Source organism: Mirounga angustirostris, unplaced genomic scaffold (assembly GCF_029215605.1).
Source record: "Mirounga angustirostris isolate CCGP_5_RB_7025 unplaced genomic scaffold, mMirAng1.0.hap1 SCAF_5, whole genome shotgun sequence".
NCBI lineage: Eukaryota > Metazoa > Chordata > Mammalia > Carnivora > Phocidae > Mirounga > Mirounga angustirostris.
The window spans coordinates 160,181,508-160,441,132 of record NW_026991713.1 but is presented as its reverse complement, the minus strand read 5'-3'; the positions used below and the strand labels follow the sequence as shown (position 1 = coordinate 160,441,132).

Here is a 259,625-nt window from a genome sequence, read left to right as displayed (position 1 = left end):
CCTCTTGGATTGGTTGGAACATATGATACTTGAAGGGACAAAAATTGAAAAGGCTGTTTGGTATCTACATTGGCAGGTCTTAAATAGCAATAAATTTGGATTACTTCTGAAGGCAATTGGGTCTGTCCGGATTTTTATTGTCTACCATCTATCTACAGAAGAGTAGATGAGGTTTAACTCTTATTGAAATATTGTCTTCAACCTAAAGATATTAAATCATGAAACAAATAAGCAAAGGGATCATGACAATTGGCTAGCCTTATAAATACAATAATAAGATTTGTAAGCTAGACTTCAATTTAAGAAAGAATTGATTCTGTGAATGTTTAACTTTAATAAATTGAACATTACCTAAAACAAACCAAAAACAAAAAAAAGTGTAAATATGTTTGCCCTGATTGACATCAAGCTCCTGGATCCAGCCATACCTGAAATCTACCACATGACTTTTCAAGTTACATCCTTTTATAAATTATTTTATTGAATTAAGCCAGTTTTAAGTGAATTGGATTCTTTCTCTCGAAACTCCAGAGTTCTGACTTACATGGTAGAGATGTACAGTCAGAATGGCAAGTATCAATCTCCTCTGCCTTCTGACTCTACACATGAAGCATCTATCTGAAATTTTGTACTGGAAATTCCTCCTGATAGATGGCAGTACTAAACCTTCAGTCCCCCTTAACACTTTGTATCTTTGAGAATGCATTTTTATGAGCGTTTTAATTAGAAGGTGGGAAAGAACAAATTTACTCAACATTTAAAAAAAATAATTTAGCAATACGTATCAAGAACCTTAAAAAAATAAGCTTGAATACCGTATCTCAAGAATTTCTCTTTTTAGGCATCCAACCTAAATAAACAATTAGTACTATGGGTTTATGATAAGAATACTGGTAAATTCGAAAAGATAAGAATCTCTGTTGCCAAATCAGGGAAATCCAAATCAAAACCTCAATGAGATACCACCTCACACCAGTCAGAATGGCTAAAATTAATGTCAGGAAACGATAGATGTTGGCGGGGATGCAGAGAAAGGGGAACCCTCCTACACTGTTGGTGGGAATGCAAGCTGGTGCAGCCACTCTGGAAAACTGTATGGAGGTTCCTCAAAAAGTTGAAAATAGAGCTACCATATGATCCAGCAATTGCACTACTGGGTATTTACCCCAAAGATACAAAAGTAGGGATCCGAAGGGGTACGTGCACCCCAATGTTTATAGCAGCAATGTCCACAATAGCCAAACTGTGGAAAGAGCCAAGGTGTCCATCGACAGATGAATGGATAAAGAAGAGGTGGTATATATATACAATGGAATATTATGCAGCCATCAAAAGGAATGAGATCTTGCCATTTGCAACGACGTGGATGGAACTGGAGGGTATTATGTTGAGTGAAATAAGTCAAACAGAGAAAGACATGTATCATATGATCTCACTGATATGAGGAATTCTTAATTGTAGGAAACAAACTGAGGGTTGCTGGAGTGGGGGGTGGGGTGGGAGGGATGGGGTGACTGGGTGATAGACACTGGGGAGGGTATGTGCTCTGGTAAGCGCTGTGAATTGTGCAAGACTGTTGAATCTCAGATCTGTACCTCTGAAACAAATAATGCAATATATGTTAAGAAAAAAAAAAAGAAGAAGAAGAAGGTAGCGGGAGGGGAAGAATGAAGCGGGGGAAATCGGAGGGGTAGACGAACCATGAGAGACGATGGACTCTGAAAAACAAACAGGGTTCTAGAGGGGAGGGGGGTGGGAGGATGGGTTAGCCTGGTGGTGGGTATTGAGGAGGGCACATTCTGCATGGAGCACTGGGTGTTATGCACAAACAATGAATCATGGAACACTTCATCTAAAACTAATGATGTAATGTATGGGGATTAACATAAGAATTAAAAAAAAAAAAAAAAGAATCTCTGTTGCCGAACTGCCAGTTCTCACAGATACTAGAGTATTCTTCAGGATTAGATTGTTCAGGATGCAATGCACCTGTACACACTAGGCTATCCTGACATGCTCTTGGAAACACATTGTTCCCCACCCTATTATGACGGTGACTTACTTATTCTCTATACTTCATTGATATTATTTAGCGCTCTCTGCTTAGCTTCTTGCTACTCGGTAGTTTTGGCTTCATTATGGCTTCTGCTATCTTATTTGGCATCAGCCACCTCAGAGTCTGGTGCTGTCCTCTTTCTATGTCTTTTAGGCTCTGTCCCACCACCAACTGCTGACTCTCTCTGGCTGATGTATGGTTCCTGCTGATGACAGTTCCTACTGACCTGTGGTTTGCAATGAACAGAAGCTCCTACTGAACCACGTCTCCTGTTGATCTATGGCCTCTACTGATTCACGGCTCATGCTAACTCAGGGTTTCTACAGATCCAGAGTTCTTCTTGATCCATGGCTTCTGTTGACCCCTTGCTCTTGATGATCCATGGATCCTTCTGAACTATGGCTCCTGCTAACCCATGGCAACTACTGACTTAGGACTCCTGCTGACCTTTGACCCCTGTTGATCCATGACTCCTGTTGACTTATGTCTTTGGCTGAAACATAGCTCCTGCTAAGCCATGCCTTCTGGTCACCTATGGATTCTAGTGGGATGAAGAAAAGGATCCAGGCCTTCAGATGATCCAGGGCTCCAGAAGACTAGATCTCAGTTCAGGGTAGGCCTAGAATCTCAAAAAAGATCTATAACACTAATTTTTTTTTAAAGATTTTATTTATTTATTTGAGAGAGAGAGCACAAGCAGGGGGAAGGGCAGAGGGAGAGGGACAAGCAGACTCCCCGCTGAGGAGGGAGCCTGATGGGGGGCTCAATCCCAGGACCCTGAGATCATGACTGGAGCCGAGGGGCCAATGCTTAACCGAATGAGCCACCCAGGTGCCCCAATCTGTAGCACTAATTATGGAAGCTGCCTAAGAGTGATATATCCCTACATGCACACATGCATGCATGCACACACACACGTTGTGTCTTCTTCCCTCTACTGAATTGACCCTACCACCCATATCAACCTTATGGTACCTGAGAGAGATCAGGAAGAATCTTCTAGCTCTAGGCTAGTGGACATAGAGTTCATTTTCGCAGAAAATCTCTAACTCAATTTCTTTAAAGCCTGCTTTCTCTGTGGAGCCTGAAGCAGGCAGTTTTTGCAGTTTGTGGGATGATTTTTGAGTACTCTGGAAAAGTTTATCTTCTGTTTTAAAAGGAATAAGTTCCTCTGGTGGAAAATACTCCTGAATATAAAATATTAAAAAAAGGAAGACAGCAAGAAACACAAACTTATAGACTTTCAGGAATAGAAGACACTCTTAAATTTTGAATCCCTCATCTTTTGTGTGACTGTCTTATACCACATCCTATGTGAGAACAATCTAGTCTCTCCTTGAATGCCTCCACTGAACACCAGCTCATTAATTCTGAAGTTAGGCCACTCCATTTCTGCACGGTTTTCATTATGACAAAGATTTCTTACACTGATCCCAATATCTTTTTCCCTGTAATTAATTCAGCTATATAGACCAACAGAGGGGGAAAAAGGTGAATTTCTCAATATCACAATTCTTCAAAAATTTAAATGCAAACTATTAGATCTCTTTCTTTCTTTCTTTCTTCCTTCCTTTCTTTCTTTGTTTTTTTAAAGATTTTATTTATTTATTTATTTATTTGACAGAGAGAGACACAGTGAGAGAGGGAACACAAGCAGGGGGAGTGGGAGAGGGAGAAGCAGGCTTCCCGCAGAGCAGGGAGCCCAATGCGGGGCTCGATCCCAGGACCCTGGGACCATGACCTGAGATGAAGGCAGATGCTTAACGGTTGAGCCACCCAGCACTCCTCTTTCTTTCTTCTTTCTTTTTCTTTCTTTCTTCCTTTCTTCCTTCCTTTCTTTCTTTCTTTCTTTCTTTCTTTCTTTCTTTCTTTCTTTCTTTCTTTCTTTCCTTTCTTTCTTTCTTTCTTTCTTCTCTTTCTCTCTTTCTTTCTTTCTTTTGTCTCCAACTATTACCTCACCCAAAAATGCCGTTAGTGCCAAGATTGAGAAATACTGCCCTTGCCCATTCTAATATCTAGAAAGAAATGTTATTGTATCCAAAGAAGGGATTTGCCTGACATCAAGAATTATTTTTCCCTCGAAATGCAATACGCTTGAGGATCGAGGGGCGAACATGTCAGACCTCAAAGCATTTTTCTTTTCTCTACATTTACCAAAAAAGTATGAAAATGAAGTTCTTACCAGTCTTCAATTTCATAGTCTTCTAAATAACATTTTCGTGATGTTGTTTTTCACCTCCTTGTACTCATTTTGAAGAATGGTGAGGTAGTGAGTGCCTTGAGGCTGTTTGCAGAACAAAGGCAGCCTTTTGCTCAGGGCTTACAATCAGCCTCACAAGTTCCTCTCTGTACCTTCTGGCTGCCTCCTGTCTGGACTGATTTCTACCCTGAGGTAACATAGTCTGTGGTCTGTATCAGAAATCTGGGAGTTGCAGCTGAACCTCTCTGCTTGTCATTTCCAGCCACCTGGCAAATTCTACTGGAAGAAGCATTTGTTGTTGTTACTACTCTTGCTGCTGAATATGTTGAATGCTCACAATCTGAGGATCCTTTGTTACGAATAAGATGACAAGTAAATAGAGATGAGTTTATTTTCCTTTTAAAGGTAAAAACCCAGGGAGTAATATTTGCCAGGAAAAAAAAATTAATGTCCTTAATATAGGAAGAACTCTGACAAATCAATAAGAAAACCCCAAAGCTACTTAATAAAAATCAAAGTAGAACTGTAACATTTTAATCCACAAAAATTTCAAATTAAAAAAGAAATCATGCTGATTTGGGGTTAGGTATATCTGATCTGTGGAGGGGAATGGAAATCAACACATATTTCTAGAAAGTCCAATCTTTAAAGAAGTTTAAAAATAATTAATAGCCTTTGGAGCAATAATCCTCCTTCTAGAAATTTACCCTGGGGACATAAATGGAGATTCAGACAGTGATTTATGTACAAGAAGGTAACCAAAGCATTTATAATAGAAAAAAATAGAAAGTATCTAAATTGTTAAAAACTATGGTCTATCCTATGATGGAAAATTTTGTAGTAATTAAAAGTGATTTTATTAAAATTTTATAAGACAAGAAAAACCTCCCCATCTTAATGTGAGAAAAAAACAGATGTATCAAATATTTCATTTAGTATGTAACTGTCTGGGAGAATGAGCATGGATCATTTTGGGGAAAAAGCATCAGATTGGTAGCAGAGGTTATTTTGGGATGGTGGATCATGAGTGATTCTTTGTCATCATCTTTATCATTATAGTTGTTCCAATTTCTGTGCAATAGACATGTACTACTTTGGTAAATCACAAGTTGTGAAAGATTTTTCAAATCTGGAAATAACAAGTCTGGAGAGATCACTGAAGTTCGACTCAGAGAGATCTGAGTCTGACTCCAAGTGCAGCTTCTCACTATAGATGGAACATGAGAACCCTACCATATCCTCTGGGAACCTTGGGCTCTAGATGGGGAGAACAGGACCTATCTCATGCAGCTGTCCTGAGAGTTACACGAGATGCTGTACCATGGTAGGTATGTTGAGATCGTCCAATAATTGTTAGATAATCAAAGAACCGTATCTGGGATATGGGGATCCAGAATGATGAACTCCTCTGCAAGTGAAAGGGTTCACACAGACACGGCAGTGTGGGAACTCCTGAGTTGGAATCCTGAATCTACCACTTACTGCTCTGGGATTTCATGCAATTGCTTTATCCCTCCAAGATTCCATTTCTTTATCTGTACGATAGGAATAGTAAAAGCATCTACTTTGCAGTATCATGAGGGTCAATGAGATAATGCAGGAACTAGCAAACTGTAGTTTGTCTGCCAAATCTGGCCCACCACTTGTTTTTGCAGATAAAGTTTTATTAAAACATATACCCACATAATAGCATCTCCGTTTGTTTACTTACTGTCTACGGCTGCTTTTGTGCTTAAGGGCAGACTTGAGTTGTTGTGACAGAGACAATGTATCCCACAAAGCCTAAAATATTTATACCTGGCCCTTTACCGCAGAAGTTTGCTAACCCCTGAGTGAACATATAGAAGCTACCAAGAGTAGTATCTCTCATTCAAATGATGATAACTGCTATCATTATGATCAATATCATTATTATTGTTAATGACTGATTGCTCTGCTTGGAAGTAATTCTGAAAAATTACATAGTCTAACCCTGTTTTCATCAGTATTCAACCTAATGAATCCCAGATGGCTGAGTCATTCTTGCTGACTCCCTCTTTAAAAACTGTCAGAGCAAGAGTTCCGAAGGAATCTTTCTGCAATCCAGCCCAATACACATTTGTCATCACCGTTAGGAAAATATTTTATCTCCCTGCCTTCCCTATCACTGCTGTTTCCATGTGTGTTCTAGTTTGAAGGAAGAGAAAGAAGTTTTTGGTGTGAACTCTCTTTATAGCTACTTCTCCCACCTTAAAATTGTGTATCACTTCACAGTTTCTTCCCCTGCAAGTCATGTGACTCCCAGTCTCTGCTATTACTCAGGCAGGCTCTGGTCAGAGGCATCCTGGGACTCCAGGGATTCAGCCAGTGTAGACAGGGAGAGAGGCAGGGGTCAAGGAAAATGACCTCACCACAGAGCTGGCCCAGTGCCAAATATACAATGTCTAAAATGGGGCAGCAGTTTCAGGCTAGGAGACATGATGTGAGGAGCTCAATCCAGGAGAGGTGGCTATAGCATTGAGTGTGGGTCTGTCCATTCAGATCTTGGGTGCCTGCTGAGGAAACTGAGACAGATGACGCTTTATCTGCATTAGGTCAGTGTGGTGAAAGTAAAAGTAGTCTGTCTTATGAGTCTATGAATGCCCAGGCTCAGGGTGCATTACTCAGACACTAAGTCTCGGTCCAGCTCATTGGCTCAAATGGGAGCACAGGTGAGCCCACAGGTGTAGGTGTCAGGGATTCCAAGGAAAGGAGCTGTGGAAGCTCCATCCTACACGTAATGACCTTTTCCCTTGGTCTCTCTCACCTGCAAAACTTGAGCCACCCGTGAGTCTTGATTGAAATTTCTCTGCATAAATTATGGAGCTCGTGATGACCTTTGAATCCTGGGGAAATTCATGCTAAGTTCCACTCTCCCCTGAAACACCTGGTCATTCACTGAGCCCTTAGGTCTGGGGTGGGGCTGGAAAGATTGTATCTCTAACAAGTTCCCAGGTGACGTTACTGCTGCAGATCCAGGGACCACACTTCGAGAAACCCTGGGTGTAGGCACAACAGGGGTGGAAAACGGAGCTGTAGAGCTTAAAGCGTGCCTTGCATGTCCATTTCATCTTGATCAGAACCCAGGGTAGGTGCTATCACTCCATTTTATAGATGGATAGAGTGAGGTACAAAGAGAGAAAATGGGCTGGCTCAAGATAAAACGCTTGGGAGCAGTGGTTCTCAACTGCAGAGGAAGGGGGAGGTGAGGGCATGAGCTAGAAGCTGCAAACATAAATGCCTACAGACGCCATGCAGACATCATTAGTGAAGGAAGTAGCTGCATGGCAGCTTAAAGCGTGTATATTCCATCCCCAGTGGTCATCATGTGGGAATGGAAGCCCGGTGTTGCTAGCTCTTCTGATTTTTCAAGAGAAGTCAAAAATCCCAATCATTAAAAGTTGTCAATTAATTCTAAATGTTGAAAAATCCTGTGCAGGCCAGGTAATATTTATCTGCTGGCTAACTTTGGCCCGGATGCTGTATGTTGATACTCTCTATGCATTAAAGCTTTTCAATCCTTATTGTGCATATACGTTTCCTAGAGCACTTTTTAAAACATGAATTCTGATATCACAGGTGTGGGATGGGCTTGAGATTTGTAATTTCTAACGAGCTCCTGGAGGATGCTGAGGTTGCTGCTCCATGAACTAGACACCGAGGAGCAAAGCTCTAGAACAGAGCCACTCAGTGTATAGGATGTGGACGGGCAGCAACAGCATCACCGGGGAGCTGGGTAACGTGCATACTCCTGGACCCAACCCTAGAAATATTGAATCCAAATTTCTGGGGCTGGGGCTTGGGGATCTGTGCTCTAATACATCTGATGGATGACTCGTATGTACGCTTGCGTTTGAGATCAGTGGTTCCCCATCTTGATGTGTGCTCAAGTCACTTGCGGAGTTTTAAAAACACTGATGCCTAGAGACTCTTGTCATTGCTCTGGAATGGAGCTGGGCTCCAGGATTTTTTAAACTTCTCAACTGGCTCTACCTTGCAGTGAAGGTTAAAGACCACTGCCTTAGAAACTCACATCAGGGGCGCCTGGCTGGCTCAGTTGGTTAAGCGACTGCCTTCGGCTCAGGTCATGATCCTGGAGTCCCTGGATCGAGTCCCGCATCGGGCTCCCTGCTCGGCAGGGAGTCTGCTTCTCCCTCTGACCCTCCCCCCTCATGCTCTCTCTCTCTCTCAAATAAATAAATAAAATCTTAAAAAAAAAAAAAGAAACTCACATCAGATGCTTCTGTGCTTTTGTCCAGATTGGAGAAATAGGAATGTGCTTTTTGAAAAGAAGAAGTGATTCTAGCTCAAGCCTGGGAATAGTGTTTGCACAGACCTGACGGCCCACTGTGCCCACAGAGAAACCAGTAAGCCCGGGGAGGAAAATGCCAAGGGGCTATGTGGGTTGGGGGTCCTCGCTCTATCTCTGGTCCCAAGAAGCCAACACATGTCTTTCCCCGGCACTTCACCATTCTTTCCACGGCCAAGACCCTGCCGGGAAATGAAGCCACCGTCACATTTGGCCACTTGGAGGATGATAACCAGCCAATGCCTGGAGCAGCCAATGGCCAAAGTAACTGATTCACAAATAGCCCATCTGGTCAGGCATAGAGGCCTGGATTTAGTGCCCTGCCTGGTGGTGTAGTTATAATGCAGGCCACTCTGTTTTCTGGTTTTATAAGTTAATTCATGACCACTTAAATGTCCAAAATAGCAATATTAATTACAGCGGATCATGGTCATCTGACTTCCCCTTCTGAGGGATGTTTGAACAACTCTGGTCTGGACTGTGGTCTCTAAAGCGCAGTTGAGCAAGGAAATGGGACTAGTCCAAGGCTTCAGAACACAGAGAAAAGAGCCGAGATCAGATTCCCAGAGGAGGATGGGTTTGTTTCCCGTGGCAGCGTGTGGAGTAGAGCCACAGGATCGTTAAGTCCACCAAGCATACAAAGAGAAGGAACGAGGGCTAAAACAGATAATCAGCAACTGAGAGAAAGCAAAACAAAGCAAGTGCATTCTGGAGGCAGAATTTGGAAAGCATCCCAGAGGACCACAGGATGCAGGTGGATGCAGATGTTTATGGGATGCCTGTGGCTGAATTGATGAACTGGAAAGGAGATACTGTGGGCAATAAGCCTGTTAGGACCACATCTCTCGCTCCTTCCCTCTCCATTTTTCAGTCAGTCAACAAATATTTATTGAGCCCCTACTATGAGCACAGCAATGAGCGGATTTGTAATGACATTCCCCAATTTCATTGATAAGTAATTTTAACTCAAACAAGTACGTTCTATGGGTTCATTCATGCATTTTGCAGGAATTTGTTGAGAACCTTTTGTGTTACAGGCACTGTGTTGCACGCTGGGGATATCCTAGCAAAGAAAGCATGTTACACAGTTACTTCCTTCATGGAGACCACATGCTAGTGGTGGAAGCAGATTCTAGAAAAACCAAAGAACAATACCAATAAATATACGTAAGTGTGGTAAAGCAAAACTATAGGGCACTAACAAGGAAACTTCCCTTAAAGAAACCATGTATTTCAAGGGTGTGGAAAAGCTCCCCGGAAGAAGTGACATTTGATTGATGTGTGACAGGAGAACCAGAGTTAATTAAGCCTAAGCTACTGTGAGTCCCTGGCAGAGGGCATAGCACGTGCAAAGGCCTGGGGGCAGGGAGGAGCATGATGTTTTTAAGGGATGGAAAGGAGGTTGGTGTGGCTGGGACACAGTGAGCAAGAAGAAGAACCAGGTTTTGTCAATCCTAGTGTGCGATGCAAGGGACTTGGAGGCATTTCTTTGGAGGGGGGGATTTGGAGCTTTATCCAAGAGCATCGGGATACCATTTAAAAGCAATACGGATTGCATGATGAATGAGGCTGGACAAATTCTTCAGGCTGTCAAACAGTAACGATGCCCCAGCCACTCCTGATAAAAGGAGTTTTGTCCGAACTCAGATTACCACCTGATCAGGAGTTCTCAAGATTTCCAGGTGATGGAAGCTGCCATTTGCCATGTGTCCCTGGCTGGCAACGAAATTGAGATTTCTTAGCATCTGATCCCTACATGTTTATAGGATTCGTGTAACTTCTGATCCGTAACCAGCTTTGTGTTTTCATGGGATCGCCCGTGCTACCATGTGGAGAATGGATTGGAGGTTCTAGAGCAAACACGCATCAGTGTGCTCTCTCTGTGCATTTGTATATTACACCAGTTGAAGTAGACCCAGCATCTCTTAGTGTGCTCTCTTTGTATATATATTTGTCTACTAGAATGATTGGATGTATTCTGTCTACAGATAGATATTGATCAATATATGTAGATAATGTTTACATAAATATAATATTTATTATATCATTAAATAGATTTTATATGTGTGTTGGAAAGGTTGGATTGGATCTAGGATCTCCTTATATGTGCTCTCTCCATATTTGTATACTAGAATGGTTGAATTGTATGCAGCATCTGTGTGGTGTGTTCTTTCTATATATTTGTCTCCTAGAATAACCGTAGAACAATGGAATGAGATCCAGCATCTCCTTAAACACAAACCACAACTTGGCTTCCTGTAAAAGTCTGATTCTCAGTTGGGTTGATGGATCTGGGAACGCTGAAGAGTGGGTAGATTCTAATGGCAAGAGGCATCCAGAGACTGAAAAGCACAGGATTGGAGATGATCATGATTTGTAACTTTCTCAAATAGAATATCAGCCAAGTCGTGACAGCAATCATAATATTTGGTGGTCACCCCACCTATTGGGGTTTGCAGCAACCTTCCCAAATATAGGGCTTCTTACCATCCCTCCTTAAAGGAAGTCTTGATAAAACTCTATTCTCATTACTAAACAGAGTAATTAACTTACTGTCTTTAAAGAGCTTTCCATGAGGAACTGGATAAACCGTTGGATGTTTCCAGACATAGCGTCCTCCTGAGAAAAATTTGTGCCTACACTCAAGCAAAAAGTATTAACCTCTACTATTTAAAGCTGGACTGGATAAGCCAAGTTTGGAAGAGGAAAGTAAGCCTTCCAACTGCTGGACTGTTATATTTGGGGACCAGACTCCCCTATACCTCTTTTTCTAGAAGAAGTTAGTAAGCCATACAGTCAAGATGGAAAAGTGAGAACCAAACAACTGCCCACTCCTTAATGTGCTCTACAAGGCTGTTCATGAGCTGCCTCTCTCCATCCTGCCTCATGCCAAACCCCACATGCCCAGAGCGCTCCCTCTTCTCCATGTCTGGAACATAGCAACTTCATCTTCGCCTCAGGAAATCTGCACCTGTGGTCTCCTTCACTTGAAATTCTCCTTCCCCTGCATTCTGATATCATCTCTCCCCTCTCATGACTCAAATCTCTGCCCAAATATCATCTCCTCTGAGAAGACTTCCCTGATTGTCCCTCTCATATCGGTCTGTTTTGTTTTTTTTTTTAGAGATTTTATTTATTTATTTGACAGAGAGAGACATAGCGAGAGAGGGAACACGAGCAGGGGGAGTGGGAGAGGGAGAAGCAGGCTTCCCGCGGAGCAGGGAGCCCGATGCGGGGCTCGATCCCAGGACCCTAGGATCATGACCTGAGCTGAAGGCAGACGCCTAACGACTGAGCCACCCAGGCGCCCCTCATATCGGTCTGTTTTATCTCCTTCGTAGCACTTACTATTGTTTGAGATGAGTTGGGGGTGTGTAAGTGATTATTTGTTCCATCGTTGCCCTCCACCGGCGCAAGTTGAACCCCAAGAAGGCAGGGTCGGGGGTGCCTAGAACAGCATGTGACAACAAGGTAGCTGTTCAGTAACTGTGTGAATGGGTAAATAAAGCTTTGGATGTGGGGTGCCTGGGCGGCTCAGTTGGTTAAGCGATTGCCTTCAGCTCAGGTCATGATCCTGGAGTCCCGGGATCGAGCCCCTGCATCGGGCTCCCTGCTCAGTGGGGAGTCTGCTTCTCCCTCTGACCCTCCTCCCTCTCATGCTCTCTCTCTATCATTCTCTCTCTCTCTCAATAAATAAATAAAAATCTTTAAAAAAAAAAAAAAAAGCTTTGGATGTATAGAAGAAAACAAAAACCAGGTCTGGAGGGAAGGGTTGTCACTGAAAATTGAGAAGGAAGAGGAGGGAGAGACTAGAACAAAGGAAAAGGATCAAGCATCTTCTGGAAACGGAGCCTGGAACACTTTCCAAAGACATCAGGACCAGCAAAGGAAGCTCCGTGGGTGTCAAACCAGTTCCAGCCCTGACCTCATCTACTGTAAATGGGATAAAAGAACCTACCATGCTGGGTACTTGAAGGGATTAAATGAGTTAATATGCACCCATTTTCTTAGAACAGTGCTTGGCCCAGCAACGGAGTACTACAGAAATATTTATTGGACGAAAAGAAAACATTTTGCTGTTTTCCTTTTCCTTGCGTGAAACACGCTGTCCTCTGTAGACTAGATCCTTGTCTGCCCTGGGAACACCTTCTCTCTCAAAATCACGGGTGCCATGGGAATCTACTGGCCCAGGAAGGCGGCTTTGGCCATTGTGCTGAATAAATAGCAGACAGACTTGATGAAGGCAGGAGAGATGACCTATTGCTGTGGAGAACAGGGTGGGCCCAGCCTTGCCTGACCACAGGGTTATTGTCTTCAAGGTTGTGGCTTGTCAGGTGGCTTGGCCTGGCAGAGAATCATCTTCAGGCTGGTGAGCCCCAAACTCACATACTCCCCGTGCTTGACCCCTGGTTCACCCAGTTCTGCCCTGATTCCTATGCACATTTCCCACTGGACTCGAGTCTTGTCCCAGAGCCCTTAGAAGCTGGACCTAAGTCCTTAGTAGTTCACTTTAACCTCTGTGCCCGGATGTAGGAACAGGCTACCTGCCTTGACCCAGACACATAACCCAGCTTTGCAGTTTTATAACCTACTTGAATCCTGTCTTACTTGTCAGCTCAGCAATCTAGACAAGTGGGAAGAAGTCGGGGATTTACAGATTGAAACACTCATTGTTACAATTCTATACCGGGCTCTCGTGGACTCTGGAACCAGCCTTCATTTAAATTCTAGCTCTACCACATTCTAGCGAAGAGAACGTGGGCACCTCTCCATACCTCAGTTTCCCTACCTGGATAAGCTGGGGATAATAACAGTTCCTAACTCAGAGGGTTGTTTTATGTCAGTATATATAAAGCCCTTAAAATATTACCTGGCATGTAATAAGTATTGTAAGTGCTGACAATTATTTCATGTACGTTATCTCATTTAATCATCATAAATTGAAGGTGGCAAATACTATCCCCATTTTACGGAGGATACCCAGGTTCAGAAAGGTTAAATAACGTTCCCAAGGGCCACCTCATCAAGCTCCCAACCCACACCACTGCTGTTCCTCCCTTCCCTGTTCCTGTAGATTGGACCCTTGGATCCCAAGGCCATTCTACACAAAAATCGAGTTCACTGTAGGCATTCTACTTGCCAAACTGGATTTTAGACTCCTTCCTGCACTCTCTGCACCCTCTTTCCATCTACCTGGTATTCCCAATGGATCTTTGTAACACCAAGTTGCAGCGGCATTAAACCCATGAGGGAGCTGAGCAGACCTCTTTGGTGCCCAAATCAAGGTAGGTCATCTATTCTAGGCCCTGGCCTCAGCAGGAAACATAGAGGACAAGTCCCTGCTCTCTTTGGTGCTTAGCCTCTACAGAGAGAGACAGAGAAACAAGTGAATATGTAATACAGCAGATACTAATAAGTGCTATGAAGAAAGATAAAGCCAGGTAAAAGAGAGCAGCATAAAATTCTTCAATTTCCCTTAAGCCCTTGCTCTCTGTCTTAAAGCAACCATCTTTTGTGCCCTGCCACCTGACATGTATGGTCTTTCCAAGTGACCAAGACATTTCAGAGCAGACAAGAGAGTAACACTTAAAAGATCAACTCCACGGAACAGATGGCTTGGTTATTTCATGCCAATTAAATCAACCGTTCATCTGTCTGATCCATTGCTCACTGATCAAGCTGCAAAGAGCCTCTTGAGCTGACGCAGATATCTGATTTAATGTAAAAGATGCTAATGGGGACAGACACGGGGGTCACGCAGACAATCGAGCAAATACTGAGATAAAGAAATTACACAGTGGCATCATGGGGGAGGCAAAGGAGCAAATGGAAATTGTGAGATGCATGATAGGGCTCAAAAAAGCCTTATGTAATTAGCATGACATTGGAGGGAATGTGTGACAATGCTAATTATCCAATCCATTGAGACAAATATTATTGTAATATAAAAAAAAATTTGTGCCAGACTCTGTGCTAAACACTGGAAATAGACCAAGGAAATTCAAAGGTTCATAACATGCTATCCCTGCCTTACAGGAGCCCATAGCTAGCAGCAGACTCAGAAACAAAAAGCTGCAATATAAAGTCCAGGGATAAATGGATAACAGGATGGTCCTGGAGTCTAGACAAGTCTTGATAAGAAATTGAATGGTAACGAGCTGGACATGGCACATTCTAAAACCACCTGGGCTGTGACATCACACATGATATATTTAATACCAGACACTCAGACACGCTAAAATAACAGACCATTGTGTAATTGTACATGGGAGGCCATCCAGAAGACCATGTGCTCACATGCATAAGATGGAGTTGGCCCAGCGTGGACAGTCATCCTGGGAAGGGCTGAGCCACATGAGGATTTGAGAGGCAGACCTAGACAGAGAAGATGAGGGAAATTTTCTCCCTTCTTTCTGGGATTATTAGCAAATTTAGGCCAATCATCGAGCTATGGAAAAGCCAGAAGCTCTTCCAGAGGTAAGCACAAGCTTCTTTCTCCTAACCTCAGAAAGGAGGAAAAGGATGAGTCAGAGTTCCCAAGGAGAGATCTAGCATGTATGAGAGAGGCCAGTCCTTTTCTCAGTTACACGAATGGAGATTCCCTTTGGTACCTCAAAGCTCCAGGAAATCCTCCTCAAATGCTACAACCTATTAGAATGTGTTTTGGTACCAAGATAGCCAAACATATCAATGGAGTAGAATAGAGAGCCTAGAAAAGTCTCATGTGGGTATGGGGGAGGTGGGCGGTTCAGTATATTATAAAAGCAGCATTTTCAAAATGGTAGAGAAGAATGAGTTATTCAACAAATAGTATTTATTTATCCCTTTGGAAAGAAAAAAAAAGCAGACACCTACCTTTTCTCAGACTCAAAAGGTAAATTCTAGATGAACTGAAAAGCTAAATATACATGGCAAAGCTACCCTTCCCAAACGGACAGGTAAAGACTTGCCCAGACAAACAAAAGCCAAGGGAGTTCATTACCACTAGACCTGCCTTACGAGAAATGCTGAAAAGAGAGAGCTCTTCAAGCCGAAATGAAAGGACCACTAATTAGTTACATTAAAACATATGAAAATATGTGCCAGAGGTGTTAGCTAATGCCGGGGTGGTAACATCTTGTGGTAGCTAAGTGCATGAAATCAACATGATGCACACCTGAAATTTACACCATGTCCTACCTATGTCAATCATATCTCAATAAAGCTGGAAAAAAATAACCAAAGGATTGATACCCAAATATATCAAGATTTCTCAAAAATTAATAAGACAAAACTGCTAACACTTCATAGAAGATTGGGCAGACCATATAAACAGACAATGCACAAAAAGAATTGCAAATGGAAAGATGTTTAATCTTACTAGTAATCTAGAAAATGGAAAATAAAACAACAAAGACATTTCATGGTTTTTTCCCCCAGTAGAAGAGTAAAGTTGAGGCAATCGAAGTGCATGCTGAAGAGCCTTTCCATGCACTGTTGGTAGAATATCGATTTGGTAAAACTTTTCTAGAAAGCAATTCCACGGTATATTTTTTTCTTTTAAGAAATGCATCTACCAAGAAACCCTTTACCAAGAAACCTGGGTAGATATCTAGAGAAATAATACATGGACACAAAGAGATACATATCAATAGAGATGAATGAAATCTACAGCAGCGGCGGAACAGTTAATCACACCATGGAATATCCATGCAATAGAATGCCATCCAGCTATTAAGCAAACCAAGTAGATTTATATGTGTCTCTCTGGGACTATCTTCTACACATATTGTTAATTGAAAAATTAAGTTGCAGTAATGTTGTGTGTACAGTACTATGCTATGTCTGTTAAAAGAAAAAATGTCACACAAATCCAAAGGTCAACTGTATGTTTAAAAGAATACACAAACACTCACGTATAGATAGATACATAGTTACAGATTTAGAGGTCGACTATGTAGACACAGATACCGGCATCCTAGAGCTATAGATACAGATACAGATACAGATACAGATATACATAATATATGGTTAATTTTTAAAAATATTTTTATTTATTTATTGAGAGAGATAGTGATAGAGCATGAGAGGGGGGAGAGTCAGAGGGAGAAGCAGACTCCCCTCTGAGTAGGGAGCCCGATGCGGGACTCGATCCTGGGACTCCAGGATCATGACCTGCGCCGAAGGCAGTCGCTCAAACAACTGAGCCACCCAGGCGCCCCAATATATGGTTACTTTTACGTGTCATTGACTGGGCTGAGGGATGCTCAGACATCGGCTCCCCTGGTTCTCAGGCCTTCAGCTGGGTGCTGGAGTTACACCACTGGTTTCCCTGAGCCTCTGGCTTACAGGTGACAGATCCTACTACTTCTCAGCCTTCATGATTGTGTAAACCAATCCCCTATAATACATCTTTCTCTGTGCATCTTTATATATCCTGTTTGTTTCTGTTTCTCTGGAGAACCCAGACTGATACAGGATCCATGGTGTGAATAGGCAGGTGGGACCAGGGGCAACCTCACTCTGAGCATGAAAACAAAGTAGCAAAGAGCCCCTGAATCCAAAGGGCCCCATGGGAGGCAAAACACTGTGAAGACCTGAAAGTGAAAGCCTAAAATCCATCTCACTGATGCCTTCATGCAGCATAACATCAAAACCCTACCCTGAGAGAGGGTACGCCATAGGAAGAATTGGAGTTAGTTAGGTTTTCTAATGCCATTGATGGGGGACCAGAGACTTGGGGAGAGAGATTGTTGTAGAACACACAAAAAAAGATATCTCTTGCATTCTCAAGTTTTTAGGCTGGTATCTTTACCCACGGCACTTAAAATAACTATTCCCCTTACTTATCCTTGACCAAGGTAGCCCAGGTGGAAAGTAAATTAGCTATAGCCCTGCACATTTGTATCGACATTCTTTCCTCGTCTCTCTGGCGGGCTCATTTGGTGCTTATGGCAAAGTTCTAAAAAATGCATTCTCCTTGCCGGTGCAGGTTAGTTAATTTCAGCATGTTTTTTGTAACCGACACCAAGGCTGACCCTGATGGATTTTCTCCCAAGGACACGTCCTGAATGTTGTACCAGCTGGGCAGCTGATGTCCAGAGAGCACCAGTCTTCCTGCCAGTTATTCTCAGTGTTGCCCCTGACCGTGCAAGGCTGTACCGGGGCTCCAGGTGAGGACCAGGAGGAGCACTCTGACTTAGCCTGCCCATCAGGTGAAATGGGCTCTTAATTCTCAGGTTATAGGTGGCAAAAGAATCAGTTTGTGTGAGCACAGCTCTTCCACCCAGTTGATTTTGTGCTTTATTTGTACTTTTACTGTAGGGCTCCCTCCTCATCGCCGTGGGTACAAACACTTTCCCAAATAGCATCCTCAGACCCCTTACATATTCACAACATTGGGTTATACTGTTGCCCCCAAGAGAATCAGCCACCCAGCCAGGGGCATTTCTGTGCCCCACTCACTAGGGTTCTCGGATGCCAACTCTTTTTGACTGGTCTTTGTTTTAATATGAATTTGGTGGGGGAGAGGAATGCATGGCCTGGATGGAAAAGAAAAGCATATCTCTCCATTCTGTGTTCAGTTTAATTTCTCTCCCCGGCTTGAGTCAATCAAGGGCTGGGGTTCCTGTGGAGTTACCTCCTGGGATTCCCCCTAGAGTCGAGGCTTCTCTGGACCCAGTGGGAAGACTCAGAACACTAGCTCTGTGAAGTCTCTTGGACTGACAGCTCAGGAACTCTTGGGGTTTTATTTGCAGATCAACCTCAGAGGGCCCCCTCCAAGCTCCATTGTCCCACAAGCAAGTGAAACCAAATGTATTCAGTAGCAGACTTGACAGAATATACTGGCCTGAATTACTGTGAACAAATTACCGGAGGCTGTTGTACACTCCATCATCTATCCACGCCATCCTCGGGAACTTGGTTTTGTGTTTGGGAGATAGTGAGGGCATGACTTTGCATAACAAAGGCAGAGCAGGGTACAGCATGCTGTTCTTAGCCACTAACTTCAGTGAATCATTCATTAGCAGGGTTGGTGCATCGGAGAGTGAGAAACACTGAACCTGATTAGGAGGAGAATTTATCACCCTGCCTGGAAGAGTAAACAAAACAGAGGAGCTGTCCATCACACTGGGGCCTGGCACCACCTTGGCAGCCAACATCTGCTCCACTGGCTGAGCGTGCACCTCAGAAAGGGAAGAACAAGCTGATGGCTTCTAGAAAAACTTGGGGTCTTGCTGGGTCTGGGGCCAGAGGGCAATTTCCTAAATGGACTAGGAGTGTCTAGGACCTCCTTGGCTCCAGGGCAACAAGGTCATCTTTGAGATGATGGCTGTGTTAGATTGAATTAATGACCCACCAAATGTTCCTCTGCTTTCCTCTGCCAAATGATACCCCACCTCCTGGGAGGGTTGTACCTCCTCAGTCCATTGACATCAAGCTTTGTCACATGGCTCACGTAGGCCAATGAAATGTCGCTTCTGGAAGTGTCGCTTCCGAAGGGAACTCTGAAAGAGTGTGCGGTTACCATGTTTCTTTTCCCTGTGCCACGGGAGCTGGAATGACCCCCAATAGAGGCTGCTCTATTAGTCTGACTCCTGGATAAAGATGTGGTAGAACTCAGAACTGCAGCTGAGCAATGATGGACGTATCACGAGAGTAGGAAATAAACATTTGTTGTTATAAGTCACTGAGATTTGGGATCATTTATTATTGTAGATTCCTCTAGTCTAGCCTGACTGAAAACATATCTATCAATTCCCCTCCCACACACACATCCACTTTGTGTTTCATTCTGTTATAAATGGTACCAAAGTGGGGTTGCTGATGTCACAATATTTTGTAAATTTCAGTGAAACAGACTCTTCCAGTTTTTATGCACAGGTGTCTCTACTCAGACCCTAATAATCAGTCCACATGGCTACATAGGGACAAAATCTGGTGATCGCCAACATACTGGATCCCATGCAAGCCTTAACGCTAATCAATATGCCTAGATACTGGGTCACGTTGATCATACTTGATATTTTCCCAATGATTGAATCACTTTCTGGGGAGCTTCTCCATCTCTCTCATAAATAATGTTCTGAAACCTAGACTAACCAGGTCACTGACCACCTCAACTATATGTGAATCTCCAATAGAAGTGATATTCAAAATATCTAACAGCTGGTATGGAGTTATTAGTAAACTGAAATAGTGTTAGACTCTGGAAGACCATCTCTAACTAAATTTGATATTACATATTTACCAACACTTTCTTCATGCAGCCTTATGTTTTAACTTTTTTCATTTAATGCCTTAATCTATCTGGGATTTATTTTGATGCACAATATTCATTAGGAATTGAAATTTTGTTTACAAATAGTTAACCATTTGCCTCAGAGTAATTTGCTGAATAATCTATCATCTTGTTATTTAAAATGCTAACATCCTTTTGTAATAAATACTTATTTGTACTTAAATCTATTTCTAAGCTTTCTGTTCTGTTAAAAAAAAAAGCTCTGTGGGTCTCTATATGCACGATACTGTTTCAATAGTGTATGTCTCCATCATATGCTTTATTTTTTTAAATTTTTTTTAAAAAGATTTTTATTTATTTGACAGAGAGAGACACAGCGAGAGAGGGAACACAAGCAGGGGGAGTGGGAGAGGGAGAAGCAGGCTTCCTGCCAAGCAGAGAGCCCGATGTGGGGCTCGATCCCAGGACCCTGGGACCATGACCTGAGCTGAAGGCAGACGCTTAACGACTGAGCCACCCAGGAGCCCCTCCATCATACACTTTAATACCTAAATTATATCACATTGCATTTCTTTTTCAAAATATTCTTGGCTGTAGTCCTAAATCTTCCTACAAATGAGCTTTTGAATTACTTTGTCAATCTCCTAGGCTCTAAAAACAATTCAGGTGTTTGTATCGGGATAGCCCTAAATTTTAGACTAATTTCAGGAAATTAGATAGAAATCTTTTTGAAATTCCATCTTTCTACCCAAGAACTTGGTATGTCTCTTCATTATCTGACTTTGTTTCTTTTGGTCTTCCTTTATCAAGACCAATTCTTCCTTTAAGAATTCTACTCCTATTTGTTAAATTTATTCCTAGACATTTTATTTTTAGGTCATCATATGAATGGCACAGTTCAATTTTTTCAGGCATATATGAAGGTCTTTTTTTTTTTTAATATTTGTCTTGTGTTTGGCCACATTATTGAACTTTCATATTAATCCTAATATTTTTAAAGTTGATTTTCATGGGGTTTTAAGGTAGACTTACCTCTTATTTAAAAATAACAACTTTGCCTCCGCTTTTCCAAATATATACTGATAATTTCCATTTTCTTGTTTTATTATGTTGGCGAGAAGTTCTAGAACAATGTACAGTATGTTTTCCTACGACTGAAATCCTTTGTTTTAAACACATTATAAAATTTCAAAAATGCATTGTAAATGTAAAGTCCATTGGGGAAAAAAGTAATCACGGAGCTAGAGAGTTTTAGATTTACAACATTTTTTTTTTTTTTTGTCCTTCAGGGATGTAAAGAATAATGCTTTGAGTGTATTTTTGTTATTATAAGCAAAAGTGCCAAATCAAAAGTGACACAACCAGGCCTAAACACTTCCTTATATGTTCTTCATTCTACATACTCAGCTATTTCTTGTGTTCCTCTATCATCCCTGACCTTGGGTTTGAAGTTTTGATTGATGTACAACAACCAAGCATAAACAAAATAATGCCACTTACAAAGCACAGCCAACCTAAAGCAAAGCAAGTGTGTGTCTCTGGTCTACACAACAACTTTGATCCCCGTGAGTTTGTAGGAAATAGAGATTTTGTTATAAGTCTAGTGGACCACGTGATACAAACTACATTCCCTAATTAATTAGTCATGTATGTCTAATTCCTGTTTTGAAAACTCATTCTGTTGTGAAAATGCTTGTAACAGTGATAATTGCTGCCATTCTTGTAGTCCCTTACTGCAGTGGGATACACTCTATTATCTAACTCAGTACTGGTAAGTACAGTCTCAGGAACATCTGTTTTAAAATGGTGAATGGCTAACAGCTTTAGGTACTGGCTCTCCTTTCTTCTCTCTAAAAACTACAAAAAAACAAAAACTGAATATGGCTATTTACAGGAGAAAGAGAGGGTTGAGAAAATCTGTAATGCCCCACATCTGGGAAGAATTTAATTCAGTTATAGGGTAAATTTTGGACCTGAATTAGTAAAACATAAGACCTGCTTGGATTTCTGTTCCTGTTGATTCATGAAAGCAAGAACACCAAAAAAAAGTAAAGTAACTTTTTAACAGCCCAGCATCTCTCCTGGTTCAGAGACAGATGGCTGTAATGATCAGACAACCGGTCAACCACCCTTTATGAACCGCCCAGCATATTTCCACATTCAGATAGAGTGGGCAAATCTGAGAGGAGACTTGAAGTGGGTTGAATTTGTGGAGGTGTTCCCTCTATGAGAAAAGCTCCAGGAGTGAAGATAGTAAGAATCTAGTAGCATCACTTGACAGCAACCATTGGTTTATCAGTAGAATTTCAGTTCAGAGATGTGTGGAACCTGGCAGTGGGGACAGAAGGAAGATGTCACTTTAGAGGATAGTGGTTCATGAGGAAGGAGTTGAATAGAAACTGAGGATTTGACAGAAGGAGCTCTGCACTCTGACTTTAGTTGGAGATTTGGGAAACACTTATCAGCTCCCACCCACCATTATCTCCCTCCTGGACCTTTGCAATGGCTCCCTAATGGTCTCCTGTTGCTCCCCTTGCCTGCCTCCCATATCTTTCACACAGCAGCCACTGAGATTCCTCTAAAAAGTTAGTCAGATCATGTCACTCCTCTGCTCAAAATGCTATAGTTGGTCCCCATCTCGCTCAGCTATAAAATTCAATCTCCTGGGGCCCCTGGGTGGCTCAGTTGGTTAAGCCTCTGACTCGTGATTTTGGTTCAGGTCATGATCTCATAGTAAGATCAAGCCCCAGGTCAGGGTCAAGCTCGGCAAGGAGTCTGCTTGAATTTCTCTCTCCCCCTCTCTCTCTCTGCCCCTTCCCCCTGCTCGCTCTCTCTCTCAAATAAATAAATAAACCTTTAAAAAAATAAAATGAAATAAAATTCTATCTCCTTACATTGTCTCACAGCCCTCATGGTCTAACTTCTACCTACCTGTGTCTGAGTTCCTATCCTAAGCCCTCTCCCCTCACTCATTCTGCTTCAGCCAAACTGGTCTCTTGCTCTTCTACAAATGCCCCAGACAAGCACATTTCAGTTTAAGTCGTTTGTACTTACAGTTCCTTCTTCCCCATCATATTTGCCTGGATTGTTTCCTCGATTGATTTGGGTTCCTGTGCAAAGGCCAGCTTCTTAGGGAAGAGCTCTTTGTTCTCTCCTCCACTCTCTGTTCTTTTAGTTTGCTTTGTTTTTCTTGCATAGCACTTCTCACACACAATATATTGTATTTGTTATTGTCCGTAGTCTCTTCTGTTTGCAGATATATCTGCAGTCTAGAACACTACTTGGCACTGACTAGGTGCTCAATACATATTTGTTGGATGGATGGATGGGATTTAGATACCACAAAAATAAACAGGAAAAAAAGTTTTTATGTGGTATTTTAAAAAATTAATTAATTAATTAATTAATTAATTTGAGAGAGAGAGAGCATGAGCAGGGGGGAGGTGCCGAGGGAGAAGGAGAAGCAGACTCCTTGCTGAGCCAGGAGTCCAACTCGGGGCTTGATCCCAGGACCCCAGAATCATTACCTGAGCCGAAGGCAACTGCTTAACTGATTGAGCCACCCAGGTGCCCCTACGTGGTATTTTTATGAACTTCTGAGCCTAGACAGATGTCTTCTTTTTTAAGAATGAGGAAAGGAAAGGGAACATGAGGGACACATTAAAAAAAAATGCCCTGCCAACCCCATGACCTGCCTTCATAGGTAACCATTTTTATACAAACTTTACACTCCTAGAATTCTTTCTTTATCCTTAAATGAAGTATGAAGATAGTTCAGAGTTCATTTCTTTCTGTTTTGCCCACAACTAGCTGAAACCAGTACACTGGTTGGTTTGGTTCTTTCTTCAGTTCAGGAGTGTTGTATTCAATTTTGTCTTTGGTTATTTTTTTTTTAAAAGATTCCACCTATTTATTTGACAGAGAGAGAGCACAAGCAGGGGGAGCTGCAGGCACAGGGAGAAGCAGGCTCTCTGCCAAGCAGGGAGCCCTACACGGGGCTTGATCCCAGGACCCTGGGACCATGACCCGAGCCGAAGGCAGACGCCCAACCAACTGAGCCACCCAGGCGCCCTGTCTTTGATTATTATATAACATTCATTCCCTTCTTTTTCTCCCAACAAATAACATCATGAATCTCTATTCTCTTTCCTCTAGACATAAGCTTTAAAATTCCCTCATTGTTTTCATTGCCTTTTCTTGGATTCTGCATTCTAGAGCTCCCTAAATACCACTGATTTAGTTTTCTAATGTAATTTAAAATTCTGCATTATTGGTTTCCTTATATCTTCTCTTTATCTCACGCTACAACTTTTCATCATAGACTACTGTGATATCCTATTTTTCTATTTTGACTTCATAGACAGTAGAAAATACATGTTATCTAAAATGTTTTAAAACTTATTTTTTTGGAAAATATCTTCTTTTGAATCTATATTCCCCCTCTTTTTTTAGAGAGAAAGGAAAAGGGGGGGTAAGGGAGGGAGAGGGAGAGAGAGAGAATATTAAGTAGACTGCATGCCCACTGCGAAACCCAACACGGGGCTTGATCCCACGACCCTGAGATCATGACCTGAGCCAAAATCACTTAATCAACTGAGCCACCCAGGTGCCCCTATATTTTCTTTCCTCTTTTATGTTGAAATATCTTTCTGGGGGACTCAAGTTGTTTCTTTATCTTATTTTTTAGCCTTGATGAAGGTATTTCTTGCCTAATATTTGTGAAAGATAGTGTGAGAGATCTCCATAAGTTCTTTACTGTCCACCTGGACGCTTGTATAGCATTAATTTTTTTCATTATCAGTTACAGATCTAACGGATTCTATGAATTGGTTTGGACTGGATAGGAGTCCAGGAGCTATAGGAGCTCTCTGCCTCGTTTTTTCTTTGTATTTGGTAAAGCTACTGAGCTAGGCACCAATTATATATTTTATATATTTATTTTATATTCTATGAAACTTGACCTCTGCTTCAAGTAGATACTGTGGCTCTACTGACTTTTCCAGTGATACTGGCCACTCAATCAGGGAAATCATACCATGTCATGGAGGAGGCTTGTTTTCCGGCTTCCTGTTGGATGTTACCATTGACCATGGAAGCAGCTGCCTCTTGACTGATGAATGAAATTCATGTGTAGTACTTCCCCTACATACCATGGCTTATCCTTTCCCCTAGACATCACCTCCCCACATTTGAAGAGCAGCATAGTGTTCTTCTAAATTTCCACATCTCTCGTGGCCTTCTCTGCCTTCCTATATTAGTCGGGCTCTCTAAAGAAACAGAACCAATAGGATATATAGAGAGATATAAGAGGAGATTTATTATGGGAATTGGCTCACACGATTATGAAGGCTGAGAAGCTCCACGATACACCATCTGCAAGCTGGAGAACCAACAAAGCTGGGAATGTAATTCAGTCAGAGCCCTAAGGCCTGAGAAAGGGGGTCAGCTGGTGTAAGTCCCAGGATCTGAAGTCCTGAGAACCAGGAGCTCAGATGGCCAAGGGTGGGAGAAGATGGATGTCCCAGCTCAAGAGGAGAGAGAAAGAATTCACCCTTTCTCTGCCTTTTTGCCATATTTGGACCCTCAACAGATTGAATGATGCTCACCCACATCGGTAAGGGCGGATCTTCTCGGCTCAGTTTACTGATTCAAATGTTAATCTCCTCTAGAGACACCGTGACAGACACACCCAGAAATAATGTTTTACCAGCAGTCTAGATATCACTTAGCTCAGTCAAGTTGACACATAAAATTAACCACCACACTTGTAATGTGGTCCTACTTCTCTAAGTCTAGGAGAAATCCCTTGAAGTTTGTAACATATGCATGCCATCTTCCCTCCTTGCCCTTAGAGATGTCTTTGTATACTTGTTGGGTCATTTTCAGCAAGACCTTGGAAATTGAGAGAAGAGGAGTTACATCCCTATGTTTTGATCTCCATAATCCCATGCTTGTGACTTAGCAGAGAATTAACAAATCTTTATTGGATGCATAGATAGGTGAATGTGGAAGATCCAAGACATTGGGTGATTTTCCCAGGTCCTCACAGATCATATGGGATCTGTGATTCTGATCCCTTTCATAAGGTTCTTGTTCAGATTCTATTCATGCTTCAAAGCCTGGATTAAATACCTCTTTTTTTCTGTAAAGCTTTTCTGTTCCCTAAGTCTAAAGTAGTTTTTCCCACACTGAGCTCCCAAAGTATTTTTCTCTGTCTCTCTCCTACAACTTTGATCTTTGTGCTATAGTTATTTATGGACCTGTCTTATTTCACCTGTACCTTCAACAACATAAAAAACTTTTTCGACGGAGCAGATTTTAATGCCCCCTGGCATCTTTATAGGGTTTAAGATGAAAAGAGTAGAGGTAAGTTTGAATTAAGTCAGCCCATGGTAAAAACAGGCAGTTGGCCCTCGGGCCATAGTTTGTCAACCCCGAGTCTACATCCTGGACTTCCCTACCAGGATAATGGAAAGTAGGGAGGATTATCTGCTCTGCTGTGGACATGAACTTGACAGGCCAGGGACCACTGTGACAGGAGGAAAGATCTCTTCTACAACCAACCAGTACCACATCTGTACTTCAGGAGCAGCTTCCTTCAACCAACAGCAGAGTAGGGTCTATGGAAAGTCTAGTGGTAACATCGAGAAGAACTTTGCACACCTACTTTGATGTTATCAAATGTGGGCGAAGTGACCTAATTTCTCCCTAAGTCAGTAGGGAAACATCTTGTAAAACAATCTTCAAAAATTTCAATAGCAAGCACCACTATATGAAATATTTTAAAGAGGTCCCATCTGTGTTTTTTTTTCCCCTAGCAAACGTAGGTTCCAGCTCCGGCAGCTGTTTGCAGAATCTTATGGCAGCTCACTCTGCAAACTGACCTACTTCTTCCAAAGTCAGCTTGGCAAATTGTGTGGTTTGAACAAGCCCTGTGTGTGACAGGTTTCTTTTTCAGATATTGCAACCTGGCTGTTCTTTCATTATTGCCAACTTTGAAATTCGTCTTGATGACTTCCCAGGTGTTATAGAAGCTCTCAAGGAAAAAAGAGGCAATCGATAAAAAAAATAGTCCCATGCTGAAAACAAGCGAGGTTTTTCTGGGTTCCCATCATACCTTCCAGGTTATGTCCTCTTTTAGGGCCAGATGCACATCTCATTCATTCATGGTGTCATCCACAGATCCCAGGATGATGTCATTCATGGAGCTGCCCAATAAATACTTGAATATTTGTGCGGTGAAAAGGAATAAGGAGGAGGACAAACAGGGAATGCATGGGTGGGAGAGAATACTTTCCTTTGCTTGCTTCTCTGGTAGATCAGTTTCATTCACTCATTGATAAATATTTATTGATCACCTTCTCTGTAGTTATGGGACATCTCCAACCGCTATCAGATGCAGAGAATCTGTCGGGTCCACACTGGAAATAATTTCATGAAAGCCTTATGTGGGACTTGATTCTTAAGCTAAAGGTGAATATTTAAATTCCGAATATAATTCTTACTCATATCCCTGCCTTTATCACTAATAAAAATCACAGATATTTTCATTTCATTTTACTGTTGTTGCAGGTGTATAAACATATTATTTATGCTTTTCCTCACCTTGAAATTAAGGTAGTTAGTAGGCCAACTGTTGGATCATTTTTATTTAATGTGTTAATTAAAAGCACATATATTACCATATTTCAGATTTGGGTTTCTTTTTGTATCTTGATAACTGTATTTCACTATAGTTTCCTTTATATATTTTACTTTATGCCTTTAAAAACATTGTTTTGAGAAGGAGTTTACAGGTTCTGTGGGCCCACAGCACAAAAAATGATTAAAAATCTCTGCTTTAGGATCATATAACATTTTTTTTTTAAGATTTTATTTATTTATTTGAGAGAGAATGAGAGAGAGCACATGAGAGGGGGGAGGGTCAGAGGGAGAAGCAGACTCCCTGCCAAGCAGGGAGCTTGATGCGGGACTCGATCCAGGGACTCCAGGATCATGACCTGAGCCGAAGGCAGTCACTTAACCAACTGAGCCACCCAGGCGCCCGGATCATATAACATTTTTGCTGTAAGAATCTCAAAGCACAGAACATGAAAGGACCTGTTAATCTTCATTAGCTTGCATGGAACAGAGAATGGTTAATAATTATTATTCCTACTAGCTTCTTTTCCAGTTCTATTGAAGTATAACTGACAAATTAAAAAATATATATATATTTAAGATGAACAACTTGATGTTTTGATATATGTATACATTGTGAGATAATCACCACAATCAACATACCCATTACCTTCATAGTTGTCTTTTTTCTTTTCTTTCTTTTCATTTTCTGTGTGTGTGTGTGCGCGCGCTGAGAACACTTAAGATCTACCCTCCTAGCAAATTTCAAGTATACAATACAGTACTGTTAGTCACATCACTGTACATTAAATAGGAGGATGTTGGTCAATGGGTACAAGGTTTTAGTTATGCAAGACGGATAAGTTATGCAGTTCCATTCCTATTCATTTTGAGTGTCTTTTGAGATCTTTGGAATCTTGGATGGTGATCACTAGGAACCAGAATGGATACACCACCAACAGTATGTAGTATAGTCTAGTCCCAGTTCCTCCACTTCCTCCCACCACCAAAGGCAAATTGTTTCTTGACACAACCCTGGACAGGCTGGCGGAGCTTTCCCAGCTTTTTCCCTGTTGATGGCCCGCACTTAGGAAGCTCGTACTACGTTCCAGTAAGGTGTAAACTACTTACATATTTAATGCATTTAATCTCCATAAAAGAATTATAAAGAAGATGCTATCAATATCTCCATTTTACAGATGGAGAAACTTTAAAAAAAAAGATGGAGAAACTGAGGCACAGAGAGGATAAGTAACTTGTCTAAGGTCCCATTGTTGGGAACCCCATGAAGACTGGCTCTAAAGACCATACACTTCCCCCTTCTGTTATGCTGATTTGCCTGGGTCAGGTACACAATTCCAGCCCCTGGTTGGGGGCAGAGAGACAGGATCCTCACTCCCACCATGGGCCAACATTCAGCCCCCATTTCCTATAGGAAGGTACATTCCTGTCTCTTCCAAGGTGAATGGCATGGCCTCCACTTAATACTGTGGGCTTCCTCTGTACTTTTGGTCCATGGAAGTCTTTTGGAAAGTTTTAGGGAGGAAGAGATTCTTGTTATTGTTGTTGTTGTTTGCTTATTGGTTGCACGTCTATATATTTTTTATTTTCAAAACATTTTATTGCTCATTTCTATGTGTTTGGTTCGGAGGGTAGAGATCTCTGATGCACTCACTCTACCATCTTGCTTAGAATTTTCAATCCATTTGGACTCTATTGCCAGAAACATCTGTTGCCCAAATGATGTTTCTAAGAAATGGATTGAATGGCTCCCCAATTCCTGCAGAATGAGGTACAAATTCTTCAACATGTCATCCAAACGTGGTTGCATCCAACCTTCCCATGTCAGTGACTGACCATTCTCTTCCCTCACCCCATGTTCTAACCAGAGCAGATTATTTGCTTTCTTCTCACAATTGCCTGACTGGTTAATACCCTGAGTTAATACTCAAGGCCCAGTTAAAGAATCATTTTCTCTCTGTAGCTTTCCTTGAGGCAGATTAATTACCCTTCATCTATATTTCTAAGCACTTTAAGCAATGGTCTATTATAGCATTTAATCACACTGTACCTGAGATTAAGTGTCTTTCTTCCCTACCTGACTTTGAGTCCCTCTAAAATGTGATGATCTGTTCTTTATCTTGAGAGTTTCCTGACCTAGTGTGCAGTGTGTGCTCAGCTATGTGTAATTTGTTGGGTTATAACTGATACTCGTCCCTCACTCTCTCTGAAAGCTTATTTCTGGTATATATCCCTGTCGTTCCCTTGGAACAGCTGATCAGAATCCCTAGAGCACCAGAGTCTAGAACTTGGATATAGAGTGAATTAACTTAGGCTTAATTCATTTAATCACATATTCTCAGAAGACACATGAAGAGTTGTGCCGTCCAATCATTCATCCATCATACTGGTATTCTCTGCAACTTCCCAAACTAGCCATCACCTAGAATCTGACCTCTTCTGTTTGGCCTGTCTCCATCCCAGGCACACAGTGTGGTAACCACTGGCCTCTTTCCTGGTGCTCTGCTCACTCTCTGCAAAGTTTGAAAGCAATGGGAAAAGATTCAGAGTCCAGTGTTTCTCAGATGCCTTCCAGCCCCCAGTCAGTGTCCTCCCAAACCAGCTGATGATGATTGAGTTTTGCAAGATACTTTCTATGTATTTTCTACTGTAATTTTAGGGAGGAGATTTCGACTGGCTTTTCTTGAGCCCATTCATTTTGATTCCTTTGGTACTCTAGGAGAAATTCCTTGACTACCTTGCCCACGGATGGCACTCTCCCCTAGATCTGCTGCTAATGCAGATTTTTCTCCTCTTTTTATATCCCTTTGATGATGTCAGTAAGAACCTGGAAAAGGGGGCCAAGTGTAAGACTAAAATGCTTGGTCAGGTAGGGTAGTGGGGACAGACACCCACTTCTCCTAACCCCGACCTCATTCTTTTTCAAAAGAAAGAAATGCTAATGATGTACGGTTAAAGTCAAGGACACTGATTGGGTCTTGTTTTCTAATGAGGTCATACACGATGAAGGTCATACATGTGTTTATGGCTCTCTCTCCTTCTTTATGCTTCTGTGAGGCTGAAACAGCAAGCTTACTCTGGGCATCTCTGACCTTCGCCAGCACACATCACTCCTTTCTCCTCACCTGAGCATGTTTGTGCATTTTCATCTCATTGGTTAGAATATGTAAACTTCAAGATGTGAGTTTGGGGCATAATAGGAGAGAGAGAAACCCTGTAGGCAACAGTACTGACCATATATTATAACCCAGCTTGTTGGAAAGATGTGCTGAACATGGAGCATGTGCCCTGATGGTAAGATTTTAATGACATTTGATTCCATTGGCCCCTGTCCCTTGTGAATACAACTCTACCCAGAAGAACCCACGGGACAGTCCATTCTGCCTGTATCAGGCCAAGGCAGATACTGCAGCTCTGAAGGGAAGCTTCCACTTCGGGCAGATTCAACACGGAAGGCTCTGATGAGATGTGGTTTCTTCTCTGTGTAAGGGGGATGCTTCAGTGCCTACTGGTCCTCTGGACTCCCATGGGTGAAGAGGTCAAGGAGAAAAATCAGGAAGGCTTTCAGAGAAGGCAGAAAATGGGGACTAGCTTTAGGGAATGGAGAGACCCTCATGGCAGGACTTTGCACACTCAGAACAATACTCGTCTTTCCTACAAAGAAGAAATGGTGTTGGCTTCAAATTCCTCTCTTTCCAGCATGTCTGCTTTGGAAACCAAGGAATGTGAGGGTGTTGTGCCCAGCACAAAAACAGACATCTGCCACTCATGGTCACACACCATCAATTCAGCCAAATAACTTCATTCTCCAAATGCATAACACCTCTTGCATTTGGACAGCTGTCACCAAACAGACATGGACTTAGGGGCCCTTCCCAGACAAACCCTTCTGCAGCAGAGCCGTGCTGGGGAAGAGGTGGGCCTGTGTGGAGGGCTGAGGTTTTCAGCTGGGGGGAGTTCACTTAAACTTTGAGAAAGAACAGACTCTGTGTGGTCCCCTCTGTCTTTCCTTATGTAGTTCCCCAGGCATAGCAGATACAGGAAATGATTGTGCTGGAAAGGAGGCAGCTGTGATATTGTAGAAAAAAGATCTAAGTGCCAGAGATAAAATGGTGAGTGTAAACGGACCTGAAACCAACAGCATAGTATAAGTCTATTCTTGTACAGTCTCACAGACGTTTGAAATGGAATCTCCAAATTGAAATGAATGCGTACCCTAGGTTCTCACCATCCAAGTTCCCTTATAAAACACCTCAAGGCGAAATCTCTGAGAAGAAATAAGATTAAGCCCCTAATCTATAAAATTATAGGTAAAGCCAGAGACAGAGTCTAATGCAATGATGCTCATGCAGCCATGTTTCGCTGTTGAGTACCAGCAGTGGGATGCTGCACAAGCCACAACATCCCCACAACATCCTGATGCATTAATTGGGGATAATGAAACCTATGAGATACACCTTAGATGAACCAGTATTTCCAAATGTAAGTCCAAAGGATTATAAACAAATAGTTGTGTTTATTCCAGCCCATCCCGAGAGAAACTGAGGAATGACACATTCTACTCTTTACGGCTTGTTCCATTGCATGAGTTTAGTACCGTAGTGTGCATGAGGATTCTCCCTTCCCCGGGGCAGGATATGGATAAGAAAATTAAAAATAAAAATAAAGCATCGAGTAATAAGAAGCCACTTCCCCAGACTCTGTGTAGGCTTGTCAGCTGTCTGACTGTTTGCCCAAGCCCAAGGCCACTCTAGGGAGAACAGTGGTGGGTGTCTGGTCAGAGGATGGAGCACACACTGGGTCTGTTTTCTGGGGACTGGCCTCCCCAGCAAGAGGAAGCTTCCCTGCCAGCCGTGGGAAAAGGAAAAGTGTATCATGAGAAACTACTCGTCTCCTCTGTGCCACTTACTTCTGTTTCCTCTCTCTCTCTGACCTCATATGGAACCCATTCTGCTGACTTAAATCCATTTCCTGCTCTTTGTGAAGTCAGGCATGTGAAAGTCAGCTTTCTCAATGAGTTCTCTTCTGGTCCGGGGGCTAAGAATTACCAATCCCAGTGTGCAGATGAAGAAACAGACTCAGAGGAAACATTACTCATCGATGCCACATAGTCAGTTAAGGGGGGAAAGCCAGGTGTCTTTGGGGCAGCCTGGTAGAGGCTTTGGGGGGATTCATGGGTCCTTCTCTCATCCCCACTTAAATAGCGATTGTGGTTGGCTAGGGTATCTGTTGTCATGCTGAACCTAAGCAGGACACTTTTTAATAATTCTCCATTGGTCCTAATAAAAAGTAGCAGCAGGGATTCAGAAGCACAATTATGAAGGTCCACTTACAGATGAAAACCAGTGAAGCTTAGGGAATGAGTCTTCCTTGCCTCTTCCAGTTTCTGGCGATTCCAGGTATTTCTTGGATTGTGAATGCGTAACACCAGCTTCGGCTTTTGATTTCCCATGGTCTTTGCCTCTGTGTCTGCATCTTCACCTCTTCTGCCTTTATTGATTTATTTTTTAATGATTCTATTTACTTATTTATTTGAGAGAGAGAGGGAGAGCAGGTGCATGGGTGGGGGGCAGGGGGAGAGGGAGAGAATCTCAAGCAGACTCCATATCGAGCACAGAGCCCAACGTGGGGCTCGATCTCACGACCCTAAGATTACTACCTGAGCTGAGATCAAGATCAGACACTTAACCGCCTGAGCCACCCGGGCACCCCCCTCTTTAATAGAGACACTTGTCATTGGATTTAGGTCCGACATGGGTAACCCGGAATGATCTCATCTCGAGTCTTTAACTTAATGATACCTGCCTTTTGTGGAGTAGGAAAACACCCTTTTCCAAATAAAGTAACATTCACAGGGCCTGGATATTAGGACTTGGACATATCTTTTGGGGGAGGAGCCATTATTTAACCCACTACGTGTGCCAAACAGTTTTGTGTAACATGAGGTTTAATTTTCTTTCTTCTTTTTTTTAATTATCATTTTTTATTATGTTATGTTAATCACCAATCATTAGTTTTTGATGTAGTGTTCCATGATTCATTGTTTGCATATAACACCCAGTGCTCCATTCAGTACGTGCCCTCGTAGGCTCTGGAGCCCAACACAGGGCTTGAACTCAAGACTCTGAGATCAAGACCTGAGCTGAGATCAAGAGTCAGACGCTTAACCGACTGAGCCACCCAGGCACCCCTGTGGGGTTAAATTTTTAAGAGACCTGTAAATCATAGCTATTTAACATGAAATGTTCACAATCTAATGTGGAAATAAAACATTCATATACGGGGTACCTGGGTGGCTCAGTCATTAAGCGTCTGCTTTCGGCTCGGGTCATGGTCCCAGGGTCCTGGGATTGAGCCCCGCATCGGGGTCCCTGCTTGGCAGGAAGCCTGCTTCTCCCTCTTCCACTCCCCCTGCTTCTGTTCCCTCTCTCACTGTGTCTCTCTCTGTCAAATAGATAAATAAAATCTTAAAAAAAAAAAGAGAGAGCTTCCTCTTTAAAAAAAAATTCATATAAATAATCATATAAATTTTTTTAAATATAAAAACTTTAGAAAACTTTTGAATTAATTCTAGGCACAGGGCTAGTTAGGGACACATGGGTTCTCAATCTATGGGACCGGCATATGGGAAATATTATCTCCATTCCATAAATGAGAGGCATAACAGCCAAAGGGTGATGTGCTCAGCTCAGGTTGTTCCTTCAGCATGGTGTGATGGTTAAAGCTACTTTGAGTCTCAACTTCCCGCGACAGGGCGGTAGTATCGCCTTCTTCCAAGGTATTTACAAGGATGAAATTACATCAAAGCATGCAAATCCATTAGCACAATATCTAATACATAGTACATTCTCAAAAAAAGAAAGCTTAAAAATTTTTTTAGAGAAGCTAGTCATGATAAATGGTGGGGATAGTATTCAAACTGGGATATGCCTGGTACAAAACCCATATTCTTTTATTATACCATAAAATATGGAACAGAAAAGCTAGAGCTTTTTTCTCTGCACAGAATGCTTCTTCCAAATCCTTAATCCTTTTGTGGCTGGTGGCAGAGGCTTTGGCTTCCTCCTCCTCCTCCTTTCAATAAGATCTTTATTGAGATATAATTTACATGCCATACAATTTACCTATTTAAAGTATACAGTTTGGGGCACCTGAATGGCTCAGTCGTTAAGCGTCTGCCTTCGGCTCAGGTCGTGATCCCAGGGTCCTGGAATTGAGCCCCACATCGGACTCCCTGCTCCGCGGGAAGCCTGCTTCTCCTCTCCCTCTCCCCCTGCTTGTGTTCCCTCTCTCACTGTCTCTCTCACTGTCAAATAAATAAAAAATAAAAACTCTTAAAAAAATTAAAAAAATAAATATACAGTTCAATGGTTGTTAGTATTTTCACAAAGTTGTGCGACCCTCACCACAACTTTAGAACATTTTTATCCCTCCTTGCCCGAAAAAACTCTGTACCCTTTAATAGTCACCCTCCTTGCTCTACCTCCTTCTACTATCCCCAGGCAACCGATAATCTACTTTCTGCCTCAGCAGATTCACGTCTTTGGGACGTTTTGCATAAATGGCGTCAGGCAATATGTGTCCTTTTGTGAGCATCTTCTTACGTGTTTGCAAGGTTCATCCATGTTGTAGCACATAACTGCACTTCGTTATTTTTATTGTCAACTAACATTCCACTGTATAGATATACACATTGTGTTTATCTGTTCCTCAGTTGATGAACACCTGGGTTGTTTCCACTTTTTTTACTTACTATGAATAATGCTGCTATGAACATCCATATATAAGTTTTTGTGTGGACATATGTTTTCATTTCTCTTGAACTTACTACATGAGCAGATCTTCTGGGTCATAAGACAGCTCTATATTTAACTTTTGGGGAACTACCAGACTATTTCATTCACTATATCATTTTACATTCTTACCAACAGCATATTAAGGAGGGCTCCAGTTTCACCACATCCTTGCCTACTTATCATCTGTCTTTTATTACAGCCGTCCTAGTGGGTGCAAAGTGGTATCTCATTGTGGTTTTGAACTGGGTCCGACAGGTGGCTGAGGATGTTGAACCACTTTTCCTGTGCTTATTGGTCATTTGTATATTTGCTTTGGAGAAATATCTATTCATGTCCTTGCCCCTTTTCTTAAAAAACATGGGGAGGGGCATTATTTGTCTTTTTTACTGCATCACTTCCACGACAGCAAAAAGTTTTCAATTTTGATGAATTCTAATTTCCCTGTTTTCTATTATTGCTTGTGCTGACTTCTTGGCACTCAGGTCACCCTATACAATTTTCCTCAGAGCTTTGATGCTTACTGAAATTTTATTTATTTGTTGTAATGCCTGCTTATTTTCTGTCTCCATTAGACTAGAAGCACTCTGAGGGCAGAAGCCTGTTGTGCTTACCGTTCCTTCCTCAGCACTGGGGGAAAAAAGTCTTCTACCCAAAATAGACGCTTGACCAATATTTTATATGACTGAATATAAGATTCTTTATATTGTCCCAGAAAAAAAGTAGGACTACAAGGGACCACATGTTAGCCATGTGAAACCTGTAGGATCGATGAGGTGGTTTATTTATTCCCTCACCGGAAGTCAGTTTTAGAAGCCATCCCTGCAGCTTGCATCCATTCTCACCTGGAACCACCGTGCTGGGCATTTTGGGGAAGCGAAGGCTCTTGCGCAAAGGTTGCCGGGGGCAGGGTCTGGGCTACTTGTATGGAAATGAGACTGAAACTGCATTCGGTGACATCTGCTCACCGAAAGCAGCCAAAGGCACCGGCAGCCTCAGACAGCTTTATTCCGAGGACTGACAGCCATCACATGTCCCCAAAGAACTCTAACTTGGATACAGTCAGTGACAAACCCAATAATCGCTCAGCTCCACAAGCTAATTGATCTTTGTTTGGCCATTAGCATCGCTTGCCTCCGACATCACGTTCCAGGCACGATCCCCTCTCTGCACATGGCCGTCATTCTCAGGGTTTGCTTTCAGATGGTTTCCTTTCCTGGTTAACTTTGTCCAAAGAATGTACTTGGCCCATTTCACTCAAAAAGGAGGGCTCTTAAATGGCTCGTTTGATCTTCTCCAAATCCCAGGTCGGTAGCCTCCTCTTATTGTAACAATTTAGAGACTCCTGGAAGGGTTTTATGTCAGACAATAATATTAAGGATGTAATTTTATTGGGAACAGTGATGTTGCCAAAATGTTAGCCCCCGAATCAGTGAGGCCCTTCACTTCTAAGCTCAGTTCAGTCCAGTCCCTTAACCCAAACTAAGGAGGTCCCTCTCCTGGAGGTCCACTACGAACCTCAGCTTTATCAGCTGGTGGGGAGAAAGACCTGGAATAGACTGCAACTTGTGGACCTGGAAGAAATCACCAAGTTTATCTAAGACCCAGTCTCTGTGATTAGGTTTGTCTTCTTTTCCTGCCTCCAGAGCCAGAGCCCTCAACCTAGTGGCCTCAACAAGCTCTAAATCCTATTGTCTTTAGGAAAGAAGTTCTTCCTTACCATCGATTCTTGCCCCCTGGAATTACCTGGGAAGTTCCTCAAAAGTACTAATGCCCAGGACTGACAACAGACCAATTAAGTCATAATCTCTGGGTGTGGAGACCAGCCTCTGAAATTTCAAAAGCTCCCTTGGCGATTCCAATGTGCAGCCAGAGTGAAGGACCATGTTCAGCCTCAGATGAGGGCAGGGGATATTAGAAGGCACTGCTCTCTGTAATTCCATTGCTGGCGCCTGCTTGACTAGCCCAAGTCTGAATGTGTCACTCTCTTGTGAATTTCACCGTAATGCCTCAGCCTTCCACTATACCTGATACTAGTTTCCTTCTCCTCCCCCTTGACCCAGGATTTTTTTTTTTTTTAAAGACTTACTTATTTTTATCTGAGAGAGAGAGAGAGTGAGCAGGGTGAGGGGCAGAGAGAGAGGAAGAGAGAAGCAGAGAAGCAGACTCCCTGCTGTGCACGGAGCCTAACACGGGGCTCGATCCCAGGATCCCGAGATCACGACCTGAGCCAAAACCAAGAGTCAGAGACTCAACTGACTGAGCCACCCAGGCACCCCGGTTGACCCAGTTTTGGAGAAGGTAAGTGTGTCTGAGGGCTCCAGACAGTTGGGGGGGTTGGGCTGAGCTTGAGACTCAAGCTGAGTCGATGGCATTAAGTAGGATCGCTAAGAGGACTACCACATGACTGATCAAGTCCCAAACCAGTCTCTTGAATGAAATAAACATTGGGCGGGGCCCTATATGCCAGAAGTGCTGCCTTTCAGACTATGTGGGCATTGAGAGTTTGCTGGAACTCTGGGTCTGATGCCTAGTGTCCGACTGCCAGCAACCTATAGCAAGACAGTTTGTGGCAGTGGCTGATCGCATTGGGTTGTTCCAGAAGTTGGTGTCAGTTCCCTTCCATTCAGTCTATTCCAGATTGAAAGAAATGTATTGGTTTTACTAGAGATACAGAGACTACAGAGAGTCTAAGGGTGTAGGACTCTTTCAAACCTAACTCCTGGAGGCATCTGTAAAGGGTGGGTAAACAACCACATAGGTCACGGTAGCAAGAGGTCCAGTCACCAGAATATTTAGGAATCTGACAGGTTGTGGTTATAGAATGGGGGAGATCTGTTCATCAAGGCTGAAGAGTAGCAAGAGTAACCGGGCTCTGGACAGTGACGCTGGGACTGAGCTTGAGGTGAAAGCTGGGTCTAGAGCATCAAGCAGGGTCACTGGGAGGGTGATGGCATGGCCAATAAAGCTGGAAGCCCAATCTCTTGAATGGACTAAACATTGAGTAGAGCTCCATATTCCAGAAGTGCTACTTTCTGCACTATGTGGGCATCCAAGGATGTCCTGTCACTCTGAGTCCATGAGTGGTGTGTGATTGCCATCGACAGAGCCTGGGGAGGAGCAAGGATGGGGGAGGCAGCTGGAGGCCCAGCTATTGTATTGGCTCTATTTTCTGAGAGTGGGAATTCGTCCCAATCCCCACTGGTCCGGGGGTGGAGACTATTCATAAACTCTGTGCCCCTGAGGAAGTCTGCTCTGGAACTGGGGCGGTTTCATCCAGTAGGTGGGAGGTCTCTGAGACACCAAATTTGGGATTTCAGGAAGAGTGGGAGTGAGGCTGGCCAGAGATGGGGAGTGAGAGACAGCCAGGTCCTTCTCTGTGTGTGGGGTTAACCTTCTGGTCCCTCTCCTCCTGTTCTTTCCCTGTTCCCCACAGTATTCAAATTCCAGCCCACAGCTAGACTCCACAGGGGAGAGAGCACTCTTTAAAGGCAAAAGTAAAGACCTCATTAAATTGAGGAATCCAGAGAATAGAATGAATAGAAATGAAACACTTTCAGCTACCCTCAGGAGGTCCCAGCAGAATAGCACTTCTCTGTGGAAAGCATTAGCACCGAGGTAATTCCTTAATGGACTACATCTCTAAAGTGCCCCCAGAGGCCCAGCGACATGGATGGGGGCTGGGGGAGTCCACACCCAGCCTTCCCCGCCCCTGAGATTCAGCCTCAGAGGCTCACAGTCCCAGAGCTGCAGGTGATGGAACGCAGGCAGAGAATCTGGCTTCAAACCCACCTTTCCAACCTCTCCCCTGCTCTCCCAGAGAGTTGTGTGGGGACCTTACAGCAAGCCTGGCTTTTCAGTCTGAGGTGCTGCAATTTAAAAAGGGAGAGGGATGGATGATAAAAATTTAAATAATTTCGGTTGTCCGGGTGACCTGGCAATCCTGGGCTCTCCATGTAGAGAAAATGAGCTCTTTCATGTGACCCGGAGTCCAGGTGGTGGTGAAGTCCTGAGCCACCTGGACCCAGGCCCCTAGGAAAGGCAGCTGGGTGGGGTGGGAAGCAAGGGGCCTCAGAGTCGGGGACCCTGGGTCTGAATCCTGACTTCAGTGCTCAGTTGCTGTATGATATGAATCCTTCGGCCTCTGTAGGGTTCAGTAAGATTTGTTATTTGTAAGTTGAGGATAATAAATAGCTAACTCATAGAGTAGGCCATGAAGATGAAGTGAAATAAGATACATGAATGAGGTAGGCAGTTTACTCTCACGAAGAGTGAATATCATCACTTGCCTGTGGCATGCTAGGCTGTGCGGGAGACCTTCCCGGTAAGGACGATAAGAATAGATGTTAAAGAAAAGACAACAGGCCCCAAATGGATTTGCCAATGCTAAGCCCCACATCACCAAAAAGAGACTTAACTTACTTACAGTTTCGGCTGTTGCAGAAATGGAATCTTAATGTAGCCAATCAGGACTCGTCTGATCAGCATTCATTAGGTCATCTGCTTGACAAAACCGTGCCACCCCTTACAAGGACAGTGACCTCCCAATAACCAAAGTGCTTTTTGCCTATTACAACTTCCTTTTTCCCGCCCCTTCCTGCCTACAAAATCTCTTGCCTTATACAGCTCTTTGGAACTCCTTTCTATTGGCCAGATTGCATGCTGCTGGATTCATGAATTGCTGAATAAAGCCAATAAGATATTTAAAATTAACTCAGTTGAATTTTGTTCTCTAATGTAAATAATGTTTATGAAAGCATTTACGGTATACTAGCGCTGGGCTCTGATCTTGCATGCATGAGCATATTTAATCCTCTTAGTGATTCTGCGGGTAAAGTATTCTCCTTATGCCCATTTTACATGTGAGAAAATGAAGGCTCAGAATAGATAAGCAATCTGCTCAAGGCCACACACCCAGGAAGGGGCAGAGTTAGGACCTGAACTTACCATGTGCCAAGCACCACTGTGTCACATTGCCACCCAGCTGAACAAAGAAGCCAGTTGCCCCAAGCTTTCCCATGGTCACTCAGGGACTAGAATAATGCCACAATTGTACGAGGAGTGGATGGTTTTGAAAACTGGAATTTTCCCCAAATTCTCAGTGTCTGTGGACGGTTCACCTCATGTTTGGCATACATACGTGCTAAATGACATTTTTGCTAAATGTATCTATAATAGGTAGACTTTTGGGGTGGCCCCAGTGACCCCATCTCCTTGTGTCATGCCTTGTGTAACCTTTCCCCTTGAGTGCAGGATGGATCTGGTGACTTTTCATGAATAGAATATAGCAAATGTGATGGGATGCCACTCTGTTTTCTATCACTGCATGTGTTAGTCTGTTCAGGCTGCATAATAATATGCCACAGATGAGTGGCTTAAACAACACAAAGTTATTTTCTCACAGTCTGGAGCCTAGGCGTCCAAGATCAAGGTTCCAGACAATTTGGTTTCTGGTGAGAGGTCTCTTCCTGACTTGGAGATGGCCACCTCCTGGCTGTGGTCTCATGTGGCCTTTCCTTGGCAAGTGCACACAGAGAGAGCAAGGGAGCCCTCTGCGTCTCTTCTCTTAAGGACACGAACTCTATCAGATCAGGGCCCCACTCTTATGACCTCATTTAACTTTAATTTCCTGCTTTTTTTAGCCCTCTCTCAAATACAGTCACATTAGGTGGTAGGGCTTCAACATGCAGATTTGGGGGTGGAGGGAGACACAATTCAGTTTATAACACCGCATAACAAAGTACTACAAACATAGCAGCCCATAACCACATTAATGTATTATCTTACTCCTGCAAGCCAAGAGTCCGGGAATAGTTTCACAGGGTTTTCTGCTCAAAGTGTTACAACTCGGAAATCAAGGCGTTGGTCAGGCTGAGTCCTTGTCTACAGACCTAGGAACATCCACTTCCAAGTCCATTCTTGCTGTTGGCAGAATTCGGTTGCTTGTGGTTGTTGAACTGAGGTTCCTGTTCCCTTCCTGGCTATCACTGCGTGATGCTTTCATGCTTTCAGCTGTCAGGGGCCACCTGTATCCCTTGTCACATGGCCCCTTCCATTTTCAGAACAGTAATAGTGTCTAATCCTTCTCATGCTTTGAATCTCTAACTTGCTTCCTCTCTCATCTTGAGACCCAGACTCATTCATTTTATATGTGGCAGCTAGCTTTCTCAAGGACTCATGTGGTTAGGTCAGTTCTACCTGGATAACCTCCTTATCTTGAAGTCTACTAATGTGAGACCTTAATTACATTTGCAAAATCCTTTTGACCATATAATGTAACACGGTCTCGGGAGTGCTATCCCATCCTGTTCACAGTCCTGGAATTATATAGGATGCGTACACCAAGGGAACATCGTAGAATACTATACACCACAGGCACTTCCAAGATTAGTTTACAAAATACCGTGACTTCTGTCTCACGCACATTTTCTCTGTCTCACTCTTTCCTCTTGCTGGCTCCAATGAAACAAGTTCCATGTTGTCAGCTAAGGAGAGACTCATGTGGCAGAAACTGAAGGTAATCTTAGTTCAGTGGCCAGTGAGGAGCACATCCTGCCAGCAACTGTGAGAGTGAGCTTGGAAGGGGATTGCCCTGCACTTGAGCCTTGAGGTACAACCCTTGCCACACCGTGACTGTGGCTTTGTGAGAGACCCTTAGCCAGAGGACCCAACGAAGCCATGCTCAGACTCCTGACCCACAGAAACTGTACGATAATAAGTGCTGCTGTTTGAAACCACTTCGTTTGGGGTCATTTGTTACGCAGCCGTGTATAACTAACACACTATTATCTCTTAACAGAAGCAATGTGATAAGAATATCTGACCTACGGCACCTGGGTGGCTCAGTCAGTTGGGCGTCTGCCTTCGGCTCAGGTCATGATCCCAAGGTCCTGGGATCAAGCCCTACATTGGGTTCCCTGCTCCACAGGAAGCCTGCTTCTCCCTCTTCCACTCCCCCTGCTGTGTTCCCTCTCTCACTGTGTCTCTGTCAAATAAATAAATAAAATCTTAAAAAAAAAAAAAAAAAAAAAGAGTATCTGACCTACGGGCACCTGGGTGGCTCAGTCAGTTGGGCGTCTGCCTTCGGCTCAGGTCGTGATCCCAAGGTCCTGGGATCAAGCCCTACATTGGGTTCCCTGCTCCGCGGGAAGCCTGCTTCTCCCTCTTCCACTCCCCCTGCTTGTGTTCCCTCTCTCACTGTGTCTCTGTCAAATAAATAAATAAAATCTTAAAAAAAAAAAAAAAGAGTATCTGACCTAGGGTGCCTGGGTGGCTCAGTCTGTTAAGCATCTCAGGTCATGATCCCAGGGGGGATTGAGTCCTGCATTGGGCACCTTGCTCAGTGGGGAACCTGCTTCTCCTTCTGTCTGCCGCTCTCCCTGCTTGTGCTCTCTCTCTCTCTCTCTCTGACAAATAAATAAATAAAATCTTTAAAAAAATTAAAAAATTTCAAAAAGAGTATCTGACCTATGGGTGGGCTATTTCTAAGAGGTTGAGTGAAGAAATAAGAGTGATATGCTACCCAATAACATTCCATAGAACATGAGTCGTATGAGTTATGTATGAAAGTGTTTAGCTTAATATAATGGCTGGTACAGTGGTCCCCCCTTATCTGCAGGGGCTATGTTCTAAGACCACCCCCCAATGGATGCCTGAAACTGGATATAGTACCAAACCCACTATATACTATGTTTTTTCTATACACACATACATATGATAATGTTTAATTCATAAACTAGGTACAGTTAAGAGATTAACAACAGCTAATAATAAAATAGAACCATTATAACAATATACGGTAATAAAAGTTATGTGAATGTGGTCTCTCTGTCCCTCAAAATATCTTATTATCTTGTACTCACACTTCTTCTTCTTGTGGGGATGATGAGATGAAGCGAGGTGAGTGAGGCAGGCATAGCATTGGGCTACTGCTGACCTTCTCTGACCATAAGTCAAAGGAGGATCATCTACATCTGGGCAGCAGTTGAGCGCAGGTAACTGAAACCACAGAAAGCAAATCCACAGATAAGGTGGGCAGGGGATTACTGTATACAGAAGGGACTTATGATGTAACATGGGAGGGGATGCTCTTTGAGAGGCAGATTTCTCTGCTCGCTTGACCAGCGGCCCTTTCTCTTTACACAGGGCAGTGAATCTTTTCCTTGTCCCATGAGCTGCCATAAGGCCACACAGAAACCATCCAGCATTCTCTGGTCTTTAAATGGTGTAATTCACCAATAGTTAACAATTGCAGTATTGGTGCCATCGGTCAATTTGCGGCTGCACCCAACACTCACACCCAATGTGTTGGCAAGACATACACCATGAAGCACCTTTCCCTGGTAGAGAATAAAATGACCAGGTTTGATTGAGCCAATGAAAGATAAGAGCAAGCCCTCCAGCCCGGCTCTGACTTTTACAAGCCCTAGGGCAGGAGTAAAACTGAAGGCCTGTATACCATGAGTAAATAGTTACAAAATGAAAACCTACATAAAATACGTTCTAGCCGCCTTCCTTGATAAACAGAACTTCTTAACAACTTAGAGGGCTGGGTCCTTATTTGATGCTCTCACACTCATTTTGCGCACAGCGGAGAATCAACTCAGCCCGTTGCCCAATCTCAGCTCCGACCTACGGCACAACGACTCATGTTTGAGCCTGTGGATACCTTAGCCTGTATGCCTGAGCCCATTCCCACCCCCCCTCAGTCAGCCCTTGGGCCCAGGAAGGCACACACCAGCATAGCCCACACTCTGGAAGATAGGCGCAGGAAGATTCCAGAACAGGCCCTGCAAGTGGGCATGGGGCCGTGTGAACGGGAAATTGCAGGATTCTGTACAATGAAGGAGGATACTATCTCCCGATACATATGTTCCCTTGGCATCACAATTCTTGAAGCGGTGTGTAAAGGATGGGAGTACAGCCAGAGGAGAACCAGAACGGGGTCCCTCTCACCCGGCTCAAGAACATTACTGTACCCATTTCCCGCATCCCTCAAGTGGATTGGTCTTCATGATCAAGGAGAATGAAAGGGCCATGGAGTCAGGACCTGCTGGAGCCACTGAACCAGCTCCCACACCGCTGGAACTGTGGGTGAAGTTTGGTTGGACTATGAGAGAAAGCCTCATGGACAGGATATGTTTTCCAGGATGGATGTGTCAGTAACCGAAGTGGGTAGCTCAGCCCAAGTTAGCAGTGCCCGGCAGGAAATAACAACAGAAATGGGGATAAGGAGGGCCAGAGTAGGGAACACCCCACCGTCCAGAGAGGGAGGAAAGTCTGACTTCAGATGTGGGGGGGAAGCTGAAAGGGGAGCCAAGTTCTCCTCCCGACCCAGAGACTGAGGCAGCCCAGTGAGATAGATGAGCTTGCCGTTGCCAGGATGGAGTCACAAGGTCAAAAACAGACTAGCAGCAAAATGATATGATAGGGAGTTCAGTTTCCTGTATTTTTCATCTCCAGGAATGGCGTGCTGAATCACCCAGCTCACCCCATCTGAAAACCTTCAAGATGCCAAGTGAAAGAACACTCTCCCTGGGAACATTTTCCAAATCCTTCTCCCGAAGAACCAGCTCCCTTCCCTGTCCTGCTTTCTGGAGACCTCTCTCAGATCTGGGAGGGCAGCAGGGACGGCAAGAGAAGCCACTCAGTTGGGTTCAGATCCCACCTCCATCCCAGCTTTGTGGACCTCTGTCCGCATCTGTGTCCTCATCCTTAACCAGAGAAGACACTAGCGCCTACTTCATACGGTTGTCCTAAGAATTTAAGAGATAATGTGCATAAAGTTTTTGGTGCCTGGGATATAGTAAGAGCTCAGTAAACATTGGCCATTATTGCACCAGGCTTAGCTGGTCACACAACAGGCTTCCACTTAAATTATAATCTTCTTAAGGCTGGTGGCATTATCTCATATCTCCAGAATCTGTTACAGTGACTCATTGAAAAAAAAAGTCTTTTAGGACCTATTCTATGCCAAACACTCTGCAAGGCCAATAACAGGCTGTGGGTAAGTATGGATTTGCTGAATCAAATAAAGAAGTCAAGAGATTGTGACATGTAATTAAGAATTCCCCAACTATCCTTTAAGCCCCTAAAGTATCTGTAACTAATTTTGAATGCTTCTTGCTTAAATGCTCATGATTTTCCTCCTTTTTGTAACCCTTTATGGGAAAGGAAAAAGTCGTCCTTTGCTCTCAAACGAGCTGACATATTGGACTGATCTACAAGCCAAGCTTCTGCCTGTACCCTTGGAAGCCTTCAGTTTCTCTATGGGGAAACTGTTTGACAGTGATCTGCTGTTTGGTTATTTTATTAGCAAAATACCTCAGATACAGATTCCCAGTGGGTGTGAAACTATTCCCTTCTCAAGAGGCAGTGATGAACAGAAGCATATTTATAAAAGAGCCACAATACATATTCACCACATAACTTCCAGCCGTGTTGCCCATGTGGAAGGTATCTCTACTGCTTATTGATAAACTGCAAACCAGAATTGATTTCCCATTTCACTTATGAGCGTTAATGCAGATGGTTGAAAAGTAAAAGACAGGAGAAACAGTGCATTGTGTTACCTGCCTCCTCCATTTGTTTGGTTTGCTTCGTTTTTAAATAGGCTCCACACTGGGTGTGGAGGTCCATGCGAGGCTTGAATGCATGACCCTGAGATCAAGACCTGAGCCAAGATCAAGAGTCAGATGCTCAACTGACTGAGCCACCCAAGAACCTCTCTGTTTCCTCCATCTGATGTGGCTGGAATGCCTCCTCCCCCAGACTAGGTTGATTTCACCCCTAGGTCCCAAGTTCCTAGAACGAGGACGATGTGCCTGCCGTAGAGTAGGATCCTGATGAGCATTTGTCACATGAATGGGTGAATGAGTACATAAATGAATGAATGAATCCTGCCTTGTACATTTTTACTATACCTGGAATCATTGCTAACACTTGATCCCTCGTGATACGGATCTCTCATGGACATCGTTCCAATGGATTTTGAAAGCATGCTTTTTCAGAATCTGAATCCTAAATTTCAAAAGGCTAACTAGAGAGTAGCAGCTTCTGTAGCTAGATGAGAGCATGACATACCTGTGCAGATACTGTGGAATATTAATTTCTTGTGGTCCATTTGCAAGAGGTTCCTGCTTGAAAGCTTTGGGCGGCATGGATACTAAACATTGCTCCTCTAACTTTTGGGAAGGTGAGATGCCCTCGGATGGCCTGGGGGGTTTTCTATGGAACAGTTTCCAGGTCCCCCTTCAGATCAGGGATTCTATATGCCTCTAATTTAGCTCTTCCTATCCTCCCTACCCCCTGGAGCATAGTAAAGACCTGAGATTAAATAAGAAAAATTAGAAGTAACAAAAACCTGAAATCATCAGGTCTGCCAAGAAGTATATTAAAATGTATTCTAAGGATTTAAGTATAAGGTTGTGACCTTGGGAGGCATCTGCCTCACATCAGGAAGAAATAAAATCCTCAGAGAAAGAAATAAAATCAGTGAGTACCCACGATGGCAAGGTGTTTGTCAGGCTGGAGTGGAAAGAGAAAACTCAGAGGTAAATGAGAAAAAAGTTAGTGGAGGATCAGGCTCTGGTTGCCCAGGGGAATCACAGAGTGATCATCACAGGGTGAGGATATAACTCACAATCTGAAAGCCATCCTTTCTGAGCTCCTACCCCCAGCTCGGAATGACTAGAGCAGAAGTCTATGTGGAGTACAGAAGAAAAACTGGACACAAAGTCTTCTTCAAGGGTCAGAGATCAGACATCCAGATGATCAACAGGTACACGAAAAGGGGCTCAACATCATTCATCATCAGGGAAATGCAAATCAAAACCACAATGAGCTATCCCCTCACACCTGGCAGAATGGCCATTATCAAGCAGACGAGGCGTAGCAAATATTGGCGAGGATGTGGAGAAAAGGGAGCCCGGGTGCACTCTTGGTGGGATTGTGAATTGGTGCAACCATGATAGAAAACAGTATGGTAGTTCCTCAAAAAAATTAAAGATAGAAATACCATGCAACCCAGCAATCCCACTTTGGGGGATATATCCAAAGGTGGTGAACATAGGATCTCAAAAAGACATCTGCAGTCCCATGTTCATTGTAGCCCTATTCACAGTAGCCAAGATATGGAATCAACCCAAATGTCTATCAACTGATGAATGGGTAAAGAAGGTGTGATGTACATAGACCATGGAATATTGTTCAGCCCTGAGAAAGAAGGAAATCCTGCCATTTGCAACAACTTGGATGGACTGTGGGGGCATTATGTTAAATGAAATAAGCCAGACAGAAAGACAAGTATGATATTGCTTATATGTGGAATCTAAAAAAAAAAAAGAAAAGAAAAGAAAAAAAGTCAAACTCATATAAACAGAAATTAGAAAAATGGTGGCCAGGAGCCAGGAGGTAGGGGAAATTGGGAGAAGCTGGTAAAAGGGTACAAACTTCCAGCTATAAGATGAATAAGATCTGAGGATCTAATGTAAAACACAGTGACTCCAGTTGATAACCCTGTACTGTATAATCGGAATTTGCTCAGAGAGTAGAACTTAAATGTTCTCACTGTCCCCCCAAAAGATAAATATGTGGGGTGATGGATGAGTAACTGGGGGAAATCCTCTCATAATGTATATGTATATCAGATCACCAGGATGGACACCAGGATGGACATATATGCATATGTATATCAGATCACCAGGATGACACTTTATTTAAAGTGACAATTTTATATGTTAATTATACCTCCATAAAGCTGAAATGTAAAAGAATTTTAAAAGTCAGAGATCATTTTAGGAGAATGGGAAATTTCCTGGGATTGGCATTGTGGTGATCCTACATTCTCCATTGTTTGTCTCTGAACTGGTTTCCTACTGTGAAGCAAGAGGAAAGAGCAAAGGTAGACCATTCCAGTGTCTCTCCTTGAACTAGAAGCACCCAGGGACCAGGCTGAACAGATATTTAAACAGATTTTGAAAATATAGCCATTTGAACAGCGTGGTACATTGGTTCAATAAAACACAGCAGCTTAGACTATACTCCATTACACGCGAAAATTTAATATATGATAAAGAAGGGAAAAAATGCAGTTATCAAATAGATTTTATTGGGGTAGATGGTAAGCCATGGGAAAAGTCTCTTCAAGGTTATGCCCAGAAACAAATTCCAGACAGATCAAAGAATTATTTTTTAGTCAAAGCATAAACAAACTTATAAAAAAAAGAAATGAATATTAATCAAGCTTCTGGAGAGAAGAGTGTCTACTTTAGAAAAGATTTAGAAAATCACAAAGGAAAAAGATGGGCAGATGTGATTACAAAAAAATTTAAATCTTCAGTACATAAAAAGCATAATCAAACTCGAAAAGAAGACAACAAACAGGGAAACACATTTGTAGCAAATATAATTAAGAAGAATGATGTATTCATATATTTGAATTAAGGCAAATCTTTAAGAAAACCAAAGATGCCAAAGGATAAATGGCAAAAGGATATAAACAGACATGTCCCCAAGAGGAAATGCTACTGTTTAATAAACATGGAAGAATTTTTCAATATCACTACTAATCAAAGCCATGCAAATAAAAACAATAACATTTCATGCCTTTCAAATTAGCTGGTCTTTTAAAATGATAATAGGCATATTAACACAAGTGTAGCAAAATGGGTCCTTTCTAACACTGCAGATCAGAGTGTAAATTGGCACAGCCTTTTTAAGAGAGTAATTTGTAAATGCGTCCTGAATGCCTTAAAATGCTCCCCTCCCCCGCTTTGATCCAGTAATTACACATTGGAGTGTGCAGCTTAATGAAGTAGCCTCAAACGCTACTCAACGGATGATGGGCTGGGGCATAGGAGGGGGTGAGTTTATACAACAAGATTATCATCACCACAGCATAAGTAATAGTGAGATAAAAAATTTTTAATGTAAATGTTTGGCTAAATAATCCATGCCATAATCCTAGCATGGAACATTATGGAGTCATAAAATGCAATGTTCACAAAGACTGTATAATGTGGAAAATGCTTATGATAGAACAGTCACTGGGGAAAAAAAAGATAAAAATTGCATATAGAGAATGGATATAATTGTGTAAAAAAAAAAAAGGAAAAAACCAAAAAACCTCTGCACAAAAAAAAAAGCCCCGAAGAAAAGACATTAAAATGTAAATAGTGGCTGTGCATGGATGATAAAATTATGGATGTTTTTTTAATTTTCTTTTCTGCTTTCCAGGAATTTTCTACTTTTTGCAATAATATGAGGAAAAAACGCATTTATAATCATTTAATATTTATATTCCCTTTGACATCTGGGGTCATTCTGAATGTCAAACATTTGCTTCAGACAAAAGGCACTTTGAGAGGGGGGCTTTAAAATCTAGTTCACGTACAAAGTAATATCCAGTAAGACATCAAAAATAAAACCAGTGTCTTAGTTCAGGCTGCTATAACAAAGTCCCACAGACTGGGTGGCTTATACACAAAAGAAATTTATTTCATGCAATTCTGGAGGCTGGAGGTCTGGGATTTTTAGGCCATATGGATTAGTCCAGCAATTTCCCAGAAGGGCTAATAGTTTTACATCGCTGTTTTTTGAAGGTGTCCCACTGAACGAGACATTAGTGTATTTGGATGCTGATACGTTTATTGTATACCTCCTCATTCCAGAATAGAACCTCCTTCGGGAAGATGGGATCTGTCTTGTGTTATCACCGAAGCTCCACTGTCTAGTACATAGTGGGGATCCTGATGAATAGTTAACTGACAGATGGACTGGCCTCATCTCTCCCACTGCCTGCAAGTGACAGCGTGAAATGTGGTGAGTGATAGGGCTAAGTGACAGAGGGACAGTCCCTCCGAGGAGGTGGCCTTTGGGTGGAGTCCTGAGTAACGAGGAGGCGGCCAGGGAAGGAGGTGGGGGAAGAGTTCCCAGCACCAGGAACAGCGAATGCAAATATTCCCTGAGGGAGACAGCAGTTTAGGGTTTTGGAGGAGAGAAGAGAGAACTGGTGTGACCGAGCAGAGTGAATGAGGCTTGTCAGGTAGGTGGAAACGGGGTCAGAGAGAAGCAGAGTTGGTGACACGGGGTCCCAAGGACCTGAGGTGTTGCTCTGCTTGCGGTGGGTGGCTATTGTGAGGCTCTGCACAGGGTAGAGGTTGGGGAGCCTTTATTTTTGCTTTAGAAAGATTAGAGCCAGTTAATTTGAACTTGTTATCAAAATTCTACCTGGTGCTAGCTTGCTGCTGAGATATGCCCTCCAATTAAAGATCACTGTGTGCGCTGCCAGGGACACCAATGGGGAGGTAACAGAGTAACAATGTGCAGAGAGAACTTTCAGCTGCCTTGAGTTCCACGTGGAGGATGGGATGGATGCTCAGAAAAGCCTCTGCTTTGAAACCCATGGCTTCTGTTACTGGCGGAGGCTGTGTTCCCTCCGCATCCATAATGTTGAGGCCTTAACCCCTAATGTGACTGTATTTGGAGATGGGCCTTTAAAGAGGTGATTAAGATTAAAGGGGGTCTACGAGTGAGGCCCTAATCGGATATGACTGGTGTTCTTCTAAGAAGAGGAATGGATGCCAAGAATGCCTGTGCACACAGAGAGGGGCTGTATGAGGCTGCAAAAAGAAGGTGGCCATCTGAAAGCCAACGTGTGTTGTGCATTCTCAAAATTCTTATTTTCCCCATGCCTCGGCTTCCCCATATCCAGGCTGAACGCACTCGCCCGGATGACCAGGTGCTCCAGGGTGATCGGGCTGGTGCCAGCCAAGGGTTCCCTTCTGGCCCTCCCTTGACTGGGACTCAGGGACATTCAAATGCACCAGTGAACCCTTTGCATGCCTTTTGCTGGTGTACTCTACCCTGACCCCCAGTAAAGGCATTTCTGGTGGGTTCTCGGTCTCAGCTCCCCACCCCTTGGGCGAGCCTGCTTCCTGGGTGCTCTCCCCCCATGGTCCCCTGTGTGGTGTGCTGTGCCTTCCTCCTGCAGGATCTGTGAGTGCAATAAATCTTTTCATCTCCTCTGTCTCTTGGCTGGCATGTCTGTGGTTGTGCTCTAAGTGATCCTTAGGGACTTACTAAGGATCCCCCCAAGAGGGACTTACTCCTCTACTTTCAGTGCACTGGGAGAGAAGCCTCAGGAGAAACCAACCCTGCCAGGACCTTGATCTTGGACTTCCAGCTTCCAGAACTGTGAGAAATAGCTTTCTGTTGGTTAAGCAACCTTGTCTGTGCCATTTTGTTATGGCAGCTCTAACAAACTAATACAGTCTCCAATCATACATATGTCCTCCCCCAAAACCCAGCTGTCCACATATCTTGCTCCTCCTGGCTTGTCTGAGACCCAAAGGGCTCCCAGAACATGGGCCTTGCGGTGCTAACACCTGGGAAGTTCTAGACAAAGTGGGATGAGCTGGTCGCCTGGCACCATGACAACTACCCACATCCAGCCCTTGAGAGAGGACGGGAAAAGAGACGAGTATTGGATGACTTTAGAGACTCATTTTCTCTTGTTTGTCACCAGGACATACCACTGCCCCAGACCTGTGGGAGACAGTGCAGAAAATCATCTGCACCAGGAAGCATATTTTAAAACCTTTGTTCAAGGTTTTAGTTAAAGGTTCACATACTGAGGTATCCTTACACAGCCTTTACTCTAGGCCAGGTGCTGTGCTAAGTGCTTCACATACCATGACTCATGTCATCTTCATACAACCTATGACATGGGCACCATTATAATCTACAGATTAGAGGAGGGAACGGATGGTCCCAAAGGACTGTCCCCAGGTCACACTGCTAGAAAGTAGCCACAGAGTCAGGATTCGCTTGTGCTCCTAACCACTGGAGCTGACACAACGCTGGCTTTGGGTCCAAAGAGTCTCAGGCATCCCTCTTGGCCACTCCAGTCACAAATGGGCCAGTGGAAGACATCAGTAGATCTAAGCACCCAATGCAAACTACAACCTAGGTGAGAAGTTTCCCTGGTTTATTTTCCACGGACACCTGTAGCCATGGCCTTGACATTGATGGCTAGGAGACTCCCGGGAACATCAGATCTGCTGGCCGGCTGGATTGGGGGGACTCCCGATCATGTCCCAGGGTTACTAAGAGGCTTAATGAAGCTAACTCTGCAAAGCACTTAGTAGGGTGCTTAGTCCGCAGTAGCATTTCAAGAAACGTTCACTCATATTGACTATAATCATAATCACAGCCACTTCCCTCACCCCCTGCTCAAATCCCTTCTATTGTCGGTCTCCACATTAGCTCTCAGATTTTCCGGCTTTCCAAGCAGAGACTCGACAGCTAAGTGATCTTCCAACTCAACTTCAATTGAATAGATTCAAAAGACAAGGTCAGAGTGCCCTGGTGCCCAGGCCCAGCGCTTGGAAGAAAAGTGGCTGCCCGGTGGCCAGCGGTGATGGAAGAGCTCGGAGCCTGATCCTGCCCAGCCCGCCCTAGAGCACTCACCTAGCCCATCTCCCATTTCAGAGATAACACCTTTGCAGGCAGCAGTTTATTTACAGCCACGTTGGGCTGCTGGTCCTCTCCAGTATAAGTGAATTTCGAAATACTTTAAATTCAGGATAAAGCAGTGAAATGGGAAAATCTTTACACTCCAATAAGACATCATTACTGGTGAGCATATTGCACTTTCAATATCGGACTGAAAACTGCCAGTGCATGAAAGGGAATGAGGGCATCAGTGCGGGCATCGGCCAGCTGGACAGATAGGGCCCTCCCAGGGAGGAAAATGCTCTGGGGGGCTCCTGACAGAAGATCCCACCCCTTCCCCCAACTACTTTGTGGACCATCAGAGGTTTCTAAAGATGGCAGGGTCTCAAGCCCACGTTCCGATCAAGGGGTTGGGTGGGGAGAGTAGCTGGTGATTGCAGGATGAGGTTTCCATGAATCTGTAGGGGAGGGTAAAGGGGCAGGTTAGGCAGGGATCATTAGCATTTAGATTGCACAACTAAGAAACTGATGAGTGGAAAGTACCTGTGGCTGGGACACAGAAGAGGGGAGATCAAGAGCCGACACCGGAAGTCTCTGAAATTGATTAATTGCTTTTACACAGAGGTCTCAAGTCCGGGCAATGGAAGGGAGAGAGAGATAGGAAGGAGGGACGTAGGGAGGCCAACAGGGAAGGAGGAAGGGAAGAGAGCAGAAAGAAAATGTGAAGCAAATAAATGGAGAAGGAAGACGAAAGGAGGGGAGATAGACTTATTGAGGGTGCAAAGCACCAGCAGACATTTTCTGCTTAATTCTGCGAGGGAAGGTCCTACTGTTGCCAACGTTTATGAATAAGGGACAGAACTCAGAGAAGTTTAAGTTCTCTATGGTCATAGGGCTGACTCAAATCCCAAAGCTCCTTCCAATATGCTGCTGGCTCTTCCCCAGTTTTCCCTGAGCGACGTGTTCAAGGGGTCCTGCTAGTTCAAGGAGCCCTGCTAGTTCAAGGCAGGTAAACATAACAGGAGTGCCTAGCACTATGAATTCTCTGCTCCATGTCAGACATGGTGCTAGATGCTTTAAAACCGTGTCTAGTTTCATCCTTATAACAGTATACTCATTTTACAGATGAAGACACGGAGGCTCAGAGACACCTGACTGAGGCCACACAGCGGCTCTGCCGAGGAACCAGGATTCTTACTCAGACTGCCTTAATTTAGAAGGATTAGCATCGGTTCTGGCTGTGGCTCAGCTATTAACTTGAGGAGTGGCCAGGGGCCGTTAACCTTTTGGAGCATGTGGTAGGCTGAATGATGGCCTCTGTGAAGATACCCATGCGTTAATCCCTGGAACCCATGAATATGTTCCCTTACACGGCAAAATGGACTTTGCAGATGCGATTCAATTTAGGGTCTCAGGATGGAGAGATTTTTCTGGACTATCTGGGTGGACCCAGTATAATCAGAAAGGTCCTTACAAGGAAGAGGGAGACAAGAGGGTCAGGGAGGGGCAGCATCAAAGAGAGATCTGAAGATGCTGTGTTTGGCTTTGAAGAGGGAAGGGGGCCTGAGCCAGGAATGCAGGTGGCCTTCCCATGCTGGAAATGACGAGGACATAGATTCTCTTCTAGAGCCTCCAGGAAGAATGCAGCCCTGCTGATACTTTGATTTTAGCCCAGTGAGGTTCATTTTGGACTTCTGACCTCTAGAACTGTAAAGTAATAAATGTGTGTTGTTTTAAGCCACTAAGTTTATGGTAATTTGTTACTAATACAGAGCCTCAGTTTCCCTATCTGTCAAATGGAAGTGATCATCTTGGACCTGTCTAATCTATGTAGCGTTGATGAAGATGAAATGTCATATGTTCTTATGTTGGCCCTGAATCCCACCCCTACTAGGACACCCCACATGGACTATGCTGCCCAAACTAGTTTGCCCTGCCTAAGGAGACTCTCAATCAGACCCTCCACATCTCAGCCTACATTTTTTTCAGAGCTCCGATCTGCTTGCTCCAAAAATAGCCAGCTAGTCTGCTGGTCTGATTGAAAAATGAAATCAAGCACAGAAGGGAACAGAAAAATGAAATGAAGCACAGAAGGGAACAGAACCCAAAGATGGTGAGAGATTGAGTCTTTTTTTTTTTTTTTTTGAGAGACTGAGTCTTAACAACATTATTTGAGCTCCTGGATCCAGCTATGCCTGAAGCTGGTGATGAGCTTTTCAGTTAGGCAAGTCAAGAAATTCTCATTTTTGCTTAGGCCAGTTTAAGTTAAGCTACTGTCACATATAACTTAAAGCATTTAGGGCATCCTACTATGAACCAGGCTCTGCACCACAAATGCCACAAATCTTTGCTGCAACAATCCTGTACGGTAGATAACTTCCTTTAATAGCTGTGAAAACTGAGGCATAAATTAGTTAAGCAATTTGCCTAAAGTGCAATAGTTTATAAGCAAGTAACAGTGGAATGCAAACCCAGGTTTGAGCCCAAGGTCTTCCCTCTTTCTCCAATACCAAGTTTTCACTTTCCCTTAACTTGAACACAACTTGGGGGGCCATAAAGTCTAATCGAAATCACTATTTCTCTCAGATCTTTACTCTTGCACTAAATATAATAGATCACAGTTGTTGTTAAGTCCTATGATGGATCCTCTTAAAATCTCTGCTGAAAATCTTATTAAGTTTTCTGTTCAGAATGTAATGCTTTGTAGTAAAAAGATACAAACTCTTTGTGAAACGGTTTGTATCAGAAAACATGTTGTAAAAGCTGTTGGCTGACAGGTAGTTGCCAAAGGAGCCATTTTATTAAATTCAAATAATGTCGAGAACAGGAAGCTGGCAGTTTCTGTTAAGAAGGAATTGTTTGTTGATTGGTTGGTTGGTTACTACATGAGGGAGATGGACAGTTGAGACCAGAATGAGGGGAACTATCACCATATAACCCACGGTTTCTTTCTCCTGGGTTTTTTGTTGTTCTGTGGACCGGAGCTTTGGGAGGTGAGAAGGGGTCTTTTTGTTCTGTTAATCTGATCTAGATACTGTAAACCCAAGTGCCAGCAGGAATAAGTAAGTGAGTAGGCAGCCAGGCTTGTATTCTTTCTTCAAAGACCCTCAATCTTTTTTTTTTTTTTTTTTTTTTAATCTTTAAACACGGGGGATTACTGTTTGCGTCCAGAGTAAAACATGGGGCCTTCTCTTTACCTTTCATTTTCCCATCTTTAAGGAGACCTGGATACAAGCATAGATGGCCCCAAGCTTGGGCCTGGGAGACAGCAGGGTGAGTGGTGGGTGGGGCCAGACCCAGAGAGCATGTGTGCCTGGGGGGCCATGATGCAGGCTCGATCTTGCTAGATTTTCTGGAAATCAGGCAAGGGCAAGCCAGAACTTTGGGAGTCACCCATTTTTCAATGTTGTCTAGAATTATTTTAAAAATTGTGTTGGCGGAACAAAGACAGACCCAGCAACAGAATATAATAGGCTGTGGGTCTTTGATTTGGGACATTTGGCCTAGAGAAGGGAACTGATGGAGAAAAGCTTGATAGGGTTCCATTAGCAAAGACACAGAGCTACTCCCATGAGGAAAGAGATCTGAGTTGCAAGGAAGAGGGAGGAGAGTGAGCGGGCTATGGAGAGTTAGGGAAGAGACTGTGGGAAACTGTAGGTATCAGCCATACTCTTGGTGTGTGAAATCTCGGCAGACAGGTGGAGAGAGGGGACTACAGGAGCTTCGCTTTATAGCCATCAATGGAATTCCCTTTGCTGCTCCTAAAGAATAATTCGGTGTCTATTTTTCTTAAAGATTTTATTTATTTGAGAGAGAGAGAGAACATGAGTGGGGGGAGGGGCTGAAGAAGAGGGAGAAGCAGACTCCCCACTGAGCAGGGAGCCCCATGCAGGACTCGATCCCAGGACCGTGAGATCATGACCTGAGCCAAAGGCAGATGCTTAACCAGCTGAGCCACCCAGGTGCCCCAGAATTCAGTGTCTATTTAAATTGCTTTTTATTTATTTTTTATTTTTTGACATAAGGCTGCAGTTGGTTTAGGCTACACCACACGGGATGGGTAGCCTTGGACCCACTCACCTCTCTGTGCCTCAGTTTCTTCATCTTTAAAGTGGGGATCCACAAGCACTACCTCACAGAAGTAGGATGGAGACAATGCTGGTAAAGCATTCGGCAGTTCCTGCCCCATATTCAGTTCTCCATAAAGGATGGTTATTATTATTTCTTATCTCATTTACTGTGATAAGCTGCCTAAAAATCTCCAAATTTCACTTTTCTTGTATTTCATCATGTAAGGATCATTGGATGGCCTTGTGTCCATGAAGCCTTCAGCACAGTGTAGACAGTCAATGAACCGTGTGCCTGAACCTTCTCTTCCTCCAGTGTCCCTCCTTTCCGTCTTCTCTCCTTTTCTTTTTCCTTCTTCCAGGGAAGCTCTTCAGGGGCTACTTGCAAATAGGTTCAGCAAGGCAGACCAGGAGCATGTGGTATGTCTGAGAGACCATGGTTGGGGGTTTCATTTCAAGGTGATGTGGGGGAGAGGGACAGGGAAGGCTGTTATATAACAAGAATGTTTGCAATGATTTTGAGTGGAGGGGAGAACAGATGAGAGGCTGTGCGTGCAGTTAAGAGGATATGCGGATGAGGGAAGATAAGGGCAGAACGAGGTAGTAGGGGCAGGAGGGAGCGGAGGGGATCAAAGCAGGGAGATTAGGAGGCGGGATCAATAAAACCAAGCAACAGAATGAGGATGGGGCTCAACCCCGATGACAATGACAGAGAGACTGTGATGTCCCCAACCGTGGTCAGCCAGGCAGAGGGGCAGGTTTGATGGCTGAGATTCTGAATGCTGACTGGGACAGGTTTGAGGCACATTCAAGCCTAAACATCAAAACACTAGTAGAGCTGGGATGGAGGTTCGGTGAGAATCGACTGTATCTGTCTTATTATTTGCCCAATGCCTAGGGCAGGGCCTGGCATAGCTTAGGGGGTCCATAAATGTCTTATGAATGAATGAATGAATGAATGAATGAATGAATGAATGAATGAATGAATGCTAGACCAGAATTCAGGCAAGAATTTAAGCCTGGGAATGAGTGTTTTGGAGTCTTTTTATATAGATCCATTAGCTGAAAACGTGCCGTTTAATGGGGGAGCCCAGGCAGAGAATGAATAGGCAGAGCTCAAAGGAGGATCAAGGAGGCATCCTCCTGGGGAAAGACATTGAAAGGGACTGGTAGGTCTTTAGAAGGGCTGGTAAGAGAGCAAAGAGGAGTCAGCGAGGTGAGCATACAACAGACAGATCATATAAAAAAGTGGGTCTTCTATTCTGAGCCTTAGAACCATTACATCAGCCTTCAGAGACACTACAGCTTGGAATCCTAGAAGGACGAGGGCCTGCTGGCACCTGAACAAGAAAAGAATTGCAGAAAAAGCAGCCTAGCAAAAACCTCCCCAGCTTGTTACATCCTGCTTGAGGCAGAAGAAATTCCAGCAGCTTCCAGGAGACTGTCAAGAGGAGGAATTGCCTGCCCCAAGCCAGCGCAACAGCCATGTCCCAGTGGAGCCAAGACACCAAGCCAGGGTGCCATTGAGCAGGACGCACGGTAGCAAGGGAAGCCAGTCAGCCGATGGATATTGATTCCCCATTGGCACACCTCGTCTCTCCAAGCAATCCCGAAGATTCGCCCATTCTCCTTGGGGCTGAGCTGTTTGCAACAAAATATTTTCCCACTCAGCAACTAGGATTCTTGCAAGTCTCATGTGGTCTTTGATGAATGATTTTGCTCATAATTAAGTCATCTCCTTGCTGTCTTTCCCAGATAGCCCCCAAGTTACTGCCGTGGAGACAAAAGGGATATTGTACCAGTGTATGGGGGAGGGGGGGGAGCGTCCTGAAGGGGCAAGGGCTTGAAATTGATCTTCAAGGGCAATCATGTCATTTCTTTGCAATCATTATGGGTACTTTCATTGTTCTTAAGAAGGGAGGAAATATCTTCACTGGTTCTGTTGGACGAGGGGGTGACAGATCTGAAATATTCCATTCCAAAGACTTTCTTGACCTTCAATGCCTTACCAGGGCCCCATGTAAAGACTTAATAAATGTTTATTCATGCCATCAGAAGACACTCACGTACAAACAACTCTTACTGTGGATGAAATACAACGATTTAATACTTCAAGGGCAAAAAACACTCTTCCAGGTAAGCTTGATCTTCTGGGTCTAAGTCACTATTCTCTTCCAGCCAAACACTCAAAGACATTGTTGACATTCTTTCTAACTTCTTCGTTGAGCCTCTCAGTAAGCTGTTTGATTTTACTTCACAAATCCATTTCAGATCTGCCCTCACTCCCCCACCATATCCCCACTGTCACTGCCTTCTTTTAGGGTAAGTCCTCTTGAGCTAGAAAGCATTACAATAAGCATCTCTCTCTCCCTTCTGGCCAGGAGGGATTTGTTCTAGTAACTCTATCTTATACTTCTGCTAGTTTTATGTCAAATAAAATCTGATCATTATTCTCTTACATAAAAAAACCCTCCGAGGAATCAAAGTTTTTTCAGAATAAGGTTTAAATTCCTTGCAGAATTTTCCAGTGGCACCTCGGGCTATGTATCCTGTTTCAACCTGGGTCCCACACACTCAGAGCTGCTCGCTGCTCTTCAAATGTACCAGATTCTAGGATGCTCTTGGACATTTGCTTCCCTTTCTCCAGAATTCCTTTCCCCCCTTCTCCCTTGCAGAACAATGTATCTTCTGTAATCCCCCTGAGTCCTTCGTAGGTCTCACTTCACCCCACTCACCCTACCCTGCTCTACCTATATTCTCAAATGGCAAGAGACCCATCACCCTCCCTCCCCTGGGAGCTGCAAGGGAGGAGACAGAGTTTTATCTGCACTGTTTATTTCCTGAGATATTCCTAGAGTGGAAAGGACAAATAGTATCATGTCCATTTGGTATGTGGGGAAGCAGGCGGGGACAGTGTTGGGTGGAGGATGTCATAGCAAGGCAAGATGCAGAAAGCAACACAGAATTGTTATCTGGCTCTATATCTTCTTTACCCACTTGCTAAGCAACTCCACAAGGCACCACGTAGTATCTGAGGGCTGCTCTCACCCAGAATTCCAAGAAAAGAACCCCGGGTCTCAGCAGGAGCCCAGGACAACCTGCTCAGTTCTGCCAGCCAGGCAGGCATGGTGATTCCTTCTAGAAAACTGAACTGTGGAATGTAGACATTTTCCTAGAAGGAATGAAGCAGACTCCAGGAGAAATGAAGCTCAGAATTAAGTGCACACAACCACAAAACTCAATTTTTATTATTGAAAAAAATTAACATATACAAACATGGTAAAATAAACAATACAGAAGGATTTACAATGAAAAGTCTATCTTTCCCTCAACGCTTGTCTCCCAGGCTCTCTGTAGAAGCCATTATCTACCTCCTAAAAATATTCCACCTTATATATAAAAGTAAGTGAGCACCTGCATACTTTTTTAAATGAATGGAAACACAGTAAAAACACTAATCAACACCTCGCTATTTTTGCTTAGAATATACTGTAGAGATCATTCCATATAAGCCACAGACACCTCAGTTCTTCCAAAGCTGCACCATATTCAATTGTATAAATGAGCCACAATTAGGTCAGCTTCCCTACTGGTGAGAGGCCCTTCAATTATTTCCAGTCTCTGGTTATTAAAAGTGTTGCCACAAACAGGTCACGCATATGTCGTGGTGCACGTATGTCAATACCTGCGATACAAAGTCACAAAAGAGAAGAGCCTATGTCAAAAGATAGGAAAGCACAAATTTATCTTTTTTAATTAATTATTTATTTCTTGGGCGGGGAGGGGCGGAGGGAGAGGAAGAGAGAGAATCTCAAGCAGACTCCCCGCTGAGTGTGGCGCCCAATGCAGGGCTCCATCCCATGACCATGAGATCACGACCGGAGCCAAAATCAGGAGTTGGATACTTAACCAACTGAGACTCCCAGGTACCCTGAAAGTACAAACTTCTTTTAAAAAAAATGAAGGTCCTTCTGTGGATGGTCAATCCCTAGAGTTTTGAGCCACTCCACATGGCTCTGTCAGGTTTCAGTGGGGAGCTGACTCCAAACACAGGGGCTGAAAGGACGTGACCCTAGGCAGAAGAGCTTGGGATGCTTTGGTGTTTTCAAACTTCTTGCCCAAATATAAACCCTCAGCATGGCATTCAAGACCTTTTATGTTCCGGTGTATCATATAATGATGTGATTTAGCCTCATCTACAAACCAAACTGCTTAAAACCTCGAAAACAGAATATAAGAGATCCCAAGATGAACTCAAAGATAGCTAACTTCTCCCAGGGCATATAGAGACATGGCCCCATACTACCAACCTCTTCCTAGCCTGGTCCAAGCACATGTCCCATAACAGTCATGAGCCCCATCAAAAAAGCAGATGAATGACTTTTAGCCATTTAAGACCTATGGCACACCCACCTAGAAATAAAGTTGTGGATGTGGAGTGACAATCTCGTCTACCTACCTAGCCTCCCCCATCCTCACATGCCCACACTGGGTTATGACCAGAGCGGAGTGGGGACTGACTAGAGAGCTCAGGCTCTGTCCCGAGGGCCACCCCTGCTCGGTTCAGTTTCATTTCCATTTCCTTGTGGGAAAGCAGACCTCGTGTCGCAAGACTTACGTGGTTTCTAAACAAACTGGAAATCCAGATGGGTATGTGAAGCCTCTCAAGTTCATAGAATTTGAAAATAATACTTCAAAAAGTAAATCCTATGCAGGCTGAAAAAAATATATATAGTCGGATGAGGCCCATGGGCCCTTAGCTCTCTCTGTTTTAGGTGTAGACAGGGTACTGACATGCAGTTCCCCTTCTTCTCCAAACAAGTTCACCCCTGTGCTCAGCATCCACACTTCTAATCCAAGAAATAGAAATATACAAAGGTCTTCAACTTACAGCCAAAACAGGGGCTGGAAAGCAAACCCACTTTTGTTGCAAGGAATGTTCCAAATGCTTCTCTGAGCTTGTGCTCCAACATTCGGAATGAGGCTAACCCATTAAGCATTCTGAGAACCTCACAAGACAACATATAATTAAGAGCTAAGTTATATATGACCAGCTGGCAAATAGTGGATTGGGCCATAATAGCAACTATCAGTCAGATCAACTTAAGAAATCTACATTGCTTCATTATCAACACGGAAACTGCTTCTTTATCAGAGCCTTCTTGACCATTTCCCACTTCCAGGTGGTGTTCTTCCCTTGATCCTTTGAAATGAGTCATGTGTTCCTTCCTAAAGTACTTCAGAGGAAGAGCAGAAAATCTGGGGGCTCCTCACACTCATCCTTGCCATTCCCCTTTCGAGTGGGATGTGCAAATTTGCTTCTCCTTGGAACAGCCTCTTGTACATATGGTATGTTCTTGGAGGAGATGTGCCTGCGTCTCAGGGAACTTACTCGGGGCAGGGCTGGCACCAGAATATGGCCTTCTTCATCAGAACCAGGATAGTGGGAATGCGGGGCTTCAGGTCACCAATCAACAGCAAGGCAAATCTGGCTACCCATTGTGTATGCAGGAAAACAAGATGGATTTAGGTATATTCTGACTGATTCCTTGTTACTATGTTGAAATGTGAAGACCTGAGAGAGAGAGATTTGAAGTTTTCCATGTTTGTTATATAAACCTTGCTGGAAAATCAAAAGCATCTGTCTACATTCCTCTCTCTATTGGGGGCCCAGCAACCATTCAATTCTCTCTTGATAATATCACCCTGATTTTCTTTTGGAAAATTACCTCCTCCCTGCTGGCTTTGGGCTTAGGGACTTTTTTTTTTTTTTTTTCCAGACACTATCTTACCCTAGTCCGAGACTGAAAATATTCTGTGATTCTTTCATTGGTTCATTTCACAAATATTCACTGAGCATCTACTTTGTTTCAAACGCTAGTCTTGGTGCTGAAAACATGGAAAATTAATAGTCAGTGTCTTCTCACTTCTGATTTTGTGGAGTTTACAGGCTAGGGTATAATCCAGCTTCCATTGACCTAAGCTAGGCTAATTGTCAAGATTCCTCTCTGGAATTAGGATCTTCTACAGAATGACACAATAGCTAAAAACGACTGGACTCATCTATTCCAGCTTGGCACCCTTGTGAGATGCGGGGCAGCAGGGGGGTGTCTCTGAATCTTTGACTCCTAAAACTGCTCATATTTCTATCCATGGGAACTCCTGGGTGCTTACCTAGATCTGTGTCATACTTTCCAGCCTTCCCGTCAATGCCACGAGTACTCAATATACTTCTATTAAACCCCTCTTTGTTTTTGTTTACTGGTGTCAGTTTTTATTGCTTGTAAGCAAAGAACCTCCCCTGATGTTGGAGCTGCTTCTCAGCCTATCTATCTGGTCACTAAGTTGGCTTGGGTACCTCATCTTATCAAAACCTGGAGGATTTTTTTTTTTATCAGAAAAACAACAAAACAAGTTGTTGGAGATAACTGAAGTCATGCTGTAGAAAACATTCATTCTCCTTTCTCTCTCTCTCTCTCTCTTCTTTCTTGACTCCCCCTCACCTTAGAATCAGTAATATCTATAGTACAATTTTAATGGTAACCAATCATGTCTTCTCACTAGAATATTGATGTAGTTCTAAGCAGTAATGATTAGGGACTTATATGCCTTGGTTCTTGCCTATCTTGACTTCTTCCAGGTTTTAACTAAACCACTTCTCCATCCCTCAGTGACTGGCATGCTCACTATTTGGAACATGGATGTACATGCTATTTCATCATTGTTTTGTATCAGGCAGCTTGTCTTTCAGACTCTGTATATTGAAACTTCGAGTGAGGCTTGAAGGGAATAGGAGTCTGAGATATGCCACGAATGCAGCCTGTCTCTTTCTAGGCTGAACTCCCACATGGCAGCAGAAAACATACATTGTTCTGGTTATTTTCAGAGTCCAGGAAGATAATGCAATATTAGGCAAGGTGGTGAGAGCCTAGAAATCGGAGAGGGTGTGCCCTGCCTCTGCCACCAGCCACCACTCAGCTGTTGCCATGTAGAAACATAGGCCCGTATTGCCAGATCTTCCCACTTTTGAAGAGAAGTTTTGAAATCTGGATTTGTGGGTGAAATCTCCCAGTGTTTAGATGTTGTCAAGTAACTAAAAAGGAATTAATGCTTGAAGACCAAAGGAAACATGTCTGTGGGCAGATTTTAGCCTATGCACTGCCAGCTTTCAGCTCTGGATCTTCCTTTACCTATTCTGCAATGCACTTTACGCTATATCAGCTTGCTGTGCTTCTGGATACTTTTAGCTTTATATTTTGGTACTTCCTTATTCCCTTGCCTTGTCTGGAATGGATAACCTTCTCCTAGACCAACCGCTTTATGGTGTCGCCCTAGGAATTACCTCAGGCTGTAACCCTCGGGTGCCCTTGGCTTCATTCCAGGCCTGGGGACAGTTGGCCAGACTTCTAGCCTCCAGCCTCTGCTTGAATGCTTTCTGTGACAGGGAACTTATTACCGCCCATCTGCTGATTCCATAATGTGAAGGCATATGAAGGAATAGAAAGGATACGGATTTGGGAGTAAAACAAGTATGAGTTCATCCCAGCTTAGTTTCTCAGTGTGTGCAAGCCACAGTTTCATCTATCAAACAAATACTTATTTGGGGAATTAAATGTGATAATGCTGGACAGCATATGGTGCCTTTCACATAGGAAGTAAGAGGGTCATAGTTGTAGTTTCTCTTTTTAAAAATTATTTCCCGTCCATTTATCCTAGGAATGCATATGTCAAATTTCATGTTCACAGTATGGTCTCTCAAAATTAAGACCGTATGTAGTCGCTTTTCCAGACTTAACTGAACTGGTCATTTGAAGTGTCAAAGGACCCCATATGGACATGAAGCCCAGTCACTCCTGGGATTCAGGCAAGATAAGGAGGTGTGTTTACAGAGATAGAGAAGGCCTTCTGGAAGCCTGATTGAGGGACTGAAGACCCACCTGGGAAAGGGGTCATCTTAGGACAAGAGTATCAGGGGAAAGGGTTTTGTTTAGTTACAATGCTTCACTTCGGGGTGGGAAGTTGAACTAGGAAAAGGTCTTTCCCAGCACAGCATGTGAGACTTGTGGTCTACCTCATGCCTCTGGACCCATGCATGACTCTCTCAGGAGAAGGCTGTGCACCAAGAAATGAATAAAAGGAAAGCAAAGACAAATAGTTGTTTTGGCTTTGGAAAACCTTGGGACATAGGGGCAGGACGGCTTGGAAGCTCATGAGCAAAATGGGACTGGACTGTGGGGGTGAGAGACAGAAAATGCCGCTCTGCACCTCCCCACCAGCACCTCCTGCAGATGGACCCCTCTCGGGATGACAGGGAGACTGGCTCTGCAATGCTTTACACATGAGAACTGCAATAATCGCTATTATTCAGTGTGATGGTGTGTGGCTTATAGCGTCTGTGACTTGACAATCAAGTAATGAGCTATTGATGAGGGAAATGAACCTGATCACAGCTGAGGCTGGAGACCATTAACATAGAAGCCTTTCCTGCTGAATGTTATCACCTGGGATTCTTTGGCAATAGCTAATAATTATAGCCACATTTATTGAGATGTTACTCTGTCCTGAGAGCTTTTTACAGATTTTTGTATGCAAGTCTCCACAACAAATCTTTACGGAAAGTATATTACCATTCTGTTACAGATAAGGAATCTGGGCAGACGAAAACAAATACCACCAAGTGCTGGGAAATGGGAGCTTGGGGCACACTCATCACTAGAGAGTTTAGTAAGAGACACAGTAGTGAAGTGGCAGACCACACATGGTCCCCTGAGCTCTGACTGTCCTCAGAGGAGGGATGCTCAGGCTGGGCAGAAATGGGCAGTGGGTGGGGACTCTCTAGAGAAGGATGCTGCTCCTGTCCTTGTCCATGGTACTAGGGAAAGGGTAGGGTCTGTGCCTTCCAGACTGCAGTGCACATGGAAATCACCTGGGGGATCTTGTTAAAGAAACAGAATCTGAATCAGAAGTGGGAGGAAGGGTGGGTGGCGAGGCCCAAGACTACATTTCTTCAAATCCCCCAGGGAACACCAGTGCTGCTGGTCCACGGATCACTTTATGAGTATGGGGCGGATCTAGGCGACTAGGTAACAATGGAGCTTTTGGTTAGTTAGAGAACCCACCGTGTTGGGAAGAGTAGCTCTGCTATGGTTTCAGCTTGTATTTGCCACTGAGCTAACTAACCCGCTGAGCCAACCAAAAAGAAATTGCAAATTGAACATAAGCAGAATCACAAAACTAATAAAATTAAATTTTTAACGTTAATTTCATATGATGGTAATATGTTTAATATTGTGGTAAATCAGCACCCATTAAGTGAACAGCATATAAATTACTATAGCCAAGTTTCTTTTCATTTTAGCAATATCCCTTCAAGTTAGCATGAACTAATTGCAAAACTTATTTTTGTACAACTCACTCTGATGTTCTTTTGCCTCCCCTTGATTCAATAGCATCCTTTATCTGTTATGCTCACCTCACTTATTTTTGCTTTAGCCTGTGACCATTGAAGTCATATGTGGTTGCTTTCATGAAGACAAATCAAAATCTTGATTTAATAATAACATCAGAAGCTAAAGTCTTCTTTCATGAAAATAACTTCCAACTGCAAAAAAAGAATCTTGTTTTTCTTCCTGTCAAAATAATCCAAATGAATGTAAGAACCAAAAGATGTGGAATTATGTCATTTTGTTTGTTAATTTTTAAAACTAATTTTTTTAAACGTTGTCTTTTTTCCTTCCCTCAAAATGGTAGCTTTTGACTTCTTCCTTCCTAATCTGATTTCAGTTCTGTTCTCATTTCTAATTCCAAGTTCTGAATTGTTGCTTTTACATGTCAAATCTACAATACTTACATTTTGTTCCCTAATGGTAATTAATCCTCTAAGCCTTATCCACAGGTTGATTCTGAAAATTGAAAATCAATAGTGATTTAATTATTATGACTGTTTAAATGTGGTTCACTACACACCCATAGCTATGATTAAGTGTTCTTTCTCATATGACTTTTTGCCTGGAGTTCAAATTTTTTTGGAACTAATTACTTTAGATGTATTTCTAACTTTGTTCAACCACTTCTACAAATTTAGGATTCTACTGAGCCAACCTATTTCCCTGGAGAGTCCCTTCTGGGCTTTACATGTCTGATAATGTCTTTATTCCACCATCTCATTTATTGATACTTTAGTTATGTATTGAATCCTAAAATGATACGATTTTCCCACAGAAAGTCAAGAGCTCCTAATAGCTAGAGTTGCTAATGGATCATTTGATGCTGCCTTTGCTTTTGTTTTGGATTTTTTTTCCTCAATTTTGCTTTTAGGACTTTCTTTTTATCCTTAATATTCTGACATTTGGTGGTCATGTGCTATATATGTGGGGTTTTTTTCTTAATTCATTGTGCTGGGCACTAGGTGTACATTTTCAATATGAACATGAAGTCCTTCTGTTCTGGAAACATTTTCTCATTACTTCTTTGATACTTTCCCCTGTCATTTGTCTTTTGATCAGATGTTGAACGATCCCGCATTCCCTCTGGGTTTCTTGTTCATATTTACCACCTCTTTATTTTCCTGTTCTACTTTGCAGAGATTTCCCAGATCTGATTTTCCAACTTTTCTATCAAATTATTTTCTATGCTAACAAATAGGTCTTTACTATCTAGGAGGTATTTCTTGGTATGTGTTTATTCCATTTTCACTGGGAAAATGCTTGCTGCATGTTGCAACATTTTCTCAAATCTCTTTGAGAACATACACTAGAGTTTAAGTTCCCTCCTGATCTTTGCATGATGTCTGTTTCCTTCAGAATCATGTTTTGCATCTGTTCACTTTGATGTCTCTCTTTCAGGCTGGAGGGTCTCCCACTTGAAGACCTCTGAATGTTCATGCTCAAGAACAAGTCAATTAAACCTGACCCATATCATGGACAGACCTTGCTGATCTTGCTAATTTATTCAAAGTGAGACCAGTTGAGGGAAACAAGTGAATCAATCCCTGGTGAGCCCCCAGAGGTAAAGAACATCCTTCTGGAGAGAAGACTTCTTTTTTTCTTTAAGTCTTGGCATAGAAACCTGGCTTCCAAGAATTAGGTCCTCCAGGGTGAAGTGGATTTGACTATGTCAAAAATAGACTTTTGATTAATCACCTTGTTTTGGGCCCCACATTGTAATCCTACCCTCCTTTGCACATTTCATAGTGCTGAGGCCCTTACATGCATGAAGGGCATACTGGCTCCCTCTTCACTGGAATCTTTTTCTGTACATACTCTGGGCTGTGGCTTCCTGGATTCTGCATCACCACTTTCTAATCATCTATATTTTATCCATCTTTCAGAGATTTGGTGAACTCTTCCTTCTGATGGCTCTCTTTTCATCTTTTTTTCATTGAACATTTAGACATTATTTTCATTCCTATCCTATCTTTTATTGACGTATTGTTAGAGAGAGGGAACAAACTCACATGGCCAAACAGTCAACTTCAACCGAAGTCATTAATATCACTGTGGCATTAGAAATGCCAATCCACTGACAGCCTGATCTGCTTACCTACATCTGTAAAGATAAATTTTGCCTGTAATTGGCACCAGTGATTACTTGGAGCCAGTGAAATTATAAACCACGGGCAAAGACAGTACTTGATTGTAAGTATATGTTTCAAATAAGATGTTTTCACTGTAAGTAATAGGAAATCTTGACTCAATCCGTTTAAACAATAAGGAAACTTATTATCTCATATATCATTAGGTGAAGGGTAGGCAGGACCCAAAGTAAGTAAAATTGGGACTCTATTTCCATTACTCTGAGATTTTTCTTCTTGCTTTTTTCTGTATGTGGACTCACATTAGCTTCCATCATGGTGACAAGATGGCTTCCTGCATGTACACAGGATATCTTCCTGCATGTGCACAGGATGGTTTCTTGTATGTACTTGTGATGGCTTCCTTCAGGGTCACTAGAGGCAACTAGGGAAACTGGTTTCCCATTTTTATATCTTGTGAATGAGAGAGGGGAAAAATCCTTTCCCCCCCACCATAAAGTAAAAGGTCATCCCATCAATCTTGTCCCTTTAAATCACCAGGAAATGCCAGATTACTTAAATCTGGATTTCTGAAACATAGACTTGCAAAGGAAATAGGATTGCATAAAGAAACAGAATCTGTCCTTAGAGCATGGGTGAGTGGGGGATGGAAATATCTGAAAAAAAGACGAGGCTTTGAAAAAGACGAATGGGGGAAAGGCCACAGGATAGATAAACAACAGCATCCACCATTGGTGGTCATGTCAGTGATCTAAGACATGCTTACATTTTAATTCTTATTAATGCCACATGGCAATGTACCATTTAAATATCCCCATAGAGAATTCTCAGGCACCTGACAACACTTACGAAATACCTCACCTCACCACACTACACTATTTCTCCAGGTGTGGGCCTCCCATGCATCACCCTCTCTATCCTCAGCATGCTCAGTTTTATGTGCCCTCAGAGGTGAAAGTTACCTAGAGGATCTTAATTGCCGGTCCTGAGAAAAGAGTGCCCAGCAAAGGTTTCAAGTCACCTTTATGAGAGGTAAGGCTATCATGCTGTCCCCACGCCAGTGATGTTTGAAAAGGGATGACCATTCTCCAACACTGCCATTCCTTCCTATGGCCAAACCTCAATTTATGGCCCATGCTCAGTTCCTGATCATGCTGCTGTCTGCCTCCACCTCCCACACTGATACTGTGTGTGTAAGTAATTCATCTTCATATGTACTACAAAAATGTCAACAGTGCCAGGTCCATCCAGGCAATAATAAAGTTCAATTAAAACAGGAACTTGCAAAGTAAGTGAATCGTACCTAGATGAATTTCTCAGATGGTGAAGGTCTACGTTTTATTAGTAAAATCTGAAAAATTATGTAGCTTGGGAAAACTGAGCAAGTTAAATTCAGGCAACTTTGTTTTTATTCATGCGTTCATTCCACACCATTCCCGAATGTCTACTATGAGGAAGCAGCTGGATGGGGCTTACAGGGAGACCCAACGTTCCCCCACCATAGAGTGGTGTCTTAAATAAAGTTCCCCAGGACACAGCCTACTGAGATGAAAGTTTGTGAGCAGGAGGTGTATTAGAGGTGCTCTTGGAATTAATACCCATAAGGCAGTGAGTGAAGCAAGACTGACAAACGGAAGAAGATGAACAGCAATGCAGTTGTGACAAAGGCCTGAGCTCATCCCACAGGGAAGTCTGGATGAGGGATGGTTTTCCATCCTTATCCCGAGTTAAAGCAAGGAGCTCAGGCCTCTGCATCTCTACTTGACCAGTCAGTGGAATTTAGCTGGTCCTGAGGAAAGGTCATAACCTTGGGCAAGGCAGGTCCCCTCACTCATGAAACTTCCTGTAGAGTTCTCAGCTATGCATGGTGAACAGTCAACAGTGCTGGAAGCTGGGGAATGAGTTCCTCAGTCCTGAGGCGAATCGGGGCAGTTCATCACTGTATCCGCTGCAGGCAGCAGAGTTAAAAATGTTTATTTAGCTTGACTTGGGTCAAGGGAAAATTAGAAAGTACCTGTCTTGAAGCCCTACTGCTATTCCAAATATATGGTGACAAAAGATAAAATATAACAACTAATAAGCAAAAATAGACATTTACATAAGGTATAAAAAAACCCCAAAGTAAAAAGATATGTACCTAGGGGTGCCCGGGTGGCTCAGTCAGGCATTCGACTCTTGGTTTCGGCTCAGGTCATGATCTCAGAGTCATAAGATCAAGCCCCATGTCAGGCTCTGTGCTGGGCATGGAGTCTATTTGGGATTCTCTCCCTCTCCCTCTCCTCCTCCCCCTCACCTCACTCATGCATGCTTTCTCTCTTAAAAAAAAAAAAAAAAGATATGTACCTATACTTGACACGTTGCCCTAATATAACTTTCTTCATGGTCACACAAAATGGTTCCTAATGGTGATAAGGTGGCTCCCTGGAATGGTTAGAGCCACAGAGTCTTTATTTATATCCCATGAGAAGGAGAGGGGAAAATTAACTTTTCCTTTAACCATAAAATCAAAGTCCTTCTGTCCCATCTGTGCCACACCAATCCAAAGACAGCCAAGGACAACATATCTGTAGAGCAGGAGCCCAAGGTGGTGAAGGGGCTGCTGGAAAAGAGAAAAGGCAGTCAGGAGTTTGGCTCCTATGAGAAAATGGAGACTAAACATTCCCTCGACGGGAAGGGGATGAGAGCCAAGATGACTGTGCGAGCCTAGGAGCTAGACTGTCTTTTCCCACCTCTGAAAGAAAGCTGAGAAAGCTGAGATTTTACTACAATGGGATAATGAGGCAGGCAGGAGGGACTAGACACAGCTTCTACCCAAAACTTGGATGAACAGCCCAATGGCTCAATAGCTGCATCTGTGTCGATGCAATATTATCAACAACAGCCTTAATCCAACACGAGAAAACAGGGTTCTGGACTGGGGATCCTGAAGAGCCAGCTGCAAACCTGGTAAATAGGGAGGAGCGAGCACAGAAAAAAAAAACAGGAGGGAAGAAAAGGTGTTCACTGAAGATGAGCCTACAGTGCAAAATCAAAAAACATGCATGGAGATCGAGTATTAAAGAAGAAATCCTATAGAATCAACAATGAACAATCAATAATGGATGATCATTAAGGAAAATGACAATAATGAAAATAATAGAATCATCTGAGGTTAACATTGAAATAGTTAAGTTCTGGAGGGGGACGCCCGCATCATGATGGCAGAAGACATCCTTCATGTTTGTCTTCCACCAACAACAAAAAGTCTTCATCCATCACGGACAAAAGTACCTTCAGAGAGCTGTGGGATCCAGCACCGTATGCCAAGGGCCCTGGAAGGAGGTCTCACCCACCCATGCGTCAGGTAAATAGGCAGACAGACCTTGATCCTGGCTGTGGGGCCTGCAGCGGTCCATGAACAGACTCCAGGCCCTCTCAGCCACAATCTGGAAGCCCCGGGAAATTGCTTTCTACGATACCCACCCACAGATGAAAGAGCCTTTGGGGAAGTCCAGGTTTCAAGAAGAGAAGTTCCAAGACACTGCTGGAGCAAAAAAATACAAGTTTGGGCAATAGGGAGTTATTGATCAAAGGGTACAAATTCCAGTTACAAGATGAATGAGTTCTGGGGATCTGATGTATAACGTGCTGATTAGAATACTATAATATATACACTTGAAAGTTGCTAAGGGACTAAATCTTAAATGTTCTCCCCACAAAAAAGCAATGATAATTCGGTGATGTACTGGACATGTTACCTAGTGTTCCAGTGGCAGTCATTTTGTAACATACAAATGTACACTATCAACACAGGTTACACCTTAAACTCACACAATGGTATATGTCAATTACATCTTGAAAAAGCTGGGGAAAAAGTGAAAAGCTAATTAAAAATAAAACAAGAATTTATGGGGGGATACAAGCAGTTACTTTTTATTTTTTATTTATTTTATTTATTTTTTTTTTTTAAAGATTTTATTTATTTATTTGAGACAGAGAGCATGAGAGGGGGGAGGGTCAGAGGGAGAAGCAGACTCCCCGCTGAGCAGGGAGCCTGATGCGGGACTCGATCCAGGGACTCCAGGATCATGACCTGAGCCGAAGGCAGTGGCTTAACCGACTGAGCCACCCAGGCACCCCAAGCAGTTACTTTTTAAAAAGTAATCTCTAGGGCGCCTGGGTGGCTCAGTCAGTTAAGCGTCTGCCTTCGGCTCAGGTCATGATCCCGGGGTCCTGGGATAGAGTCCCCTGTCAGGCTTCCTGCTTATCAGTGAGCCTGCTTCTGCCTCTCCCTCTGCCTGCCATTCCCCCTGCTTGTGCTCTCTCTGTGTCAAATAAATAAACAAAATCTTAAAAAAATAAAAAATAAAAAGTACTCTCTACACCTAACATGGGGCTCGAACTCACAACTCCCAGATCAAGAGTTACATGCTCTACTGACTGAGCCAGCCAAGCGCCCCACACGCAGTTATAAAATGTATATTTTAAAAGTGTCTCCTAAAAATGTTGGAAATGAAAAATATGGTCATTAAAATCTTTAAATCAGTAGATGATATAAACTCCAGACCAGATATAATTCGCAAGAATTCTCGAATTGGAGGATACCACTTAGAATTCCACAAGAATGCATCATAGATAAAAATAGTTTTTTCATTAAGCCATAGTTTAAAAACATGGAGAATAAGTTGATGGGCTCCAAAATATGTCTAATAGGAATGTTAAAAGTGTAGAATAAAGCAAGTGGCGGGGCAGAGATATTTAGAAAGATAATGGCTGAGAATTTTCCAGATGTGCTGAGAGAAGCACCGAATCCAGGTAGCATAAATGAAAATAAATGCACATCTAGGCATCCTTGTGAAAAGTAGACACATGAAGAAAAAAAAAATCTTTAGGTTACCAGAAAGAACATACAGATTACCTACAAAAGAATGACACTTAAATTCTTAGCTGATTCCTCAACCACAACCATTGATTCCAAAAGGCAATGGAGTGATATAGCTTCACAGTGCTGAGGGAAAAGAATCATAACCTGTAATTTCATATCTGGCTAAATGTAAAGGCAAATTAAAGGCACTTGCAAATACACAAAGATTAAAAGAATGTACTGCCTGCAGACCCTTCTGGACACTTACAGAATTATAAAAAAGACATAATTCAGGAAGAAAGATAATTTCTGTGCTGGGTCAGGCAGTCAAGAAACAAACATTTATTGAATGTCTACTATACATACTGCAGGTACATGATCCCTGCCCATCTAGAGTTTATGGTCTAGCTCTGAAGACAAAGCTGAAGAGCATCTCAGGCAGAAGGAACTGAGGTTACAAAGGTATTGGGCATGAAAGCACAGAGGTGTTAGAAGAATAAGTGACTAAGAGGGCGCCTGGGTGGCTCAGATGGTTAAGCGTCAGCCTTCAGCTCAGGTCATGATCCCAGCGTCCTGGGATCGAGTCCTGCATCGGGCTCCCTGCTCCTTGGGAGCCTGCTTCTCCCTCTGCCTCTCTCTCTCTCTCTGTCTCTCATGAATAAATAAATAAAATCTTTAAAAAAAAAAAAAGAATAAGTGACTAAGAGTAATGAAGTCAAATGGCTCAGGGCTTAAAGAGATGAAACCAAAAAGTTTGATGGAGTCTAGGATGTACTTAATGAAGATCTATTAGGGTCTCTTAAGAGTGATTAAGTGGATTTGGGGCGCCTGGATGGCTCAGTCAGTTGAGTGTCTGACTTGATTTCGGCTCAGGCCATGGTCTCAGGGGTGGTGAGATCGAGTCCTTGAGATTCTCTCCCTCTGCCCCTCTCTGTACTCATGCTCTCTCTCTCTCTCAAATAAATACATAAATAAAATCTTAAAAAAAAAAAAGGGCAATTAAGTGGATTTGAATCCAGGTCATTTCAGTTTGGTATCAACACTGTTAAAAATGGGAATAGAGAGGGAGTAGGAGACCTGGATTTCGTCTCCTCTCAGGAACTCAGCTGGATAGGGATCAAACCATTCTGAACACCTACAAACTCAACAGGAAATCGAAGAAAAGAAGAGCAACAACTCTCTCATCAGAAAAGCGACCACTTTCTGGAAGGTAGGACGTGCGGAGAAGTGAATCCGAGGCGATATTCGGGAGGATAGATGGCGGGGGAGGGGCCTCCGTCGGCCGCTTCTGGCAAGTGATAGAACATGGAACACAAAATCGGAACTTTTAAAAGTCTGCCCCGCTGAGGGACGTCACTCTGGTGGCTAAGCGGGGGGTGGAACCCTCCGGGACAGTGTGGTCTCAGGACCCTTGGGGTCACAGAAAGACCGGGGGTGCCTGAGTGTGGCAGGACTCCCAGGTATCGGAGCAGGGAAGCCGGCTGCAGAGGCGGAGCCCAGGCGCGGGCTCTCAGTTCGGGGTGGCCATAAACCGTGATCCGCGGCACAGTCGGGCCACTGCTCCTCCAGCAGGGACCCAACAAGCGGCAGATCCGGGGAGACTCACCTTCCTCCTCCGGGAGGAGCTGCGCGGGAGGGCACCGCAGGGATCTGCTGGGTTTGGAGACTCCACCCGGGGTCGGGTGCCGGAGATAGAAACACGCGGTCACAGGCCGGGTGAGCACGGAGTGCGGCCGGAGACCGGGGAGACGGGAGTGACTGACGGCTTTTCTCTGGGGGCTCACTGAGGAGCGGGGCCCCGAGTTCTCGGCTCCTCCAGGGCAGAGATTGGGAGGCCGCCATTTTCACTCTCCGCCTCCAAAGCTGTATGGAAAGCTCGCAGGGAACAAAAGCCCCAGAGAGCAAACCCGAGCAGATTACTTAGCCGGGAGGGGGCAAGGGCGGGGCAATTCCGCCTCTGGCAAAGACATTTGGAAACCACGGCAACAGGCCCCTCCCCAGAAGATCAGTGAAAACAGCCAGCCAAGACCAAGTTCACCGATCAATGAGAACGGCAGAACTCCAGCGCTAGGGGAATACTGCACATAGAATCCATGGCTTTTTTACCATGATTCTTTAGTCTTTCAAAGTTAAGTTTTTTTTAACTCTCTTTTTTTCATTTTTCTTTTTTTTGAATTCTTCTTTTTCCCTTTTTCAACCAACATCTTATCGATCCCTTTTTTTAAAAAACATTTTTATTTTTCATTTTTAGAGTCATATGCTATCCCTTCATAGTAGTTACCCGTATTTTTGGCATATATATATAAGTTGTTCTCTCTTTAAAATTTTGAGATAGTTTCTTCTAACATTAAAATATACCCTAAATCTCTAGTATATGGTTTTTTCTACTCCCCTGCCTGATCACATTCTCTCCCTTTTTTTTTCTTTTTTCTTTTTTTAAATCCTCTTCTTTCTTTTTTCAAACAACTTCTTATCAATTCCTTTTATAAAATTTTTTATAATTTCCATCTTTACAGTCATATTCCATTCCTTCATCATATCAATATATGATCAATAATATATTATTTTTGTACATATATAAGTTTTTCTTTCTTTAAAATTTCAGGAGGCACTTTCTTCTAAAAGACCAAAATACACCCCAAATCTAGTGTGTGGCACTGATCTATATACCAGCCTGATCATATTTGATCACATTCTGGTTTTCTTTGTTGTTGTTGTTTTGTTTTGTTTGTTTTTATCTTTTTCTTTTTCTTATTTTTTTTTTCTTTTTTCTCTCTTTCCATTTCTTTTTCCACTGCTTCAGGTCTTTTCTGATTTCTTTAGAGTATATTTTCTGGGTACGTTGTTACTCTGCTAGCATTTTGTTCTCTCATTAATCTATTCTCCTCTGCACAAAATGACAAGATGGAAAAAATCACCTCAACAAAAAGAACAAGAGGTAGTACCAACTGCCAGGGACCTTCAATACAGACATTAGTACGATGTCAGATCTAGAGTTCAGAATCATCACTTTAAAGATACTAGCTGGGTTTGAGAAAAGCATGGAAGTTATTAGAGAAACCCTTTCTGGAGAAGTAAAAGAACTAAAATCTAACCAAGTAGAAATCAAAAAGGCTATTAATGAGGTACAATAAAAAATGGGGGCGCTAACTGCTAGGATAAATGAGGCAGAAGAGAGAATCAGTAATATAGAAGACCAAATGATGGAAAATAAAGAAGCTGAGAAAAAGAGAGATAAACAACTACTGGATCACGAGGGCAGAATTCGAGAGATAAGCGATACCATAAGACGAAACAACATTAGAATAATTGGGATCCCAGAAGAAGAAGAAAAAGAGAGAGGGCAGAAGGTATAATGGAGCAAATTATAGCAGAGAACTTCCCTAATTTGGGGAAGGAAACAGGCATCAAAATCTAGGAAGCACAGAGAACCCCTCTCAAAATCAATAAAAATAGGTCAACACCCGACATCTAATAGTAAAACTTATGAGTCTCAGAGACAAAGAGAAAATCCTGAAAGCAACTCGGGAGAAGACATATGTAACCTACAATGGCAGAAACATTAGATTGGCAACAGACCTATCCACAGAGACCTGGCAGGCCAGAAAGGACTGGCAGGATATATTCAGAGCACTAAATGAGAAAAATATGCAGCCAAGAATACTCTATCCAGCTAGGCTGTCATTGAAAATAGAAGGAGAGATAAAAAGCTTCCAGGACAAACAAAAACTAAAGGAATTTGCAAACACAAAACCAGCCCTACAGGAAATCTTGAAAGGGGTCCTCTAAGCAAAGAGAGACCCTAAAAGCAACATAGACCAGAAAGGAACACAGACAATATACGGTAACAGTCACCTTACAGGCAATACAATGGCACTAAATTCATATCTTTTGATAGTTACCCTGAATGTAAATGGACTAAATGCCCCAATCAAAAGACACAGGCTATCAGATTGGATAAAAAAACAAGACCCATTGATATGCTGTCTGCAAGAGACTCATTTTAGGCCCAAAGACACCCCCAGATTTAAAGTGAGAGGGTGGAAAACCATTTACCATGCTAATGGACACCAAAAGAAAGCTGGGGTGGCAATCCTTATATCAGACAAATTAGATTTTAAACCAAAGACTGTAATAAGAGATGAGGAAGGACATTATATCCTACTTAAAGGGTCTATCCAACAAGAAGATCTAACAATTGTAAATATCTATGCCCCTAACATGGGAGCAGCCAATTATATAAGGCAATTAATAACAAAAGCAAAGAAACACATCGACAACAATACAATAATAGTGGGGGACTTTAACACCCCCCTCACTGAAATGGACAGATCATCTAAGCAAAAGATCAACAAGGAAATAAAGACTTTAAATGACACACTGGACCAAATGGACTTCACAGACCTATTCAGAACATTCCATCCCAAAGCAACGGAATACACATTCTTCTCTAGTCCCCATGGAACATTCTCCAGAATCGATCACATCCTAGGTCATAAATCAGGTCTCAACCAGTACCAAAAGATTGGGATCATTCCCTGCCTATTTTCAGACCACAATGCTTTGAAACTAGAACTCAATCACAAGTGGAAGGTCGGAAAGAACTCAAATACATGGAGGCTAAAGAGCATCCTACTGAAGAATGAATGGGTCAACCAGGAAATTAAAGAAGAATTAAAAAAATACATGGAAACCAATGAAAATGAAAACACAACTATTCAAAATCTTTGGGATGCAGCAAAGGCAGTCCTAAGAGTAAAGTATATAACAATACAAGCCTTTCTCAAGAAACAAGAAAGGTCTCAAGTACACAACCTAACCCTACACCTAAAGGAGCTGGAGAAAGAACAGCAAGTAAAGCCTAAACCCAGCAGGAGAAGAGAAATAATAAAGTTCAGAGCAGAAATCAATGAAATGGAAACTAAAAGAACAGTAGCACAAATCAACGAAACTAGGAGCTGGTTCTTTGAAAGAATTAACAAGATTGATAAACCCCTGGCCAGACTTATCAAAAAGAAAAGAGAAATGACCCAAATCAACAAAATCATGAATGAAAGAGGAGAGATCACAACCAACACCAAAGAAATACAAACAATGATAAGAACATATTATGAGCAACTCTATGCCAGCAAACTAGATAACCTGGAAGAAATGGATGCATTCCTAGAGATGTATCAACTACCAAAACTGAACCAGGAAGAAATAGAAAACCTGAACAGACCTATAACCACTAAGGAAATTGAAGCAGTCATCAAAAATCTCCCAAAAAACAAAAGCCCAGGGCCAGATGGCTTCCCAGGGGAATTCTACCAAACATTTCAAGAATTAATACCTATTCTTCTGAAACTGTTCCAAAAAATAGAAATGGAAGGAAAACTTCCAAACTCATTTTATGAGGCCAGCATTACCTTGATCCCAAAACCAGACAAAGACCCCATCAAAAAGGAGAATTACAGACCAATATCCCTGATGAACATGGATGCAAAAATTCTCACCAAAATACTAGCCAATAGGATCCAACAGTACATTAAAAGGATTATTCACCACAACCAAGTGGGATTTATCCCTGGGCTGCAAGGTTGGTTCAACATCCGCAAATCAATCAACGTGATACAATACATTAACAAAAGAAAGAACAAGAATCATATGATCCTCTCAATAGATGCAGAAAAAGCTTTTGACAAAGTACAGCATCCTTTCTTGATCAAAACTCTTTAGAGTATAGGGATAGAGGGTACATACCTCAATATCATAAAAGCCATCTATGAAAAACCTACAGTGAATATCATTCTCAATGGGGAAAAACTGAGAGCTTTCCCCCTAAGGTCAGGAACGCGGTAGGGATGTCCACTATCACCACTGCTATTCAACATAGTATTGGAAGTCCTAGCCACAGCAATCAGACAACAAAAAGAAATAAAAGGCATCCAAATCAGCAAAGAAGAAGTCAAACTCTCACTCTTTGCAGATGATAGGATACTTTATGTGGAAAACCCCAAAGACTCCACCCCAAAACTGCTAGAACTCATACAGGAATTCAGTAAAGTGGCAGGATATAAAATCAATGCACAGAAATCAGTGGCATTCCTATACACCAATAACAAGACAGAAGAAAGAGAAATTAAGGAGTTGATCCCATTTACAATTGCACCCAAAACCATAAGATACCTAGGCATAAATCTAACCAAAGAGACAAAGGATCTGTACTCAGAAAACTATAAAATACTCATGAAGGAAATTGAGGAAGACACAAAGAAATGGAAAAACGTTCCATGCTCCTGGATTGGAAGAACAAATATTGTGAAGATGTCAATGCTACCTAGAGCAATCTACACATTCAATGCAATGCCCATCAAAATACCATCCACTTTTTTCAAAGAAATGGAACAAATAATCCTAAAATTTGTATGGAACCAGAAAAGACCCCGCATAGCCAGAGGAATGTTGAAAAAGAAAAGCAAAGCTGGCGGCATCACAATTCCGGACTTCCAGCTCTATTACAAAGCTGTCATCATCAAGACAGTATGGTACTGGCACAAAAACAGGCACATAGATCAATGGAACAGAATAGAGAGCCCAGAAATGGACCCTCAACTCTATGGTCAACTCATCTTTGACAAAGCAGGAAAGAATGTCCAATGGAAAAAAGACAGTCTCTTCAACAAATGGTGTTGGGAAAATTGGATAACCACATGCAGAAGAATGAAACTGGACCATTTCCTTACACCACACACAAAAATAGACTCCAAATGGTTGAAAGACCTCAATGTGAGACAGGAGTCCATCCAAATCCTAAAGGAGAACACAGGCAGCAACCTCTTCGACCTCAGCCGAAGCAACTTCTTCCTAGAAACATCGCCAAAGGCAAGGGAAGCAAGGGCAAAAATGAACTATTGGGACTTCATCAAGATAAAAAGTTTTTGCAAAGCAAAGGAAACAGTCAACAAAACCAAAAGACAACCGACAGAATGGGAGAAGATATTTGCAAATGACATATCAGATAAAGGGCGAGTATCCAAAATCTATAAAGAACTCATCAAACTCAACACCCAAAGAACAAAGAATCCAATCAAGAAATGGGCAGAAGACATGAACAGACATTTTTCCAAAGAAGACATCCAAATGGCCAACAGACACATGAAAAAGAGCTCAATATTGCTCGGCATCAGGGAAATCCAAATCAAAACCTCAATGAGATACCACCTCACACCAGTCAGAATGGCTAAAATTAACAAGTCAGGAAACGACAGATGTTGGCGGGATGCGGAGAAAGGGGAACCCTCCTACACTGTTGGTGGGAATGCAAGCTGGTGCAGCCACTCTGGAAGACAGTATGGAGGTTCCTCAAAAAGTTGAAAATAGAGCTACCATATGATCCAGCAATTGCACTACTGGGTATTTACCCCAAAGATACAAAAGTAGGGATCTGAAAGGGTACGTGCACCCCGATGTTTATAGCAGCAATGTCCACAATAACCAAACTGTGGAAAGAGCCAAGATGTCCATCGACAGATGAATGGATAAAGAAGAGGTGGTATATATATGCAATGGAATATTATGCAGCCATCAAAAGGAATGAGATCTTGCCATTTGCAACGACGTGGATGGAACTGGAGGGTATTATGCTGAGTGAAATAAGTCAAACAGAGAAAGACATGTATCATATGATCTCACTGATATGAGGAATTCTTAATCGCAGGAAACAAACTGAGGGTTGCTGGAGTGGGGGGTGGGTTGGGAGGGATGGGGTGACTGGGTGATAGACACTGGGGAGGGTATGTGCTCTGGTAAGCACTGTGAATTGTGCAAGACTGTTGACTCTCAGATCTGTACCTCTGAAACAAATAATGCAATATATGTTAAGAAAAAAAAAAGAAGAAGAAGGTAGCAGGAGGGGAAGAATGAAGTGGGGGAAATCGGAGGGGTAGACGAACCATGAGAGACGATGGACTCTGAAAAACAAACTGAGGGTTCTAGAGGGGAGGGGGGTGGGAGGATGGGTTAGCCTGGTGGTGGGTATTGAGGAGGGCACATTCTGCATGGAGCACTGGGTGTTATGCACAAACAATGAATCATGGAACACTACATCTAAAACTATTGATGTAATGTATGGGGAATTAACATAGGAATAAAAAAAAAAAGAAGAGGTGGTATATATATACAATGGAATATTATGCAGCCAACAAAAGGAATGAGATCTTGCCATTTGCAACGACGTGGATGGAACTGGAGGGTATTATGTTGAGCGAAATAAGTCAAACAGAGAAAGACATGTATCATATGACCTCACTGATATGAGGAATTCTTAATCGCAGGAAACAAACTGAGGGTTGCTGGAGTGGGGGGTGGGTTGGGAGGGATGGAGTGACTGGGTGATAGACACTGGGGAGGGTATGTGCTCTGGTAAGCGCTGTGAATTGTGCAAGACTGTTGACTCTCAGATCTGTACCTCTGAAACAAATAATGCAATATATGTTAAGAAAAAAAGAAGAAGAAGAAGACGGTAGCAGGAGGGGAAGAATGAAGGGGGGGGATCGGAGGGGTAGACGAACCATGAGAAACGATGGACTCTGAAAAACAAACTGAGGGTTCTAGAGGGGAGAGAGGTGGGAGGATGAGTTAGCCTGGTGATGGGTATTGGGGAAGGCACGTTCTGCATGGAGCACTGGGTGTTATGCACAAATGATGAATCATGGAACACTACATCTAAAACTAATGATGTAATGTATGGGGATTAACATAAGAATAAAAAAATTAAAAAAAAAATGGGAATAGAGAGTGTGGCAATCCCCGAAACTTCCTTGGGTCCAGGGAGAATAAGCTAAAACAGTCTATAGAGACATTGAAAAGATACCAGCCCTTTTCTGCAAACCATTTCAGGCATCTGAATTTCTCCCATCCTAGCTATTGACCATCTTTATATTTTGATGCTGTGGGTCAGTAAGGGAGAGGGTGTGAATAGGATAAATCCCAAACGAAATAGCAACAAACTGAAATGAAAAGATAAACGCCTGACCTTTAGTCAGTTTTGCTTTCTGAAGAAAGATGTGCACATGAATTTGTTTCCCTAGCTACTATGCATAAAAATAGAAGATGCAGTATTTGGTAATTTTATGGCTATTAGAATGATACAGTGTCATGGAAAGTTATTGCATTTTAAGACAGTATTCTCCTTCATGCACAGACTCTGGAGAGCAGGAAAAGATGGGGGAGGCATTATCTGTTTGTGTGTTTATAGGTCATTTTAGAAAAGTTATGTGTACAGCAGGCAAAATACTAGTCAGCCCAGTGGCTGTGCTGTATGCTCTCAGGAACTCGCTGACAATGTATCTCCTCTGAAGGTAAATACGATGTAATGATTCTGACACTGGAGTTTCTTCATCCAAAAGCACATGAAACTGGCCAGTTTGATTCTGGGCTGGAGGAGAAACATGGCAACACACATGGGTAGAAAACACACCAATATAGCCACAAACACACGTTTTCAGGGACACAGAGTCCTTTCAAAAGAGGACAGGAAAGCCAAAGGAGTGTTCGATGTCGTCTATGGTTGGGAAATTGGAATGCCTCACTTTTGTCTAGGGAACCTACTGAATTCTACATCCTGAAAATTATAAATTCTGTCATTGGAGTTGAATGGGAAGAAATTTAGGGGAAGGACATTCTTTTTTTTTTTTTAAGATTTTATTTATTTATTTGACAGAGAGACAGCGAGAGAGGGAACACAAGCAGGGGGAGTGGGAGAAGGAGAAGCAGGCTTCCCGCTGAGCAGGGAGCCCGATGCAGGGCTTGATTCCAGGACCCTGGGATCATGACCTGAGCCGAAGGCAGACGCTTAACGACTGAGCCACCCAGGCGCCCCAGTGAAAGATATTCTTTATGAAGTTTTCCTGACAGGTAATCCAATCCAACCCTTGGAACCCGAATACCTCCTAATTATAGCCACCAAAAAAGTGGATGGATATGCCAACCACTGTGATGGCCTTCTCCAGGATTCCATGACCTTTGGCAATAGAAGCCCTTTCCTTGCACTCCCAAGTGACTTGAGTAGCTCACAGGACCCTCCACCTATCCTTAGGTAATACCATAGTAAAATCAGAGATGACAGCCTGTCATTCTCAAAATGTCAACCATGCCTCCTCTCTGTTATCCTTCATTGGTCCAAATGCTCCAAAAGTCAGAATATGTATTCACCTCCTTAACTCTTAAGTGAAACACATAAGGAGTGGGAGCCTATTTCTTATTGAGTCAATTCTTTTATCTTGATTAGTGAAGAAAATTTTAGTAATAAGAAAACAAAAGAAAGACGCCTGTGGTACTGAGCGCAAGGATTTGACCTGCCTTTTTACTCAAGAGGATACTCCCAAACCTAAAGGTTTTCCTTTTTTTTTTTTACAATTTCACTTTGTATTTCTCCAGGTCAAAGTAAGCATAACAAGTCTTGAAAACAGTCCATTATCTGTCATTATACCTTATGTATACTTCTTCTTCTAGCTAATTAATTACACTTAAAAATAAATGTGCGTGTGTTAAAGAGTTAACAAGGAACTCCTTCTACATATTAATTATTGGATTTACAATACTATAATTATACAGCAAGACTTAAATAAAATAATGCGGTCAGATATATGTTTTTCTGCAATTTGTCCTCTACCCAACTTTAAACCATATCTGCCTTGAAAGTTTGCCCACATTTCTTCCATAAACTTTAGCTCTGCTCTAAGGTCAGACTTCTCTACCACCTCCTTTTCTGAGTCCTTTTTTCAACTTTCCGGATGGTGGCGTAACAAGGGGTGGGAATGGTCGGCCCCAGGGGAGAGTAGTAGTTTATCACTGATACAATTTAGAATTGCCAGCATACAGTGATAGAGAAGGTGGACTGATTTGGGGTTGGTTTCATTAGTATTTTTGGGTTTTTCACAATTGCCTGCACCCAGAGCCAAGTTTTCCCTACCTCCCCAGCCTCACACTGCTTCCAAATGAAAGCGATGCCTTCCTTTTTAACTTTCTTGTATACCACTTACTTGTAACTTAGCATATTTTGTCTTATGTGGAGGGTATTTGTGTCCATATTTTGTCATAAGCTCCTTGAAATCGGGGACTATATCTCCCCACCCCCATCCCGTGCTCAGCAGGGTCACTGAAACAAAGGCCATCAGTCCACACTGGTTTAATTAATAAGTCACAAGTGAATATAGTTAAGAAAGCTGAGGCCCAGAGAGGTCAAGCATCTTTTAAAAATTTTTTTTTTTAAGATTTTATTTATTTATTTGAGAGAGAGAGAATGAAAGAGAGCATGAGAGGGAGGAGGGTCAGAGGGAGAAGCAGACTCCCTGCTGAGCAGGGAGCCCGATGCGAGACTCGATCCCGGGACTCCAGGATCATGACCTGAGCCGAAGGCAGTCGCTTAACCAACTGAGCCACCCAGGCGCCCCGAGAGGTCAAGCATCTTATCCAAAGTTGCAGAGAGTTATCAGTAGTGCCAGGATTGGAACCCTTGACAATCTGATATAAGTAAAGCCATTAATCATGTAGAAACTGCCCATTTATGCTACCAAATTAAACTCAAAGAAGCCTGACTGTTTATTTCACCTCAGCAATTACTGGTCCTGAGGACAAGGGGATATATACTCTCTCCAGACAAATGGGAAATATCAAAAAGCTGGGCAAGTTTCCTAATTTTGATTATTTTTTGAGCACGCTAGGCCTTTCTATCTTTTGAGAAAGAATATAAGGAGGAAAAGCATTCACAGGTTTTTTTCCAGCCTAATTGAAATATTCTCTACATCAAATATGTTCAATGTAGTAGAAACTGCAGATGCTATTGCTTTAATTTTATAACCCAGTTATTCTTTTATTTCTAGTTGTCTTCAGGATAAATTAACTCTTATCAGCTATTCAAATAGGTAATTATCATAAAGCTAAATACCACACAACCTCATAATCCATGTCAATTTATAGACTAAACTGGAGTAAAATCATGCTCTGGAGTTACAGGAAAGGAACTCCAGATTTTTATTATTTCTCAACATTTTTTGCCAGAATACCCAAATGAAATTTAACAAGGAGATGATTTCTTTTTGTGAAGAAAAGGGTCTAGAATTGGCTTTTTTATTGTAGTGGAATGAATGCTAAACTTGAGGCAAAAGATAATGAGTTTGGGTACAAGACCTATAATTTATCAGCTATGTGACTCTGGCCAAATTATGTTGTCCCTTTGAGTTTCAATTTCCTTCTCTCTAGCAGCAAGATTTGAGATATTTTATCCTAAGATCCTTTCTATCTATAAAATCCCATCCTTGTGCTTCTGATGGTGCTATAATACTCTGACCAGGACATCTCAGGACTCAACAGCTTACTGTTATAATAGATAAGGTCAAGTCATGTGGCTTTCAAGAACAAAACTGTACTCATCTGTATTACCTCAGGACAGGGCCAGAATTCAGGTGAAGTGAGTGAGAGACTCACACCAGTGCAAAATTTAAGGGTGTCTCCTCAAATCTCAGTAATCAAGAGAAATATTATTTTAATGCAATATTTTAAAAAGTCAAAATTAATGCAAAAATCTACAATAAGCAAATATCAATGTTTTTAACAAAGATAAGATCAATGCTCAGGGAGAAGAGGTGTGTATTAGTCAGAATAGGTTTATTTATGCTGAAGTTTCTTTAAAAAGCATAATTTTGGGTGCCTGGGTGGCTCAGTCGGTTAAGTGTCTGCCTTCGGCTCAGGTCATGATCCCAGGGTCCTGGGATCGAGTTCTGCATCGGGCTCCCTGCTCAGCAGGGAGCCTGCTTCTCCCTCTCCCACTCCCCCTGCTTGTGTTCCCTCTCTCACTGTGTCTCTCTCTGTCAAATAAATATATAAAATCTTAAAAAAAAAAAAAAGAAAAGAAAAAGAGAACCACAGAGGGTCACTGCACGAGTCAGCGTAGGTTAAGTAATGCTACAGTAACAAGTGACCCTGGAATCTCAATGGCATATGGCAACAAAGATTGCTTTCTGGCTCACAGTACATGTGGGTTATGAATCGGCTACTATACATTTATTTTACCTCTGGTCCGAGGCTGAGGAAGCAGCCCTTATCTGGGACATGCTGCTCTTGAGGCAAAGAGGAAAGATAAAAGCAAAGAATGTTAAGGGGACTATAAAACTCCTGCTAAAAATGGCACACCTCACTCCTGCTCATATTCCATTGGTGGAGGAAAGCTGCATAGTTTATCCAGTATCAATGAGGTGGAGAAGTATAATCCTCCCCCAGAGGAAGGAAGAGCAAATGTTGTCTGTAATGTTATGTTTCACAGTCCACCCTCTTTCCATGAATATTCATTTCCCCTCTTTCTACTTTACACACACAAAAACACTCTTCCTCTCCCTAAGGCAGTCAGTCTGAAAGACCCCTTTAGTCATGGCATTGATCCATAAACCTATAAACTAAAGTTTGTTGCCCCACCCATATCTAAGATACTATCATAAGAGAAGGGTAGAATTTAAAAAAAGAGAGAGAAGGGTAGAATAATGTTATTAACTATTACTGTATAATAATTGCCCCAAATGTAGGAACTTAAAACAACAAATATTTCCCTCCCCAGAAGTTCCCTGGCTTCTGTCAGTCAGGAACCCAGAAGTTGCTGAGTGGTTATAGCTCAGTATCCTTCATGAAGTTGTAATTGAGCTGGGAGCTGGGGCTCTGGTCACGTAAGGACTTGAGGGAGAATCTACTTCCAAACTCATTTGTGTGCTTGTGTGCAGGCCTCAGATATCCACTACGAAGCTCACTCCATGGTTGGCAGCAAGCCTTGGTTTCTAGCTATGGGTGCCTGAGTGTTCTCCTGACATGGCTTCTCTCTCCTAAGGGCTTTCTCATGACATGACAGTTGGCCTCAGAGCAAGAGAGACATAGAGAATCCAAGATGAAGTCAGACTTTCACTTAGGGTCCCAATCAAGCCATCCTAGCCATCTCCAGACATCTGAGCCTCTCCCACTGAGATCTCAAGCATTACAGAGCAGAGACAAATAATAATAGCCCCCATTATGCCCTAACTGAATCCCAAACTCACATAATTATCAGCATAAAAAATTGGTTGTTCTTATATGCCTCTAAGAAGTGGTTTGTAACACAAAAATAAATGACCAGATTATAAACTGTTACTTGGAGTGGGGTGCTGCCATTAAAAAAAGCAAAACAAAAACAAAGATACATTGTCTTTCAGACTGAGTTGTAGACAAGAGCAGAAGAGCCTCGAGGAGTCCTCATAAAAGCTTGGGGTTCAGCAAGGAACTTATTATCTGAGACTGGAGTAAAGAGGATACGTATCCTTAACAGTGAAAACTTTGGCAGCATGTTACCTGAGGTAATGTGGAAAATAGGAAATATACAGAAAATATATGGATTTGGCTAAGGAGATTCCCAGGAAGAATATTGACATGATTTTGTTGAGCTACATATACAGAGAAAGATGAACAAAAAAAAAAAAAAAGGAAGTCTTCAGTTTTCAATTTCAATAAGAATTGAGAGGAAATATAAGGGAACCAGAACCCATGGTTTCAAAAAGAAAGCCACTTTTCACTCCCAGACTCTCAAGACAGTAAAAAGTCTCAATATAAGAGACAGCCTCAGGGCAACGATCATCTCAAGGATGAGACTGAGATTTTTTTTGTTGATACTTCAGAAAGATTTGTGGGCATGTCTCATGGACTCTCTCAACTAGACAAAAACGCTTTTGAGTATCTTAGGAGAATTGTCTCATAGTACTCAGACTCCAAAATGAAGCCAGAGAGAGCTTGTCATGAAAACATCTGTGAGTGTTGTTTTTGTCTAATGGAATGAAGCTGAATAAGATTTACAGGAAATTCACATAATATTTAAGAGAAGTAAAGTGGTGTAATTACTGGCGACTTGTAAAAGGGACAGAAACAGCATAAAATTGTGGGTCTCCTACTTTTTATGGAAGAAAGCTGAGAAGGATAATCCGTTGCAAAACTGATCTATTTCTTACGTGATGGAAGGGTATGAGAGCATGTAACCAAGAGCCATGGAAATCATTCCCAGGAAGTAAAACTGGACTACTCAAAGAGCCAGCAACACGTTTCTGGCTGGATTTCAGAATTGCTACAGACTAGCAACTGTTGTGTGCTTCCCATATCCCCTCCTTTAGTGTCTGCTGTGGTTATCCTATTATGTCTTTCTTTTGCATGTTGGGTGTATTTGGGAGATAGATAGCTTAGCTCTTTAATTCGTAGGTCTTCAGACCAAGAGGATCCATACTAAAGGGACTGTGTCACATCTAAAGAGTCTCATCCGTACCAGGACTTGATCTGGATGATAATGCCCTAGAACTTGAACCAGTGCCATGATGGGGTAAGACGTGGGTAGTCTTGGAAAAGAATGAGTGCTTTTCATGTGAGAGGAACGTATCTGTGGCCCAAGAGCAGATTGTGACAGATGAAAGATGGCCACAGATTCTTTGACACCCCCCTCTCTACTGAATCTGAGCTGGCCTGAGAATTCTTTGATCACTAGAGTATAATAGAAGTGACACTGTACCAGTTCATAGCCTAGCCTTAAGAGGACTTGCAGCTTCTACCTGGTGTCCTGCAATTATGTCTGAGTTATGCTATGCTATGCAAATGATGTCAAAATCTGTGATTTGTTCCTTACTCTTTCTTTTTTTTTTAAGATTTTATTATTTATTTATTTGACACAGAGAGAGTGAAAGAGAGCAAGCACAAGCAGGGGGAGAAGCAGAAGGAGTGGGAGAAGCAGACTCTCCACTGAGAGGGGAGCACAATGTGGGGCTCATCCCAGGACCCCACGATCATGACCTGAGTTAAGGTAGATGCTTAACGGACTGAGCCACCCAGGTTCCCTCTCACTCTTATTTCAAGTTTACTATGAGTCGACTGAAATTGTGGCCCACATCTTCTTCATTACATGTCACAGGATGAATAAAGTGCCTCTGTCTGGACCGTAACAGTTTCATGGTGGAAGGGAACAATAAAATGGAGTAACCATATATTATTGGCTCTTAGAGCTTCTCCCTGGACATGTTGTACCTCACAGATGTTCACAGCCTATTGATGAAAACCAGTCACGTGGCTCAAACCTAACTCCAAGGAAGCTTGGAAATGGGAAGGAGTTTACAAGTATTCAGTAAGCAGTAAATGTCTTCATCATAGAGGGAATATCATCAAACTCATAGAAACTCCTCTTTTCTCTAAAGGCTGTTTAAACGGTCAGTGGTGTTTTGCATCTTAAGTAAGAACATCCAGTACAAGGTTACGCCAAACCCCCTGTCTTTCTGAAGCATGGGATCATAGTAGGATTTTAATTTTATTTTGAGAAATTAAAAAATATGGCCAGAGCACTCTGAATATCATAGAGTAGTTTAAACTGCTTAAGCTAGTATTTTCCATGGAAATCTTAGAAAAATTAAATGACTATGCTTAAAGAAAAATCTTTCCTGGAAGTCCCCCAGAAGTGCTTGTTAAAAAAAACATTCTGGCAACATCTGGGACTGAATTTGAGAATTCTCAGATTGGAAGCAGGGAGACTAGTTAGGAGGCTCTTGCAGGAATATAGGCCAAAAATAACGAGTTCTTGGCCAAGGTGAAGAAGTTGGAGGTGGAATGAGGGGATATATTGCGAAGATATTACAGAGATAGAAAGAAAGAACTTGAGGAACAAATGTTTGTGGGTGGAAAATCCAAAAAGTCGGAAATGAGGGTATATCAAATATTTTTAAAATAAAAAATTAAAGTCCCAGAAAAAAATATGGGTGAAAGTTATTGCTTTTCTTTTTATAAATAGGAAATCTGAAAAATATTAAATGTAGAGACATTTGGCTATGGAAGTTTTAAAAGTGCCTGCAGTCTTCCAATATATATGTATACAAGGTCAAAAATAAAAGAAAAACAAAGTGCAAAGTGGGGAAAAAAATGTTGCCACACAGATAATAGGGAGTGAATGTCCTAATATGTAAAGACTGCCTATAAATCAATGATAAAATATGAACTCTGAAATCAAAAGTGGTCAAAAATCATGAAGATGCAACTCCCAAAATAAGAAATAAACACGGGATGTTCATTTTCACTGGTGATCAAATAAATTCGAAGTTTAAAATGTGCCACAAACTTTTACCACCAGATTGCAAATATTGCAAATATTTACAAAATCTGATGTTACTAATAATGTTGGGGAAACAACAGCTCCCAATCACTGTTGATGAAAGTATAAATAAATATAATTTTTCTGGAGGGAAGTATGATAATACGTAAACAATTTTAAATGAAAATATCTTTTGACCCAGCAATCTGACTTTTAAAATTTATGGGAAAAAGATAATTGTGCAAGTATTTTTTTTAAAGTATGTTCAAGGTCGTTCATTATGGGAATGAACCTACTGGAAACCTTAATACACATTAGTAAGGAGGACTTGTTAAATAAATCACAGTATGTTAAACAAAAATGAAATGCAGCCCTTTTCAATTTGTATTTATTGACCTAGGAAGCTGGCTAAGTTATGTTGTTTAATAAAAAGCAAAACTACAGTATTGAATGGTCTGATCATAAATACAGAACTTTATGTTTCCCTCAAACCAGCTTATTCAAAAAGGGGAGATTTCTGAGAAGACACTAGGGAATCCCATAGCCTCTAAGAATAGAATTGCAACCAGAGCCAACAACACATATTGTCCTAACTCTCTCAGCCTCTCTCCTCTCCTTCTTTCCCTATAGGTGCTCTTCTTAAGCCTCAGTCCCCCTTTCCTGTTTTCCAGTCCATAGAGCAGAAACATGGTCACCACTATCATATCCTAGATTTGCATTTTTTTAGTTCAACTAAGCAGACAAATTAGACTGGAATATTTTGGTTTCAACTCCCAAGTCCTCGAGAATCTGCTTTGGTTGACTCAGTCCAGGGGACCATCTAATCCTGACTTAATCAACTGTTAATTGGGTAACAGTGTCCTATTGTATAAAATCATGCCCCCTGTGGCAACCAAGGGTGAGTGAGGTGGCTTTGTTTTTCTAACATGAGAAAATCCAGGGTGGAAGAAATAATGAAATAAGACCCCTGGCATCCAGTATATTCTACCCATTTGCTCCCTAGAAAACACAGATGGTCACTTCTTTCCATACATTTCAAAACTGCAACATTTAAGCAATAAAACCAAGCAGGAAACATAGCAGCTACCTCATAGGTGATAGCAAGACCTAGTTCTCTGGATGAGGTACATTTTTTCTCCAAGACCATATCCAACAGATTCTTACCCACTGATATTATATATTTTTTAAATGGATACCAAACAATGGAGGAAAGCAGCATAAGTGCGATAAAAGTTGTCACTTGAAAATTACAGTAAAGGAGAAACTGTGTCTTGGTCACTGGTCCAGAGCACATATCTATCACAGGGTTTCTCAACCTTGACATCACTGATATTTGGGGCCAGATAATTTTTTGATATGGCGGGCTTTTTTACATCTAGCCTGTAGCCATTAGATGCCATAGTACTTCTCCTAAGTTGTGACAATCAAGAATGGCTCCAGACATTGCTACATATCCCTCCCACCACCTGCCCGGAAACAAAAATCTCCGCCAATTGGGAATCACTGGTCTATTAGGACAGAAAAGGATAGCTTGTAACAATGAAGGGATAAAGCCAGCAAGTCTCCTGGTAGGAAAATAAATTTCTTGTTCTGAAATTTTGTTACTCTAATGTCTGCCTAAAGAAGATGCCTTCCTTGGGGCCCCTGGGTGGTTCAGTTGGTTAAATGTTTGACTTCGTTTGGCTCAGGTCATGATCTCAGGGTCCTGGGACACGATCTCAGGGTCCTGGGATGGAGCCCTGCGGCAGGCTCCCTGCTCAGTGGGAGGGTGTGCATGTCCCTCTCCCTTTGCCCCTCCCCCCACACATGCTCTTTCTCTTTCTTTCCCCCTCTCTCTCAAAAAAAAAAAAAAAAAAAAAAATCTTAAAAAAGAAAAGAAAACATCTTCCTTGTCTAGTGATTTTCAGAACCAGCCCTGTGGAGAAATTCAGGACAATTTCCCTAAGGAGGAAACTGTAACAACTAGGCAGGGTGCTCACTATTAGTGTAGGTATTCAGGACCAGAGATTGCTCTGAAGGATACACAAGCTGAGGTCATTATTTTCCAGCCTGAAATTCTTCTGAAGAAACAATTCCTTATAAGAATCAATAAGCAGGGGCCCCTGGGTGGCTCAGTCGGTTAAGCATTTGCCTTTGGCTGGGGTCATGATCGGGGTCCTGGGATGGAGCTCCCCATGGGGCTCCCTGCTCAGTGCGGAGTCTGCTTCTCCCTCTGCCTCTGCCCCACCCCAATCGTGTGTGCTCTTTCACTCAAATAAATAAATAAAATCTAGAAAAAAAAATCAATAACTACCTATCAGTCTCTTGAAGCTTCCTTTCCTAAAAGCCTAGGACAGTGATTTTATCAGACATGCCTCTGAAACCCCATTCAGGACTTTGCATCATCCCGTTGGCCATTCTTTCTTAACCTCAAAGCAAAACAGGATTATCCTATGATGTTGCCCCCAACTCAAGTTTTCAATGTGCTTTACCACGAGATATACAATCTCCTTCATCCAACACGAACTGTATTGTAATAAATGGTTTTTGGAGGTAAAAATAAAAACTGTCTATCTTTTCTGGGCTTCTCCTGAATATCCCCTATTTAGTACCAATAGTCGAGTTTTATAATCCTCACTTGGTATTTATAATACAGCGAAGAATCTATTACCTGCCATTTAGCAAGACATACTTGATCTTAATTTGCTGCAGAAGGCTGGCTCTATAGACAGAGAAGATTTCCCTGAAAGATGCTCACTACTGAGCCCAACTCACTGTGAACAGATATCGAATATTTCAAACTGAATACAAAATAATGGTTCCTCTGGTAATCCTGGTTGGTGGAGTTGCCTCCAAAGCTGAAAACAACTCCCCAAAAAATCAAACAGAGAAAATTATTTAGGCACATTTTTGAATCCACTTCAGAGAGAAAGAGCTTGGGAGGAGAAAGCTTGACCATCAAAACGTGAACCTTAATTTTCTGGAGGTGATGGATTGCAGGGTGATCTTTGTCAGTCAGCTTCACACTATTCTGTCTGCATTGCTTTCATTCTTCAACAATTATGTATCTCTTTTTAAAAATATTTTATTTATTTATTTGTTTGTTTGTTTGTTTGTTTAAGAGAGAGAGTGTTCACGAGCTGAGTAGGGTATGGGAGGGGATGGGGGCAGAGGGAGAGGGAGAAGTAGACTCCTGGGCTGAACAGGGAGCCCAATGGGGGGCTGGATCCCAAGACCCTGCAAACATGACCTGAGCCAAAGGCAGATGCCTAACCAATGGAGCCACCCAGGCGCCCCACATATCTATTTTAAAAGCAGAAAAATAGTTTCACTGTATTAAAAATGATAAAAAGAAACATCCAGAGGATAAGGATTTGGCTAAGAGAACCAAAAGGAAGTAGCCACAGTTGGGAAAAAAGAAAAAAATCGGGAAGAGTCTATTAAGAAAGCTGAGAGATTTTCTTTTTCTTTTTCTTTTTTTTTAAAGATCTTATTTATTTATTTGTCAGGGAGAGAGCACAAGCAGGGGGAGTGACAGTCAGAGGGAGAAGCAGGCTCCGCCAAGCAATGTGGGGCTGGATCCCAGAACCCCTGAGCCAAAGGCAGACGCTTAACCAACTGAGCCACCCAGGCATCCCTGGAAAGCTGAGAGATTGTCAATGAGAAAGGAGTAGTCCGGTTCAAATGTTGCAGGAAGTCAACAAAGGAACGGAGAAATAATATACCATTGCATTTAGCAATTAGGGGTTCTCTGATGACCTTGGAAAGCTTTCTTTCAGTGAGTAGGGAGGAGGGCTAAATATAGCAGCCAAGGAGTTACCCAGAAAAGAGGAAGGAGAGATGAACTTGGGGAGCAAATGGCTGTTGAACAGTATACAAGTTGGTACTGCCTCTTTGTGAAGAATATGAGAGGGTAGATCCTGGGTAGTCCTTGGCCCATGCAAATGAGCACTTGGACTTTGAATCTGACACTAAGACCTCATTTTATAGAAAAGACATACATTTGGGTAATTAAGATATTTATGAAAGAGAGTAAATTTCAGTTTACTTGCAGCTGAAGAGTTCAGGAATAATTTTCTCCTTCATTAAGTAAAATACTTAGAAAACAGCAGAGTCCCAAGGAAGCCAACGGCTGCCCCCTCTACTGGTCCCAGATTCACACAGTACAAATCCATTTGGATACCCACAATTATTTCAGCATTAATGTATCAAAATGAACACGTTATCTTAATTACCTACTCACCCTCTCATGTCCTGATCTTGGATGAATACCATTGCCATCTCCCTAATTTCTAAAGTTAGAAACATGATAATTCTCCATTTGTCCCACCAAATCTTCTTGATTTCAACTCCTAAACTGTTCTCAAATTAGTCTTCTTATTTTCTACCCCCTACCATTTCTGGATATTAGGTCTGGGTCTCATCATTTCTCACGTGGACAATAAAATGTTCCCACAATTGGTCATTCTGCCTCCAGTGTCAACCGTGTATTCCCTTCTCGATATGTCTACCCAGAGTCATTCTCACCAAAACCTAAGATCTCATAAAATCCTTTAATTGCTATTGATCACCCTGAACATAATGAAGTAATACTTTAAAGGTAAAGGATAATTGCTAATTGGCCCAATTCTAGCTACTTTACAAACAGTATTTATCACTACCCTTTCTAACATACCTTATGCTCTAACGACAGGTGACCACCTTAGTGAGTTTCCAGCTGGGTCCTAGCATAAAAGATTCCATATCTTGGAATACTTTCTCTTTTTCTGTACCTGGAAAACTCCTACTTATCATTAAAGGGGGAGTAAGAATGCCATTTATTTTGTGAAGCTTTGAGCTTCTCAGGGGAAAACACCATGTCTTTTTTATTTCTGCATCACTCATGCCTTCCATGGTACCTGGAAACCAGTAGGAGATAAAAAATGGAATGTTCGTCCTCCACTCTGAGCCCTTGAAGCAGAGTCAACACAACCACTGAATAAGCTCCAGCCAGCTCATAAAACAGTCATGAACAGGAGATAATATTTCTCTTAACTACTAACCTCTCCCTTTTAAGATCATTTGATTATTAAGTTAGACACTATATAAATAAGTAGTGTTTTCTAGGCATTACACCAGGGGCTGGCAACCCAATGGCTACAATATACTTGCTCTAGAGATGCTTTGGATCTGGCTTGATTCTCACCTGTCCTCAATTTCATCTGCTTGTCTCTGAATTCCTTGCTAAATATAGCAACCTACTAACTCATGCCTAACATTTTGGGCGTTGGCACTACTGAATGGCTTTAAGTTTTCCATCTCCTCTGGCTTTGATGCATTCTAGAACCTCTAGGGAGAACTTTCCATTTTAGCCCTGGGACACTGGAAACACAAATGCGGCTCTGATCTTTGCCTGGTGTAGAGGAGGGGGAAAATCATTTTCCTCTAACCTTCTTCCATTCTCCAGCTGGTGCCCTGTAAATTAGACTGGCAAAAGGCAGATCAACAAGAGAAAAACAACAGAAGCTTACTAACATGGGCACTGTGCGTGCACAAGGGAGCACCCAGCAGTGAGTAACTAGAGGGGGTGGTTAGAACTTGGGCTTTACATATCTTCTTCAGCTAAAGAAAGGAAAAGGAGTTTGGGGTTTCTGAGAGAGGGAGACAAGATCTGGGAAGACCAGGAAAATTATGGCAAGTAAGGGTTTTTGTTTGTAGTAAAGTTTGTTAAGCAGATTAAGTAGGTGACTTCTCCATTGTTAAGAGCTGTCAAGAATCCCCTCAACAAATGGAAATTTTCTTCGTAACTGTAAATTTCCTTTACCAAAGGAGAACTTGTGCCCTGTGTTTAGAGCTTTCCCTGCATCTGCTGGTTCTCAGTGACCTTTAGCTCAAAATATTCCATATGCCAAAGAGGCTTATTTTGAAGTGGCATATTGTGGTACCCTTAATGGGTGTCCCAATTTAACCAAACCTGATCCTTCTTGAAAAGATTGTGAGAAAAAAAGGACGTCTTAAAGATATTTCAGTCCTTATCTGTCCGATGACTTCCTTTGTTACTCTGGACTGTCTTAGTATTTGCATAGTTCTCCCCAGTTGTGTTAGGGACTATAAGAATGCAAGACTGAGGGTCTCGTGTGCAGACAATAAATTTTCAAGCTGTCCTTTTCAGCTTTGCAAACGAAAAGAGAGAAGCCTGGGAAGGAGGGAATGAGCAGCCGGAGTAAGCTGTCAGTTTCATGAAGGTCATTGAGTGTGCGCTGGCTGCCAAGTTCTCGGGATTGTTCCCAAACTCCCACAGTGCTACCACACTTTGGCTACAACCTCTACACCACAGACTAGGATCTCTGGCTCATTCTGTGGCACGGAGCCAGATTCCTCTGGGGTCTCAGATGCTCCCTGGGTGTTCACTGGGCACCTCAAGAAGTCACATTTTTGCTTTCAGCATCCTCATCCATGTCTTCTGATCAGAGTTAAAAACTGGCAATAGGTTATTACACTTCGAGTCTATTATTCCGTCTATGTAAGGTCACCTGATGCATCTTTAAAATCCTCAAAACGACTGTGCTGGCAAGACCATGGAGAGCATCCAATGCAGCCTCCCACTGTGTCTAATGCATTGCCACAAAAAATAACAATAAAATTTATAATGTTACCACCAGGACCCCTCTCCCTGGAGTCACTGAAGTATCCTATATATTTTGCACAAGAAAAGTACCAAATTGTCTTAATAAGCATATCTATTGTAGAATAATAATAAAAAAACATTTATTGAGCACTTACTATGTGCCAGTCACTATTATAGGAATTTCCTATGTATTAACTCATTTAACTCTCTAAACTATTTTTTGGAGAAGAAAGGAAACTGAGCCATGAAGTGTCAGAAGTAAAAAAGCATGAGGCTTCTGAACTTCTCCTCCCCTGAATTAATCAACTTCAGCCACACCCCAGATTTGATGGCTCGTGACGTGTTCAAAATGCTCTTTTTATACTTCATATCCTGAACGTTCTCTACAGAGATTCCATGTATGGGTTTTTTATTCATTCATTCTTCTCAGTACCCAGAAGACCTTTCGACCTCAAGAGAATATCTTTATTCAGCTCTGGAAAGTTTTCTTATGCTATTTATTAAATTTTTTCCATCTTTCCATTCTACCTGTGGTCCTTTTTTTTTTTTTAAGATTTTATTTATTTGACAGAGAGAGACACAGTGGGAGAGGGAACACAAGCAAGGGGAGTGGGAGAGGGAGAAGTAGGCTTCCTGCCCAGCAGGGAGCCTGATGCGGGGTTTGACCCCAGGACCCTGGGATCATGACCTGAGCCAAAGGCAGACGCTTAACAACTGAGCCATCCAGGCATCCCCTCTACCTGTGGTCCTTTTGAAGCGCATGTTAAATCTATTCAGTACAGCCCAACTCACCCCAAATCTTAACTTAGGTCTTAACTTTAGTCCTTGACCCTGAGCACATCACAATCTCCTTTAGGAACTTTTAGAGATGCAGATGTTTGGAATCACAAAGATTCTGATTCAAGAGTTTGGAGGCAAGCCCAGGCATCCATACTTTTAAAAATCTATAGCTAATTGCATATCTTAGAAACTGAGAACCTCTGTCTTCACAGTGATAAACAATATGATTTTTCTGTTTCATTTGCATGTTTCCACCTGTGACAATCATGAACAACTAATGAAGAATTTGGGGACTCTGGACCCTGATCAAATATCACCAACAAAAATTAAAGAGAGAGGGGCCCCTGGGTGGCTCAGTAGGTTATGCATCTGACACTTGGTTTCGGCTCAGGTCATGATCTCAGGGTCCTGAGACTGAGCCTCCCACTGGGCTCTGTGCTCAGCAGGGAGTCTGCTGGAGAGTCTCCCTCTCCCTCCCCCTCTGCCCTCCCTGTGCTTGCACTCTTTCTCTCTCAATAAATAAAATCTATAAAAAACATTTTTGAAAAATGAAAGAGATATGGTATCACACATATAAGAGCTGAAGAGAGCTCAGAGTATACTTCCGAGGTCTTTTCCATTTTATTGACTGTAGGACTGGAGTTTTTCTTAAATTGCATCTACTTGGCCACAGTCTACTCCCCCATATGTTGTGAGCTGTTTCCTCTAGTTCGTTTCTCTGAAAATTGATCATATCTGCTTCCTATATATCAAGAATGCTCTGATTTCCTTGTCTATGCATGGCTCGCTTTCTTCTTTCCCATGCCATTGGGGTTTATTCTTTTTCATAGCCCTTCTGTCTCTTCGAGAAGTCTCGAGGGGAGTCAGGGGGCATGCAGATGTGTCTACTCTGCCCATCCTTAGGAGCAGTTCCTCCCTCCACAGACTCCAGATCTGACTTTGTGAGGAACTGTTTTATCTACCAACGAAAAGGACTTTATTGATCCAATTCAAGGATGAGGAGAAATACATCTTTCCTCGCTATGGAAAGGCTTGAGGCCAGGGGAAATGACCTGTTCCTGAAGTCAGATTCACCAGCTAGGCTTGGGAAGTTCTTTTCCCTTCCCCTCACTCCCCATCTTTCTTCCTCCACATCCATATGACTGCCCTCATTCCCTGACATATGGCATATACTCACACTGCTTGTCCTAAAAGAAGGTTCCAGCTGGATTGGGGCTGGAAAGACCCCTGAATCATGCTGCTTATATTCCAGCAGAGAGCCAATTTCAAGATTCACCCTGGCTTACAAGCTGGATACTAAAAACTCTCTTAGCATGACATTTTGATGCTGAGTGAAAGATGCCTGTTTTCAGCAGAACAAGGCAAATGTTGAGAGAAAAGCCAGAAAGGACATAAAGCCATAGCTTCCAGGTCCCAGAACCAATATATATGAGAGAGAAAAAAACTACAGTCTATGAAGAGATACTTAAATCCTTCAGGGGTCAGGTTTATTCTATAAATCAAGAGAAATAACACAGATCACTAAAGGATCACAAAGAGCCCATGTGAGTTTTTTAGTTTTAATTCCCACATCTGATTCCCTTTGCACCCAGAGAAGCTGTTTAGTACTGACCTGACCAACCTGGAACTTACAGAGCCATTGAAAAAGTGAGGATGACCTCTTATCAGCGCTTTATTACATGGAACCAGAAAGAAGTACCAACTTCAGACCTAGAACACAAGGTCTCAACCTTGGCTACACATTAGAATCATACCAATGCCCAGGCTTCCCCCAGATCAGTTACATTAAAATCTGTGTGGATGAAATCTGGTCGTTAATACTTTGAAAGGTCCTTGGATGATTTCAGTGTGCAGCCGAAGTTGAGTGGGCAATGGTAAGGTGAATTTTGGGAAGAGCTTAACAGTTAAAGGTCTGAGAAAGGGGAGAGCAACACAGGGTTAGATGTGCAGATGGGGGTCATCTGTTCTGTTTAAGGGGACAGGATGAAGTGAACATTAGTGTTCTCTGAGCCTCTACTAAGAACCCCATATTGTTGTCCTCATCTTACCTCACTGAAGAGACACCAAGAGGTCCATTTGTAATTCATTCATTCCTTCTTCAAGCCACCATTTACTGATACCTACAATGTGCTTAGCACTGTGATGGACAGTGGAACCACAGTGATTAATGAGACCTAATCTTGTCTTCCAGAAGTCAATAATGTGGCAGGGAAACATATATAAACAACTAATTATGCCCACCAGGTAAGTCTTCTATGGAAAAAATTTAAAATAGCCATTGGAGCAGTGGGAGGGAATGATACAATTAAACCTGACTTATGGTTGAAGAGAACCAGAAACCCCTCCAAAGGAAAGGAGATAATTGAGCCCATACTTTAATAGGAATAGAAGTTTTCTAAACAGCCATGGAAGGTGGAACTTTCTAGGCAAGGAGACCAGAAAAAAACAAGGAGTCACACATATGAAGAGTTGATTTTGCAACTGTGTCAGAATGGCTATGACATAGGGTTTGAGGCAAAGGGTAGCAAGAGATAAGATTTAAGAAGTAAGATAGAACTCAATTTTGAAAACTATTGCATTGAGGAGTTTGTGAGCAATGACAAATCAATTGTTGAAAAGTTTTTAAAAGGAGGGTGACATGAACAGATTGATGCATGTTTAGAAATCTCTTTTTATTATAGGGTGGAGTTTGAGTGGGGAGATGGATACATGAAAAATCAGACATACCAATTAGCTTTCAGGGTTCTTTTTGTTTTTGTTTTTGTAATAGTCCAGCTGTAAAATCTGTGCTAAATCAGTGACCATGTGAAAAGAATCAAGAGGGACTAACACAAAGGAGATTTCAGGGAAGTTATAACTTGGGTGTGAAATTAGCTATAATGAAGGAACAAATGAAGAAAATTGGATCTTTAGGTATCTAGCCTGAATGAATGGGTGACATGATTGACCAAAATGTGGAATAAAGGAGAAGGAACAAGGTAGGAGACAAGAGGATGGGTTCAGTTTTGACATGAAATTGCCCATTCGAAGTCCAACCATTGAAAGAAGAGCCTCAGCTGTTCTCTATAAATTATATAGAAAAATAGATCCCTGAGTTGCTCCAGGATGGACACACCAGAGAGCTCCTTGGGAAAGGATCCAGTTACTCTTCATGACAACAATTTAAAATTATAAATGATGGTTTTCATGTACTCAAGGCCTCTGAATATCAATTTAGGATCAGTCATGAGGGTTTGTCAAAACCAAGGATTATAACCTCAAAGGGTTTGGGGGGCAAGGCAAGTAGTGCAGATCAGATGAGGACTAGAGTAAATTAGAAATGTTAAGTCCTATCAAAAAGAGAAAGTCCTGGGGCGCCTGGGTGGCTCAGTCGGTTAAGCGTCTGCCTTTGGCTCAGGTCATGATCCCAAGGGTCCTGGGACTGAGTCCTGTGTAGGGCTCTCTGCTCAGCAGGAAGTCTGCTTCTCCCTCTGCCTCTACCCCTCCCCTCTGCTTGTGCTCTCTCTCTCTCAAATAAATAAATAAAATCTTAAAAAAAAAGAAAGGGAGAAAGTCCTTATTTTGCTCCCAATGGTTGTTCTTTGCTTTAATAGAAGATCTGTGTCGTCAGATCCTGGAATGTTGTAAAAGAAATTGTATTCTTATGGAAATGAATTTTTATGTAATCTCTCCCATTTTTACATGTTGTCAAGTAATTTATTTTTTTTATTTTTTATTTTTTAAAGATTTTATTTATTTATTTGACAGAGAGATAGAGAGCACAAGTAGGCAGAGTGGCAGGCAGAGGGAGAGGGAGAAGCAGGCTCTCTGCTGAGCAGGGAGCCAGACGTGGGGCTCGATCCCAGGACCCCAGGATCATGACCTGAGCCGAAGGCAGCCGCTTAACTGACTGAGCCACCCAGGCGCCCCTCAAGTAATTTATTTTTAAAAACACTGAGCTAGCCAATGAAATTCATCCATGACCCCTGGGCTTTAAACCTTCTTGAAACTCTAAGTTTATATATTTGGCTTATGTTATCACTTTGGGATAACTTTGTGAGAAGGAGTTCCAAAAGTTTCTTATAAAAGTAGCTCTTCTCATCGGCCTCAAATCTAATTCTTTCAAATCTCTCAGGGTCCTCCTTTAACCTGGGACAGGAATTTAGGAACAAGGTCTTATTCAACCAATCTATGTCATTTGTCATTTTATTGTCTTCAGAAGGGCCCCTTCCGCCTTCTTGTTTCTGAACAAATTTTACAGATTATTCATATGCATAGGACAGTAAGTCTATAGACACAGAAAAGTTTATATATAGAATTGGTATTATATTGGGCCATCTACAATGAGTATAATCTCCTCGCAGAAGAAACCAGAGCCAGGTAGACAAAGCGCATTGCTCAAGGATCATAGGATGAGTTTCTGCCAGAGTAAATATGACAACTGGCTTTACTGAATCTCACTCCTCTGTCTCCCAAATGGCTGGGCTGAAAGCTCATTGTATGTTTCATTCCTCTTTTCCTGGCTGTATCGGTTAGCTGTTGCCACATAAGAAACAACTACAAAATGTCAGTGGCATACCACACACAATAGGCAGTTGTTTCTCATGCATGTGCCTACAGGTCAGCTAGGCCTCGGCTGTCTTCAGCTGCCCTCTCCTGGGCTTGGTTCCAGATTTCAGATCTGACTCAAGTCATCTAGAGTCACTCTGCTCCCATTCTGGGGCCCCGGGTACCCGGGAGGAAGAACAATGGCTCCCAAGGAGCAAGCAAAAACACACGATGCTCTTAAAGCCCAGGCTCAGAATTCATGTGCTGTCATTTCCAACTACATTCCTCAGGCCAAAGCAAGCATTTGGCAAAGCCCCACATCTCTGCGGCATCAAATACATAACCCTGAAGAGATCACGGTTTCCAATAATTAAGGGAGTATCTTGTACCCAGCACTGCATCAAGCACTTTATAAATGTCATTAAATGCAATCTTCACGAGAACCCTATGTAGTATGTAAAATCACCTCCATTTTACAGGTAAAGAAATTGAGTCACAGAGAGATTAAACAAGTTGATGGATGCCACACACACATACTACTAATTGGCAGAATAAACTTTTAAAACAGATCATTTGTACACCTCACCACCGTATAACTCTGAATCTTTTCTGTCTTCCATGCTCTGGAAGTTGTTGCCTATTTTCAGAAGTTCAATATATTTTTGAGTCTTAGGATTACGTTGGTCATATCGATAGTTGGTCCACATCTGTGTGTTAGAAAGCAATGGTAATGGTCAAATCCTGGAAGGTCAAACCCCCATGGTTACAAGAACAAAAGGAATAGAGGAGAAAAGCAAACAAGACTGTAGGAGAAAGACAGGCTCCTTCCATGGCAGCAATCCTATTCCATATGCTCCTAGACTGAAATTATGGCAAAGAATGTAAATGTAACTCTGTGCCAAAATAATAGTATGCAACTATTGGGTGACATGTTAGCTGTTTTACCTTACAGCTTACCTTTGAGTTAGAACCATAAATAAGAGTGAACACTTTCCCCACCTTGAAACACAGCCCCAGAGACCATATAAATAACTAGAGCTGATTTAACTTGGGAGTTCAGATGGAGCGGACAAAGGGCCATGACATTAAGTCAAATGTCACTCTCTCTCCTTTGTACTAACACAGATTCCTAACCAGAAAGGGCAAGACCTGGCTGGCCATAAAAGGATATGTGATGAATTAGGTCCTGAGTCAGAGATCATTGATCCCTGTGATGTTCTTCTGATAATGAGGGATCCTAACCTTTCAATCAGCTGTTATTGTGCCCTAAATCTTAATGCTGTGTTTCTAATTTGGTCCACACTGAAAATTGTTGTTCTGATCATATTCAGGTTTACCAGACTATCTCCTGAGACAGAGAAAATGCCTTAACCTGACAAAGACTTTTTCTTGAAACTAGAGTTCTGGACTTGAGTCTGCTCCATCCTCTCTACTAAGCAGGGCCCTTCAGGGACCTGCTGAGCGCCATGATTTTTGCTGTCCACCAGCCAAGACTGAACAATCACTGTGCTTTAATAAAGGATCTGCATGGCCAATCAAAAGAAATTATATTTTTATGTAAATGCATTTTTAGTTAAACTCTCCCAGCTGGTACTTTAATGATGAGGGAAATTTAGGAGTACCTTCAAACCCTCAATTAGCCACCATCAGAGGTCAGTAGAGAAAGGGTCTCAAGCTACCTAAGACCAGACTTGTCAATATCAGCATCACTTTTTTTGGTATCTGACACTGAGCACTGCCCCCTCCATGGCTAGTATAGAGCTCAGTAAAGAACCACGGTCTAGTCCAGGAGTCAGCAAATGACCTGGTGACCAAATTTGGCTCATTGCCTGTTTTTATAAATAAAGTTTTATTGAAACACATCCATATTCACTTGTTTATGTGTTGTCTACAGCTGCTTCTGTACTATAGCAGCAGAGTCAAGGAGTTGCAACAGAGACCATATGGTCTGCAAAGCCTAAAATATTTACAATCTGGCCCTTTGCAGAAAAAGTTTGCCAATCCTGGTCTAGTCCTTTGGATATCTAAAAAAAGAGGTGCCCAGGTCCTTGAGCTGAGAATTATCTTCAGCACAGCTCACTGTCTCTCAATTTTTAGGGAAATATTCTATCTTATAATTGGGGTAGAGGTATTGTGAATTAATGTGTTTAAAGCTCAGATATTATATCAGTTTTAAGATATACCCACCGATGTATCTTTATATTATATATATGTTTATATTTTTTGACAATCTTTCCATCAAGAGGGAGAGTCTGTCCCCTCCTGTTGAATCTGGGCAGACTTGTAACTCACGTGTATCCAATAGAATGTGATAGAAGTAATGTGCTATGACTTATGAAGCCACAACTGAGAAAAAGATGGTGTAGTTTCCTTTTTAAAAATTTAAAAACATTTTTTAATTTAAAATCAATTAATTAACATATAATGTATTACTGGTTTCAGAGGTACAGGTCTGTGATTCATCAGTCTTATATAATACCCAGTGCTTATTACATCACATGTCCTCCTTAATGTCCATCACCCAGTTACCCCATACCTCCCCCCCTCCCATCTCCAGCAAACCTCAGTTTGTTTCCTATGATTAAGAGTCTCTTATGGTTTGTCTCCCTCTCTGTTTCATCTTGTTTTATTTTTTCCTCTCTTCTCCTATGATCCTCTGTTTTGCTTCTTAAATCCCACATATTGGTGAAATCATATGATAACTGTCTTTCTCTGATTGAGTTATTTTGCTTAGCATAAAACCCTCTAGTTCCATCCACGTTGTTGCAAATGGCAAGATTTCATTTTTTGATGACTGAGTAAAATTCCATTATATATATGTATGTACCACATCTTTATCCATTCGTCTGTTGATGGACATCTAGGCTCTCTCTATAATTTGGCTATTGTGGACACTGCTGCTATGAACATTGGGGTATAAGTGCCCCTTTGGATCACTATGTTTGTATCTTTGGGGTAAATACCCAGTGGTGCAATTGCTGGGTCGTAGGGTAGCTCTATTTTCAACTTTTTGAGGAACCTCCATACAGTTTTCCAGAGTGTCTGCACCAGCTTGCATTCCCACCAACAGTGTAGGAAGGTTCCCCTTTCTCCGTATCCTCGCCAACATCTGTCGTGTCCTCACTTGTTAATTTTAGCCATTCTGACTGGTGTGAGGTGGTATCTCATTGTGGTTTTGATCTGTATTTCCCTGATGCCGAGAGATGTGGGGCATTTTTTCATGAGTCTACTGGCCGTTTGTATGTCTTCTTTGTAGAAATGTCTGTTCACGTCTTCTGCCCATTTCTTGACTGATTATTTGTTCTTTGGGTGTTAAGTTTGATAAGTTCTTTATAAGACGGTGTAATTTTCATCCTATTTGCTGAACACTTATATTGGAGTCTTGAGCCACCATTTAAGAAGTTGGACTGACTTGAGACCACCATACTGTGAGGAAGCTGAAGCCACTTGGGGAGGCGAAAAAAAGTGAAACTTCATGCACTGCTGGTGGGAACATAAATTGGTGCAGCCACTGTGGAAAACAAGGGGGAGGTTCCCCCAAAAATTAAAAATAGAAGTACCATCTGATCCTGCAATTCCACTTCTGAGGATCTACCTGAAGGAAATGAAATCACCATCTCAAAGAGATATTTGCAATCTACGTTCACTGCAGCATTATCTGCAATTAGCGAAGATATGAAAACAATCCAAGTGTCCATCAATAGATGACTGGATAAAGAAAACTTGGTGTACACACACACACACACACACACACACAAACTGGAATTATTATTTAGTCACAACAAAGAAGGAAATCCTGTCATTTGCAACAACATGGATGAACCCTGAGGATATTAGGCTAAGTGAAATAAATCAGAGAAAGACAAATACTGTATGGTCTCTTATATGTGGAATCTAAAAAAAAACAAACTCATAAAATCAGAGAGCAGACTGGTGGCTGCCAGGGACAGGATGCAGGGGTGGGAAATGGGTGAAGATAGTCAAAGTGTATAAACTTCCAGTTTTAAGATGAATAATTCTGTACAGCATGGTCATGACAGGTAACAATACTGTATTGTATCTTTGAAAGTTACTAAGAAAGTAAATCTTAAATGTTCTCACCACACACATACACACACAATTTGTAACTATGTAAGGTGATGAATGTGTTAACTAACTTTATTACAGTAATCATTTTGCAACATACACATATATCAAATCATTACATGGTTCACCTTAAACTTACACGATGTTATATGTCAATTATATCTAAATAAAGCTGGAAAAAAAGAAGAATGGCTCAAAGCATAGAACCAGAAGCCCAGAGGGTAAAGACAAGAACCATGAGAATAACTCTCAAGGTGTAAGACTGAATGCTAATCAAGGAACAGACATTTGCCTGGCTAGATGTCAGAAGAGCTACGGACCAGTGGCTGATATGTATCTCTTTCCCACACACATCTTTTTGAACGGGAGTGGCTATTGTAGTTATTCTATCCTTAAATCACCTGTGTATTAGGTGTGTGGAGAAGCAGATGACTTGTCTAAGTCTTTAGAGTCAAAGGAAGCATATTCAAGGAGCCATACCAAAGAGCCTCACCCACACCTGGACAGGATTTAGAGAACAAAATCTTAAAATCTGATGCCAACTCAAGCCAAACTCTTATCTGACAGGTAGCATCAGCTTCCAGTCATGTGGGGGAGGACAACTTTGGAAAAAAACAAAGCATTATGAAAAAGAACACGAATACTTGAAAAGGGGTCAAGAAAAATTATGGGGAAGTATACAGTCATGAAAATTAGATCTCAATGATGAGTTAGAATGGAGATGAGGAAGTATGCCAGACACCTCTGTAACTCAGCAAACATAAAAGCAAGTTTTTCTTGCCCATGGTGACACCACCTGAGGTTGAAATAGTATCAGACAATTTTCCTTGCTGCCTGAAGACCAACCAAAAGCTGACCTCACCTCACTTGCATCACATACTGAGATTGATCAATAAATTAAGTGGCCCAGATGCCACGTTTGTGTTCACTTTTTTAAATGACGGGAACAAAGAAATTGTTAGTGTCTCTACCTCGTGAGCTAGAGAACAGTATTTGGCCCTCCAGCTGGACAGTCTTGTCCTAGTCTGCCATGCTCAGCCCTGCTCTGATCTCGGATTCAGTAGCACAGCAACAGAAGACAATGGAAGATAGAAACTGCCAGCTTGCCAAGTCTATCCCAAACTGGGGTCTATCCGAAAGGCTTGTACGGATTCCTTTTATAACAAGAATACTCTTACTCCCAAGTAGTGTCTCCTGTTGTTTACTACCAGTGGCAGGAAGATAAATCTGTTAGTTTTACTTCAGCAAACCCACAAGAGAAAGACCAAGCCTTTGTGACCTTGGAGGAGAGGACAAAAGGGCAGAAGCTAAGATCCAGACCTAATTAGCTGCCAGGTCACAGCCAGAGTTCCTCTTGTTGTGTTTAGACCATGCTACTTTCTGTCATCATTTCAGGATCAGCGGTGATTAAAGGCTAAGAATTAAAGCATCTTCAGCTCCACGCCCCTGTTGGGTTCCATTTTGCCAACCCCTTCCCTCGCTGCCTTCTGTAAAGCTGCTGGGACAAAGTGGGACCATCCTAGCAGGAATCGGATAATAATAGCAAAGAGGAAGTAGGATGAGGACACTTGAGGCCACTCTAAGTAATGAGACAATACTGGAGAAACCATTAGTTGCAGCAGAATCTTTGTCAATCCCATTGCCTGCCACAAGCCCGCTTCCCCAGGAGAACTGCAAGGATGAGCATCTGGCTTGCTGCTGTGAGCACAAGCAGAGCCCTGAAAATCCAGGGGGATCGGGAATTGTTAATGTTAATGATGATCACTATGAACTATGCGTGTCTGTTAAGGAGTGACAGTTCTCCGAAACCTAAACACCTTGTCATTTGCACACCTGAGACATGGGCCATTGTGAGCCGCACATGCAGTCTTACTGAATATCAAATTCTACATTTCAGGCACCAGCCTCTCAGGGGAACCCAACCAACACAGAAAACATCAATGCAAACACACGCACGGTTTGATTCAGTGGAAAAGCTTTCTGCAGGTACCGCAGAGTCAAGTAGTGCAGCCTCCCTGGCAGGTCAGGGAATACAGAAACAGAGGCAGGGCACAGAGAAACTTTTAGCCAAGATGTTAAATGACCCAGGGAATTAATGGGGGGAAAGAAAATGAAGATGAGACAAGAAGAATCTCAAGAAGGAAGAGAACAGCTAAGGGAGGCGCACACAGAGAGGATGAGAAGAAAGGTAGTTTGACTGGGGAGGGTATGTGCTCTGGTAAGCGCTGTGAATTGTGCAAGACTGTTGACTCTCAGCTCTGTACCTCTGAAACAAATAATGCAATATATGTTAAGGAAAAAAAAAAGAAGAAGAAGAAGATAGCAGGAGGGGAAGAATGAAGGGGGGAAATCGGAGGGGTAGATGAACCATGAGAGACGATGGACTCTGAAAAACAAACAGGGTTCTAGAGGGGAGGGGGGTGGGAGGATGGGTTAGCCTGGTGGTGAGTATTGAGGAGGGCACATTCTGCATGGAGCACTGGGTGTTATGCACAAACAATGAATCATGGAACACTTCATCTAAAACTAATGATGTAATGTATGGGGATTAACATAAGAATAAAAAAAAAAAAGAAAGGTAGTTTGTACTAGAGAAATAATGGGAAGAAGAAAACCTCTATCTTCCAAAACCACTGTCTTTTTATCAGGTAGCATCCTGATTATTTGTTTACATCTCTGATCTTGCCTCAAATTCAAGACAGGAAAATTGCCTAGATCGCCATATAGCTCTCACAGTGTTAGCAAGATTCTTGGAGTAGATGTTTAATAAAGATGAATATAAAGAAGGGACAGAGGGAAGAGGGAAACTAGTCTAAAGAGCTGAAGGCTGAATGCTCAATGTTCTTCTTCAGTATTTAAATTTGTTCTCTGTCTCTCTCCGTCTCCACCTCATCCCTCACCCAAATCAAGAGCCTGGAGATCATCCATAATTTCTCCCTCTTCCTCGACCCAATTCTCCGTCTCCACTACTGACTCTGCCTCCCAATATTACCTGTGTCCAATACTTCTTTCCCACCCTTGGCATCTCTGGCCTAAATGATTGTACAATGGCTTCATAAGTCCATTTCCCTCCTGGGCTGCTAGTGTGATCATGGCCAAAACAGGAAATAAATTACATCCTTTATTTTTTAAGTGATATTTTGATAAATTATTGAAATGATTATTATTTTCAATAATTAAAATAAAGAGAAATTTTTTTGGCTTAGAAATACCTTTATTTTATGAAGCTGCAGATCATTGCCGAAAGGTTTTTTTTATTAAACCACTTATTAAAAAGATGTTGACAATTCTTAGGGGGAAAAAGCTGTAAATGTTTCTCATTAAGTCAGAGTTACACACAGGTTATATTTATAATATATATTTGTATATTTATAATTTAGAGAGAAAATGTAGGGAACAGCAAAGCAAGAGTTGCTTCACTTAGATCTGATACTTATTTCCCACAAATAGTTATTTCTTGGCAGAAGGGGTTAAACAGAACCATCCTTGCTTGAAATTCTATGATGGCTCCTTATCACCTACAGGGCAAACCAAGGCCAGGTATGTCCTGGTTAGTGGACACCATCAGGGCTCGTCCCGTATCCCCTTGAATCCTTTCCAGTATTTCTGGGTTCCTATCTCCCCCACTCCCCCCAGCTTCTGTATGCTTTGCATCTAAGGGCCCACACCTTAGACTCTCTCTAGAGGACCTCTCTGCACGAATGGAGCCTTTTTGCCCACAAGTACAGAGAATCAAAAGTCAAGGCAGCCTATTGACTCATTGAAATAAGAGTAGGGGGCGCCTGGGTGGCTCAGTTGGTTAAGTGACTGCCTTCGGCTCAAGTCATGGTCCCGGAGTCCTGGGATGGAGTCCCACATCGGGTTCCTGGCTCAGCGGGGAGCCTGCTTCTCCCTCTGACCCTCTCCCCTCTCATGCTGTTTCTCTCTCTCTCTCTTTCTCAAATAAATAAATAAATAAAATCTTTAAAAAAAAAAAAAGAAATAAGAGTAGGAAAACCCAGCTCCCTTGCCTCAAGTAAGGACCAGCTGTGAAGTGTAACATACAATCCAGAGTTGCTCTGCTGATCAAGTTGAGGTTAGGACTTTGCCTAAAATCACATTCTTTTCAGGTGCACCTGGGTGGCTCAGTCAGTTAAGTGTCTGGCTCTTGGTTTTGGCTCAGGTCATGATCTCAGAGTCATGAAATCTAGCCTTGTGCTGGGCTCTGTGCTCAGCGGAGAGTCTGCTTGAGATTCTCTCTCCCTCTGCCCACCCCACTTGTGTGCCCTCTCTCAAATAAATAAATAAATCTTTAAGAAAAATCTTTTTTAAAAAATCACACCCTTCCTGGGTATATTATTTATCTATTGGTGCATAGCCAATTCCCTCAAAACTTAATGGCTTAAGACAACAAACACTTATTATCTCACACAGTATCTGAGGATAAGGAATCTGGGAGCAACTTACCTGGCTGTAGGCAGGTTGTCAGCTGGGGATGCAGCCATCTGATGCGGATGGCGAATCTGCTTCCAAGATCACTCACATGGCTGTTGGTAGGAAGCTTCAGGTCCTTGCCAGATGGGCCTCTCTCTAGGGCTGCTCACATGACATGGCAGCTCTCTTCTCCCAAGGCAAATGATCTAAGAGAAGGAGAGAGCCAGCCAGTGAGCAAGAGAGCCCCAAAACAGAACCAAATCTCAGAAGGGACATGCCATCACTTCTGCTACATGGTATTTGTCACATGGATCAGTCGGTATGATGTGGGATAGGATAGCAAAAACAGATACCAGCCAGTGGAGATCACTGGGGGGCCCTCTTGGACCCTAGCAACTACAGTTGGCTTCCTGGCTTCTCCACCCTGCTTCTCCCATTCTCTAATCAGATCTTTCTAGGAGCACTTCTCTGCCCCCAACAAGTGTTACTGAGATATAATATATTGATATACAGCACAGTTTAAGTTGAATAGTGTGACTGGACTTACATATATCATGAAATGATTAGCTCAGTAAGTTTAGTTAACATCCATCATCTCATATGGATACAAAAAAGAGAAAAAGAAAAAAAATTTTTTTTTTGCAATGAGAACTCTTAGGATTTATATTCCTTGACCATGTCTGTTTGCCTAGAGCAGTGTTAGCTACAGTCATCATGTTGTACGTTGTTACATGCTCAGGACTTACTTATCTTATAACTGGAAGTTTGGACATTTGACCACCATTCCTCCAGTTCCCTCACTCCCACCCACCTGCCTCTGGTAACCACAACTCTGATCTCTTTCTGTGAGTCTGGCTTTTGGTTTTGTTTTTAGAAAGTGAACTCATATAGCATTTGTCTCTATCTGACTTATTTTAATTAGCTTAATGCTCTCAAGGTCCATCTATATTGTCACAAATGGAGGATTTCCTCCTTTTCATGGCTGAATAATGTTCCACTGTGTTTATACACCACATCTTATTTATCCATTCCTCTGTTATTTCCATGTCTTGGCTATTGTAACTAATGCTGCAATGAACATAGGGGTGCAGATATCTCTTCAAGATCCCGTTTTCAACTCCTTTGTATATAGAATCAACAATGGAATGGCTGGTTCATATGGTAGGTCTATTGTTAATTTGGGGGGGAAACTCCATGCTGTTTCCCATTATGGCTGTACCAGTTTACATTCCAACCAATAGCGCAGAAGGGTTCCCTTTACTCTACATCCACACCAGCATTTGCTATCTCTTGACTTTTTGATGATGGCCATGCTAACATGCATGTGGTGATAACTCATTATGGTTTTGATTTGCATTTTTTCTAATAATTAGTGATGTTGAGCATCTTTTCAAGTACTTGTTGGCCATTCGTATATTTTCTTTGGACAAATGTCTATTCAGGTCTTTCACTTATTTTAAAATTGGATTATTTGTGTTTGTTTTGTTATTGAGTTGTGTGTAAGTTTTTTAAATATATTTTGGATATTAACCTCTTTTATTGGATACATGGTTTGCAAATATTTTTTTCCATTGGGAGCCCTTCTCCTTCTTCTCCTTCTTCTGCTTCTTCTTCTGCTTTTGCTTCTATATGGAGCACTTCTTAATGAATCATTTGCATCCAAAACCGGGTTTCATGGATTGCTTCTGTGGAACTCAACACAAGTCTGCGAAGTCCTCCATGATGTGGCCTTTTCCAGCTTCTAACTTCATCTCTTGCCAACACATGCTTCTCCCTTGACGCAGCAACAACATTGAAAGGATGCTTGAAATCTACCTGTACCTGGCACGTGATCTCTCTGCCTTTATTCAGAGTCTGCATCATCTTTTTATCTCTATCACTTGCTACCATTAGATATTTGTTGAATGAATGAATGAATGAGTGCATACATCCTAAAGTACTCTCTGCCCTTAATTGGCTACCAGACAGAGGAAAGCCATGAGGCTTTGTTCCATCACCATGGGCAAGTGTGAGGACTCCAACATGTCTTCCAAATTCTGGGAAAGGAAAATAAAGAACTACATTCATTCATTTATTCAGTCATCAAATATTTATTGGAAGCTTACTGTGCACTTGACACTTCCTAAAGCACTGGACATACTGCACTGGAACAAAGAGATTCAAAGTCTACCTCCAGGGTTTACACTCTAGTGGAAGAAACAGTAACAGCCAGAAAGTATGGAGTGTCACCATGTCCCAGGCACTGTGCTAGATAGATATAGATACACATATGGATATAGATATAAACAGATGTATCACTTCATTTAATTCTCACATAACCCTATGAGGTAGGTCTCATTATTTTCATTTTGTAAATAAGGAGAATAATACACAGACCATAAATAGTGGACCTGGAATTTGAACCCAGGTAGTAATGCTAAAGAAAAAATCATTCATGACACTTGTTAAAAACTGTAAGGTAGGGGCGCCTGGGTGGCTCAGTCGTTAAGCGTCTGCCTTCGGCTCAGGTCATGATCCTGGGGTCCTGGGATCGAGCCCCGCGTCGGGCTCTCCGCTCCACGGGAAGCCTGCTTCTCCCTCTCCCACTCCCCCTGCTTGTGTTCCCTCTCTCGCTGTGTCTCTCTCTGTCAAATAAATAAATAAAATCTTTAAAAAAAAAAAAACTGTAAGGTGGACTCTTTTCAGGGGGAACCACTACGATGGGGGTTTTGTGGTAGAGAAGAGAGATTGGGCTCAACCTCAGATACAAGAGCAAGTAGAGATTGGCTGCCAAGGATCAGGGTAGGGGTCAGTGGATGAGAAATTATAAAAAGGAAGTGTCAGGGGTAAGAAAAATTCTGCTAAACCAACTACACAGGATTTTTGCTGAAGGCAGGCCAAGGTGATAAGATATAAAGGGTAGGGGAATAAGGAATTTGATCAGATGTCAAGGGTTGTCAGATACCAAGGCGGGGTGGGGGAGGTGAGGAATCTGATCAGATATCAAAGGTAAGCCATTCTCACTCAACTGACCCAGCAGAATTCTTGCTAAAACTGGACTAAATGGGTCAAGGACAGAGCCCAAGGGCAAGACCTCATCAGAAAGAGGACTCAGAAGAGCCAGGCTAGAGTTAGGTCCAGGAGAGTCTTTCAGTAGCATATTCTAGAACCCGTATTCTTGTCTACTCTAGTCAGAGAGTGGGAACTGCCTTGACGGGAAGTGCTAACAGTTCTTCGCTTATCTGGGTTTTCTTATCCCCACACTAGGCTCTATTTTAAAACTCTGGAAAAGGAAAACAGTGAAACTCTGCTAATACCTTGCTTACCTAAAAAAATACTGCCACTTTGAGCTGGAATGGATGTGAGAGGTAAGGCAGTGGAGAGTGGACAATTGAAGGGAGAGCTGGGAGTTGGGTCTGAGCTGTGGTCCTGTCTATGTCATCTGCTTGATAAGGGCTGAGCAATATGGTTCCAAGATCTTTCCTCCATTCCCTCCACATGACCTTAATGGTCTAGCCTTAAGATTTCACCACCTTTGTGGCATGTAACCGTGCATCATATTTATCAGACTGCATACCTCATTTCCCCTGCTCGGTAGTTCTGTGTGCAGTGAGTGCTCTTGTACACACCATTATACATCCTATACACCATGCCATCTTGGGCATGTCTTACGGTAGAGCATGGGCCTCTGTATCCAAGGAGCTTCTTTGAAATGCTCCTTCAAGGTCACAGAGGCTGCGAATGAGTCAAGATTGAGAAGCAGGCCTGTCCCATTCCAAAGCTGGTGCTTTCAACTCATACCCAGTGACTCAGAAAAGAGCAGTTGGCTTGGGGCGCCTGGGTGGCTCAGTTGGTTGGGCAGCTGCCTTCGGCTCAGGTCATGATCCTGGAGTCCCGGGATCGAGTCCCGCATCGGGCTCCCTGCTCGGCAAGGGGTCTGCTTCTCCCTCTGACCCTCCCCCCCTCATGCTCTCTCTCATTCTCTCTCTCAATAAATAAAATCTTAAAAAAAAAAAAAATTTAAAAAAAAGAGCAGTTGGCTTGAATAGGATTGCTGCTGGGTCAGCATATCATTCCCAAAAGCCTACCTCAAATGTTTCTCTCAGCCACACACAAAAATTCACTCACAAGTTCAACGTGTAAATTTCAAAATGCCCCAGAGGGCACATCTCACATTGAAATCTGTCCTCTTGTGAGCAAGGTAGGTCCTGGTTTGGATTCTCAGCTCAAAAACACTGTGGGGATGTATTTCAGAGATTATTTTTTTAAAAAAAGATTTCATCAATATTGATATTTTTATTTCTTGAGAGGCATGGGAATTCATTGTCTTATTCCTTGCATGCCTTTACATCTTAATTGTTAAATAATAATTTCTTTTTAAAGAAAAGGGAGGCATTTTTCCCCAAGGATACCAGCTGCATTGAAGATTGACATAGTTTCAACTTCCCAGGGATACCTGGACTCCCATGATATTGTAAGCGTTGGGGTCCCAGTAGGAAACACATAATGTGTACAGAAGGGGTCACTGAGGAGTTTACAAATGGGATCACTTAGAAAGTAGTGGGTAGAAATAAGAGAAATTTACAGAGATGGTGCAGTACCTCAAGACCATTAGCAAGAATTAGCAAGAAACCATTAGCCCACCCCCATATTTGAAGGGGCAAGGGAAGCAGGTGTTTAAGGAGATTTGGAGAGCTGTGGACAGGGAATCCACAAGAGAAGCCCTACCACTGCCCATTTGCAGCCTGGTTGAGTGGGGAGGGATGGAAGTCTCACTCATTCACCTTCTCATCTCCCACTGGTGCTTCCCATTGGCCTCATACAACCAGAAACCACAGGTGAGGGAGGCTGGATGATGCAGGCCCTAGGGCACAGAGCAGGGTGGAGAAGAGCCGACAGAGAATCTGGAGAGGCAATGTGAATATCCAGCTCAGGAGCTAGCCCCACCTGCCTGGATCCCAGCTCTTGAGAAGTCAGATGTCAGAAAAGGGGCAGCAGAGGCTCACATGAAAAGTATGGCATATCTACTTTTCCAGGAGTGAACACACATCCATTTGGCTAAAATAGGAAATCTCAGTAACAAATGGTCGCGTGGATATATTAGCTCTGCTTTCCTTAAAGGGGAAAAGTCAATCAATGCATAGAAGAGAAAGAACAGAATCAAATGCTGTAATGAGGAAGCATAGCGTGACTGTAACAGTCATGCATTTAACATCCGAAAATTCAAATACGTTGCAGGGGTGGCCGGGGGGGGAAAGAAAACATGTTTAAATAATGCAGGAAATGCTACCCATCACACACTCCATAGGCTTATGTATAAAAGTGAGCATGAGACAGATGACATTAATCCACCGTTTTCCCCATCAATCTCATAGTGCAAGCATTTGCCACACTAAATGTGATTCTAGTGTGTGTAGATGCAGGTGCTTGTGTACCCTTTATAGCATTTTTTTTTTTAAGATTTTATTTATTTATTTGAGACAGAGAGAATGAGAGAGAGAGAGCACATGAGAGGGGGGAGGGTCAGAGGGAGAAGCAGACTCCCTGCCGAGCATGGAGCCCGATGCGGGACTCGATCCCAGGACTCCAGGATCATGACCTGAGCCGAAGGCAGTCGCTTAACCAACTGAGCCACCCAGGCGCCCCCACTTTATGGCATGTTTTAGATTACTATATATGTCAATGTTTCGGTACATGTGCAGGTTTGTATGCAGAAAGTCATGTGTACTATTCTTTAAAAGCAATTTGAGAAATGTACAAGGGTTTTAATGCTTTAGAGCTGTGATCAACACATTTCTAAATTAGAAAAAAAACCTGAAAAATATTTTTGAGAATGAACTATTTTTATGTATTGTTTTCTGTTCACTGCCTTTAAAGTCTCGCTCCTGCATAAGCTATGACTCTACTATAATCCCTTAACCACCAGGTAGGCATTAGGAAAGGAGCCTGGGGAGAGGCCATTGTGGAAATAGGTCAAGAGTGAAAGGAGATTTCTTAGGAGAAAAATGAATTAAAGTCCTCAAAAAAATCTAGTAACTTACTAACTTTTGTTTCTGTATATAAACAGTTTTAAAAGCTTAGTAATTCCCTTAGAAGGTCAGAAATAAGTAGTCCTTAATCATACAAAAAAATAAAAATCTATGCAATTATCTTCCATTCTGTCAGAAGAACCAAGGATAGGACTTCAATACTGGATGGGTTCGAGCCCATCTCCAACACCTGGGGTTCACAGGCAAGCTCTGATCTCAAAGTCAGCATGGTTTAAGTTGGGTGGAGTAACAAATATCCCCCAAATTTCAAGGACTTAAACAAATCCGAGCTTATTTCCCCTTTTTTGCCAGCTTTTTTGAGGGATAAGTGACAAAAATTGTATATATTTAGAGTATACAATATGATGATCCGTATACATTAAACATGTTAACACCTGTATCACTTCACATAGTTACTTTGTTTTTTGTGAGAACACTTAAGATCTACTCTTTAACAGATTTCAAGTGTACAATGCAGTATTATTAACTATAGTCACCATGCTGTGCATTAGATCCCCAAAACTTATTTGTCTTATAACTGAAAGTTTGTACCCTTTGACCCACATCTCCCCATTTCTCCCACCCCCACCCCCCAGCCTCTGGCATCCACCCTTCTACTCTCTGGTTCTCTTGAATTCTACTTTTTTACATGCCACACATAAGTGACATCATATGGTATTTGTCTTTCTGTGTCTGGCTTATTCCACTGAGCATAATGTCTTCTAGGTTCATCCATGTTGTCTTTTTGTGACTTTTGTGACTGAATAATATTCTACTGTATATATGTATATCACATTTTCTTTATCCATTCATCCATTGATGGACACTTGGGGCTTATTTCTTACTCACTTGGCTGGGGGCACCGCTGTCTGTCATACTTGTCCTCTCCCTAGAGCCCAGCCTGATGGAGCCCCCACAATATTAAACATTGTGGGTCATGGTGGTGGAAAGGAGGGTCCCACAATAGCAATCAAATGCCTGTACTAAGGGTGACACATGACTCTACAACTCACAACTGTCTGGACAGAATTGGTCACATGGGTCCACCCAATGGGGCCAAGGACAGCAATCATCACTCATCCAGAAGATGAAGAGCCAGATATATTTAGTATTTAGCATCATTAGCCATCAAATATAATGCCCTTTCCCTTATCCTGAAAGCACACTGAGACCTGGGAAACTGAACAGAATGGGAAATTGGGATCCTCAGGCTAGTTGGTCAACAAAACCAGAGAGAAGATTTAAGCAGTTGGGTCACCAACCACTGCCCATGGCATTAGGACAGTATCTTTCAGAAGATAGGAAACATGGCCAAGGATGTCACTTGCCAGTGCTTCAGTGTTCTAGAGGGATAGCTAACAAACATTTTTGATCATGATCCCCTGTGGGAAGAAAATTTTGGAGAATGCACTGTTAATGTATATAAATGCATCTACAAACTTCATACATGTACTACGGTGCTAATATGTATTTTGTACATTACTAAACATAGAAAAATGGACATACAAAGGATGAGAAAAATAAATACATACTTTAATAATGTTTCTCAACCAATATATCATCTCATACCCTCCTTGGGGTTTCTGCATCCCACCTTGGAAACCCACTCCCTTAGAGGATCCAGCGGCTTAAGTCACATTCTTCGGAACAAAAGACCAACAAGAAAGGAATCCGTTTACATAAAATTATCTGTAATGCCAGATATGACCCCCAAATAATAACTGCTAATATCTTGGTACACTTCCTTTTTCTCCGCACAGCTATCCATATGTGGAAGTAATTTTTAAAAAGATATTGTAATGGACAAACTGCTTTGTAATCTCCTTTTCACACCAAACACATTGTGAACAACATATTGCATATTCCTCTACATCATTTTGTACCTTTTGTTTTCCTTATTTGTGCGGTAATATATGTTCATTGTGAAATCCTATTAAATGTGTATAAGCAAAAAAAGAAAAGAAATACCCATTTTCTATTACCCAGACAGAACCACTTTTAACACTTTGCTGTTAATTTTTTTTTTTTTGCCAGTCTCTTTTCAATGCATTCATGGTCCTCCATTAATGGGATCATGCTATGCACACTCTTCTGTAACCTGTTTTGTCATTTCGTGTGTATTGTGTATCCCTTTCTAGGTAGTGAAATACCCTTCTACGACACCGTTTGAAGGAGTCTATATGGCAATGTTTCCAAAACTGATGTTCTCTGAACATTAATCTGGAAGATTCCCATAGGTACATTAAGAGAAAAATAAGTTCTGCTGTAAAATAAGTTTGGGAAATACTGCCTATTTGAATTGTCATAATGCACAGTAGCTATTAAAGTCTCTGAAAATCCTACAACTAAAGAAAAATATTTGACTTTGTTTAACATGGTGTTTCTCAAATTTATTCGAGCATGACTCACTTTTTGGAGGCACTTCAAATACCATCCTCAGAGCAGTGTTAATTACTCTGTAATTATATTCTGGTTCTGTCTTCTTGAACATATAAGTTGTCACAAATTTTAACCTACAAATATCTGCATTGTAATGAATATTATTGTCTCTGTATCTTATGCTCCTTCCTCATATATTTTAATATAAACTTAATACAGCAGATAAATTTAATACCAGCTTGAAGAGTATGTAGATTTTGAAAGTTTTTCTCCTGACAAATCAGTTCTCAGAAATGTTGAATTTATTTATACTCCCATTGTCAGGACATGAAAATACCCATTTCCACACAACCATGTCAGCTTTGGGTATTATCACTAAAAAAGTAAGTAAATACATAAATAACTGGTCTTATTTCGAAAGCAATTAATGCTTATTGTAGAAAAATTTTAAATTAATATAAGAGAAAAAAGAGAGAGAAAGAGAAAGAAATCACCCACAATCTCATAACTTAAAAATAACCACTATCAACATGGGAGACAATATATAAATATGGGTGTTGTTGTTTTTAAATAAACCTATAATTATGCAAGTTCTATATCATGCTATTTATAATTAATATTATGTCTTTAAAATGTGATCTCATTGCTTAAATTTGCATTTTTTTTTTAAGATTTTTAAAATTTATTTGAGAGAGAGACAGAGACAGAGAGAGGGGAACAGAGAATCTGAAGCAGACTCCCCGCTGAGTGTGGAGTCCAATGGGGGGATCGATCCCACAACCCTGAAACCTGAGATCATGACCTGATCCGAAACCAAGAGTTAGACACTTAACCGACTGAGCCACCAGGCACCCCTGCATTTGTTTTAATACAAGCAAAGCTGAGCAGTTTTTCATATGTTTATTATCTCTTAGTTTCTTTTAGAAACTTGCTTGTTCACATCTTAAGCTCATAGTTCTGTTGAAGTCTTTGTGTTTTTCTTATTGCTTGGGGGGGTGATATATATATATATATCTCAAAGAACTTAACTATTTTTCATGTATGTTGCCCTATTTTTCCCACATTACTGCTTAGTTTTCAATTTTACATGTGCAGTGCTTTACGTACAGAAATTTCTGATTATTATGTAGTTAGAAGTTTTTTCTCTAGGTATTGATCATGTAAAAATTAGAAATACCATCTATAACTCAAGATTAAACTATTTTTTTCCAGTATTGATGGTTTTAGATCTTTGATCCAATGGGAGAAACAAAAAGTAGGTGCTATAGCCAAGAAAATGGGCTTTATGCACATTCTTTATTCATGTTCAAACCTGGTCCACATGGTTTAAGTAATGCTGTGCACGAATATCTCTCAAATCCTACCCCAGTTCTTCTCCACCTTTTGGGGTCACCAAAATGTTAAAGGCTTACCATATCTTCCTCCTTATCATGTCTGCAAATCCAAATATCATGCTGATCATGGCATGTGCCTTTGCCAGCAAATTCTATTCATTTAAGTCAAACTATTTTTTTCTAACAACAAAATATCATATACAAATATTCTCAAGTGCATATACCGATTACGAGATCTCTCACCAAGTATCTTTTTATATTCCTGCTATTCACTCTAATACATTTCCTTATTCTGCTAAAATAGGTTTGCACTGATCAACACAACCCATCAAATGGTATCTCATGTAACAAAGACAGTTTTTGGGTGAAAATATCAGGAGAGTTAGCAGGGAGGGGCATAGGAGATCAGCTTTAAGCTTTAATGAATTTGACTACATAAAAATGACAAACTTCGCTAGTAAAAAAAATACAATTAAAATAAATATTTAATATCACTAATAATCAAAGAAGTTTGCACTAGAATAATAATGAGAAACATTTTTCACCTATAAAATTAGTAAAGATTACAGAAAGATAATATCCAGTGTTTGCAAGGGTGTGATCAGACATGTTTTGCACAATGGTTGGGAAAATAAAGATTTAAACCACATTTCTGGAGCCAAACTTGGCAGTATTTATCAAGAGTTTTCAAAGATCAGTGGCACCTGGGTGGCTCAGTCAGTTAAGCATCTGCCTTTGGCTCAGGTCAAGATCCCAGGGTCCTGGGATTGAGCCCCACATCGGGCTCCTTGCTCAGTGGGGAGTCTGCTTCTCTCTCTGCCCTTCCCATACCCCCCCCCCCGTTCTCTCTCTCTCTTGTTTTTTCTCAGATAAAAAAAAATAAAATCTTTTAAAAAAAAAGTTTTAAAAGATCATTTGACTTGGTACTTCTGTTTCTAGAAAAGTAACCTAAAAAAATCACCAGTTTATTCAGATTCTGTTATAGTTGTAGTGCCCACTCTGTGCTCAGTATTTTAAAAACACTGATCTCGGGGCGCCTGGGTGGTTCAGTTGTTAAGCATCTGCCTTCGGCTCAGGTCATGGTCCCCAGGTCCTGGGATCGAGCCCCGCATCGGGCTCCCTGCTCCGCGGGAAGCCTGCTTCTCCCTCTCCCACTCCCCCTGCTTGTGTTCCCTCTCTTGCTGTCTCTCTCTCTGTCAAATAAATAAATAAAATCTTAAAAAAACAAAACAAACAAAAAACCCCACTGATCTCATTTCATCCTCCCCTACTATCCTGGCTCCTCCATCAATAAGTGGCAGAGCTGAGAATGAATCCCCAAATCTGCAAGAGCCCCAAATCCATTCTCTAACCCCAAGCAAGTTTCTAACCCTCTGTAACCCTCTATGTTCTAGCTACAGAATGAGCAGTTTGCAAGAGAAAGACCTCTAAGTTTCTTTTCATTTTAAATAAGTAGATCGTTTTATGTCCCAGAGGATTTTGCCTCATCACTGTAGGGAATTCAGGAAATCACTTTTGGATGTCTTAACTGCTGGCCATTGTCCCACCATCCTAAGAAGAAGGTGATAGAATGGGATGGGGCAGAGCCTGCCAGTGACCCTGGGGCTTAGACTACAGGGCCCACCAGCATTGCCCAGGACTGGACAAGCCCTGGAATTACTTTCTGGAGCCCTAGGCTCACATTCCCAGGTGGAAGTTGTTCCACGCCCTGACAGCCCTCACACCATTACCAGCATTCATGACACACTTTTCCAGATGGACGATCAAGGGCATTGACAGAGAATCTGAAGCAGCGGATTCCAATGGGAAAAGTACAGGGCTAGCATTGGGGAAATTGGCTGCTATCCCAGCCCTGTGACTTACTGGATGGCCCTAGGCAAGGACTGAAACAGGACTGTTCCAATCCCCCCCCCCCCCATTTCCTCCCCTGAAAAAATGCGGACCGTGGTGTGGATAAAATGAGATAGTGCAATTGCAAGGGCTTTGAAAAATGGGAAGCATTGTACAAATGTGAGGGGCTATTATTAATTTAGAGAGGAATCGAAGAATCTAAAATTGTCTCGCATTTGAATAGTGTTTCTTATTTTGCAACATGCTCTTCTCATTTTGTCTTCACGGCCGCTGTGTTGAGAAAGTAGGGCAGTTATAATCTCCATTTTACAGATGAGGAAACAGAAGGAAAAGAGACCGTGCCAGCCCTGGAAGCCAGGCATCTTGATTTCCAACCCCAGATTCATTCTCGTATCTTTGCCAGGGATTTGCCCTTCTCTGCTGTGCAGGTGACGTGGATGGGACAGGAGAGTGTATTTGTCGGTCACGGGGATGGGGGGCTGTCTTCAGGATCTGAGCCCAGTGAAGAATATTTGGCCTCTAAGGCTCATTTTGGATTAACAAACAGGCTTTCTAGGAAAAAGTGTAGAGTTCCAGGATTTCCGCATGGAGAGCATGTTCAAAACCGGAATGAGAGAAATACTAAATGCTGAAAGAGACCCAGCATACATTGTGATACGTGCCCCCATCAGCAGTGTGACCTGCACTGTCCGTACCAGCAGGAACAGCATTAGGCTGTCCCTGGAGCCATCCAGCAGAAAATTAGTGTCTAAGTAGGAAGCTCGGGTTGAGGACTCACGGACATGTTTGATTTTACCATTGAAACAATTATGAAAAGTACATTTTAGGTGCTTTGGTTTTTATAGAGTGCACATTATGCACATTACCACATTATGGTTCGTTCATGGTGAATCTGCACCCACTGGAGTTGCAAAGGTAGATTGGAACCACTCTTAGAAGTGACTTACCAAAGAACCTGCAGTCCAAGAGCTTTTATCATTTGAATGGTGAGCAAACCCAATAGTCCTGTTATGTGACTATGACAGATTGAATTGCTGTCTGGCATACTCCCTTGAGCCTGAGTACACCTGCGGCTTGGCCATTGGATTGGCTTGCCTTGTGCATGGTGGGCACCAGACCCAAACCATGGCCTGAAGAGGCACCATGTGCTCCTACCCTCCTCTTTCACTCATGTGACCCACCTCAAGAAGGGCATGCCCTAGGAAGTGGCTGATCCAAAAATAGGGAGGCATGTGGAAAAGACCTGAACCCAACCTGCATCCTGGTGCTCAGAGCTTGGAGTGTAACCAAGCAAAGCCAAATGGCAGCTAAGCCATGGATGAATAAGCACAAAACAAATGCTAAGTATTCTAAGCATCTACATTATCGTTATGCAAAATGTTGCTGCAAATCATTGACTGACATAGTTGCCTTCACTAGAAGCAATGATTATAAATGATAAGGCTTACTTGGATTTTTAAAAAGGGGGCTCTTTTTTAATAGAAGGATAATGAACATATAGTGCTATATTAGTTTCAGGTAAGCAATATAATGATTAAGTACTATTCTCTACATTATTTGGTGTTCATCGAGAGAAGTGTACTCTTAATCCCTAAAAAGGGGTTCTTGATTCTTTATGGGGGCAGGTAAGAATTTCTCTACAACATATGAAACAAGAAATGGTCCATTTATCTCTCTTAAAGCAAATTAATTACAGCTCCAAGTTTCCGAGTATTACCATGATAATATGATCAATAACACTCAGTACCAGACTGCCTCCCCAGTGTGCGGTCTCATATAAAAATCCTGGGCATATGCATCACCAGACACATGGAGGAGGGGCCCAGAAGGCCCCCATTTTTGCCCTTGCTCCTTCACTGCTCTGGAACTCTATCAGTTATTTCAAGTTCAGAAATCACAGTGGTGAAACAGAAGGTTGTACCTTTTACTGATTGACATCAGCCAGGATTTGACGGAGTTAGGCCAAGTGGAAAGTTCTTGGATGATGCTGAGTCTGACAGTAACAGTTTGATGACCATGCAGTTTTCGAGAGTTTACACTGAGTCTCGATGGTATTAGGAATACAAAGACAGCTCTCTGTTTTTCCATTTATTCAAGATTTCTTTTATGCCTCTCAGAAAAATTTTATATTTGTGTTTGTTTAGATCCTGCGTGTTTCTTATTAAGTGTATTACTAGGTTATTTACAAAGGTTTCCCACTGCCAAGGATAAGGCCAAGTTCCTTTGCATGCCTAGAAATGCTCTTCATGATGTGACCTCTCCCCACCTTTGTAGTCTCACGGCTCACTCTTCCTGATGGCCATATTATGGTTCATTCATGGTGAATTACATGAATACACTATTTTATTTTCTTGCTTTATGTTTTTGTAGACACCTTCCCCTTTGCTTGGGAGAGTCATCTGACCATCTCCTACTTACACTTCAAGGTCTAATTCTAATTCTCTTGAATAGGGGGGCCAGGACTAGTTGAGGCAAGATAGGTGCTCAGGATACAACATTTCAAGGCACTCCCTCTCAAGGTCATGCAAATGGCTCCCTGAGGGACCTCATTCATCCTACCCTGTTCCTGGCCTTGCTCCTTAATGCCTCCCCCGATGTATTCCACCTCTTCCCCAAGAACAGAACCTTCTTCGTGCAAACTCTATACCTTTCTATATTACAGCACTTACCACACTGGATTACATTTTCTTAGGATGGAGACCATGCCTTATTTTGTGGTACCAGCACCAAGCCAGACATAGCATATTTGATGAATAATAGTAAAATAACCACCATTCTATACAAGCATTTATTTTGTGCCTGGTATGTGTCTAAGTGATTTACTTAATTGACTTGCTTAGCTCTCACAGAAACCTATGCAGATATTATTATTTCAATTTTGTAGATAGAGAACAGAGTAGAAGAAATTAAGTACATTGTGATACTGCACAAGGTGAAGATAGTAAAAGCTGAGATTTGAACCCAGGACCTTCTGATGCCAGACGCCATGTACATCACTGAGAAACATGATTCATATCACTACATTACACAGATATGAATCAAGAGGAAAAGAGCATTTTGGTTCTGTAACTCAGGATCTAAGACAATCATAAGGGCAATGAGGCATTACGAGATGGGGTGTCCCTTTGGCATCTTGTCTTCCTGGTGAACAAAATCCTAAAGTGCTGACTTCTTAAAAAAAAAAAAAAAATGCTGACTTCTTCCCCAGACCCAAAGGCATCCATATTAATGGGAGACATGAGCCTGACTGCTGGCCCCAAATTTAAAAACAAAAAATCCAAGTAATGCTTTCACCAGCATTGACCAAGGACAATTATTGTCCAGAGGGATTTGAGCCCTATTGATAATCCAGCCAGAAACATCCTGTCTCATTGGCAATGGATCATTTGCCAGTCAGAGGTTATAGAGACACTTGTGTCTCTTCTGTCAGCCCAAATCATCAGCCCTGAGTGGTGGGCACGGGACTGGGGAGCCTCTGCTTCCCATTCTGCAGTCTTCCCATGCAGGACAGCTACCCTGCACTTCTATGTTCTCTGCTAGTCACAGTGTATGGTGGAAAATCATGTAGCTCCCTCCTAGGCTGAAGCATATTCTTCACCACTATATCAGTGGGAAATTGACACCAACCTGGGAGTCCGGAGCTCACATGCTTGGAACAAATGAGGGAGCTTGGCCTAGTAGGGACTGGAGCAAATTATAGTCCACGTGCTGTAGTGATCATGCTTTTTTATTGTCTGTACTTCTGATGCTCTTAGGACCTTGCAGACCCTGGAGAGATGGCCCCTGGAAGGACTAGCTAATTCCTAGAGCTAAAAAAAGGACAAGCCTGCTAGCCCGCTTTTCATATGCAAACCAATGAATCCAGAACTCACACCCCCAAAACAACTTTTTTTTTTATTATGTTATGTTAATCACCATACATTACATCATTAGTTTTTGATGCAGTGTTCCATGATTCATTATTTGCTTATAACACCCAGTGCTCCATGCAGAACTTGCCCTCTTTAATACCCATCACCAGACTAACCCATCCTCCCACCACCCTCCCCTCTAGAACCCTCAGTTTGTTTTTCAGAGTCCATCATCTCTCATGGTTCCTCTCCCCCTCCGATTCCCCCCTTCATTCTTCCCCTCCTGCTATCTTCTTCTTCTTCTTTTTTTTCAAACATACAATGTACTATTTGTTTCAGAGGTACGGATCTGTGATTCAACAGTCTTGCACAATTCACAGCACTCACCATAGCACATACCCTCCCCAATGTCTATCACCCAGCCACCCTATCCCTCCCACCCCCCACCACTCCAGCAACCCTCAGTTTGTTTCCTGAGATTAAGAATTCCTCATATCAGTGAGGTCATATGATACATGTCTTTCTCTGATTGACTTATTTCGCTCAGCATAACACCCTCCAGTTCCATCCACGTCATTGCAAATGGCAAGATCTCATTCCTTTTGATGGCTGCATAATATTCCATTGTATATCTATACCACATCTTCTTTATCCATTCATCTGTCAATGGACATCTTGGCTCTTTCCACAGTTTGGCTATTGTGGACATTGCTGCTATAAACATCGGGGTGCATGTACCCCTTCGGATCCCTACACTTGTATCTTTGGGGTAAATACCCAGTAGTGCAATTGCTGGATCATATGGTAGCTCTATTTTCAACTTTTTGAGGAACCTCCATACTGTTTTCCAGAGTGGCTGCACCAGCTTGCATTCCCACCAACAATGTAGGAGGGTTCCCCTTTCTCTGCATCCCCACCAACATCTCCAAACCAACTTTTTTATATGGGCCTCTTACACTCGGGGCCACTATTCCCCTGCACGAATTACCCAGGGCCAAATACTAGACAACAGACAGTCCCACACACCAGAGCCGCTGAAATTATTCATGCTAGCCAATCCTAAACCTGTGTACCCTGCCTTGCTTTGCCTGTTACACTACAATAAATGTTCTGGCCCCTGTGTCCCCGCTCCCTCTGCCTCCTGACCAACCCGGGTGTTTACCAGCGTGCCCCTACCCTACGGCATGACATGGCATTTCACGGCCCCTCCTCTGTGAGTAACAAATTATCTCTCTCTTTTTTTTTTTAAGATTTTATTTATTTATTAATTTGAGAGAGAGAGAGCAAGGATGATCAGGGTGAGGGGCAGAGGGAGAAGCAAACTCCCCGCTGAGCAGGGAGCCCGATGTGGGACTCGATCCCAGGACCCTGGGATCATGACCTGAGCGGAAGGCAGATGCTTAACCGACTGAGCCACCCAGGCTCCCCACAAATAATCTTTTCAATGATAATTGTTTCCTAATCTTTTGATCTCACTATATCTGAAAAATAATAAATAAAACCTACATTTTAAAACACATGTTGGGGCGCCTGGGTGGCTCGGTCAGCTTAGCGTCAGACTCTTGATTTTAGCTCAGGTTGTGGTCTTAGCATCATGGGATTAAACCCCACAGGAAGCTCTGCTCTCAGCACAGAGTCTGCTTGAGACTCTCTCTCCCTCTCCCTCTGCACCGCCCCCCCCCCCACTCGTGCTCTCTCACTCTCTCTCAAATAAATAAAAACAACAAAACACATGCCCGTTGTACTGGAGAGCAATCCCTGTTCATTTCTAGCTGATTACGGCCAAACCAAAGTCACCCAATATAAAAGACATTCTAAAATTTCAAGAGAAGCCAGAAACCTGGATTTTATATATCTCTGAAAGTTTTAATGTTGGTAACTAATTCAAACTTAAAATGCTGTGTGGTTCATGCATGTACCCAAACATTACAAGCTGAGGAAAACAAAACCAGAAGGAATGGAGTAGCCAGACTAGCTGTAGAATGTAATCTACAGTTTTCCCTCCCTACCTTACTGGAATTGTCCAGACTAAACACATAAGTCTTAGACCTGAGGAACAATCTCCCTGATGGTTACAAAAAGAAACATTTTTCCAGGTTTTCTAATCTGACTCCCAGTAAGAAATACATTTTACATTATAACATAAACACATTCATATCTATCTACTTGAAATAAAAATATTATCCTTACTACATGTAACACACTTTAGTATTTTCTTTTCTATTCTATTCCATGTAATGTCTCTATGATGTTGGTTGCTACCCACTATATTGATTTCACAGCTTGTCAGTGGATGTGAAATTACAGCTTCAAGAAACAATAAGAGCAATACAAATTTAGAGATTGGTGGTACCAATCCACCATATTACAGATAAGGAAACAGATTCACAGAGTAATGGGATTTGCCCAATATTATACAAGACAAATGGGAGAGCCATACCTTGAATGAATGACCAAGCCAAGACCATTTCCCTGATATATTTATATCCCTGAATATATAGTGCATACGTGATTAGTGCTGATGTTGTTATCAGTCAGGGGTCAATCAAAGAAGCAGAACTGCTAGAATATGCACACACATGTACATACATACACATATATACGAATTTTTATACGAATTTGATTGGACACAGCTGAGGTAGTTAAGCAGTTTCTGGAAGGCTATTCTCTTGGGTGTCTAATGCTAGAGTTTGAAGGTCACAAGAATGATAAGCTGGACCCCAGGAGGATGGACAGAAACCATGTCTGTTCTTGTTGCCTTGGACCTCAATAGTGTGGACATCCTATAGAAGATGAAGGACGCATTTCATCATGGATGACTAACATGCGTGTAGCCCAGGAGCGGGAGAGCCAGAGGAGGATCCAGGAGAAGGCCGGACACGGCCTCAACCTGCTGCCACTTCACCTCAGCCTTCTTCTCTTTCCCTTTCATTAGTAATTTAGACAACATTTCCTCTCTTCCCTTTCATTAGTACTTTAGACAGCATGCTTGCAGTTTAATTTTTAAAAAACTGAATATCTATTTCTTTAGGTATTAAAACCAAGAACACACAGTATCTATATTTGAGGAAAATAGCATATTTTGTATTACTCTCTCTTCTTTCTTGCAGTTAGTTATTACCTGAAATATTAAACTCAAGCTCTCATTTTCAAAATATGACTGTTCTGTCACGGGAATCTTCGAAGGTCCATTCACATTTGCATGCTGTCGGTTGACAACTCTTACACGTCTTAGCTCTGTGCTCAATTCATTCCATCACTTTTTGCTGGTCCTTTTAGGCCTCAAATTTCCTCCTCTAAGATTTACTTACTTTAACTCATCTGCATGTGAGATGAATACTTTCTTTATGGAGTTCATTTATTGGTTTGCTTTTATTTTTTTTAATTTAAACCCAATTAGCCAATATGTAGTACATTGTTAGGTTTTGATGTAGTGTTCAACAATTCATCAGTTGTGTGTAACACCCAGTGCTCATCCCATCATGTGCCCTCCTTAATAACCATCACCCAGTTACCCCATCTCCCCACATACCTCCCCTTCCACAACCCTGTTTATTTCCCAGAGTCCAGAGTCTCTCATGATTTGTCTCCCTCTCTGGTTTCTTCTCATTCAGTTTTGGCTCTCTTCCCCTATGATCCTCTGCACTACTTCTTATATTCCACATATAAGTGAAACCATATGATAATTGTCATTCTCTGGTTGACTTATAACACTTAGCATAATACCCTCCAGTTCCATCCACGTTGATGTGAATGGTAGGTATTCATCCTTTCTGATGGCTGAGCAATAGTCAATGTATATATGAACCACATCTTCTTTATTCATTCAACTGTTGAAGGACATCTTCTTGGTTTGCTTTTAGTAAAATACTTCCACAGCCTTGCATATCTGGAAACTGTCTTCCTCTTGTTTTTGGATTTGAACAAGGACTTTCTTTCTGAGTTACAACCTTTTCTTCTCAAAACTGTGTTATGTGGCATGATCTCTAGGATATATTGCTAAGTGAAAAAGCAAGGTGTAGAAATGTGTGTCTACTACATTACCACTTACCTAAGAAAAGGGGAAGATAAAACACACACACAAAGACTCATGGCACACTGTCTAAATAACATACAGTCTATGTGATTGACATAAATGTTGAACACATGTGTTATATGTTAAATTGTGCTAATAGGCACAATGTGTTAATATAGTATTATATGTTCTGTGTTGAATTATGCTAAATTAACATAATTATTAATGATATCACACAATAATGTTATATAATACATAACAGAGTTCCTGCTATACATATATTATTGTATGCTATCATAATGCATTATTATATGCCATTACATATTAAATATATTAAATTAACAGAAACATGTTAAACAGAATGAACTTTAACACTTAAAATGATTAAATTAAGAAAGGGAGGAAATATGCCGGAGAAATCAGGAGTTGAAAACAGACTTCTTAGAATAGAGCTTCTGTTATACATCTGCCTTTGAAGTCCTGTTTATATTTTACATAATTACGAAACAAAATTAGAGAAAAATACAACCCCTAGAATCCGAAAGTAAATTGAAACAGATGAACCTAACTGTATACTCTGTTGGTGACCTAATCTCACCTAGAGGGAATAGTCCAAGTGACTCTAAAACACAGTGATGTGTATTCCCTAATAGATCCTAAAATCAAAAGATTGGGGAATAAAAACTAATGGTTTTCAGTAACAGCATTATGGGTGATAGTGTTGGTATTGTTATTTTAAATTAGCAATCAGTCACATGAGTAATCACATGAGTGTCACTGGGAACTGAATTTTGTACTTGGTTGAAAAGAGATACCAATATGAGATTAATGAGGTCAGACAAAGGGACGCTTGGGTGGTGCTGTCGGTTGAGTGTCTGTCTCTTGGTTTTGGCTAAGGTCATGATCTCAGTGTCCTGAGGATGGAGCCCCACATTGGGTTCCTTGCTCAGTGAAGAGCCTGCTTAGTATTCTCTCTCCCTCTCTCTTTGTCCCTCCTGTTTGTGCTCTCTCTCAAATAAATAAATAAATCTTTAAAAACAAATGAGGTCGGACAAAATCCTCATAGACCTGATTTTGAATTGGATATAAATGCATGATATAGTTTATCTTAAGAAATATATATGTGCTAGCTCTGTCCATAGAAGAGTCCTAGAAATAATACATAACTCAGCAGTACTGAGCACCCCTCATACCCAGACTATGGTCTTTTTTTTCCACTAAAAAGGACCAGAGATATTCGCAGAAATGGTTGATTCCAGGTCTGGGGCAGGAAATATACAAGGTAAGTGGGAAAACATCTTGTCAGAGAACACAGCCGTCCAACACTGCTAAGGCCATCCTCCGATGCCTACTGGCACTTAATCTGAGGCCAGCCTTAATTTTCTTATTTTGTAGATAGTTATTTCTCCTTCTTGCTTGACAAATGCAGTCTTTATATCTGAAGTTCAAACATTTTAGCAAGTTATGTGTAGGAGCTGAGTTCTTTGTTTTTCTGGTGTCTGATAAGCCTTTAATTTTTTTAATTGGAATGAAGATCCAGAGTTAATCATAATCCTCGTTTCATGGACCACCTTCGTTTGGCAGGATCCTTCTTTTCCTTCCTTCCTTCCTTCCTTCCTTCCTTCCTTCCTTTCTTCCTTCCTTTCCTTCCCTTCCTTCCCTTCCTTCCCTTCCTTCCCTTCCTTCCTTCCTTCCCATATCCCTCCACCTCCCCTCTCCTTCTCCTTCCCTTTGTCAACCATTTGAATGTGTTAAACGTATGGTCTTTCATTTTTATGTGCCCTTGTAAAAGTTGTAGCATTGTTGCATGCACACATCGTTTCAATTCACATAAAGGTTACCTTCTGTGGACCTTATTTTCTGAGTGTACCCTTATTTCTAATTGTGAATAGTATTACATGGTGTGTAATACCATGCCTTTCACTTATCTGTGCCTCAGTCACGGAACCTCGAATACCTTCAAATCCCCACTACCACCAACAACCCTCGGGTGAATGTCCTCAGAGTTGTCACCTTAGAAACCTGTGTGACAAGCAAAAGAAACAGTCAACAAAACCAAAAGACAACCGACAGAATGGAAGAAGATATTTGCAAATGACATATCAGATAAAGGGCGAGTATCCAAAATCTATAAAGAACTTATCAAACTCAACACCCAAAGAACAAAGAATCCAATCAAGAAATGGGCAGAAGACATGAACAGACATTTCTGCAAAGAAGACATCCAAATGGCCAACAGACACATGAAAAAGTGCTCAACATCGCTCGGCATCAGGGAAATCCAAATCAAAACCTCAATGAGATACCACCTCACACCAGTCAGAATGGCTAAAATTAACAAGTCAGGAAACGACAGACGTTGGCGGGGATGTGGAGAAAGGGGAACCCTTCTACACTGTTGGTGGGAATGCAAGCTGGTGCAACCACTCTGGAAAACAGTATGGAGGTTCCTCAAAAAGTTGAAAATAGAGCTACCATATGATCCAGCAATTGCACTACTGGGTATTTACCCCAAAGATACAAATGTAGGGATCCGAAGGGGTACACGCACCCCGATGTTTATAGCAGCAATGTCCACAATAGCCAAACTGTGGAAAGAACCAAGATGTCCATCGACAGATGAATGGATAAAGAAGATGTGGTATATATATATACAATGGAATATTATGCAGCCATCAAAAGGAATGAGATCTTGCCATTTGCAGTGATGTGGATGCAACTGGAGGGTGTTTTGCTGAGTGAAATAAGTCAATCAGAGAAAGACATGTATCATATGACCTCACTGATATGAGGAATTCTTAATCTCAGGAAACAAACTGAGGGTTGCTGGAGTGGGGGGTGGGGTGGGAGGGATGAGGTGACTGGGTGGTAGACACTGGGGAGGGTATGTGCTCTGGTAAGCGCTGTGAATTGTGCAAGACTATTGAATCACAGATCTGTACCTCTGAAACAAATAATGCAATATATGTTAAGAAAAAAAAAAAGAAGATAGCAGGAGGGGAAGAATGAAGGGGGGGAAATCAGAGGGGGAGACGAACCATGAGAGATGATGGACTCTGAAAAACAAACTGAGGGTTCTAGAGGGGAGGGGGTGGGAGGATGGGTTAGCCTGGTGATGGGTATTAAAGAGGGCACATTCTACATGGAGCAGTAGGTGCTATGCACAAACAATGAATCATGGAACACTACATCTAAAACTAATGATGTAATGTATGGTGATTAACATAGCAACAAAAAAATTTTAAAAAAACCTGTATGACAGCTTTTCTGGAAAAACATCTGGAAGTGGGGATGTCCTTGCCTCGCAGCTGCTGGTGTTAACAAGGGCAGAGCCTGGCTCCTGTACTCCTCCACAGGCAGACCAAAGAAGGAATGGAGCTGCTGGCCAGACTTCAACCCACACTCTGTACCTGGTGGAAAGCGATGAACCCCCAAGATCTTCAAAACACAGAAGTGCCAATTGCAACAACAGCTAAACTAGTAAATGAAGTATTTGAGCTTTTACGAGAAAACCATGGGCAGAAAAGTTTAGCCTTACACCTCACTGAAGCTGTGGAAACCATATCTATTGCCTCTTTATGACACTTATCTACCGAAAACAGTCTACAATTGTGGGACTATAATATGAATTAGTGCATGGTAATTTTACATAGTAATATCTGGAATTTCATGGAGGGAGTATGTCTTCCTTCTTTTGTAAAATAAATAAAAATACATACTACTTTTTAAAAGTGCAAAAAAGAGGGGCACCTGGGTGGCTCAGTTGGTTAAGCATCTGACTCCTGATTTCAGCTCAGGTCATGATCTCAGGGTTGTGAGACTGAGCCCAGCAGTGGGCTCATTCTGCGCTCCATGCAGAATCTGCTAGAGATTCTCTCTCTTCCTCTCCCTCTGTCCCTCTCCCCTGCTCATGTGCACACACACACACTTGCACTCTCTCTCTCAAATAACATCTTAAAAAAAATAAAAGTGTAAAAAAGAAAAAAAGCACTATGCAGAGACAGGGAAGGATATGGGAGAATGGCAGGAGAGGAGGGTGAGAGGGAGAGGCACCCATACACGTCATTTAACAATGTCTACTGGTGTAGGGGTGCCTGGCTGGTTCAGTCAATAGAGCATGAGACTCTTGATCTTGGGGTTGTGAGTTTGAGCCCCACATTGAATGTAAAGATTACTTAAAAGTAAAATCTTTTTTTTTTTAATTCTTTTAACACTGTCTGCTGGTGTCTTCTCAATGGTTGTGCCAGTCCAATCCCTACTAGCAATGCATGAAGGTTCCAGTGTCCCTGCTACTGAGAAGTCATTTTCAATCTCACATGTTGATTGTACTCAGTTCTATCTTCTCTTACTTTTGAGTATTTCTTTACTACTTTTGTTTGTGACTTTTCTTTGGTGATTGGAAATCATTTAATAGTTAGAAATATATTCTTTGTCCACCATAGTCATTACCTGTTCTTAATATTCTTTCACTAATTTTTTATAAACTGTTAGTTCTAATTCCTCACCATTTTCTTCTCCAAACTGGAAACTTTCTAAAATGTGTCCCTTTATTTTCAATTCTATTTCCCTCTCTTACAATTCTGTACTTTACTGTGTCTAAAATACTATTTTTAAATTTACCCTATTGTACAATTTCTCACTTTTGTGCAGAATTTTTTATTTCTGACTTGCTGGCAGTCAGATTCTGTTTCACTAAATCCTGATTTTGGGTGAGCCAAACGAAAACTTTCTAAAATGGACTTTTTTTCCCAGTTGGTTTATAAGACTCTTTTTTCTTTTACTTCTTATTTTTTTTCTTTTATATCATATGTGCATATTCCTCATGTATTTTGTCTTTTAACCAACCCTTCCTTGTGAGAGTTCTCAATAGCCCTGGTTTGGGTCACCAAATATGGCGACTCTGCTACTTTTGAGTTTCACCCCTTTCCATTTGAATGTTCCTGAAATATGTCTGTCTGATCCTATGCTGCAAGGCTGAGAGTAATAGCTCAACCCTTCTCAGTAAGTAGGGGTTTTTTTTTATGTTTAAAGGTCCTTAGGATTTTTTCTTCATCCTTGATGTCCAGTAATGTCACCAGGATGTGCGCTGATCATTTGGTATCAGGACTTCTTGGTTCGTGTTGTGTTCTTCCAATTTTTTTTTAAAGATTTTATTTATTTATTTATTTGAGAGAGAGAATGAGAGAGCGCGCACACATGAGGGGGGGAGGGTCAGAGGGAGAGGCAGACTCCCTGCCGAGCAGGGAGCCCAATGTGGGACTTGATCCCGGGACTCCAGGATCACGACCTGAGCTGAAGGCAGTCACTTAACCAACTGAGCCACCAGGCGCCCCAGTGTTCTTCCAATTTTTAAATACAGGTTCTCCTTTATTCAGGAAAGTCTTTTTACATGATATTGTTGATTTTTTGGTGGTTCTTTTTCCAAGCTGCCAATAATACATACATTGTACCTCCTTTGCCTGCCATGCTTTTCTAAATCTTGATTCATTTTATTTAGTTTTATTCACCTTCTGAATCCATCTTCTATATTCCAAACTATATTTTCAGCATGCTAACTTTCCTTGCCAATGGTTCAACCATAACTTTGAGTTATTTTATGGCTTTATTTTTCCTCCATTTTTTTTTCTTAAGTTCTACTGAGTCATTTTCTTCTTCTCTTATCTTAATACATTTTCTTCAAGCCATTGTATCTTTTACTTGGTTTTCTTTAATTTTTTTGATTTTGTAGATAAGTGTTTGTATAGTTTTCCCCTGAACTGCTATATAATTTTTCTAAGGTATGTTATACATTTGACTTCTTAATTTTATTTCCCAAATTTCCTTTATCTTTTAATGGGAGTTACTCTTTCTGGGGAAAGCATAAGCTAAAGGATGCTGTGGTAGACAGGCTGGGAGAGTGAGCTAGGACAGTTGGCCACTGGGAATTAGGTATTCTCTCTCAGAACACTTTCTTATCAACATGTTGCTTACCCTCCTCTCCCTTCTATCAGGTTTTCTCCTCCTTTAGGTAGTATCTCTGCATATGTGGTTGGGGGAGATGGTCCTATTTAGTTTGCAGTGATGTACCATACCTTCTAAATTTTTATCTTATGATTTAGTGTTTATTTTCCTTCTGTCCTTCCATGTCTCCTCCTCTCTACTACACCAGTATCTTGCTTCTTGTAAACATTATGTATAACTGGGCATACCTGCCCAGTTTCTAAATCACCTGCCACCACTGTGTGGCATTTGAATAGACTCACAGATGATTCTGCAGCCCACCCATACTCCCAGTCTGCAGACACAACGTGGACACCTATATTCAGAGAACCCTACATACTGACTAAGATCTATAGGAGTGCATCTTCTCTAGACATACAACCTTGATTTGGTCCAATTTAACTATGTTTTGTGGATATTCATCATAGGTTGTCATTTGGAGCTACAAATCTTTCCTTGTTTTATTGAATACAGAATTTTATTTATTGCTCTTCTTTATTTTGTTCTGTTTGTTGTTTGCTTTCAGGGAAGAGAGTGGGTAAAAACACTTTTTATCCATAAAAGGTGTTTGAGACTTCAGATTTGTATTTTAGAAAGATCACATTGTAAATCTTTAGCAAAAGGCATTGGAGAAGGTGAGAAAGGAGAGGGGGTGTAAGGAGCAGAGGATTGCTCAGGACTGGAAAGTGAAAAAACCATTGAGAAAGCTGATGCATTTATGTAAAAGAGAGATGATGAGGCCAGTGAAAGGTCATGGGCAAAGAGACTAGAAGAAAGGGGGAAAAAGAACTCAGCCTTGGGAGTCACCAGCATGTGGATGATGATCTGTCACAAAATGGAGTGGAAGCTGTGGGGAAATTTAGTAGAAGAGAAGTGAGCTAAAGCGGAACCCTTGGGCATCCTACTTTTTGGAATGAAAAGTGGAAGAGGATTCTACAAAATAAAAGGGGAAGTAAATACTAAAGAAGAGGAAAATAAAGAAACCAATACTGCAAAAGCAAAGAGTATTTCCAAAAAGGAGATGATTAGTGGTGCCCAATCCTGCTGAGCATTCGTATAAGATAAGGTCTTAAAAGTTGACATTGGATTTAGCCACAAAGCCACTGATACCTCCGGGAGAGTAGTGACCATGCTAGAAATGATATCTGGGGATTGAGGTGTACATGGAATGTTTCAAGATAGGGTCGGTAAATACAGAAAGCTCTTGAAGAAGTTTGAATGTCAACAGAAAGATAAATATAGAAATAGGATACGGGGTCAGCTCCAACATGGGTGGACCAAGAAGGTATTATGCTAAGTGAAATACATCAGACTGAGAAAGTAAAATACCACATGATTTCACTCATACGTCTAAAAAAAAAAAATCTAAAAGCGGGGGGCACCTCGGTGCGCAGTTGGTTAAGTATCTGACTCTTGGTTTCAGTTCAGGTCGTGATCTCAGGGTTGTGAGATGGAGCCCCTCATTGCGCTCCATGCTCAGTGAGGAGTCTGCTTGAGAGTCTTTCTCCCTCTCTTTCCCTCTGCCCCTCCTGCTTGTGCTCTCTCTAAAATAAAAATAAATAAATCTTTTTTAAAAATCTAAAAAAAACAACAACAAATGAACAAGTAAACAAACAAAAAGCAGAATCAGACCTATAAAGACAGAGAACAAACTGATGGTTGCTGGAGGGAAGGAGGTGGGGGACAGGCAACATAGGTGAAGGGGAGTAGGAGGTATAGGCTTCCACTTACTGAACGAATATATCACAAGGATGAGAGGTGCAGCATAGGGCATCGAGTCAATGGTATTGTCATAACGTTGTATGGTGACAGATGGTAGCTCACCTTGTAGTGAGCACAGCATGACACAAAGAGAAGTTGAATCACTATGTCATACACTTGAAACTAATGTAACATTGTGTGTCAACTATACTCAAATAAAAAAAGAATAGAGGGTCAGCTTAAGGGAACTTAGGTACTTCTTATACAGTGATATATTAGTACCAGAGCTCTAAGGTACCCCATAGCAATAATAATTCACATTTATATGGAAATTTAGTTCAAAGGAGCTTTTGCATACATAATCTCATTTCAAATTCACCTCTATCTTATTGATGAGAAAAGTAAGGCTCATAGATGACAATGAACCAATGTCCTGAACGAAGGTCAAAGAAAGAAAACAATCAAAGCATCACTTTGACCACATCTTAGGCACAGACCCACATCTTGAGCCCTGGATCAGTCTTGGTGTCAGCATCCTTATTGGGAGCAAATCAGTGGCAACATTTCACCTGAGCCCAGACCCACCACGCAAATTGTTTTATTGAAATCCGGGCTTTCATTTCCCATGGAATAAAACTGCAGAGTCCAACTGGTTTCTCATTGACTTCTCCAGAACATTTTCTCTGCCCAGGTATTTCCATGCAACGCTGATACTAGTTAATTACCTGAATTAAATATTTTACAGCCTAAAAGGGTTTTCTGTACCACACGATTTATAAATATTCATTCTGCAGAAGGGAGGAGGCAAGGAAAAGTTGGTTTCCAGTGGCTGCCTTTGTAGCAAACTATTCAATAGTAACCCTCTGGGGCAGCCTCAGTGCATGGGTAAAATGTTTTTGGAGCCTGAAATTCCTTATAGAAAAACAATTTCTCCAAATGCACAACCATTTTTGCTGAGCCACTAAATAACTCCCGCCTGCCCATGTCAGGGACAGCCTTCAGGTGATATGATAGATGCCACACAAATAATCAATCAATATACTGGTTTCAGGCTCTGTCTATCAGTTTGGCATTGTGTGGACTAATTAGATGATAAAATGTGATGAATGTGTATTAAATTCAGCCTCTCCCCAGAAGCTCCCAGGGGTCCTTTCCCATTTTCTCACTGACCTTTTAGAGCTCAGCTTTATTGTATGTGAATGCAATTAAATCAATTTGTCAGATATTTGCATTAGTCTGGCTTGTTCAGAATTCAATTATTCAGTGTCACTTTACTGCCCTTCGGAGGCTAGTGTACTGGCTCATTTTCAAGTGGTGGATAAAGGCAGAAATGGGTAGTCTTGTCAGGATTCAAGCCTGCGTCCCTCGGAGATATTTCTGAGATCCGACTTGCCCACATCCCTTCTCCTCCCTGGTCTCGGGAGAGAGAATGCTGTGAGCTCTCAACAGAGCCCAGCTTCATTTCCGACTCGGCCACTTCCTGGAAAGGTGACTTGAATAAGTTATTTCACCTGTGTGAGCCTCAGTTTTCTTATCTGCCAAATGGAACCACTTTACCGTGGGTTTCCCCCAAAGCAGCCCCCGAAAGTAGGACTGGAGTGCAAGTAGTTTATTTGGGGGGTGAGAGCAGCAGGCAGTGGTGAGGCAGTGTGGCGGCGAGTCGGGAATGGGAAGGAGCAAACGCTCATGTTAGTGGGCAGGTCACGACCACTGTGGGCAACTGGTGCTCAGTCCCTCTGCTGAGCTCTGGGAGAGTTGTCCCACCCAAGAGGCCAGGAGCTTGGGCGCATCTCCACTGACTGCTGTTCATTATTGATTGATTGTTGCTCCAGGGATGTTCCTCTGGCACTTCAGGTCTGCCCTAAACAACCCTGGCTAGGCATCTTCCTGAGGCCAGAGAAAGCCTGCAAGCAGAGAGTCCCAGATGCTTCCTATGTCACAGTGGACACGGCAACATGGCAGAGCACCATTGGCATCCACTACAGGCATATGCTTCCTCGCAAAGTCAAAAAGTGGTGATGCGCATCAAGTCCTTAGTTCTATGACTGACACAGAGCCAAAGCACTCAAGAGTGATTGTTGATACTGTTATTTCTGGAAAAGGGGAAATGTCGAAAAATAGCTTTTCCTCAGCACAGGAATCCGACAGTGATCCTGAGTATGTGGTCAAGGGAAAGCCACTGCACGATATGCCTTCTTGGCAGGAGTAGGTGAAATCATAGAGGGCTTCCTGGAGGAGGTGACATTTGAACTGGCTTTTTAAGGATGAGTAGGTGTTCACCAAGCACCCAAGGGAAGTAAAGACATTCTAAACAGAAGGAATGGCATGTGCAATGATATAGAGATATGATAAAGTATATGTTTGGTGACCCATTCGTGGGTCACCAAATGAGTGAAGTGTAGGATAAGAGGGACCTTTATGTCACAATGCCAGAATTCACATTGTGAGAGAAATTCTGCATCATTCAAGGGCATTATGGTATTATCCTATAAACCACAGGAAGTCACTGGATCTGTTCATGTAAAACTTTTAATAGACTCATGGGTGACACACAGAGGAATCCATTTATAATAGAAATAAATAGGTCAATGAGCATGGATTCAAAAGATCCACTGTACAGGAATGAGAGAAAATGTAATAATATTTTATACGAAAAGTGCATCAGGGTTTTCACTGAGCCAGTATGCTACATGATTTCAAAGGGGGAAAGAAAGCTAATTCAGACTTGTATTAATAGAAATAATGCAGTATTCAGATTAAGGGAGAGATAAATCGACACTTGTTCACCATCTGGGCAGCCCAGGAAGTAGCTGTCCGATGTCAAGTGACATTATCTTTTAAAAGAGACACTGGTTACACTGGAGCCTGCCCAGGAAAGACGTCTAAAAACCCTGTAAGATGCGGAATGGCCAGAAGAACAGAGTAAGCTCATGGAATACCTGTGAGCTGGCTTCTGTTGTGAGGAAGATTATATTGACTCTGTGTGGTGCCAGAGGTTGAAAATAAAAACTCCAGTGAAGCATATTTCAAGTCGGTAAAAATAATCAAAGCCAGCCCACACTGGAAGGACCAGCCCCAGGAGGGAGAAAGTTCTCTATTCTGGGGAGTGATCAGTAATAAATGGAGATGAATATCTGTCAAAGAAGTTTTAGGGGAGGTGCTAGTTGTTAGAAAGGAAGTAACCTCTAAAGACCCTCTCCAATGAAGAGTCTCTGATCCTGTGGCGGGGATCCTCTCTTGGGGGTCCCCTACAGGAGGCATGCTGCCAGAGAAGGCATTGTGCAGGGCACACCACAGAGACACCGTTCCTTGTGGTCAGGAATCAAAAGGCAGCATCTCAATGTGGTCAGCAGCAATAAGTTGGATCAAAGGTGATAAAAAAATAATATCAGGAGTTTCTTTTCATTGTATAAAGGAATAATAGGCATTGAATATTGCGGTCTGGTCACATACAGTAATTAACTGCAATCGTAGTGAGAGTGATAGAGGAACAGCTAAAATGTACCGAGTTTGTGGTTCCTATTTAATTCTCTCTCATTCTCACAAAAACTCTTTGAGTTTGATCACTTTGCTGGATGAATTCTTTGTGCTATGAATAGCATTTCATGAACACTGGTATAGAGAGGGGTCGTATAAAACTCTTTTTGGAGAAAGAAGTCACTTCCCACTTGGCATCTGGGCTAAAAACCAGTGTTCCCTCTGGACAACATAAGACACTTCCCGTGAAACATGATAAAATGTCCCTCTGCAAACAATAATTCAGGCAATTACGGTTGAATCCCTTCCGCTTATGACCATGTAGGCTTTTAAGCATCACTTTAGACCCACCTGTTTGAACATTTTGCTCGTTTAGCTCAGACCCTGGTAGCCACAATTTTCCTGAACTGTGATTCAAGATCACCTTGCCACTTTGACCTCGTGCTTTGCCCATTTGGCTGATCTTCCTGATAACCCCTCCCACCCCAAATGGATGCTTCCATGCCAGTCCCAACTCCTCTCTCCCACTGGGCCATTTAACTGAAATTTTGATGAATCTGTAGATGCCATGCCTGTCTGCTGAGGATCAGGAAAACTTTCCAACACATTGTTTTCACAGAGATGATCTGTGTTTTCACGAATTAACCCCAGCAGTTTAAGGGTAAGCTCCCATATGTACCCCCCACCCAAGCATATCCAACTATCACCCCAGCACACTTGCTGATTTCTATTTGTGATTCCACAATTGGAGAGGCACCAAAGAGCAAGTGTGTCTAAATCAAGGTTCTTTGTGTTATCTCAAACCAAAAAAACGAAATGAAGATAATACAGGGCATAACTGGGAACTGAAGGTTACAGAGGACAGCCAAGCCTCCCAACAAGGGACTGGAAAAGAGGAGCTGGAAAGAAGTCAGAAAGCCTGCAGTTTTTCCTGTCTCTGTCTCTCCCCTCCCTCCTCCCCTATGCCCTCCTCTCTCCCCACCTTCCTCTTTCTTACCCTTCCTCACTCCCTTTCTGGGGCCAGATGGCCTTTCATCTCTGCTTCCATGTGTCCACTTTATTCCCTCTCTCAGACTAGCTTTGGCTGAGTCAGAGAATTAATGGCCAACTGTGGCTGCCCCATAGCTCCCAAATTTGCATGTTCTTGTTTCAAAATAACCAGCAGAAAATAAATCACGTTTCTAAATCCAATTCCAGGTTCCTGGGAGGAAGAATATCACTGGTCCATTGAACATCACTGCTCCATTTAAGGTCAAGTGTCCACTCCTGCTTCAACAAGCTGTGGCCAGGGGGTAGGAGTGCAGGGTTCAAAATTGGCTCCCAGGTTCCATCCCTGCAGTGTGGGGGGCAGCCGTTCTCCAGGAAGAGGGCATATTGAGTGCGATGGGCTTTACTCCTCTAACTAGACCTCCATCACAGTTAATCTTGGAAAATTCCTTTCCACTTGTGGCCAATACTCTGAGATCTCCTTAATTTATTGGCAAAGCTTATTTTAATCTCTACTACCAGGCATTTCTGTAACTCAAGGAGGAAAACAGACCCTGTAAATTAAGTCCCTGAAATCAAATACTTTCCTAATAGCAGGTCTCCATGCTGGTAGGAAGGATGGAGAGGGAAGGAGATCAGGAGAGCTCAGAGGAAGATAGTTCAGGAAATGCACTATTTTAGGCTTAAAAATGAGATTGGCTAATTGAATTTAACTAAGGATTATGGGCTCTAGCAAGTTAGTTTCCATCAAGAAAGAGTGAGTTTGTCAAAAGCCCAGATATATGTATAAACCTTAAAGGAGGCAAGAGAGAAAAAAGATATTTTTCAATGAGTTATCAAATTCTCAAGTGTGCCAGAGTCTTCAGAAATACAGAATGAGCCTAACATAAAAACTTTATACATCTTCTTTCAGGCAGATGAATTTTGATTTTATATCCACAGAGAATAAAAAAAAAATTCACACAGAGCAGAGGGTGAGCTCTTTATTGTATATGTTGGGGAGAAGCCCAGGTATAAGGCTGTTTATTAATCAACAGGTAAGGTGCTGGAGTTGTTGAGGAGAGGCTCAGACAAATCTAGGTTCCAATCCCACAGTTTAGTTGTTCTAACTTCTCTGTTAGTTTTCAACATTTTTGAAATGGGGGCAATGGTAGAATGCTTACTTCAAGAGTAATATTGTAGAGATTAAGACTCTGAGTATAAAGTATTTGGCACCGTATCTGGTACACAGTTAGTGCTTAATGAATGAATGATGAAGGAATGACGTCCCAAGATTCATCTTTTAATGACTCCCCAACCCCCTTAGCATGCTGTATACCCTACCTATTTCTAGCCTTACTTCCTCACTTCCCTATAGTTTACCTATTTCTTTCTCTCTCTCTCTCTCTTTTAATCAAAGTGTAAAGAAATACGTACACCTCCATTTCTGGCCAAATAGAATACTGGGGACCAGATTTACCCTCCCATCTGAAACAACTAAAAAAATGGACATAATATATGAAACAATAGTTTGTAAGATACTGGGTACCAAGCAGTGTAGAACTGAACCTGAAAGACAGGAAGCAAAAGAAGTGAGAATTTCTGGAGTGCCATTAACATGGAACTTAGAGGGGAAAATGGCACTGGCTGCCTACATCAGAAAAGGAGAAAGGTCTCATCAATGGCCTCAACTTCCATCTTCAAAAACCCAGAAGAGCAAACTAAATCCAAAGTAAGCCCCATAAGAAAGGAACTAATGAAAATCAAAGTAAATATCACTGAAATAGAAAGCAGAAAAACAGAAAAAAACAACAACAATGGAACCAAAATCTTGTTCTTTGGAAAGATAGATAAAATTGACAGATAAGGGGGGAGGAGGGGAGACAGAAAACAAAAGTTAACATCAGGAGTGAGAGAAGTTAAATTATTACAGAGTATATAGATATTAAAAGAATCATTATGAAAATATGATGAACAACTTTATGCCAAAAAATGTAACCACTTAAATGAAATGGATAAATTCCTTGAAAAACACAAACTACCAAAGCTTACTAAAGAAGAAATAGATAGCTTAAGTAGCTCTAAATTTATGAAAATTGTAACTGTGGTTAGAAATCTTCCCACAAAGAAAATGTCAAGTCCGAGTGTCTTTAGTGGTGAATTCTATCAAAAATGTAAAAAAAAAAAAAGAAAAAGATTTTCCATGTCTGTGTCAATTCTCCGTACATATATGCTATTAAATTTAATTTTCTCCTGTTAAAAAAAAATGTAAGAAAAAAAAGAGCAAGTCCACACAAACTTCTTCAGAAAATTAAAGAGTTGGGCATACTTTGTAACTGATTCTGAGGCCAACATTATACTGATGGCAAAACCAGGTGAAGACATTACAAGAAAAACCTACAGACCAATATCCCACATGGACATAGATGCAAATTTCAGTAAATTGAATTCAACAATATATAAATGAGGTAATACATCATGACCAAATGGAATTTTCCCCAGGAATACAGATTAACTTAACATCAAAAATCAATTTATGTTTAAAAATATATATCAATCTAGGGGTGCCTGGGTGGCTCAGTTGGTTAAGAGACTGCCTTCGGCTCAGGTCATGATCCTGGAGTCCCAGGATAGAGTCCCGCATCGGGCTCCCTGCTCGGCGGAGAGTCTGCTTCTCCCTCTGACCCTCCCCCCTCTCATGCTCTCTCTCTCTCTCAAATAAATAAAATCTTTTAAAATATATATATATATCAATCTATGTAATTCACAATATCAACAAACTACAAAGAAAAAAATTATCATTTCAATAGACACAGAAAAAGCATTTGACAAAACCCAACATTCATTCCTGATTTTAAAAAAAAATTGCAGCAAACTAGAAATATATGTGATGGTTAAAAATCTTCTAAGATCAAGATTGTCTAAGATCAAGAGCAAGACAAAAGCATCCATTCTCACCATTTCTATTCAACATTGATGTGGAAGCTCTAGCCAGTATAATCAGTCAAAGAAAAGCAATAAAGGACATTCAGATTGGAAAAAAAAGAATTAGACCTGCCCTTTTCACAGATGACATGATTATCTATATAGGAAATTTGAAAGAATGTAGAAAAAAGCTATGAGACCTGAACAAGTGTGTTTAGCAAGATTGCAGGACTTAAGATCAATGATAACAATCATATGTATTTTGATTACTAGCAATAAACAATTGGAAATGTATAGCCTTTATAAACCAAGAAATATGAAATACTTAAGGATAAATTGGGGGGAAAAAAGATGTGAAAAAACTACACTGAAAAATACAAAACATGGCTGACAGAAATTAAAAGATATTTAAATAAACGAAGAGATATATGGTGCTTATGGATCAGAAGATTCGATACATTCAAGGTGTCAGTTCCTCTCCAATTTATCCATAGATTCAATGCAATCCCATTAAAAAAATCCCAGCAGAAAAAAAAAAAATCCCAGCAGGATTTTTATGTAGGAACCAACAAACTGGTTCTATAAGTTTTATGAAAATTGTTATTAATTTATATGGAAATTTATATGGAAAGAGCTTAGAATAGCCAGAACAACATTGAAAAAGTTAACTAAAGTTGGAAGAGGAATAACACTACCTAATTTCAAAACTTATTATAAAGCCACAATACTTAGGATAGAATGGTATTGGCATAGATAATGGAACAAAATAGAATCCAGAAATAGATATACACACGTTTGAGCAACTGATTTTCAACCAAGTTACAAGAGCAATCTAATGGATAAAGGATTGTCTTCTCAACAAATGGCACTGGAACATTTGGATACCCACGTACAAAAACTAATATTAATCAAATCAAATCAATTGTGATGCATATCCTACACCATATACAAAAATTAAGTCAAGGGGCACCTGGGTGGCTCAGTCGTTAAGCGTCTGCCTTCCGCTCAGGTCATGATCCCAGGGCCCTGGGATCGAGCCCCACATCGGGCTCCCTGCTCTGCGGGAAGCCTGCTTCTCCCTCCCCCACTCTGCCTGCTTGTGTTCCCTCTCTCGCTGTGTCTCTCTCTGTCAAATAAATAAATAAAATCTTAAAAAAAAAAATGAACTGAAAATGATTATAGACTTAAATATACAATGTAAAACTATAAAGCTTCCAGAAAAATAATCATAGGTGAAAACTTTTGTAACCTTGATTTAGGCAGAGATTCCTTGGATACTACAGCAAAAGCACAATCCATATAAGAACAAACTAATAAATTGGGCATCATCAAAATTTAAAACTTCCGTTCTTTATAGAAACAGTTTAAGAGAATGGAAAAGCAAGCCACAGAATGGGAGACATATCTGCAAATCAATTATCTGATAAGGGACTCTATCCAGAATAAATAAAGAATTCTCAAAACTCAGTAGTTAGAAAAAAAACCTGATTTTTAAAAAACTGGGCAAAAGATTTGAATGGATCCTTCACCAAAGGAGATATGGAGATGAGGAATTAGCACATGAAAAGATGCTCAACACTAGTCAATAAAGAAATGCAAATTAAACCCACAGTGAGGTGCCCTTACACACCTTACTGGAATGGCTAAAAGTAAAAAGGCTAAAGATGTCAAGTGTTGGTGAGGATGTGGAGGAATTACCAGAGGGAATGAAAATGGTACAACCACTTTGGGGAACAGTTTGCCAGTTTCTTAAGAAGTTAAACACATGCCTATCATATGTTCCAGCCCTCTCACTCCTAGGTATTTAAAGGAAAAAGGAAAGTATATATCCTTACAAAGTCTTATACACAAATGATCATAATGGCTTTATTCGTAATAGCTCCAAACTGGAAACAACCCAAATGTCCTTCAATAGGTGAACAGATAAAGAAATGGAAATATCCACACAATGGAATATCTCTCAGTAATAAAAAGTAATGAATTATTAATATATACACAACAAGTGCATGTTGAATGAAACTCAAGAGTAATTATGCTGAGTGCAAGAAGCCAGACAGGCATACATATTATAATTCCATTTAAACAAATTCTAGGAAATGCAAGCTAATGAACAGTGACAGAACACATCAATGGCTGCCTGGGGAGTGATGGGTGGGGGTGAGGAACAAGAGAGAGGGATTACAAAAGGGCACATGGAAACATGGAAGGATGATGGGTGTGTTCACTCTCTTGATTGTGGTGATGGATTCACAGGTGTATACAAACGTCAAAATTTATCACACTTTAAATAACTACAGATTATCATAGGTCAATTATTCCTCAATAAAGTTGTTTAAAAAAACAATGTGTAGATTATTGAAATGTGTGTGAGTGTGTTTGTGTGTGGGTGTTTCAAAAAAGAAGAACTGGAAGAATCCACACCAAACTATGAACAATGGTCACCTCTGGGGACAGAGTGCACTCAAAGGTGGAAGTATGTGAATGAAGACTCACATTATATATACATTTAAATCTTTTACAAGAAGAATATACTCAGGAATTACTCATGTAGTTTGTACCACTGACAATTTAAAAAATATAGCCAAAGGCGACAGCAAGCTGCCTTGACTGCCACTAAATAAAACCTTTCTGGCTTTAGGTCAAAAGATAAATGGAACTATACAGGTTGTCATCTCCATCTACTTCTTGGTGAAAATAGGCCTTTGGGAGCTAAGATGCAAATCTTTCCCTTTAGGAAGATTTTGAAAGTGAAAAGTGATTTTATAAAGTGTCTTAGAGTTCTATTCTCCATAAAGATACGGCACCATTTATAAAGTGTTAGTAAGTGTGCATCCTTATTTCTAGTATTTGGAAATGGGGTGGGGAAAAGAATCCAGTGAGAAAAGTATATTGAGAAGGAGAGGGAGGGAAGGAGGAGGAGGAAGGAGAGGAGGAGGAGATGGTGATGAGGAGGTGGATGATGACAATGATGGCCACTATAATTGATGAAGGAACAGAAGGCAAGCTGAGGACAAAGCAGAAGCTGACACCCCACAACCCCCACCCCCCGCCCCCGCCCAGATGGGATATTTGTGACATTCCTCAGGCACTCCTGGATACCCTAAAGCTAAAGAAAGGAAAAACAACTAGTTAATTTGTAGAGATTACAATCCTGCAAGACCTGAGTCTTCCTCAGTTTACAAATATTTTAGCAATCTACAAGAACAAAGCATTTCTATCAATAACCTAGCTTCCAGAAGGAAATGTAGATACAATTAAATGTCCTTATAACCTGTAGCCCATTGACAGATACTTGAAGAGGGCAGAGTATAAAGTTCCTCCAGGAAGTTCCCAACTATCTTCATGTTAATGCCTTGCTGGAGGGAAAAACCACCTTAACTTGACAATGGCAAGGCCTCCAGGATCCTGTGAGTCTTCTTCAACGTGAAGATCCTTTTGAAACCTCCCTTTTCCTTACCTCCCCCAACCCCTTAGTATATAATCAGCCACTCCTCACGACGCTGGTACTCTTGCTGCCCATGGGTCCTGTCCCCGTGCTTTAATAAACCACCATTTTGCCTCAAAAACTCCATCCTAAAATGGGTCTTAATTCTCAGTAACCAGCCCACCTTAGCCATACCACCATTGGGATTTGCAGATAAAGCCCATTAGAGCCTGATCCTGCTCTGACTTCCCCCTCCCCCTGCCAAAAAAAGCACAAGTCATTACTCAACCTCACTTGCAACACTGTGGTGTTTCCTGAAACTCGTCTTTGTTTATCACATGCTTTGTGTATTACTTAAGAACTCTTTGTGGTTACTCATCTACTATTATTTTTACCCAGTCTCTTCTGGTTATTAATAGTAATGATTATAGCTAACACATATGATACATGTAACTAGCAATAGTTATTGTAAATAAAAACACAAAATAGTGATTGTAACTAATACACAGTGAGGGTTAAGCACAAATTTCTCCACCACATCTGGTGCCCTGAAGAAGCAGATCTTTCCCCTTAAAAAGTCTCTGCGAGCATCCACTGGGGGCTATAACTCTGACTTGATTCTCAGCAAGAATGACTGGTATATCCAGTCCTGATGGCAGGAGGTTAGGCATCCCTCCCCCAGAGTACTACATCTCAGGGGCCTTAAAAGTGCCTTGTTTGTTCCTAGATGAGCTCCCACCATGCACAGGAAGCCACTGCTCCATCACCTTCATGCAAATTACTCACATAAGTAAATAGGCTTCATACAAAGTGTATTGTTTGCCTCTCCCAGGTAGAAAGCTCATTCTTTCCACACTTGGGTGGCCCTGAACCCACAAGGCACACTTCTTCACGGTGCCCTCTGTGTGGGGAGCACTGAAGTGCTAATTACCTTAGAAAGGCTTTTTCCATGTATTTGGCTGCAGAAAAATAAGGCTCTGCCTCTCCTTCCATGCGTCTCACGGAATTATGTAAATAGACCCAAAGCAAGCCAGTTTAAATGATTATAAAATGGATTTCTAAGTGATATCTGTTACCAGACAAGAATACTAAAAACCCTCGTGGCTTTCTCAGCCACCAACATGAAAGAATAAAAATTTAGTAAGAGATTCTTCTCTGGTGGATCATGCCTTGTGAGCGAGAAACTTCAGGGGCTTTGCCCACTTTTTTTTTTTTTAAGATTTTATTTATTTATTTGACAGAGAGAGACACAGCGAGAGAGGGAACACAAGCAGGGGGAGTGGGGGAGGGAGAAGCAGGTTTCCCGCAGAGCAGGGAGCCCAATGTGCGGCTCGATGTGGGGCTCGATGTGGGGCTCGATCCCAGGACCCTGGGACCATGACCTGAGCCAAAGGCAGACGCTTAACAACTGAGCTACCCAGGCGCCCCGGCTTTGCCCACTTGATAGGGACAAATGTCTTGCCCAAGTATAGATGAGGGATCAATTCCTAGGGCTCTGACTGCATTTCACAAAACAATTGAAGGAAGAAAGTAGATATAAAGGATGTAAAAGGGACTCACCAAATGGAAGAATGGTTCTCAAACTTTGGCACATATAAAATCACACAGAAGGCAGCTAAAATAGGATTCCTGATTCAGTGAGTCTGATTGGAGCCCAGAAATTGTCAAGTTCCCAGGTGCTGTTGATGCTGTTGGTCCAGAAGTCCACACCTTGAGGACACTGGCTTTGAGGAAACAGGGGCAGAGTTCAGCCCAACATTGGCAAGCCCCTCACTTGCTGTGCTGCTCTTGAGAATTACCTCTCCCCAACTATGGGGCCTATGAACTCTGGGGTTCTGCTTCTCTTGACCCAGGCTCTCCAATTGGCATATCTTATTTTTTTTAGGATTATTTATTCATTTATTTATTTGAGAGAGAGAGAGAGAGCACAAACAGAAGGGGAGGAGCAGAGGGAGAGGGAGAAGCAGACTCCCCACTGAGCAGGGAGCCTCATGTGGGGCTCAATCCCAGGACCTTGAGATCATGACCTAAGCCGAAGGTAGACGCTTAACTGACTGAGATACCCACAGCACCACTCCAATTGGCATATCTTATCTCACCAAACAGTGATTATTCCAAAGGTGGGCTTGTGGTGGATCTCAGCCCACATGGATGCTGGAAAAGGGATGTTCTTTCCTTTCTTCCAAGATCTTAGGTACTAAGGACCATGTAATTTCTGAAGCTACACATGTCTATCTTTATAGCTAACTGGAAAGAGACTGCCTAAGATTCAAACAATATAGAGAAAAGGAAAGGAGTCAGAGAAGGAGAGAGAAAATCAGACAGTGTAGTCTAAATCCCTGGATCTACAACTAGTGGACCCAAAGGACTTTGCTAGTGAGTCAAGAAATCCTTTTTATTTTACTTAAACCAGTTTGAGCTGGCACTTCCATCCTTGTTAATATGCGTTCCTCCCAATGGCTTAGAAACATCATTAACTCGAGAACTCTGCCAAGGACCCCAGCACTGAGTAAAAAGGCCAGATATCCTGCTATAGGTGCCTGACCAAGTCCATCCTTGCCCATCGCAGCTCATACTGCACACAAATTTGCTATCCCCATGCCTCTTGGCCTTTGAGCTTCAAAATGGCTCTCCTTAAAAGGGCACTCCTATTTGTCTTGTTGGTGATTCCATTTTCACTCTGGACCAGTCCTACTACACAACATCTTCATTCTCCAGATGGTCAGGAGTAAGAGTCCAGAGTGCCAGTCACATGCTCTGGGGAATGTGGCAGGACCCAACCACAAGCTCATCTATTCAGATAGATCTGATTCACCACGTCCTGCAGAAACCAATGGTTTCTACGGGACTCATCTTAGGAGGGATATGCTGAGTTTCCTTTGAATTACCTCTCTGCCAGAACATCCTCCCAAGGCAAAAAGCTTCTGATTTTACCTGTATCCAATTCCCAACATCAAAATGGGAGCATCCTTATATTTCTGTTACCCCAGGTCAGTGTTTTGGAAAAGTTCCATATGCTGCCTGCTATTACTTACATTGACTACACTGCTACTCAGCTATCACTCTGGAAACGGAAGCTCCTTCCTCTCTGCCCCTCCTACTTGCACTCCTTTTATGGCATTTCTTTTGATCTTTCCCATAAAATACTATGACATCAGCAGCAGCGTTGCGTCCCCCTCTCAAACTCCTTCCATCCTATTCTCGCCTCTCTGCCATAGTCAACTTCTTAGCCAGTTCTCCAGAACAGATCAACCCCATGGCCCCGTTTGGAGCCTTGTTCCTGAACCAGGTGGATAACCTTCACCCTGTGTATCAATTTTCTTAGCTTTTTTTTTTTTTAAAGATTTTATTTATTTATTTGACAGAGAAAGACATAGCGAGAGAGGGAACACAAACGGGGAGTGGGAGTGGGAGAGGGAGAAGCAGACTCCCTGCCGAGCAGGGAGCCCGATGCGGGACTCGATCCCGGGACTCCAGGATCATGTCCTGAGCCGAAGGCAGTCGCTTAACCAACTGAGGCACCCAGGCGCCCTCAATTTTCTTAGCTTTTAAGATACTTCCTGGCCAATGTGTGATGGTTAAATGTGTGGGCTCTGAAAGCAAATTTTCAGGGTTCGGTACCCACCTTTACCCCTTACTCGTTACTTAATTTCTCTGGGTTTTCATTTCTTCATCAGATGGATATGATAATAATTCTAGTGACTACTTGGTGGGTTTGTTGTGAGCCACAAGTAACAGTGAAAGTGAGCATTCAACACGACTCCATGCACCTCACAAGCATCCTACAAATATTAGTTCCTATTATTAGTACAGTTCCTATTATTAGTATGAGGGAACTCTCACTTCCCTAATCAATGAGGCAAAAAGCAATGTTCAATTATCATACTTCACACAGTGTTGTAATCTTTCATCTGATGCTACAGTGTTGAGATTACATCCCATCCTTTCTTTTTAACTCAGGCTGATACATTGTACGTGCTCAATAAATGTGTTCAACGGATAAATCAGTAATAAAAACTCTTATTTAATGACAACCTATTCTGTACCAAGCACTTCAGATATTTCAGGCAATCATCAAAACAACCTTGCAAAGTAGGTGTCACTTTCCCATTTTTAAAGATGAAGGAAACTGAAGATCAGAAAGTTTGAGTGACTTGCTCAAACCCAAAAAGCTAGCAAGTGGGGCAGCTTTCTCTACAACACCGGCTTCTTCTCTTCTGACTCATGAATCCCTCTTGTAAGTAAATATATTGCTGTAAGCCCTTAGGGATTTTTTAATCATTTCAGCATTGATAAATAGGTGACTTCTTTCTTTAAAAAAAAAAAATGTTCTATTATAGCAGCATCTTATTAAATAGTGTGCCGTAAAGATGTTACATTCTTCATAATATTAAGACAAGTTTTGACGTGTCCCCATTTAACATGTGATATAAAGCTGGTGGATTTACTTTAAATTATTTATGAAAGAAAAAACACTAGTCGGTTTCAGGACAGAGTTTTACTATGTTGCAAGGCATCAAAAAAAAAAAAAGACAAAAACCCCTTTTATGAGCTGATGTTTGGAATTCTAAATTTTGTGCTGATTTTTTAAAATATATAATTGTTGTTCTAAATGGTAAGATGAAAGAAAAGGTTTCCAGCTGATATTTGTAAGCACATCTCTACAAATAACACATTGCAGGTGTGGAGAGAGTCATTATTCTCAATAAATGAAAAGCAAGATAGTCTATAATTGTCACTATATTTCTATTTTCTACTTTAGTTTTGAAGCGCACCTTATACAACTTTTATCAGATGAATGCAACTTTCAAATCTGGGGAAAGTCAGTCTGAGGTGACTTTGCTGATTTATTACCAGATTTCTGTCCTCGTTAATTGCTGCATTTCAGTATCACTGTTCTGTGTGTGCCTTAACTTTTCAAATCATGGTCCACTACAGGTGTGCATTAAATAATCTATGACAGGGATGCAAAGAGCCACAGTGTCTCAGAGTGATCCCAGCAGCCTACCCTGGTTTGGACAAAGGGATAACTGGAATCCGGTTCACCTGTCTCCTGGTGGGAGGGACTGCATCATGGGACTAGCAGCATCTTCCCCAACCCTGGCAGAAAGTACTACAATTTCACACGGGCCCCAAGGTCTTCAAGTGCAAAAACTGGCATTGCTAGACAAACTCTCGCCAACAGCTGGGGTACCTCATAGTCTGGTTACTCCTCTCACAGATGTGCCTACCTTACAAAAAGGAGGGAAAGCAAGGGAAAGGGTCCATCTACTAGGACATAGACTCACATGGCATGTTTGGAACTGTCTGGCCCTATACACTCTCCACAGGTTGATAAGAGATTAGGGGGGACCCTGACTTCTCTTCTTCTGTTTCCTTCCATTGACAAAGACTATGTCCTTACCTAGGCCGTAGGACTGTGACATTTGTCTTGAATCCTAGTGCCAGTGTGACAGCTGGTGACCCTGAAGCAGTCCTCCCCCACCCCCCTCCCCTGCCAGCATGAGGACAAAGCATAAGAACAACTCAAAACTGTATAACTGTCTAATGAGGGTCAGACCAAAAACAGGGGGCAGGAAGAAGTTCAGAATGAAAGTCCTTGCCCCAAATGATGTCTGTGGATAAAGCTGGGTGTCTGAAATGACTCAGGGACGAAAGCATGGCTGAAGTAGCAGGAGCTAAAGCCCATGGGAGAGCCAGTGACTGAGCTGGGCTGAGAATAGAAGATGAATATATTCTGGGAGCCACAGAAGAATGGAAAAGGCCAATATGCTTGCCTGTAGAGGATGCCAGTCACTCCGGCATGTTCCATGCGGCCTCTCTCTTATCTCTGGCTGCCTGTGTCCCAAAAGGGAAGCAGCTCACTCTCCAATAACCCACAATTGATGAGGTCCATCAAGGTTTAATCACAGGGTGAAAATGAGGTGTCATCAAGGTCTCCTATTTAGGCTTTTGACTTTCTCTCCAAGTAAGGTTAATATACACAGTCTCAGACACAGGTAAATATGATGCAATGAAAAATGTTTGCCTTAGAATTTTGAACATTTCCTGTGCTGGATTTCTTCCTCGTGCTCCACGAGACTCCCTCTTTCCCTCTCTGCCCCCTCACCGTGACTGCAAAACACTAAGCTGTACAGATCTCACTGCAGACTCCCAAGCCTAGGGCTGGGACCAGGGAGAGGTGAGCAAGACAGCGAGGGTGTCAATTTTAGGGAGACCCTCACTCCCTTGCAAGGGTCCCAGGCCCCAATCCTGCACTTGCACAGCCCTGAGAGTGAAGTCTTCCTTAGTGTGAATCCCTTGATGACTCACTTGTCTTGCCCTAGTCCCCGCCCTGCCTGTACCTGCAGCTTTCCAAGTGCGTTCTGCCAACGGGGATTCCTGGCAAGGAGTCAGAGAGAGGAAGGACTGTGAGGTCATATCATTTATCGCCTGGGTCCCGTCCCTTGAGGTCACTTCAGGACAGCTGTTGCCTCTGACAAGTCAGCACTGCACCTGTGTGGTACATTCTACATCGCTCCATCTCCTTCCACTCATCCCCTGGAGCCTGGAGGTGGTGACAGTTGGCTGCTCCTCACCCAAATGACTACACTATCTTTTGTGGTTCCCCTACCTCAGCACATCTGTAAATCATCCCTTTGTAAATAAACCTCCTTGAATAATGCTATTCCGAGTGTGTCATCCTCCTGTTGAGACCCCGTCGAATACATAGCCCTCATTCAGGCTCTGCCTCTCAGATTGTGCTATGAATTAATATTTTATGAGTCCTGTAATTACTTTGTGGATAACCCAACTATATTGCATTGTGCCTTTTTACATTAAAAGCATTACTTATGTAGGTGGAAACATTCTTTTTAAATGTCTCATTTTTGCATTGCTGTTTTGGCCTTGAAAATAAAAGTTGTCTTGGATTTTCCTAATCCCCAGGAGACCATGACATCCCCAAAACTTCATCCAGCATCAGTGATGTATCATGATTAAGAAAAGAGACTTAGTTGCGAATCCCAGCTCATCGGCCTAGCTGTGTGACCTTGGGCCAGTCACTTACCCTGGCAGCCACAGAGGCTCCAGTGGTCCTTCCAAATTTGGACTTTGGCTCTGAAAATATTTTCCACCATGTGAGCCCAACACCCATTCTGTGACACAGACCCAAGTGGGACAGAGCCCCGCTACTTGGAGTGCTGGTATTTTGTACACCAAGTCTTGTCTCTTTAACTTGAAGCTCTCAGTGCCTGGGAAAATCATGTGCCATCAGCTTCCATATTCATTAGCTTGCACCTTTCCTTGCCAACTGACAGCAAATTGTGTACACCTGAGGGAAGCAAAGTTGGAGACCCACTCCATAGGGGCAGGATGTCTGAAACAAAAAAAACGTGAGTTATTTTTGAAATGTTTCCTTTTTGGGCCCTCCCACTCAGTGTAATATCTGGCTGAGGTGTGAATGGCTGACTCCAGCAGCTATCAGGAACAGATGGAGCCAGCTAATTATGTCTCTTACATGTGAGTAGAGATAAAGCTGTTAACTGCTAATTGTACCCCTCTCCTGTTTCCCCACCGCAGGGTACTGGGGTAGAGGCCACCTCCCAAACCAAACACAAACACGGCCTCTGTCTGTGGCTGAAAGTGAAGTGTGCTAAGCGGTGGCAGAACGACATCTCCAAGATTGCCAGCTCTTCTACAGGGCTAGCAGTGAAGGAGCAGTGTCTGGGCATGAAAAAATATTTTTGCAGTCTTCCAGCTCCCCATGCCCTGAGCCAATGAGGAACCGGCCACTGAAGGCTCATCTAACGAGAGCTCAGCATGTGGTAGCAAAAGGATGATTCCCCACCAGTAAGTGATAGCTGGTCACTGTATCCAGCGTGCTTTGGGGTGAACTTGGCATCCAAGAATACATGTAACGCTAAGGTCTCTAAGCCCCAGCTTGCATGCACCTTCTGACTGGACATGAGAAGGGCTGCCGCCTAGAATCTTCCTCCATCTACTAAGCCTTAAGCAGGGAGCCATGGGCTGCAGTTCCAAGACAAGGTTGGTCAGGCCAAGAAGGGTTCTCCAGGGAAAGCTATCTGTCAGAGGAGTCCTGTATCTACCAAGAACTGGTGTGCCTCAGTGACCTCACTGTGCTCAGGCATTCACTAGGAGCAGCCCATGGGAAATGTGGCTTTCCCTTGAACATGATGGTGGATCCGGAAGGGTGTTGGTAGGGTTGTCAGTCAGCTGCTTTCCACAGCATGGGGTCCGAGCGGTGCATCTTCATGGTCACTGCATTTCCCAAATAAACTCCCTGCACCAGAATCTGCTTTTGGTGGTGGGAGTGGTGGTAGGTTAACCCAAAACTAGGATGAGAAGAATGCCTGAGAATAAACCATATACAGAAGAAAACAAAGCTGAAGGCCATCATTTGGGTACCTGGACCCAGCCATTCCTGATGTGAGATAATCTATTGAATGTTACAGTTAAAAAAGTCATTACATTTCCTTTGTTTGTTTCTTCCAGCGGTTAGTGTTGGCTTTCTGTCAATTGCAATCAAAAGGATATTGACGAATACAGATACCTAGATAGCAGTTTTGACTCCCATTGGTCTGAAATTCATTTTGCTTCCCTTGGAATTAGTGAGCCAGCCCTTGTGAAGATTGCTTCCTTCAGCCTTCTCTATGGCAATCCTTGGCCTGTTCCCTTCTCCCTGCCCGGAACACTATGGCCGAGGGGAGCCTAGAACCCCTGTCATCTGATGCTTAGATTAATCCCTTTGCTTGCACTGGGTCTGTTCAGGGCTCTTAGTGGGTGCAGTAAATGCTGGTTGAATTGAATGAAATTACTTAAATGTGACTCACCATAAATTGTTACTGACCCTGGACAAATGGACTGCTGGCAAAGCTGTTAATTAATCCAACAATAATTCCGAGGCAGTCAGGCTTCATTAACGTGGGTTCTGGCCTCATTTTCAGAAGCGCTTTGGATTGACAACTGTGGCCTGGCAGCTGGAGCAGGTATGTCTGGCCAATGACTCACGACGTGCATGTAACCTCCACTCCCTGGAAATTTAGACTGATCAATTGATCCCTCTTTCGAACTGGCTGTCTCTACTGGCAAAGAAAAAGTCTGTACCAAGATTTCTGGCTCCCTCAGCAGCATCCTCACCCAGCCCATGAATAAAGGGAGGCCCTAAGGCCTGCGCATCTCAGTTCTTTACCACCAACTGCCAAATCCGAAGGCAAAGAGTTCTGTGCAAAAGTTAAGCAAACTCCTGGACACAAAAATTAATCACTTACAGTTCAAAAAAAGTGATCTTTATGCTTCAAAGATAGAGGTGAATCTGAATAAAGAGAATACAGGCATTTTTGTACCATTCTTGCAATTTTTTGATAGGATTAGAATAAATAAAATCTTTTGAATACTGAAAAAAGTGAGTTGTTTTAAGTTTGCTAATTGGGTACGGTACAAATTTGGGGAACTATTGCTCTGTCTCGTAGAAAGTTCTTATTTAGGCATGTAAATAGCACTTTTCCTAGATTCCTATCACTGACAGAGATTTTCTCCTATTTGTTAAACATTATTTAGCCATTTCAATTATTTGAGCTATCTTGAATTGTGGTCTCACAATGAACACTTTAGAAAGTGGGAGTCCACCAGTTAGTAAGATTTCATTTCTTATCTAGACTAGAATCTGGGACCCATTCTTACTTCTAGGCATATGGTTCATATGAAGCCTCTCATTCCAAGAACTTCTTGACCTATTTTTGTCTTCTTGCCATAGCTGAACAGAATGGCTCCCCTCTCTCCATTTTAAAGTACGTACCACCACTAGGCCATTTATTAAGGAATAAGTATTTTCGCCCAACAAGACTTATTCTGAGCCGTGAATGACCAAGCATTTCCTGGTGGTTGGAATATAAAGCTCTGCCAACCTACAACCTCCCCAAGTACTCTGGAACAACTTATCTTTCAAGAGGCCTTTCTCGTCCCTTCTCCCAAAGTGATTTCGCAGAATTTTCAGTAATTTTAGAATGTCAAAATGCATTACTTGGACAGAAAAGAACAAAGATAGATACAGCTAGTGAACTCTGTTTTTCTACAAGCAGAACACATCACCGCAGGTGGGCAAAGAGATAGGGTCTTCTTGCCTTCCACTCATTAAATCCATTTGTTGAAACACTTACTAAGAACCTACACTGTGATAAAAATTGTGCTGGGCACAGAGGATACAAGGACCACCATCACCATCATCATCATCATCATCTCCATCTTCGATAAACACAAGTCTGCCAGGTCTGAATTTCCCACAAATGGGTTACAGGTATGCACCAAGTTTAATCCCATCAGCCACCAGGGCAGCCAGGACAGCCTTGAGACGGGATCAGCCCCTCAGTGTGGTCCCAAAGCACACGGCAGCCTTGTCCACGGCTCTCAGTGTGTCATGTAAATCACAGTATTTTTCATGTATAACATGATATGGTGGCAACAGAAACTCTAGAGGAGTCCAATAATTCAAGAAATAATGACCACTTCTGTGAGTGCTTACTAAGTATTTCTGTTCTAAGTACTTCACTCATATTACCTCCTCTTCTCCTCATGACAAACCCCGTAAGTTAGATAAGAGCGTTTTCATTTTTTAGCTAAGGAAGCTGAGGCAAACAAAGGGTAAGTCACTTATTCAAGTTCACACAGCCAGTAAGTGGCTGCCAGGATTCCAAGCTAGGTTTTCTGGTTCTAGACATGCGTTCTTTTTTTTTTTTTTTTTCTTTTTTAAAGATTTTATTTATTTATTCATGAGAGACAGAGAGAGAGAGAGAGAGGCAGAGGGAGAAGCAGGCTCCCAAGGAGCAGGGAGCCCGATGCGGGACTCGATCCCAGGACCCTGGGATCATAACCTGAGCCGAAGGCAGACGCTTAACCGTCTGAGCCACCCAGGCGCCCAAGACATGCGTCCTTCATCACTATGCTGTGCTGCTTCTCAAGGATATAATCACGGTGTATAACGGTAAAGTCTGCAACTTATATATGCGGAAAACACTGTGGGCATACAGAGGAGGGGGCAACCCTGTCTTCCTGGGAGAACTGAAGCCCTCACCATGAACAACCTAAATGCCAGCCAATAGGATCCAGTCCTGAACATTTTCTGGACTTCAAAATGATATTTTTGGCAAACAAAGAATTACAAGCCTTTTCTTTAATTAAAGATCACTATGATGTAATTGGTCATCGAAAATCAGAGTAAGTGACATGCAAATAACATCAGGATCACAATGCCAAGTGCTCCCACATCGGAATGTGCTCCCACATCGGAACGTCAGCAGAGTAAAGACCTATAGTCCTGGGAGTCAACCTGTGTGCTTGTTTCAGTCCTGAGTTGCTATACGTGTGTTGCTGGTCTTTCCTGAGAAGTGTAGTTCTGCATTTGACCTAGGGGATTCTGAGACATGGGTTGATTGATTTTGCACTGGCCTATTCTCAAGAACTTGTTGGAAATTTTGGCCAGGATTTGGCAAATGGAAAGGATGAGGAATATCTTGCCCCAATTTCTTACTGAATTTGTCCATTCTTCACTGTCACAATAATTTCCTGATTTGAACAGGTTACTCAACTGCTTATTTTTTAAAGATTTACTTATCTATTCCAGAGAGAGAGAAAAAGAGAGAGAGAGAGAATGAATCCCAAGCAGACTCTGCATTGAGCATGGAACCCAACATGGGGCTCAATCCCACGACCCTGAGATCAAGACCTGAGCCAAAACCAAGAGTCAGATGCCCAACCGACTGAGCCACTCAGGTGCCCCATCAACTGTTTAAAAACCTGCAGCAGCCCCTCACAATCCACAGGGTGAAGCCCAAGCTCTACTCTTCAGCCCAATGTGGAAAGACCCCACATGTGCCCCAGTTACTGGCCAGCTCCATTTACCATGATCTCCTCTGGCAGATCCCAGTCTTCAGGCACATTCCCATCCCACTCCAACATCACAGGCTACATTCCTACATGTATCTACAACTATTTACATGTTATTTTCTTTTGTTTAGAGTGTCTTTCCTCTGCAAATACACCTGAATAACACCTATCAACTATTCATACATCAATACAAAGCTCTAAAGAAAAGTTTACAAAAAGAAAGAAAAGTTTTCCAGGATACCCTCACTCAAAGTTTTGAGTAAGTTTCTATTAGATTTTTCTCTACACTTCCTTGTACAGTAGATTTATATCTATCTATCTGTAAATCTATATCTATATTTGCATTTCTATTTACCTATCTATGTAGATAGATCTAGACAGATAGATATAAGGAGAGATCTACATAGGTATCTGTAGATTAGATAGATAGATAGATAATTGCTAGCTAGCTAGATGATAAATGGATACACAGATGATAGATAAATAGATGACTGATAAATAGGTAGGTAGATAATCTTTAGGACATCATATTTGCAGATTATGAGTTCTTCCTGGAAAAAGCCTCCTACATATTCACCATCTCTTAGCACAGAGACTGTTCCAGAGAGAGTATCAATGTCTGTTGAATTAACATTTCTAAGAAAGTACAAACACAATAGGAAGAAAAAAATATATTACTCTCAGATGAAAAAGGGGACTTGAGATCTGAGCACTGGGGGCAGGTGGGGGGTGGGTATAAAAACACAAACTAAAAATGAAGAATTCCCTAAAAGCACAAACAGTGAGCTGCCCGATGGAAAGGGGCTCGGAAGGCAGAGAGAGGGGACAGTTTTATTCACCTCAATGCAAGCCTTGGACAGAAGGAGGAAAATCGCTTGGGTGCTGGGGAGAAGGTACAATTCTAGTAACAAAGTAAAAGAACTCTGACTTTGAAACAAGGGATCCAGAGTGAAAGAAGAGTTAAAATATTTATAAGGATAAAAACACATGTTACATTATATGCTAAAAAGCAGGCCATGCAGCCTTTGAGCAAATCTCTGGAGTGCAATTTTTTGAAGTTCTCTGTGAAGAGGCGGAATGTGTACCTCTACAGGTTGATATGCAATCTCTCTCCCCAACAAAACTGAAAGCTCGCCTCTAACATGGTACATATTTGTCCTTGCTGTATTCAGCACAGCCTTTTCCTGCTGAGCTAAAAAAAAAGAATGAAAAAGAAAGAAACAAAAAAGATCTAAGAAAGAGAAATCCTATTTAACCAACTCATAGAGGTTATCTCCTGATAATTGAGCTTGGAACCGGGCAAGCCACCTCCTCTTTGCCAAGGTCATGGATGATTCTTGGCTTGATATTGGGCAAGGGGGCAGGGGTGCAGAGAAGTGGCTTTCCTCAATCATGGCTGTTTCAGAACTATTTTAAAGAGAATGCCCTCCCTGCGGAATGCTTAATAATCTTCAGAGTCAAGGGGATGACAGCTAAGATTACAAACTCAAAAAAGAATCCAAGAAAAACCAGTCTGCCCCAGCCCTAGTGATTCAGTAGCCATTAATCGCAGAGACACCACCTGGGGAAGGCTGGTGCTTGAAAGAACAAAAAGTGTTAAAAAACAGGCCCTTGAGTCACTTATTGGAAGGAATGGATAAATGAGGCAGATCTGGGGTAAATTTGCAGAAGAACCAACTCGATGATCTGGTACTTTCCATGCAACACAGCACCCACCACCCACTCACACATGGGTTAACATACAAAGAAGGAAAATAATGTTCTTCCAATGTTTACAAAAGTCTCAGGGACTTCTACGGATTTCATTTCCTTTCATTCTTGTAAGAACCCTGTCAGATAGGTATGATTATCTTCAGTTTCTTTCTGAGAAAATTAAGTCCAGAAAGATTACCTTCTCAATGCCATGCAAATAAGGACAGAGGGGACCTAGACTGGAATGCAGACTTCTTCACTCAAGAAATATTTCTTATTCATCTATATTATACTGTCTAGATCCTGGATTAGATAATATGGATTCAAAATAAAAAAGATACCATTTTAAAGACTCAGGAAACTGAATAGTATGGGAAAGAAAGAGACACAAAGAATTACATTGCAATGTAATATATTGAGTTAAAATTGAGGTCAGCACTAAGTAAAGGAAAGGAGCCTACCTTCTTGGAGCAGGATACCGAAATGAGATGCCTCCTAAGATGTCTCCACCTCGCTGTTAAATTCTAACCTAAATCTTGGATCTTTCAATTAAGTATATACAAATACAGAAATAAAATGAGGGCACCGAACATTTGTTGAGAACTTACTATGGACAGATCCAGATGGGAAGGTAGAATAAAGAAGAGAGAGGACAAAATGGTTGGATGGGCCCAGGATCTTCAGCGCAGAAGACAGAGAAGACACAGTACCACCATATGCATACCATCTTAGGACGACCATGTGCAGCAGTACCAGCCATCTCATCAAATGTAGGGATACTAATGAAGAATATGTCGACTCTTCTTTGAAGGTGCAAGGGCACAGGGCGAGTAACAGGACTGGCAGTAGGCTTACCATCTCCTAAAGTACCCCCAAAATGGACATTGGAGGAGGTTCTGTTGTTTGGGATGTGAGAAGTTCAGGAGCCCTGACATGCTGGGGAATATGGAATTTAACACAGGGTGGTAGGAGGCAAAGTTTTGGCAGTAAAGTGATAACAGGGAATCATATGGAGATTCTTTGATGAATTCATGGGTCCAGACTCAGTCCCTGTGCCTTCCTTTTTTCCTGCCTCAGGTCTGCAGACTCCTTCCTCCTGAGGAATAATGACCTCAGACGTGGCTCTCGCTACCTGTGAAGACAACACCACAAGACTCTCTCATTCAAAGGACCTTCCCAATAACTAAGGGAGATGAGCAAAAGATTAACAGCATGAAACTGAGCACCCCCTCACCAGGGCTTTCTTCAACTCCAGCTGAACCTTGCCCTAGCTACTAGGACCTCCTCATCTGGTTTAATTCCTGTCCTTCCTCTCACCAAATATGTCCCCCTAACTTGCACCAGAGCAATGTGAATCTGGGGTGAAGTAGCTCATTTCCCAGTGTTATCACTTGCGGGCTATGTGGCCAGGGAAACATATTCAACCTTTGAACCCATGTCCTTTTCTGTATCCCTGATAAAATACTCCAAAACACGGTGGCTTAAAGCAACCACCATTTCTTAATTCATGGCAATTGGGGTTAAGCTCATCTGGGCAATTTTTTTGGTCTTGGAGGAGCTCATTCATCCATCTGGGGTCAGCTGCCAGCTGTTTGGGATTGACAGGCACAGGACAGCCATGGGCAACTGAGCTATGAAGTTCTCATCATCAGGCAGGCTGGCCTGGGCTGGTTCACATGACAAGTGGAGCAAAAGACAAGTCCTTGTGTATGAGTACTTTTCAAGTCTCTGCTTGCATCCAGCCTTATATCCCATTGGTGAAAACAGTCCTATGACGAAGCCTGGAGTCCATGTAAGGAGGGCACCACCAAATGACAGGAATATAGGGCAAATATACAAAGATCAGGACATGTAAACACAACCCACTGCCAGGATAATTACAGGTTTTTGTAAGGAATAAATAACGCAATACATGACAAAAAATTAAGCATCATTTCCGGTGCATAGTAAAGGCTCAATAAATGTTATCTACCACTGGGGTGCCTGGGTGGCTCTGCTGGTTAAGCATCTGACTCATAATTTCAGCCCAGATCATGATCTCAGGGTTGTGAGACCTAGCCCCACGTCGGGCTCCATGCTCAGTGTGGAGTCTGCTTGAGATTCCCTCTGCCCCTTCCCTTGCTCTAGATCTCTCTCAAATAAATAAATAAATAAATAAATAAATAAATAAATAAATAAATAAATAAAATCTTGAAAAATGTTATCTATCATTGCTGTTATTGTTGGGAGTGGCGGATAGTGAGAAATACAGCTCAGATTTCCATTCCACTTTACAGAAGGAAACAGTTTTAGAAGACTCCTTTCCTCCCCTCTCAATACCCTGCATCCCTTCCCAAGAAAGGAAGAGTGATTGATCTAGTTAGTGAGTCTCATTTCCCTAATCAGTGGTTCTCAAGGTCATGGTCTGAAAAGGGGAATCATAAACCCTGCTTGTATCACACGTTTACCAAAATAATGTATGTGAGCACAATGTATAAAGTGGCAATTATGACTTGAAGTGAGGTTTATACATCCACGCAGCATGGTACATCTCAGCTACCATTTGTTGAGTACTCACTATGTTCAGGAACTTTATATGCATCATTTTATTCTATCCTCCTGATCATCTTCGATGATCCTTTTACATAGGAGGTAATTGAGCTTCAGAGAGATTAAGTAACTTGTCCAAGTTCACACAGTTGGCAAATGGCTGAACCAAGCTTCCAATCAATTTTGCACACCCCCCATCCCCAGAAAATATGTGATAATGTTTGGAGACATTTTGGTTATTGCAACTAGCAGGGGGGTAGTGTTATCAGTGTCTAGTGGGTAGAGGCCAGGGATGCCACTGAATGTCCTACAATGCACAGGACAGCCCCCACAATGAAGAATTAGCTGCCCCAAGATGTCAACTGTGCTGAAGTTAAATCCTGCTCTAGTTGAGTATTACAGGTATGGTTTAGTATGATGGTTAATAGATGGTAAGTTAGGGGCACCTGGGTGGCTCAGTCGTTAAGCGTCTGCCTTTGGCTCAGGTCATGATCCCAGGGTCCTGGGATCGAGCCCCACATCGGGCTCCTTGCTCAGCGGGAAGCCTGCTTCTCCCTCTCCCACTCCCCCTGCTTGTGTTCCCTCTCTCGCTGTCTCTCTCTCTGTCAAAAAATAAATAAAATCTTTAAAAAAAAAAAATAGATGGTAAGTTAGTATATTCCTAAACCACACTGCTTGGGTACACCTACTAGCTGCGTGACACTGTGCAAGTCACCGCATCCCCATGTTCAGGTTCCTCACCTCTGAAACAGAGTTAACAATGGATCCCACTTCATGGGATAATTATGAAGGTGAAAAAAAGTTACTACACATAAAGTATTTAGGAAAGTGCTTGGCATTTAGCAAAAGCTCAATAAATGAGCCATTGATGTATTACAAAGCCATGTGCATTGTAACCTCTGTCTCCAGCCCGTTTCTGTGTAAATCTTCCCAACCCTGCTCATACTTCATGTTCATGAGGATTCAAGCACTGTGAAGCCAGACAGCTAGGGTTCCCTGGTCTGAATCCTGACTGCCAATTTGGTGGCTTAGGTAATGGGATCCTAAGTGATTAAGAAGATGAGATAAATGTCTCATTTAATATTTAAAAGAACCTTATGAAATCAGTACCACTATTTCTCTGATGAAGCTTTGCAGGGTTAGTTCACCTGCGCAGATTCCCAGGCAGTAAGTAGAGAGTCACGATTCAAATCAGACTCTTCAGCAGGTGCTACCTTTTGGTGCTATTGAGAATGGATTTAGAGCATCAAACCCTACCCTCCATCTATGAAAAGAATGAATTCGTAGGCAGGAGTGAAATGTCAGTGCTGCCCCTTAGGAATGGTGAGAACCTGAGAACATAATGTAATCTCTCGGAGCTGTCATGTATAAAAAGACCCTCAACTTTGCTGATTGTTGATATCGATTGCACCATCGAGGAGATCCAGCACCTAACTGTCAGGGAGTGAAGATCATCTTCGAATGCCTTAGAAAATCCATGCGTGACGCTGGACTTAGTGACTTCGAATAACACACAAATGGTCACTTTGCAATCTTTGAGATTCCTCCCCTTCTAGTCTGACCTTGCCTAATTATGGGGGTTTATGGAGTAGGGTTGATGGCCAGGTATGTAGCTGCAAACTGCCATGCAGACATCCACGAACCATTCAACTGTGTCTGGGTCACAGCACGCAAGCGTGAGAGGACAGAAAGGTCATTTAATAGGGCTATTGTCCTCTCAGCTTCACTGGCTCAATACTTTTCTTAGCATTCTCAAGAAACTAATATTCCCCAGCTTGCTCTCTGCGCTGAACTTTTTGGGACCTCTTAGCTGTTTCTTGGTGACTGCGGGTGAACTTCACTTATTCCTACTATCTTCCCTGGGAGTCTTTAAGTTCTCCTTGATTCTCCAGAAGTGTGCTGATGTGGATGAAGCCCTGCTCTCAAAGTCAGAATTCCTGGGTGTAAATGAGCCCTAATGGGGTAACTCTGGAAAATTACTAAAATTCTCTGAGTAATGGTTTCCTCATTCATAAAGCAGGAAGCTAATAATATCAATGTCAAGAACAAATTTGAGAATAAAATTGGTTTGGTTCATATTAAGATGTGTTATAATGTATATAATACATAATGTGCTATTGTTATTCCTTACCTAGGTAGTGCTTTTGAGGTCCTTTGTTAAGCCTCTCTGATGTACCAGGAACTGATAAAGAACTTACATGCATTATCCCATCTAGTCCCTCACAAACGATCTTAGGACACAGGACCCATTTTTGGCCCCATTTTAGGGCTAAGGAAACTAGGGCTCACAGAGGTTGAGTAATCCCCCAAAGCCAGTACAGCAGAACAAGTACTTGAACCTGGGTCTATCCTAGGCCAGCTCCACATTCTTACACCATGATATAGAGTCTCCAGTCTCCCCCAAACAGAGAAGAGGGTAAAAAACATGGAGGGAACCAAAGTTATTAGTATTGAGATGACTGTTCCTTCCTTTGGGCTTTAGAAAAATGAAGACAGCTAATGTGCACAGTCTATTAAATTGCAAAACTATTTATAATCCTCACAACAACTCCATGAGATAAATACTCATCCCCTTTTGACAGCTGGGAAATCGAGGCTCAGGGATTTAAGAGATGTGCCTCCAAATCTCAGGACTAGTAAATAAAGGAATCAAGCCTTGGACCCAAGTTTTCTGGGACCAATTCCTGCCATCTTTTCCACTATTCCAGTATGAATTTGAAGCTTGGCTCAGGTATTTGCCAGCTGTGTGACCTTGGACAAGTTACTCAATCTCTCTGAGCTCAACTGCCTCCTATTTAAAAAGAAGGCATATTTTAATGAGGATGATCAGGAAGATAAAGTAAAGTGATGCATGCAAAGTTCCCAAACATAGCAAGTACTCAAAAATTGACAGCTGGGATTGTTATACCATGTCATTTCAATGTATTAATACCTCATTTTTGTAACATGATTCTAAGGGGAAAATTCAGCTTTTTTTCCCTTTCTATGTAGGCAAAAACCCAGTTAGTTCTTCCCTATTACAACTTCCTTCCTTGAGTGTCTCCTTTACTACTAACACAGAACACTTCACTTCTGACACTTCTGGGCAGCAAATGTGTAAAAGCTCCCCCCCACAACAAGCAAGGTCCAACACCAGCTGGGTGTTCTCCAACTTAATTCTGACACGATCTCCCTGGAGATAGCATCTGATCTCATAGGTAAGGGCTCAGTTCCACAAGACTTTCCCCCACTTTAGACACCAATTACAAGCTCAGATTGTCACCTGTGCTTCTGATTGACTAGCTCTAGATCAGGGGCTCCAACAACCCCTTCCTTGGACTTTAGATTCCAGTTACAAGTTCAGATTGTTGCCTGTACTTCTGGTCAACTGGCTGCAAGTCAGAGATTCCTACAACCCCCTCCTTGGGTTCAATTAGCTCACAGAGCTCAAACATTTTACTTACGTTTACCGGGTTATTATAAAAGGATATGATAAATGATATAGATGAATATCCAGATGGAAGAGATGCACAGGACAAGGTCTGGGAGGGTTCCAAGAGCAAGAGCTTCTGTCTCTGTGGAGTTGAGGTGCCTCACCCTCCCCTGGAAGCTCCCCAAACCCCGTATTACTGGGATTTTATGAAGGCTTCCTCATGTAGGCATAATCAATTATTAGTTAATTTCTAGCCCCTCTCTCCTCTCTGGAGGATGAGGGTTGGGCCGAAAATTCCAAGCTTCTAATCATTGCTTGGTCTTTCTGGTGACCAGCATCATCCAAAGGCCATCCAGGAGTCCACCCAGTCATTTCATTAAAACAAAAGATGTTCCTAGTGTTCTTATCACTTGGGAATTTACAAGGGCTTTAGGAGCCCTGTGCTAGGAACTGGGGGCATGGACCAATATATATATTTTTTCTATTATCTCATTGCAATTAACATTTTATACATTGTATTTAATTTTTTCTTTAAATTCTAATTTTTTTATTTTTAATAGTTACTATATTCATGTGGTTCAAATTTCAAAGGAGTAAAATGTTGTTTTTCTAGCTTTACTGAGATATAATTGACATAAAACACTGTGTAAATTTAAGGTATATAATGCAATGAATTAATATATATATATTCTGAAATGATTACCACAATAAGTTAACACACCCATCACCTAACAAAGTTACATTTTGTGTATGTGTGTGGTGAGAACTTTTGAGATCTACTCCCTTAGCTACTTTTAAGTATACAATACAGTATTGTTAGCTATAGTCACCATGCTACCTATTATATCCCCATAACTTATACATTTTGTAACTGGAACTTTGCACTCTTTGACTACTGTTGAGGAAAACATTTTTTCCTTTATCCTTCAAGATTCTTCTAGCTGGTCTTAAGAATTAAATTGACATAAGACAGAATAACAGAAGAAAAAAACAGGGGCGCCTGGATGGCTCAGTAAGTTAAATGTCTGCCTTCGGCTCAGGTCATAATCCCAGGGTCCTGGGATGGAGCCCCACATTGGGTTCCCTGCTCAGCAGGAAGTCTGCTTCTCCCTCTCTCTCTACCACTCCCCCGGCTCTTGCTCACACTCTCTCTCAAATAAATAAAATCTTTAAAAAAAAGACAATTTTACTTCTTCCTTTCTGATTTCTTTTATTTATTTATTTATTTTTATTTCTTTTTCTTGCCTAATTGCTCCAGTTAGGACTTCCAGTACTATGTTGAATGGGAGAAGTAAGAGTAGGCACCTTTATCATGTTCCTAACCTTAGAGGAAAATCTTTCAACCTTTCGCCATTGAGTATGATGTTAGCTGTGGGCTTGTAATATAGAATATTTTTTAGAACGAGGTATGTTCTTTCTATACCCAGTTAGGTGGTTTTATAAACTATGAATGGCTATTGAATTTTGTCAAATGCTTTTTATGCATCTATTGAGATATGATGTTTATTTTTCATTCAGTTGTGATGTATCACATTTATCAATTTGTATATGTTGAACTGTCCTTTCATCCAGGGATGAATCCCACTTGATCATGGTGTATGATCTTTTTAATGTGCTGTTGAATTTAGTTTTATAGTATTTTGTTGAAAATTCTTACATCTATATTCATCAGGGATATTGGCCTATATTTTGTTTGTTTCTGTTTATTTTTATCTGAAGTATTCTTATCTGGCTTTGGTATCAGGGTAATGCTGGTCTCATAAAATGAGTTTAAGAATGTTCCCTCCTCTTCAATTTTTTGAAAGAGTTTGAGAAAAATTTTTTATTAATTCTTCTTTAAATGTTTGATAGAAATTACCAGTGAAACCATCTGGTTCCTGGGTTTTCTTTATTGGGAGGGTTTTGATTCCTGATTCAATCTTCTTACACGATATTAGTCTGTTCAGATTTTTTATTTCTTTCTGATCCAGTCTTGGTATGTTGTATGTTTCTATGAGTTTATCTATTTCTTCTAGAGTGTCTGGTTTGTTGGCTTATAATTATTTATAGTAGTCCCTTATGATCCTTTGTATTTCTGTGGCATCAGTTGGAATGTCTTCAGTTTCATTTACAATTTTATTTATTGGCTCCTCTCTCTTTTTTTCTTGGTTAGTCTAGATAAGGATTTGTCAATTTTGTCTATCTTTTCAAAGAACCAACTCTTAGTTTTCTTAATCTTTTCAATTGTTTTCCTATTCTCTAGTTCATTTATTTCTGCTCCAATCTTTATTAGTTCCTCCCTTCTACTAACTTTGGGCTTAGTGAGTTGTTTTTCTAGTTTCTTGAAATGTAAAGTTTCAGGGCTATAGGCTGGGGTCTGCAATGATTCCTGATAGGGTGGGGTCTCAGGCTATGCTCCCCAACCAGATGGTGCCACTGGCTGGACTCTGTTCAGGCAGGGCTGAAGGCAGAGCTTTGCTGTCAGATGAGATTTCAGGCTATGCTCTGCAATCGGGCAGGGTTTTAGGCTGGGCTCCATTGCAGGGCAGGACTGTAGGCTGGATTCCAAGGCTGTCCATAGTCACTGTTGAGCTTCCCTGCTTAGGCAGGGCCAAAGGCTATACTTAAAGTTGGGCAGGGCTTGATTTACTTGGATTTCTGCCCAGGTGTGGCTGTAGGATGGACTTCATGGCTGCCTGGGTTCTCTGGCAAGGCTTACTGGATGGCAGCACTGGAGGCTATGCTCAGCAATAGGGGAAGGCTGCAAATTTGCTTCCCTATCTGGGTGGAGCCCTAGAATGGACCCCATGGCCAGTATTGCTCATTAACTAGGGACTCAAGTCAGGCACAACTACCAACTGAGTTCCCTGGCCAGAAGAGGTCACCAGCTAGACTCTACATATGAGCAAAACCACTGGCTAGGATCTCTACTTGGATTCCACTGCAAGAGGAAATGCGTTCTGCTAAGATCTGAGCACTGGTTGCTATAAGCCCTATCCCCCTTCTCTATCTGATCCAGAGTAGTCAAGCCTTGCAGATTCCCCCAGTGATCCCCATGAGATGAGACCCAAGTGGGCCTTGGAGAAGCTACATGTCCACCTTGGGCTCTGTTTTTCCCACTGGAAAAACCATAGGCTCAGACGGGTTCTTTTGGTGTGGTGCTGTGCAGTCCTAGGGGAGGGATGATTTGGTCAGAATGTAGCTACTACTCTCACCCTTCTAATGTAGTTCTTCTCTGTCTCTGCAGTCTAGGGAAGTACTTCAGCCACACCCCCAGATTCTAGGGTTTTCACAGTGGTAATCTACGTAATCTTTCTATGGATAATTGCTAGTTGGTCTTCTTGTAGGGGAGAATGAAGTTGGGAACAACCTGTGTCACCATCTTGGTTATGTAACTTACACACTGTGTTTAAATATGTTATTCAGTACACCTATGACACAAGCAGGGGTTATGGTCCCCTGTTTCAGATGATGATGTTGAGATGATAGAGAATAATCATACTTGCTCAAATCACCTAAGTGGTAAGTAAATGATTTGGAGATGCAACCCAGTCTTTTGATTTTAAATGAAGAGTCATTTCTATTGCACTGTGCCAGACATTGAATACGATACACACTACCTCTTCATTCACTTATTTATTCAGCATCTATTGAGCTATCCCTTAGGTTTCAGAGTGAAAGTTGGGTTCAACTTTCTTCTCACTTAGGGGTCACCTTCTTAGTCAGGAAATTGAGTTTCTTATTGGTGATTGAAGAGGCTTCCCCAAGAGGCAAGAATACCATTTATTAATTTAACAGATATTTATTAAGCACCTCCTATATGCTGAGAGATGGTACTAAGTGTGAGAGAAACAGCAGACATGGCCTTTGTTCTCTTGGGAAGCATCCAAGTGCAATGAAGTATTATATATGTCTCAATACAGGTGCTAAAAGGAAAAAAACCTAGAGGGGTCAGGAAAACATCCATGGAAAATGATGTCTGAGCTGAAAGGTGAATGATAAGTACTTCCCTAGTAGTTGTTCAAGAAAGGAAAGCATATGCAAAGGACAGGTGTGGTGCATAGGAGAAATGGAAAGAATCATTGGAAAGCCAGAGTACAGAAGCAGGGGGATGCAGGAAGTCAGACTAGAAAGGAAAGTAGAGGAGAATATTGCATATTGTTGTATAAGCTATGCCAGGTTCTAACGTTATCTGAATCCCTTGAAGAATCATTCAGAAATTTTAAGAAAGAGGCAACCAAATCAGGTTACTGATTGGCTTGCTGATATTTTAGAAATATCAACATGGTTGGCCAGAGGATGGATGGACTAAGGTAGAGAAAAGACTAGAAACAGTAAGACCAGTTAGTGTTAATTGCAACAATCCAGGTGAGAGATGGCAGTGACCTGGAGGTGGCCATGAAGATGAAAAAAAAAAATATGGGTGGATTCCTGGAATATTTAGGGGAGAACATTAATAGTGCTCAGCAAATTAGCAAGTTACATTGAACACACTGTCATCTCTGCTACTGTACCAATTATTTGCACTGGGCAAATGAATAGAGCTCAGTCCTGCCAGACCTGACTTGGAATTTGGAGGGCCAGAAGATGGGTATTGGGGTCAGTGCCTGAGGATCCTTCAAAAAAGTAAGTTTTGACTATTGAGCAGCTTCCCCACCAAGGTACTGACAAGTCTCCTAGCAGAGGGGCCAGTGCAAAAAGTGTATAATGTATGCAAGGTCTCTATAAAAGGATAACAGTTGACACATCAGCACTGTTGTAGCAACAGGGCCAGCAATGGCCCACAGCAAACACCTCAAGTCTGGAATTGGCTAGATTGGACTCCTGACAGCTTCAAACTCAGAGGCAAAGCCTGCATCTCAAACAGAAGAGGGAGAATTGTCTAAATGCTTCGATTCTTGTAATTGAAGCAATTGCACATCATTTTACATGCCAGCCTCCTGACAGGATAACCAGTATGAGCTGAGTGTGGGAATTCAATTATGTATCTTCTGTCTGCATCTTTGAAAGAAAACCACCCGACTGGCCTGTCAAATATCCAGCATGTTTGCCTGTTGGAAATTGCTATCTCCTCCTGACACAGAAAATGTCTCTGCAGAAGAAAAACCTATTATATTCTACAAAGCTAGCATAACCCTATCACAAAACTTGACAAAAAAGCATAGAAAAAGAAAACTACAGACCAATTTTATCTATGAATATAAATGCAAAATTCCTAAATAAAATATAAGCATATGAAATATGGCAGTGTAACACTAGAGGGTTTTCCATGAAAAATTGAAACAAAGCAGTATGCCGACTATGACCCTAATTATTTAATATCACTCTAAATATCTGGCCAATGCAATAAGACAAGAAACATAAATAAATAAAGGAAGTAATTATTGAAAAGGAAATGGCAACATTTCTAATTATTTGCATATATCTACCTAGAAAATCCAATTAACTAAAAAAAATTTTAGCACCCATAAGAATTCATTAATGCTTCTTCTGGGAATTTAATCTGAAGAAATAATCAGAGAGTCAAAGATTGATGATAGAGTCTCATCCCAGTGTTATTTTTATTAGTGAAAAAAATAGAATATAATCCATATCTAACAAAAAGGGCATGATCAAATGTATTACTTTAGATCCAGAAGATGAAATATAAAACAAAACTTACATTTTAAAGAATATTTAATAACATAAGAAAATGTTCATACATCCTGAGAATAAGCACAAAATACAAACCTAAATACAGTGTGATTACTCTTTTTATAAAATAAACAAACAAATAAATATGTATATAAATAAATATGTATATACATGTTTTGCATAGAAGACATACTGGAAGAAAGGAATATGAAAATGGTTTCACAGTTATCACTGGACATGGGCTTTTCAACTTTTATAGAATTTGCACGCACCAGTCTTACAAATTACACTATAACTATCCCATAAAATACACTGTAAAAATTTTGGGAATATTTCCAGATGATGTCCGAGATCCCTAACAATCTGTTTCTGACATAAATATGACAATTTATATAAAAATATGACACTTTACCAGTTTTGTGCTCAGCATGGAGTCTGCTTGAGACTCTCTCCCTCTCCCTCTGCCCTCCCCACCTCCTCTCTCTCATAAATAAATAAATACATACATACATACATACATACATACATACATAAATATCTGACACTTTAAAACAGAAAAGGATCTGTGATACTATTACCCCTGTTGGCCTATATTGGGCTGCCCCATAATGATACCAAGTAGCTTCACTCAGAGATTTTGGGGAGCTTGGCTCCCTGAACACAGACTCTATCCTTCAACCTTATTATCCAACAAAACCTTTTTCTTTCCAGGCCCCAGCTAGAGTCCAATTTGTCATCCAACTCCTTGTTTGCCTTACTTGCTGTCTCCCCTGGGAACCTTGTAACCAACCCTTATCAAAATCACTAAGTGTGACCCCATCTGAGATGAGCTTTCCAGGTGGCTTATCTTCTAGCATAACTATATCAAAAACCACTTGGATGCCTGGCTCAGGACTCTCCCTGGGAACATCCACCAACTATAAGGTCCTAGATTTACATGGGTCCTCCCTTAATAAATGACACAGCAGACCCAACCTAGACACCAACCTAGCAGACCAATATTTAAATCCGAAGGAGGTAAATTCAAGCAGAATATTTTACTTATTGAAGGTGGCCTGGAATGGGAAGACCCTGGGGATTTACTGAGCCCGGGGACTTGAGAAATAACTTGAGAGTCAAATCCAGAGACAGCAGCTGTGAAGTCCCATCCATAGAATGAGAGCAAAACCATAAAACAGAGATGAAGTCTAGGATATGGAAGAGTCAGAAATTATGCAGAAAAGCTTGGGCACAGCTGTAGAATCTCCAAGATAGCCAGAATTCAGCTTCAGGGATCAGTTGTGGACATACTGTGAATGATTAAAACAAGGGACCCAAGAACACAAGCTCAAATGACCACAGAGTTCAAGCAGTAATCTAAGAGTGAAGATAATGGCCAGCTGGAGAGTACATGCCTCATGCAAAGAGAGGCAGCCACTACTCAGGAATGTTGATCCACTGTGACCAGATCTATTTTTTTTTTTTTAAACAAGAAAAGCTAGGACTCTAAACTTTATGTGAAATCCCCCAATTTTTAAATGTTGCCATTTCATATTTTGAATGTGATACATGCCAAACAAAACATATTTGCAGGCTTGATTTAGTCAATGGACAACAATTCATGACTTCTAAGGAAAAGTTACAAAGCTGGAAAAGGATAAGGAATTGATTCTTCTCAGATTGACCCATCCTCAACTTCCCCAACTTACAGGCTTTCCTTTATAGGAATGTGGGAAGGAGGAATCATGCTTTGACTGCTCCAAAGAGTGACCCATCCTACCCCTGGGTGGGGGTAAGGGGGAAATTGTCACCCACTGACCCTAGCCCCACCTATTCCCCTGTACCAAGGAGTCTGGTCAGTTTCTAAGGTTTGAATATGCATGCCCAGGAAACCAACTATGAGGCACTCAGAGGCACAATAGGAATGACTGGGGAACTCTGAATGCCATTGTCACTTCTATAGGGTCCCACCCATTGACAGCTCCTTTGATTCACAACAGAATACTTCTGTCTTTATGGCTTTTTTCTTACACCGCCACCAAATCTTCAACTTTCCAGACACAGCTAGATGTCCCACAATATAATTCAATTCTGACCCTGTCTACCTGGAGATAGCATTGGATCCCACTGGTTAAGGACTCAGTCCCACAAGACTGCCCCTGCTTCATTCAGATGCCAGATACACCAGGACTTTGGATGAACTGGCTATAAATTCAGGGAGTCCCCACAAACCCCTCTTCAGGTTCAATAATTTTCTGAAGCAGTTCACAGAACTCAGGAGAGCACTTCACTTACTTTTGCTAAGTAAGTTTATTATAAAGGATACAGACAGCCAGATGAAGAGGTACATAGGGCAAGGTCTGGAAGGGTCCTGAGCTCAGGACCATCTGTCCCATGGAGTTGGGGTGTGCCACCCTTCCAACAACTGTGTTCAGTAACACTGAAACTCTCTGAACCCCATAGTTTAGGGGTTTTTTAATGGAAGTTTCATTACACAGACATGATTGAACCAAATCATTGGTTACTGATAATTAACTCAATCACCAGTCCCTCTCCCCTGTCAGAGGTCAGGGGGTAGGTCAGAAAGTCCTGAGCCTCTAATCAAGCTCCTGCTCCACGTTTCTGGCATCCAGTTTCCAACCCCTTTCTTGTCCCCCTCCTCTACCTACAGTTCCCCACCCTATTCCTGAGGCTACCTAGGAGCCCACCCACCAGTCATCTCATTAGCATACCAAAGGACACTCTTATCTCTCCAGAGATTCCTACAGGTCTTAGAAGCTCTACTGTCAGGAAGACCAAATATAACAAAAGATGTTGTCATCACTCAGGAAATCACAGGGCTTTAGGAGCTCTGTGCCAGGAACTGGGGACAAAGACTAAATATATATATATATTTTTTTTAATATATATTTCTTATTATACAAGTAACCCCCACTTTTCAAAAGTCCACATTACAACACTTTGCTTTTTACAAAAGACCTACATGGGTATTTGCTTTTGCTAACCCAAAGAAATCTGAAGAACATTTTTGCTTTTATGAAAAAAAGCAGAAAGCAAAAATAGCGGTCAGCATTTGTTTTGTGGCTAGCTGTTACAGAGGCAGCACACACCCCGAGCAGCTGGAGTGCCAACGCCAAGTCCTTGATTTTATATCCTGGATTGGGGAAGGCTGACTTGATTTTATATCCTGGATTGGGGAAGGCTGATATTTTTCCTCTTTTCTACTTTCATATACAGGGTTCTTCAGCCTCTTTTTCAACACTGGTTTTCTGTTCCCCTTCTCCCCTTGGGCAATTTTATCCATTCCCCCACTTTTGTGTAAGGGAAGAAAAACTAAAGAAACAAAGAACGGCCTGAACCTTGGATCAGCTTCTCTCTCCAACCATACAAAGGCAAGAAGAAGGAAAGGATCACAACCATGCACGATCAATTTAATGTACAATGAGCTGCTCACCTGTAAACACAACCTAAACTCTGACCAATCAGATTACTATCCTTCCTTCATCTAGGAAGGAACTAGGAAGGGCTCTTGGAAGAGAAATGCAAAATACAACCAGCTAGGCAACTGACCAGAATGCCTGTTTAGCTTAAAAACAGCCAAGTCCAGAGAGGTGGTATACAACCGTGGCAGAGATTGCTAGTTGCCAGAAAGTATCCATTCTCCCTTCCTTCGTTAGTGACAGAACCTGATTTTATTTGGTGTGGCAATGCTTTCAGAAAAGACAACTTTGCCGCACCTCCCTTGAGGTCACATGTGACCATAGGATTGGGTTCTGGTCAATGAAATGTTTATGGAAGTGCTGGCCAGAGTTCCAGCAAGACCACTTAAGGGAACTTACCTCAGCAGGGACATCCTCCCATTTGCCTTCCTCTTCTCTTCCTTCTTCCTGCCTGAAATCCAGGCATGATGATGAGAGATCCAGCAGGTATCTTTGACCATGAGGTGGCCTTGATGATAAAAGCCACACACTTGAACAGCTTACGTGTACCAGAAAAATAAAAGGAGCTAAGTCAATAACAGAGAAGCTTTTCCAGACTTGAGTGCTGGCCTCCAGACTTCTTGTACAGGGGAGAGAAATAAACTCCTTTAAATCAGTTTTAATTTTAGTTTCTTGATACAGACAGCAAAAACTAATCCTAACTGATACAGAAATTACATAAAGTATATCTTTAAATCAGCTATAAAGGTCTCTAAAGGAATTGTATTCCTTTAAGAAATGTATTTCTAAATAAATCTTCCTGGGAGACTCCTAATATGTGAACTAAAATCTGCTGCTAAGAAAAACTATCATAGAAATATACAATGTATAAACAATCTCTTCTGTGAATACTAAGTTCTTTGAAAAAGGTGATTGGAGAAGGGGAAAAGGCAGCCAAATAAGGGGGAAAATTCTCATCAGATAGGTTAAAAAAAAGAAAAAAAGAAGATACAAGACTGCTGCCAGTTGCAGCAGGGAGGAGATGCTGCTGTCTGCATAAGCAGGGGCTCTTCTATTTTTCTTTCTCCTGAAAGCTTTGATCTTGTGGTTTCAGAAAAGAGATGAGAGAAAGAAAGACAGATATCACAGTGTCAAGGATCTGCTGACTGAGCAGGGAAGCTGGAGACAGTGAGAGAAGAAAAGCTCACCAGTGTGCTCAGAACTGAACAGCCGAGTGGGGGGGCACCGGGAAAGGGCGCTGAGGAAGACTTTGGGGGAGGTTTTGGTGACAATCTTGCCTGTTGGATGGAAATCTGAGTTAATCCTGGGAGGCCTGGCTACCAAGTCAGGATCCAGTGAAACAATAAGTGAGCTTCTCTATCAGGACTACTCAGATCAAACAGACAGAGCCTGCTATCATGACTTGGTGGAAATATACTTGGATTACAGAAGCAAACCTGGTGCAAAGGATTGATTTACAGAGTACATTGTTTTGGTGTTTTTTTTTTTTTTTTCCATTTACTTAAACTGCTCTCAGCGTGCTTGGAACAACATGGCAACCAAGTTCTGCTCTTGCCTATCCAGATACCAATGTTCATTTTGTTAAAATCATGTTCATTTCTCTTACATTAATGACAGCTTACAAAGAGCTTTACACACATTATCTTATCCAATTAGCACAGCATACCCATAAAGTGATCAGGGAAGGTTAGAAATCTAAGGTTCAGAGAGGTTAAATGATGAGCTAAAATCCTATTATGGGTACACCTTATGTTTTTAAGTTTGGGGCATATAACTTAGTGCTCATTCCCACTAATCCATGCTGAGTCAAGAATAAAAGTGGAGGATTTTGATTTTATGTTTCACTGATCAGGGATCAGTTTTCCTCCAAAATGGTCTACAGGGATGAACCAGGAGAGAGAATAAACCCATCAAAGGTGACTCTCTTGGGGGGCTCCTGGGGGGCTCAGTTGCTTAAGCATCTGACTCTTCATTTCAGCTCAGGTCATGATCTCAGGGTCATGAGATCAAGTCCCTCATCAGGCTCCGTGCTGGACATGGAACCTGCTTAAGATTCTCTCTCTCCCTCTCCCTCTACCCCTCCCTCCTCTAAAAAAAAAAAAGTGACTTTCTTGGGACATCAGGGATAACAAAGCATAGGCTTCATCAGTGATGGGTTATGTCTGAGAAAAGTGAATGTAGTATTTCCATCTGCTGTCACTGACCACTTGTTTCCTTCTGGTACAAAGCCATGATAGTAGTTAAATGCTCAGACTAGTCTTTTCTTTACCCATTTAGCTTAAGATTATTGTTTTTATAAAACTGAAAAATGTCTTTTCCATCACTGCTCACAGAGAAACTACTGCAATTTCTACTCATTTCAAAACCCTTTGTCTACTTGTTGAACCCTCATCCAAGCCCAGTGTGTCCAGGGCAGCCAGAAGCTAATCTCAGAAGGACTGACCATTAAGATTAGATATAGATCAAGTTACATATGGCAGCACTACAGATCATAAAGCACCTTCATGTGCCCTATGTAACTGGATCCTTACAATAATCCAGCATCCCAGCCATTAACATTATCCTCAGTCTATGTCTAAGAAAACCACAGTAGAGAAAGTTAAAAGTTTTCCTCAAAACAGAAAGTGATAGAGCTGGAAATTAAACGCAGGAATTTTTTTTTAACCCCAACTGCTAGCATATTCTATAACACCCCACTGACTTAAGATTTCTAACTGGTTTCTATATAAAGTCGTAGGTGCCACAGACTGATTAACCACAATGAAAAAGATAAGGAATACTTTTTACTCTTGAGCTGTGTTGACCCATGTTTTATAAATTACTTCAGAGGCAAAAATGAATCCTTAACGGCTAGAATCACCAGGAAATACATAGAATTCCTAGTCTTACTGTATAAAGAGCTCTTAAAAATCATTAAGAAGACATCTGGGGCACCTGGCAAGCTCAGTCAGTAGAGCATGCAACTCTTCCATCTTAGGGTTGTGAGTTCAAGCCCCATGCTGGGCATGGAGCCTACAATCAATCAATCAGTCAATCAAAACATTAAGAAAACATCCTCACTCCATAATGGGGAAAAAAAAAAAAAAGAGCAAAGATCATGAATAAGCAATTTATATAAGAAGAAATATAAATAAATACAAATATTCAATGACACTAAAAATCAAAGATATTTTAGGGAGATGTAGTCATTTTTCTCTTTTAGAGTCAAACTACTGATTAAATAATTGACTCTCCACAAAGTCAGTAATGGGCAAGGTCTATTAAACCAGCAGATGCTTGGCATAGGAAGGTATAAGTCTTTCTTCCATGAACTCTTTGTGGAAGTGGAAACTGGCACAATGGTTCTGGAAATATGGGCTATTCTGGAAATATGTGATAATATGGATCAAAAGAGTCCAAAAAGGGTGCCTGGGTGGCTCAGTCAGTTGAGCATCTGACTCTTGATCTCAGCTCAGGTGTTGATCTCAGGGTCATGAGTTTGGGCCCCACGTTGGGCTCCAGGCTGGTTGTGGAGCCTACTTAAGAAAAAAGAGTTCAAAAACATTCATATCAAGGACTTCTGGATTAAAATTAAGCAGCCCAATCCTAACTTCCCAGGAAAATTTAAAAACTCACAGAACACCTGAGCTAGGATTGACAATTAAGTTAATATCATTATAAGGGAAAACTGGCCTGTTAAGTCTTAGACCCACAAATCTGGATTAAAAATCACAATTGGTGGACCCACTATTCTAAGCTGACAACAAAGACTCTAAGCCTTAACTGACAATTAGGTGAGGAAGTTTGCAAAGGCTGTGAAGAATGCTGGCACACACAGATAGGAAGACAGCCCTGAGTTAGTGGTTATGCTAGGGAAGGGTTAAATCTGGAGAACACTTAGAAGACATTTATCATGAATATTCTAAAAATAGATTACAGTGTCTGGAGGTGAAGTTCCATTCTTAGCAGATTTATACTTGTTCTATACCTTATGATCATGAACTCTGCCCTGGCTAGTTTGTTTATCAGATATTCCCCCAGAGATATCATGATTTCAAAGGTTGTTGTTTTTTTTCAAAAGTAACCCCTAATCCTGAGGCTATGTACAGGTTTACTTTAGGAAATGTTTTTGCCATAATGTTCATTACATGAAAAGTTTATTCACCCAGAGGTTGCTGTGTACATATCAGTATTATAATAAACCCATTCCCTATAACCTCATTGCCTTTATTTGTAACATCACTTGTTTTAAGTAGCTTTATTTGATTTATAAATCAGAAATCATCATGACTTACTGTGTTTGCTTTCTCCCCTACACCTAGCTGGAGAGAGTGGGGGTGGGGAGAAATCCAAGAGTATTATTTCTAGAAAAGTCAGGTGAACTTAAGTTTTTTCCATATATTAGAAGAAAATGGGAAGTTTCTGAAAAGGATTTACTACAGTTGTCAGAAGAAAACTTTGGAAAATATTCAGCAACTTGAAAGTGGCCAGGAAGGAAGGCTGGAGCCACAAGAACACATCAAGGGTAGCCAGGCATGAGGGGGCAAGCTGCCAAAGCACAAGTAGTCTGCCAATCTCTGCAATCGCACACTTAAATTTAATACATGGCATTGCTACCTAAGTTCAAATCACTTACTAAGGTAAGCTTCAATTATCTTAGGAGACACTCTGGTGACCAAAGAAATAAAGTCCTATTCCATTGTGGAATTTTCTTTGGGGTATCCTACGTACTCCTTACCAAATTACCTCACATTTACATGATTATAATAAAAGTCCCCCTGTAAATGATGCTGCCCCCCATCTTAACCACAATTTACTGGCTCACATCTGAGCACTTGACCTAACTGTGTCAATCAGGATCTTTCCTCTTGGAAATAAGACTAAGATTCTTCCCTCTGATGACTGTCCTCTAAATGAGAAGAGTTATTGGCAGTGATTATTTCCAATCTGATATTTGTTATCTATGGCTGTAAAATATTAGTCCAAAACTTAGTGAATTAAACAGTAAACACATTATCTCACAGTTTCTGGGGATCAAGAATTCAGAAAGGGCTTCACTGTATGGTTTTGGCTCAGGCTCTCTCATGAGGTTGCAGTCAGGATGCTGGCTGAGTCTGTAGCATCTGAAGGTTTGGTTGGGGCTAAAGAATCCACTTCCAAGATGGCTCCCTCACATGGATGTTGTCAGAAGGCATCAGTTCCTTACCAATGGACCTCTCCATAGAGCTGTGTGAGTGTCCTCATGACATGGCTTCCCCATGCAATCCAAGAAAAAGAACAGGGAAGAAGCCACAGCACCTTTTATGTCCTGGTTTCAGAAGTCACAAACCATCATTCTGCCACATCTTATCCATTAAAAGTGAGACATTAAGTCCAGCTCACACTCAGTGAGCGGGGAATTAGACTCCAATTGGAGGAAAGAATTGCCAAAGAATTTGAGGATATATTTTCAATCTCCACAGAGTATATATATATGTATGAGAGAAACAGAAGTGAGTCAAGAGTCTGCTTGGATTTCCTGAGATGGGCTGCATCCATGCCCTTGAGTTTTGTAAAACACCACTGTATTCTTAAAAATAAATCTTCTTCCTTAAGCTGTCTTGAGTTGGTTTAATTACTTTTCAACTAACAGAATCTTAATCACTACATGACTTCTGCCAATTAAACTCTTTGGCTCTTCTGATGATTCTGCTTCAGCCACTTTGCTCAGATATTCGGGCGCTGATTTTTACATTAGATATTCCAAAGTCTTTTATCCCTCCCCAAGATGATCCCACCTGCCAAAAAATATTGCAATAATCTTGGATGCCAGCTTACCTCTTTTTCTAGTCTGTCCCTGCCCTGTTCTGGACACTGCTTAATAGTATCAGAAGAGAGGGCGCCTGGGTGGCTCAGTCAGTTAAGCGACTGCCTTCGGCTCAGGTCATGATCCTGGAGTCCCGGGATCGAGTCCCGCATCGGGCTCCCTGCTCAGCGGGGAGTCTGCTTCTCCCTCTGACCCTCCTCCCTCTCGTGCTCTCTGTCTCTCATTCTCTCTCACAAATAAATAAATAAAATCTTTAAAAAAAAAATAGTATCAGAAGAGAGAGAACACAAAACCAAATAAGACACTGAAATGGAAAATCCTCCTGAGCACACTTGGTCTGGATAGTAAGTATACAGGATTTCTGAGAAGGTTATCTCCCTGAAAGTTTGAGTTCAAAGTCAAGAAAAAGTGACCCTCTACTTCTGAAGTCAATAAAAAACAATGTCCAGCTTCAATGACCTGAATAATATACTTCATAGAATATACTGCCCAGGAGATGAAAGGGTCTCCAAAATCTCCAATCAGAAAATATGTGAGGAAAAAATGGCAGTATGTAATTGATATAAGAGCAAACCCTCCCCTAGTTGCTTACCTATCGAGAGATTATGGGTCCTGTAGTGACAGATGAAGTATATAAGAGGTTAAGGCTTTGTTAGTGTTCATTTCATACTGCACAAAGCAAAATGATCTTTCTGGTAGGTGCAGGGGTTTGGCTACCAGAAAGGTCTAACATAGGATGGAAGAGGAAAACTATCTCCATACTCTTAAAGTCATTGAGAAATATTTCTTTAGAGTGACAGAAAGGAAAGGAACTAGTATTTGTAGATGCTCTGAGGTGTGGTTGGCTCTATGCTAAGCACTTTTCTAATCCTCCCCAAACCTAGAGTCTGCACTTGTAGTGGATACTGGGAAGCACCACCAAGATCCCCTTCTCAAAGCCAGTGCAGCCCAGCTGGGAAGGAAGGCTGCTGGAGGCTCACAGCTCATTGGAGACTGCCTTCAGTTATGCGGAACTACACTACCCAAGGTTATACACCCTCTAAGGGGATGGCATATGGCCAATGACTGATTGACTTAAGAGCTCAAAAGCTCAGCCTCTCTTTCAATTTGTGAGGACTCTAAAAGGCTGTCCCAGATTGAGTTCCTGTCCAAATTCCAATCCTATAGTTCTCACTTTCCTGAAAGTGTATCCTCCAGGAAACCTCTGGTTGTAACTCCCCAACTCAGTTTGTTACCAGGGATCCAATCTAAAGCAGTACTATTATCTTCTTTATCCAGATGACAAAACTGAGCTTTGGGGAGTTATATCAACATGCATAGTGTCACACTGCAGATGGTGGAGCTCTGATTTGACCCTGAGGCTGTCTCATTCACAAGTCACACTGTTCCCAGAATAACCCTCCACCAATCATACATTCAATATCTTTTCGATTTTCCAATTACATTACTGGTTGGAAGGGCAACCTAAGGATTAGACCTGAAAATTCTTACAATGCTTAACCTGCCGTCATGGTAATAATACAAATTTGGTTTGTAAATTGGTCTGTGTGTCTAGACAATGTGAGCCTGTGTCTAAAGAGATCCATTCTAGGGGAATGGATAAAATAGTTTGTCACTTTGAGGTCTTGCCTGAGAATCTGACCGCCATCACTGTAGTTAACCCAGACTTCTATATCATTTTGCTTTTCCAGCAGGACCAAAGAAAACCTCTGATTGTGTCCTCCATTGCAGTAAGTTAACTCTGGGCACCACTAAGATAGAGGAGCAGGTCTAAAGCAGAAGGAGACATGTGGAGAAGAATGTCTAGCTCCAAATTCTGTGAGCTCAGCACAACAAGGCTGTGGGCAATGGGGATCAGGGCTTAGCGGTGTCTGGGGAGCCGTAGACACATTGAGATTTGCACCTCCAGACTTTGAACTTCTAATGCAGCCACCAGCAGAGTGATTTATTAGACTGACCCTGTGGATCTATATCAGACAAATCTCACCTTCACATTAGGATCAACAATCCTAGGAATTGTTCTCATATTAAAGAAAAAAAATATATTTTTATGGCTGTCTTTGTGACTCTCATACAACCAATGACAGAAAAAGGTAAGTTTTCTGTAATAGATAATGGAAAGACATTCTCTGACTGGACTTATCTCCATTTTAAAGTCTACTGATTCCTTTGGTTTAATTTTCTTTTTTTTTTTTTTAAAGGATTTTATTTATTTATTTGAGAATGAGAGAGAGCACATGAGAGGGGGGAGGGTCAGAGGGAGAAGCAGACTCCCTGCTGAGCAGGGAGCCCGATGCGGGACTCGACCCAGGGACTCCAGGATCATGACCTGAGCCGAAGGCAGTCGCCTAACCAACTGAGCCACCCAGGCGCCCCTCTTTTTGTTTTTAAATTACCAAAACAATAATGCCAATAGTAAGTTTTGTAACAATACAGAAGAATATAAAATAATAGGTAAAAGTTCCCTTTTAACCCTCTCCCAAAGCCACTCCTCCGAGATGTCACTACTGGTCACGGTTTGAAGTATCGTCTTCCAGCTTATTCCTTGTTTTTTTCAAATGTGCATTCATATGTACATACAAACATGGACACAAATACCTACACATGCACACACACAGTTGTAGCATAAATATGATTCTTCTATACAAATTGTTCAGTGTTTTCTGTTACTCAAAACAATATAGTATGGGGCGTCTGGGTGGCTCAGTCAGTTAAGCCTCTGACCCTTGATTTTGGCTCAGGTCATGATCTCAGGGTTGTGAGATCAAGCCCTGGGTCAGGCTCTGCACTCAGTGGGGAGTCTGTTTGATATTCTCTCTCCCTCTGCCCCTTCCCCCATGCATGTGCACATGCTCTCTCTCTCAAATAAATAAATAAATCTTTAAAAGTAAACAATATATTTTCCTGCAATCATTGCAGCCCAGTCCCACATAATTATCAACAACAACAACAATAATAATGCTGGTGATGAAGCATACAATGAGCAGGCACTGTTTCAAGTGCTTTCCATCTATTAACACATTTATTTATTTATTTTTAAAGATTTTATTTATTTGACAGAGAGAGAGCACGCGCAAGCAAGGGGGGCGGCAGGCGGAGGGAGAGAGAGAAGCAGGCTCCCCACTGAGCAGGGAGACCAATGTGGGACTTGATCCCCAGACCCTGGGATCATGACGAGAGCCAAAAGCAGATGCCCAACTGCCTGAGCCACCCAGGCATCCACCATCTATTAACACATTTAGCCTCACGCTCGGTTTATAGATGAGAAATCTGAGGTCCCTGGAGATGTTCTTAAACTTGCTCCAGAGCACAGAGTCAGTGAGTGACAAAGCTGGGATGCAAACCCAGGCAATTTGGCTCCAGAACCCTGCTCTAATCATAGAGTGGGGAACATTTTCCAATCAATCATATCAGGAAATTATGAGAAGATACCCTGGATTCTCCAAAAGTAGGGGAGCAACTCACTGCAAAATCTGTCACCAAATCCTGAGATTCCCAGATGCCCATTTCAGAGAACTGAGAGCCTGAACAGATCTTGGTTTCCCTTGGGTCAAGCTGCCATGGCCACTTACCACAAGAGGACTGGTCCCTGAGGCTCAGCCATAGAACTAAATGCTGAGAAAAGGATCCCAATGTCTCCATTTATTGTCATCTTTGTTTTTTTTTTAAGATTTTTTTTTTTTAAGTAATCTCTACATCCAATGCGGGACTCGAACTTATAACCCCAAGATCAAGAGTCCCATGCTCTACTGACTGAGCCAGCCAGGTGCCCCCTATTGTCATCTTTAAATATAAACACACAAAAATCTGAATGTTGGGGCACCTGGGTGGCTCAGTCGTTAAGCGGCTGCCTTCGGCTCAGGTCATGATACCGGGGTCCTGGGATCGAGCCCCGCATCGGGCTCCCTGCTCCACGGGAAGCCCGTTTCTCCCTCTCCCACTCCCCCTGCTTGTGTTCCCTCTCTCACTGTGTCTCTCTCTGTCAAATAAATAATAAAATATTTTTTAAAAAAATCTGAATGTTACTTTGGATTTTATTATGATCTGGAGGAGGGACAGAGTAAAATAAATTTTAAAAATTGAAGACACAGTAGGCATTTAGCAAAGGGTGGGTGGATAATGGATGGATGCATGAATGAACACATGGACAGAAGAAAGAAACAAAGAGGAACCAAAGAAGCTGGGTTGGGTCCTAGAAATGAGCCCAAGTCTTAACTCTTGAAAGACTGCTTGTCCCTGGCCCCAGATCCAGGATGGTCTTTACTGTTCCAGCAACACTTATATATTGCTGATTTGGGAATGTGATTGGCACCACACAGGCACCCTGACCACAGAGCCCCAGAATCATTTTTCTGCCAGCTGGTTTCTTGTTTTACCCTTCTCCTTTCCTGCTAGCCTTCTTTTGGGTTTTCTTCCCCTTCAATTTTCTGTTATTATTTTTGTTTGGTTCTCTGGTTTTAATTTAAAATGTAGCATTTACTCAATATAACCAGATATATAAAGAAATACCTCCTAATGCTCCTCTTCCAGTCCTGCCTTTCTGAGATAACCAATACCACCAGCCTGGTGTGTGTTTTCCACCTCTTTCTCATACTCGTAGAAACATACATAAGCATATAATCATCTGTAGAAAAGGTCTTCAGGGTATCTGCTTTTACAAAAATAGAATCATATTACACAACTTTTTTCCTCCCTAAATATATCATGGAGACTCCTCCAGGTCAATAGACCTAAATATAACTTTTTTCTGTTGCTGTTGTGAACTTTCTTTTGTTTTTTTGGGGTTTTTTTAAGATTTTATTTATTTGAGAGAGAGACAGAGAAACAGAGCATGAGCAGGGGGAGGGGCAAAGGGAGAGGGAGAAGCAAACTCCCTGCTGAGTGCATGGGGCTCAATCCCAGGACCCTAAGATCAAGATCCGAGTCAAAGTCAGATTCTTAAGGGACTGAGCCACCCAGGAGCCCCGGTGAAGTTTTTTTTTTTTTTTTTTTTAAGATTTTATTTATTTATTTGAGACAGAGAGAGAACGTGCATGAGCAGGGTGAAGGGCAGAGGGAGAAGCAGACTCCCTGCAGAGCAGGGAGCCCAATGTGGGGCTCAATCCCGGGACTCCGGTATCATGACCTGAGCTGAAGGCAGCCGCTTAACCGACTGAGCCACCCAGGTGCCCCTGGAGTTTGTTTTTTAAGTAAATTATCACACAGTAAAACTGATCTTTGGGAGTCTATAGTTCTATGAACTTTAGCACATCTATGCATTCACACAACCACCACCACGATAAGAACATGCACATTCCCATCACCTCCAAAAGTTCCCTTGTGCACCTTTGTACCCATGCACACTCCCATCCCTAACCCCTGGCAACCACTAATCTGTCTTCCAACATTACAGTTTTCTCATTTAAAGATTATACAGGGGGGCGGAGCAAGATGGCGGAGGAGTAGGAGACCTGCATTTCATCTGGTCCCAGGAATTCAGCTGGAGAGGGATCAAACCATTCTGAACACCTGTGAACTCAACAGGAGATTGAAGAAAAGAATAGCAACAACTCACTGAACAGAAAAGCCATCACTTTCTGGAAGGTAGGATGTGCAGAGAAGTGAATCCGAGGTGATATTCAGGAGGATAGATGGCAGGGGAGGGGGTCTCTGTCGACCGCTTCTGGCAAGTGATAGAGCAGCTGAGCACAAAATCGGAACTTTTAGAAGCCTGCTCTGCTGAGGGATGTCGCTCCAGTGTCTAAGCGGGGGGTGGAACCCTCACTGGGACAGTGTGGCCTCAGGACCCTCGGGATCACAGAAAGACCGGGGGTGCCTGAGTGCGGCAGAGCTCCCAGGGATTGGAGCAGGGAAGCCAGCTGCAGGGACAGAGCCGAGGAGTGGACTCTCAGCTCGGGGTTCCCATAAACCATGATCCGCAGCACAGTCGGGCCACTGCTCCTCCAGCAGGGACCCAATAAGCGGCAGATCCGGGGAGATTCCCCTTCCTCCCCCAGGAGGAGCGGCGCAGGAGCGCACCGCAGGGATCTGCTGGGTTTGGAGACTCCACATGGGGTCGTGTACTAGAGATAGAAATGCGCAGTCACAGGACGGGTGAGCACGGAGTGCGGCCAGAGACCGGGGAGACGGGAGTGACTGACTGCTTTTCTCTGGGGCTCACTGAGAAGCGGGGCCCCGAGTTCTCGGCTCCTGCAGGGCGGAGATTGGGAGGCCGCCATTTTCACTCTCGTCCTCCAAAGCTGTACCGAAAGTGTGCAGGGAACAAAAGCTCCCAAGAGCAAACCCGAGCAGATTACTTAGCCCAGACCGGGCAAGGGCAGGGCAATTCCACCTCCAGCAAAGACATTTGGGAACCACGGCAACAGGCCCCTCGCCCAGAAGATCAGCAAGAACAGCCAGCTAAGACCAAGTTTACCAATCAATGAGAACGGCAGAACTCCAGCGCTAGGGGAATACTGCACATAGAATTCATGGTTTTTTTTACCATGATTCTTTAGTCTTTCAAAGTTAATTTTTTTAAAACTGTCTTTTCTTTTTTTTTAATTTTTCTTTTTGCCTTTTTTAACCATTTTATCAATCCCTTTTTTAAAATATATATATATTTTTTTTTCATTTTTAGAGTCATTCTATCCCTTCATAGTAGTTACCCTTATTTTTGGTATATATATATAAGTTGTTCTCTCTTTAAAATTTTGAGATACAGTTTCTTCTAACAGATCAAAATGTACCATAAATCTCTAGTATATGGCTTTGTTCTAGTCTCCTGCCTGATCACATTCTCTCTCTCTTTTTTTTTAAATCCTCTTCTTTCTTTTTTCAAACAACTTCTTATCAATTCCTTTTATAAAATCTTTTATAATTTTCATCTTCACAGTCATATTCCATCCCTTTATCATATTAATCCTTATTTTTGTACATATGTAAGTTTTTCTTTCTTTAAAATTTTGGGAGGCACTTTCTTCTAACGGACCAAAATAACCCAGAATCTAGTGTGTGGCATTGATCTATGCACCAGCCCAATCATATTTGATCATATTCTGGGGGTTTTTTTTTGTTTTGTCTTGTTTTTGTTTGTTTTTATCTTTTTTTTGTTTTTTCTTTTTTCTTTCCTTTTATTTTCCCCTGGTTTCAGGTCTTTTCTGATTTGTTTAGTGTATATTTTCTGGGGACGTTGTTACCCTGTTAGCATTTTGTTCTCTCATTCATCTATTCTCCTCTGGACAAAATGACGAGATGAAAAAAATCACCTCAAGAAAAAGAATAAGAGGCAGTACTGACTGCCAGGGGCCTACTCAATACAGACATTAGTATGATGTCAGAACTAGAGTTCAGAATGATGATTTTAAAGATACTAGCTGGGCTTGGAAAAAACATGGAAGTTATTAGAGAAACCCTTTCTGGAGAAATAAAAGAACTAAAATCTAACCAAGTCGAAATCAAAAAGGCTATTAATGAGGTGCAATAAAAAATGGAGACTCTAACTGCTAGGATAAATGAGGCAGAAGAAAGAATTAGTGATATAGAAGACCAATGATGGAAAATAAAGAAGCTGAGACAAAGAGAGATAAACTACTGGACCACGGGGGCAGAATTCTAGAGATAAGTGATACCATAAGATGAAACAACATTAGAATAATTGGGATCCCAGAAGAAGAGAGAGAGGGGCAGAAGGTATAATGGAGCAAATTACAGCAGAGAACTTCCCTAATTTGGGGAAGGAAACAGGCATCAAAATCTAGGAGGCAGAGAGAACCCCTCTCAAAATCAATAAAAATAGGTCAACACCTCGACATCTAATAGTAAAACTTATGAGTCTCAGAGACAAAGAGAAAATCCTGAAAGCAGCTCAGGAGAAGACATATGTAACCTACAATGGCAGAAACATTAGATTGGCAACAGACCTATCCACAGAGACCTGGCAGGCCAGAAAGGACTGGCAGGATATATTCAGAGCACTAAATGAGAAAAATATGCAGCCAAGAATACTCTATCCAGCTAGGCTGTCATTGAAAATTGAAGGAGAGATAAAAAGCTTCCAGGACAAACAAAAACTAAAGGAATTTGCAAACACGAAACCAGCCCTACAAGAAATCTTGAAAGGGGTCCTCTAAGCAAAGAGAGAGCCTAAAAGCAACACAGACCAGAAAGGAACACAGACAATATACAGTAATAGTCACCGTACAGGCAAAACAATGGCACTAAATTCATATCTTTCAATAGTTACCCTGAATGTAAATGGGATAAATGCCCCAATCAAAAGACACAGGCTATCAGATTGGATAAAAAAAACAGGACCCATCAATATGCTGTCTGCAAGAGACTCATTTTAGACCCAAAGACATCCCCAGATTGAAAGTGAAGGGGTGGAAAACCATTTACCACGCTAATGGACACCAAAAGAAAGCTGGGGTGGCAATCCTTATATCAGACAAATTAGATTTTAAACCAAAGACTGTAATAAGAGATGAGGAAGGACACTATATCCTACTTAAAGGGTCTATCCAACAAGAAGATCTAACAATTGTAAATATCTATGCCCCTAACATGGGAGCAGCCAATTATATAAGGCAATTAATAACAAAAGCAAAGAAACACATCGACAACAATACAATAATAGTGGGGGACTTTAACACCCCCCCTCACTGAAATGGACAGATCGTCTAAGCAAAAGATCAACAAGGAAATAAAGACTTTAAATAACACACTGGACCAAATGGACTTCACAGACCTATTCAGAACATTCCATCCCAAAGCAACAGAATACACATTCTTCTCTAGTGCCCATGGAACATTCTCCAGAATAGATCACATCCTAGGTCACAAATCAGGTCTCAGCCAGTACCAAAAGATTAGGATCATCCCTGCATATTTTCAGACTACAATGCTTTGAAATTAGAACTCAATCACAAGAGGAAAGTCGGAAAGAACTTGAATACATGGAGGCTAAAGAGCATCCTACTAAAGAATGAGTGGGTCAACCAGGAAATTAAAGAAGAATTAAAAAAAATTCATGGAAACAAAGGAAAATGAAAACACAACTGTTCAAAATCTTTGGGAGACAGAAAAGGCAGTCCTAAGAGGAAAGTATATAGCAATATAAGCCTTTCTCAAGAAACAAGAAAGGTCTCAAATACACAACCTAACCCTACACCTAAAGGAGCTGGAGAAAGAACAGCAAGTAAAGCCTAAACCCAGCAGCAGAAGAGAAATAATAAAGATCAGAGCAGAAATCAATGAAATAGAAACCAAAAGAACAGTAAAACAGATCAACGGAACTAGGAGCTGGTTCTTTGAAAGAATTAACAAGATTGATAAACCCCTGGCCAGACTTATCAAAAAGAAAAAATGACCCAAATCAACAAAATCATGAATGGAAGAGGAGAGATCACAACCAACACCAAAGAAATACAAACAATTATAAAAACATATTATGAGCAACTCTATGCCAGCAAACTAGATAACCTGGAAGAAATGGATGCATTCCTAGAGATGTATCAACTACCAAAACTGAACCAGGAAGAAATAGAAAACCTGAACAGACCTATAACCACTAAGGAAATTGAAGCAGTCATCAAAAATCTCCCAAAAAACAAAAGCTCAGGGCCAGATGGCTTCCCAGGGGAATTCTACCAAACATTTCAAGAAGAATTAATACCTATTCTTCTGAAACTGTTCCAAAAAATAGAAATGGAAGGAAAACTTCCAAACTCATTTTATGAGGCCAGCATTACCTTGATCCCCAAACCAAAGACCCCATCAAAAAGGAGAATTACAGACCAATATCCTTGATGAGCATGGATGCAAAAATTCTCACCAAAATACTAGCCAATAGGATCCAACAGTACATTAAAAGGATTATTCACCACGACCAAGTGGGATTTATCCCTGGGCTGCAAGGTTGGTTCAACATCCGCAAATCAATGTGATATAGTACATTAATAAAAGAAAGAACAACAACCATATGATCCTCTCAACAGATGCAGAAAAAGCATTTGACAAAGTACAGTATCCTTTCTTGATCAAAACTCTTCAGAGGATAGGGATAGAGGGTACATACCTCAATATCATAAAAGCCATCTATGAAAAACCCACAGCGAGTATCATTCTCAATGTGGAAAAACTGAGAGCTTTCCCCCTAAGGTCAGGAACGTGGCAGGGATGTCCACTATCACCACTGCTATTCAACATAGTATTAGAAGTCCTAGCCACAGCAATCAGACAACAAAAAGAAATAAAAGTCATCCAAACTGACAAAGAAGAAGTCAAACTCTCACTCTTTGCAGATGATACGATACTTTATGTGGAAAACCCCAAAGACTCCACCCCAAAACTGCTAGAACTCATACAGGAATTCAGTAAAGTGGCAGGATATAAAATCAATGCACAGAAATCAGTGGCATTCCTATACACCAACAAGACAGAAGAAAGAGAAATTAAGGAGTCGATCCCATTTACAATTGCCCCCAAAACCATAAGATACCTAGCCATAAATCTAACCAAAGAGGCAAAGGATCTGTACTCAGAAAACTATAAAATACTCATGAAAGAAATTGAGGAAGACACAAAGAAATGGAAAAACGTTCCATGCTCATGGATTGGAAGAACAAATATTGTGAAGATGTCAATGCCACCTAGAGCATTCTACACATTCAACACAATTCCTATCAAAGTACCATCCACTTTTTTCAAAGAAATGGAACAAATAATCCTAAAATTTGTATGGAACCAGAAAAGACCTCGAATAGCCAGAGGAATGTTGAAAAAGAAAAGCAAAGCTGGCGGCATCACAATTCCAGACTTCAAGCTCTATTACAAAGCTGTCATCATCAAGACAGTATGGTACTGGCACAAAAACAGACACATAGATCAATGGAATGGAATAGAGAGCCCAGAAATGGACCCCCAACTCCATGGTCAACTGATCTTTGACAAAGCAGGAAAGAATGTCCAATGGAAAAAAGACAGGCTCTTCAACAAATGGTGTTGGGAAAATTGGATAACCACATGCAGAAGAATGAAACTGGACCATTTCCTTACACCGCACACAAAAATAGACTCAAAATGGTTGAAAGACCTAAATGTGAGACAGGAGTCCATCAAAATCCTAAAGGAGAACACAGGCAGCAACCTCTTTGACCTCAGCTGCAACAACTTCTTCCTAGAAACATCTCCAAAGGCAAGCGAAGCAAGGGCAAAAATGAACTATTGGGACCTCATCAAGATAAAAAGCTTTTGCACAGCAAAAGAAACAGTCCACAAAACCAAAAGACAACCGACAGAATGGGAGAAGATATTTGCAAATGACATATCAGATAAAGGGCGAGTATCCAAAATCTATAAAGAACTTCTTAAACTCAATACCCAAAGAACAAATGATCCAATCAAGAAATGGGCAGAAGACATGAACAGACATTATTCCAAGGAAGACATCCAAATGGCCAACAGACACATGAAAAGTGCTCAACATCGCTCAGCATCAGGGAAATCCAAATCAAAACCTCAATGAGATATCACCTCACACCAGTCAGAATAGCTAAAATTAACAAGTCAGGAAACAACAGATGTTGGCGGGGATGCGGAAAAAGGGGAACCCTCCTACACTGCTGATGGGAATGCAAGCTGGTGTAGCCACTCTGGAAAACAGTATGGAGGTTCCTCAAAAAGTTGAAAATAGAGCTACCATACGATCCAGCAATTGCACTACTGGGTATTTACCCCAAGGATACAAATGTAGGGATCCGAAGGGGTACGTGCACCCCGATGTTTATAGCAGCAATGTCCACAATAGCCAAACTGTGGAAAGAGCCAAGATGTCCATCGACAGATGAATGGATAAAGAAGATGTGGTATATATATACAATGGAATATTATGCAGCCATCAAAAGGAATGAGATCTTGCCATTTGCAACAACGTGGATGGAACTGGAGAGTGTTATGCTGAGCTAAATAAGTCAATCAGAGAAAGACATGTATCATATGACCTCACTGATATGAGGAATTCTTAATCTCAGGAAACAAACTGAGGGTTGTTGGAGTGGTGGGGGTGGGAGGGATGGGGCAGCTGGGTGATAGACATTGGGAGGGCATGTGCTATGGTGAGTGCTGTGAATTGTGCAAAACTGTTGAATCACAGATCTGTACCTCTGAAACAAATAATACATTATATGTCAAAAAAAGAAAAGAAGAAGAAGATAGCAGGAGAGGAAGAATGAAGGGGAGGAAATCGGAGGGGGAGAGGAACCATCAGAGACGATGGACTCTGAAAAACAAACTGAGGGTTCTAGAGGGGAGGGTGGTGGGAGGATGGGTTAGTCTGGTGATGGGTATTAAAGAGGGCACGTTCTGCACGGAGCACTGGGTGTTATACGCAAATAATGAATCATGGAACACTACATCAAAAACTAATGATATAATGTGTGGTGATTAACATAATAATAAAAAATAAATAAATAAAAGATTATATAATTCCTAGGTAGCCTTTCAAGATTGGCTTCTTTAACTCAGCCTAATGCCTTTGAGATTCATTCAAGTTGTGGTGTGTGTCAATAGTTTGTTCCTTTTTATCACTGAGTAGTATGCCATTGTATGGGTATACCACAACTTATTCATACTTATTCTTTTTAATAACTGCAATATATTCCACAGTGAGTATAGGACAATTGATTCAACCAGTTTTATGCTGAGGAACATTCGGGATGGTTTGCAATTTTTCCCCAAAGACATAAGGTTGTAATAAACATCCTTGAACATATATCCTAATATAGAGATGCTTTTGTTTACATAAGATCATTCTTAAACATAAGGTTGCTAGGTAAAAAGTGCGTTCGTTTATTTTTAACAGATATTTAGATTTCTTCCAGTATTACTTGTCAGATTTCAATTTCCCACCAGAAATATATAAAGGTATTTTTTTTTCTCACATTTTTGTCAGCTTCAGATACTTTTTTTAGTTCCCCATCCCCCAAGTGAGATGGATATAAAATGGTATCTCATTTTAGCTTTAATTTGCATTTCCCTGAGCATCCTTTGGATTGTCCGTTGGCCATGTGGATACTCTCTTTGGTTAGGGGCCCACTGATAGTGTTTGTCCATTTTTCTACTGAGTGGGTTATCCATTTCTTCTCAGTTTATGAGAGTTTATTAGGACGACTAATACTCTTACTGTCACATATGTTTAAAAAAAAATCCCCCAGCCTATAGTTTGCTTTTGGTTTTGTTCTTTTGCCATATATTTGGTATTTTGTTTTGTTTTTTCAATGTCATCATGTGTGTCTATCTTTTCTTTGTGGGTTCTAGGTTTACAGTCTTGTTTGCTTGGGAAGCCACGTGCTCTCAACGTTTAAAAAAAATGTCTATGGGCACCTGGGTGGCTTAGTCAGTTGAGCATCCAATTCTTGATTTTGACTCAGGTCATGATCTCAGGGTCATGAGATTGAGCCGCATGCTGTGCTCCATTATATTATACCACACCATACCACACCACACCATGGGCTCCGTGCTCAGTGTAGAGTATGCTTGTCCCTCTCCCTCTGTTCCTCCCCCCACTCTCTGTCTCTAAGAATAACAAAAAACAAAAAATATTTCAAATATTTTTCTCCCAATATTTATTTTCCTTACTATGCACAAACCATCTAAGATTTAACTACTATCATTTCCATCCCTCCTTTACAGATGAGGAGACTGGGATTTGGAGGGATCGTGTAACCTGCCCAAAGATGCATACCAGGGAAGGCACACAGCAATGATTCAGATCCCAGTGGCCCCATTGAGAGCCCATGGGCTAACCACCAACCTGTACCCCCTTCTTCATCAGTGCCAAGTCACATGTCAAACTGTCCTTGTGCAATGATGTCCTTGATCTTCTACACAGAGTGAACAAACCAAATAAAGGGACAATGCAAAAGGAGAGGAATAAAGGCCCACTGTTGCTCTGAGGTGCATCCAGTATCCCTGATGTCTAGACCACAGTTTTGGACAGTCACAGTACAAGGCTAGTAATGAGAAAAGGGGGAGTCACTCACTTTGGGGCTTTGTGGAAGCGATGTCACCCACTGGAAACAGGCTTTTGAATCAGACAGACTGGGAAGAATGGCAATTCTGTCTCTTACTTGCTGAGCGACCTAGGACAGGTTACTTAACCTCTCTGAGCTCTAGCTCTCTGCCCTGTAAAATGATCTCTCTCTTAGGGGTGTAGTTATGATCTTTAAAGAGGTACCTGTCATGATGCCTGGCATATAGTAGAGGGTTATAAAGTGTACTTTTCCCTTCCCTCCAATACACACACCAAGCCAAGCCCAAGAGAGGGTAGCCGATCTTGCCAACCATGCTTTTTACAAGGTTAAGGAACCATACTTGTGAATCCCAAAAGCACAAGGACCTGTAGTCCTTAAGAGGTGTATAGTTCTTTGGCATTATAATAGCTAATATTTATAGTGCTTGTCATGTGCCAGTTACATCGTCAACCCATTTAACCTTTACCACAATCCTATAACCTAGGTACTATTATTATTCACATTTATAGTTAAAGAAACTGAGTCACAGAGAGATTTAGTAACTCCTTTGATATTGGATAGTCAATAAATGGCAGAGCTGGGATTTGAACCTGTGAAGTCTGGCTCTAAAACCCATACTTTAGATCATGTGCCATGCTGTGCTCCATTATATTATACCACACCATACCCTATCAAACTACACCATATCATACTATATCATATGTCTATCCAAACACAATACCCTCTGGTATTGTGATTTACTCACAGTTAAAGATGATAAGTAGAGTGGATTAGGGGATATGGGCTAGCTGAAGTATGAGCCAAGAATGTGGGCTGGGTCTTGAGGTCTTCAGCAACCTTGAGCAAAGATTATTCTATGGCTTGATATTCTGCTGAGAGTCTGAAGCATGCCATCTTCATTTCAAGCCATGCAAAAGACCACTTCTTCTGACAGCTTCCTATGAGGTAGATCCAGCATCTGTCAGGATGTTTCGCATGCAAGCTGCAGAAATCATCTAACTAATTTAATAAAAAGGGAATTTATTGGAAGGATTTATGGGGAAGCACAGAAAATTGAAGGAAAAACTGGACAAGCAGAGAGAATGTGAATTGGAACCACTCTGGGCAAATGGGCGTCAAGAACCAGTGACAGATCTCTTCTGGACCCCACCGTGGAGATGAACAGAGTCCAGTCATTTTCTGTTTTCTATGTCACTCTCCTCAAGATTCCAGAAAGAGGGCAACTGATTGGACCAGCCTGGGGCTTGTGCCTACCCTGTGGTCAGAGCAGGAAGTGATACTAGGTCAACTCTGGTGAGTAAGAACATGTGGCATATCAGCAACAGCTTCTTAGTATCACTTCCTCTTCCATATCTTGGCCTACAATCTTGGTGATTGCCAGCACATTAACAGCATCTCATCTCAAGATCCTGAATCTCTTTTCCACTCTCAAACAGAAATGGAAGTTGGCAAATAAAGTCCCCACCCCCTAGCCTCCAGTGGGATGACTCTGCAGCATGTCCCAAGTGGCTTTGCGGAGGTTCCTCAAGCAGGATTGGTCCTCATTGCCCACAGTAGTAATCTATTCATTAGCACATCCTATATTGGTTTATATTCTTTTTTTATTCTCATTTTCCTCACTTTCTAACTTGTGCTTTCTAAAATCATATCCTAGGGTCACCTGGATGGCTTAGTCGGCTACACATCCAACTCTCAGCTCAGGTTTCAATCTCAGGGTTGTGTGTTTGGGTTCCATGCTGGGCTTCACGCTGGGCATGGAGCCCATTTAAATAAAAAAATAAATCAAGTCAAATCATCTCCCAAATAAACTACCCACACTCAAGTCCTTTACCCAAGGTCTGTTTTGGTCGAAACCCAAATTAAGACAAGTACCATATTTGACAGCCCCACCAGTGCTGTCTCCAGTGAGGGGAGGTAGTTTTCCCAAAGGAAAAACAGAGTGCTGACACCGTAAGAGAAAAGATGTTGGTTGGACAGAATAACAAAAGATTTCCACCTCACGCTGGTAGATCTTAGCTTTCTCTGTATAGACATCCCACTTTAGAATCATCACCCAAAGTTTTGTCTGCCCAACAAAGTCGGTATGAATCAATTCCTCTTGAAATTCTCAAGGCCAGAGCCGAGACACTCAGACAAAGGAAAGTCTGACGCAGACACTCTAATGCACAACAGGAAGACCCTGGGGACCTGTAAATCAGGTAGCATTACTGTTGTCGTGGACAATAAATGGGAATGTATCTGTCCATCTCATCCCCCATGATGAGTGGGCATCAGATTGCCCTCATCACCATGCAGACCCTCAGATCATTCTGCAGCATGTCCCAGGTACCTAACAGCCTGGAGACTGTCTAGCCTTATGGCCTGCGCTGATGGCCATTCAAAGCACAGAATACACTTAAGAATTCATGACAATAAAAAAAAGACTATAAAATCAGGACCAAAGGGATTAAACTCTGAAATCCTTAGGAATTCAGTAGGAATCTGCCTTGGCCCCTGTCTGATTATCTAATATGGAGGAGCTGAAGCTGCTAAGGAAAATCCTGAAGCCTCAGACCCATTCCAAAGAGTGGCCAGTGTACCCACTATTTACCTGGGACACAGATGGCCCTGAGCATGCAGAAATGTTAATGCCCCTGACCCCAAAATGCTCAGGACAGACCTATGAACAAATAATTATGGTATAAGCAAAATGCACTTACTCAATAGATATTTGTTGAGTTATATTTATGTTGTATTTATATTAACTTCTTGCTCCCACATCTCTGGGTCAGCTGGGTTTTAACTAATCAAGGCAGGGTTGGATTCAGGTATGCTGAACTTGTCTCTTCTTTTCCGGGATGAGTTAGACTATGGTTAGGGTATTTGCATCCTACAGTATTGACAGGATGGCACAAGGGTCAGCCCCACTGTATGAGCACATTCTAAGCTTCTGCCTGAGTCATGTCTACTAACATCCCAATGGCCAGAGTAAGATCAAGAGGCAAAAAAGTACACTCCACCCACCCTGAGCCCATGATAGATGGGTGAATAATACTAGCAGAAGGGAGATGAGAATATAGAGCCAATAATTCAATGATGAGCAATAGGCAGACTTGGGAAGATCAAAGAGAAGGAGCTGTGTACAGAATCATACACAGGTCACAGAAAAGCTATAATAGGGGTGAGAGAAACCTAGTCCAGCTTACAGGGCTATATGAGGGCTTTCACATTTCAAAAAGGTTCCTTCTACCCTAATAAAGACCTATTCCCAAACAGACTGAGGCTGAGCTATAGATGTCCAGCTGCTGGACCAAGGGACCCACAGGCTAACATTCTCTCAGTTTCTTTTTCTTTATTCTCAGATCACTGTCACACCTAGGATGACATTGGTGATCATCAAGGGAACAATTTCAAGGAAACAAGAAAACAATTTCAAACAGGTGGTGAAAACAGAAACCAGGTCACAGTGAGTTAAAATCAGGAGGACACTTTTATTTATTCTGGAATTTATTCCAGAATATACTTGAAATGAGACATTTATTCTGGAATTTACTAGAGACGAGAAATGAGAAAAAGGAAGAGAAGGTTGAAGAAGGTACCATTCTAACCTCGGGGCATTTGCACATGCTTTTCCTTCTACCTGAAATATTTTCCACCAGATCTCACAGAGTTGACTCCTCCTTACCATTCAGATGTCAATTCAACGGCCACCTCCTCAGAAAGACTTACCCTGACACCCCTGTCCTCATCTAAAGCAACCCTGCCCCACCCCACATCACTTTCTAACATACACCACTATCTTCATTGCATTTATTAGTATCTAGCTTTTTCTTTCTTCTTGTTGCTTGTTGATTTGTTTATTATCCATCCTCCTCACTAGAGTGGGTTCGGGTTCCTTTGTTCTGTCTTGGTCACTGTGTCCCCAGTCTGGAACAGGTCGGTGCTCAAAGGAATTGTTGAATAGACGAATCGATGGATGAATCAATGAATAACTTTGAAAATAGTGAAGAAGAGGAGAAAGTAGCAATGATGAAGGAGAATACAGAGAGAAGAAGCAGGAGTGGTAACACAAAAAAAAGAATGTGGAAAAATTGAGACAAGCATAGAAAGCAGTTAAGGAAAGAGAAAGAGAACTTCAGAAGGATATTGCACCAGAAACAAAAGAGTTAAAATCTACAGCTGCTGCCCTGACACTGGGTGTCTGAATGGGGTGATCAAGGAGAATAGTGCTTAACAAGGGTCTCCTGTCTTATTTGCATCCCTTTATCCATCAAAATCTGACCAGGAGGCATCCAGTTGGAAATTGCTACACGTTTTGCATTCTTCCTTTGTGCTGAAAACTATTACAACAATAGCTCAGAACTAGCCCTGCAGGAATAGGAAGGTCAAAAGACAATCTGTTTCTTGTAAATAAATAATAATAAATTACCATGTTTGAATATACTCAGGAATCCCACTGTGCTTGGAGTGCCACTTTGGATTAGAGTCCCTTGCTGACATCCCAGGACCTGGGGCTCTGAGGTTCCCTGCTGTTCGCCTAAACACCATCTCCCATTTTAATTCTGGCAAATTACTCCTCTCCCCATTTATTCTTTTTTTTTCTTCCTTCTGAGACTCCTACTGGAATTCTAATACTTCACTTAACTCTCTTTCTTCCACGGATTTATCCCTCCCAATTGTTTTCTGGGAGTGTTCATTGACTGAATCCTTCAGTTCACTAATTTGTTCTTTAGCTGTATTCATTATGTTGGCCAACTTCTCCGTGGACAATATATGTGGCTTTCATTTTTTACAATATACTTTTCATGCCCAAAGAATGTGGCTTTTTTTTTTTTACAATATATTTTTCATGCCCCACAGTCACCAAATGGCTCTTCAAATGGATTCCTATTTTATGTTCCAAAAATCTTTGCTTATTTCTCTCAGGATATTCATTTTCCTTAACTTTTAAAAATTCTAATCCATTATTTCTGCTTCTTATGGCATAGATTATTTAAGTCAGTGTCTCGTTATATTTTCCTGTGAACTCATATTCCTTTGGGACTGCTTGATACCTTGGCTGTGATGATAAAGGGTGAGTGAGGGAGCAGATGGGGTTGGAGGTAAGATCCGTGATCCAAGTTCATGCTTCTATTGGTAAGTTGCGTTGTGAAGACAAACTCCAGGTGTGCTCATAGTCCCTTCCCTTCCTTGCCCCTCTCCCTCTCCTCTTCTGGGAATGGGCCAGATTCTAGGCTGCAGACAATGCTGCTCTCCATGGGCTGTCACCCTCTGCTGGGATTGTCCGAGGGCCAGCCAGCTTGCCTGCAGTGCTTGTCACCACCTCTCACCAGCCCACAGAAGCACTGGGCTGAAGTGCTGTTTCCCTGCTCTGCAATAGCAAAGGTGGGGGGAGGCAGCTGTCAAGTTCTCACCCTGCATATCTGCCACCTTGGCACCCGGACCTCCCTTCACCCCATCATATTGACACTCAATCACTTTCTCTCTCTTTAAATGATGTCCATAGTTTTAGTTAGGCTCTAGGACCCATGAATTTCTCTCCCTTTTGTAGCAGCTCCAGGATTAGATTCAGGAAGGAGCCAGGAGTCTTTATTAATTCTCCACCTCTGCTAGTCTATTCTTCATGCATAGACTGGCATGCATGCACGCATGCATAGACACACAATAAAGCATAATATTGGGGACCTCATGTAAACATATTTGCAGGACAAATTTTTCTTGAAATGCTGCAACAATGGATAAGCCTATCTTAAATTTTGATAGAAATTGTTCAAGTGCCCTTCAAAACAGCATACCAATTTGCACTGTCAATCTCAGTGCCAATTTCCCTTGAAAAACTATATACATGGGGTATTACCAAACAATTCAATGTTTACAGCAAAAATGTACAGGAAAAATGGCATTGTTCTTTCAATTTGCTATACTTTCGTTATGAGGAAGATTGAATTATTTTTTTGTTTGTGCACTGTACCATTTCCTAAAATAGTTAAAGAGGGCTTGATCTGAATATCTATCATATCTATCATTGAAATGATTTGTGAAATAATTTCTGGAATATCCAGCTTATGGGAAAAAAAAACAATGATTAATAAACACAAGGAAAAATGCTTTAACTATAATTAAAGAAATGTGAGGTAAAACAATATATATGATACCATTATTTTTTAATTTTGTACGACTGGCAAAGATCTAAAAATTTTATAATTCCCACAGTTGGCAAAGTCCCAGTACTGCTGTGGCTAGCACTAATTCAAATAAAAGTGATGACCTATGTCACATTCTCTTGCTCCAAATTCTGCCTTTCCTACTTTCTAATTTCTCAAGCTACTCTAAAGGTAGCATTAAAATCTCTTGCTACCACCTATTTTCTTACTTCCCTTGAACTAGACACTTACTGTCCCTTAACTTTGGATGAGAAATAACAGAAGGGGAGAGAGAAATCAGCTAGATTTCCACTTGCCAATGTTTGGCCTCCAAACATATGACACACAAGGGATCCCCTAGTGTCTTAATTTGGGTTTCCCCAAAAGCAGTTTCTGAGGACTTGGGTGTAGGGAGTTTATTTGGGATGTAATACCAGGAAGCAACAGTAGGGGGCAGTGGGAGTGAGGCAGGGAAGGGGTCACCATCAGTGGAAAGCAGTTCTGAGCTAATTAATGCTGTGGGCAACTGGAACTCAACCCCATGGGTGATCCTTCGAGAAAGAGTATTGTATCTTAGAACTGCCCCTCTGAAGAGCAGTAGGCAGGAGTCTTCGTTCACTGCTTCCCATCCCCCCTCCATGGAGGGTTACTTGGGGTTTGTTAACCTCCCTGCTCTTCAGGCTGCTCTTCAGAAAAGTCCTGAGGTGTGAAGGTGGAGGTATGTAGCAGGTACTTCAGGAAGAATGCTGCTGGCGTCCACGAGGACTATCCTCCAGTACTGAAGCTGTTATAGAGGTAGGTCGAGGGCATGGAGTGGAGTGGGGTGCACACAAGGCAGGCACCCAGTCCTTATACTGGCCTTCTTGTTTTGTTGCTGCGATTAAGGAAAAGCCTGTGTTGAGGCAAGTTCCCCTAGCTCTAATGAGGCCTTTTTCCAACATAGTATTTCCTTTTTTTTTTTTTTTAATTTCTGAAACATTTTTTTTATTATGTTATGTTAGTCACCATACAGTATTTATTTGAGAGAGACAGCAGGAGTGGGGGGAGGGGCAGAGGGAGAAGCAGACTCTCTGCTGAGCAGGGAGCCCAATGCGAGACTCCATCCCAGGACCCCAAGATCATGACCTGAGCAGAAGTCACACACTTAACTGAATGAGTCACCCAGGCACCCCCAAACATAGTATCTCCTAAGGTCGCAGAGAAACTCCTAGCTGACTCCAAGAAAAATATAAATATCTCCGACCATGTGAGATGGGAGTGAGAAAGGGAAGAATCTTCACTTTTTTTAGGTCCTGGGAAAGTCTTCTTGAGCCCCTCAGATGGATTTCTTCTCTCCCTAACCCAGGCCCTGAGTCTAAGGGCACCAGTTGAGGTTCTGCTGATACTATAAATATATGGCCCACACCTGATAAAACCATCTGTAACTACAAAATAAGAATCTGGAACTCAGGTTAAAGGCCCTTGATGTCTATTGTAATAAAATCTTCTTCCATTTTCTAGAACCTTCTGCCTCTAAGAGCTGACTGATGGGGCTTAGGGGCCCCATCAATAATATCTGTTTCCTTGTTCCTTTTCCTCAAGTGCTAGTCCTTGTGTGGGATTTTTAAGACTTCCCAGCCAACCTTCCATGTGTTAATAATCTGGGGACATCAGTCATGCCTTTCCTCTCCATATGGATTCTTAACCAATTTGAGGAAAAGATGCAAGGTGCCAGAGGAGGATCAAGAGCAGAATTAGTTTTATTTAAACAGCTGGATTGGAGAACATTACATGGCTGCCCTTACAAATCCACACTTTGTGACCAGCACGATCCAGATTTACCCAACCAGTTATAGGCTGAGAAGCTGAGGCAAACACAGAAGAGCCTGCCTGCTCTTTACAAGGAGAAAGGAATGCCAACCCTTCTTGTACCTAGGAGGAGACAGGTCCAAGAGAGGAAGGGAGAGAGGGGGCGGGGAGCAGAAAGGGAGGGAGGGAAGGAGAAAGTGAGGGAGAGATGCTCAGAGGAAGACCCCAGGCAGAGAGAGCGGGAAGGATGTACTAGTGGCCGCTGGTATGCCCATCGAGGAGATAAGTCAAGACTTGCCCAAGCACAAAAGTTCCCTCCCCTCACTTATTAGAAAGCAGAAGTATTAACAGAACTACCTTCTCTGAGGGCCAAAGTGGGAAGTAAGGAAAATAAGAACGGTACCCACGAACAACTTGCTGCTAATTTCTTTTAGACCCTGAACCTATACTAAAGGGTACTGCCAACATTAATGGAAGGTGTTTTTGTTGTTGTTGTTGTCTGTTTGTTTGTTTTAAAGATTTTATTTATTTGACAAAGGGAGACACAGTGAGAGAGGGAACACAAGCAGGGGGAGTGGGAGAGGGAGAAGCAGGCCTCCTGCTGAGCAGGGAGCCCCATGCGGGGCTCAATCCCAGGACCCTGGGATCATGACCTGAGCCGAAGGCAGACGCTTAACGACTGAGCCACCCAGGTGCCCCTAATGGAAGGTTTTGTACATAAAGAACCTATTTGTAGAGTTCCAAAAGGCCAAAATCCCAAGTGTGATGTTCCCGGTAACCTGTTTCCTCATGCCACTCCGGCATTCATGGAAAATGATGCAGCTTCCCCTCTTGGAAAAATCCAGGCCTACCTGGACATATCCAGGCATCTGGATCCACCCACTCCAACTCTGAGCACCAAAGACTGCCTCTGAGAAATCATTATTTACTGCAAGCCCATTCATGGGGGAAATTTGTCACGGCTGCTAAGACACTTGTATTCTCAGCACACCCTCATGCCTTTGGGAAGTCTGACCACAAAATGAGTTGATTTTAACTGTGTCTTGCAGGGAATGCACCTATTTTTAGCAATTATCTTTGGAGTCACTGAAATAAAAGCTTCTGAAAATTAATGATTCTCATCAAGGTGTTGGCTTCTTTATATGCAGAGCTGAACTGCACAAGATTAAAGAAAAGCCAGGCAGAGGGTATTAAGGCAAGAGTGGTTTTTCCAAGAAGAGAATGCAGAAAGGGTGGTGATGCTGGGGTGAAGGAAAGAGCTCTGGACATGGAGTCAGGAAATCAGACTCAAATTCAGGAATTTAGTGTTAAGTCAGCCAATGGAAGAGGGAAGAAATTCAAAAGAGAGAGGAAGGAATCTCAGGTAGGACAGGGAACTGCGTCAGAAAATAAGAGATAACTAATAAAAAATGAGTGAAGGTGATGTTTGTCACTTCTAGGATGAAGCAGTGAAAAGCACATGCAGAATTATCTTTCACCCTCAGAACAGAGAAGGCTCCATGTTCCCTTTAAAACCTACCAGAAGGCAGAGTACCATTAGCTGGGGCCCCTGAGCAACTGTATGGAGCTGAGCATCGCCGATATGCATGGCAGCAATGGAGGTTGTTTGTTATGGCAATATCCTAGTTTCTTCTAGATTTCCTATCCCAACATAAATCCCCCAAGAATTTCCTAGAAAAACTGGGTTTTCCATTGTATATGGGATTGAGGTTGGCGCTGGTTCCATGCCACACCCTTCACTGCTCTCTGCTCTATGCCCAGGGAGGGAGAACCTCCCAGACTGAATCACCGGGTATCCCTCACCTTCTGCCTCTTGGATGGAGGCAGCCAATAAGATGGGACAGCAAGAGGAGGAGGGAAGAGGAGGTGGGATACTTTGTTCCTGGCCCCCAGCTGGACTCTGCTCTGGCCCACCCACCACGGCCACTCCTGGCTGCCTGGCTGGCCCTCTCCTACTTCTAGAGCTCCTTCAGGCTCTGCTGCCACTGCTCCTCCCTTCCTGCCCTTACCTCTTGGACCTGAGGGTGGTAATGGCCCCCCAATACTTCTATTCCTATTCACTAACCCTTACGGCTCCTCCATCCTGCCCACAGGTCTCTAAAGACAAGATGCCATTCCTTCCCTCCTGGAACTCCTGTTTGTTTACAAGGCTACCATCAATTTTATTTAAATTCCAAAGGGTGAGATAAACCCAGTATGCCACAGGTCTTAGGAACACCCAGGCAGTTGACATCTGGAGTACAAATAATTATTTCAAAAAAATTGTTCTGAAGGGGCCTGGGACATAGGAAGCATGTGACACATATGGATCTGAATAGGGGAGAAAGCAAGCTTTTGTTTCAATGAGACGTCCTGGCCCTCACATCTGTCCATTTTACACTTACTTTACTTTAAAGGAGCAGACTGTCCTCGGTTGAATTGGGCCATAAATCAAAGCTACTAAGATACATTCAGAAACAAATCTCTTGTGGATTTTATCCTGGCTCTAACAGAGGCTTTTCAGGATGGGTTGGAGGGAACGTGAGGCGACACTAAATTCCTGGGGACATTCTTTCTACTTTCCCTAGAAGTTCTCCCCTGAACGGGTAGGGCAGGTGCCCCTCAGGCCCTTCTCTCTCTGCCACCAGCAGGAGCCTCAGTGCCCCACACAGAATCTGAGAATCTCAGAGCTCTTCTTCCCTTACCTCAACCCCTTTCAGACATGGAGTCAGGCATCCACACTAGGAGCTGGCAGCATCCAGTAGGCAAAGCCAAATCACGGTGATTTGGTAGAAGCGTAAGTTAGATTTCAAATCCTGTTTGATGAGGTAGGAGGGGAAGTGGGGACCTAATCAACATCAAGCTAACCCAGGAAGTGATGCCAAATGGGAAACTGATGCTAATGGGTGAGAATGAGAGATGTCCAAACACAAAGCAACTCGAGGGGATGCAGTTCAAATACAATGTGAGTGATGCACCCCCACCCCCGGGCCTTGAGCTGGGCAGTGACGTGCCCTTGTTCATCCAGAGTCCAAAAGCCAGCTCAGCAAAGACGAATCCTTGCAGTTTTTCAGACAGCCGTGGTGGCGGCCCCCTGGCCTTTCACAGATGTTCCCCGGTTTGCTTTTAAGGCATGGCGCTGTGAGCCAGGCTTGGGATAGGTTGGATTCTGCTGTAAGGTTGGAAATTCTAAAAGGAGCTGATACAATTTCTGATGCATCCTCAGGTCAGGACACTTCATGGGGTTTGCTTAGTCCTGAGTCTCTCAACGTGACCAGAGAGAGGGAAAGAGTGAAAGTTATTATCCTTGCTGAGATTTACAAATATACAACCTAATGCCTTTTTGGATCCAGGACTCAGACTAATAACTAGCTTTTGAGCATCAAGAGATAGAAAAACATGGTGTCCAAGAGCCCAAATGCTTAGGTCACAACTATGCCCATATCACTCTAGCTGGGTGACCACTTCACTTCGGACAAATCGCTTCACTCCCATGCCTCGGTTTCCCTATGAAGTACGGATAATATGAGTACCTTCTTCACAAGACTGTTGTGTATAGTAAATGACTGTATGTTTGGTGCCTAAAATAAGCACATAGGAAGAGCCATGTAAGTACTCTTTATTCTTCTCTCTGAATGGCCCATAGGCAGCTCACAGTCAAATGTTCACAATGGAGCTCATCATTTCCTTTCCCTCTGAAACACAAAATTTCTGTAGGCACACCGAGTTACTGATCTTGCAAATAACTTCACCATCTCTCCAGGGACCAAAACCCAACCTCTTAAGACTTCTCCCCTCCTCCTTCTACACCCAACAACTGGTAACCAAATACAGCTACTTCTGTCTTTGAAACATCCTATACGTGTCCCTTCCTCTCTGTACCCCCCTGCCATTGCCTCATTCAGACCCTGAACCAGATCCTCCAAAACAACTTCAGGATTTATGACCCTGTTTTCAGCCTCATCCTGAATCTTCATCCCTATCCCCATTCAACCCTTCATTCTGCTGCCAAAATGATCTCCCTAAAACACAGATCCAAGTGTGTGTGTTAGGCAGGCTACACTGGGCTATGCTACATAACAAACTCCCAAATCTCAGAGGCTTAACACAATGAAGGTTTATTTTTCTTTAAGTAACAATCCAATGTGAGTTGCCTGGCTCTTCTCTGAGCTGCGTCCATATTTGTAGCTACGCCAGCCATAGCCCATAGCCTCATGTTCTCAACTCTCATCTGAGGATCACTTTACAGTCCTAAAGAAATCTGCTTGTGTGGGTTATGACTAACAAATTTTGCCACATTAGAAATTAAAATAGGAAATTTAAAAAGGTGTCTTTTTTTCCTATTTTGTTCACTTAAAAATAATAACTCATTACATGGTAATATAAATATCTTTATAGAGTAAAATAATGAAACAAATAAGTAAATAGAATGCTTTGCTCCAAAACAAAAAATTTAGTGAGAAGAGAGGTATCGTGTCATTTTTGCAAATCTTTTTAACATATGACTTAAGAAAAAGGGGCTGGATTCTCTTATCTGCTTCTGTTTCCAATCTATTGTGATACATTGTTTTGGTTGAAGTAGATGAAGAAAATCTAGCCTCCACAGATGTGTAATTGAAAAGAGAAGAATTGAAAAGGGAAAACATTGTAATAATGTTTTCAGATAATTGTGGATATTCTTCTTTGAAATTACCCCAAAATTTGACAAGTGCTTATTTTCTTAAAGGTTATTTGCAATCTAGAATATGAAATCCTATCAATGAATTTTTCATACTCTGCTACCTTAAAATACACTGGTCCATCATACAGTTTGATGGATGTTTTACCTGTATGACTTTGCAACATCATGCACGATCATTTGGAAAATGATGGTTCACTGACTTATGCAGATCTTCCAAATGTTGGCACATTTCATTATACAATATTTTTTAAAAAATCACATCAATTAATATCACCAATTTCATCAAAATGTCTCTAAGAATTGGAAAGCTGTCAAGTTCATGGTAGCAGATACAAGTTTTTAAAGACTCTCATTTTCTCCTGGGAGATGCACTTTATCCACTGCAACAAATACTGTAAATACTGTCAGTTGCTTTCCTTATAGTAATAGGTTCACTCCATTAATTCTCAAGAAAGTTTCTGCCAAATACCCAAATGTGAATAACCAGTCGGTCATTTTTCAAGTAATATAGATCATTAAAAATAACTATGTTTTCCAAAACAAAAATTTAGTAAGAGGAATGGCATTATTTTACATTTTGAAAAATCTACTTAATGTTGGGCTTGCAACTCAGTTGCATTTTCTCAAGATAGCCATCATACCTTGGTTTGCAGAAGTGCTTAATGCATACATCCCAATTCATCACACAAATTAATAATAAAAAGACTTGCACTCAAGGCTCAGGATCTAATAGAATAATTTTTACTACTACATCAAGGACATTTATAAGTGAAGCTGGCATTCTTCTTTTTTTAAGATTTTATTTATTTATCTATTGAGAGAGCATGAGCGGGGGGAGGGGCAGAGAGAGAAAATCTCAAGCAGACTCTATGCTCAGCACGAAGCCGGACATGGGGCCTGATTCCACAACCCTGAGATCATGACTTGAGCTGACATCAAGAGTCAGATGCTTAATGGACTGAGCCACCCAGGTGCCCCTGGCATTCTTCTTTTTAATGCAAGTGGGTAGCAATGAAGAATAGAGTGACCACTGGTGCAGTTTGGGTGCCACTGCCTTGATTCATGTTAAGTACCAGTTTTATCATGAAGTTGTTTTAGCTTTATTAATGAAACAGTTCTGACTTTAGTTTGATTATGAAATTAGTTTTGAACTCACAGATTTCTTTCAAGGGTCCCAGGGATTCCCCGGGATTGGTTTTCCACACTTTGAGTACCTACTGGCCCACCTACTCTGATTAATACAGTATTTTATATCCCTGGTTAATAAGCTTCCCATCACCCAGGGCAATGCTACTCAGAGTTGTGCCAGGTGCCAGGCCACAACCCACAACAATATGTAGAAATTGAGAATGAGCATTTAGAAATGTTTATAGAGGGGCACCTGGTTGGCTCAGGCAGTTCAGCGTCTGCCTTCAGCTCCGGTCCTAGGATCGAGCCTCATGTCAGGCTCCTTGCTCAGCAGGGAGTCTGCTTCTCCTTCTCCCTCTGACCCTCCTCCCTGCTTGTGCTCTTTCTCTCTCTGTCTCTGATAAATAAAATCTTAAAAAAAAAGTTTGTAGAAATTTTATGCCTGTGGAAACTGATTATAAAAAATAAGGATTTCTATATGTCTTTGCTTTTTACTTCACTTTGTAAACATTTACTTTTATTGTATCTTACAAAATATTCATCTGTGAAAAATGAATTTTTTAAAAGTTCCTAATTTCCAAATTAGAATTATTTTTAAAAGTTCCTTTCCTAACTTAGCCAATACCATATAGTCTTGATTACTGTGGCTATGTACTAGGTTTTCAAATTGGATAAAGTGATTCCTCCTACTTCAATCTTCTTCTTCAAAACTGTTTTAGTTATTCTAATTCCTTTACCCTTTTATATAAATTTTATAATAATCTTGTCTATTATCTACAAAATATCTTGCTGGAATTTTTATATAAATTGAGATAAACCTGTCAATTTGTGGAGAATTGACATCTTTACTATGTTGTAAATCTTTAGTATGTTCAGGGTTCCAATCAATTGAACATGGTTTGTCTCTGTTTATTTAAATCTTCTTTTCTTGGGGTGCCTGGGTGGCTCAGAGGGTTAAGTGGCTGACTCTTCATTTCAGCTCAGGTCATGATCTCAGGGTCATGATATCAAGCCCCATGTCGGGCTCCATGCTGAACGTGGAGCCTGCTTAAGATTCTCTTTCTCCCTCTCCCTCTGCCCCCCACCCCCCACCCCTGCTCATGCACTCACTCTCTCTAAAAAAATTAAAATAAAATAAAAATTTATAATTCTTTTCTTTCATCAACATTGTGTGGTTTTCAGCATACAAGCCCTGAACATGTTTTATTACATTTATACCTAAGTATTTTATTTTGGAGAGGTTATAAATGGTATTATGGTTTTAATTTCAGTGCCCACATGTTCACTACTGGTATACAAAAACACAATTTATTTTTTATGCTTATTTTTTATCTTGCAACCCTGCTGATTCACTTTATTAGTTCCAGGAATTTGTTTTTTGTAGGATTCCTTGGAAATTTCTACATAGACAACCACTTTCATCTTCAAATAGGGACATATTTGATTTCTTCTTTTCTGACCTGTATGCCTTTTATTTCCTTTCCTTGCCATTGCACTGGCTAGAATTTTTCAGCATTATGTCATTTTCTAGTTTGATTCCATTGTGACTGGAGAACATGCCTTGTTCTCTTTTTTATTTGTTGTTCTCTTTTAAATTTGTTGAGGTTTGTTTATAGCCAAGGACACGTTCTACCTGGAATATGTACTATGGGCAGTTGAAAAGAATGTGGAGTCTGCTATTAAAAGGAGTGTTCTGTAAATGTTGATTAGATCCCACTGACTGATGTTACTGAGTTTTTCTGCATCCTTGTTGATTTTCTTTCTAATTGTTCTATCAATTGTTAAGAGAGAAATATTAAAGATGCTAACTATAAATGTGAATTTGTCTATTGCCCCTTTCTTTTCAGTTTTTACTTCACATATTTTGTAGCTCTGTTGTTTGGTGTTTACACATTTAAGACCGCTATGTCTTTTTTGTGGATTAATTCTTTTGTCATTATATAATGGCCTTTTCTGTCCGTGGTAATTTTCTTTGCTTTGAAGTTTACTTTATCTGGTATTGATATAGCCACGTCTGCCTTCTATTGATTAATATTTGTATTTTTCCATTCTTTTATTTCAACCTGCCTATATCGTTATTTTGAAGTGAGGTTCTTACAGGTAGCATATAATCGAGTCATGTTTTTAAATCTACTCTACCAATATCTTTCTTTTAGCTACTGTATTTAGATCACTTACATTTAGTGTAATTATTGATATCTTAGGGCTTAAGTCTCCTTTATTTGTTGCTTCTTGTTTGTTCTTTCAATTTTTGTTTCTCTGTTTTCTTTTTCTTGCCTTCCTGTGTGTTATTTGAGAATTTTAGAATGCCATTTATGTAGTGTTTTTTTAGTGTATATCTCTTTGTATAGCTTTTTTAGAGGTTGTTCTTGTTGTTATGATACATATACATTACCACAGTCTACCGGTGTCACATTTTACCAGTTTAAGTGAAATGTAGAAGCCTTACCTACATGTTATCTTTTTAAGATTTTATTTATATCTTTGACAGAGAGACACAGTGAGAGAGGGAACAGAAGCAGGGGGAGTAGGAGAAGGAGAAGCAGGCTTCCCACAGAGCAGGGAGCCAGATGTGGGGCTCGATCCCAGGACCCTGAGCCGAAGGCAGACGCTTAACAACTGAGCCAACTAGGGACCCCTACATGTTATGTTTACTTACTAACAAACAATTTATAACTGTTTTAAGTAATTCCTATACAAATGTTTTAGAGCCACATCCAACAGTGTTATAATTTTTGCTTCAACTGTCCAACATGATTTAGAAAACTCAAGAGGAGAAGGAAAATATGTATTTCTCATATCTTTGCTTACTGGGTTCTTTCTTCCTTCCTCGTGTTCCAAGATTCTTTTATCATGCCTTTTCTGTTTAGAGAACTCCCTTTAGTCATTATTTTAGGGCAGGTCTGTTGGCTATAAATTCTTTTCATTTTTCTTCATCTGAAAATGTCTGATTTTTCCTTCACTCATCAAGGATATTTTCACTGGTATAGGAGTCTGAATCACCAGCTATTTTATTTCAGTACTTGAAAAATATTGTGTCACATCTTTCTGACCTCTGGATCAGAAATCTACTGTCATTTAAATCCTTTTTCCCCTTGGGGCACCTGGGTGGCTCAGTCGGTTAAGCGTTTGCCTATGGCTCAGGTCATGATCCCAGAGTCCTGGGATCGAACCCCACGTCGGGCTCTCTGCTCAGTGGGGAGCCTGCTTCTCCCTCTCCCTCCCACTCCCCCTGCTTGTACACACACACACACACTCTCTCTCCCTCTGTCAAATAAATAAATAAAATCTTAAAAAAAAAAAAGTAAGTAAATCCTTTTCTCCCTATAGATAAGTTGTCATTTTTCTCTGGCTGTTTTCAAGATTTTTTCCTATGTCTTCAGTTGTCAGAAGCTTAACTATGATACATTTTGGCACAGATTTCTTTCAGTTTACCCTTCTGGGAGTTGATTCAGCTTCCTGAATCTGTAGGTTTATGCCTTTTGCCAAATTGAAGAGCATTTAGCCATTATTTCTTCAAGCACTTTTTAAAACTCCATCCTCTTTTTCCTCTCTTTCTGGGCCTTTGATGACATGAGTACTAGATCTTGTGTTATAGTCCTACCAGTGCTTGAGGTCCTTGAGGCTCCATTCATATCTGTCAGTCTATTTTATCTCTGTAATTTCTATTTTATCTTCCAGTTCAGTTATTCTTTTTTTCTGTTCCCTCTTATTCTGCTGCTAGCCCATTCACTGAGCTTTTCATTTCAGTTATTGTTTTTTTTAAGTTCCATTACTTCCATTTGGTTCTTCTTTAGGTCTTCTGTTTCTTTGCTGACTTTCCATTGTTTTCACTTGTTTCAAGCATTGTTTACAATTGCTTGTTAAAGCATTTTATCATGGCTACTTCAAAGTCTTTGTCAGATAATTCCAACATCTCTGGCATTTCAGTGTTGGCATCTATCAACTGTCTTTTTCATTCAGTTTGAGACTTTCCTGGTTCTTGGTTTGACGAGTGATTTTCAACTGAAAGCTGAACAGTTTCATATTATGTTATGAGACTTCAGATTTTATTTAAACCTTACATTTTATGGATTTTTCTGATACCACTCTGAAAGCAAAAGAGGGCATGCTGCCTCATTCCTGCCAGACAGAGGTATAAAGCAGGTTCCCCACTTGGTCTTTGCTGACATCCAAGTGGAGTTCTCCTCATTACTGCAGGGGATGGGAGTTCCTGCTTCATGTGGTCTACATGGACACTTTGGTGGGAGCTGCCTTGTAACCCCCAAGCAATGGTGATTTGTGGCTCTACCTAGGCCTCCTGTGGCTGCCCCAGAGGGGAGAAGGAGAGGCACTCCATTATACCAGGTAAGGGTGAAAGTCCAGACTCTCCACATGGTCTCTGTTGATACACAGGATGAGGATGGGAGACCTTATTGGCATAGATGAAGTCCCAAATTCCTAATCAGCATTCTCTGCTACCATCCACTGTGAAAGCTGGGGTATCTTGCTAGATTCTCAAAAAAGTGGAAGTCTAGACTTCCCACTCAGCCTCTGCTGGTGTGGTTAGAAGTGAGGCCACAGTTTCTGTGACGTTTAGCTCCAGTAAAGCAGTTATTATCTAAAGTTTTATCTCTTGTTAGGTTGTTCTTTTCCTGGTGCTTTGACTAATGAGATCAGGCTTTTACTGGGCTGCTTTTTTTTTTCTTTGGTCTGTTCCATTAGCATTCTGAGTGACTGGCTTCTTCACCTCCAAGTCCAGAATATGAAGTGAAAATAAAACCAAGTGAGTTCACCAACATGTTGTTCCCTGATCCCTAGCCAGTCTGCCTTCTTCTCTCTGCCTTTCAGAGTCTTATGTTTGTTTAATGTGCAACATCCAGGAGTTTTAGTTTTACTTAGCAGGAAGAATAGGAAAATGTACATCTAGTCTGTCTTCTCCAACAAAAAATCTAAAACTAGCTTTTAGGGGGGAAAGTTAGTAAAGAAAAAATAGTCATTCTTATCCTCTCTCCTTTCCTACCCTCTTTCCCACTAAAATTATAGGTGTTAACAACCTGGAGTATCTCCTTCCACTTTTCTCCACACTCACTTAAACAATTACAAACACACACACACACTGAGTTTTTCTCATGGTTTTGCCAGAACAAAATCATGTTATATAAGTTCCTATGAAACTTGCTATTTCATTAATAATACATAATGAGCATCCTTTCAGGTCAACAGTCATAGATCTAACTCACACTTTTTATTAGCTACTTAATATTCCATAATATGGAAGGGCCACACTTAATTAAGTCGTTTTTAATTTTATTGCCTCAACAAATAATTTTATTTATGTAGGCTAGATTACTAAAAGTGGGGCAGATCAAAACAAACAATATGTGTATTTTTAAGTTGAATAACTATGGCATTGCTTTGGTCCCAAAATGACTCTGATGATTCACATTTCCACCAATGATATATGAGAATACATGTTTCTTCCAGCATCCTTTCCAGCTCTAGGCATTTCCCCTCATTTTTAATTTTTGCCAGTCTGCCAGGGGTAAAATAGTATCTTCTTTTGATTAATATATACTACTGGTCACTTGGATGATCCCATTCATGCCTTTTTCCATTTTTCTGTTGGGTGTTAGTATATTGCTCATCAGTTTGTGACAGCTCATTGTACAGTTTTATCTGTCATATATATTATAAATATGTTTTCTCTAACTCCAACCTATTGCCAGAGCATTTTGTGAACATTTTCCTTATCACACTTACCATGTCCTTTGCTGACAATTGCTGTCTCTGCAGAGGCTATGTCCCTGAAGCTAAGGATCATTTGCTAAACTCTGTAGCCCCAGTCCTAGGCAGTAATTTGTGCATAGTAGGTGTTCAAAGGGTGCTTAAATTGATTGTGGAATTTCCATCTCAATAAAAAGGTCCCTCCATGTTCCCTTTCCTTTGTGCCATCTGAGTGACGCATTAATTACAGATGTTCCATCAAATGTCAAGCTAACCTCAACAATTACAACTTGAAGCAAAGAGCCCAGCCAAAATGACAGGACCCCCATCCCTAGGACTGAGCTGTGGACACAAGGAAGGACAAGGAAATTGCACCATCTGCTTGAATTTAGATAAAAGGACTCAGGTCATACAGGACATTGCATGAGAGGGGAGGGAATGTGCTTATTTGCTATTCCGGGTTATGAAGCCTATTTTCATGTTATGTGTCATTTATGGAACAGTCTGATGTTACAGACAGCTTGAAGCTTTTATGCTGCAAGAAGAGGGAGTGAGATAGAGGAGGAAGTCATTTCTCCTCAGTCTTATGGACTGTCCCCCCCTCCAGCAAACTGGGGAGCTTCACAGTCAACCAAAGCCACCAAAATAAAGTGTGACAGAGCAGGGGCTGGATGGAGGATGAAAGCAGAAGGTAGGGGTGTGTGGAGGACAAGAAGTGGAGGAAGGTATGGGGGAAATGGAGGGGAAAAGTGTTTAAGGGACAGAGTGGACAGCAGTATCTGGGGAGCCCCCAGAGGTAGAAGAAAGAACTCAGTCCTGAAATGTAAACCAATGTTAGTTCTAATCTTGCCTGTGTTACTTACTTACCCCTCTAGCCCCACCCCGTGCTGTCCAAACTGACTGGTCACCTTAATGACACACACAGCCCCTCCTCCCTCCCACCTCTCTGTAGTGTTGCCATGGAAAATCTCCCTGAGGGGCGCCTGGGTGGCTCAGTTGGTTAAGCGACTGCCTTCGGCTCAGGTCATGATCCTGGAGTCCCGGGATCGAGTCCCGCATCGGGCTCCCTGCTCGGCAGGGAGTCTGCTTCGTCCTCTGACCCTATCCCCTCTCAGGTGTTCTCTCTCTCTCATTCTCTCTCTCTCAAATAAATAAATAAAATCTTTAAAAAAAAAAATCTCCCTGTGTTCTGGTCCACACCAGGTTGCTTTTGTGTGCTTGATGAGTTGAAGTTTTCTGCTAACCTGGCCTCTTAGATGCGACAAGATTCATCCCTGGTTCCAAAGGTCACCCTAATTTACCTGAGATTAAAAGACTAGTTTTTCCCTAATTCCATTTCCATAGCTGATCCTTGCTTCTGAGACCCATATGCTAGGAAAGTCCAGATGTCTACATCATGCTGCCAACCCCAGAGTGGTCATGCCTGGCCATGCCAGGGCATCTTCCACTGGCCTAATTAAACGCTCCCAGGAAACAGGGTCATGTTGTCCTCATATGGCAGCCCCTGCAATAACCATGTGACCTAAGTGTGATAGATGAAGAGACAGTGTAATTAAATCTGTGTATTAGATTGTATTAGATTAGCATGAATGTGTTTAGTATCTCATTGGAAAGAAAAATGAAAGAGATACCACTCCCAATATATACTACCCAGGAAAACTTTTAATTACAAATGTGAAAGAACTATATAATGAAAATACCAAAAGACAAAAAAGAAAACCTAAGTAAATTGAAATACATGCCATTCTCCTAATTAGGAAAAGTCATTATTTTATTTTATTTTTTTATTTTTATTTTTTTTAAAGATTTTATTTATTTATTTGCGAGAGAGAATGAGAGACAGAGAGCACGAGAGGGAGGAGGGTCAGAGGGAGAAGCAGACTCCCCACTGAGCAGGGAGCCCAATGCGGGACTCGATCCCGGGACTCCAGGATCATGACCTGAGCCGAAGGCAGTCGCTTAACCGACTGAGCCACCCAGGCGCCTGAAAAGTCATTATTTTAAAGAGATGCCATTCACCCCTGCTATGGAGTGAACATTTGTGCCCCCTACCCCAAATTTGTATGTTGAAGCCTTAATCTCCAATGTGAAGGCATTTGGAGGTGGGGTCCTTGGGAGGTAATTAGGATTAGGTGATGTCATAAGGATGGGATCCTCATGATGAAATTAATGCTCTTATGAAGAGAGGAAGAGACATAAGAGCTCTCTCTGTCTCTCCATCATGTGAGGATATAGCAAGAAAGTGAACATCTACAACCTAGAAAGGGGGTCCTCAACAGAACCTGACCTTGTTGGACTTCAAGCCTCCAGAACTATGAAAAATAGATTTCTGTTGTTTAAGCCTCCCCAATCTAAGGTATTTTGTTAAAGCAGCTCAAGGTGACTAAGACATTCCCTGAATCCCTATGAAATTGTCCACAGTTACAATTGAGTTCATATTTTTGGAACTTAGTAACTTGAAAAGAACTTTCTTCTGGGCGAAAGAAACATATGCCTAAGAACAGCTAAGAAAATCTTGAAATAGAAGAATAATGACAAGAGACCACATATCACAACATATGATGAAGCTACAATAATAAAACAGTGTGATATTAGTCCAGGAATAGGCCAATGGATTAACAGAACACAATTTGAATGTCCAGAAATGAACAGATCAGAATTCAGTATATGATAAGGATGGAATTTCTCACTGGTGAGAGCAAGAGGGGGTTATTCAATAAATGGTGTTGTGGTACGACTGTCTATTCATTCATGGAAAAAATAAGTTAAATTCCAACCTTATGCCAGACACAAAAATCAATTGGAACAGAATTAAAAACTAAATGGAAACAATAAACACTAAAGGTACCATAACACATTTACTTATTACAACAGCCCTAAAAGATAGCTATTTGATCCCTATTTTGAAGATGTAGAAACTCAGGCTCAGAGAGATAAAGTGGCTTACCTGAGGTCACACAAGGTCACACACCAGCAGTTCATAGAGGATCACAGACACTTTGTTCTCCAGATGTCCCTATTGGTGAATTTACCTTATAGTTTTCTTTCAACCTAGCTCATAACTCTTAGCAAATGATCTCCACCTCCCAGACAGAGCCCAGGCAAAGAACCTGACGAGCCTTAGTTAAATAGACCTCCAGTCTTGGGGTACCTGGGTGGCTCAGTCAGTTAAGCATCCAACTCTTGATGTCGGCTCAGGTCATGAGATCTCACGATCTCATGAGATCGAGCCCTGCATGGGGCTCCCTGCTTAGCAGGGGGCCTGCTTGAGATTCCCTCCCTCTGCTCCTCCCCACCATGCTATCTCTCTCTCTAAAATAAAATAAATAAATCTTAAAAAGACCTCCAGTCTCACAACCTGGGTCCTCCCCACGAGGGTCACACATTCCCTGAACAGATGCCATGGGGGAGCCCACTGCGGGAACTGTGAATCAGAATTTGTGGTCTTCTGGTGCTTTAACCACATGGTTTAGTGACTGGGAGAGACTGCCCTGGGGAAAGATAAGCAGGTACCTCCTGAAGAGACTGGAGAGGCCCTGCTTATCAGCTCACTCTTTAGCCAAGAGTTTCTCCCAAGGATATGGAGGCTCAGCCATTTCACACTCCTCCCCCACCATGTCCCAGGACTGAGAGGAACTCACAGGTGGCAGGGGAAAAGAGACAGCATTCAGCAATGTGTTCAGTGCTGTACCAGGGTCTTCACAGAGCGCTGCAGAGAGCAAAGGGGTGCACAACCAACTCTCCCCAACCCTGACCTCTACCACCTTCCACTTACCTCTAGTCACATCCAACTCCCCACATCCCCTATCCCCTCACATGGTCTATAGCATGAGTCTAAGCCCATGCCTCCCCCAGTCCTTCCAAACCTTCCTATTTCCCCAGTCTTTCCAATTGCCTGTCTCTCTTAGACACTCCCAGTCCCAGATTTCCTGTCAGCTCTGTACACAGTTTGTCCAAAGTGACTCCCATGTGTTCCACATCCAAAACAGTCCCCCCCATGTCTCTTCCATCTTCCTAATTCAAGAAGGGAGGGCCCCTTTAGGAAGAGCTTAGCAGGATATGTAGGAGTCTTCCAGGGAGAAGGGCAGGAAATAGAATTCCAGGCAAAACTGATGTGGGGACAGCAGGGAGGCATGGGCAGCAAACTTTCAGAGTGGCCTGAGTGAAGTGTGCATAGGTATGGAGGCTTGAGGGTGGACACCCACCAAATCTGAAGGATCCAGTATTTATGCTAAAAAAAAAAGCTGGGCTTAATCCAATAGGAAATGGATATTCATTGAAAAGAAGGTTCTGGAAGGCACAAGCCCTCTTTTCTCCCAGTTATAGGTTACAATGGAAATCCATACATGGCCTCTTGTCTTGAAAACCCTTATGATGTCAAGAGTCTAAGACCCTCAACTTCAAGTTACTTAAGTGATACTGGTTATGTGAAATGTGTAAGGCTGGTGCCACCGAGTCATCTCTATTTTTGTGGTAAATCTGGAGAGCCATTAACTGTCAGTCAGTACCTTGCATGATGCTTTCTAGATACGCTTGCTGGCTTCATACCCCTCCTCCAGGCTCCTTCCTAAGGCTAATGAGGGACTCAAATTCTGCCTCTGCCCAGGACGACAAACACTGATCAGTGACAAACACTGCTCTCATATCCTGACACTTTGACCCCGTGGACACTTAAACTCTGACATACATTTGAGAGCTTTGCAAACAATATTCCTCTCTCTCAATCAGCTTTTTTTTTTTTTTAAGATTTTATTTATTCGAGACAGAGAGAGAGAAGACAAGCAGGGGGAGAGGGGCAGAGGGAGAGGAAGACTGGGAAGCAGACTGCCCACTGAGCAGGGAGTCTGACACAGGGCTTGATCCCAGGATCCCGGGATCATGAACTGAGCTAAAGGCAGGCGCTTAACCAACTGAGCCACCCAGGTGCCCCTCCTCTCTCAATCAATCAATCCCTCTCCCTCTTTTTTTTTTTTAATCTTTCTCTTTTCACACACACATGCATACAAAAATTTTTACAATTCCCCATGAATAAGAAACAAATATAAAACGTCACTATTTCAATTCAATTTGCAATCGGTTGATTTATAAATTACTGGCATAAATAATAAATGCTAAATAAAACTGGTAATAGCTAAAATTGCACAGAACAGACCCTGTTATTGACTACAAATTGACAGGAGAATCAAACTTTTTTTGAAGAGATTTTATTTAGTTATTTGACAGAGAGAGAGCACAAGCAGGGGCAGTGGCAGGCAGAGAGAGAGGGAGAAGCAGGCTTCCTGCTGAGCAGGGAGCCCGATGTAGGGCTCGATCCCAGGACCCTGAGATCATGACCTGAGCCAAAGGCAGAGGCTTAACCAACTGAGCCACCCAGGCACCCCAGAATCAAACTTTTTTAAAAAAACATTTAGGGATCGAGTCCCGCATCGGGCTCCCTGCTCGGCAGGGAGTCTGCTTCTCCCTCTGACCCTCCTCCCTCTCATGCTGTCTCTCATTCTCTGTCTCAAATAAATAAATAAAATCTTTAAAAAAAAAAAAATTTAGATAGGGGCACTTGGGTGGCTCAGTCATTAGGTGTCTGCCTTTGGCTCAGGTCATGATCTCAGGGCCCTGGGATCAAGCCCCACATCGGGCTCCCTGCTTGGCAGGAAGCCTGCTTCTCCCTCTCCCACTCCCCCTGCTTGTGTTTCCTCTCTCGCTGTCTCTCTGTCAAATAAATAAATAGAATCTTTTAAAAACTAAATAAAAATAAAAAACATTTAGATCTGCAAATTTCGACCCAGAAGAAAAAGATGGACTTGATAGAAATGATGACTATTACACAAAGTACAAGCCAGGATCAATAAAATTTTATAGATAATACCTCGCCAATACATCAATTTGTGTTTCGAATTTTAAATGGAAAGAGTTGAAAATGAAAATGATTTCAGTAGAGTTAACATTTTTGGAGATGATCTAACTGCTCTGGACAAAATTGGTAAGGGATTAAATTGGCTTAATGGAATTCACTCCAGAAAACACTTTCTGGATAGACAGTTCACCTGAGTTGGTATAATTCTAAATAAAAGCACTGGAATCAAAATGGTTTCAAGGTCAAAAGAGCAGGAGCGGGCCACCTGGGTGGCTCAGCTGGTTAAGTGTCTGACTCTTGATTTCAGCTCAGGTCATAATCTCAGGCTCGTGGGATCAAGCCCTGCGTCGGGCTCCATGCTCAGCACCAAGTCTGCTTGAGATTCTCTCTCTCTCTCTCAAATAAATAATAAATCCTAAAAAGAGAGAGAGAGCAGGAGCAAGAATCCTTATAGTCAAAACAGAGGGGTCAACATGGTGAGGTCAAAACATCCAGTGGTGTAGCAACAAATTTAAGTGGACACAGTGCTGGGTGATGTCAGCTGGCCTCAAAGCAGAGCCTTTGACCTTCTTTAAAAAATTTTTTTTAAATTCTATGACTCTGAAGAAATAAGCCAGTCACACAGAAACATGAGTCTCTTAGGTACCTGAAATATTTGTAAGAATACAGAGTGAGGGGCACCTGGGTGGCTCAGAAGGTTAAGCGTCTGCCTTTGGCTCAGGTCATGATCCCAGGGTCCTGGAATCGAGCCCCACTTCGGGCTCCTGGCTCAGCGGGGAGCCTGCTTCTCCCTCTCCCTCTGCCTCTCCCCCTGCTCATGCTCTCTCTCTCTATCTCTGTGTCTCTAATGAATAAATAAAAAATCTTAAAAAAAAAAAAAAGAACACAAGAGTCAGATGTGAAAAGACAGGAGAACATCTGTCAATGAGGATAACAAAAGAAAGGACTCATAGAGATGTGGGGATGAAATGAGACAATCCCCCAAATACATTTAACTTCCCACCTAGTAATAAGAGCACAACAAATGTTATCTCTGTGGTAGTAGTCCCAGCAGTTACTAGTGGTATCTAAGAGGCTATGTGAGAGATTTATGTGTTAGTTATAAAACTAGGTTAGATTTAAAGAAACTTCTTATATTTCCTGCTCTCCTCCTCAAAATCAACTCCAACCAGCTCCTACTCCCTGTTTCCTATGCACACGCTGGTACACACACACACACACACACACACACTACATGGGAATCTGCAAAGCTCTGCCCTTGTCCCTTTGTCCTGGCCATTTCTCTTCCTGGAATGCCCTCTCTCTCATCCCCACCTGAAAAATATTCATGTGTCCTTCACGACCCAGATCAAATGTCATTTCTTCTATGAATTTTCTATTGGCTTTTCCACCATGCTTTTAAAGCCTTTTATTCATATTTTATCACCTCATATTATAAAAGTTTGTTGCTATTTCCCTCTTAACTGAGTTCCTTGAGGATCTTTCTCCTTGAGTCCTCAGGACCTGGCACCCAGTAGACACTCAGTAAATGTTTATTGCGGCCAGAGTTATGAATGACATCAAAAATAGGATAAATTTTCCATCTAAAGAGATTCATTAGTGTAATCTGGCCTGTTTTGCAGAGAGAATTAGATTGTACTGCCTTTGAATAGAACAATTCTGGTTACTAAGAGATGTTCAGATGAAATGCCATTTTAATGTTAAGAGAAAGGTTCTGGAACATTCCACAGAGCTGTGCAGATGTTCACTTGCAAAATTTGCGATCATTATGTTTGCAAGTTTTCCAAATCAGTGGAGATTCCCTTACTGACACAGCCAAGGGGATTAGAGGACTAGCCCCACTGCAGCCACAGAAGCTCTGGGGACTTATACCACACTGACATCCAGAATGGTTTGATGCTGGGAGAGGCATCCTATTTCAGCTTGTGGCAAGATAATTTACCGAGATATTAATGAGTTGAAGAAGTATAAGAACAATAGTGTATTTTGTGCCTTGGAATCTGAACATCCCCCTGTCTGAGAAGGTAGCCAGGCCTTTGTTTTCTGTCTTCAAAGGGTTTTCAGAGCAGAGAGTCAAAGTTCCTGAAAGGCAGCACCCTTCCCTAACTTTAGTGAAATGCTGAGATCACCAAGAAGATGATTCTAGGCATCCTGGTGGAGGGAGATTGGTGAGTGCCCAAAGGAGGTGAGTAGAAGGAGGAAACACAGAGAGGACATGATTTCAGTACAAAAAGAAAGAGAGGGGATCCTGAGTCATAGGATTATTAACCCACGTCCCAACAGAGCCCAGAAGACTTGGCAGGACTTTTGGGGAAATGACTATGTGGTGCACCCAGGAAGGCTGGGCCCTGGTTACACCCAGACTTCCAGCACCAGTGAAAATTTTCATGCCCAGGCACAGGATGGAAGTTGAGCTTCCCAATTTCAAGGCATCCTATAGACTTATTACAGGTAAAGAGGATAAGCTAAAACCAGAAGGGACCTCCCCAAATATTTAACTCCACCTAAAACCCCACACACACCTCCAGGGTGGGTCAGAAGAGTTGAGTGACTCCCAATAAAGATATTAGAGTTTCCCATTGACTAGGAAGACTGTTGGTTCAGAGTAGAATTTAAGGAGATAAAGAGAAGTGACATTTCTTGCATAACCTGGATCGTGGCTGTGAATTCACTGGCTGCATCCTAAGAATGCCCTGCTGGAGAACATGGGAGCATGTGGAACATGACTGCTTACACAGGACATGCTCTCCCTGACAAGACTGCCCCTGCAACTCCTCAAGGGCTTGCAATCACGTCTTTGCTTCCTCATGGCCTGGAAGCTGTTGGGTCAATGTTGAGTTTACCTTCGTGTGTTGCAACAGGACCCATATCAAAATCCTCACGTTTCACAACCAACATTGAGATCTACTGAACTCATTGGCTTCTACTAATATTTAAAGTTCCAAAGCTTCTGATTTTTTTTTCATTTTTCATAAATTTCTCATTTTCATAAAGTACTTCATTTAATCAATACATAGGTATTTCATGCTTTCTATGGGTCAGGCACTGTGCTAGGCACTGAGGATACATGAGGGAGTAGCTATTCCTAAGTAATGACACTTTCTACTGTATTCTTATCGGGACTGAATTAACAGCTAGCTCCCTGGAAATTGTATATCATTATGACTTTATAGCAAGAAAGAAAAAGGAGGGAGCTCCTGTTAGTCCAGATGCTTTAAGTGTCTCACATGCCCAGGACAATGACAGCAAGCTCCTCTGAGGTAGATGACCTCTGAAACCATGGTAGAGAGAAAGAACAGTTCTATGTATCTCAGCACATAACATCACCATCCACCTGGTTCTGGGACCCTTCAGGGTGGTGACACATGATTAGAAGAATCCCCTGGGGAGCTGTGAAAAGGTATCAGTGTCCAAGCCATACCCCAGACAAATTAATCAGAATCTGAGGATTTGCCAGATTTATGAATACATTAAACAAGTTCCCAAGTGATTCCAAAGACTGATACTTGGATCCCACTCCCAGGGATTCTGATTTAATTCACTGGTATTTGGCTTGATCAGGAGTTTTAAAAGCTCTCGTGTTAGACTAAAATGTGGTCCCTAGACCAACAGTATCTCCTGGGAAACTATTAAAAATGCAAATTCTCAAGCCCCACCCACAGACACACTGAATCACAAACTCTGGGGGTGGTGTCAGGCAATCTGTGTCCTAACAAGCCTTCAGGGTGATTCTGGAGCGTGCTGGAGTTGGAGAACCATTGCTAATAGTTGTCCAAGCCAGAAACCTGGGAGTGATCCTTGATTCTTCCCATTCATTACCTCCCCATCATCAGCCAAGCATGTCTATTCTATCTCAAAATAGATCTCAAATTCATCTCCATTGCTACTCTCCTCATCCAGATGGCCATCATCTCTTACCTGGGCTTCTGTGACAACCTCCCAAAGCAGTGGTTCTCAACACTGGCTGCACACTGATGCCCGGGCCCCTCTTTTAAAAAACACAAAATTATAAATATAAAATTAGATACAAAAGTAAATAAAAAATTATGAGGCACCTGGGTGGCTCAGTAGGTTAAATGCCCGACTCTTGATTTCAGCTTAGGTCATGATCTCAGGGTTGTGGGATGGAGCCCTGTGACAGGCTCCACGCTGGGCGTGGAGTCTGCTTGACATTCTCCCTTTCTCCCTCTCCTCTGCCCCTCCTACCCTCCCCCCTTCTGTCTCTCTAAAAAAAAAGTAAATACAAAATTAAGATACAAAAGCACTTGTCAAACTCAGAATAGTACACCTTCAAAATAGGTAAACTAAAAAATAAATTCTAAAAAAAAGTGTCTGGCACAGAAGGACTCAATAAATGCTGTATTTCATTACTGCCTCCAAAGCAAAATGTAAATATGTATTAAGAATGAGGGAAAAAAGGGTGCCTGGGTGGCTGAGATGGTTAAGCGTCTGCCTTTATTTAGCTCAGGTCACAATCCCGGGGTCCTGGAATAGAGTCCCACGTCGGGCTCTCTGCTCAGCGGGGAGCCTGCTTTTCCCTCTGCCTCTCTCTCTCTCTGCCTTTCATGAATAAATAAATAAAATCTTTAAAAAAAAAAGAATGAGTAAAAAAAATCACAGTTACAAATTTTTTTAATCCAGAAAAAATATTATAATATTTATATTTCTTTCCCCATGTATTTTGTATATATTCTGACTGCCTCTTCAATATGATGACAACTTTATAACATGATTTTCAATGGAAAGAAGAGAAAGATAATTCAGTTTTTCTTCGTATGGTTAATTTAAAAAAAAAATTTTTTTAAGTAGGCTCTATGCCTAGTGTGGAGCCCAGTTTGGGGGGATTGAACTCATGACCCTGAGATCCAGACCTGAGCTGAAATCACGAGTCGGAAACTTAACCAGAGGAGCTACCCAGGTGCCCCCAAAATTTTTAATTGATTATTTCTTTAAGCTTCACAGTTTATTATCAGTATGTTGAGAAAATTAAAACAAAAAACAAAAAACAACAACTTGTCCTATCTTGGAAAACCTCTATTAAGTTGTTTTCACATGTGGTTTCACATGTGAGCTATAAGATTTGGAAGAGCTTTTTAGAGAAGCTTTGCTTCTCATCCCCTGCCCATATAATTCTGGTACTGGGTACTAAAGGACCCATTCCAAATATTGATTTAACCCTGGCCCTGCACTGTCATATTATATCACCCCATCAGCTTTTACAGCAGACAGCAGAAGTACACTTGAAAGCCAGTTCTATCATGGGACTGTGAACAATAATTTAGCCATATGCATAGGTGACTGCAGACTACATAAAGTTATCTCATTAACCTCAAACTAAAATGTATCCCCAACTTAGTTATAGAAGATTGCCTGCAGTCCCTCCAAAGCTACTCAACAGGAAGGAAATGTTGTGGAGGGGAAGGGAAAGTCAGAGTGAATAGAGACATCAGTCTTAATGGATTGCACTTAAAATATTTTACTCATAAATTTTATAAGGGGGTGCAGGCAAGTACGGGACCTTAAAGCTTCAAGCTTCATTCGCTTCATGGTATAGAAATAGAGTAGCAAGTTCACGGTCTGATGGAAATGGATACTATTATTTTGTATATCCACCACCTTTCCCCCCTTCTTTGGACAACAGAACCCCTCTTGTCAAACAACAAAATATTCTTCTGAATCAGACTTCGGCAGTTCGAGTATACCCCATCCCCTTGATGGGTGGGCACTTAATATGAAAAAGGCCAATGAGCGTCTTTTCTGGAGTTTGATACATGAATCTGGGAGAATGGTATAATTGCCACTTCTATGACTGTGGCCTACAAGTTTAATGTAAACTGGAGCAAGAACTTCAGTGGTACAAAATGCTAAAAAACAAAAACAAAAAGAACCAACTTTTTTTTTTAAACGAAGGGAGGAAAGAGGGAGGACGGAAGGAAAGAAGAAAAAGACAAAAAAGAGGATGAAGAAGAGGGAGGAGAAAAGGGGAAGGGGGGTAGGAGGCGGCAGCAGAGTGGCAAAGGTAAGACGAGATGACAGAGAAACTACATGACATAAATTCAGATTCTATATTCACCATGGCTCTATCCACAAATGCTACACAGTCTTCTCAATTACGTGATTCAGGGAATTCCCTTTCTGCTTAAACAAGCTTGACTTGAGTATCTGCCCCTTGTTTGAAGGAGAAAGGATCCCGACCAATTCAGAGAGTTGTTGCAAAGAGATTTGACCTAGTTTACCTATTCTATGGAGCCAGGAGAGCACGCCCTCAGAAAGCCACCCTTACGCTGAGACTAGAAGGGACAGGGAGAGTGGGCAGTAACCTCCAAATCATTTTAACTTCTGAGTAACCCAAAACTACCTGGTTGGCTTCAGAGTAGAGGACAAGATCCTGTAGATTTAATGAGATTTTTGCTCCTTTTGAAGTGAAGAAAGCCTGTGATAGTCCAGGAGTTTTTACCTCTCCATACAAGGAAAAAACCAAGCCCAAACGAGGACGTTTCACTAGACTGAGAAGTAGGAGAGAGAACTGTGCCCTCCAAAGGTCAGATGTTTGGGTCAACATGGCATCTAACCCTACCTGAGGCTCCAGCCTCCATCCTCAGGAACTGGGCAGTCTTGATCCTGAAGCTGATATCAGACTGTGCTCCACGCCAAGGACAGAGGATCATGAATTAATGGCCCCTACCACAGAAATAAAAATGACACGTACTTTATAATATCCCTGTACTGTTCACAGAGAGAGCTCTCCTACAATGTATTCTCTTATAAACCTAATAGGCTTATAGATGGCTCATGTATTTAATTTGCATATATATAGCTATTGTAGATAGATTTTTCCCCCAAGAAATGAATGGCCAAGAATTATACTTCCTAGTCATTCTTCCTGTGACATAGTTTGAATTTTGTATCCCCATTTTATTGATAAGAAATTGAAGGCACAATGAATAACAAAAGTGAAAATATGAGCAAGCCCAATATGAGACAGAGAGGTTATCTGGCCTGGCATGAGAATCGTTCAGAACCTGGGATAATTCTTGGTCACAATCACATTTCACAGAATTTTATTTTTTAAAAAGAAATTTCAGGGACACCTGGGTGGCTCAGTGGTTAAGCATCCGCCTTCAGCTCATGATCCTAGGGTCCTGGGATCAAGTCCCACATCTTCTCCCTCTGCCTGCCACTCCCCCTGCTTGTGCACGTGCTCTCTCTCTGGCAAATAAATAAATAAAATCTGAAATTAATTAATTAATTAAACATGTAGAGTGTTTGTGGTTCAACATGGCAGTTCAAGTATCCCCAACCCTCCCCCATCCCATACCTTCCAAGAGGTCTTAGAAAAGAGGATGTACCAAAGAAATACACTCAGTAATGACTTCATTGAGAGGGTGGAAAAACTGAAAATACAATAAAGGAACTTTTTTTTTTTTTTTTGGCCGCAAGGGGCAATCAGAAACTCCAGGCTCAAAAAAATTAAAAGAAAGTCATGGTCTAAATATGAAAGTAATTAAATGTGTCACGATTTTAAGCAACTGATGTAAGAATATAAAAATCTTTTAACCTTGATGCTTTGATATTCTTACTTGAATGACCCAAGGGTTGTGGCCTTATATCCATAGAAAAGAAAACGTAATCCTAGCTCAATCTTTGGTCCAGGCATAAAGGATAATCACATCATTGTAATAACAAGGACACTGGTTTATATTCAACTTTATTGTCAATCTAACAGCAAAGAACAAGTTGACTGTGTCTGAAGAACAGAATGTAGCTGTAACCATCTTGGCAATGTAAAATAAAAGGTAGTCCTCAGAAAAGGGGAGGAAGAAGGGTAAGCTGAGACAAAAGAAACAATGAGACACTAAGGTCCTCATCTTACAAAGAATGTAGAAAAATAACATTGACAAAATAAGAAATGGGAAGAGAGGAATAGCATTTAAACTATATTCTATAAAGGTATAAATGTAATTTTTAAAGAACTAAAAACAAACATACCAACTATTGGGAGAGTAAGACAGAAGGAAAAGTGCTCATGTACCCAAATTAAATCTTCATCTTTTATAGAAAAAAAATAAAAAATAAAAATTGCTTGCAGTAAAAAACCAAAAAAATAGAGATGTGAGTATATTTGACCCTTGAGCAAAACAGGTTTGAACTCCACGGGTCCACTTACAAGTTGTTGGTAACGCTTCCTGTCAACAGTAGGCTATTAATAGTTAAGTATTTGGGGAGTCAAAAATCATATGCAGATTTTCAACTGCACAGGGGTTCCGTGCCCCTAACTCTCTGTGTTGTTCAAGGCAACTGTATTGTTTAGAGGCCAATGGAAACAAACAGAAATAGTTGAAAAGAAGGTCTCTGGAGAGAAGAGTACATGCAGATGAAAGGCTGTTGCTTTTTGTCAATAAATGCTTCTGGATTATATGACTTGTTACCTACCATGTGGATCTATTCCTGTGATAAAAATTTTTTTTGAATTTTAATAGATGAAATTCTGGAAATGGATTCTCTGAATCAATGACAATGTTATGACAGTATCTTTTGACGGTGTTAAAAAAGAATGGATCTGATATAATGGTGCCCTAGGGAGCAATGGTATCCCCCACAATTCAGTTCTGCAAACATTTATTGAGTAAATAGATTCTCTGTGACAGGACCTCTGCTAAGCCATAGGGAGGATAAAAAGATGAATCAGACATGGTTCCTGCCTCCGGGAGCTTACAGGAAAGTAAGAGGAAAACATGAACACACAAGATAAGGTAGAATGTACTAAAGGCATATAGTTCCATCAAAACCCAGTGGGGGTTGGGAGGAATGGGTGGCTATGGGATTTAATAGGAGGCAATGAGGAAGCGTGGCTCACGCTGCCAGTGCCCCATCCATACCCCCTTAGCTCTCTCTACCCCAATAAGTACTGACAGCATCCCAATGAGAACACCTGTAACTCTTCACGTAAGGGTGAAGAGGACCTAGACAGAAATATCATTATTTAGAGTGACCTTGGACCACAGCATCTCAGGACCACTAGCAGGTTAATAGACAAATTCCCTGACCACAGGATTATGGTCTTTTCAAGTGAAGGCCTTGAACAATGGATAAAATCTGGGCAAGCAAAAATCAAGGAGAAGGACACTGCAAACGAAAGAGTAGCAGGAGCAGAGAACAGAAATATAAACACAGATTTGCTTCTCTATGGGATTTCCTATGGCCTCTGAATTTCTCTTTTGAAGGATTCATCTGACACTCTTATAATTATTTGGTTCATGCCTGTCTTCCCCACTTGGATAAGCTCATGAAACTAAGCATTAGTTTATCTACTAACTACATTCCCAGTAATACCTGACATCTAGAAGATGTTCAACAAGTTGATGGAATGAGAAATCCCAAAACAAGGAGTGGAGAGGGGAGAGACAGGATGGTAGCCTCATGCATAAGTCTACTCTTTGCCCTGAACAGCAACCCACCTACCTGTAGAAATGGTGACTGATTGGCATCTTATAAGAGGCCCCCTCTCCTGTGAACCTATGCCTGCAGGCATTTCTCCATGCACCACCCCACCCCTGCCCACAACCTGTTTCTGTCTGCCCTGGATCCACTTCTTGCTTTCAAACCATCTCTTCCCATTTGCTAGCCGTTCCCTGGCTTCTGGAATCACCTGTGATCTGCACTCAGATACATCCATTTGACCAAAAAATGTTAATTGAGTACTTACTGTATGCCAGACACTGGGACATAATGAAGAACTACATGTACATAATTTCTGCCCCCTCTGAACTTTACACTCTCCTGTGGTAAGCAGATAATCGTGCTCAAAAAAATATCACAGACTGTATTTGAGTGATATGAAGGAAATGAAAAAGATGTTATGAGGTAGAATAATAGTCGATCTAAATTAGTCCCGTGTTGCTGGTGGAGGAAGGGAGTTATAAAAGACTTTTCTGGGGAAATGACATTTAAGCTGGGAGGAAATGTTTGAGAGATAAGGCTGGAGAACTTGGACAAAATCATTAAATCATTCAAGGCCTTACAGATTGTATTAAGTTTTGCTGTAGTAATACAAATGACTTACAACAGCAACCTATTTCTAACTCGTGTGATATGCCCATTGTGAGTCTTGTCTCCCCATTGCCTTCATGCCTGATGGATCAGCCTTTATCATGGCCAATGCCACTCTCATAAAAGAGGGAAAAGGGAGAAATGAGGAGCCATATATGTGGCTCTTAAGCTTCTACTTAAAAGTAACATACATCACGGTGGCCCATGTTTCATTAGCTGAAGCAAGTCACATGACTACTTTTGTGTTCTAGGGGGCAGGACTATATAATCCTCCCACAAGGCACATGACCAAGCCCAACATGAGGGAAGCAGGGAAGTAGAACCCTTTGCTAGGGAGGGACATCACATATTTTAACACAAATATAATGTCCTACACAGATTTTATCTTCAGAGCAATGGAAAGCCATTGAAGGGTCCTTAGCAGTAATAAGATACATTTCTTTAAAAAAATCACTCTGGCTACAGTGTGGAGAAGGTTTGGAGACAGTCAAAAGTGGATGTTAGTTGGGGCGCCTGGGTGACTCAGTCAATTGAGCATTGGACTGGGTTTCGGCTCAGGTCATGATCTCAGGGTCCTATGAATGAGCCCCGAGTTGGGCTCTGCACTCAGCAGAGAGTCTGCTTGAGACTCTCTCTCTTTCCCTCTGCCTCTGCCCGTTCTCCACTCGCATATGGACATGCATGGGCTCTCTCTCTCTCCCTCCCTCTAAAATAAATAAATAAATAGATAGATAAATAAATAAATAAAATCTTTTAGAAAAGTGAACGTTGGTTGGTTAGGACAGTGGTAGAGGTGGGAGAAAATGATGGGTTACTCTAGGGTGATGGTAGTGGAAGGAGACATAAGTAGGTGAGTTAGAGAACATTTTTAGGAGGTGAAATCTATAAGACCTGATTCTTTGTTGTGTATGGACAGTGAGGAAGAGAAGGAATAAAAATAAGGCCCAGATTTGACTCTCTCTACCTTCACATCATAGTTACCCACTCATTCCTAGGCACGCTCTTCCTTCACTAAATACTCCATATCCTACTAAACCAGTTTCCTCTCCATTCCAAATGCTGCCACCAACCCAAGTGACTTTAGTATGTATTTGAGCAACCCATCCACTACTTATGCCTTTCAAATCTTGTGCATTTTCAACTCCAAGGCCTTCCCCTCTGCTTCTCTTTGTCCATCGTCTCCTATGACCACACCTTAGACTAACCGTATCATCATCCAACAAGAAATGCCATGCCTCTAAAATCTTAAATCCTACAATTTTTCTTTGGCAACAGGTGATAATCATATCGGCTATTTCTTGTCTTTGTTTTCTTTTAATCCTTTAACCTTCTTTACTAATGTCTGACTTCTTCACCTACCTGGGAAAATTCCAACCCTGGATCAATCCAGTATCTGCCTCCCATGTATCTATACTAGGCTGTGAGCCCTGCTGGAAGAGAACGCATAACCACGAAGAATGAAATCTTTGCAAAATATTGGTTGGAAAACTCAGTGGGACCCTTCCTGCTGCTCTGAGTATCTTCTAAGCGTCAGCTAGTTAGTCTCTTGAACTTTCTCATCCACCTCTTCTCTGCATACCCTTGGGTTAAGACCTCACCTTCTACTTCCCAGAGGAAGTAGAAATGCTATATGACCTCCCCTTCCCAGAGCTCCTTCAAAGGGAAATTACCCCTCACATTTCCTGTGGTGAGCGTATGGCCAAGACTCAACTCAAATGAGTCTATCCACTGTCCAGTCAAACTCAGATCACCTATTGACTTGCCAATGACCAATAATTGGCCATTATAAGCCAATTTGTAAGCCTGGTTCAGAAAAGTATCCAATCTCCTGAATCTGGAATTGAGAAACCGAAGCAGCTGAATGAAGATCAGCTGGGTAGGCTAGTATGATTCGTGGGTACACAGAAGTTACTATCAAGTAGAAACAAAATGTAAATAGAAGAAGCTGGTTGGCAGAAAAAGAAAAATGAAGCAGAGGTACAAGGAGAAGACAACAATTCCCTGCCATCCATTAGAGAGGGAGAATCTTAGTTCTCTGTTCCAAATTCTGTAAGGCTGGCTCTCCTTTGGTTCCTTGGGTTCCTAAGATTTTTCATGTATTCTGTGGTAGACCTTGCTATTTACCTATCCACATTGCCTTCTCCTTTCATTCCCCCTGAATAACACAACTCTGATTTTGTTTGGAGGACAATATGCCCAATTAAATATACTTGCCTCCCCAAACCCCCTTGCAGACAGATGGTCATGTGACTTGGTCTGACCAATGAGATATAAGTGATAGTCTATTGATGGTGCCTCTAGGAAAAATTTTTTATTAAAAAAAAAGAAGTCTCAACTGACATGCACCTTTTACCCTTCCTTCCTACCTAGAGATCAGGCATGATGCTTGAGGAACAGTAAACATCATATGGCCAAGACAGCAAAAGCTACATGCTGAGTGTGGTCAATCAGGTAGCTGGAAAGAGCCTAAATTCCTTACTGTTTCCTTAAGTAGCTGTATCATCTTTTAACTGCCCATCTCTATATTCTCAATATTTGAGAAATATACGACCCCTGTTAGATGAAACATTCAGACTTGGATTTCTGCATGCAATTCTAGCTGATAAACTCTCTTGCGCAAGCTTGAGTAGATCACTATTCCTCGTACCCACAACAGCCACTACTGATAAACAAAACAAAACATCAGATAGAACTTTCTCCACCCAGCTGCCAACTCACCTACAAAATATATGCATCCACATCATCCTTTCCTTGCCCAAGAAGGAGGCCCTACGTGTCAACAGGTCCTCACACATTCTAGACTCTGGGTCTTCTCCTCAAGAACCCTGCTCTGTCAGTGTGCCTGGGTGGCTCAGTTGGTTAAGCATCCAACTCCTGATTTCAGTTCAGGTCATGATCTCAGGATCATGAGATTGAGCCCTGAGACAGGCTCCGTGCTGAGAGTGGAGCCTCCTTAAGATTCTCTCTGTCCTTCTCCCTCTGCCCCTTCCCCTTGCTCCCTCTCTCTCAAAAAAAAAAAAAGATGGAGAGAAGAAAAGAAAAAAGAGAAAAACAAAAAAACAAAAACCCTGCTCTGTCATTCACTCCCCCTTCCTCCTTACCTTAAACATCCCTCTTTGCTCTGGCCCCTGCCTATCAGTATTAAGCCTGCCCAACTCCCTCTCATTTAAAATAAATCCTGGTGCCCTCAATTCCATCTCTTCTTCTTGCCCCCACCCTGTATTTCTTGTCTTCTTCAAGGCTCTACCGGGAATTATCTTTACTCTCAATTTCTGTATCATTCCCTTTCATTCACTCCCAAAAAGCAACTTCATCCCCACCACTTCACTGAAAAATGTTTTTCTAAAAACAGAAGTATAATTGATGTACAAAAAAACTGCACATATTTAACATATACAGTCTGATGGGTTTGGACATATGCACACACCCACGAACCTATCGCCGCAGTCAAGGCAATAGACATATTTGTCACCCCCAAGAATTTCCTTATGTCCCTTTGTTCGTTTTTGTCTTTTGTTCTTGGTGTGTGTGTGTGTGTGTGTGTGTGTGTGGTAAGAACACTGCACATGAGATCAACCCTCTTAGCCAATTTTTAAGTGCACAATTCAGTATTCCTGACTCTAGGCACTATGCAACATAACAGCTCTCTGGAACTAATTCATTTGCATTTAAAGAAAACTTGAGGTCCCAAGAACAGAATACATTCTACACCCAACTTACTTGCTGTTTACATAGATGCCATGCCATCCCTCACCCCCAGCCTTGGCACAGACCCTCCCGGGGAAGCAATGCTCACTCCATTCCCCGGCTCACCCCACATTTATTGGGCTGTCTTGAACATGCCCTTAATGTCTCAACTCAGACATCACATTTCCTAGAAGCCCTTCCTAAAACACTTTCATCCCCTTTGTTCCCAATTAAGTTCTCTGTGCCTCAGTTCCCTCAACTACAGAATGGAAATATGAATAGTACTTATCCTAGAGAATGTTGTGAAAATTAAATGAGTTAACTAACATCTATAAACACCTAGGACCCTTGGCTAGCACATAGCAAGCACTATGTAAGTGTTTATTCAATGAGAAAATGGACAATTCACTTGTTGAAATTACTCCTGTAGGAGAATTACCATACTATATGGAAACTGTCCGTTTGTCTTGCCTTCTAGACTAGTGATTCTCAAATCTGGCTTTACAGGGGTATCACTTGGGAAGTTTTAAAAACATTCTGATCCCAGGGTCCCTGGATGATTCAATCGGTTAAGCATGGGCCTTTGGCTCAGGTCAAGATCCCAGGGTCCTGGGACTGAGCCCCACATAGGGCTCCCTGCTCAGCGGAGAGCCTGCTTCTCCTTCTCCCTCTGCCTGCCTCTCTGCCTAATTGTGCTTTCTCTCTCTGTCAAATAAGTAAATAAAATCTAAAAAAACAAAAACAAAAAAAACATTCTGTTCCCTAAACCATATCCAGACCAATTAAGTCTCTGTAAAGATGGTACTGGTCATAAGTATTCTTTTTTTTTTTTTAAGAGAGAATGAGAGGGGGCACAAGCCAGTGGGGCAGGGTGGGGTGGGGGGTTGGAAAGGCAGAGAGAGAAGGAAGAAGAGAATCTTAAGCAGACTCCTTGTGAAGGATCGATCTCATGACCCTGAGATCATGACTTGAGCTAAAATCAAGACTTGGATGCTTAACTGACTGAGCCACCCAGGTGCCCTGTCATAAGTATTTTTAACACACACACACACACACCTCTATTGTGTGACCAAGTGAAAGCCACAACTCTAAACCCATTGATTCTAATCCCTAGCTGCACAATAAATCATCTGCTGAGTTTCTAAAAAGTACTGATACCCAGGCCCTACTCCAGACCACACTCAGAATCTGGAGGTGAGATCAGACATCAGCATTTAATTATAAAGCTCCTGTATGATAAGTAAGGTATAAGAACCATGGGTTGGCAAACTGCAGCTCATAGGCCAAATCCCATCTGCCATCTATTTTTATAGAGAAAGATTTATTGAGACACAGCCACACTCACTCATTTACATATGTCTATGGCTGCTTCCATACTACAAAGGCAGAGTTGTACAGAAACTCTATGGCCCAGAAACCCAAAATAGTTGCCCAAGACCCTTGTTTCAACATTGTACCCATATTACCGAGCTTGGCATGTGTCAAGCCTTTGAAAAATTAGTTGTCCATGCTAATATCCACCCCCTACTCCCCTCTAAACTAACTGCCAAGATTCTTAATCTTTTTTGCCTTCGCTTTATGGTTCCACACAATAAATTCAGCAAGTCTTGGAGACGATGCCCTTCGTGGGATGTTTCACTAGCTCTAGGACACTTCATCAAAACAAAGCTCATTTTACTTTTCCACCAGTGAGTGGCTGCAAGCAAAGATTGCTCTCCATTTCTCCAATAAGCAGTGGTCCTCTGGGAGACTTGACATTCTCCATTTAATTACCAGTAACACAGTTAGATTATTTCCCCTGGGCGTAACCCCATCACAGCTGGGAAAGCCACTCAAGCTAGAGGAGGGTGGGGTGTGCTCCCTGCGACACTGCTGCCCCCATCCGCCCTCAAAAACAGTAAAAATAGAGGGAACTTAACTCCCAGCCTTCCTCTTAGCTGCTTATGTCATTTTCTCAAAAAAACAAAACCAAAAAATGTTTCAGCTCATTTAGCTCCAGGTTACCTCAAAAGCATGAGCCCCTTTTCAGCCTGTGGTTAGATACCAAAAAAACAGCTACAAATTTAAAATAAGGTAGTGTACCTGCTTCGGGTCTTTCCAAACCTTGTCAGGCATGCAAGATCACAGTGAATTTGGAAGGAGACACAGAGCCTGTGGGCCACGGGGAAAGAAGTTGGTAAGAATCATGGGTTATAACCTTCTGAGGTCCCGTCCCCTCCTTGGAGGTTCAGCCGATGATAACGGCCCCTTTCATGGCATGGTGTGATTTTATTTCTATTAATCTCCCTCAGCTGCCAGGGAGATCCCACCCTTAGTTCTTGGGATGATCCCAGACCACTGTTCAACTACTGGCTCACTCTGGCTCCTTAGGAGGATTAGTTGTTACACAGCATGATTTAGTTTCTGCAAAAGAGGACTAATTCCCTTTTGTCTGTCTGCATAGCAGTGCTCTGAGGGGAACATGCAGGGAGATGTAGAATTGGATGATACTGCCAAAGTCCATCAAATCCAGTCCCCCCACTGTGCCCCCGTCCAGGTTGTATCGCTCCAGGATCAGAGGATTTTAGGGCCATTGCTCATTTTCTAAAGGAGGAAACTAAGTGACATAAGTCACTTACGTGACTGTATTTCCAACAGCCTATGTGACATCTCCCCTTGTATAGCTAATAGGTTTGTCACATCTAGCATGTCTAGTTTCTCACATTATCCCCAACCTCCTTCCTCTCCATGTAAACATGCAGCTCCAGCATCCACCTGCCCAGTTGCTCAGGTTGTGCACAACCTGAGCATCATGCCTGGTTCCTCTCTCTCATCCAAGCCCCATATCCAGCCCATCAGTGAGGGTGGTTACCTCTGCCTCCCTAACCCTCTGCCACTCCCCTAAACCATGCCGCCATCTTCATTCACCCAGAATACTTAGTGCTGCTAATACAAAAATCTCAGCTTCTACTCTTGATTCTCCTACAATGTATCTTCCATTCAGCAGTCATAGTTAATCTTCTGAAATGTAAATCTCATCAAGACATTCCACTGCTTCAAGTCATCTAATGGATTCTCTTTCACTTAAAATAAAATTCAATCTCCTTTCCTTGGCCTCTTAGTCCTGTATGCAGAGACCGGGGTTTCTCAAACATGGACATTTGGGGTTGGATAATTCTTCTGATGGGGGCTGTCCTGTGCCCTGTAGGATGTTTGCATGCCAGCGGTATACCCCCACCCCAAATGGTGAATCTGTCTCTCCATCCAACTCACCAAACTCATCTGAAGCCACCTGCAACCTCCAACACTTACCTTACCCTGATTCACCATTCTCTGACCCCACTGTCCCGCTTTCAGGCTTGTTCCCAAATTTACATTTGCTGCTCCTCTGCCTGGAAGGTCCTTCTTCCAGATCTGCACATGGCCACCTCCCTCATGTCAACCAGGGCTCAATTTAAGTCATCGCCTCCTCAGAAAGACCTTCCCAACCATCCTGCCCAAGCAGCCCACCCTCTGCCTGCCCACCCACCCCTTATTCTCATCATTGCTCAGTTTTATTTCCTTCACAGCATCCATTAGTACTTGAAATTATCCTGTTCATGTATTTGCTTCTATCCCATGGGCTTTTCCTGGACTATAAGCTCTAGGAGACTTCATCCATCTGCTCTTTTCTGCTTTCCCAGTGCCTACCTAGGGATTGCGGATAGTAAGCATTCATAAGTCATTGTTGAAGGACTCAATAAATGGATTAGTAAAACTAGAACTCATGTCTGCTAGGGCTTTATACAGGATTCCCGCCAAGGCCTCAGTACAACTGAGTCCATTTCAAGAGAGTGATGATCTATCATGAGAATACAGGCTTCCTGAGTTCAAATCCCAGATCTGCCATTCATCAGCTGCCATGACCCTGGGCAAGCTGCTTTACTCTCTCACCCTCTGTTTTCTTATCCATAAAATGGGAATAAGAATGGTCTCTTCCTCCTAGGATTGTTGCAAAGATTATGCGAGATAACAAATACAAAATATGTAGTGGTATTTTATATTTAAACATAAAAACAGAGTAAGTTCTGTGTGTTTGGTGTTTGTTGTAATGATATATTGTTTCACCGATTAAGAACTTTTCAGAGGAAGATGACAACCACTGCAAGATGCAAAATTCCAGTGCCTCCTCATCCATCTACACTGAGAGGAGAAGCAGTCCCACAGAACTTTTTATCAGGGACTTTTTCTTCCGAAAGCTATTTCCCTCCAGTTCAAATAAATCTGATTTTATCTTGAGCCCAAGCAGCGAACTACCTATGTAGCAGTAACCTTTAATAGCCCAGAACAATATAATTGCCACCTCTTAGCATTCTCTTCTCCAGGGTAAATAATTCTAATGCCCTGAATGACTACTTGCTTTTCCCACTTTCTGATCTCTTACATTCATTGTTCTCAATTTGGAAAAAGATCTAAATGAAGAAAAAGGAGAGCTGCTGTTGCCATAGCAACTGCAAAGGGACAGACAACCCAGTCGGGATGAAATAAGAAAAGTCGAGTTGTTTATGTTTTGTTTTTTCCATTTTTCTGATTGAAAACATTCCATTGCTTTGAAATGGAGACACGTGGCTGACACTGTCATTCTTATACGGTGCCTCTGGATTCTTCCCTCTCAACCCCCTGATGGAAAGGGGGAACTGTCAGAGTCTGATGAGAGAAGGTGCTTGGTGACATCTCTATTGAAAAGCATCCCCCCATTTTTCACTTTTAAGGCTGAGTTTTGTGTTTATCCAACATAGTACACAGCCTCTCCCCCTACTTTCTGTCTTGGTTTGCATTACAATGGGGCACCTGCCTCCTCCCCAGTGAAACTGATAAACTCTTGAAAGATCAAGAATAGTCTTTATTCCCTATATTTTAAAAAAATATTTTAAAATTACACAAGTAAAAGAGCCTATACAATAACTCAAACAATCTACATACATCCTCCCTTTGCATCACTCCTAATTCTACAGCACACACACACATAAACACATAAATTTTTATTAACAAAAACAGAATTTTACTATATGCACTGTTCTCAGAGTGGCACATCACATAATGCAGACATCAATATATTATTGCCCCTACCTCCTCTCATTTTTGTTATAATTTGCCTAGTATTATCTTTTTTCCACCCTTTATTTTCAGATTTTATACATATTTTTGCATTAGTTTATCACTTACAAATAATATGTAAATAATGTGGTTTTTTTTAACCCAGCTAAGTGGTGGTTTAATAGAATGATTAAGAGCATGGCGTTAAGCAGCAAAGAGCCTGGGTTTGTGTCCAGCTCCTATACTAGAAGCAAATGGCTTCATCTCTCTTAAACTTCAGTTGTCTCATCTCTAAGAAAAGAGTAAACATAGAACCTACCTTGCAAAATTTAGTGTTAGCCTTTTTTTAAGATTTACTTATTTATTTTAGAGAGAGAGAGAGAGTGCACGAGTCAGGGGAGGGACAGAGGAAGAGGGAGAGAGAATCTCGAGCAGACTCCCCACTGAGTGCAGAGCCTGACGCGGGGCTTGATCTCAAGACCCTGAGATCATGATCTGAGCAGAAACCAAGAGTCGGATGCTTAACTGACTGAGCCACCCAGGTGCCCTAGTGTTAGCTTTTAATAAAAGCGGCTATCTAAAGTCTAAAACAAACATAACAATAAAAAATTAAAATAAATAAATAAATAATAAATAAATAAAGTCTAAAACATGGTAGATATACACTAAATGGTGGCTATAGTTTCTTTTTATAGAGAAATTTAACTAATTTACATTTAATCTGAATGCTAACACTTGAGTTTATTTTCGCCACCATATTTCAGGTTTCCTATGGTTGTCTTTCTTAATTTTTCCCCTTTCCTTCCTGTAACTTTTGTGGGATTGATGTTTTCTTTGCTCAATTTTTCTAGTTGTTTTGGAGATATATATATTTCCAAACATATATATAATACTTAGGTACAAATTTAAATTCTGTTTTTCTCTTCACAGGTAGTTATTCAATATCTATACCCTCCTTCGGATGACCCTTAGCTTTCACTTCTCTCCCGGGTTGCCCACTCACACTCCCTACATTGAAAGCAGCTGGGGTTTTTATTCTAAACTATTGCCCTATTTGCATTACACATGAAATTCTTTACCCTTGGGCGCCTGGGTGGCTCAGTTGGTTAAGCGACTGCCTTCGGCTCAGGTCATGATCCTGGAGTCCCTGGATCGAGTCCCGCCTAGGGCTCCCTGCTCAGCAGGGAGTCTGCTTCTCCCTCTGACCCTCCCCCCTCTCATGCTCGCTCTATCTCATTCTCTCTCTCAAATAAATAAATAAAATCTTAAAAAAAAAAAAAAAGAAATTCTTTACCCTTAACTATTTGTTGTATTATCCCTGTGCTTTTTCAGGTCCCAGATCTTCCTTTTTCTTTGAATTTCCATTTTCATTTTTGCTGGAGTACAGCCTGAAATACTTTCAGAGAAGGGCTATGGGGGATGATACAATTCCTAGATACATGTAGAAATGACAATGTCTTTAATGTCCCCATACTTGACTAATAGTTTAAATAGAGAATTTCAGGTGCAACATAAGTTTCTGAGAATTTCGAACTCTATTTTTTCCTAGGATCCAGTGATGATGTTGAGAAGTCTGAGGCTAATCTAATTCTCTTTTCTTTCTTGGAAACTTGTTTCTTTCCTTCTGAAAGTTTCAAGAATGTTCTCTTTACCCTTGGGTACTATAGTTTACCTAATGTGTCCTGGTGGGTTTTCATTGCTATTATTGATACTGCTCAGCACTCTGTGCTTCTGTCTTCAGCTCTAGGAAATTTTCTTCTATTGCTTCTGTCATCATACTCTCTCTTTCATTCTCTTAACTCTGTTCAGAACATCAATTCAATTAATTGTGTAACTTAAAGGCCTATCTTCCCTGTCTCTTATGCTTTACACCTCTGAACCCTTTATTCCACATTCTGGAAGAGTCCCTCGCTTCCAGTTTTCTATTTCAGTCCTCAGCCCTCTTGTTGACTTGAGTTTTGTTTTATAATCCTACTTTAAAATTTTAGGCCCTCTAATTTCCCATTCTTCATAGTGGTTTTCTATGATTGTGACAGACTCCTGAAACTCTGAGGAATTGATACTAATGTCAGTCTTTTCTTCCTTCCCTCATTAATTCTTTCTCAGAAGTTAGTTTTTGTGTTTGGTGGGTTTGACACCTCTCTTGTGATGTTGGTTTTTTCAAATATTTGGTGATTTTTTTTTTTCCCCTTGTATTTTGCAGACGAGGGTTTAGAAGAAAAATATTTGGCAGGTAGACTAGATTTCTTCAGCTCGAGTAAGATCTCTATTTACCTGGCAGCAAATTCAGGTTTTGATCCTAGAAGCTCTTCCACAGGTGGGGTGTGCAGTCACACATGATCCCTGCCTTCTGCCATTCAGGTCTTTTTATTACCCCATCCCATTGGGTGTGTGGTGACTCACTTCCACCCAATAGGATATGACAAGGTGATGGGTCCCATGATTACATTACATAATGCAAGACTCTTTCATGCAGACTCGAGAGTCTCCCTCCTCTCTCCATTACTGGGTTTGAAGAAACAAGCTGTCATAAATCTTATAGCTATAAGGAAATGAATTCTGGCAACAACCTCAGGGAACTGCGAACAGAACCTTCCACAGTCAAGCCTCTAGTAAGAACCAAGCCGTGGCTGACAACCTGATTGCAGCCTTGCGAGACGCCAACCAGAAGACCCAGCTGGGCTATGCCCAGATGCTTGACCCACGCAAACTGTGAGAAAATATGTCTTAAGCTGCTAAGTCTGTGGTAGTCTGTTATGCAACAATAGGTGACTAACATAATGTTCATCCTCTGGATGGAAGGACTCCCTTCTCTTCTTGGGGATATTGGTTAACTGGGTGAGTTATCCCATTTCTCTATCCCCAGTGCCCACTTGGAGAGTTTCCTTCTAGGAAGCACACACGTGTGCACATGCGTGCATGCGCACACACATACACACCCACACACACTATAAAGAGGTATACTTTGAGCTTTATCCTGGGGTCAAAGCCTGGAATCAGGAGTTCCAAATCGCTTTTTGCTATATAAAACAGTAAAACTAAAGCAGAGCAAAATAAAAATGAGTGGCCATTTTCATGGTTGAAGACAGATGCAAAATTCCTAGATAAAATATTAGTGAATAGAATTCAACAAAACATAAAAATATAATAAATCATGAGCCAGTATGATTCATTTCAGAAATGCAAAGACAACTTAGTACTAAGAAGATTTAAGAAATTATTCATTAGAATCATCAGAGAATTTAGTATATGATAAGGTAACATTTCAATTCAGTGGTAAAATTATAAATTATTAAATAAATGGGATCAAGACTGCTGGCTAGCCTTTTGAGTGAATGGTGCTAGATCATCTGCCTTTTTTATATCATAACAAATCTCAAAAGGACAAAAAAATTTTAAGTAAAAAAATTACTTGAAACAAAGATGGATTTTAAAATAAATTTGGAATGGGAAATCTTTCCAATTGTGACACAAAATCCAGAAGCCATAAAAGAAAAGATTAAATACAGATAAATAAATTGACCTCATAAAAAAATTTAAATGTCTGCACAGCAAAAAATACAAACTGGTGCAGCTGATTATCTGTTTTGTGAGGAAAGAGAAGGGATCTGAGGTTTAAATATATGTAAACCCAGTGAACCAGGAGAACGGCCTGGCCTGAATGGTGAGTGATTGATATATCAGAGACAAGGTGGGTGGACCTATGGAAGTGCATAGAGGGTAGATATATTCCTGCCCACTACAGAACATCCACCAGGGACAAAGTACTATACACTTTGGGGGACAAAATGCTCAGCCACTTGACATCAGTCAGTATTTGTCATAAACCACCCTAGTCCTGGCAGAGTGGATGCATCCAATAACTGATCTACAGGAGGGCAAAAAGCTTCATCCCCCTAACTGAAGACAACTCTGAAGGGTCATCCATACTTCAAAACTATCTGTAGGGTTAGCTGAGGTCTCTGCTGAGATTGCATCTTAGCTCAGTTTCTCCCTGTGCCCAATCCTGCTTTCCCCCCTTTCCTTCTGAACTCACTGATCCCAATAACATGCTCTAATAACCCCCTTACCCATGACTCTACCTCATCTCCTTCCTGGGGAACCCAACGTACAGCACACACAAACAACATTTGAAAGTACCTATTTCCCACACCCTGGCCAGCAGTGGAATTTATGTAACTCTTAAGTCTTTCCAATTTGATAGTCAAAAGTAGTTTGTTGTTTAAATTAAATAGTAGATACTATCATATGCCTTATTGTCATTAGGAGCACACACTGAAGCAACATTTTAGGAGGGAAACTTGACAAAAACATAAAAATTGAAAATTACATATATATCTTTTTAACTTGAGGTGTTTTTTTTAAATTTTTAATTTATATTTTGAGGTAATTGTAGTTTCACATGAAAGAATACAAAGAGATCCCACATACTCTTTACCCAGTTTCCCCAGTGATAACATTTTGTAAAACTAGAGTACAATATTACAATTGGGATACTGGCACTGATACAATCCATTCATCTTATTGAGATTCCCCATCTTACTTGTATTCATTTGTGTGTGTGTGTGTGTGTGTGTGTTTGGTCCTATAAAATTTCACATTTGGACTCACATATCCCCATTAGGATTCACCACCACAGTGAAGACACTGAACAGTTCCATCACCACAAGGATCATTCCTGCTCCCTTTTATGACCAGCCCTACATCCCCCCAAATCTCCACCATCCAACCCCACCCCATTTCTAACCCCTGGCAATCACTAATCTGTCTTCCATTTCTAAAACTGTGTCACTTAGAAATGTTATATATAAAGGGAATTATATAGCATGTGGCCTTTTATGATTGTTTTTTTTCACTCAGCACAATTCCTTAGATTCTTCCTTCCCAGTTGTAGTGTGTGCCAATAGTCTATTGCTTTTTATCACTGAGGTGTATTCCATGGTTTGGAATGCAAAGCAAGCCACAATCTGCTTCACTATTCCCGTGCTGAAAGACATCTAGGCTGTTTTTAATCTAGCAATTCAAGATCTAGACATTTAACCCTCAAATACAGTGACACAAAGACAAAGAAGTGTTTAAAATAGCGAAAGAAAGAAAGAGAAAAAGAAAAAAGAAATCCAACGTTCATCAGTAGGGACCTAGTTAAACAAACTGCATTAATTCACCTAATGTATATGTGCCCCTATAGAGATATTCCATATGTATAATTGAGTTACAGAAGAGTAAATAGAATATGCTCCTTATATGGTTTAAGGGTTTTTTTAAGTGTTACTGACAGCCAAGGGAGCAAAGAGAACAATGTTTTCATGTTTCAGTTAATACCATTCTGTAATTCTATATTCCTGTCCAGTATTTATCTTCTTACATTTCTTCATGTTGCACTGGGTAGGTCCTCACTAGAATTGTAATGATTGGTAGTTAAAGCAAACATCCACGTGTTCCTTCTTACTTTAATGACAATGTTTCTAGAGATTCACTGTCAAGTATAATATTTGCTATATATTAGCGTAGGGAATATAGTCAATTGGATTGTAATAGCATTGCTTGGTGACAGATGGTAGCTACATAGCATAACGTATAGAGTTGTCCAATCACCATGTTGTACACTTGAAACTAATGTAACATTGCCTGTCAATTACACTTCAATAAAAAAATATTTGCTGTATATTTATGGTAGGTACCCTTTGTATCTATTTCTCCTGTTTTTAATCCTGAAAGGATGCTGCATTTTAGCAAATGTCTTCCCAGTACCCACTGAATTTTTCCCCTTTTAATCCCTAAATATAGTAAGGTACATTGATATTTACATTGATTCCCCAACTTGTATTTCTCAGATAAACTCTATTCGATCAAGCTATATTATTCTTTTAATACATCACTAGATTCAATTATCTGGTATTATTTAGAGTTTGGGCCTCTATATTCATAAGTAAGATTAGCCTGTAATTGTTGTTTCTTGTCTTGAAATCAGAAATAAATTAGCCTTATACAATAAAACTGGTGGGGCCCCATGTTCTTCTACACTCTGAAATGTAAGATGGGAGGGAGCTCTTCTCTGAGATTCCATAGAGCTTGCCTGTGTAACTACAAAAGGCTTGTGTCCTGGGTGATAGGGAGGGAGGGGCAGATTGATAGATGGGTCTTTACCTATTTTTTATAAGTGTTTTCTATTGGCTTTCTTGGATCAGTTTTTGGTAATTCATATTTTCCTTGACATCTTTGTCCATTTTATCTAGGTTTTCAAATGGACTGGTATATAAAGTTATATAGTTGGATCATATCATTCATACATTTATTATGGGAATTCAACTATACATGCTCTATTACATTTTAAAAAAATCTTTTTAAAGAAAAGAAGGAAAGATGAAAAAAGGGAGCCTAACAATTCAAACCATGTGGGTAATTCCTCCTGTTATTCCAATTAAAGAAGTTATGCCTCATATGAGCAAGATGTGAATCTGCTATTCATCCAGTCAGCCTGTTTCAACATTTGAGTCTCACCACTCCAAGAGTAATTCAAATAGTTTAAAGATATTTTTCATGTAAGTTGGCCATGAATCATAAATATAATGATGGAATTCAAAGCTGAAGAAAAATCATTAGATTTTTGCAAGAGCATATCTATCTCCAACATCAGCCCAACTTAGAAAAGAATTTCACTGGCAATTTTCATTACTTGCAGTTCCTACCTCACCCTCTGACTTGAGCTAAGATGCTATACAAAGGAGTCTTCTAATTTTAAAAATCTCCTCTGCATCCGTGCTCTCTCTCGTTATGCATAATACCATTTGTGTTTTCTCTCTTTACCTTGAGTACCCTTAGCCGAGAGTTTGTGTGTTTTTATCATTCTTTCAAACACTCCAGCTTTGGGTTTTATTGATCATCTCAATTATTGTTTGTTTGTTTCATTTATTTCTGCTTTATTTTTATTAACTTGATTCATCTATTTTTTTGAGTTTATTTCGTTTTTGTTTTCTTGTCCACTATTCCTGGAATGCAGTTTGGGATTTCAAAGGGAAATTCAACAGTCCTTAAAAAAAAAAAAAGTGCATGCATTCTGACCCAGCAATTTCACATCTCTGAGTCTACACTAGAGAAGGATTCACACATTTGTTCAAAGATGCTATATAAACATTTTCTTTTCACATTGTTTATAATTAAAAAAGGAAAAACCTAAAAGTACATCAATATGAATATAACTTACTACCCTATGCTATACTGAAATAGAATAGTATATAGCAGATAAAAAGAGAAAAGTAGAGCTTTGCCGAATGCAGCTTTATCCCCTTTTCTCTCCAAATAGCTATCTAGTTGTCTTTAAGCCATTTACTGAATAGACTTTTCTCCCACCACTTGGATACACTACCCTTGTAACATACTAAATCCTCATCTGTTCTTGAATCTATATTTCCACACTTTATTCCACACCATTGAGCTATCAGTCTACCCCCTCTGTCTATATTCTGCTGTTATAAATTTTGTTGTTTTATAATGTATTTTAGTATATAATGGAGCAGGTTATTTCTCATTATTCTTCTACTAGAGAATGTCCCTGGTAATTGCTGCAAGTTCCAAGGGGAAAAAAATGCTATTGAAATTTTGATTGAAATTGCATTGAATTTATGGATTTACTTAGTGAAAATTGACATCTCTACAATTTTGAGTCTTCCTATTCAAGTGTAAGGTTTGACACTCCGTTGATTCAAATCTTCTTTTATGGCTCTCAATAGAGGTTTATAGTTTTATTCATATAGATCCTTCACATTGCTTGTTAAGTTTATCCCTAGATATTTATGAGTATTGTCTCACAAGAATATGGAATTCAGTATTTCCAAAACTGAACTTTTAATCTGCCTCCTCAAATCTGTTCCTTTGCCAGATCCTCCCCAGTGCAATTAGGACACCTGTGTTCACCCGGTGCAATTGCCGGAATCTGAGTCATTCCTGGATTCTCCTTCAACCTCAAGTCCAAGTCACAACCAAATCTAACCATACTTTCTCTAAAATGTATCTCAATCCCTTGACCTCTCTTCATCTACATTATTCCTCTCCTTCTCTAAGCCAAGCCACCATCTTTACTTACTGTACTAACTTGATAACTATTCTATGTCCTCTTTTCTTCTGTTCTTTACACAGCAGCATCTTTTTTTTAAAGATTTATTTACTTTAGAGAGAGAGGGTGTGAGAGAGCTCATGGCGGGAGGCGAGCAAAGGGAGAGGAAGAGAGAATCTCAAGCGGACTCTGTGCTGAGTGTGGAGCCCAACATGGGGCTCGATCTCACAACCCTGAGATCAGGACCTGAGCTGAAACCGAGTCAGGTGTTTAATCAACTATGCCACCCGAGTACTCCAGTGGCATCTTTTTTAAAAGGCAAATTGACCAAATCACTCTCATGCTTAAAAGTCTCCAATGGCTTTACATTGCACTTAGATGCAATTCAACATCTTTAACAAGGCCAACAAGGCCCTAAATGATCTGGTCCCTATCTATCAGTCACTTCAACCTTATATCCCACCACTATCCTTCTCATTCATGACACCCAAGCCTCAGTGGACCTATCTCAGTTCTTCAAATTACTGTGGTTAATTAGATTATTGTTTCTTTTTCCTCATTTTCTCCATGTAATAGAATTATATATCTTAGTCTCTGATATTGGACTTGGCCATGTGATTTTCTTTGGCCAATAGAATGTAACTAAACAGTGCAAACATAGGCTTTGAATGGGCAGACATGGTTTGGCTTGGATTTCTGCAGTCTGGCAGGAGAGCACTCTGATTAGCTGCTGATCCCAGATGGAGAGATGAGTGGAACAGACCTGAGCCCACCCCATATGTCAAACTAGCACTCACCAACAATGAACACTCTTGAACAGAACAATAGATATTTATTGTTTTAGGCCACTAAGATTTGGGGATTGTTTGTTACACAGCATTCATCACAGCAATAACTCACTAATGCACTAGTTCTTTCCTACCTCTGGGACTTTGTTGAATGTATGCCTGCTCCTCTAGACTGTGAATTTTATAAGGATTAAATCTGTGTCTATTCTGTGTACCTCTGTATAGCCAGGGCCCAGCATAATACTCATTATATGGTAGTGGCTAAATAAGTATTCATGAGAAAAATTATTGGTATGATAAATACTACCTTTGATTTTATTAAACTTTGTAACACTGTTTAGGTATATAATTGTTTTTATCTACTCTGTTATCAGTCATTTCACTAAGCTCTTATTGTTCCTAATTCTTTTCCAATTGATTATTTTGGGTTGTCTGTAACTAAAAGCATATCTGTGGTGCTAGTCTGTTAAATTGTGGTCCTGACAAACCATGCCTCTTGGTATTCACACCCTTGTGTAGCCCCTTACCCTTGATTACGCACTGGGCCTATGACTTGCTTTTAATCAACAGACTACAGTGGCAATAACACTGTGAGTAAGAATTAAGGAAGCCTAGAAGGTTCTACTTTTGTGCTTTTGGGAGTCTGGATCTACCCTGTAAGAAGTCTGGCCCCCTGCTGGAGAGACCACATGGAAAGGCCATATAAAGAGAGAGGAGAGAGTACCACTCTGATTGGCAGAATCATGAGCAAATAATAAAATGGTTGTTGTCTTAAGCCATAGAGCCTTGGGGTAGTTTGCTACACATCAATAAATAATTGAAACATCTGTAAATAACAACTTTGAGGGGAAAAAATAAGAGAGAGAGACAAACCAGGAAACAGACTCTTAGCTACAGAGAACAAAGTGATGGTCACCAGAGGGGAGGTGGTGGGGTGATGGGTGAAATAGGTGATGGGGATTAAGGAGTGCACTTTTCCTGATGAGCACTGGGTGTTGTATGGAGGTGTTGAATCTCTAAATTTTATACCAGAAATGACTATAACACTGTATGTTAACTAAGTGGAGTTTAAATAAAAACTTTAAAAAATAAAATAAAGTAGATTTGAATTTAAAAACAACAACTTTTGTCCCCAATTAAAACTGTTCTGCTACTTTACACTGCTGTCTAAATGTGTTGACTGGAGGGCACCTGGGTGGCTCAGTGGGTTAAGCATCCAACTCTTGATTTCAGCTCCAGTCATGATCTCGGGGTTGTGGGATCAAGCCCCACATTGGGGAGTCTGCTTGAGATTCTCTCTCTTCCTCTCCCTCTGCCCCTCCCACCCCCAGGTCCTCTCTCTCTCTCAAATGAATAACTAAATCTTTTAAAAAAACAAAGAAATAAATGTGTTGACTGATTCTTTGATCCCATTTTGTGATCCATCTGAAAAACAATAAATCTTAATTTGCTGAGGAAAGTAAAATTTGGAGAAATGGCATCAAAATATTCATATTGGTTATTTCCTAAGCATGGCATTATGGGAGGAGGCACTTCCAATTTCCATTATATTTTTCTGTTATTTCTAAATTTTATATATAATGTTCATTGCTTATATACTAAAAAGATATTAGTGGTAAATGTAGGTGTCATTTTATTCCTCACTTTCATGTTTTACTGCTAAGCAAAATGGCTTTTTTTGCTGTGTATAAATGTGTGTGAATTTTACATATTTTGCCATGTTAGCTACATGTCCATTTTTGTAATGTAACAAATGTTTAAAATCAGCATTGGACTTTGAAATTTATTAAATGTGTTTTTGCATTTGTCTAAATGAAATGGTTTTCCCCCTTTGATTTATTAACATGGTCATTTATATAACCTAATATTGACTCATCCTTGCATTACTGATTCTTGTGGTAAAAGAACATTCCTCTTAATGCAGTAGGGGGTCTGCCAAAGGAGATTCCATGAGGAAGGATTAGGGCTTGAGAGAAGGAAATCAGTGTCCCCAGTCCCTTCCAGATGGCCCAATAGATAAGAAGTCCCTGTGCCCAGAATGCAAGCACCTTCTGCATTCTTTTTTTTTTTAAGTTTTTATTTATTTATTTATTTGAGAGAGAATGAGCAGTGGGGAGGGGCAGAGAGGGAGAGAAAGAGAGAAGCAGACTCCCTGCCGAGCAGAAGCCTGATGCAGGGCTTAATCCCAGGACCCGGAGATCATGACCTAAACCGACGGCTTAACCACTGAGCCACCCAGGCACCCTATCTTCTGCATTCTTTAAGGAAAACTCAATTGTCCTACATATTCCCATGCCAAATCCCCTGTGATCATAATCTACTTTCATTACCTGAGCCACAGTGATTTTCAGCTGTGCTGAAAGAACCCCACTAATCAATCTAGACAACCAAATAGCTGAGGCAAATAGCATGAGAGGTAGGAGGCTGAATAAAGGAGGAACTAACACAAAATGAAGTAAAGTTAACACAAGAATCAGAACTCTGAAATAAGTATAGTTAATGTATGAAGAGATATTTAAGTCAATATCACATTCTTAAATCAAAATTGGGCTGCCAACAATAAAAATAAGGAGAATTCTTGGAAATTTAAATAGTGGTTTGTTAAAATTAAAAACCTGGCATAAAAGCTGAATAGCAGGACAAACACATATGAAGACCAATTTAGGAATCTGGAAAATCAAAATAGTTTATTCTCCAGAAAGTAGTGCTAAAGTAAAAGTAAGGATTTTTCTATACCTGACACTGTCTCCCTCCTTCCAATACTGCTCTGGAAAATTTGGAGGCAATCTGATGAGTGGGATGAGAGGAGAAGCCTGAACCAGGAAAAAGAGAAACAGACCCCCACCTTCTCCTTGCCCAATGTGGCCTGCCAGCCCAAGCATGCCCTAGAAGCTGGAAGACAGAGATTTCACTTTCCTTGCAAAAATCTTTAAATTGAATTTGAAGTATTACATGGGATATATTTGCTAAAATAAGACTTTCTATGACTTGAGATGAGTGGAGACCTGATTAACAATGACCTGGAAAGTCATGGGGCTTCCCTGGGATTTCTCTCAGGGCTACAGAATGGATTTGAACAGACAGTGGAAAACAAAAATAAAATCGCTGAGTGATTACCCCTACAGTCCTGCTGGTTCCACCAAATGTCTCCATGTGGTCCTCAAACTATAGAGTACATCAGATACTCCAGGGGAGCTTGTTAAAAATAGATCTGGAGGCCCCAAACCTCAGAGAGTTGGTCCCTCTCTCAGGGCGGGGGTCCCAGCAATCAGCATTTTAAACAAGGCCCTCCCCAAATGATTCTGATCAAGTTAACCTGCTTGCCACACACTAATAATACTCTTCAAACCCACTGCTCAGCATATAATCGCTTTCCTCTGTGCCTTAATGTAAGCTTTTCATTTCTCTTAAAAGTCTCTACCTTCACTTCAACAGCCTCAAGTGCCATTTCTTTGCAAAGTCCTCTCGGATTCCCTTCTGAACTCTCAATTTCTTCCCTTCCTTGGGGCATTTGTAGCCTCCCCCAAATTTTAGCATTCTGGTTAAAAGCACAGACTTTGGAGTACAACAGACGGAAGTACAGGTCCCAGCTTGGCCACTTATTAGCTGAACGACCTTCACCAAACTGCCTAAACTCCCTAAGCTTCATTTTGCTCACCTATAAAATGAGAATAATGCAGGTGGGATGATATGGTGTCTAGAATTTCCTTTTTTCGTTATCTAGATGGGGATAGTGAGTGGGGATATGAATAAATCAAAACAATTATGAGTTATAGGTTGCTAATGATTCAAGTTGGGGGACAGATGCCTAGGGGTTCATTATATCATTGTGTCTATTTTGTGCATGCTTGAAATATCCATAATAAAAGAAAAAATTAATTTACAAACATGAATGCCCCACGAGGAAAAAACTGTCTAATCAAAAGGAATTGTTGACATCCATGAAAAAGATAATAAATAGGCCAATGATTTTAAATGTTTGGTATTTCTAATAATTTTTTTAATGTAAATGTTGTAAAGATGATATCTCTTAAGTGATGACCAAATGATATTAAATAAAATAATGAAAAGAAGTACCTATTACAGTATCTACCACATAATTCTCAAAATTTTCATCTCCTCTTTGAATCAAGGCAATTTGTGTATACATGTTACCTCCCCTCGCCCCCCCCGTACTACACTGTGAACAACTAAGAGAAGAAACTGTTCCAGTCTTGAAAGTGCCCACAATGCCTTGTACATGCACTTGGCCCAAACTAGGTACTCAGTAAATATTTGTGGAATGGGTCTTATTTATTTAACAAACATTTGCATGGCACATACTGTGTGATTGGCACTATTATAAGCACTTTACAAATATAAATCTGTTTAATCAAGGACTAGCCCAATGAGGCCCTCTGTCTTAAAAATGAGAAGCCAGAAACAGCAAGATGAGTAACATGTCCAGGATAATACAAGAGGAAGTGGCAGAGCTGAGATCTGAACTTGGGCATGCACTTGACATGCACCAGTCCCCAGGCCTGATAAACGCTGTGCCGTTCTTTATGAATGTTGCCCTCACCCCCACCCCCACTCCTGCTGTGGGAGCTGCAACCAGCCTGCCTTGTGAATGAGAGCAGTGATTTGGCTTCGCTGAATGGGGCTTTTGGGAAGGAGTTTCTATCCAAGAATCCCTGAAATGGCAATTGCCAAAGCAGCAGCCAGGTAGAAGGATGCAGAGTCCCAAGAGCTGGAAAGAGAGCATTACATACAACAAATCCAAAGGAGCCAGTGGTGAGAACTGAGATCAGGGTTGCAGAACAAGTTAAGAGTTGAAACCAGGGACAAGGAAGGGAGAAGAAAGCAAATGCTGGGTAAAGAAATCAGAAAAGAAGAAGGAGAAGCATAAGGAGAAGTGGAGGAGGGAAAGGGGAAGGACGTGGGGAGGAGGAGGAAAAGAACAAGAAGAACAAGAACAGGAGGGAGGGAAGAAAATCAGCAAGGGTGGGATCATTTTTTTTTCAAGTAGGGTCCATGCCCAATGTGGAGCCCAATGCAGGGCCTGAACCCACGACCCCGAAATCAAGACCTGAGCGGAGATCAAGAGTTGGACACTCAACCAACTGAGCCACCCAGGCACCCCAAGGGTATGACCATACACATATGCAGTGTAGAGTGTACAGCATTCATAGCCGGCTCATATGACCCATGGGGGCCACTGCACACAACTTCCCCCCCAACCAAGAGCCACCTTCAGTGGCATCACCGTGGTGGCTTGAACTCAGCCATGGAGAGAGTATTATACCAGGGAAATCGGCAAACACTACAAATCAGAGCTTTTTAATTTTTTTAGCAAGCTGACTGTCAAACATTTCCCAGCACACCATTGGTTTTATCCCAGGTGATCAGCTGGTCTTAAACATCAAAATTTTGAGTTGTCTTTTTTGGTAGGCAAGTTCATTGTGCTTTGGTAGAACAGGTTTGCTCACATGGCCATGAAGAGAGAGCAATGAATGAATGCACGCATGAATGAATTTTCCTGAAGGGATTCCCGATAGGGGAACTCCTAAAAGAGAGGCATTATAAGCAATTTTGGTAATTGCAGCTTTTCAGGTGGCAAATGAGAGAGGCATCTCCTACAGACTACAGTCAAAAACTCAAGCATCATTATTCAATCATAGACATCTCTCTGTGAAGCACTGTAAATAGACATTTCCAGGGCATTTGACAATAAGCCAAGTTTTTGTAACATCCTTCCCCTTCCAGCAAGGACAGTGGGCAAGTTCATGATGTGCATTTCTCTACCAAAAGAAACTCATGAACAAACGTGGATGGAACTGCCCCAGCAGATGAAGGCTGTCCTGTTGCTCCAGGATCCAATATACAAGCAGGACACTGGCATATCTCAGACCTTGGCTGTCTCTCCACCAAAACCATCTCAGCTGGCTCAATCAAGGCATGTGTTACTAATCTTTAACATCTTTAACAGGAAATGTTAGTTTGGTACGCGCCTACACCTAGGTGGGATTACAAGTCAGCTATGAGAGCTAACAACATACTTTCTGACTCTTAACCTGCTGTATAACCATGTTGTCAGTCCAGGAGTGTTGAAATCAATGTAAACCGAAGAAATTCTAGGATAAGCTTAAAAAACAAAAGCCAACCAACCTGCATTGATTCTTCAACTCATTTTGAACTTTCCAGATCCATACTTGGAGAAGTCAATGTATAACCTAGCTAAATATTTTTAACAGGTACTTTAGAAAGCTTGAGAAAATGTGACTGTGTCCTTTAAGAAGATCTATTATCAGAGCAGCAAGGTAATAAAACAGCTGCAGCTAGAACCTGCTTCTGTTGCAAGACCTGGCACCTAACAGGTGCTTGGTAAACACTTGGTGTTGAGTAGAGGCAGTGGAGTTAAAAGAAGAAAAGCATGGAGCTTACAGAAACATCCCTCTTTTCTTTTTCTAGCTTATGCCAAGCTGCTAAAAAAAAAACTTCATTAGTGAGGAATCAGATGTCCTCCTTCTTGGAAAGTCTCAGAGAAGGCAAAGCAAGCAGGACGCCAGAGGCACTAATAGTAATTTAAAAATTAGGAAGCAAAAGAATCCCTTCTCACCAATGAATGAAAGCAGGGCATCAGAGGCTTCTCAGGAAAGAGGAAGACAGTCTTCTGTAAGGACTGTTGACTTTATAGATGCTCTGAAGTTCAAACCACAGGAGCTGAGCTCGATCTTGCAGGATTTCAGGTTTTGAAACTTATCCTTCTTTTGAGTCCTGGCACTACAATGAGGATTCGATGATATTTGATGATGAGCAGCTGAACTGTATAAAGAAAAATGCTAAATCATATAAAGGTGTTCCTATTACTTAAAACTTTGCTTTTAAAAATATTTTAAGTGTTCATATTCATGTTTAGGTCATTGTTATTCATTTTACTTAGAATTTTTCTTTTTTTTTTTTTAAGATTTTTTAATTTATTGACAGAGAAGAGTGACAGCGAGAGAGGGAACACAAGTAGGGGGAGTGGGAGAGGGAGAGCCTGCAGAGGGGAGTGGGAGAGGGAGAGACCTTGGCTGTCTCTCCACCAAAACCATCTCAGCTGGCAGAGCAGGGAGCCCGATGTGGGGCTCAATCCCAGGACCCTGGGATCATGACCTGAGCCGAAGGCAGACGCTCAATGACTGAGCCACCCAGGCGCCCCTCATTTTACTTAGCATTTTTCTAGCAAATTGACCAGGTAGGGTTTGAGGTAGAGACCTAAGAGCTCCTGACCTACCTTCTTCTCTGAGCACTGCTTTTTCCCTTCTGGACCTCAGCCCGGGTGACTAAGTGGCCCTGGTTCGCAGCATAACTGACTGTGTCAGTGGAGATGTGGGCTCAGGCTGGGAAAAATCTCTCTCTCTCTGGGGAATTTGGAGCTGGGATGCTAGGGATAGAGGTTAGGGAAGATGGGAAGCTGTTTGCTGGACATGTAACTTGGGAGTTCGGGGTCAGCCAAGGATTGTAAAAGCAGACACAGCCAGTCTCTTGAAAAAAGTATGAAGCACAAACACCGACCAAAAAATAGAGGTGGGAATATGTGACCTGAGAACAAGACAAGAACTAGCTTTGTGGGTTCTAAGTGACTTGACAGATTCTGCTTGCAGCCTTCCCAGGTTCTAACTGTTCACTTCGTTCTTATGTAAAATAGCCCAGTGTCCCTTCTAGTAAATTTTTTTTTTTATGATTTTTTTTTTTTTTTATTAGAGAGAGAGAGAGTACAAGCAGAGGGAGCGGCGGACAGAGGGAAAGGGAGAAGCAGCTCCCTGTTCAGCAGGGAGCTGGATGTGAGGCTCAATCCCAGGACCCTGGGATCATGACCTGAGCCGAAGGCAGACGCTTAACCATCTGAGCCACCCAGGCGCCCCTCTAGTAAATTTTTTTTTTAACTTAAGCCCGTTGAAAGTGGATTTCTGTCACGTGCCACCTAGAGAAGCTGAAGTGAAGTATTCTTTGACACAGTATTGGCTCCTGGAGTAAGCCTCACTCATTGGTCTAGCAGGAGCTTCCTTTATCTGATGCCACTGGGTAGGTACAAAACAGTTTTGTCCCAGGGCCAGACAACTCTGGGATCCCGGTCTCAGATCTGCCGCAATCTGGCATGTGAGTTGGAGCACATTATAAAATGTCGCTGTGCCTCAGTTTTTCTACAGTAGTGCTTATCCCAAGGCCACCTCTCTACGTTTTTGTGATGTGCTGTGTGGACCCTCCGTAGATACTGGTTTCTTTCCATTAAAGTGATAGTTCCTTCCACCTAGAAAATGTGGATGTCTGGCTCCTGGATTGACCCGATTCTTACTTAAGACCTCCAAGCCCTAAAAATAAAGATCTTTAAAAAAAAATACCTGGAGTATTCCATGCTCATCCAGTGTCCATTTCAAAATATGGAGTGAGACTGGCTGGTGGCACTGGGTCTGCTAGCTGTCTTGCTGCGAGACAGGAGAACTGGAGCAAATAACATGACGGGACATGAGCTGGGGAGTGGAGGATCTTTACAAGCTTATCAAATGTAATCCTTACAAATAATCATATTCCCATTCTACAGATGAGGAAGCTGAGTCCAGGGTATCTTAGTCACTTCCCTAGGTCCCACAGGTGACAACTGGGAGGGCTGGAACCATACCAAGGTCTGCCTGACACAAAGCTCTTCTCTTAACGGCTACACCTCCCTACAGTGAGAACACTCCTTTCTACCTTGACTTGTGTAGATGCTGTCTCAGAGAAGTAACAAGGTGCCACCCAGAATAAGCCGGATATACTGCCCATCCTTGACCTTTGTGGAAGTTCAGTCGCCCAGACCTACTTTCTGTGTTTTTATGTGACTGGGAAATGAATTACTTTCTCTTATCCGGGCACGAAGTCCTGCTGGACCCTGACTGCCTGGTTCAATCCCATCTCCATCCTTTGCTGGGTGTGGGACCTTGGACAAGTCACTTCACCTCTCCATGATCAGACTCCTCCTCTGTAAAGGAGGTTTTGAAACAGCATCAATAGCAGAGGTGCACCAAACGACACGATCCATGAGATGCACTTAGTGTAATGTGTGGCAGATAGTGAGCACTCAAAAAATGTTCGTTACTAAGAGTAGCATCTGCTTATTGGCCTCCCCCTGGCATACATGGCATTCTTCACTTCCAATTAGATTCACACCCTTATCCATTTATTTCCTAACCCCATAAACACTTATAATGACAGTGCTATGAGGGCCTGAGATGCACCTAAATCGACCTTTGTGTAAGGGAAAGTCCTGATGAAGAGGTGACTCAGAGAAATGAAGAAGTGAGGAGTGGTGTTGTCAGAGAACAATGTAGATTACAGCCAGGATGGAGGAGGAGTTATGACACAGTATAGGGAATAAGTAGTTCATTTTTAAGACATAAATTCAGGGCACATTGCCCTTAGGATCAGAACAATCCAATGATTTTTCCATCTCCCTCAGGATAACAAAGTAGCTACAATGAATAGTCTATAAGACCCTACATGATCTGCCTCAACTCACTCCCCCTCCTTTTCCCCCTCTGTGCCAGCCATACTAGCCCTCTTACTGATCCTTGATATCACCTCAGGGCCCTTGTACCACTGTCTCCTCCTCTAGATGTCCACATGGCTTGCTCCCTCACCTCCTTCAAGTCTAGGTTCAAATATCACCTCCTCAATGAGATATTCCTTGAAGGCTCCTCCCCTGTCACTCTCTACTCCTGTCTTGCTTTCTCTCATTGTAGTTACTGCCTCTGATACACACCATCCCCAATTAGAATGAAGCTCCATGAGGTCAAGGATTTTGTTTCTGTTCACTGCTATATTCCCAGTGCCAAGAAAGGACAGTGCTG

General features: G+C 41.7%; 1 long non-coding RNA gene across 1 annotated transcript; it reads right to left on the bottom strand.

Annotated features, from left to right (window-relative positions):
- Nucleotides 1-59,936: 59,936 nt before the first annotated feature.
- Nucleotides 59,937-258,849, bottom strand: LOC129045827 (uncharacterized). The gene is made up of 6 exons (XR_010411932.1): nt 258,141-258,849; nt 256,373-256,578; nt 226,060-226,129; nt 110,668-110,840; nt 66,232-66,388; nt 59,937-60,444 (listed from the first exon to the last, which is right to left on the bottom strand). It is a non-coding gene; the product is annotated as an uncharacterized LOC129045827 (long non-coding RNA).
- Nucleotides 258,850-259,625: the final 776 nt, after the last annotated feature.